Source organism: Loxodonta africana, chromosome 4 (assembly GCF_030014295.1).
Source record: "Loxodonta africana isolate mLoxAfr1 chromosome 4, mLoxAfr1.hap2, whole genome shotgun sequence".
Taxonomy (NCBI): Eukaryota; Metazoa; Chordata; class Mammalia; order Proboscidea; family Elephantidae; genus Loxodonta; species Loxodonta africana.
In genome coordinates this window covers 75129475-75417832 of record NC_087345.1, presented here as the reverse complement: position 1 = coordinate 75417832, position 288358 = coordinate 75129475, and the positions used below count along the sequence as shown (strand labels likewise).

The 288358-nt window shown below is 37.7% G+C and overlaps 1 protein-coding gene across 1 annotated transcript; it reads right to left on the bottom strand.

The window, feature by feature from the left end:
- Window positions 1–113657: 113657 nt before the first annotated feature.
- TAFA2 (TAFA chemokine like family member 2) lies at window positions 113658–243894 on the bottom strand. The gene is made up of 3 exons (XM_023558340.2): window positions 243789–243894; window positions 116242–116394; window positions 113658–115263 (listed from the first exon to the last, which is right to left on the bottom strand). The coding sequence occupies exons 1-3, from the start codon at window positions 243892–243894 to the stop codon at window positions 115118–115120; spliced, it is 405 nt and encodes a 134-aa protein (XP_023414108.1). The 3' UTR covers window positions 113658–115117.
- Window positions 243895–288358: the final 44464 nt, after the last annotated feature.

Below are 288358 nucleotides of genomic sequence, written 5' to 3'. Positions count from 1 at the left end.
CTATTTTCTTCCCAGGGTTATTTGTCTCCGATTAGCTCAGAACATTGTCTGGGGTTAGCTCAGAACACTGTAATAGGCTTGGCAACACAATTAGGAAATCTGCACAAAGCTAGTCAGGTGAATTATTATGCTACTTAAGAAAACAGAAACCTAGGTACAGGCAACCCCTATGATTTGTGAGATACATCAATCCAGCAAAGTTGTTGCTTAAGCCTTTTCTATTGATATTTACTCAAAATCCTCCCTGCCCTCAACATCAGCAAGCTGAATTCTAGTCCTTGAATACATCTAAAACTTAATTAGTTGCCTTCCAGTAGACGCCAACTCATGGCGACTCCATGTGTGTCAGAGTAGAACTGTGCTCCGTACAGGGTTTCAAACAGGTTTGTTCCATTTCTAACAAGTTCCCTGATGAGAATTTGCATTTTTACTCCAGATATACTGAATCAGAATCTACATTTTAACAAGATTCCCAGGTGATTCTTGTGTATAACTTCCTGGGAACTTTTAGAAATGCAAATTTTCAGCAGGGGTTCAAACCAGAATGAATTGGTTCAAAGCCCTGGCTCCATAAGATTTTCAATGGCTGGATTTTTAGAAGTAGATTGCCAGGCCTTTCAAGGCAAGAGCTTTTCAGTTATGCAAGTGTGTTAACCATTTACACTATCCAGGGACTCCCACATCTAAACCTAGCTGACCTTATTGGGTTATTTCAAATTGCTCTACTCCATCCAAAAAAAAACTTTGAAGTGCAGGCTATTTCAGAAGCCGGTAAGCAACTTCATACCATACTGCAGAACAGACAATTCTTCAAATCATTCTATCATCCTCTTTCCTCAGACTAATCCCTAGACCATGGCTAAAAGGCCCCTCTGCTATATTGGGTTCCTTCCATAGAACACTGGGTTTATGCTTCTGTTAGTACTGACCATATTTTGTTGCCTTAATCCTCTTCATATTGAATGATAATGTTAATAGGTAATACATTTATAATGTCAGGTACCATTCCAAGCACCTTATTTATAATAACTCCTTTAATCCTTACAACAAGCCTCTAGGTAGATATTATTATTAATTTGATTTATTTTGCATATGAGGAAACTGAGACACAGATAGGCTTGCCCAATGTCTATAGCTAATAAGTGGTTTAGTTGTCTCTAATTCCTATTACCCATCACTGTCTAGAACAAAGTAAAAGCTAAATAACTGTTGACTACATAATCAAGTTAATTCTGACAACTTCACAACTAGTAGACATAAAATTTCTGCTATTGAAAAATGTTACATTTAAGTGATGGGGTGTGGGAGGATTGCTCAGGAGATGATGGTTAAATACCTAAGCAGAACTGCTAGCCATACTCCCTGGCCTCCTGGAAACTCTTACAAATCATAAAGGTTGGTAGTAGTCAAAGACCACTGGAGGGACCACTAATTCAGGCTTTGAGATTCATACCTACATCATATTTAATATTTAGGAAGACCTGTTTTAGCTCAAAATTTAGTAAAATAGAAAATTTATCTTTCCCATAAAAATACAAAGCACTCATTATCATCATCATTGTTGTCATTATTATTAGAATAAAATATAGTTGACAAAACTATTTCAATAATCTGAATCCTCATATAAATGAACGATATATTTCCATTTGTGGTGTTCATAGAACTACGGTTTATAAATAATCGTAAATTTTCAGTTAAGAGACATTCTTTTAAATAGAAGAACTTAAGCATTGTATATCCAGAGCTCTTCTCCCTTCTGTATAGAGCAATCCTTTGTTTTTTTTTCACAATGTCACTCTGTCTACTCAGAGAAAACCTGTCTTAAACGTAATATACAGTCTGGTAAAGAGTATAGAAACTTGTTCGAGAAAAAGAAGCCAAAGGAGTTATTACATTTTTGCTCTAAGTAAGATGGTAAGAGATTTGGATAAAGAGGTTAGGTAATGAAAAGAAGAGGGATTCTGGAAGCGAGTAGTATGACCCAGTTAGAGAGAGGTAACTTTCATTTACATAATGAAATTTTTTTTCAAGAAAAGACCACAGCAGAGAAGTGGGCACTAAGAGGATCCTTGGAGAAGATGAAGTTCCAGCTCTGCCTACTCCAGGGAACCCACTCACACTGCCTACAGCCTGAACAGCTTCACATGTCCACAGCTTCTTGACATGTAATCATATACTGCCTTAAGTCTTAAAGGAAATGTCCTTGCATATATATTTGTCTGTCATGGAGACTTCCACATGTACCTCTTAGATTCCTCCCAACAGCCTAGGACAATGTCTTACTGCACTTGCCACTAAAATATCTGGTAAGTGAATTAGGCTGTATATGGGAGAGGTATTTTAGAAATTCTTGTATCAGGAGCTTTGAAGGAGAAAAGTAGTGGAGTCTTGGAGCATAACTCCTCAGACAGGAAATAAAAGCTCCCATCAAGTTCAGAGATCCTGCTGCTCCTAAACCACGAAAAGAATAGGGGGTTTAGGCTTAGAGTCCTGCTGCCTCTGACTCTTCCTTGAAAGGTGCCTTTGTAGCCCCCGCCACCTCCTCCATCTCTGCCAGGGAATGTGGCATAGGACTCCATTGTTAAGGCATTCACCCTCACAGTCCTGACATTCTCTTTCTTTCCTCCTTCTCATCGTTGTCCTCCTATTTCATCCTTCCCCTCTCCTGTCCATCTTCTTTCCTCTGCTTCTCTTCATCCTTCTTCCTATCCCTCTCTCTTACTCTGTATCTCTTTACCTCTCTACCTCTACTTTCCTCCCCCCTTAATTCCCTCCCTCTCTTTCTTCAGTGACAGTTATTCATTTTCCTTCTGGCAGGACACTTAGTATTTTCAATGAGCTCAGACTTCCAGGAGATACAGAATGAGGAGTAATCTTCAAAATGATCTGCCTTCTGCCCTGGAAAAGCCATTGAGGCAAGAAAAGCTAAAGTGTTAAACTACCTTCCAGAAGGGGAGTGGGGTGGGAGAAACAGGAGGCACAGAGAACAAAACAAAACAACAACAAAAAAAACTGATGTTTCAACAAATTATCTTGCCAAAATACCTTGACCAAATCATCAACAAGGAGACTTTGGCCTCCATCTTTTTCTATGAATAATTCAAGTTCACAGAAAAACTCTCCTTGAATATGAGGCAAAGTGGCAGGCAAAGATGGCACTTTGAGGACTAAGGTGTGCCTGACCCAAGCCATGGTATTTTAAATCACCTCGTATGCATGGGAAAGCTAGACAACGAATAAGGAAGATGGAAGAAGAATTGATGCCTCTGAATTGTGTTGGCGAAGAATACTGAATATACTATAGACTGCCATAAAAACAAACAAGTCTGTCTTGGAAGACGTACAGCCAGAATACTCCTCGGAAGTGAGGATGGTGAGACTTCGTTCTGGACATGTTACCAGGAAGAACCAGTCCCTGGAGAAGAATATCATGCTTGGTAAAGAAGAGGGTCAGCAAAAAAAAAAGGAAGACCCTCAAGGAGATGGACTGACACAGTAGTTACAACAATGGACTCAAACATAGCAATGATTGTGGGAATGGCACAGGACTAGGCAGTGTTCCATTTTGTTGTGCAGAGTCACCATAAGCACCTAACAACAACATACATATATGCATCCCACAGTTGTTACACAAATGAAATGACATGGCTTATATAAAAAACCATATACACACAGTTATTATTATTTATATTTACAACACTTCCAGTTGTCTCAGGTGAAGGGGGGAGATAATCCATCCTATTCAGGAATGTGGTCAATCTTCATTATGTTAAATTTGAGATGGGAGTGAAGGTAACTTCAACACGAGGTATATGAAACAGTATTGAAGAGAGTTTCCTTAATCTTTATATCTTTGGATGTGCAAATACATAAAATATTCCAGGGACAGAGAATAGAAAAGAAAACAACAGGTCAGAGACCTCAAAGAGGAGATGAAAGAAGCCAGGGGAGGAAATGCTTAGAGGGGTTTCTTTGTTGTCAATTAGCTTAAGTTTTTAAATTCAATATTTGTGTTTACCAACCCCTCAAGTGTTTGAAGTTAATATAATCAACCAAGCAAATGCTTTTGTTTTAGGTTCGCTTTTTGCTTTATTTTTGTTTCATTCTCTTTCTTTTTTTTTTTCCCTTTAGCCAGAGGTTTGCTCCATAGGATAGAAAATGAGAAAAATAAAAAGGCAGAACCTGTTGAGAAGTTGTGAGGTTAAAATCATGTTCCTAGAATCCTGGTACTATACTAGACCTGCCAATCCATGAGAAACACTGAGAAGTCTCCCGCAGTGTTTGCAAAGAAATCAGATATAAAAACAAGCTGTGTGAGGTGTGAGAGAAATCACACTGCTGCAAAGACCCTTTTGCTGGTCAGGTGTCCACACACTGTATGAGTGCATGCATTCACCCACACACATGTACACACACACACACACACACATCTATCACCCATCCCATCTCATACACCCACCCCATCTACGCGTCCACTATGTTTTACTTTGCTGGCCACTAGACTAAGAGGTTCTAAAATTACAGAATGCAGCACACAGCATGCATAATTATAGAATTATAGTATCCAGTAAATTTAGAAAAGAAGGAAAGTTGATTTAAAGCTCCCTTAAAATATATTTCTAACAAGAAACATATGTCAAGGGCACGTAGCGCAGGGCATCCCACAGTACAGGTAGAGAACATCGCTGGGGCTCCCAATACCATTTGAACCTCCAATTTCCTAATTATCGCCTACTTACTAAGCCTGAGAATGAACCTGTTAGTGTATTTTGCAGCATTAGTAGATCTTTTATTAGCAATTATGTGTCAGAATTGCTTTTCATATAAAAGCCTTGCACTAACTGTGTCATCCCATTGATCTTACTTCAATGTGCTCCTTACAGTCATTTCAAATGGCTAATAACTAGCTAATATAACTTTACAGGTACATTTTGTGCCTTTCTCTGCACTGATTGTAGACATACCAGCTCATTAAACACTGTGAAAGAACACAGGCTAAGGCCCTTCCTTTTAACAAGCCAGCCGTGTGAAACCAAAGCCTAAGCCCTTTTTCTTATAATGATCTTACAGCACCACCTCCACAATCCCAGGAGGAAGCGGGTGGGGAGTGAATGCCACACAGAGCTGCTTCTCCAAGGGATAGATAATATTTGGGTGGTATCTCTAACGTTTTCTTTCAGATGCTGTTGTAATCTTCCTGCTCCTTTCTTGTGTCATTTCCAGGTCTCACCGGTACAGGTTAGCCAGCTGAATGAGGGGCATGCCAAGGTCAGCTATTGAACAGTGAAACTTGTGTGGAGGCACACTTCCACGCTAATATAACTAGTTCTAGCCCAGATCTAGCCCTAACAACACATAAAAGAACAAGTTGCTGTCGCTTAGCAAAATAACATCAAGGACAGTGTGAGTCTGCAGAAATAACTCTCAGGGTAGTGGATGCTAACACAGTTACTGACCATAAAACACAGTATTTTTTTCTATTCTCTGTGTGATCTTTGTGGTTGTATTTGATTATTTGGGGATTAAGTTGGAACAAAAGCTGTTTGCACTAGTCCAGGCTCTTTAATAAACTGCTTACCAGTAAGGGAGAAATATGCCTGAAATTGTTTTTGTATTTGGTAAGAAAAATAGGTACTACATAACATAGAATTGATAAGAATTAGGTGAGTCCCTTACTGAGTTTACCGTATATTTATATAAAACAGATATTGCACACCTGCCAGAAAAAAAAAATCAGAGCACAGAGCTTAATTTGAATTCCATTGCTCCTGTTAAATGAACACAAAATGACAAAACTGTTCAATAATTGTGTTCTTTTAAAATACCCACTGCCGACACTTTCAAATAAAATCAGTCAGCTCTTACAAGTAGTGTTTTTCACAGGAGACCCTTTTAGCGAATGCCTGCTTCCAATATCTTTGCTCAGAGGAAACCCCCCCTGGCTTAGTTCACTGACAGATATTTTCCTAACCTCTCACATGAACATAAATGTTCGTGGGCTACGCCCAAGAAGTTTACAAGCCTAAGATAACTGCTCAGCCAAGTTACAGACTCCATTCCTGCTCCACTTGGAGGGAGAACATGCCATACTAGCAAAATAACGAAATGCAGTACATCAACCTGTCTGCTTAAAGAACTCAACTTGTGCAAAATAAATTAACTTAAACCACCAATCTGGAGAGTAGAAACGCAAGTGAACCAAGGTGGCTGCGTTACCAATTCTATCTAGGTTTCACCATAGCATTAGTTTTCATTGATTTGGACACAGAGATAATGGCTAAGCCCCTGCCCTTGTGGAGCTTCAAATCTAGTCATATATACTGGAAGGGAGTAATAACTCCTTCCAGTTGACTTGATTCCGACTCATAGAGACCCTATAGGATGGACTAGAACTGCCCCATAAGGTTTCCAAGGAGCACCTGGTGGATGCAAACTGCCAAACTTCTGGTTAGCCACTGAGCTTTCAACCACTGTGTCACCAGAGCTCCCGAAAGGAGTAATAGGGCAGGTATATTCTGTTCTTGTTGCCAGAAAGTAAATATTTCTGATGGTTATCTCAACTGAGAGCATATCTCTGCTTAACATCATTCATAGTTTAAAGTAGCTATGGAGTATGATATTTGAAATAGATCACATTCCTTGTCAAGTGGATCACAATACTGTGTAAGTTATGTTTGCCTGCCTTTTTTCTACCAAGCTTGTTCATTCTTTTGGATAAGAACCTTATTTATCTTTGTTTCCATTGACATGTGCAAAACTGGGTACACAGTAAGCCTTCAATAAACATTTAATTGATTTCCATTAATACTTATGCAGGTACTATTTCTGCTGGCATAAGGAATGGCTGCTCTCTCCTGTTACATTTTACCATTCCAATGAGAATCATGCCACCACCTGCCTGTTAGTTTGTCATACTGTGGTGGCTGACATGTTGCTATGATGCTGGAAGCTGTGCCACCAGTATTTCAAATACCAGTAGGGTCACCTATGGTGGACAGGTTTCAGCGGAGCTTCCAGTCTAAGACAGACCAAGAAATGCCTCGTGATTTACTTCTGAAAATTAGCCAATGAAAAGTCTATGTATCACCAAAGAATATTGTCCGATATCGTGGTGGAAGATAAGCCCCGTATGTTGGAAGACACTCAAAATCCACAGCAGCTGCAGCAATGGGCTCGAGCATACCAGTGAGCATGAAGATGGCATAGGGCCAGGCAACATCTCGTTTGTTGTGTGCAGGATCTCAATGAGTCTAAGCTGACTTGACAACAATAACAACAATTAGAATCAGGTGCTATACTGATTGTGGAAGGGTTTGATCAACCCTAGAAGAAATCTCTTTATTAAGCCTGTTATTTTCAGTTTGAATTCAAATCTCCTTTCTTTTCACCCTGCTACCAACATCTCAATCACATTTCTAACTCATGGAAGTTGTTTCTGGGTATATCCTCCTACTCACATTGGAAGGAACAGCAGGGAAAGTTTAATGTTTGCCTTTATTTCAAGAAAAGGGACTGTGAGGGTACATTCGTCAATCACTCTCTAGAAAGTAATGAGAAGAGTAAAACCTTCGGGAAATCAATAATAAGGTGAGTGGGTATGCAGGAGACAGATGACAGAATCTTGAAAATCAGAGTAATTTCAATGACGGCTTCCTGGATACTGTATAAAACATCAAAATATTACTAGATATTTTTTAAATATCAAATTCCAAGTAGAATACTGGGTAGAGTTTTCAGAAAATCTTTGGCACTGTCCTGACTATTTATTCCTATATTGACAGCAACTCTTCTGAAATGCATAATTAAAAATCAGTCATTGGGAATTATAAACTTCTTAAGGACAAACTCCTCAGAAAACATGTATTTTATAAAGAGTTCAATTTAGATCTTTATTTTGTGGCTCCATGAAGAGGGGTTATCTTCATATTACCATCAAATCCTTAAAAAAATTGTACATGTGTGTAACCTTTTGGTATAATTGGAAGCATTTGAATGTTTTCATTAGCCTGGAAAATTATAAGTGGACTTTTTTTAGGCGATTAGCCATATTAAAAAAAAAAAGAGACTTGTATTTCCTTATGCGTATTAAAGCTTTTACTATTCTACATAACAAAGAAAAGCATAATAAAATAAAATTTGTAAATTCCAAAAATTTAATTGGCACTTGAAAAGCAAACAAAACTTCAGTGAGGTCCAAATAGAAATAAGATTATTTTGTAAATCTTTTTTAACTTTTGAAACCTCTTTCAAGTAGGAATAGGTAATCCTGTGAAGTTAATAGGTCTTTTTATAATTAAAGACAACTTAATACTAAAGGTACTCTGACTTTCAAATCAGGATACATTCTACCGGTGTACATGGCATCCCATAAGTATTAAAAACCAAGACCAGGCTTCTATAAACCGTTCTACCATAGTGTTATACTTACAGGATGTTCAAGGAATGAAATGAGCATTTAAAAGAGGAAGGACTATAATATGCAGAAAATGAAACACATCGAGAAACACCAGAGGGGATACTAATAATAACAATGCATTAAGATATCAGATATTTCAAGTTCCTGTGGCAAAAAAGACATGACTAATAGGGCCGCTATGAGTCAGAATCGACTCGACGGCGCTAGGTTGTTTAGGTAATAAAAAAAAAAAAAAAATTTTTTTTTTTTATCCAAAATTAATTTCCCCTCAGAAAACGGAAGAAAGACAGACAGTATTCCCCAGATGCATATAGAAAAATCAACAAAATAAGTCCATAAAATGAGAGACAAAATCCCCTCAGGTGTTAACTTCTCAAGTAAAATGGGATTAACTCGAGAAGGCAATACCGTTACAAGGACAATAATGAAGTGAAAATGAGTCTTCATGCCATTCATAATTCTAACTTCTGCCCTCGAAGTTCATATGCCTTAAAATGGAAGTCTGAGTGTCTGCCCCTGCACAAAATCCCCCCATTTAGCCTCACACTTCAAGGCTATTTCATGGGAGGTGGCGAATTGAACCTTCAGTTGATCCTGAGAAGGAGTCAGTCTGATGTTTCCTGAGGCGGCATCCTGCCACCCACACTATAACTTCAGCTGAAATAACTTTAAGCATTCAAATGAACAAAAATTCAAATGTACAGAAAATAGTTTGGGGACTACCGGATTACAGTCCTAATCTGACTACAAAATTTAGGGAGTTAGCATACAACCCAAAGCTGTCACAATATGGTGATTTATGGGTTCACACATCCTTGGTAAAGAGCCTCACGGGGAAAATTTTAAGGGAAATTGATGTGAAAATAATCACCACAGCTGTAGTGCATTTTGGTCTTGGTTGCTTCTTACTACCATAACCACCGTTTTCAGTCTTAGAGAGAGCTGATGCAGTAATAGAGAAGTGGTCATCATAAGCAGCTGGTTCCCTCATTCCGAATTCAGGTCAGTTCCCAGTGTGAGGGCAGTGATTTTGATTGTTTATTTTTCCTTCTCTAGGCTACAATTTCTCTGTTTATAGTCCTCTGTTTTAAGCCAACATCACCAAAGTGGAAGCTTAGTGTTTAGATTCCTAAGACTGGCATTGCAACACAAACACATTCAAAGCAAATGTCATCATACCATGCCAAGAACGGGCACCCAGCTGCTTTGGATAGACTTCCATTTCTGACACTTCCCTAAAATTATTTTACACCAAAGAGGTCAAAGTGTGGTCATGGCTTTCTGAGTGTCACCAATCATATACAAAGCAAATATCAAATTCCATTCTGGTTATGAATGGAAAGAGGTATTCATTTTCTTTAAAAAGATACCATGGTTTTCAAATGTCATATGTGATGGTTTATTAAGTACAGAAAACTCATAAAAGATCAAAGAAAAATGTAAATGGTAATTATTTCACCACCTGGTTATAAGTAAGCATTGCCAACATTTTAGAATATTTTCTATGAATGTATTAGTGTGTTTGTGTGTATGTATATATGACTAATATTTTTATGTAGCCTACATTTTTACTTAACACATAATGATTAGCTATGTAATTAAAAATGCTTCACAATAATTTAAATAGTACCTAATTTTTTTTTTAATATTTTAAACAATGGTTGCATTATACTACTTTTCTGTTTTAAAATGTGGAACACTGTAGCAAAAACTTTTTTTTTTAATTGTACTTTACATGAAGATTTACTGAACAAACTAGTTTCTTATTAAACAGTGAGTACACATATTGTTTTATGACATTGGTTAACCACCACACGACATGTCAACACTCTCCCTTCTCAACCTTAGGTTCCCTATTACCGGCTTTTCTGTCCCCTCCTGCCTTCTAGTCCTTGCTACTGGACTAGTGTGCCCTTTTAGTCTCTCTTTTTTTTTTTTATGGGCCTGTCCAATATTTGGCTGAGGGGGGAACCTCAGGAGTGACCTCATTACTGAGCTGAAAGGGAGTCTGGGGGCCATACTCTCACAGTTTCTCCAGTCTCTGTCAGGCTAGCAAGTCTGGTCTTTCTTTTTGAGTTAGAATTTTGTTCTACATTTTTATCTAGCTCTGTCCAGGACCCTCTACTGTGATCCCTGTCAGAGCAGTCAGTGGTTGTAGCTGGGCACCATCTAGTACTGGACTCAATCTTGTGGAGGTTGTGGTAGATGTGGTCCATTAGTCCTTTGGACTAATCTTTCCCTTTTATCTTTAGTTTTCCTCATTCTTCCTTGTTCCCAAAGGGGTGGGACCAGCAGAGTATCCTAGATGGCTGCTCACAGGCTTTTAAGACCCCAGATGCTGCTCGCCACAGTAGAATGTAGAACATTTTCTTTATAAGCTATGTTATGCCATTTGAGTTAGATGTTCCCCAAGACTATGGTCCCCACAGCACTCAGCCCAGCAATTTGGTCCCTCAGGGAGTTGTAGCAAATACTTTTGATGGCTACCAAAATAGCCATTCCCAATGTCCTTCTCCCTTGCCTGTTTTTCATTACAGAAATTGAAAAAAAACATTCACTCAATTTCCTTGGCTTCCAAATAGTTGGGGTGACCAAGCTCTGATCATAAAAGGAGACTACTGGGGGAACTACCACGAAGCTATTTGCTTTCCTGATAAAAGGAAAGAACAATTGCTTCTGCCTCCCCTTTCTCCTTCCTTCTTAAACGTGATATCTTGAGCCTTACAGCCATCTTGCAACTACAAAGTGACAAGAGTGAAGATAAAATATCAATGTGCTATGGATGGAAGTCGACTCTACGGCACTGGGTTTTTTTTTTTTTTTTTTTTAATGGACGGAAGAGCAGACAGATAACAAGAGCTGGTATCCTTGATCTTATCACTGAGCTGCGAGACTAACTCTGACACCATCTATCTCTTGGAATACTTGTTAAATAAACAATAAATGTCCTTGCCTATTAAGACAATGGTAGTCAGGTTTAATGTTGTTAGAGCCAAAAGCAATCCTATGGGGTCAGACTTTATATTTTCTTCAGGTTTTTAATACATAACATATGATGTGTAAAAACTTTCATACATAGAACTGTATCCCTCATTTTCCCTATATATTCTTTAAAGTATAAAATGAAATAGACAAATATTAGAAACTTATTTCTTCTTTTGGTTTAATGCAGAGTAGTTTAATAAGAATGTCCTTCCTCAGAGAAGTTGGATTAACATAAATTATTAAGATTTGTACCCAAGAAACTACAGTAGATTTCACTCTACCTTTGAGAAGCTTTTGGCCTAGTATTTGAGTACCTTATACAGCTTCAAAATTTAGCAAATGTCCCATAGGAAAAACTAGCCATGCATTTTAGATCCCTTATGTTTCCAATATGTTACTTCAGTAATTGTTGAAAATTTTATTAGTTCTTCTTTCTCTCAGAAGAGACCTTCTGTCTAGGCCCAGTCTAATCCTCAGCCCACATCTATCTATCAAGAAAAATGCCTCCAGAGGAGAATAAATATTTGATAAGAATCAGAAACTCTCTCGAGAATTTTAATTCATGTAGCTGTTGTTACTTCTGCAGATTTCTGTTATCTCTAAAGATTTTATTTTCCTTGCAACTTACCTGGACTCTTCTAATTTTCGCAATGGAACCATTGGCCTTCGATTACCTAACATATCATGATCAGAAGCAGAAATCAGCCTTTTATATTTCCCTTTCAGATAGGTTTCTTTCTGGCCATCTTTCATAGAAGCCAGGTATTTTTGCATCATAATTCTTCATCCATCAAGCACGTATTTACAGACCACTTACCAAGCAGTTGTTCACTTGACTGTTCATGATTTCTACAATGAATTATTCTCAGATGTAAGTGTTATCTTGGGGTCATCATCATAATGCCCTCTTGTTTTGTGTGACAATTTTTCTACAACAGCCTCTGTGTTGATATTTTTACTTTTGTTATTTCTGTTTAATAAGGAAAAACTAACCAGGACCAGGTTGGTTAGTAGGAAGAGAATATGAATTACCCTTGGTTCTGCTCATCTTTTGTTAGACTATTATAAAACTACCACTAACAGACTTAAGGAGCCCTGGTGGTATAGTGGTTAAGAACTTGGCTGCTCACCAAAAGGTTCGCAGTTCAAATTCACCAGCCACTCCTTGGAAAGCCTAGGGGGCAGTTCTACTCTGTCCTATAGGGTCACTATAAGTTGAAATCGACTGGATCACAATGGGTTTTTTAACAGACTTAAACAGATATAGATAGACATGTATAGCACCTAGTCCACTTATATTGACCAGTATGAATTTATCTGGTACAACTTTGCTGGAAAAAGGCAAATTTTTGCCCTCACTACTTGATTACCTCTCAGAGGCAGAAATAATTGCTTTTCTGCATGTTTTTTTTTTTTTCCTTACATAGGCTTAGTATGTGAAAGACCACATCTTCAAGCATGTACTATACACATAGTTTTCACCCTCCACTCTCATCTACAGTGTATTAGATAAGAAATGCACATACCTCAGAAAATCTACATCACGCCATGCTCTATTTTCTTCCTGGTAATGTAGGCCCCAAAGGATGTACAAATGTATCGATGGTACAAAAGGGAGGGATGGTTCTGATTCCGCCTTAGCAACCAATGTTGTACAGTAGGTAAGTGATTGCCAATTATCTTGTTGACGTACAATCTGCGTCAAAAGCTAAAAGTAGATACCAGGGAGAACCAAGTTTGCTTCATGATAGATAGGTCTATTCTATTTCAAAATGGCCAAATGAGTCACAGTGTTAAATCCTTCTGTGGTTATTGTAATTTATTCTCAGCTCATGCAAATGGTACTCTTAAATTCATTTAATTTCAGAGATCATTTAATCAGTTAACCAAAATGTTAATTCAATTTAACCAAGTTTTTTTTTTTTTAGTGCTACTTACTATAACAGAGATACCTAAAGTAGATGGCTTGAACAAACAGAAATTTATTCTATCACAGTTTAGGATGCTAGAAGTCCATATTCAGGGAGCCAGCTGCAGGGGAAGACTTTCTCTCTCTGTCAGCTCTGGGGAAATGTCCTTGCATCCTTTTAACATCTGTAGGCCTGCCCTTCCTTGGAGATCTCCATGTGTCTTGGTATCAATCTTCCAGTGGGTATAAGAGGTTCTCAGTACAGGGACTCCAGATCTAAAAGACACGCTCCACTCCCAGCTTTTCTTTCTTGGTGGTAATGAGGTCCTTCTCCTCTCTCCTTACTTCTCTGTTTTATATCTCAAAAGAGATTGACTCAAAATACATCCTAATCCTTTAGATTGTGTCCTGCCTCATTAACATAACTGTCTCTAATCCTGCCTTATTAACATCATAGAGGTTAGGGTTTATGACATGTATGATATTACATCAGATCACAAAGTGAGGACAATCACACAATACTGGGAATCACAGCCTAGCCAAGATGACACATATTTTAGGGTGACACAATTAAATCCATAACACCAAGTAACTAAAATAATAATGACAATAATAATATAGTGACAATAGTGACCAAGGCCAGCATTAGTAGCACACCAGCCAAAGAAGAGAGTTCCAGTATCCCCTATCATTTTCTACCCTAATGATAGGCATTTATAGTTGTAGGTGAATATAGAGATATTATTTGGTCATGCTTTCAGGAGTAGCCTTTTGAGTAAGAAAAAGAATTAAAATTCCTGGCTTCACCATGTCATGTGCACTTTGCCTTTTTCTGGCAGGGGATGCCATCTATTCAGAGGGTCTTCTTTGTATGTTCTGGAATTTTGATCACTTGTAACTCGTTAAGGCTGGTACAAAGTGACTGGTGACAATCTCCCATTTGGGAATAGTCTCTTTCCCCGGGAGTGCCTATAAAAGGTTCTAAATAGCGAGGAATTTTGCCCCCCTGGGGACATTTGATTTTGTCTGGAAATATTTTACGTGTACAAAGCACAGGCCCGCCCGTTACAACAAAGAACTATCTAACCAAAATATCAACATGCTGAAGTTGAAAAACCCTGGTCTAGAATAACTAAGATAAAGACGAATAGAAAAAAAAAAAACCCAGGAGCAGGTGACACAGGCACTTACAGGCATACCTCAGAGATACGGCGGGTTTGGTTCCAGAACACTGCAATAAAGCTAATATCATAATAAAGAGAGTCACATGAATATTTTGGTTTCGCAGTGCATGTAAAAGTTATGTTTACACTATACTGTAGTCTATTGTGTATGCCATAGCATTATATCTAAAAAAAAATAAATACTGTGCATATATCTTAATTAAAAAATACCTTATTGCTAAAAAATGCTAACCATCATTTGACCCTTCAGTGAGTCGTAATCTTTTTGCTGGTGGAGAATCTTGCTTTGATGTTAATAGCTGCCCACTGACCAGGGTAGTGGTTGCTGAAGGTTGGGGTGGCTGTGGCAATTTCTTAAAATAAGGCAACAATGAAGTCTACAGCATCGATTGACTCTTCCTTTCATGGAACTTTTCTCTGTAGCATGTAATGCTGTTTGACAGCATTTTACCCACAGTAGAACTTCTTTCAAAATTGGAGTCAAGCCTCTCAAATCCTGCTGGTGCTTTATCAACTAAGTTTACATAATAACATAAATCTTTTGTTGTCATTTCAACAGTGCTCATAGCATCTTCACTAGGAGTAGATTCCATCTCAAAAAACCACATTCTTTGCACATGCATAATAAGCAACTCTTCATCCATTAAATTTTTGTAATGAGGTTGCATCAATTCAGTCACAGTTTCAGGCTCCACTTGCTATTTTTACTACATTTGCAGTTACTTCTTCCACTGAAGTCTTGAACTCCTCAAAGTCATCCATGAGGGTTGGAATCAACTTCTTCCAAATTCCTATTAATGTTGGTATTTTTGCCTCCTTCCATGAACCATGAATTTTCTTAATGGTCTCTCAAATGGTGAATTCCTTCCAGAAGGTTTTCAACTTACTTTGACCAGATCCATCAAAGAAATCACTATCTATGGCAACTATAGCCTTACAAAATGCATTTCTTAAATAATAAGACTTGAAAGTTGAAATTACTCCTTCATCCATAGCCTGCAGAATGAATGTTGTGTTAAGAGCCATGAAAACAACAGAGCTCTCGAGTGATCAGGTGCATTGTCGATGAGCACTAATATTTTAAAAGGAATCTCTGAGTACTAAGTCTCCACAGTAGGCTTAAAATATCCAGTAAACCATACTGTGATCAGATGTGATGTCATCCAGGCTTTGTAGTTCCGTTTCTAGAGCACAGGCAAAGTAGATTTACCATAATTCTTGAGGTCCCTAGGATTTTTGGAATGGTAAATCACCATCAGCTTCAACTTAAAGTCACCAGCTACATTAGCCCCTAACAAGAGAGTCAGCCTGTCCTTTGAAGTTTTGAAGCTGGGCATTGGTTTCTCCTCTCTAGCTATGAAAGTCCTAGATGCCATCTTCTTCCAGTAGAAGGCTGTTTCATCTACATTGAAAATCTGTTGTCTAGTGTAGCCCCCTTCATCCATTATCTAGCTAGATCTTCTGGATAACTTGCTGCAGCTTCTGCATCAGTACTTGGTGCTTCACCTTGCCCTTTCATGTTATAGAGATGGCTTCTTTCCCTAAACCTCATGAACCAACCTCTGCTGGCTTCAAACCTTTCTTCTGCAGCTTCCTCACCTCTCTTAACCTTCACAGAATTGAAGAAGAGTTAGGGCCTTGCTCTGGATTAGGCTTTGCCTTAAGGGAATGTAGTAGCTGGCTTAACCTTCTCTCCAAAACACTAAAACTTTCTCTATATCAGCAGTAAGGCTGTTTCACTTTCTTATCAAGTGTTCACTGGAGTAGCATTTTAATTTCCTTCAAGAACTTTTCCTTTGCATTCACAATCTGGCTAACAGTTTGACACAAGAGTCCTAGCCTTCAGCCTATCTCGGCTTTCATCATGCCTTCCTCACTAAGCTTAATCATTTCTAACTTTTGATTTAAAGTGATAGACTTGTGACTCTTCCTTTCACTTGAACACTTAAAGGCTGTTGTAGGGTTATTAATCTGCCTAATTTCAAAATTGTTATGTCTCAGGGAATAGGGAATCCCAAGGAGAGGGAAAAAGATGAGGGAAATCCTGGTCATTGGAGCAGTCAGAACACACGCAACATTTATTGATTAAGTTCACTATCTCATATGGTTGGAGCGTGATGCCCCAAAACAATTACAATACTAACATCAAAGATTACTGATCACAGACCACCATAGTAAATATAATAACAATGAAAAAGTTTGAAATATAATGAAAATTACCAAAACGTGACACAGAGACATGAAGTGAGCACACACTTTTGGAAAATGATGCTGATAGACTTGCTTGGCACAGAATTACCACAAACCTTCAATTTGTAAAAAATGCAGTATCTATGAAGCTGAATAAAGCAAAATACAATAAAATGAGGTATGCTTATACTATGTGCAAGTCAAATTGTTAAGTATTTTACATGTATTATTTCTCATTTTTATCATCACAGTAACTCTGTCATATAGGCATTATTACCCTCATTTTGTGGGTGAATAACACAGTGTATGTGTGTGGGTATATGTGTGCAGATAAATAGATGGATAGGTAGGTAAATAGATGACAGATATCACTTAAACGTTATAAAAACCCTATAAATATGTTTTAGTTATCACATTTTTTCAATATTAAGAAAATGTTATGACATCTGTAATGGGATACTATTTTGCCAAATAGCTCACAGAGCCAAGATATATATCCAAGTCTGTCCCATTTCAAATCCCTCACCCTTTCCACTCTACCACTCCAATTCTAATAACAGAACTGCACATAACATTCATTCATCTGAGCCATTTGGGCACTTACTCCACTGCTGCATTGCTCTGATGGGGACTTACCTGGATGGTATCAGATTGCATGTGCTCACACTTGAGTAGCACTGTACAGCCTGACAAGATATTTTTAATGCATTTCCTATTTCATGCTCACAATAAATTTTGAAGTAAATAAAATTTTGTATACCATTTTTCAGGTGAGAAAGGTGAGGCTCCGCAGATTTAGGTGAGCTGAGACTTGAAACCAGGTCTTTCTGATTTTTTTCCATTATTACTTGACTAGAAGAGCCATTCTCTCCTTGCTGTTTCTCATGTTTACCGCAAGTGTTCTTCCAGTGGTCACCAAACTTTTTAACATGGCGGCACGCATAGAAGGTGATATTTTCTCTGTCACTTTGAGCAAAGAGAGGTGTTATTTCCTCAATATCCTGGGACTTTAGCTGTCACACACCCTGCAGGCTCACAAGAGTTGAGGGGATCAATACTCTGGCAAACCTGTAACTCACACAACTAGTGTTATAGACATCACTTGAGAAGATCTATTTAAGCTCACACGTAGATTTTATGAGGTTTCTCATTTTACTTCACTGCTCAAATATTTGTTTTCCTATGAGTGTAATTAGCATTCCTGCTTACATTGTCCCTAGTTTCCTAATGTGGGAGGCAAAACTACTAATATTATGTCAATAAGAGGATGAGTTTATGATCAAACACAAAATGGTTACTGCCCTTGTCAGATGTCCCATCTATATGAACATAATGGCTTCATGTTTCCTGATAGCTTAAACATTATTGAGATTAATTCAAAATATTATTGGGAATAGATGAAAAAACAGTTGCCTCTTAACACAAATAGAAAGGATCTTTCACTCAGTATGTTTTCTCTCTTCATCAACAAAAACCAGTAAGAAAAAGTGAATGATGATATAATCTTGTTCTTTTCTAGGGCACCATTAATCCCTATCTTTAAGTGCTATTATAATTCACTTTACCTAACAAAAACAACATCCGTAATGATATATTAGCTCACATTTAGTATAGTGTGTCAGGAAGTAGAAATATGAATCGCAGACATAATAACATGTCGGTATGAGTGAATTTCCTTCTGTGCCTGTGACACTTGTGAGCCCATTTTCTCCCTCATTGGATTCTGATCTCTTCAAATAACACTTCCCAACCCCCATCACACTGTTATAAATAAGTTTTAAACCTTTTTGAATTAAATAATTTCACAGTTTCCTCTTGGATAATCTTTTTTCTCTAGCTAATCTAGAGTTTGTGTGAAATGTGAACAAATCCAGTAATCACATGCATTCTATTTCTTACTTGAGTGTAATAATTGTTAGCATTTTCTGGCAGTATTTTCTATTACCATGTATAAGATCAAATGAATTCACTTCCCCAGAGATGGTGAAAATATTAACCATTTGTAAGAAAAGAATATATTAAATAATGTAGTCTATTTGATGAGTTTTAGTAAAATGTAATTATGACTGGAAGAGATTGTAGAATTTTCAAATATGGTACCCTGGCTTCTCATATTAGAAGATATTTAGTAGCTTTTTTATATGGCAGAAGATTTCTAGCTGATATGGTAACAATATTTACTCAATAATTTAGTATACTATTGATGAGAAGGTATATTCTTATGGAATTCCAGAAAATAAAATGCCACATCACCTGTGAAAGAATTGTACAAAACCTAGCCTACACAATTCAAATACTATAAGCTCATGCACCTACTCTTTCAAAACGAATACAGATAATTTGTATCCTGTACTTTTTGTTTTTTACATAGGAATTAAACTGGGTAAAAAAATCTTTCTGATTGTTCTTTCTGTTGATAACCAAAAGCTAAACTCTAACCCAAAGTAAACTTTGTTTACTCTAGAAAAAATAATTATAACTGTAACTGCTACTTAGATTTAAACCCAGGGCCTTAGACAGGCATATAAAAACATAATTTCCTTTTCCTTGCTTCTTCTAAGTAGAGAATTGTGTTTATGAATTGAGATAAAATAAATCAAAAATAATTTATGGATGCTGACTCCTAATTTATCAATTAAAAGAAAAGTTTTCTAATATAAATCTGATTAGGTCTCTTTTTTTTCTGCTTAAAAAGTCCTCAGTGATTCCTCCACTGACTTCAGGATAAATACTAAATGCCTTGTTAGCCACCCAAGGCCCTTCACAATCAGACTGTAAGCTTGTTTTCCAACCTTATCTCACCCCTTCTCATTATGGCTTCTGATCTATGTTTGGACTATCTGATCCTCCTTGAACCTACATGACATAACTATTATTATTTCAGGCCTTTGCCTTGAAGTGCCTTTCCCAGCTTGTATGAGCGTAATCAGCATTCCTGCTTACCTTGTCCCTAGGTTCCTAATTTCCCTCTTGCTTTTCTTGTTCTACCTGTGCACACCTTTTCCTTGGTTAGATAATGAAAAACTTCTACAAGACAGGAATCTTTGACCCTCCTCTGAGAAATATATGAGATCTTAGAATGTGTATTTTGTACAATAACCTTACATTTGTTTCATCCTAACTTATTTTCCCTTATACTCTCATTTCCCTATTTAGTTTTTTGCTGTTGTGTTATGTGAATAAATTGTTCGAATAATTGTAACTATTTTAATTTAAAAACTGGGATCAGAATTCATCTTCTCAAGAAAATTGCCTTTATTAGGAAGCACATTTTTAAGCCTCGAGGGGATAGGTAAACCCCTGTGGGCATGTGCTGGCTGACTTCAAGATGACAAAAGAGATCATCAAATGGCTCTGCATTAAAAATGAACAGGAATTTTGTGATAGGAAAGGGAGAGGAAAGAAGAGAGAAGGGAGGGAAGAAAGTATAGTAGATAAAAGATTTCAACTTGGATTTTGGATTTTGCAGAGGGACTAAGGGACAGAATTAAGATCAGTATTAAGCTAATTTTGTTAATATAATGCATACCCTTCTGTCCTTTCAAACATCGAGTAAATATTCTGCAATGATGAACAGAGCTCCATTTCTGGGATGTCTAGGTCCAAAGCAGGGACTCTGGGAATGGTGGTGTAAGAGAATCCCTGAACTGATGTAATGGTAGAGTGAGAGCTTAGAGTCTGGGGTAACTATGAGAACATAGCATCCCCTAGAACTTGCCAGAATAGTGTTGTAGGCACTGACCACAATCTATGGACAGCAAGCTAAGTCAATTTAAGCTATACTTTCAGGACAGTGTGACTCCACCTGATAGCTAGTATAGAAGAAAATCAATCATAACTGCATTAACATAAGCCTTTGTTTGTAAATACCTGGTAAGAGAAGACTCCAACACAGGGAGTCTAATTGGGGAAATATGGCAGGGAGGAGGGAAGGAAAGGATAATTTTTATAGGACTTTAGCAGTTTACTTACATTTCAGATAATTTCAGGAATAGTTGGGCAAAGATGGTTCTTCAAAGAGGGAGGAATTATTCAACCACTGTGCAATTTGGATTTTATTAAGGGGAATAGGGACTAATATTATGTGCAAAAGAGGGTAAAGAAGGACATCTATGGGGTGGGGGAAAGGACAGGTGAGGGCCACAGTGAAAAATTCTAATTCTATCAATGTTTATTACATTGAGTTACAGAAATTAATAAACATCATAATTATTTATTAATGTGCATTCCCCCTTCCATAAAGAGACTGACATCAAAGGGATTGAATAATTCATCTTTTCATCCTCAATATCTAGAATATCTAATAGATATTGAAATGAATAACTGACAAATTTTGCTAAGCTCTAGGTCTCCATTACAAATTAATTTTAGAACAGGCCCAACTATTGTGCAATGCACGGTTTAAAAAAAAAAAAGATCTTCTTAGAGTTACAGACAAACCCATGTGGCTTTAATGACCTTATATCACAAGGTCATTTTTGGGGAAAAGTAATTATGCACATTAGAATTTATAATCATCCTAAGCCCGTCTGTGCCATTTGACTTTCCTTCTATGGTAGTTTCTGTGTTTCATAGGTTGGTTAGTTTTGATTTCTAATCTATTCTCAGGATAACTTCTCTGTTTACTATTCTTATACCTTTTCTTCATTAAATATCCCTTCACTGTGCACATCTTCTGAAGTTTTCCGATAATAGGTCATCGTGACGATTTCTCCCTAAAGGACAAATATGGTGGAAGGAAGAATAAAGACAGTGAAAGAGATTAAGGAATATGATTAAAGAAATAATAACTTTAACTAGAGTTATCTTGGCTAACTTTCTATTAGCATAATTATTCATATTGTAGATCCTCTGGGGAGAAAATACAGCTTTCTATATGCTTACCATAGCATCAATATGGTATTGTGATAAATCCTACTAGACCTCCCTTGTTTTGTTTTTGTTAGTTGTGGTTCTGTATTGAAAATTTAGTCTCAAGTTTGTGTCCTCAGTTTTACAATTCTGAAACATCGAGTTGGTGAACAAGTTAACAACTCCCTTTGTTCATCAAAAAAAGAAAAAAATCAAGCATGTGGGGGAAGGGATGTATAGTGACATTTCTCAGAGAGAAAATAACTATCCATGGAATCCTAGAGCTAGAGAAAACCAGGAAGTTAGATAGTCTAAACTTCACACTTGGAGATTGGGAAAAGAATAATAGAATGATAATTCGAAACTGGAAGGATGACATTTTTCAAATGGAAGAATGTTTCTGAAATTCAAAAAGCTCTGGAAAGTTGAAGACTAATAAGGGCCAATGAGGCAAAACATTATAAAAAAAAAAAAAACCTTTGGATTTTAAGATCATGTTAAGCTTAAAGGTAGAGTTATAAATGTGAAAAATTTTTATGCACTAGACAAATTTTTTTTTTTTTTTTTTTTTTAGACAAATTGTGAAGCCTTGAAGTACCTGCCAATTCCACAGATGGTTTCTTGCTTAGATGTCACCACGTGCCCTACCATCCTAATCCCAGCATCGATAGGGCCAGGAATCTGTGTCTGAGTCAAAGGCATCCTTACATAAACTGTCCAGCAAACTACTGGAGCACTGGGCTTGAAGGGTCTGCTCAATAGAGACCAAATGACTGATCAAATTGATCTTCTGTTGAAGCATTTGAATGTGAGACACAGCAGAAACACACACAAACAAATGTATGAAAAGTATATGACAAGCAACAGTAACAAAGCAGTAAGCAGAGGCCAAAATTAAGCAGAAGCTACAAAATGGTATTGTTAGTTGTCAGCTCAGTTCTGATTCATAGTGACCTTATGTGTCACAGAACAAACCATTGTCCAGGCCTGCACCATCTTCATGATTGCTGGTGCATTAGAGTCCATTGTTGCGGTTATGGTGTCAATCCATCTCATTGAGGGTTTTCCTCTTTTTCACTGGCCCTCTGCATTATCAACAGGATGTCTTTTTCTAGCTATCAGTCCTTCCTGAAGCTAGAGAAATGAGGAGAGGACAGGAGAAAAGGACAGGTGAGGGGAAGAGGAGAATTGAAAAGAGGAACGGAGATGAGAGGGAGAAGGGGAAGTTAATAGTGGTGGCAGCAGGAGAGAAGCAGAATCATGATAAAAGCAGAGAGAGAGAAGCTGAAGCACTGAATGGCAAACCAGTAGAGCAACTATTGGTGTGTTAGACTTGCTACTGTGTCAAGGATACAGTTGCCACTTTCCATGAGGCCATCCAATAGATGGCTGGAACCATCTCTTACTCTTCTGTACTTAATTTTCCTTTCTTACTATTCTGAGGCACCTGAATGAAAACCTGGAAGTCACTAACTCGTTGTTGTTAGATGTTGTGGAGTTGATTCTGACTCATAGCGACCCTATGTACGACAGAAGGAAACACTGGCTGGTCCTGCACCATCCTTACAATCATTGTTATGCTTCAGCCCATTGTTGTAGCCACTATGTCAATCCATCTCATTGAGGGTCTTCCTCTTTTTCACCAACACTCTGCTACCAAGCATGATGTCCTTCTCCAAGGACTGATCTAACTAGCTAGTCACTAACTAGCACACTACATATTCAGAACTGCATGGGATTGTCTCAATCTTAAATATCTGACTCCATTGTCTCCTCTACTACACTTTTGTTTAGCAGATTATGTGAATGTGTTTTTTGGTTTTAAAAGATAGCCTTCTAACAAGAGGATGTGAGTAATAATTGTTATAGAAAGCAAAAAGTTAAAGAAATTATTAGGAAAAAACCTACAAAAGAATAAAAGAAATCTCTGTCTCATTTATAATTGCTTTGGATGTCTTTGGTTTTTTGTTTTATCCCTTTACATAATAAAATTTCTAATAAAAAAAAATTGGGGCCTCATTAAGTCTTGGAATTTAAGTGTATTGTTTTCCGATTCTTAATACAGATTACCTCATGGCATTGAATATTCTCAATATCACGGTCCACCAGAGAGTCAAAAGCCTGGTATATCCCTTATTAATCCCACCTCCAGCATCCCCATTAAACCCGTTGTTGTCAAGTTGATTCCGACTCATAGCAACCCTATAGAACAGAGTAGAGCTGCCCCATAGAGTTTCCAAGGAGTGCCTGGTGGATTCAAACTGCCTACCTTTTGGTTAGCAGCCATAGCACTTAACCACTATGCTACCAGGGTTTCCCCCCAGCATACAGAACAGCATTAAAAACTTCATTAATCCCAAGGAGGAGAAATCAGCATTTCCTTCCCTGCATCCTCCAGTGTAATACTAATCACCCTGCTACAGTTGTGTCTAGCTTCTCCACCAGTTCCTTCACCAGACCAAGAGGTCTCAGAAGACCAGAAATGGACTCTATTCATATTTCTATCATTAGCATCCAGAATCTTTCCTGGTACTTATGATATGTTTACTAACTCAATGAATGAACTTAATTTTTTCTCACACAAATGCAGGTTGCTAAATTAGGCCAGTTGGAGAAGTGAGTTTATCTGTGTGTACCTCCAGATGATTGGTAGTGACTCTCTAGAAAGCTATATTGAGAAAGACTCTGAATATAAATTTAAAAAATAATACACATACACTCCTTGGAAAAACTAGTACAATCAATGAGCAATGTTTGTTATGAGTTAGAAGGATAATATCAGCATGAGTGATGCATATCCACCATATTGAAACCAGATGATAATAAATTATAATCTATTTAAATCACATTATATAGGTAGTTTTACAAGTACCCTTATGTAATTTAGACATTTGATTTTCACAGTAACCTTATTTTCTGCTTTACAGATGAGTCAAAAGTTGGAGAATTTAAGCCATTTGCTAAAGCTGACAGCTTATATGGTTAATAACTGGCTAACTTGGGACTTAAATCCAAGTCTTCTAAAAGCAACAACAAAACTTCTTGGCTGTCTCCACCCTACCACCATTGTCTCTCTTTCCTAATACCTATAATTACATTCAGCTCATGAGCAAGCATTCCCAAGCAATATATGGATGGCTACAGTTTAAGCACAATATTAGCAGGGAAACAGGCCACCTAGAAAGTGCAAACTGAACAATTTTACTGAAATGTATCTGTGTGTAAACCCTCACTGTATTAACAATTACCGATTATAGCTTCTAATACAATTCTGTCATGCAAGAGTTAGTTTAATAGAAATGCCCAGATAGTGACTAAACGTTGATGGTGACATGAAGGCAAAGTCCTCTCCTATTAATTTTGTATTGCCTGGAATACTGGAACTTTGTTCAAGTTAGCATAAACAAGCAAATTCCTTTAATAACTATGATCCAAATATAATGTAGTTCAAAAATATACAAAGTAGAAAAAAAAAGACACGAAGTATAAACTTAAAAGACTGGAAGATCCTATTAGCCTTTGCAAAAGTGCATTTGATATTATTTTGTTTTCCTATTCTCTTTATTCCTAGTTCTCTTCCCAGTCCACCTTTTCAGGGATTTAGAAATTAATAATTAACACGGGGCTGTTGCAGATTTACGCAATTCTCTGCAAATTCCGCTAAGGCCTTGATCCATTTGGAGATCTATAGCAACTGGCCCTGAATTGTGGTGATAAGGGATAAGGGAGTTAAAAGTGCAGAGTAGGGGATAACCGTCAGGATGGCTATATATGGATGTGGAAAGACATATCATTGTCCTAGCTAAAATCCTGGTACCCCCACTTACTACCTTTGTGACTATAGACAAGCAGATTGCCCAAAGGCCTCTCTAGCCTCGGTTCTTTCATCAAACAATTGGAATAATAAGATGGACCTGTTTTGAGTATCAAATGGGTTAATCAAACCAAAACCTGTTGCCGTCGTGTTGATTCCGGCTCATAACAACCCTATAGGACAGAGTAGAACTGCCCCACAGGGTTTCCAAGGAGTGGCTTGTGGATTCGAAGTGCTGTCTTTTTGGTTAGCAGCCACGCTCTTAACCTCTGCACCACCAGGAATCTTAATCTATGTAAAATGCTTAGGAAATTAGCAGGCACGTGCCAGGAACTAGAAAATTATAAGCCACTAGTAGTAATAGTATTGTGGTAATCATAATTGTTGTCTCAGCAGCAATAATAGAAGTAGTAGCAGTAGTAGTTGTAGACAGCACTACAGTGGAAAGGGCATAAACTCTAGAATCTGAAGACAGGGGTTTGAATCCAGTTCCACCACTTTTAAACAAATTGTTTACCTTACTGTTTCTTAGTGTCTTCATCTATAAAGTGGATCTAATAATGCTTACTTCAAAGGTCTACTGTGAAGACTGAGGTCCTACACATTCAGAAAAAAAATCTGCCAACTAAAAAATATTATGTAAATATTGGTTTATTGGTCACCTATTCCTACTTATAATCAACAGAGCCAGCCTGTGAGTTGAGGTTGACAAAGGAGTCTTCCTGACCAACATCTCTCTCTCATAGGCCTGTTATTTTTTTGCTGTTAGAGATTATTTTTGTAGGTTAAGCAAATGGTCCTGAATTAAGAACATATGAAGCTTGACATCAATTACATCACAGTGTAGGCCTAGATCTGTAACAGATTTATCCCACTCTGACAACTAGGTAAGAATGGACTTGGATGAGCATTCAGAGAAGGACAGGGTCAAAAGAGAGAGCTGGAGCATGAGCTGTTATTTGGGAAGGGCAGAAGTAATTGATTGTGTGAGCAGAGAGCATTAGACCTCAGAGAAAGACAATGGTAGGATCAAACACCAATGACAGACTTCACACACATCTAGCACAGTTTAACTAAGTTAAAGGTAACGAACTCATAAAGGTTTTTAGCTTCTTTATTTTTCTTAAAAACTATGAAGTATAAATACATTATCATGAAAATATTTTGCTCAGTTTAAGTTTGATGTGAAATCCATTTTTTTAAAAGTGCTGATTTCTTCTTTTAAGTTACTTATGCTACTTTTCAACTCACTAATTCATTCCAGTTAGCTGTAGACATAGATACCAATTACCATATTTTTAACTACTGAGAGGAAAAAAGTCTCCTTCATCCAAAAATATTTGGTGTTTTTTCCAAAAAATTCTGTGACGAACACTGTGCAATTCTAATGTCTCATAGTCTCTGACACTAGTTTTATTAAAATTAAAAACTACATTGTGGCTATCAGAAACCTTTTCATAATAATGCTGCATCCCTGAGCGAGCAGAGAACCATGGGAAAAGCCATCTTTCAGTAGGCTGTGATAAAATGGGCTATGTCTTCTTTCACAGGCACACAGTAATTACTGGCTCTTTTATATGGAAACAAGGAATCTCAGAGCAGTTGCAAAACTTCTGAAATGTCACTAAGTACATTTCCCTGCACCTGCACAAACCACAGAAATTACTTCAGTGTCCCCAATCTCAGTTCAAACATTGGTGACCACTGTCTTAATGTACCTCTTTTGTTTTGAAGCCACTAGCTCTTTCTTTGCACATATCTAGATTTTCCTGAGAAGAACAACTTTAGTTTAGATCTAACATTTTGAGATATACTGTGGTAATGCTACTTCACACAGACTATAAATTATCCCATGATTCTACATCGTGTTCTATTGCATTCTTAATTAATGCACGAATTTAATGTGCACCTTTTCATTTGTTCTTCTGTGCCTAGTCACAGCAAAGCCACAGAGAGTCTCTGGAGAGCTTAAGAATTAACATTTTAAATAGAAGCCAGATTGAGGAATGAGATTTAAAGGCAAAGCCAGTGAAGAAAAGAAATAACAGATTTAATCAAACCCTAGCCCATAAAAATATTTCCTACATGGTTATGAGTGTTTTTGATGGGTGTTTAACTTTCTCTGTTTTGTACTCAGCACAATGTCCTGCTCAAATGGGCATTTCACTTACAGCTATTGATGCTGACACACACACAACTTTTAATAACACCAGAGCAAGGAAACAGAAGTGCCAAGTTTTATAAAAGCTTTTTCAGCACGTGCTCTCCCAAATTCCCCAGTTAATTAGAACAGCAGAAAATTATACCTTCCCATTTATGTTCTGGGCTTAAATGCTATTTTCTAGTTTTGGAATCACCCATCCGTGGATGATTTTTATTAGGACACTTGGTGCTGGCAAATAGACCTGGGTGGTAGTGCTCTTCTTCAAAAGTTCCTATTTGCAAGTGTCCATTTCCATATACTGCTGAAAAGTCTCCAGAAAGAAAGGAAATGAAGACTCTGTTATGGATTGAATTGTGTCCCCCAAAAGATATGTCAAAGTCCTAACTCCCAGTACCTGTGAATGTGAATTTGTTTGGAAATAGTGTCTTTGAAGACATTATCAGTTAAGTTAACCTAAGGTCATATCAGAGCAGAGTGGGTCCGACTTTCATCTAAGTGATATCCTTATAAGAGAAGACGAGACGGAGACAAACAGAGGGAAAATGAGCATATGAAGACGGTTATGCAGAAGCTGCAAACCAAGGAATGCCTGGAGTTACCTAAAGCCAGAAGAAACAAGAAAACACTTCAGAAAGAACATGGCCCTGCCAAAGCCCCAAATTCAGACTATTTCCCTCTAGGCGGTGAGACAATAAATGTTGTCTGTTGTTTTAAGTCACCCAGTTTGGTACTTTGTTACAGCAGCCCATGGAAACTAATACAAACCTTCTCTGAAGATTAAGAATATGAAAATGTTTCTGATGAACCAGAATGAGTCCACTGAAACCAAACTTCAAAATTATCAGTGCTCTCGAGAGGGAATTTGCTACAGAGGAATGATAAACCACAATGATGATCAGCCTGCAACACCAAGGTCAAGGTATGCTCGGATGAGAAGATTAGGCTCCAAAAGGGCTTGTGCTGACAGTGGAATCCATGCTGACCCTGTCTCCTTGGCACTGTCTGCATGTATTGGGATAACACCAAAGGGCAGAACACTCAAAGAAACTAAAGAGCGCTATTGTCCTAAAGGTTGCTATGGGACACCTCTTGACTATAAGAGGAATCATTTTTTCTCTCTCACCTCAAAAAACCTACACATATGGCTAGCAGCAACATCTGTAGACTCGCTTTTCCTGATAGCTTCAGAGCCCTGGGCACCATGACACCTCAGGCAAGTTAGGGCCATTTAATTGCAGCAGCCCTGCTTCTGGTCAACTCAGTTTGGCAACTAGGATCTCAAGTGAACCACTGAGTTCTAGTGCCTCCTATAGGTGAGCAGGTTCCCAGATGGATGAGTATACTTGGGGCTTGGAGAAAATACCTGAGAGGGTAAACTGAGTCACATAATGGATTTCCTGTCGGTTAATGGGTGAGGGATTAGAGCATTGATACCTGGAAAAATGTAAACACAGCTATAATCCTTTGTTAGGGCTGTCATAACAATATTCAGTCCATAACAGTCATCATATTTAATCTTGAGTTGTCCAACTCGTGTACCTAATCCTTTCCTCTACGTAATTCAGCCTGGAATAACTAGGGTTTATTTGGGGTAAAAACAAACAAGCAAAAACTAACAACAATACACACTTTTACTAAGAACCATAATTAACTAAAATGTCAGTTTAAAGAAAAAAGGAAACCTGTTGCTATCGAGTTGATTCTGACTCATAGCAATTCTATCATTTAGTGGTGAATATATAAAGCTAAAAGTGCCATCTTTTCCCTTGCACTGGTTTTCCTGCAAAGTGCCTACAAGCTAGCTTAACATGGCTTACTATGTGTATCAATCAGTTTGGTTTCTCCAGAGAAATAGAACAAATAAATAACTGGTAGGCAGGCTCCACTCCATCAAGTCGTCTAGGATCCTAGGCTAGCAAGGTAACTCTATTATTCCCTGGGCATTGTCATCTTTGTACATGATAGAAATGAGTGTCTACCTAGGTCAACCAGGGCAAAAGAGGAGAGTGTGAAAAAACCCAGTCCAGAGAAGACACATTTCACTTTCACTAAAGAAGTAGAGAAAAGACTTAGGCGGGTGTCTAGCAGGACTGGATTAATAGCAGAGCTGCTCATAAACAAAGTTGCATCATTTTAGGGGTGAAGGGGTTGAGAGGTATGGTTAATGAACAGATGGATGGATGAGAGCCATTTATTAATGGTTTTATAAATATGATATGATCCATTTGATCTAGATAGTGCAATGATTCTTAACTAACAATTTTTATTATATTTTATGTATATTATACTTATTTCCCTGAGTTAAAGAAACACTTACGTTGTTTTTAAGAAAAAGGCGCTAATCTGAATAGACTCCAACTGCAGAGGTTAAAGTACTAAGAATAAGAGAGAGCAGATAAGCAGCAACATCACCGAACGACATCTAAACAAGGACTTCTCTGGACATTCGGTAGGCTATCAACAATTTACCTCCATTTTGTCCCTTTCCCCCAATTTTTTCTGCATTGATTTTTTTTTTACCTTTTTATATAGTGAACAAGGAAATAAAAGCATATCCTACAGGGTAATACATTACTGAGAATTACAATAAGCCAAAAACCAGTAATAAAATTTGCTGTATACTGGCCTAAGGACAAACTAACTGACGCCTTCTATTTAAGGAGAGAGAAATTTTTCAAAGACCCCCAGCCTTTATCTCCACAACCTCCTCTGTCCTCCATAATGCAAAGCAGTTCGAGAGGTTATGAGGATAAGTATTTAGTGTTATAAATGTACTTAAAGGCCAGACTCCCAACCACTTTTTCGTCTCCTACCATTCACTTTCACCATTTCCTCACTAATAAGATATTGGACTTGTAGAAGGGGGGTCTTTATAACAACCATTTGAGGACTTCCTGTCCTGAGACAGCAATATAACATTAATTTTATGGCAGTCCATCAACAAGAAGAGCTCAAAGGTCATTTGGAAGTCATTAAGTCCATTCCCACTCTTTTGGTTTCCCATCACATTGATGTCAGCAAGATCCAAATAAAGAGAGAGTGGAATAGTCTCCAAGATAAAAGAATTCTACAGCTCTGCTGAGCTCTGAGCAGGGGCAGCATCTGCAGAATGTTGGGTAGAAACGGGATCACACAGCCTTAAAAGAAGCTTCTATCACACTGTGTTCTAGGGATAAGCTCATTTCTCTGACAAAAAAAAAAATTACTTCATCCCTGTAAAAATAAATGCCTTCTAGAACTGTTTGTATCTGTATATCAGTATTTTTATGTGACGCAGAAGAACATAGTAAGAAAACAGGATAGCAAAAGAAAGGAGGCACTCTTATATCCCAGTTAAACATAAAGGTTTTGCAGCCAAGCCAATAGATACGAATCTACTGCTTGATAGCTTTAAATCCAGCCAAGTTATTTAAACCATCTAGGGCTCAGTTTCCTCATCTGTAAAATGGCTATTGTGTTGATTTCATGACTTGGTTCTGAGGGTAAAATGAGAGCATATATGTAAAGCACTTAGCATAGTGCCTGCACATGGTAAACCATCAACAGGTGTATGACAGTTACTATTGTTTTCCCTCTTATTCACCATGGGTTTAAAAATAATTGTGGAACATTTTTACAAATTATGGCAAAATATTGTTGTGGTCTCCTCCCAGGTCTGCAGTCTACAGCATCTTTCATTAGTGGTTAAATTGGTTGTAAATATGTATATTTCCACAGCATTTCAAGATTACGTTTTCCTGTATGTTTCAGTGGTGACTGATGGTCAAAATGTCTGAGACTCACTATGCTCAGGAAACTGTTAATGAAGCTTATAAAGCTTATGGAAAGTGCCATTTAACAAAATATATTAGCCCATTCCAAATGTCATCTCCAGCTCTATTGTATTTCAAGTTAAACGCCACGCAAAAACAGCTCTTTTTGGCTCCATTACTTGCTTATTTTCAAGGGCATGAGGAAAATGTCACCAGTTTACGAAGTTAAAACTAGGGTCTCTATAGTACCTCTCTGACAAAATGGTGGAAAACAAGCCAAGCACAGAGTTGCTGCTGGCAACAATTCATCATTTATTAAGAAAAACTGATGTTTTGTGACTTGCAAATCTTTAGAAATAGAATCTTTTCATTTCGCTATTTTGTGGCACCTTTTTTGTATCCATCAGCTTTATACTTCCTTCCACACTCAGTGGGGGAGATTTCTGTCTCCTGAAATGTCACTCTTCATAAATAAGTGTAGTGCAAGCCTTCCATCACTGTAATAGTTAAACGATGGCAAAGCTGAGTAATTGAAACAGAACGAGAAGTCACCTTGACAGTCCTGTAACTGGGAAAAGCAGCTTAAGGCACCAAAGCTTTTATTGGGAATGAGTTGGGTGAGTTTATATCTATGCACCAAACAATATATTTAAATAATATTCCGGCTTTGAGACAAATCAAGGGAATTCTTCTTAGAGTTATTAATGCTGTCAATTACAAGAAAAATATACCTACTTGGGAAAATAAAGAAAAAAATTAAACATACTTTCTCTAGGCATTATGCAGTTTGTTGAAGTCACTTTGCAGTCTTTTGCTAAAATAAAACAAACAAAAAAAAAATTGAAGGCCTTGCTTGTTATTGACCCTATGTACAAATTCTAGGATTTCTTAAGAGTTTCAGTTTTGTTGCTCTTGTTGTTATTGTTTAATATCCCATAAATCAAAAACCAAAAAAATCAAACACATTGCTGTCGAGTTGATTCGAACTCATAGTGACCCTATACAACAGAGTGGAACTCCCTCATAGGGTTTCCAAGGAGCACCTGGTGGATAGCTCTTAACCACTATGCCACGAGGGTTTTCCCCACAAATAAGCATTAGAAAACCTGTTAAACAGTCAGGTAGATTTATAGTTTGCTCTCCAAAGTAGATACTAGATGAAAAAGATAAAGACTATAAGAAACTTAGAAAAATAAACATTTCCACTTTAATATACAGATCATTAAAGTGTTTTTTGTAAATTAAACACATAATTATATCAAACTGCCATTCAACATTGTTAATGCAGACCCATCTTTGAACATTGTCATTACTTTTTTTATATCTACTCTAGTTTTTTTTTTTTTTTTCTAGGAAATAGAGGTACTTAACATATTAAAAGCTATTTTTTTTTAAAAAAACTGTTTTTAGTTACAAATATTTAGAATATTTTGTATCTTTTAGTTTGGGCAAAGACCCCATTTTAATGATCTGAACATAAATTAAACTGCCAGCTCAATATTGTTGACATTTAAAATCTGTGTAGGGAATATGCCATGACCCCACAGTGAAGATTAGAGAGCTTTTTATAAAAACTTAGAACTCTCAGCCTTAATGTTTATTGCCTATCAAACAGATTTTCCCTAAATTTAATAACATGTAATGTTCCCCTGCTTTGATGCATTCACATTTCCCATCATGCTTTCAATGGCGTGGTGATTATTACGGCAAAATTAAATTAAACCGGTGCAGGCCTCAAAGTCTAAGTTCAAGAGCCGTTCAGATGCCACATGGCATTTTTCTGAAGGTGATAGAAATGTAGGGAAGGATGCTGAGGTGAATTTATCAGGAATATGCCCTCCGGCGTCTGGCTATGCAAGCTGAGTTGCTTCATGGGACTTCTAGAGTATAACTTGTTCTAGTGGAAGCAACTAGAGACCCCTTTAGTAAATCCAGGCCCCAGGTCAACTGGGGGTGCATAAAATCCCACACATTGGCTCACACATTGGCTCTAGATACAAGCCAAGGCAACTTTGTCACAAGTGACCCAGAAGTGACCGCTTACATCTGATTGGACTTTCCAGTAACACCTAATCTTTCAACTAGGAACCTCCAACGAATTTCCTCCCAATATGGAGGATAGTGCCAATGTATAGGATGTTTACTTTTTCACTCCAATTATACAAATGTGTACACACACTCACACAGTCAAAGGATCTCATCTCTTGAGTTACAGGATTTTTTTTTACTCACTTCAATTCACTATTATTTTTCTTTCGTCTAAAGCACCATGAATACAAAAATTAATACCATAAGGTCCTGGCTCCAGCACTGAAAAATGTACCACCATCTGCTAAAACACCAAGAGATGACATTTTTTAAATTGTTTATGTTCTACATACTTTATATATAGGCTTTCTAAATTTTGAATGTTTATTTATCAGTATGTATCACTGGTGACTTTATTTACCAAAACTGAAAATAATGCTACATAGTGTGACAAGTATGAAAAATATAGAAAAGGATTTTTTTAAATCAGAATTTCTTGTATTAAATGAGGTTTATTGTTTCCTGTGCTTTATTATGCCCTGTGGAAAGGACAGTCCCAGACTGAACTGGGGTCATCACCCCAAACCAGAAGACCAGAGCACTATAAAACAGTAAGAAGAATGAATGGGTCTGGATCTAACTCTAGGCCTAGGCTTGGTCCTAGAAGTGTCATTATCCTAAGTCTTGATGTACTTTGCTGAAAGCAAATTCTTAAAGAGCCAAGCCTGACAATAGTCTTCATATTTAAATGACCTTTTAAAACTATTACAATAAATCTACAAAATAGCTATATGCTGCTATAATGTGATGGAACTGATGGTTATCCTGACATTTTTTTCCCTCTGCATTATCCTTTTTGCTTCCATAAGCAACACCATAAATTTTAAGTACAACATTTTATAGAAAAAGGTATTTAACATAGAAATCAGCCTTCAGCATTGTTTGACCTGAATATTACCAAATTAAAATTCTTTCTCTACACAACTGTTTCATTGCCTCTGCCAGGCTGACTTACACCTGAAAAGCAGGTGATACAATAAGCTACCTCTTAGTTTAAACTGGAAGACCTGGTGGCACAGTGGTTAAGAGCTATGGCTACAGCTGCTAACCAAAAGGTTGGCAGTTCAAAATCCACCAGGAGCTCCTTGGAAACTCGATGGAGTTCTACTCTGTCCTATAGGGTCACTATGAGTCGGAATCAACTCGAAGACAATGGGTTTTCTAGTTTAAACTAGTTGAATAATTAATTCAATCCTATATTTCACTTTAGAAACCCTGGTGGCGTAGTGGTTAAGTGCTATGGCTGCTAACCAAAGGTTCGGCAGTTCGAATCTGCCAGGCGCTCCTTGGAAACTCTATGGGGCAGTTCTACTCTGTCCTATAGGGACACTATGAGTCGGAATTAACTCAACTGCACTAGGTTTGGTTTCTGATTTTTTTTTTTTTATATTTCACTTGGCATGTGTAAATACAGTTGTGGGTGACTATTTAACAATGTCCCTTCAGATAGTGTTGTGATTGAATGGTGTTCCCCTCAAATGTACACTGGAATTTTAACCCCTATACCTGTGGATATAATCTTGTTTGGGGATAGGGTTTTCTTTGTTATGTTAATGAAGAAATATCTGTGAGGCGTATCTTAAACCTAATCACTTCTGAATTGTAAAAAGAGCAGATTAGACACAGAAGCAAGCACGTACAAGGGGGGGACAGACTCCATCTGATGATAAAGGAGGCAGGTGTATCTACAAGCCAGGGAACTGCAAGGATTGCTGGTAGAACAAACAAGTCTGTCTTAGAAGAAGTACAACCAGAATGCTCCTTAGAAGCAAGGATGGTGAGACTTCATATCATGTACTTTGGAAATGTTATCGGGAAGGATGAGTCCCTGGAGAAGGGTATCATGCTTGCTAAGGTAAAGCGTTATTGAAAAAGAGGAAGACTCTCAACGCAATGGACTGACACAGTGACTGCGACAATGGGCTGAAACATAGCAACAACTGTGAGGATGGCGCAGGACTAGGCAGTGTTTTGTTCTCTTGTACATAAGGTCACTATGACAGCTCCTAACAAAAACAACACAACAAAAGCTGAAATAGATGAAGAAGAACCTCCTTGTAGAGTCACACTATGAATTTGGACCTTTATCCTCCTGAACTGTGAGAAAATAAATTTCTATTCTTCAAAGCCACTCATTTGTAGTATTTCTGCTACAGCAGCGCTTGGAAACTAAGACAGATGGTATCAGTTCTTTCAATTCACGATCCCTGATGGAGTATCTCAAACACTACTTCCAATTGGCTTATCGCTATATAACAAACGTAGTGATTATCAGTCTACTAATGCACTGATGTGAAACTCCAGGTTAAAGTTTAAGACTACGTTAGCATTTATTTTTTCCATAATATATGTATATGTCTGTCTGTCTATATGCATTGCACATGCAGACAGGCTGTGCCTCAAACTTCCAGGCAGCCATAAGACTGCTAGGAATGAGGCATGAACACACTCTCATAATCATTCCATGGGTGCTAAGTTCATCTGTGATCTAGCCAGGCGCACAAGAGATTTACACCGTGTTGGGAAAGTGAAAGCCATTATTACTATTTGTAGAAAGCAAACACTAAGCAATAATGACAGATTCTTACAAGGAGAACCATTTACCTTTCCCCAAATTACTCATGTCTATTCTATGTCATTTAATATTTTCCCCATAGAATCCTTCATTACTGCAACTCAAGGCTTGAATATTTTCAATTCTTTCATATTGAGAAATGCCGATTCTGTTCTTTCCTTTTGGTTTTCTATCTCCAGCTCTTTGCACATATCATTAAAATACTTTTTCTTGTTTGACTGCCCTTTGAAATATTCTGTTCAGTTCTTTTACTTCAACATTTCTTCCTTTTGCTTTAGCTACTCAACATTCAAGAGCAAGTTTCAAAGTCTCTTCTGACATCTATTTTTGCCTTTCTCTCCTGTCATTTTTAATGACCTTTTGCTTTCTTCATTTATGATGTCCTTGATGTCTTCCACAATTCATCTGGTCTTCAGTCATTAGTGTTCCAACTGTCAAATCTATTCTTGAGATGGTCTCTAAATTCAGGTGGGATATACTCTAGGTCCTACTTTGGCTTTCGTCTACTTGGTCTAATTCTCTTCAGTTTCAACTTGAACTTGCATATGAACAATTGATGATCTTTTCCACAGTCAGCCCCTGGCCTTGTTCTGACTGATGACGTGGAGCTTCTCCATGATCTCTTTCCACAGATGCAGTCTGGAACCTGTGTATTCCATCTGGAGAGGTCCACATGTATAGTCATCTTTTACGTTGGTTAAAAAGGTATGTGCAGGAGCCAAGATGGCGGACTAGGCAGACGCTACCTCGGATCCCTCTTACAACAAAGACACGGAAAAACAAGTGAATCGATCACATACATAACAATCTATGAACCCTGAACAACAAACACAGATTTAGAGACGGAGAACGAACTAATACGGGGAAGCAGCGATTGTTTCCAGAGCCTGGAGCCAGCGTACCAGTCAGGTATGGCACAAGCACAGAGAGCGGCTCCACCCCCCTGAACTAACCCCGGGAGGGGGACCAGCTGGTTCCACGGGTGGCGTGGGACGCAGCCGGTAGGAGAAGTCCCCGGGAGGCAGTGACTGGTCTTGGAGCAGAAAGAGCAGCATCCGAGCCGGGGAACTGTCCCGCAGGGATTTGGACTGGACGCAGGTACGGCATAAACACGGAGAGTTGCTCCACCCCCCTGAACTAACCCCGGGAAGGGGACCAGCTGGGTCGCACGGGCAGCGTGGGACGCAGCCGGTAGGAGAAGTCCTGGGAGGCAGCGACTGGTATTGGAGTGGGGAGAACAGCGTCCCAGCCGGAACACTCGGTCACGGCACAAGCACGGGGACCTGCTCCACCCATCTGAACTAACCCCGGGAGGAGGCCCAACTGGTTCTCTGGGGCGGCAAGGCCACGCGGCTGGAGGGACGAGAAGTCCCCGGGAGGCAGCGACTGATTTTGGAGTCGAGAGTGCACCGTCCCAGTAGGGGAGCCTTGACGCTGGGCGTGGGGCTGGAAGCGGAGGATCTGACCGTGACTCCAGCGGGCCAGACCCCCCGGGGGCAATCTCCACACAGCCAGCACACATAGGCGACGCGCCCCGCGGGAGTCTCAGATATAATAGTCATTCCAAGCAAGACAAGCAACTCTGGCTATATTCTGAGGTGCTACTCTCCTATCTCTCTGTTCCCTCCCCCACCCTCTCCAGGCGGCTTCATTAACATCTGAATAGCCTGAGGCAGAGCGAGAACTCTGATAGGGATCTGACTGCATTTTTTTTTTAGTGGATTTTCTGGAAAAACTAGTTTCCCAGTGATGGCTCGGAGACAACAATCCATATCAAACCACTTAAAGAAGCAGACCATGACAGCTTCTCCAACCCCCCAAACAAAAGAATCAAAATCTTTCCCAAGTGAAGATACAATCTTGTAATTATCAGATACAGAATATAAAAAACTAATTTACAGAATGCTTAATGATATCACAAATGAAATTAGGATAACTGCAGAAAAAGCCAAGGAACACACTGATAAAACTGTTGAAGAACTCAAAAAGATTATTCAAGAACATAGTGGAAAAATTAATAAGTTGCAAGAATCCATAGAGAGACAGCATGTAGAAATCCAAAAGATTAACAATAAAATAACAGAATTAGACAACGCACTAGGAACTCAGAGGAGCAGACTCGAGCAATTAGAATGCAGACTGGGACATCTGGAGGACCAGGGAATCGACACCAACATAGATGAAAAAAAATCAGATAAAAGAATTTAAAAAAATGAAGAAACCCTAAGAATTATGTGGGACTCTATCAAGAAGGATAACCTGCGGGTGATTGGAGTCCCAGAACAGGGAGAGGGGACAGAAAACACAGAGAAAATAGTTGAAGAACTCCTGACAGAAAACTTCCCTGACATTATGAAAGACGAAAGGATATCTATCCAAGATGCTCATTGGACCCCATTTAAGATTGATCCAAAAAGAAAAACACCAAGGCATATTATCATCAAACTCACCAAAACCAAAGATAAACAGAAAATTTTAAAAGCAGCCAGGGAGAAAAGAAAGGTTTCCTTCAAGGGAGAATCAGTAAGAATATGTTCTGAGTACTCAGCAGAAACCATGCAGGCAAGAAGGGAATGGGACCACATATACAGAACACTGAAGGAGAAAAACTGCCAGCCAAGGATCATATATCCAGCAAAACTCTCTCTGAAATATGAAGGTGAAATTAAGATATTTACAGACAAACACAAGTTTAGAGAATTTGCAAAAACCAAACCAAAGCTACAAGAAATACTAAAGGATATTGTTTGGTCAGAGAACCAATAATATCAGATATCAGCACAACACAAGGCAACAAAACAGAACGTCCTGATATCAACTCAAATAGGGAAATCACAAAAACAAATTAAGATTAATTAAAAAAAAAATACACATAACAGGGAATCATGGAAGTCAATAGGTAAAAGATCACAATAATCAAAAAGAGGGACTAAATACAGGAGGCATTGAACTGCCAGATGGAGAGTGATACAAGGCGATACAGAACAATACAAGTTAGGTTTTTACTTAGAAAAATAGGGGTAAATAATAAGGTAACCACAAAAAGGTATAACAACTCTATAACTCAAGATAAAAACCAAGAAAAACGTAACGACTCAACTAACATAAAGTCAAGCACTATGAAAATGAGGATCTCACAATTTACTAAGAAAAACGCCTCAGCACAAAAAAGTAGGTGGAAAAATGAAATTGTCAACAACACACATAAAAAGGCATCAAAATGACAGCACTAAAAACTTATTTATCTATAATTACCCTGAATGTAAATGGACTAAATGCACCAGTAAAGAAACAGAGAGTCACAGACTGGATAAAGAAACACGATCCATCTATATGCTGCCTACAAGAGACACACCTTAGACTTAGAGACACAAACAAACTAAAACTCAAAGGATGGAAAAAAGTATATCAAGCAAACAATAAGCAAAAAAGAAGAGGAGTAGCAATATTAATTTCTGACAAAATAGACTTTAGACTTAAATCCACCACAAAGGATAAAGAAGGACACTATATAATGATAAAAGGGACAATTGATCAGGAAGACATAACCATATTAAATATTTATGCACTCAATGACAGGGCTGCAAGATACATAAATCAAATTTTAACAGAATTGAAAAGCAAGATAGATACCTCCACAATTATAGCAGGAGACTTCAACACACCACTTTCGGAGAAGGACAGGACATCCAGTAAGAAGCTCAATAGAGACACGGAAGATCTAATTACAACAATCAACCAACTTGACCTCATTGACTTATACAGAACTCTCCACCCAACTGCTGCAAAATATACTTTTTTTTCTAGCGCACATGGAACATTCTCTAGAATAGACCACATATTAGGTCATAAAACAAACCTTTGCAGAGTCCAAAACATCAAAATATTACAAAGCATCTTCTCAGACCACAAGGCAATAAAACTAGAGATCAATAACAGAAAAACTAGGGAAAAGAAATCAAATACTTGGAAAATGAACAACACCCTTCTGAAAAAAGACTGGGTTATAGAAGACATTAAGGAGGGAATAAGGAAATTCATAGAAAGCAACGAGAATGAAAATACTTCCTATCAAAACCTCTGGGACACAGCAAAAGCAGTGCTCAGAGGCCAATTTATATCAATAAATGCACACATACAAAAAGAAGAAAGAGCCAAAAGCAGAGAACTGTCCCTACAGCTTGAACAAATAGAAAGTGAGCAACAAAAGAATCCATCAGGCACCAGAAGAAAACAAATAATAAAAATTAGAGCTGAACTAAATGAATTAGAGAACAGAAAAACAATTGAAAGAATTAACAAAGCCAAAAGCTGATTCTTTGAAAAAATTAACAAAATTGATAAACCACTGGCTAGACTGACTAAAGAAATACAGGAAAGGAAACAAATAACCCGAATAAGAAATGAGAAGGACCACATCACAACAGAACCAAATGAAATTAAAGGAATCATTTCAGATTATTATGAAAAATTGTACTCTAACAAATTTGAAAACCTAGAAGAAATGGATGAATTCCTGGAAAAACACTACCTACCTAAACTAACACATTCAGAAGTAGAACAACTAAATAGACCCATAACAAAAAAAGAGATTGAAACAGTAATCAAAAAACTCCCAACAAAAAAAAGCCCTGGCCCGGACGGCTTCACTGCAGAGTTCTACCAAACTTTCAGAGAAGAGTTAACACCACTACTACTAAAGGTATTCCAAAGCATAGAAAATGACGGAATACTACCCAACTCATTCTATGAAGCCACCATCTCCCTGATACCAAAACCAGGTAAAGACATTACAAAAAAAGAAAATTATAGACCTATATCCCTCATGAACATTGATGCAAAAATCCTCAACAAAATTCTAGCCAATAGAATCCAAGAACACATCAAAAAAATAATTCACCCTGATCAAGTGGGATTTATACCAGGTATGCAAGGCTGGTTTAATATCAGAAAAACCATTAATGTAATCCATCACATAAATAAAACAAAAGACAAAAACCACATGATCTTATCAATTGATGCAGAAAAGGCACTTGACAAAGTCCAACACCCATTTATGATAAAAACTCTTACCAAAATAGGAACTGAAGGAAAATTCCTCAACATAATAAAGGGCATCTATGCAAAGCCAACAGCCAATATCACTCTAAATGGAGAGAACCTGAAAGCATTTCCCTTGAGAACGGGAACCAGACAAGGATGCCCTTTATCACCGCTCTTATTCAACATCGTGTTGGAAGTCTTAGCCAGGGCAATTAGGCTAGACAAAGAAATAAAAGATATCCGGATTGGCAAGGAAGAAGTAAAGTTATCACTATTTGCAGATGACATGATTATATACACAGAAAACCCTAAGGAATCCTCCAGAAAACTACTGAAACTAATAGAAGAGTTTGGCAGAGTCTCAGGTTATAAAATAAACATACAAAAATCACTTGGATTCCTCTACATCAACAAAAAGAACACCGAAGAGGAAATAACCAAATCAATACCATTCACAGTAACCCCCAAGAAGATAAGATACTTAGGAATAAATCTTACCAAGGATGTAAAAGACCTATATAAAGAAAACTACAAAGCTCTACTACAAGAAATTCAAAAGGACATACTTAAGTGGAAAAACATACCCTGCTCATGGATAGGAAGACTTAACATAGTAAAAATGTCTATTCTACCAAAAGCCATCTATACATTTAACGCACTTCCTATCCAAATTCCAAAGTCATATTTTAAGGGGATAGAGAAACAAATCACCAATTTCATATGGAAGGGAAAGAACCCCCGGATAAGCAAAGCACTACTGAAAAATAAGAAGAAAGTGGGAGGCCTCACTTTACCTGACTTCAGAACCTATTATACAGCCACAGTAGTCAAAACAGCCTGGTATTGGTACAACAACAGACACATAGACCAATGGAACAGAATTGAGAACCCAGACATAGATCCATCCACGTATGAGCAGCTGATATTTGACAAAGGACCAGTGTCAATTAACTGGGGAAAAGATAGCCTTTTTAACAAATGGTGCTGGCATAACTGGATATCACTTTGCAAAAAAATGAAACAGGACCCATACCTCACACCATGCACAAAAACTAACTCCAAGTGGATCAAAGACCTAAACATAAAGACTAAAACGATAAAGATCATGGAAGAAAAAATTGGGACAACCCTAGGAGCCCTAATACAAGGTATAAACAGAATACAAAACATTACCAAAAATGATGAAGAGAAACCAGATAACTGGGAGCTCCTAAAAATCAAACACCTATGATCATCTAAAGACTTCTCCAAAAGAGTAAAAAGACCACCTACAGACTGGGAAAGAATTTTCAGCTATGACATCTCCGACCAGCGCCTGATCTCTAAAATCTACATGATTCTGTCAAAACTCAACCACAAAAAGACAAACAACCCAATCAAGAAGTGGGCAAAGGATATGAACACACATTTCACTAAAGAAGATATTCAGGCAGCCAACAGATACATGAGAAAATGCTCTCGATCATTAGCCATTAGAGAAATGCAAATTAAAACTACGATGAGATTCCATCTCACACCAGCAAGGCTGGTATTAATCCAAAAAACACAAAATAATAAATGTTGGAGAGGCTGCGGAGAGATTGGAACTCTCATACACTGCTGGTGGGAATGTAAAATGGTACAACCACTTTGGAAATCTATCTGGCGTTATCTTAAACAGTTAGAAATAGAACTACCATACAACCCAGAAATCCCACTCCTAGGAATATACCCTAGAGATACAAGAGCCTTCATACAAACAGATACATGCACACCCATGTTTATTGCAGCTCTGTTTACAATAGCAAAAAGTTGGAAGCAACCAAGGTGTCCATCAATGGATGAATGGGTAAATAAATTGTGGTATATTCACACAATGGAATACTACGCATTGATAAAGAACAGTGACGAATCTCTGAAACATTTCATAACATGGAGGAACCTGGAAGGCATTATGCTGAGCGAAATGAGTCAGAGGCAAAAGGACAAATATTGTATAAGACCACTATTATAAGATCTTGAGAAATAGTAAACCTGAGAAGAACACATACTTTTGTGGTTACGAGGGGGGGAGGGAGGGAGGGTGGGAGAGGGTTTTTTATTGATTAATCAGTAGATAAGAACTGCTTTAGGTGAAGGGAAAGACAGCACTCAATACATGGAAGGTCAGCTCAATTGGACTGGACCAAAAGCAAAGAAGTTTCTGGGATAAAATGAATACTTCAAAGGTCAGCGGAGCAAGTGCGGGGGTCTGGGGAACATGGTTTGCAGGGACTTCTAAGTCAATTGGCAAAATAATTCTATTATGAAATCATTCTGCATCCCACTTTGAAATGTGGCGTCTGGGGTCTTAAATGCTAACAAGCGGCCATCTAAGATGCAGCAATTGGTCTCAACCCACCTGGAGCAAAGGAAAATGAAGAACACCAAGGCCACACGACAACTAAGAGCCCAAGAGACAGAAAGGGCCTCATGAACCAGAGACCTACATCATCCTGAGACCAGAAGAACTAGTTGGTGCCCGGCCACAATCGATGACTGCCCTGACAGGGAGCACAGCAGAGGACCCCTGAGGGAGCAGGAGATCAGTGGGATGCAGACCCCAAATTCTCATAAAAAGACCAAACTTAATGGTCTGACTGAGACTGGAGGAATCCCGGCAGCCATGCTCCCCAGACCTTCAGTTGACACAGGACAGGAACCATCCCCGAAGACAACTCATCAGAAATGAAAGGGACTGGTCAGCGGGTGGGAGAGAGACGCTGATGAAGAGTGAGCCAATTATATCAGGTGGACACTTGAGATTGTGTTGGCAACTCTTGTCTGGAGGGGGGATGGGAGGATAGAGAGAGAGGGAAGCCGGCAAAACTGTCAAGAAAGGAGAGACTGAAAGGGCTGACTCAAGAGGGGGAGAGCAAGTGGGAGTAGGGAGTGAGATGTATGTAAACTTATATGTGACAGACTGATTGGATTTGTAAACGTTCACTTGAAGCTTAATAAAAGTTATTTAAAAAAAAAAAAAAAAAGGTATTTGCAATGAAGAAGTCAGTAGTTGGTCTTCCAAAATTCTACCATGCAATCTTCAGCATCATTTTTATCATCAAGGTCATATTTTCCAACTACCAATCCTTCTTTGTTTCCAACTTTCAAATTCCAGTCACCAGTGATATCAGTGCACCTTAATTGCATGTTTGATTAATTTCGGATTATAGAAGTTGGTAAAAATCTTCAATTTCTTCATCTCTGGCCTTAGTGGTCAGTGCATAATTTGAATAATAGTCATAGTAACTGGTCTTTCTTGTAGGCATATGGATATTATCCTGTCACTGACAGCACTGTACTTTAGGATACATCTTAAAACGTTCTTTTAGACGATGAATGCAATGCCAATTGTCTTCAAGTTGTCATTCCCAGCATAGTAGACCATATGACTGTGCAATTCAAAATGGCCAATACCAGTTCATTTCAGCTCACTAATGCCTGGGATACCCATGTTTACGTGTTCCATTTCTTTTTTGACAATTTCCAATTTTCCTAGATTCATACTTTGTACGTTCCATGTTCTGATTATTAATGGATGTTTGCAGCACTTTATTCTTATTTCGAGTGTTGCCACATCAGCAAATGAAGTTTCCAAAAGCTTGGCTCCATTCACATCATTAAGGTCGACTCTACTTTGAGGAGGCAGCTTTTCTCCCTGTTGTTTCTTGGGTGCCTTGCAACCTGAGGGTCTCATCTTCTGGCACTATGTCAGACAATGTTCCACTGCTATTCAGAAGGCTTTCACTGACTAATTCTTTTCAGAAGTAGACTGTCTTAGTCTGAAAGCTCAGCTGAAACCTGTAGTGAAGGATTCTATGGGGAAAATATTAAACGATGCAGGAAGAATCAAAAGAAGATGGAAAGAATACACAGAATTTGTCCATGTTCAACTATTTCGGGAGCTACAGTCTGATCAGGAACCAATGGTACTGAAAGAAGAAGTCCAAGCTTCTCTGAAGGCAATGGTGAAAACCAAGGCTCCAGGAATTGACGGAACATCAATTGAGATGATTCGACAAATGGATACAGTGGTGGAAGTCCTCATTCGTCTATGCCAAGAAATTTGGAAAACAGCTACCTAGCCAGTCTACTAGAAGAGATACATATTTATGCTTATTTCCAAGAGAGGAGATCCAACTGAATGCAGAAATCATTGAACAATATCATTAATATCACAATCAAGGAAAATTTTGCTACAGATCATTCAAAAGCAGATGTAGCAGCATTTCAACAGGGAACTGCCAGAAATTGAAGCTGAATTTAGAAGAGGACTTGGAACCAGGGATATCATTGCTGATATCAGATGGATCCTGGCTGAAAGCAGAGAACACCAGAGGTATACTTACCTGTGTTTTATTGACTATGGTAAGGCATTTGACTATGTGGGTCATAACAAATTATGGGTAACATTGCAGAGAATGGGAATTCCAGAGCACTTCCTTGTTCTCATGAGAAATCTGTACATGGATAAAGAGGCAGTTATTCAAACAGAACAAGGGGATGCTGCATGGCTTAAAGACTGGAAACGTGTGTATCAGGGCTGTATCCTTTCACCACACCGATCCAATCTGTATGCTGAGCAAATAATCTGATAAACTGGACTATATGAAGAAGAATGGGGCCTCAGGATTGGAGGAAGATTCATTAACAACCTGCATTATGCAGATGACACAGCCCTCCTTGCTGAAAGTGAAGAGAACTTGAAGCACTTACTGATGAAGCTCAAAGACCACAGCCGTCAGTATGGATTGCACCTCAACATAAAGAAAACAAAAATCCTCACTACTGGACCAATAAACAAGGTCATGATAAACTGAGAAACTACTGGAGTTGTCAAGGATTTCATTTTACCTGTATCCACAATCAACACCCATGGAAGCAGCAGTCAAGAAAACAAAAGATGCATTGCATTGGGCAAATCTGCTGCAAAAGGCCTTTAAAACATTGAAAAGTAAAGATGTCACCTTGAAGACTAAGGTGCTCCTGATCCAAGCCTTGGTATTTTCAATCACTTCATATGCATGCAAAAGCTAGACAATGAATAAGGAAGATGGAAGAAGAATTAGCCCCTGTGAACTGTGGTGTTAGCGAAGAATATTGAATAACATCCCATGGACTGCCAAAAGAATGAACACATCTGTCTTGGAAGAAGTACAATCAGAATGTTCCTCAGAAGCCAGAACGGAGAGATTACGTCTCACATACTTTGGACATGTTATCAGAAGGATCAGTCCCTGGAAAAGGACACCATGCTTGGTAAAGTAAAGGGTCAGTGAAAAAGAAGGAGACCCTCAGCAAGATGGATTGATACAGTGGTTGGAACAATGGGCCCAAACATGGCAACCACTGTGAGAATGGCTCATGATTGGGCAGCGTTTTGTTCTCTTGTACACAGGGTTACTATGAGTCAGAACCAACTCAACGGCACCTAAAAACAACAACTTTCTTACGTCACTTGGCAGGTGTCCTTTGGTTCAAGTCAGATGCTATGTTCAAGTTACTGCTGCCTTCAGCTACCACCACACCGCTTGGGGGGCCTGCACAGCTCCAGAGGCTTCTGCTCTGCCACTCTGCCTCACTGGCCTTTGACTTCCTCACTTTGCCACTGGGCTCTTCTAAGCCTCTGCTACCAGCTCCCTTCACGCTACTTGGGCCTACAGTGCTCTCTTGCCACCGTGCTACCCATCCCAAGCTGCTTGGGAGGCGGAGGCATCCAACCCCTGCACAGGGCACACTCAGACCTCTCTTGCCCTGCGCAAGCAAGTGTTACAGCTCCACTGGCATGTCTCCTGGCCAGAGGCAACCAGCTTCACCCTGCTGTTGGAATACCCCTGCACAGGATCCTCCAAGTCAACGCTTGAATGGGGCACACTCAGGCATCTGTCCTGCATGGGCAAATGTTACAACTCTTTTAGTGCCAATGGAAAGCCTTCTGCCCAAAGGCCTTCTGCTCTCACTCCATGGGCTGGCAAGGTCACCATAGCCACCTCACTCCATGGGCAAGCAAGACCACCACTGCTGTCTCTCACTGACTCATGTAGTCTTCAGTGTTCAGCTCTCTCTTCTGAGTCTAGGAGGTTCTCAGCACAGTGACCCCCACATCCAAAGGACACACTCTACTCCAGACTCTTCTTGATGGTAATGAGGTCCCCTTGAACTTCTGTGAAATTGCCCCTTATATATGCCTATTTTTTGTCAATTCCCACCAGAACCACAAACTGACCAATCCCTTCAGTAGACCACTAATCACTCAATTATCCTAGTAATTGACGAATCCCCTTAGTGGACTGCAAGTCACTCAATTTACATAGTAAGCAGACCAATCCCTTATAAGATTGTGGCTCATATTGTGACCAACCTCTTGTGACAAAGGCCATATAAAAACAATTCACTGCACCACAATAGACTAGAATGATATATTGAAAAATCTGGTTTCCTGATTTTATCAAGACTCATCTCTATGGTGAGAAACCAGAAGCAGTTATTCTTTCATCATGCTTGATAGTGAAGAAAACTGAAACCTTTGTCTTCTGGCATATTTGTGTATGACCTATCCTTACACCACATCTAAAAAGTAGAGAATGGTAATTACTAGATAATCTGGTCAAAACAGAGTAAAAAAAGATACCCTGCTTTTCACAGTCCATATTGTCTTAGTTATCTAATGCTGCTATGACAGAAACATCACAAGCGGATGGCTTTAACAAAGAGAAATTTGTTCTCTCACTGCCTAGGAGGCAAGAAGTTCATATTCAGGGCATCAGCTCCTGCGGATGGCTTTCTCTCTCTGTAGGCTCTGGAGGAAGGCCCTTATTATCAATATTTCCCAGGATTAGGAGCTTCTCAGTGAAGGGACCCCAGTCTAAAGAACATGCTCTGCTCCTGACACTATTTTCTTGGTGGTTTGAGGTCCCTCTGTCTTTCTGCTCTCTTCTCTCTTTTAAATCTCAAAAGAGATTGATTTAAGACGCATCCTAATCTTGTAGATTGAGTCCTGCCTCATTAACATAACTGTGTCTAATCTTGCCTCATTAACAGCGTAGAGGTAGGATTTACAGCACATAGGAAAATCATATCAGATGACAAAATGGTGAACAATCACACAATACTGGGAATCATGGCCAAGCCAAGTTGACACATATTTTGGGGGGGCACAATTCAATCCATAATACTTATCCAACCTTACATTTATGGTATTGAATATATGATTCCCAGGTCTATACTTTTCTCAGCTTTCTGAACATAGAGTCTAAAAATAAAAAAGGGAAACAAAACTTACCATCCAATTTACTGGAACTCTAGAAGAAGCCCAGTGTGAGTTCAAGGAAGATAGCGCTCTTGGAATTTGGCATTTTCAAGTCTGTTAAAAAGCCACATGAATACCTGGTTTTCAAGTCTGGATTTTTCCTGTTACCATGTCTCAACTGAGATTATTGCTCTTATGAAAAATTTCCTAATAGCACCAGTGACAGGGGGTGGGCTAAGGGTTTTAAATAACAGAACTTGGGAACAGTAAAATTTAGATGGGATCCTGGATTACATTTCATACTGGTGTTTTACCTACTGTGCCCCTGCAAAGACCCTGACTACCAAAATAGAAAGTTATCACAAAGAAATGTCTTCTGGTAGAAGAATTGATAGAAATCATGATCTGTGCTATATAAATAGATGACAGTAATATACACCAAATCTCCCAAGTGTTGGGGAGTCAAATCCCAGTAACAAGAAAACAATGAATTATATTTCAACACTTTCAGTCTGACTGATTTGAACCTGGATATAGACTTGTTCATGCTGGTAGTTGTCACTCTAGTGAAAAAATGAAAGCTCTTGCAATCTGAATGTCCTCTTCTTATTCCCTTTAACCAAGTAGGATTGAAAAAAAAAAACCTTGCTGTTGAGTTAATTCCAGCTCATAGCAGCCCTGTAGAACAGAGTAGAACTGCCCCATAAGGTTTCCTAGAAGCCCTGGTGGATTCGAACTGGTGACCTTTGGTTTAACAGTTGAACTCTTAACCACTATGCCACCAGGGTTTCCAAGAATATTAAAAGTACAGCCCAATAATGATGATGATGTTGATGATGATGATAAAAATTACCTAAGAGAAACCTGTACTGTGATCAATCCTTGACGTTGATTATCTCACCAAATTCTCACAATTGCTGAGTTAGATACTATCACCCTTAATCTCAAAATGAAGAAACTGAGACTGAGAGACAACAAATAACTGTGCCAAGCAGTGGGGCCTGAACCAGATTCCATGTCGTTATTGTAGACTTCAAGCTCTAAATCACTAAGCTAAACTACTTCTGTCTTTTCAAGGGAAGTATCATTCCATTGAAATAGGGGTCACAACCATAGGAAATTCAGCAGCATCTCCTCAATAAATTTTCTAGGTTCTTCTGCAGATGATTTAAGATACCTGGAATTCACTAATTAGATTTCCAATATTGAAAAAAATTACAAGAGACAACCTCTCTGGTCAACAGGCTAGTCAATACTTTGCTGCAATTAAAAATATGTTTGTGTTTATGTCAAGACAGTGAGACTTATGTCACTATCAACTGCATGACAGAGCAGCCATTACTATTTCTAGAAAGCTGTTTGCAGCAAGACCTTTTAGAAAATAAATACACTGTCTATTACACAGCATATTCTACCAATAGCATCATTGTTCCCCTCCATATGCTCCTCCTGTAGGTGTCTAATGAGTTCCTACATATGAAAAATGACAAGGGAATCTGTCTGAGGAATCATTCCAGCAACTGTGGCATATGGAGACATTGTTTTCAAGTCCCTTTGCCATAATTTCTAGGCAAAGCAACAGGAATACCTGGCTGGAGAGGCTAAAACAATCGTCATTCCCTGCTTGTAAGTTCTACTGCGTTATCTGCTGTAAATCTCAGGCTCTTCTGTCAGGCTTTGTGCTGACAGCAATGGTGGGAATCAAGGCAAAATTTCTGTCAGGATTTGAGCAGTGCTTTCTCTTGTCCACCCCAGAGTGAACATTTCTCTGCCATCAAGCTTAGTCACATGACTCTGTGAAAGAAAGCCTTAGGATCTGTGCATTCAGTTCATTTAGCTCTCCATCACTTATGAGATCCTTTTGCATTCCTGACTGTTTTATGATCCTCCAAAAACTTGTGAGGTTTTGCCGTACTGATAGATTTTGTTTCAGCACAGGTATTTCCCATCTATTGTCTCCTTTCCTCCATTAAAATGAAGAGGACCCTAAGACCTTTGAGATAAGTTGGGAGAGAGGTGTAAAGTAGTGAGGAGTGATACCGTATCCCCATCTAGCCTTCCAGGTCCTTAAACTCATGGATTGTGCAACTTATAATTTCTTCTGCATCCCAGCTACACAGACATGCATCCACTCATTGATTTACTCGTTCACAAATGTTACCTATTCACAAATATTCACAGCTCATTTCTGGACTGAACAACTCGATGCTGCCTTTCATCACACTTTTGTGTGTTCAGTGCGGTCTACTAGTATATACATTTCCTTGACTGTTTATGTCAGTCCCCAGTTTGGTCTTTGTGACATTAAGAGAATTGGCACATTCTTCATTTGGGTCTATAGACTACAGGTGATTCAGTTTTTGAAACAAGTGGCTGTTTCAGCCTTTCATGCATTCATTTCATCATTTAAACGATTAAGAATATAAGCACCTGCTAATGAGGGTACAATGCTGAGGAAAACAGTTTTACCTTAATGGGGTCTATATTCTAGTCAAATGGGAAAGGTATGTGAAAAGACAATATATGAGTAAAGTAGATAAAATCACATTTTAATAAAACCTTTAAGGAAAATAAGCAAACAGTGGTAGAGTGAAGGGTAGGGAGTTGTCTATGTTAGAATGGATGGTTAGGAAAGGCATCTCTTAGGAGGTAACATCTGAGAAGATCCATGAATAATAAGTAGGAAGATAACCAAGCAAGTATCTAGAGGAAGTCCTCTCCAGACAAAGGGAGCAGCTAATGCAAAGGGTCTAGAACAATAACCAGATGGTGTGTTCCAGTGTAAAAAAGAATCAACACAGCTGGAGTGTAGACGATAAGTGGAGAAATAGAAGGGGATTATGATACTGATGTAGGCAGGCTCCATACCATGTAAAGGCCAGAGCAAAGGTATGGATTTTATTCATTTCTATTTGCAGTGTCGCAGACTATTGTTGTTAGTTGCTATCAAGTCCATTCTGACTCTTGGAGACCTCATACACTGCAGAGTAGAACTTCTCCATAGGGTTTTCAAGGCTGTGACCTTTCAGAAGCAGATCACCAGGCCTGTCTTCTGAAGATCCTCTGGGTAGGTTCTAACTACCAACCTTTTGGCTATTAGTTGAGTGCTTAACCGTTTGTGCCACCCAGAGACTCCTAGTGGATGATTAGAGGAATTTTTCTTTTCCAGAGGGGTAACTTACAGTTTTTAAAATATATTTTTAACTAAAACTTTTATTGAAACAATTGTAGATTCAATCACAGTTGTAATAAATAATAGAAATCCCATATACCCTTTGTCCAGTTTTCCCCAATGGATAGCATCTTGCAAAACTATAGTACTATACTGCAACCAGAATATTGACATTGATACATGTATATGTTAGTTCTATGCAATTCTATCACATGTGTATGTTCATGTACCCACCGCTACAATCATAATACAGAAAGGTTCCATCACCACAAGAATCCTTCGAGATGCCTCCTTATATCCATGCCCACCTCCCTCTTGCCTTCATTCTCTTACCCCTGACTTGGAACACTCACTATCTATTCTCCGTATCTAAGATTTTGTCTTTTTAGAAATGTTACATAAATTGAATTATATAGTATGTAACATTTTGAACTCGGCTTTTTTCACTCGGCTTAATTCTATCAAGATTCCTCCAAGTTGTTGCATGTGTCAATAGTCTGATCCTTTTTATTGCTGAGCTATATTCCATGGTATGTACGTACCACAGTTCGTTTAACCATTTACCCCTTACTTGGGATGTTTCCAGTTTTTGGCTACTGTGGATGAAGCTTCTATGAACATTCATGTACTGGGTTTTGTGTAAATATAAGTTTTCATTTCTCTGGGATAAATGCCCAAGAGTGCTATTGTTGGATCATAAGGTAATTGTATGTTTAGATTTATAAGAAAATTCAAAACTAATTTGCAGAGTGCCTGCATCATTTAACATTCCCACCAGCAACGTATGAGTGATCCAGTTTATCCGCATCCTCGCCAGCATTTGATAGAGCCACAATTTTTTCATTTTAAATGTGCTGATTTGGTGTGTAGTAATAGCTTAGTGTGGTTGTAATTTGAATTTCCTTTATGGCTAACGATGTTGCATATGTTTTCATGTGATGATTTGCCATCTGTAGACTCTCTTCGATAAAATATCGGTTTGTATCTTTTTTTCATTTTCTAATTGGATTTTTTATGTTTTTCTGTTTTTGTTTTGTTTTGCTTTTTTACTGTAGAGTTTTGAGAATCCTTTATATATTCTAAATACTAGTCCTCTGTTATGGATTGAATTGTGTCCCAAATGATATGTTGATGTACTAAGCCCTGTGCCTGTGAATGTAACCTTATTTGAAAATAGGTTTTTCTTTTGTTATGTTAGTGAAGTCATATAAAGTAGGGTGGATCATAAATCTAATCCTTTCTGAGCGGTATCTAATAAAAAGAACAGAATAGAAACAGAGACTATGTGAGGTTCCAACTACAAGTGAAGAAATGCCAAGGAATGCCCATAGCTACTGATGAGAAAGGACCCTCCCCTATAGCAGATGCCTTAATTTGGACTTCTAGCCCCTCAAACTGTGAAACAATAAATTTCTCTTCTCGACAATAAATTTCTGTTCCCTTGTGGTATTTTTTTACTTATCAATGTTTCCTTTTATGGATCATGTTTTTAGTCTCAAGTCTTAGAACGTTTTGTCTAGCCTTAAAAAAAAAAAAAAGAAACCCATTGCCACTGAGTCAATCCTGACTCATAGCAACCCTATATGACAGAGTAGAACTGTCTCCTAGAGTTTCTAAGGAGCACCTGGTGGATTCAAACTGCTGACTTTTTGGTTAGCAGCTGTAGCACTTTATTTCTATAGATGTTCAGTTGCTCTAGTACCATTTGTTGTAAAGTATGGTTTTTGCTTGTAAAAGTTCATTCTGGTTGTTGCGTGGCAAAAGGAGTGTAGTAAGGGTGGGAAATAAGCATAGGGATACCAGTTAAGAAATGTTTTAATATGTTTTAAGTAACAGATGATGGTTGAATCTAGGTGATAGCAGGGGAGATTAAGAAAAACAGGCAGATTCAGAACATTTGAAAATGTAGAGTGAACATCACTTGCTGATGGGTTAGATGAGAAGGCGAGAAAACGAGAATACACAAAGATGATTCTAAGTTTTTAACTTGAGAAACAGGGTATATGGTAATTTCATTCACAAAATTAGAAAAGATTGAAGGAGGAACTTTTGGAGTTGAGATAGGGGAATCAAAAGTTCTGTTTTGCCCATATTCCTTTTAAAATACCAATTATATATCCAAGTGGCGATTTCAAGGAGGTTGTTAGAGTTATGATCTTGATGTTCAAGGGCAAAATAAGAACTGAAGATACACATTTGAAAAGTCCCCAACGTAGATGTTACTTAGGGTGAAAGTCTAAACAGAGAAGAGAAAATCATTAATAAATGTTTTATACTGTGCTAGCAAATCTCTAAAACTGAGGGACTTTGCATAATAAGACAGCTGGTATGAAGTCTGAATGAAAACTCCATTTTGTTACAAGCTTCTGCTTCCGCATTCCTGAGAATATAATTTTAACTTCTTCCCATTCATAAGCATATGGACTTAGGCCTTTGACTACGTGGTACCAAAAAACTCTGACCCCTATCAATTATTTTGTTTAACCACCCTGGCTCTTGCCCCAAGCCACTCTTAAGTAAATAAGGGTGGGGGTCAGGAATATGATTATAGGAGAGTTTACTTAAGATGTTCCCGGAAGAAGGTAGTTAAAAATAAAATTGTACTCACTTTGTGACCATCGTACAGTGCCCTTCCCCATCTTCACTATAAAAGCACGTCTCTCCCTCCATGCTTCAGAGAACTTGGTAGATCCCTCTCTGCCCTGTGTTTCCCCAATTTGAGAACTGTATTGCCCTCAATAAATCACTTTGCTTTTACTTTAATATACTGTGCATTCTCACTCTTTGACAAGATCAAGGTATTAAATCTCCTGAGAGAAGAGATTCGCATGTGTAGATTTCCTAGAATTGATCAAGGTGATAAACTACTAAGCTAACGGTTATGGATTGAATTAAACAAAAACCAAACCAAACTCATTGTCGTTGAGTCAATTCCAACCCAAAAGATACATTGAAGTTCTTACCCCTACACCTGTGAATGTGACCTTTCTTGGCCTTTGAGATGTTACCAGTTAGATTAAAATTAGAACATACTGGAACATGGTGGACTCCAATCCCATCTGACTGGTGTCATATAAAAAAAAAGAGACACACACAGGGGGAAGAAACCATGTGAAGATGCTTCTACAACCAAGGATTGCTGAAAGCTGCCATAAATTAGGAGAGAGGCATGGAAGAGCTTCTTTCTCAGGACCCTCAGAAGAAATCAACATGGCCAATACTCTGATTTGGACTTCTAGTCTCTGGAACTCTGAGACAACAAATTTCTGTTATTTAAAGCTACATATTTTATTATTTTGTTCAGTGGCCCTAGGAAAATAACACACTATCTTAGTAAGTCTGATTCCATTGAACTATTTATACTTGACATGAATCTTTGCTTAAAATATCTGTAGTATATTTCATCATATACTTTTGTTATATAAAACTTGCTGATAATCTAAATGAAACACTAGCATAGATCAGTGTCTTAGTCATCTAGTGCTGCTATAATAGAAATACCACAAGTAGATGGCTTTAACAAAGAGAAGTTTATTCTCTCATAGTCCAGTAGGCTAGAAGTGCGAATTCAGGGCATCAGCTCCAGCACAAGGCTTTCTCTCTCTGTCAGCTCTGGAGGAAGGTCCTTGTGATGCATCAGTCTTCCCTTGATCTGGGAGCATCTCAGGGCAGGAACCTCAAGTCCAAAGGTCACACTCTGCTGCCAGCTCTGCTTTATTGGTGGTATGAAGTCCCCAACTCTCTGCTTGCTTCCCTTTCCTTTTATCTCTTGTAAGACAAAAAGGTGGTGTAGACCACACCCCAGAGACACTCCCTTTAAATTGGATCAGGGATGTAACCTGGTAAAGGTTTTAGAATCACACCCTAAGCCTCTTTAACATAAAATTACAATCACAAAATGGAGGACAACCACACAATACTGGGAATCATGGCCTAACCAAGTTGATACACATATTTTTGGGGGAACACAATTCAATCCATGACATTCCACCCTTTGGCCCCCCAAAAATCACATCCTTGCAACACACGAAACATATTCATTCTATCATATCATAGCAAAAGTCTTAACTTCAAGTCCAAAATCCAAAAATTCTTCTTCATCTGTGAAATCCAGAATACAAGCTATTTGCTTCCAAAGGTACAATGGCAGAACAGGCACAAGCTAGATACGTCCATTACAAATGGGAGAAACTGGAGGAAAAGAAGGGATAACAGGCAACAAGCAAGTTAACAGAACACATTACATTAGCCCTCAAGGCTTTGAAAATAATCCTCTGTTCTCTGAGACAATTTACACAACGGCCCTGCCCTCCAGTCTGTAGGCATTGGCCACACTCTCTGGATTTTGAGTGGAGTCACCTTGGCCCTAGGCTTCAGCTTCATCTCCCAGGTCCACTGGGACAGCAACTCTGCTCCTTTGCCTTTAGGCGCACCATTGTCCTAGTCCATCTGAGTGGCAACTCCACCCTTAGAAATACCAGAGGCCATGGCTCCACCCTTTGAAATCCCTGAGGTCATGGCCATACCTTTTGAGACTGATGCAGCTCTGCTTCTTGTGTTCTTGTCTCTTTAGCTTCTGTTTCCTGGTTTCTTGGCCTCTCAGCTGTGGGCTTCACACCCACATCTGCTCTGCTGGGGCAAATGTTCCAAAGCTCTGTAGCTCCACGGGTAAGTGCCTGGAGGCACCCCACTCCCCAGGAAGCCTCCTGCATACAGGCACTCAGCTCCAGCGCAGTCTGGCGCTAGTCTCCTGGTTCTACTGCTACTGGCCCTCTGCTGTTGCCACAACTCTATCCACTCACAGTTTCAAAACTGCTTTTACATTTTAGTTATCTGTTAGAGCAGCACCCCACTCTCTTGGTACCAAATTCTGTCTTAGTCATCTAGTGCTGCTATAACAGGAATACCACAAGTGGATGGCTTTAACAAAGAGAAATTTATTTTCTCACAATCTAGTAGGCTAGAAGTCCAAATTCAGGCCATGGCCTCCAGGGGAAGGCTTTCTCTAGCTGTCAGCTCTGGAGGAAGGTCCTTGTCCTCAATCTTCCCCTGGTCAAGTAGCTTCTCAGGTGCAGGGACCCCAGGCCCAAAGTATGTGCTCTGCTCCTGGTGCTTTCTTGATGGTATGAGGTCCCCCCCTGTTTCTCTGCTCACTTCTTTTATATCTCAAGAGATTGCCTCAAGACACAATCCAATCTTGTAGACTGAGTCCTGCCTCACTAACACAACTGCCACTCATCTTCCCTCATTAACATCATAAAGGCAGGATTTACAACATACAGGAAAATCACACAATACAGGGAATCATGGCCCAATCAAATTGATACACACATGGGGGGGGGGACATAATTCAATCCATGACAATCAGGTTAAGAAGTTGTATATGCAAAAGACATATAAACCTCCGTATGGTAGTTTCTTCTAACCTAACGTAGATTTTACCTCACAATAATCAGACATTTATTTGGGAAGATTGAACTGGATATGCAAGATTGTACCATCCCATGCCCTACCATAATTGCATGAATATTCAAAAATGACTTCTTGTCCATAGTAGTTGAGCAAGCGAGGATCCACTTGGGATATTGGATATTCGTTCATTCTTTCTTTTCTTAGTCTATCCCACAAGGGATAGTAAAAAACAAACAAACAAACCTGTTGCCGTCACGGCAATTCTGACTCATTGTGACCCTATAGACAAGAGAAGAACTGCCCCATAGGGTTTCCAAGGAGCGGCTGGAGAATTCGAATTGCCAACATTTTTTTATTGTTAGGAGATGAACGCTTAACCACTGTGCTACCAAGGCTCCACAAGGGATATTAGCTGGGTAAATAAACAGGTTTGAACTACATGGAGAGTTCAACATGAGAATCTGGCCTTTTATCTTGGCCCTATTTGTACAGCACTCAAATGAACTGACCTAGGAAATGGCATATAAGCCACATGATACATAATGTTTTCTTATATATGGCTCTAGAAAACTCCATGATTGATAGCAAGTCAGTGCTTATAAGCACACGCTCTGTAGCTAGACATCCAGGATTTGAAACCTGCTTTATGAGTTGGAATCAACTCAACGGCAACAGGTTTGGCTGATTTTTGATTCCACCATTTACAAGCCATGTGACCTATGTAAATTATTTAAACTTAATGCAGACAATTATAGTACTTACTTCACAAAGTTGCCATGAGGATTAAACGAGTTGAAATTTCTAAAGTGCTTAGAATTAGACTTGACATATAGTAAGCTCCAAATAAATGTCTGTTAAATAGATAATGAAAAAGTTAATTGTTTTAATTTTGCCTTTAAATTGAGACTGCTAACTGACTTAGAGCTGGCCTTTGGAAGACAATTAGTTTCATTTATTATTAGGAATGCAAAGATCAAATATAATATGACTCAATGTTTAGAATAGCATAAGAATGCCATACATATATAATATTTACTCAAATATGTGAATGTTTAAGAGATAAAGTCCTTCTAAATGTTACAATATTGGAATCTTGTAAGAACCACACTGTAGTATGACCTTATTTTAATTAACAAGATAATGTTAAAGCTTAATAGCTTTCACTGATAGAAAATGTTACACAGATTTCAATAAGAGTATCAAGAGTTATGCATCTTCGCCAGTACATTCTAGTAATGATAATATTAGAACACATTTGTCTAACACTTTTAACTTTGCAGAGTACTAAGCAATCTGATATTTCATTTAATCTTCACAAAAGTCCTGTATGGCAGAGAGAAGAGATATTATTTTTCTTTCACAGGTGAGAAAATGGAAGCCCAAAGAGGTTAAGTGATTGGCTTGCCCAGGGTAACAATTTACAGTTTATGGCCCAGGTTCCCTGCAGTGCCCTCAGAATGTTATAGAAACTTGTCTAAATCACAAATCAAAATCTCTGTCACTCTTATTTGTTATATTCATTTGAAACAAAGCAGGAGAAAAGCACCTCTTCCATATGGAGAAACACCAGAGCCGCTGTTTACAGTTGTGGAAGTTGAGTACTGCACAACTCTAGAAAGCTGTTCACATAATGGTTCACATATGCAAATGGGGCTCCCTGGACTCTTACAGTGCCTAACCTGTATGACCACATGAGGCATAGATGAACCAACTACTGTGACTGATCCAAAAGCCTAAGTCCGAAGCAGCAGTAGAACCGACATCATAATTTCCATTTCATTGTGTGGTTTCACAGGAAAGAAAAAAAAAAAGATGAAATCAAACAAAAGTAACTTTAAGAGAAAAATCTGTCACTCTGGCTGAATTTTCTCTTACTTGAAATTCACCCTGCCTATATTCAACTGAAAAGAATGACATTTGATTGAACTGACTGGGAAAGAAAGTGACAAGATACATCCGGATTCAGGCTCTCAAATTTGGTTTATTGTTTAGTGCAGCAACCCCTGAAATTAAATGAACACACACAGGAGATTCATCACAATGCTATCTGTGGAATCCTGTTACAGGGAGACAACGCTATCAGGAAGTCCTCCTACGGTTAAACTCCCAATGTGAACTCTGTATTCTGAGCTCTGCAAAATAACACATGGCATTCAAGTGAGACTGGAGCTTTTTCTTTCTTTCTTTCTTTCTTTTCTACTTGATTTAGAGATCTTGTCATTGGATTTTAAAAAGCTCCTTGTGAAGTAATGATCTCTAATCCATTCTCCAATTTTCTTTCTCAGTAAACCCACGAGAGACAAAAAGAGATCTCTCATACCTTTTACAACTGTCACACGGCTTTCTCTGAAACTGGTCCCAATAATAAGTCCTTTCAAAGAGGAAATGGGAATCACAAGACAAAAAAAAGGGGCCTATTGTTTATTGTTTAGCCGAAGGTGAAAGGAAAATGGTCACATGAGTTACACATAATATTAGAAATGTCACCAGAAATGGTGACAACTTACATCATTAGCTGTCATGATGAGACATTAAAGAATTCAAAAATTAGAAAATCATCTTTGTAAAAGTTAGAGAAGAAATGCACAGAAAAGCACTGAAGGGAACATAAAAAGTAGCCAACTCTGGGGACATCTTTAGTAAAATACTTGAAATGGCTGACAGTCAAATAGCAATAGATTGCTATTTATTATAAACAATACAAACAACCTTTAAATTGTAATGGGAGCATGTCTCCTAATGCCTTCAAAGTAGGAAATGTTTTCTGTGAGAACTCACCAGCAAAGACTGACAGCAGTGATTAGGTAATATCCTTCTGCCATTCAACAGCACTGAAATTACAAGGAACCATTTAATCCCATCAGGTTGTTTAGCTGTGACATTTTTGATGCATAGTACAAGAGATTTAACTAGCAGCCAGAAAACAAAAAGATTAACTTGACATTTGCACTGCAAATCACAATCATGGTCCATTTGCCTGAATCTTCCCTAACAGCATTTCAGAGCAAGGGACAAGTTAGTCAATCAACAAGAATCAAGCTCAGTTACTACTAAGCGTGCCAATGGAGTGTATATTAAATCATGCAATGATTCATTTAATAAGCAATGCCTTGGCTGTCTGCTGCATCCCAGGCAGAGTTACACAATGAGATTAGGGAGAAAAAAAGAACAGAATTACAGAAGTTAGTGAGGAAGACAGCAAACAAATACCCAATTACAAAGGAAAGCAATGGGAGCATGGAGAAAGGCACCTAAGTCAATCTGTTGGAGTTAGGGAAGACTTGGCAGAAGCAGACACTGTGAAGGAAAGCTATGAGATGTTTTTTTTTCTGTCTCACATCATTTTACCAAAGCAGAGAATGTGAGAATGAATTATAGATAATTACCTCTCAAGCTACTTTGAAAAAAATCTACATAATGTTTTCAATACAAACTGCAAATCATCAGCAAAAAATAATATATAACTAAGATTAAATATTTAATACAACCTACATTTTTTTTTTTTTTTTTTTTACTTTTTTTAGTGGAGACCCAGGGAAGTGCACACTGGCTGCTATCTGAAAGGTTGGAGGTTCGAGGATACCCAAAGCCACCTGGGAAGAAAGGCCTGGAGATCTACTTCCAATAAATCGGCCCCTGGAAACCCTATGGGGCACAGTTCTACTCTGACACACACAAGGTCTCCATATGTCAGAACTGACTCACTGGCAACTGGTTTGGTTTTTGGTTTACCTTTTGTAGAACTCTGTATTAAGTCCTTTCTGGGATTTTGCAGACTCTTTCAAAACTGTTGCTGCTGTGTGTCGTCAAGTCGATTCCAACTCATAGTGACTCTATAGGACAGAGTAGAACCGCCCCATAGGGCTTCCTAGGCTGAAACCTTTATAATAGCAGATCACCAGGTCGTTTCTCCCACTGAGTGGCTGATGGGTTTGAACCATTGACCATTCCGTTAGCAACCAAGGGGTTGAATGTTGTGCCAGCAGGGTTCCTTTTTTTCAAAACTCTTATGAATAACAATCTTGTGATAATACATCAATGCTTATTCACTTAAATTTGTGATAGAAATATTAGCTGATCAACAGAATTTGATCATTTAAACTTAAGTATATGAGAAAGAGTTGATTAAGAAAGCTGGGGGAAAGATGAAGGGAGGAATCCAGCCTCAGGGACAAAAGAGGTGTCTCCAGGAGCAGAGTTGTGTTCTAAGAACTACAAGGACTTGGATGTGACAGGATTGGTAGAATGAGCCTAAGGGATACAGAAACAGTGAGCCTGGAGTTGGCAGAGGCCACATTATAGAGTGCCATGTGTGTCTGTTACAAAGCATAGATTTTATATCAGGACAATGGGAAGCCATCAAAGAATTTTAAGGAGATGAGTATCAAAATCACATTAGGGTTGAAAAGATCACTCAGATAAGTGTGCAGAGTTTATACTGAAGGTAAGACTAGCATTTTTGTCCTGTTATGGTGGCTTGCATCTTGCTATGACGCTGCAAGCTATGTCCCTGAGAGTTCACATACCAGCAGGGCCACCCATGGTGGACAGGTTTCAGTGAAGCTTGCAGACTAAGGCAGACTAGAAATAAAGGCTTAGAATCTACTTCTGAAAATTAACCAATGAAAACCTTATGAATCACCACAGAGTATAGTCCCATAAAAATGATCCCCCTAGGTTCAAAAAAAAAAAAAGGTTCGAAGACACTCGAAATACACAGTGGCCGCAATAATGAACTCAAGCTTATCAAAAATAGTGAAGGTGGTGCAGCACCTTATACGTAAGGGCTTCAGGAGTCAGAACCAACTGTATGGCAACTAACAACGACAACAAAGACAAGCATGAAGCCACTTACGGTAAGTGATTGAAAAAATGGCCCCAATTCTTTCATCCCTTTTTATACACAATCTTGCAATGTGACTTTGTAGTTTCTCCCATCAAAAGACAGAGTCTCGTCCTCTACCCCAGGAATATGAGCTGACCTTGTGACTTGCTTTTGCAAGAAGAATGTAGTCAAAGTGAGGATCTGCCAGTTCTGAGCTTGGGCTTCTCTATTTTCACCCTCTTAGAAGACTGCTTCCACGTTAAAACAAGCCAGGCCAACCTATTGGAAGGCAGCTGAGTTGTTCCAGCTGAGGCCGTTTTAGACCAGCTTTTTTTACAGCTTACACATGTAGGCAAGTCCAGACTCAGCAGAGCTGCCTGCCCAACCACAGCTAAGGGCAGGCATTTGAATGAGCCCAACCAAGACCAGAAGAACCTTTCAGCTGACTCGTAGAGTTGGGAGCAATAATAGATGCCTGCTGTTTTGATATACTGTGTTCTGGGCTGGTGTATTGCACCACCCCAGTGGGTAACTGATACACCACCTAACAAATCTTTCCTTGATGCATTATGGGTGAACAGGAAGACAGAAAACCTCGTTTTCAATGAGAAATCAAGCATAAACACTTAAAATAGAATACAAGCTATTTGTTAAAGCCCTTGCTTTGTAACATACTCAGGCATCACTGAGGTTCATAATTATTAATGTGACCTACCCTCGTCAAAGTGATAGGCTTCATTTTGGAGCACCAAATCCTTCTTCTTCACAACTCTCTTATTTTCAGCTGATTCCCTCATAAGTGGTACCATAAAGCCTTGGTGCTTCATAGAATTTATCTGAAAATTCTTAATGCTAAGTTGCTAGAAATTCAGTTTATTACCTCTCCCAGAGAATTATCGTTTGAAAAGAAGATATAGCTTACCACTTATATTTTGTTCACTGCAAATAACACAGTTCTTGGTACAGAGTAGGAGCTCAAAAAAAAAATTTGTTGAATGAATTAATAGGCCTCTCCTTTTTCTTCATCCCTAACAAAACAGATCTACACCTTCAATACTATTTCTAGTCTCTTTGTCCTTCCTAGTTTTACAAACATCCATCCATTTTACTTGCCCCCTGAGTCTCCCTAGTGCCCCATAGTATACCCTTTCAATCGCATGTAAATTAAAACCCAACTTTTTTTATTTACTACTCAAATTGACTCGACGGCACTGGTTTTTACTACTACAAACGTTAAAATCCCAGCTTTGCCACTTACTATTATGTGACCTTGGGGAAATTTTTTGACCTCCCGTGCCCCAGTTTTCTTATCACAAAATGGTGATGACAATAATATATATATCAAATAAGATTAAATTAATAATACATACAAAGTGCTTAGAAAGAACTCTTGGCACAAAAGAGCTGCTAGCCATTTCCTTTACTTCCATTTCTGCATCCAAAGATGTTCATTTTCATTTTTCCTTTGTCCAGACTGTAGTGCACTGATGGAAAAGCCACACAACTCTACCAATTAAACACACCCAGTGTACCCTTATGCCTTTTGAGCTCTCAGTATCTAGAAACACCCAAGATTGCTTCACATATTTTCCACTCTTCTTGGATATTCCAAATTCAGCTGTGTCCCTCATACTCTCAATAGATGAATCTCACCTACTGTCATAGATTGAATTGTGTCCCCCAGAAATATGTGTCAACTTTGGTAGGCCATGATTCCCATTATGGTGTGATTGTCCACCATTTTATCATCTGATACAATTTTCCTATGTGTTGTAAATCCTACATCTATGATGTTAATGATGGAGGATTAAAGACAGTTAGGTTAATGAGGCAGGACTCAATCTACAAGATTAGGTTGTATCCTAAGACAATCTCTTTTGAAATAGAAAACAGAGAAGTAAGTAGAGAGACAAGGGGACCTCATACCACAAAAAAAGTAGCACCAGGAGAAGAGTGAGTCCTTTGGACCTGGGATCCCTGTGCTGAGACACTTCTAGTCCAGGAGAAGGTTGATGACAAGGACCTTCCTCCAGAGCCAACACAGAGAGAAAGCCTTCCCCTGGTGCTGATGCCCTGATTTCTAGCCTACTAGACTGTAAGAGAATAAGCTTCTGCTTGTTGAAGACATCCACTTGTGGTATTTCTGTTATAGCAGCACCAGATAACTAAGACACCTACTCAAGACTATTCCTGCTATTCCCTCAGCCTAGCAGCCCTTAGGTATTATTTCCCTTGGGCTCACTGCTCACTTTTAAATTTCTGTATCTTCCCCCAGCCTTGTTCGGTTATCTCATCTACAAAAGACATGTATATTCTCATTTCACACCAATCCTTCTACTTAATATTCTCACCCTCACCTATTCTTTCTTTCTCCATGATTGTTATTCCATCTTGTTAAATGTTCAAACTCAAGCCATAAGTTTTAGCTGACCTCATAGTAACCTGAGGCATGTCCACAAACTTTGGAATGCCCTAACTGGGACATGAGAACTTGGTTTATATCAGTTTGGCAGTTAAAAGTTCTTCTGACTCAGTCAACTCAAGCCAAACCAATCATATACAATATCCTAAAGCAACCAATGATTATCTTTTCCTGCTTTTATAATCCCATCCCAATTAAAGGCCTCTCACTTAACAAATTAAGTGATTAACTGAGAACTTCTTAGAGTTTCCTTCACTACCCTTAAAACTCTCATTTTCACTTCCCAAGCCTGTTCACCCCATTTTGGCCCAAGCGCTCCTCTCCTAGCAGATTAATCACTTAATAAACCTTCTTCAAAGAACTGTGTTTTTTTTTTTTTTTTTTTTTTTTTTGATTCAGCAATCTTTTCCTTTATCAAGTTCTTCTCTGGTGACTCCTTCTACTCAGCCAACAAACCTTTCTAGACTTTCCTGCCAGAAAAAAAAAAAAAAATTCACTTAGTCTATCACTAAGGTTACTCTTATTTTCCTCGTAGCCAAACAATTCTAGAATAAAGGGATTTAAACCTCATGCCTCTATATCTTCCTATACTATATTGCACATTTACCAGCAGGCCCCAAACACTTTCATATCATATGTGAAGTGATTGTATTATTTTCTATGGTCATTATTTTTACAGAATTGCATAGTAAAAAGAACTGTGATGTCTTTGACAATTAAAGAACTACCACTTAGTAAGTGCTTACTATGTGCTAGACACTGTGCTAAACACTTTACATGTATTAGCTCCTTGTACCTTGCATCTTGACAATAATTCTCTGAGGTAGATACAGTATTTTTATGAAACTTAGAAAGTTAAATTATTGCTCCACGTGTATAAATAGATAAATGAGAAAACTGGGATTGAAAGAAATGTTCCAGGAAGCGGGCCCAAGATGGCAGAGTAGTCACGCATTTCCTGTGTTCCATCTTACAACAAAGACCCCCCCCAACAACAACAACAAAAAAAAAACACAAGTGAATTGATTACATATGACAATCCAGAAGTCCTGGACATCAAAGTCGAGGAGTTGGACTGAGCGGGAGTGGGAGAGAGAGACAGTTCAGAAGCAGCAAGGATTTGCCAAAACTGACCTGGCCAGAGCCCTGCAAGCTGAATCATTCAGTGTACATGGGCTGAGGCAAGCAGTAGTGCTTGGGAAATATTTTCCACAGGGAGAGAAACCCAGTGGCAGAGAGTCTGTTCATGCCTCCAGAACCAGGGATAAACAAAAAACCAAACCCAATGCCGTTGAGTTGATTCCAACTCATAGCAACCCTAAATAAGCAGCACTAAATCTGCGAAAGTTAAGTGCAAGCATCTACCATGCAGGTTTAAAAAAAAAAAAAGAAACAAAACAAAACCCTTCCCCTTCTAGGAAGTACCTCTCTCCCATTTACCTACCGCCTCCCGGCTCTGGCCTGGTCCCAGTTCTGTTTCAGTGATTGTCGTACCTTGTGGGCTGGTAGTGAGACCCATCACATGCCCTAAGCCATTCTCCCAGCTTTGGAGAGGGAACAAATTAACAAACAGGAAAAAATAATCTGCCAATTATCCTAAGCTGGGAACTCAGGGAAGGCACACTCCTTTGCCTAGACACAGGTATAAGGGGTTCATAGGCTTTGAATGCCTTTCACCCCCACCTAGGCCTGTACAGGCCCATTTCAACAGTATAGACCCTCATTAGCACAGTACAACAGGGTATATACTGGGAGCCTATTTTCAACTGCAACAGCTAGGGGGATGTGGCAGATTCAAGACATTTGATACCGCCCAGCACATTAAGCAGAGTCCTCACCTACCTAAATCAGGGCCCTGAAGACCGGTGGCTCCACCCACTCCACCTAGACACTCGTGACAGGGGTCCAAGAATAAGTGGTGTCTCCCAGTCCTTACAGCCACAGCACTTGGTGCCCAAAGTCTGGCTGCAAAGCCCACCCACCTATGCACTCTAGGGAACAGGGAAACTCCTTCCACCAAGGCACTCAGGGGCAGCCATCAGCCCCCTACCTTTCTCACTACATAACCCCCTATTGCAGCCATATACCTGTGCCTACTCCAATCATCCCTTCATAGCCCTGCCTGTCTAGGACTGTAGGTTAGAGCCTGTACCATACACTCGATGACAACCTGGACACCTAAGCTGAATCCACACAAGAAAAGTAAAAGTACTCCTGGGCTCACATACTTAATTCCAGCTCTAACAACCTGATGACAGGACGTGAGTGCTTCGAAGACACGAATAATCAAAGTAGCTCACACAACCAGCCTATCTGGGCATATCAAAACAAAACAAAATGAGAAGCTAAGACACAGTAAGCAAACATCCAAAAAAAAAAAAAAAAACCCACTGCTGTTGAGTTGATCCTGACTCATAGTGACCCTATTGGACACGGTAGAACTGCCCCATAGAATTTCCAAGGAGCTCCTGGTGGATTCAAACTGTAGACCTTTCGGTTAGCAGCTGTGCTCTTAACCACTATGCCACCAGGATTTCCAAGCAAATATGCAATAAAAAAATATAATAATTTACTGATGGCTCGGACACAATAGTAAATGTCAAATCACATAAAGAGGCAGGCCATGATGGCTTCAGCAAGCCACCAAAACAAAGAACTAAGAAACCTCCTGGACAAATGGAAGATCTTGGAATTACCAGAGGTAAGATTCAAAAAATTAATATACAGAGCTCTTAAAGAGATCAGGAAGGACATCAGGCAAAATGCAGACCAAGCCAAGGAACACACAGAGAAAGCAATAGAGGAATTTAGAAAGGTTATACAAGAGCATAATGACAAATTTAACGGGCTGCAAGAATCCATAGAGAGAGAGCAAACAGAAATCCAAAAGATTAACAATAAAATTTCAGAATTAGACAAGAAAATAGAAAGTCATAGGAGTAGAATCAAGGCAATGGAAGTCAGGATTAATGGGATAGAAGATAAAGTGCTTGACACCAATTTACTTGAAGAAAAATCAAATAAAAGAAATTTAAAAAAAATGAAGAAACCCTAAGAATTATATGGGATTCTATCAAGATGAATAACCTATGAGTTATTGCAATACCAAAACAGGGGGCAACAACCAAAAATACAGAGAAAATTGTTGAATATTTGCTAGCAGAAAACTTTCCTGATATTGTAAAAGACAAGAAGATATCTATCTAAGAAGCTCATCAAACCTTACAAAGGGCAGGTGCCAAAAGAAAGTCACCAAGACATATTATAATCAAACTTGGCAAAACCAAAGATAAAGAAAGAATTTTAAGAGTGGCTAGGGATAAACAAAAAGCCTCCTACAAGGCAGAGTCTGTAAGACTAAGCTCTGACACCTCAGCAGAAATCATGCAGGCAAGAAGGCAATGGGATGACATATGTAAAGCCTTGAAGAAAAAAATTGGCAGCCAAGAATTATATATCTAGCAAAACTGTCTCTAAATTATGGTGGATAAATTAGGATATTTCCAGATAAACAGAAGTTTAGGGAATTTGTAAAAACCGAACCAAAATTACAACGTATACTAAAGGGAGTCCTCTGGTTAGAAAATCAATAACATCAGATAACCCAAGACTAGAACACAGGACAGATAGGGTAAGTCACAAAAATAAATGAAAGCTAAAACACTGAAAATAGGGAAAAAGAGACATCAATATGTAAAAGATGACAACATTAAAACAAGAAAGGGGGACTAAATGTAGTCATAGAACTTTCATATGGTGAGTAAGTCTAGGTGATATCAAGAATTAAAAGATTGGCTTAAACTTAGAAAAATAGAGGTAAATATTAAGGCAACCACAAAGGAAACTAATAATCCCACACATCAAAATAAAAAAGAAGAAAAACATAAAGACTTAGCAGATACAAAATCAACAACAATGAAAAAGGTGAAGAGAAAAAACATAAAGAAAAACAACGCAGCACAGAAAATTAAGTGGAACAAAGAAACTGTCAATACCACAAAAAAAAAAAAAAAATCAAAATGACAGCACAAACCTCAATAGTTACACTCAATGCAAACGGACTAAATGCACCAGTAAAGACACAGAGCATGGAAGAATGGATAAAACAAACACAATCCATCTATTTGCTGCCTACAAGAGACACACTGTAGACTTAAAGACACAAACTAAAACTCAAAGGATAGTAAAAAACATATCAAGCATATTAATATTGACAATATTAATCTCTAATAAAATAGACTTTAAAGCAAAATCCACCACAAAGGATAAGGTAGGACACTATATAATGATCAAAAGGTCAATACACCAGAAGGATATAACCACAATAAATATTTATGCACCCAACGATAAGGCACCAACAGCATTGAAAAGAGAAATAGACAGCTCCACAACAATAGTAGAAGCTTCAGCACACCACTTCTGGTGAAGGACAGACATCCAGATAGAAGCTCAATAAACACATGGAAGTTCTAAGTGCCACAATCAACCAACCTGCTCTCATAGACATACACAGAACACTCCACCTAACAGCAGCCAAGTTTACTTTCTTTCCCAACACACGTGGAACATTCTCCAGAATAGACCACATATTAGGCCACAAAGCAAGCCTTAACAGAATCCAAAGCATTGAAATTTTACAAAGCATTTTTTCTGATCATAAAGTAGAAATCAATAACAGAAAAAGGAAATAAAATCAAGTACATGGAAACTGAACAATGCCTTGCTCAAAAACTACTGAGCTACAGAAGAGATCCAAGACGAAATGAAGATATTCACAGAATCAAATGAGAATGGAAACATATCCTACCAGAACCTTTGGAACACAGCAAAAGTTCAGATGTCAATTTATAGCAATAAATGCACACATCCAAAAGAAGAAAGGGTCAAAAATAAAACATTAACCCTACAACATCAATAAATCGAAAGGGAGCAGCAAAAGAAGCCTCCTGCAACAGAAGAAAGGAAATAATAAAAAAATAAGAGGAGAAATAAATGGAACGGTTGTTGTCGTTAGGTGCTGTCGAGTCAGTTCCGACTCATAGCGACCCTATGCACAACAGAACGAAACACTGCCCGGTCCTGCGCCATCCTTACAATCGTTGTTATGCTTGAGCTCATTGTTGCAGCCACTGTGTCAATCCACCTCGTTGAGGGTCTTCGTCTTTTCCACTGACCCTGTGCTCTGCCAAGCATGATGTCTTTCTCCAGGGACTGATCCCTCCTACAACATGTCCAAAGTATGTAAGATGCAGTCTCACCATCCTTGCCTTTAAGAAGCATTCTGGCCACACTTCTTCCAAGAGAGATTTGTTCTTTCTTTTGGCAGTCCACGGTATATTCAATATTCCTCACCAACACCACAATTCGAAGGCGTCAATTCTTCTTCAGTCTTCCTTATTCATCATCTGGCTTTCACATACATATGATGCGATTGAAAATACCATGGCTTGGGTCAGGCCCACCTTAGTCTTCAGGGTGATATCTTTCCTCTTCAACACTTTGAAGAGGTCCTTTGCAGCAGAATTACCCAACGCAATGTGTGTTTTGCTGTCTTGACTGTTGCTTCCATGGTTGTTGATTGTGGATCTAAGTAAAATGAAATCTTTGACAACTTCTATCTTTTCTCCATTTATCATGATGTTGCTCATTGGTCCAGTTGTGAGGATTTTTGTTTTCTTTATGTTGAGGTGCAATCCATACTGAAGGCTGTGGTCTTTGATCTTCATTAGTAGGTGGTTCAAGTCCTCTTCACTTTCAGCAAGCAAGGTTGTGTCGTCTGCATAACTCAGGTTGTTAGTGAGTCTTCCTCCAATCCTGATGGCCCGTTCTTCTTCATATAGTCGTATTATTTGATCAGCATACAGATCGAATAGGTATGGTGAAAGAATACAATTCTGACACACATCGTTCCTGACTTTAAACCAATCAGTATCCCCTTGTTCTGTCCAAACAACTGCCTCTTGATCTATGTAAAGGTTCCTCATGATCACAATTAAGTGCTCTGGAATTCCCATCCTTTGCAATGTTATCCATAGTTTGTTATGATCCACACAGTCCAATGCCTTTGCGTAGTCAATAAAACACAGATAAACATCCTTCTGGTATTCTCTACTTTCAGCCAGGATCCATCTGACGTCAGCAATGATATTCCTGGTTCCACATCCTCTTCTGAAACTGGCCTGAATTTCTGGCAGTTCCTGTCAATATACTGCTGCAGCCATTTTTGAGTGATCTTTAGCAAAAATTTGCTTGTATGTGATGTTAATGATATTGTTCTATAATTTCCACATTCGGTTGGGTCACCTTTCTTGCGAATAGGCATAAATATGGATCTCTTCCAGTCAGTTGGCCCGGAAGCTGTCTTCCATATTTCCTGACATAGACAAGTGAGCACCTCCAGCGCTGAATCTGTTTGTTGAAACATCTCAATTGATATTCCATCAATTTCTGGAGCCTTGTTTTTCACCAATGCCTTCAGAGCAGCTTGGACTTCTTCCTTCAGTACCATCAGTTCCTGATCATATGCCACTTCTTGAAATGCTTTAACATCGACTAATTCTTTTTGGTATAATGACTCTGTGTATTCCTTCCATTTTCTTTTGATGCTTCCTGCGTCGTTTAATATTTTCCCCATGGAATCCTTCACTATTGCAACTCGAGGCTTGAATTTTTTCTTCAGTTCTTTCATCTTGAGAAACGCCGAGCGTGTTCTTCCCTTTTGGTTTTCCATCTCCAGCTCTTTGCACATGTCATTATAATACCTTGTCTTCTCAAGCCGCATCTTGAAATCTTCTGTTCAGTTCTTTTACTTCATGAATTCTTCCTTTTGCTTTAGCTGCTCGACGCTCAAGAGCAAGTTTCAGAGTCTCCTCTGACATCCGTCTTGGTCTTTTCTTTCTTTCCTGTCTTTTCAATGGCTTCTTGCTTTCTTCATGGATGATGTCCTTGATGTCATTCCACAATTCATCTTGTCTTCGGTCACTAGTGTTCAATGTGTCAAATCTATTCTTCAGATGGTCTCTAAATTCGTGTGGGATATACTCAAGGTCACATTTTGGCTCTCGTGGACTTGCTCTGATTTTCTTCAGTTTCAGCTTGAACTTGCATATGAGCAATTGATGGTCTGTTCCACACTTGGCTCCTTGCCTTGTTCTGGCTGATGATATTGAGCTTTTCCATCATCTCTTTCCATAGATGTAGTCAGCTTGATTTCTGTGCGTTCCATCTGGCGAGGTCCATGTGTATAGTCGCCGTTTATGTTGGTGAAAGAAGGTATTTGCAATGAAGTCATTGTTCTTGTAAAATTCTATCATTCGATCTCTGGCATTGTTTCTATCACCAAGGCCATATTTTCCAACTACTGATCTTTTTTCTTTGTTTCCAACTTTTGCATTCCAATCGCCAGTAATTATCAATGCATTTGATTGCATGTTTGATCAATTTCAGACTGCAGCAGCTGATAAAAATCTATTTCTTCATCTTTGGCCCTAGTGGTTGGTGTGTAAATTTGAACAATAGTCGTATTAACTGGTCTTCCTTGTAGGCGTATGGATATTTTCCTATCATTGACAGCGTTGTACTTCAGGATGGATCTTGAAATGTTCTTTTTGATGATGAATTCAACACCATTCCTCTTTGAGTTGTCATTCCCAGCATAGTAGACTATATGATTGTTCAATTCAAAATGGCCAGTGCCAGTCCATTTCAGCTCACTAATGCCTAGGATATCGATGTTTATGGGTTCCATTTCATTTTTGATGATTTCCAATTTTCCTAGATTCATACTTCATACATTCCAGGTTCTGATTATTAATGGATGTTTGTAGCTGTTTCTCCTCATTTTGAGTTGTGAATGAAATAGAGAATAGAAAAACAATTGAAAGAGTTAACAAAACCAAAAGCTGGTTCTCTGAAAAGAACAAAATTAATAAAACATTGGCCAAACTGACAAAAGAAAAACATGAGATGAAACAAATGAACCAAACAAGAAATGAGATGGGCGATATCACAACAGATCCAAATGAAATTAAAGAAATCATAACAGAATACTATGACAAACTGTACTCCAACAAATTTGAAAACCTAAAGGAAATAGGCAAATTTCTACAAACATACTACCTACCTATACTAACACAAACAGAGGTAGAACAACTAAACAAACCTAAAGAAGAGATTGAAAAGGTAATTAAAAGACTCCCAACAGCAATAACAAAAAAGCCCTGGCCCTGATGACTTCACTAGAGAATTCTACCAAGCTTTCAGAGAAAAGTTAACACCACTACTATTTAAGGTATTTCAGAGCATAGAAAAGAATGGAATACTTCTGAATTCGTTCTATGAAGGCAGGATAAGCCTAATACTAAAACCAGGTAAATACATCACAAAAAAAGAAAAATTGAGACCAGTATCCCTCATGAACATAGACACAAAACCCTCGACAAAATTCTAGACAATGGAATTCAACAACATATCAAAAAAAATAATTTACTATGATCGAGTGGAATTCGTATCAGGTATGCAGGGATGGTTCAACATTAGAAAAACAAGAAATGTAATCCATCACACAAATGAAACACAAGATAAGAACCATATGATCTTAATAATTGATGCAGAAAAAGCATTTGACAAAGTCCAACATTCCTTCAGGATAAAAACTCAGCAAAATAGGAATAGAAGGGAAATTCCTCAACATAATACAGGGCGTTTATACAAAGTCAACAGCCAACATCATTCTAAATGGAGAGAGTCTGAAAACATTCCCCTTGAGAACAGGAACCAGACGAGGATACCCCTTATCACCACTCTTATTCAATATTGTTCCGGAGGTCCTAACAGCAGCAACAAGGCAAGAAAAAGAAATAAATAGCATCCAAATTGATAAGGGAGAAGTAAAAAGTATCCCAATTTGCAGATGATATAATCTTGCACACTGAAAAGCCCAAAGAATTCACAGGAAAAGTACTAGAACGAATAGAAGATTTCAGCAAAGTATTAGGATACAAGATAAACATTAAAAAAAAAAAAAATCAGGTGGATTCCTCTACACCAACAAAGAGAACTTCAAAGAGGAAATCACCAATCATACCATTTACAATAACCCCTGAGAAGATAAAATACTTAGGAATATATCTAACCGGATATAAAAGACCTATACAAAGAAAACTACCATACACTACTGCAAGAAAACAATAGAGTTCCACATAAGTGTAAGAACATAATTTGCTCATGAATAGGATGACTCAACATTGTGAAAATATCACTTCTAGTCTACCCAAAGCAATCTACAGATAAAATACAATCCAATCCCAATCCAAATTCTAATGGCATTTTTTAACAAAATGGAGAAACAAAATGCCAACTTCATATGGAAAGAGAAGCAGCCCCGGATGAGTAAAGCATTACCAAAAAAGAACCAAGTGGGAGGCCTCACACTACCTGGTTTTAGAACCTATTATACTACCACAGTAGTCAAAACAGCCTGGTACTGGTACAACAACAGATACATGGACCAATGGAACAGAATTGAGAACCCAGATGTAAAATCATCCACCTGTGAGCAGTTGATATTTGACAAAGGCCCAAAGTCCATCAAATTGGGAAAAGACAGTCTCTTTAACAAATGGTGCTGGCATAACTGGATATCATCTGCAAAAAAAAAAAAAATGAAACAAGACCTATACCTCACACCATGTACAAAAACTAAATCAAAATGGATCAAAGACCTAATACAAAATCAAAAATGATAAAGGTCATAGAAGAAAATATAGGAACAATGCTAGGAGCCCTAATACATGGCATAAACAGAATACAAACCATAATTAACAATGTACACAGAAGAGAAACTAGATAACTGGGAGCTTCTAAAAATCAAACACTTATGCTCATCAAAAGACTTCACCAAAAGAGTAAAAAGACATCCTACAGACCGGGAAAAAATTTTTGGCTATGACATATCTGATCAGGGTCTAATCTATAAAATCCAGAAGACACTGCAAAACCTCAACAACAAAAAGACAAAGAGCCCAATTTAAAAAAATGGGCAAAGGCTATGAAGGAACTTCACCTAAGAAGACATTCAGGCAGCTAACGGATACAGGAGTAAACGCTCATAATCATGAGCTTTTAGAGAAATGCAAATCCAAACTACAATGAGATACTATCTCACCCCAACAAAGCTAACATTAATCCAAAAAACAAAAAATAGTAAATATTGGAGAGGTTGTGGAGAGATTCGAACACTTTTACACTGCTGGTGGGAATGTAAAATGGTATAACCACTTTGGAAATCAATTTGGTGCTTCCTTAAGAAGCTAGAAATAGAAGTACCATACAATCCAGCAATCCCACTCTTTGGAATATATCCTAGAGAAACAAGAGCCCTCACATGAATAGCTATGTGCATGCCCATGTTCATTGCAGCACTGTTCACAATAGCAAAAAGATGCCCAACAATGAATGAATGGATAAACAAATTATTGTATATTCACACAATGGAATACTATGCAATGATAAAGAACAACAATGAATCCACAAACCACCTCATAACATGGATGAATCTAGAAGGCATTATGCTAAGCAAAATTAGTCAGTTGTAAAAGGTGAAATATTGTGCAAGACCATTATTACAAGAACTCAAGAAAAGGTTTAAATACAGAAGAAAACATTTTTTGATTGTTACGAGGGTGGGGAGGGAGAGAAAGGGGAATTCCCTAACTAGGTATTACACAAGAATTATCTTAGGGGAAGGGAAGGACAACACACAATACAGGGGAAGTTAGCACAAGTGGACTAAACCAAAAGCTGAGAAGTTTCCTGAACACAGCCAAACACTTTGAGGGACAGAGTAGCGGGGCTTGGGGTCTGGGGACCATGGTTTCAGGGAACATCTAGGTCAATTGGCATAACAAAGTGTATTAAGAAACTGTTCTGCATCTCACTTTGGTGAGTGGCTTCTGTGGTCTTAAAAGCTTGTGAGAAGTCACCTAAGATGCATCAATTGGTCCCAACCCACTTGGAGCAAAAGAGAACAAAGAACACCAAAAACACACGGAAAATACTAGCCCAAGAGATAAAAGGGCCACATAAACCAGAGACTCCATCAGCCCAAGACCAGAAGAACTAGATGGTGCCTGGCTACCACCAATGACGACCCTGACAGGTAACACAATAAAGAGCCCCTGATGGAGGAGGAGAAAAGTGTGGTGCGGAACTCAAATTCACGTAAAAAGACCAGACTTAATGTCTGACTGGAACTAGAGGAACCCCAGAAAACATGGCCCCCAGACTCTATATTAACCCAGAACTAGAACCATTCCTGAAGCCAACTCTTCAGGAAAATATTAGTCTGGACTATAAAAACATAAAATAGTACTTGTGAAGAGTGTGCTTCTTAGTTAATATAGATACATGAGACTAAACGGGCAGCTCCTGTCCTGAGGCAGAATAAAAATGCAGAAAGGGATAGGAGCTGGTTGAATGGGCATGGAGGTAAAAAGGGGGAGTGTGCTGTCACATTACAGGAATTGCAACTATAGTCACATAACAATATGTGTATAAATTTTTGTAGGAGAAATTAATTGAGCTGTAAACTTTCACCTAAAGCACAATAAAAAAAGAAAAGAAATGTTCCACATTTCCGAAAGATATATTTTCCCCCATCGTGAGGGTTGGAGAGCCTCAGGTACAAACTCATGTGCTAATCATTACTCAAATGATTGCTCTGTGACTGATGGTCTACCATACCACCAACCCTGCTCTATTGAAGGTCACCAAAGACCTAAGCACTAATCACCTCTTCACAGTTCTCATCCCAGTTGATTTCCTACTGAATTTGATCCTGTTTATTCCCCAAACATTATGAATTTCTTTTCATCTAAATAGAGGCATTCTTCCTCCATCAATTACTTTTTCACCCCTGGTGTCTTAATCTGTCCTCTCCCGCTCTCTCTTTCCTGGTTCCCTCCTTTTAGCATATAAGCATACCCGCTGCCATCGAGTCAATTCCATCTCATAGCACTTCTACAAGCATACTCTTATTTTTTCCCATCAACAAAATCAAACCCATTGCTGTAGAGTCGATTCTGACTCAAAGCGGCCCTATAGGAGAGAACAGAACTGTCCCTTAGGGTTTCCAAGTCTGCAATCTTTAAGGAAGCAGACTGTCACAGCTTTCTCCTGTGGAACAGGTGGTGGGTTCGAACAGCTGACCTTTTAGTTAGCAGCCGAGTGTTTTACCACTGGGCCAGACAACTCTCCTTCAATTGTGTATCCCCTCCGTAGCCATGGGACTCTACCTTTCTCTTTCACCGCATGTGCCATTTCCACGTTCAAATCTCTCATTCACTCTCCAACCTACTTTAATCTTAGTTCTACAACAAGCATTTTATTGAAACTGCTCTTTTCAAGACCAACAATAATCTCTAATTACAAATCCAATAAAACCTGTTCAGTTCTTATCTAACATGATTTCTGTGAATGTTTCATTGACACTTTAAACTTGATAAGCTTAAAAAATGAACTCACTGTCTCCACCTGCCATTCAGCCTCCTTTCCTCCAGTTTTTTCTCTCACATTTAATTGAATCTCCATTATCCCATTCGAGTAGGCTTCTTCTTCTGGAATTCTCCTCCACACCTCCATCTTGCTTGTCCAGTCATTTTACCTATCTTATCATATTTTATTTATTTATCATTTCTACCTTGGCAAAGGTCTTCACCAGTGGTTCTCAATCCTGGATAGAATCACCAGGAAGTTTTATTTAAAAATACCTGTGCCCAGGCCTGAATTCCAGACCAATTAAGAGGAACTTTGAGAGTAGGTGGGATATGGATATTTTTTAAGGCTCCTCAAGTAATTTTACATTGTAACCAAGTTTATGATCCAATGTTTCACATTCTTCTTAGTGTAACAGCCCAAGTTCAGTCTCTCATTAGCTTTCCCCTGGGTCATTTTAGTCTTCTCTAATTTCTCTTCATGCCCACAATCTCTCCCTTAGGACCTCAACCACATTTTTGCCAATATCTGTAAAACACAGCTTTGAACATGCACTGCCCTGCTCATATAACTTACAGAATAAACTTTAATCACTTTGCATAGTGGGTAGATCTTCCAGAAAGATGCTTAAGGTATAATTCATACCACTTAGGAGCTTGCAATATAATGAAAAGAGACAGATGTGAACAAGATCAAAACAAGCATGAAACACTGATCTTCTCTGTGCCAAGCACATACTATTCATTGAATAAATGTATGTTCAACTGATTTGAAAGGCAGTTTTTAAGACTACCTGTTACCAAAAACCAAAAAACCAAACCCAGTGCTGTCGAGTAGATTCCGACTCATAGTGGCCCTATAGGACTGAGTAGAACTGCCCAATAGAGTTTCCAAGGAGTGCCTGGAGGGTTCGAACTGCTGACCCTTTGGTTAGCAGCTGTAGCACTTAATCACTAAGCCACCAGGGTTTCTGACTACCTGTTAGTTAACTCCGAAATTCAATCTAGCCAAATATGCTTGAGGCTAAGAAGGAGTTCAATGACTGTAAGTTAAATGCCAGATAATTGTAATAGCTACATTACTTTTCACAGTCTTTTTTGTTTTGTACTTCATAGTAGCAAGTCGAAGTAACAAAAAGGAAATTTGCTACCCCTACTCTTTTTCCAAAGTGTTTTATATACAACCAAAAGACAAAGACATGGAAACCATTATCTTGATGAAAATAGAAATGTTCTACTTTTAGTTCCTTATGTAGGTAAGGGGAACATGAGAGGCACAATATATGTTCTCTCTCTTTTCAGTTTCTCTATGCAAATGTTAAGTGCTCGGCTACTAACAAAAAGGTTGGAGGTTCGAACCCAACCAGAGGCTCTGCAGAAAAAGACCTGACAATCTGCTTCTATAAAGATGGCAGCCAAGAAAATTCTATGGGGCAGTTCTGCACTGTCACATGGGTTGCTATGAGTTGGTATTGACTTGATGGCACTCAACAATAAGCAGTACCTGGCATCATTCTAATTCTTCTCATTAAAGCTGTTGAGTTAACATGAGAAAGGGCTGGATACTATTTGGTTTCTTTGCGGATACACTGCTGTTTCAGATGGGTGCACCACCTGTGAATTGAGAAAATTATTTTTAAAACAATTTAACAAGATCATATCCTGTTTAATCACTGTGCTAGGAGATATTTGGTTATTATCAAAAGTCACAATCCAATTGTATAGCATTATGTATGGTAGAGGATTTGCTAAGGGAGATAGAGAACAGGATGAGGCTTCCTTTGAATCATAGATACAGATTCTCAGATTTGCAATCATAAGTGGTACTGTCGAGTGAAACCTAAACATTTCCATGTCTTAAAGCAACAAGAGTATATAAAAAATGCTATAGGATGTTATTCCAACAACATTGTTGTTGTGAGCTGCCATAGACTAGAAGACTTCAGAACTGTTATCACAAATCAGTCAGTTATCGACCCATATTTTATGTTCCAGCTACAATGGATGGATACTAGCTTAATTAAAAAGGATAAGAATATAAACATACACACACATACATGGTGCATATAAAAACTCAGGAAATTTTAGTAAGGCCCCTATCTGAGTTAACAGCATTGCACAGATGTCAATTTCCTGGTTTTGACACTGTATTGTGGATATTATGGGTATATAAGATGTAACCACTGAGGGAAACTGAAGGAATGGTACACTAAAACCTGCAGTTATATTTTTTTGTAACTTCTTGTGAATCTTAAACTATTTCAAAATTTTTAAAAAAGTACATAAATGTTTTTAATGGCTAAGTGGAATGATATTTGAATTTTTCATACACGTTTCCATATATAACGAATTTCAAAACATAAGCATTGCATAATCTTTAACGATTTTCATTACAAAATAAATTTTGAATATTGCTTGCAAAATCATGTCAGTTGTACTCATAGTTAACGTATGGGTAAGTAGCACAAGTATGAATACATTTATTTCAATTGTTTCCTAAAAAAGAAGCTAATCAAATACTGGAACTTTGTGTAAATGACTAGATTTGCCATGAATTTTTATTAAAAGAAGATTGAAGAATTTATGTCAGCTTCACCTGAATGCAGAGTTCTTCCTGGATAGAAACTAAAGTGTTTTAAAATAAAACACATTTTCCAATGTAACCCATAAAAAAACATCCATTTTATATCCCAATTTTATTCACCTTTTCTGAATAGTCACAACATTAATCTACTGAGGATAATCTAGTTAGTATATTTGAAATTCCATTTATTTTTTTCTATTGATATGCATGTATTACACTTGTATATAATACAGAATTTTCAGTGTTATTTTAAAGAACAGCTAAAAAAATGAGAAACATGATCTATAACTTTGAACAAATTCAGAACAAATTTACAATTTCCAAAATAATACAGATTTCCATTTTGTTCCAAAGAAATTAATGATATTTTAATCAATGCAGAAACTCCAGCACAACTGATATTCCTTTTCTTTATGATTTCATACAGTCTTGAACCATTTTAAAATCTACTTAGAGCCGCCTAATTAGTTTTATACACAAAATGGAGGCAAGAAGTCATTTCATTCCATGGATTTACAGGGCAATGTGCTTTAGTTCAATGTCAAAAGTATATTTTTCAAATCTAATTTTTAATAAATTTCACACTTTTAGTTTTTCTACCAATAAGCAAGTCTGGGTAATGAACTTTGAACTTTGTTGCAAACAGTATCAGACCAAAACTCTCCAAGGTATATAGGTCTCCATCATGGAAATCAACGTATGCCTAATTGGCCATGCCAGTGAGTTTTAAAAATACAAAAGATTTCCACATTTTCTCTAGCATGACGGAACTTCTAATAGGACAATATCTGAAGCATCTTCCTACTAAGTCTAAGATGAGTAAAACACAGACGTTCCTCCCTTTACATTTCTTAAAACTATAGGTATATGTAATATTATTACAGAACTACTATACATTTTTCATTCTTTTCTCCTTTCACATCACCAATGAAACAAATGTAGTATAAAATTATACATTCTGTAATAACAGGAAAAAAAAGTACATACATGTTTAAGGCCTTTAAATATTCATAAGACTTTCCTGTAGAACTGAAAACCACAAACGTTAAAATCGCTACCAAAATGTGGACAAAATACTGGCCTAAGAAATTTTTGGAAAGGGCCAACTATAAACAAATATTGTATAAATTTGAGCCCAAGGAAAATGAACAAGTTATTCTATCAATATACTGAACAAATATATAAGTATTCAATCATTGAGATCAAGAAAGAGACAGTCTTTTAGAATGAGATCTAAAGAAAGAATGGTTTTAAAAAAAAAACTAGAAGAAATCTAAGTGAATAACTTTCAAGCTAAGAAATCAGAAACTCACATGCATCCCTGGAAATTTTTTTGAAACTGAAGGCTACCTAATATCTGGACCGGTCACTGCTAATTTCTGTGAACAGAAAAATTAAACATAAGAAATGAAAGTAAAAGTACATTTACAAAAGAAAGAAAGGAAAAAAAAAACTGAAAGAAAACCCTTTAAAGGTACAAAATAGTATATAATCAAAATGGTAATCCAGTTCTAACTACTATTTGTTGAATTGACAGCTGCAGTAGTGTGTTAGCCTTGGGGAAATATGTCGGTTTGTCTATACATTCATATATGATCGATGTATTCAGATAACTATTACTTGCCAACAATAATTATTATCAATGGATATATATTTCCATTCCTTTAACAAAAGCAACTTCGAGATGTTAAAATATGTAGGCTTTCAGAACTCCAAGATTAGGATACAAATAAAATTGTTTCCAGCCACGCCATGCCAGAGGAGAAGTTCTGCAAAGGAAATGTCATTAAAGCTGTGTGCAGTCCCATTAGCCAGTGAGCACAGGACCCAGGAACACATCCATGCCAGAAGATCAGTGCATTTGGAAAACTGCTTTCAGAAAAAAAGAAAAGGAGTCACATTTGGAGCCAAGAGCCCAAAAGGTGACTGTCTTCTGACATCACCCTGGAAACACCAACTCTTCACTAACTCTGCAGATGGCAACTTCAAAGTCTTTCAGCAAGAACACTTTTACAGGTTGAAAATAGTTCAAATCTGATGAGAGCCTCATGACAGAGAAGTTCATGTCTGACTTTTTATAAGTCTTGGTTTCAAGAAGAGGCTATTTACAAGCCATGAAATCCCTTGGAAATAACAGACTCTGGAGTACCTATTCTGAACAGTATAAAAATCTCCCTTCAAGATCACCTCAGGAGTTAAGTTTCTATGCGTATGTTCAATGTAATCAGCCTTGAGGATCACTTGATTTATCCTTGGTTAATGGGTTACCTACAAAAAAAGAAGAAAAAACAATCAATATTATACAGTATTGCTATAATTTTACAACTAAACACAATTTGGTATTATAAATCAAAATTCTAGTCTTTGCTTTTAAATAAGCTCCTAAATTTTAGAAGACTATGGTATTCAGGTATTTACAACACAGAAGAATAAACTTTTTTTTTTTTTCACTTTATCATTTCACAATATTTTTAGAGCTGAAGTGAGGAAGACACTTTCACAATTATCCAGATGACTCCAACTGTGACCAGGATGTTCTGAGCTGGTGATATTAGCCCTCTTAGATGCATAGAATGATTCCAGAATCCCTGTTATTTCCACAGGCTTGGTGGACACACCCAAGGATCATAAATAGTTTATACCAGGCCTCAGTGAAGAAAGATCTTCGTTCACAGGCATACAATCAGACTATATTCTCAAAAATGCTCCTGGGGGTTTGCTCTATACAATTCATCATCAAATAGCTTAAAAATTGAGTGCTTATTTGTCCAATTATATTTCAGAAAAATCAGTTATTCATGAGGTCAAAACATTGGGAGAAGAAAATAATTAAGGATAGTATAATATTATAAAAAAAAATTTTTTTTTTTATACCTAATTTAAAAGTGACCAAAACCTGTCCTAAACTTTATTAGGGTAGTATTATCAATGCCATTATAAATGTTATTGAGAAAGATTCACACTGACTTTTCATACCTACTAAAGAAGGTTTTTGCACAGAAAAAGCATATTAGATAGATACAGTACCTGATACATACACATATACATACGTACATACCGAAAAAACCAAACTCATCGCTGTCGAGTCAATTCCAACTCATGGCGACCCTACGGATACGGTAGAACTGCCTCATAGGGCTTCCAAGGAGCAGCTGTTGGATTCAAACTGCTGACCTTTTGGTTAGCAGTTGTAGTTCTTAGCCACTGCACCACCAGGGCTCCTATACATACATACATACATATATACATACATATATACTCCTACTGTGTTCCTGACTTTCTAGTTCTATCCAAATATCAGAGTATTTAGACAGAGTTACCTAGCAGTTCATTTCCAGTAGCGGCTTATAACAGAAAGTAAGTTTTTAAAAATTATTATACATATTTTGGTTATATTCCATTAGATGATATAGCTATTAGTTCTTTGATAAAACATTTATGGAAAGGCTGATTTTTGTTTGTGTTTTATTTTGTTGCTTTCTGTTCAGCTACGAAAAAGAGAAACATTGATAAAAATGATGTTCTTTGCTTTGTTCTGCCAAAGCTAGTCTCAAATTATACTACGAGGGGAAGATATAAAATTCAAATATGTGTTTTATGCATGGAAGCAGCCATCTTATTTCTTTGGTCAGCCTCATTCCGGAGGAAAGTATCTCTGCCCCAGTATTACTTGAAGTGTCTTACTCCTGTACACAGAGGAACCACAGGAAGAATTAAACTATAGTTGAAAGGACACAAACACATGAAGGTCACAGACCTGCTGACCTTTAGAAAGCATGGGTGCAGGAGTCAGCTCGGGCAGAACGGCAATCTCATTGTCAATTGGCCCGCCATTCAGTGATCATTTTATATCCGTGATATGAAGGGCTCCCAGATAGAGTATCAGTGTAAGAATCTGGGTAGGAAATCTGGACATCCTTGTGAAAAATATGGATACATTTTTTATGGTAAATTTTCTCTATAAACCCCAATTTACCACAAACTCTGATTTCCATTGACTGAGAAATGTTCACCTGCCTTTTCTGAAAATTCTGTTTTTAATAGGAAAAACTTTGAAACACAATATGGGGATCATAGTTCCAAAACTAGTGCTTGAGATGCCAGGAATAGAAAGAGAGACAGAGGGAGAGAAAACAAACGTTTTTTGCTAAGCAGAGATTCAGTTCTAGGCACCTGAAAAAACGTGATGCAATGATCTCTAGCCTCCTTGAAAGAAAGTGGTTATGTCCTCTGAAGCCATTTCAAGCCCAGGTTCTAAGCAATGAATTGGCAGCTATGGTAGGTGCATTCCTATCTTCACTACAAGCTGAATATTTGATACTGCCAGTTTATATAAAATTAAGGAGTGATTCTCTCAACTATTTATATGTTAAAGCTTTGATTTCACAAATTTTTTAAAATAGAAATCCAAATTTATTGGACAATACCAAAGGCTTCTGTAGCTAGAGTATTTCTGCATTTCTGTCAAGGGAAAAAAAGAATATATATATTATACTTATGTATATATATATATAAACCCATTGCTGTCAAGTTGATCCCAACTCATAGCGACCCTGTAGGACAGGGTAGAACTGCCCCATAGGGTTTCTAGGAGTGGCTGGTGGATTGAAACTGCCAATCTTTTGGTTAGCCGCCAAGCTTTTAACCACAGAGCCACCAGGGCTCCATATATATATATAGGTACACAATCCATAAACTCAGGAATATCATAAATGTACATTCTTATTCTACTGTTTCTATCTGTTGAAATAATTATTTAAAAACAACATTTAAGCCTGACTTAAAAAAGTAATTTTGTAAATAAGCGTGAATTCAAACATAATTAAAATGACCTTTTTCCACATTCCAATTTTACATACTATTCCTAATTGATTAATCCTAAAGCTATCCTAGCACTCTTTATGAGATGAAAAGTAAGGCATAAATCATTTCTAATACCAGATGGAAGGGGCCGATCTGTTTTAAATTTAATTTTTTAGGTTATTTCATTTTGATCAGAGGATACATTGGGGTTTACCATGTAGAGCACTAGAGTTGGGTCAGTGCAGCTTTCAAACTGACCACACTGGCGGTGTAACTTCTGTGATCCTGTTTCCTCACATGTAAAATGGGGATAATCCTGTAAACTTCACAGAGTTGCTGTGAGGATAAAATATTATGTTTATGAACACACTTTACTGTCAGTTCTGAAATACTATAAAAATAAAGTTTTTAATTTATTACTTTTTTTTTTTTTAATGCAGACATTTTTAAAGAGAGAGCCGCTGAAGTAGAATGAAAAGATCACACTAACAAGCAGTCAGTTAAGGTGGAGGACTGCATTTAACGGATTCAGACAAAGGCTAACTAATGTCTCGCCATTTTCAATGTAATACATGTATGAACACATATGAACATGTACAAGCACTCTCTATGACAACCTTCAGATGTGTACCAAATGAAATCACAAAACCAAAGATTTAAAAATACGTAGGAGATGACTCTGAATATAGGTACATTACTACCAATTGAAGTCACCTAATATGTAAGGGTTTGGAAACCCTGGTGGCATAGTGGTTAAGTGCTATGACTGCTAACCAAAAAAGGTCAGTTCAAATCCACCAGGCGCTCCTTGGAAATTCTGTGGGGCAGTTCTACCCTGTCCTATAGGGTTGCTATGAGTCAAAATCAACTTGACAGCAACGGGTTTTTTTTTTTTTTTTGGATGTAAGACTCCATATTTTAAAATGAAATGATCTAAAATTTAATAAAGAATCAACCTTTTTATGGTTTATTTGCTCATTAAACAAGTACAAGTGACCCAAGTTTAAATTCTGGCATGCTGGAGGAGGGGCAAATTAAATGTTATTTTACCCTTTGTGAGGCATAAGCTGCAACCTCCTGGTATACAAGAGTTGCTTAAGCAATATTTTATCCAATCCAACATTTAAACTGTATCTTTTTTAAGTTTTACCTTCTAAGGAAGATTTTCAGCAAATTTTCAGTAACTAAAAGCAGATGGTTTCAATAAAGCCAGTTTTACAGGATGGGGAATAGCATTTGCTACCACGAATGCACGCTGTCTTCTGGTTCTGAGGGCAATAGATATAATATACTGCGTGAGCGAGAGAAATGGTCTTACAATCGTTATTGTTATGCCTTGAGCTTCACACTCTACAATCAGTATCTCGGTAAATTTGCCTTTCCAAAGGTAATATTTTACACAGCTCTTCTTTTTTATGTAAATCTTATTTCTGTACACTGCACACCAGACAATTTGGTAAGTGAAACTACTTGGCTGCTGAACACAAGCAAAAATGTAACAATATTAATAATAATAACAACACCAAGCTAATCTGCTGACATTAAACAAAAAGCACTAATTCTTACAGGTGAGAGCATCCATTTTTCCCCCAGTCCAATAGGTACAATTATAATGCCCAGATTAGATTTCTCAAAAGTTCATGCTAAAATCACCTTTAAGTCTGTTTACCAATTTAAGTTGAGAAAATAAGACCAGCTAAATGGTTATCAATTTAAGTTCAGAAAATCCAGCTAAATAAAACATACACCAGCTCCAAGCTGACTAACTCATGCAGACCTTGACTAACTCATGCAGACCTTGAGTGTGTCAAAGTAGAACTGTGCCCAATAGGGTTTTCATAGGCTAGTTTTTGGTAAGTAAATCACCAGGCCTTTCTTCTGAGGTGTCTCTGGGTAGACTTGAACCTTCAACTTTTCAGTTAGCAGCCGAGTGTGTTAACTATTTGCACCATCCAGGAACCCCAAAGGGCACAAAATATTAGTTACATTTGAAATGAAAAAAAGTCATTTATTTTATACTGGTTTCATTTTATATTTTAAGGGTTATGAAATTTCCTCTGCCTATCTTCAATTAAGTTCAAAGGATCAAAAGGAAGGAAATTCAAGAATCTCTTCTGCCCTCAAGTGTAAAAGGTGCTCTTACAAAAATTTTAAGGTTATATAGACTCATGAAGTCTATAATTCCTTTTTTCTCCCCCTGTCCAAGTCATACTGACTAAGTTATCAATAGAAGACAGCATATTATGGTGAGCAGCATAATGACAAAGAGGGTGGGCTCTGAAGGCAAACTGCCTAGGTTCAAATCCCCGCCTCTCCACTTTCTAACACTGTGGCGTTGAATAAATTATTTAAACACCCTGAGCCTTAGTCTCCCAATGTGTAATACACGGACGGTAATATTACCAATCCCCATATGTTTCCTATTACGATTAAATCAGATAATCCCTGCAAAGTGCTAGTCCTAATAAATGCTCTATAAATATTAGCAGGTGGTAGCAGTAATAATTCCCAAACAAGAAACGAAAGGTGGTATGTATACTTCTCATTTCTCTACAAACACTGACTTAATTAAAGTTCATTAGCTGTTTCTTATAGTAACTGATCTTGCAATTATTGCTTTTCATATTCTTTTTAATAAAACAAGTCACACATCAAGACTGAGGCATCACTGTTTTGAGAGGTTTTGGGAAAGGCCTTGTCTTTTTGGGCAAGGTGATAAAGAGTCGTGGTTAAGAGGTTGCACGCTAGAGCCAGGTTGACTAGGTCACCCTCAGTTTGTCTGCTGATGAGTAGCCAGGAATATTATTAGTACCTGGAGTACCTGGATAGTGCAAATGGAATGGAAAGGTTGGAGGCCTGACCCAGAGGCACTTCAGAAGAAAGGCCTGGAGATGTATGTCGGAAGAATCAGCCACTGAAAACTTTATTGAGCAGTGTTACTCTGAGACACGTGGGGTCACCATGAGTCAGAATCAACGTGAGAGTAACTGGTACTGGTTATTAGTATTTAAATCATAGGATTGTATGAGTTGAGGACTAAATAAGAGATAAAGTGTTTAGAACAATGTCAGGCATGTAATAAGCACTATATAATTGTTAGCTTGTTATACATTTTTAGGCAGTGTTGAATTCCCAGTTTTCGCTCCTGATTACTTCTAAGCTTAAGTTACTAGTCTTCTTAGGCACTTCACTCTTTCTTGTTCTTTCTTTGTCTTTCTAATGGGCCAGCTGCCTTCAGATTTTGCATGCAGGATATTCATTTAGGAAAATAGTGCTGCCCTTAAACCACCCAGGCATTTAAAAATATAAGCGGTATGCAAATTTAAAAAAAGTTCTTATTCATTTTCGATGGTTCCTCTAATATTACCGTTTTTCTTTAATTGAGTTCTATGACATAGCCCAGATTTTTTTTAAATCTCAGTTGTTCAGTTGGCCAGTCTACATACATTTGTGAAATTACTGCCAAATCTCCACAGCATCAATGCGAATCTTACATGATATTAGCTTAAACCACAAAATAAGATATTCTCTCCTCCAGTGTTGTCATTAAAATCTTGTTTTGAGGAACTATTAAACAATGTTTGCATCCCTATAACTACAAAGTGAGTCACATGTACCCAATATTAGAAAAAACTATGAATCATGAACACCGCAGTCAACTCCATTAAAAAAGAGTTAAGTTTTCACTAAAATACCCATGTTAGGAGAAACACATTTATTTTTGGACTAATGAACAGTATTTAAACAATTGGAAGGCAAGGGATATTGTGGCAATATTTCTGAGGGGCGTCGGTAGGTTTAAATGCAGTTCATGTCCAATCTGTATATGTATAATACAGCTGTTTAATAACATCACAAATAGGCACCATTCCAAACAAGCATTCCAGTAAATAAATTTAACTTATTCAATAAAGGTATAGGGAAGAATAGAATACAACCATAATCCTAAATGCTGATATGAATGAACTTTTCCTTTCTTGGAATATAATTGTGGCCGTACGGCAAATGTATTTTTTTAATGGGGCTCTTACGAGTACGTGAATTAAGCTCTTGCCTCACATTTTGTGTACTACATGTGCAATTAAAGCGTCATTACTCTGCTGTAGCAGGTTTTCTCATTTAAGCTAGCGAAAAGCTGCTGTTAAGTTGGTCGTAACTGTACACGAACGCACTTGCTCTTTCTTAAAGCACTTTGTACAGTGAGGTATTACAAAATGCAAGACACTTGTTGGTATGCACAATTACGCATGAGCAAGCTGACCAGACAGCTTTTAGGTACCCATGAAGCACTCTAAAAGAGGTCTGATGGTTAAAGTGTTTGCCTGCTGACTGAAAGGTCAGTGGTTCAAACCTACCAGCCACTCCGTGGGAGAAGGATGTGGCAGTTTGCTTCCCTGAGGATTTACAGCCTTGAGAACCCTATGGAGCAGTTCTACTCTGTCCTATAGAGTTGTTATGAGTCGGAATTGACTCGATGGCAGTGGGTTTGTTTTTTGATTGGAAGCACTCTAAGGTAATGACATATTAATCACCTTCATAAATATGCCCACCCATATAAAAAATAGGAAACCCTGGCGGCGTAGTGGTTAAGTGCTATGGCTGCTAACCAAAGGTTCGGCAGTTCGAACCCGCCAGGCTCTCCTTGGAAACTCTATGCGGCAGTTCTACTTTGTCCTATAGGGTCGTCGAGTCGACTCGACGGCACTGGGTTTGTTTGTTTGTTTGTTTTTTCGGTTTTTATACTTTACTCTCACGGTGATGAAAGTCATTCCTATAGACCACTCAAAGTGTTGTATTTTCATATCACAGTTTAATGTTTCCCTCAAAGAACTGCTGGTGCTGGGTTGGCAGGAACATTCCTTTCAACACTTGGGGCACCAAAGGCTACCTGTTTTAATATTTTAGCTAGGGTCAATATTTCCACTAAATGACCTTTATTCTCACATATCCGTTCTATAAATTCTCGATAAGTCTAACAGCCTTTGGTGATTGGAAAGGTATTCCTTAAAAACATTTCTATAGCTAACCAATTAGATTTAGGTGTGACTCAGTATGGGTCACAGTGTGCAAGCAGAAAATGGAAAGAGTTCCTGGTCTTGGCATACACTCTTTCTAGACTTCTGATGGCTCTGCATTTGAGCAGACACCTAGTCAGATGCAACAACCAGGGCACCAGGTCTAAATGAGCAATGGTGGCCTTATTCTGATAGCCAGGAGATCAGAGTTATATACCAGTTTTGCTACTTACACTAATATCGAAACTTTGGTCAAGTCACTTAAAAACCAGTGAATCTCCAGGGTATTTGTTAAGTGAGACAGTTGGACTCAGTCAGCTTCTAATTCCCTTTTAGCCCCAAATTACTAGGATTTTCTTAAGAAGCACTAATTCCAAATGGGATGAAACTTTGTCCTGATCACCCATATTCATTGGCGGTATAATCACTGTGTAGACTTAGCTTTTCTAAAAAGCCTAATCGTTATGTTAGAATGCGGAACTAGTGAGCGCTTACCACCGCCACAACATCTGTCGATGGCTTTCAGCTTCCTGTGCTGTGCAAACGAAGATCTTGCCTGGAAATGAATCTTTTGAACAGATGGACCTGCGCTATTTCTTGGAACTTTGAAAGCTGTACAGTGTGCCTGCCATGAACTCTTCTACGTGACTCATGAAAGCAGATGACTGTTTGCATTGCCATTTACGCACATTCATACACTCAGAAGCAGATCAACCCATTCTCTCTGAATAACATTCACTGTTAGAAAAACAGAACATTCCCTGATTTCTCTTTGGGTAGCTCATCAGTTCCTTTGAGACATTAAGGAAATTTGTCAATTTCCTTTTTCCTCTGGCCTCCCTACCACACACACCTTCTGTTTGTTACAGGTAGAAAATTCCAAAAATTAAGGTAATAGTGAAAGGCAACAGTAGAAATCACTCAGAAACAGAAAAAAATATATATATATAGCCAAAGGAAGGGAAAACAATTATTTTCAATGCCATGAGGAAATCTAAGTAGATTTTTTTTTTGTCTTGATCCCACATACCAGCATATATCACACATTTTTAGAAACAGTTGAGATTTGAAACTCAGTAGGAATGCACTTTACCTGCTAAATTTGATATTAGGTTCATTTTTTTTAGACTCACCTCTCATTTATAAAGGAATAATTTGAGTTGATAGCTTTTATCCACTTTTTGCCGTGAAATCTTACTTCAAAAGTTTATATTTCATCAACCGTCACAGTCCCCAAGAATTTCGGTTTCACTATATATGAGGGCTAGCAGAAGTAAGCAGTAAAAATTGTGTTTAAAAGATGAATGTAAGATAAGTGAAGTTTTGGGAGAAGAAAGGCTGAAACTTGTAAGAAATGTGTCGTAGTAGCTCAGAGATTACTAAGAGAACAAAAATGTTTTCTTAGCTTTCTGGTTGGTTTGAGTTAAAAATACAAGTGGGTCTCAGTAACAACTTTCCCTTGAGATACCTGCCTGGATGAAGAAGACGTTGCTGTCACTTTGCAAAGGACTTGGTGTAACTTGGGAAAAGACAAAGCTAGTACCAGCAGTTTTTCAGAGCTTGCCTAAGGCAGCACATACTTTGTCCTCTCCATCCCTATTTTCTTCCATAAAATTAAGTTTTGAGATGATCATTGCATATGTGGTGGATCTGATTAAAAACAAACCAACCTCCCTTTCTGTAGATTGCTGTAAAAAAGCTCAGGATATAATCACTTTAACGTCCACTTAAAATCCATTTCTGAAGAACAGGGCAGCATAGATGGTGGCCTTTAACATGCTGGGTGGTTTTGTTTTATCATTTTTCTATCTCCCAGATGTAATCCTCCCTTGGTTTTGCTAATAATAATAGTCACAATCCAGTAGTTCCAAATTTCTAAAGTTGACCAAAATATCAACCTTTAAATCCAGCTGTTTCTAACTGCTTAGATGCTGGTATGATACAATGTATTCAATTATGGGGCAATTTGAATATATAATAAGTGGACCAGTAAGCAAGAATACAGTCTTCATGTGGTTAATGGAGATTAAAGGAAAGCATGATGGCTTGGTAACTTTTTGTGCTAATCTTCAAATTAATACGCAGGTTGAACACTGACAGAGGTGCTAGAATACATCCAGAGGTTTATATTATCTATTTCCTATTCTGGGGAAAGAAATATGCAAAATGCAGAGCCATTGTAAGGTGACAATATAAGGTTCACCAGGAATAACATGTTGACTCTTTGTGGCCAATTTAATTCAAATTATGGGCCCCATATTAGTTCAAAGAGTAACCTCCACCTTTTCTGTTTTATAAAAGATAAGTTAACTCAATGCCTTTATTTACTGTCTAGTGAGCTAATTCTTTGCCTCCTGGTACTTAAAGGTGTAAAGTTTATCTTCTCCCCTTAAAATCAGGGACCCACAATGCTAACAGTAACTACAAGAAAGAGCAGACCACAGTTAATCCTGTTAACATGGTGTACACACCTGCTGCTCTCGGAGAAATAAATCGAGACGAGAGCCCATGTCTGGAGTTGTTTTGAATCTTTAATCCTCAAGGAAACTTCTGCCCCTTCCTTAGAATCCGACCAACACTAGGATTCGCCACAACTAGTGCTCCAACGTGGAGCTAGAATTTTTTTGAATGTGGAAAAATAAAAAATTGTCATCAGGCACAGCAGAAACCTTCTCTTTCTACTTCTCCATTCGAACTTGAAGAGTTCTACACGTTTGCCTAAGGAACAAACACACGTCAGGGACTCCACTATTCAACAGAATGTTACAGGAAGAGAACCTGGGAGAGAGGCAACACTTCAATAAGCATAAGGGGACAGCAAGACAATAACTTCCTTTATCTCCAAAAAAACTTACAATGGGGATACCTTTGCATCTCTTCTAGAGGATTATATACTCTTAGAACATTATTTTTAATTTCTCAGAAACACATACCCATAAATGGGACCTAAAATAAGTCATTTTTGTGAAAAATTGGTACAAGGACAATAAGTACTTCTCACAAATATTTTGGGAAGCATTCTGCACAAACCTAAGGAAAAAAAGTTCATTAAAATCAAGAAAGAAAGTACACACAAATTAAGACATTTAACATAAAAGTGTAAAAAAAGTTGTAGAAACAGTATAATGTAGTAATATTTGATTAAAATTTAAGGATCTCATATTTGCAATTTTAACCATTCATAGGCATCCCTGAAAGTCCATGCTCACAGTAATTTATAATTTAGAGGCATGAATGTTAATCACACACACTTTAAGGCTGGTATATTAGGGACAAGACACTTAGCCCATGTATGGGCCTAGCCACCTAACAGCATTCAGTTCTCAGCTCAGCTTTGGTGTTCTCTACTCAGTATCAGTTGTGTAACTCTGAATGGGATCCATGGCATTTTTTTCAGTTGTAATTTGTAATGTTAGAGATAAATCAGAGACTATAGTGGTATTTTGGATTTTTAGGCATTCATGAATTTCTCAGAAGGAATTGTTTCTGACTTTCAAAAATTTGATTTACCATCTTTCTTTTCCAAAGTACTCCAGAGATATCAAAACATGTAGTATTAGAATTCCAAATATTTTAACAATAATTTAATACTTGAGAGTATAATACATGAATAATAACAATAAATAATAATAAATCATATGGAGGAGTGATTAGTAATTTAGAATCAAATGGCAGAGGGCTTTGGGTAGTACGAATCAAAGGTAAAGATCTGTTACACAAATTTGAGAGGTTTGGATGCTTAAAACCAATAGCAAAGAGAAGACTAATGATGTAATTGTATGAACAGATATTTCCCAGTTTTAAAAAAGATTTTGAGCCTTAGAGCAATAGGAACAGGCCCATTTTCCCCATCACTGTTAACTTTGATCTCTCCCTGTCTACCACAAAACTAAAGACTAGAACATGATTTGAGGAAGAGCAGAACTTTTGAGTTCAGGTCACTGTGTCTACTTGACTTTATCCAGATATATCAGAGCCAACGCATTCATGAAATGGGTCAGTCACGGCTCATCAGTGCGCACAGATGACTGAAGATAAAGTGTGATGCTTAAGAAAGTTTAGAGGAGCTTCAGATCCTTTAGAAAAGGCAAAGAATGGATGAAGAAATACACCACTTACATATTTCCAATCCTTCATTTTCTCAACATTGTTCAAAGACATGAAAAGTCTTTCAGGGAATGTTCTTTTAACTTCATATATCCCCACTAAGTATTTTAAGAATGATAACATAGCTTTCCTTCCTAGCTTTTATTTCTCTTCAATTCCTAAATCCCAGTCATCTCTCTAATCTGTTCCCTACTCTCTAACTGGCTGTCAATACCTTAACTGGCCTTTATTCAACCTTGTTTGCACAATTTAAAACAGTTTCTGATTTGTCTCCCTAATTGGTCTGGTCACTGACATTTCCTTTTCCTCTTTGCCACCATCACCCTAAAAAAGAGAAATCTATAATAGTTTCCTGTAGGCAGAAATCCAAACTGTTGCCAGTGATATGTAAGGTCATTCATGATTAGACCTCAATCCACCCATCTTCATCTCTCCTTCTTCCCAGCTCCCCCCATAAACACACATATGCTTAACTTCAGTCATACCTATTTCAAAATATGTTCATGTATTCATGCATATTCATGCTTCCTTATCTTTGTATATATTTTTACCTTTGCCTGAAATACTCTTCTTTCAATCCCCAAGAGAATGTTACCATTTCTGAAAAGCCTTCGTAATTCATCTAGCCAGCACGTCATCTATACTTCTATTGTAAGGCTTATCTTATCATATTATGATCATTTACTAGCTTGTTTGTTACTCCCACTGAACTGTACTCCCACTGAGGTATTGGAACAAAAGAATATTAGTTTCCGTTTTGCTTCCTCAGTGCTAAGCAGCAATCGTGACATACAGAAAAAGTCTAACGTTCATTGAATGAAAGATTGAATCAAGGGATGGATGGATAGGTGAATGCATGGACGAGTGGATAAATGAACAAATAAATGAATGAATAAATATAAAGGGGAAATCATAAGTAATTTCAGAAGGGAAAGTAGGTTATTATTTGGATTGTCACTGAACATCAAGGGGAATGATTAGGTGACCCAAAAGGTCAGTTCCTCCCTTTTTAACTTCTGGGATTGTTCCCATGATTCTGTGGTTTCAGAATGTGAAATTATAGATATGCATGGGTGCTGACATTCAGCCTCATATTTCTATCTCAAATATTTAAATATATTCTCATTTGGAAAAGGTCTGATTTTTAAAACAAAATTAATTCATGAAAATAATAATGCAAGGCGATAATAGCAATCTGTGATGCTTTAATTGGTATCAGACTAACCACTGGGGATGTGGAAAATGTCCAAATGGATACATCAAGGTTGATGCTAGCATATTCATTACAGTTAATATTTCATTTAGAAATTATTCTAATTTTTTAAAAAATGTGCTTCTGCTCTCTTGAGTAATTTCCATACTGGTGCTTAACACTGTCAGGAAATTTTTCTCATGAAATATTTCGCAGTGACAATGATCCTACACCTAGGTATTACATGCTCACTTGACATCAGATATGATGATGCAAATAAAATATTATAAAAGTTCCTATAATGAAACACAGTCTACAAATACCACAATGACGGATTCACCCCCAAAAAATTATGTTTTCAGTTGCACAAAGACACACATGCCCACACACACACACAAAATTACACACTCTATACTTACATTGGAAACCCGGGTGGCATAATGGTTAAGTGCTTTGGCTGCTAACCAAAGGGTCGGCAGCTAGAATCCACCAGGTGCTCCTTGGAAACTCTATGGGGCAGTTCTACTCTGTCCTATAGGGTTGCTATGAGTCGGAATCGACTTGACGGCACTGGGTTTGGTTTTTTTTTATATATACTTACATCAGGATAGCTGAACCCTTTTTTTTTTTTTTTCAAATATAGAAAATGGTGTTTTAAAAGACAAAGATAAGTTAATTTTTGCTTAGCAAAAGTGCTGCAAATTTTCCAGGTCTAGACTATAATGCCAAAGATGGATGAGCCTCCGATTCCCCAGAGAAACCCAGAGCCCACTCACCCTTCCTTTGCCTCCATCTCTCGGATCATAATTGTTAGCATCAGAAGGCAAATTAGTTCACACTCATTTTCTCTTGTAACCCTCAGAATTAGTCTGTGAGACTGTCCCTGTTTACCATTGACTGATATCATTGATGTTAGTCCCTGTTACTAGTTACTATTACCTGTACTTTACAGTTGAGGAAATTGAAGCTCAGATAAATTAAGTAAAAATTCCCAAAGATTCAAACAAGCAGTAAGTGATGATCTGGAGAACACGATCCCCATTCTTGAGATTCAAACCCAGTGAAAAAGTTCTATGTTTCCAATTCCTCCATTCATTCATTTGACTGATATTTATTGAACACATTCTAAGTGGTAGACCCTGTTCTAGACATAAAGGGGGAAAAAAATACACAAAAATCACTGCTCTTGCATAACTTGCAATCTAGAGAGGCAAGCAACAGACAAGATGTATAAGTAAAATTTTAAAGTATGTTAGGCAATGCTAAGAGAAAAAGCCGAGAGGAAGGGAGGGATTTTTGAGGCAGCGTGTACAATTTTAGTTCGCATAGACAGGAAAGGCTTGCTGAGAAGGTGAGGTTTCAGTAAAAACCTAAAGAGATGAGAGTCAGTCAGACTGATATCTGGAGGAAGAACACTTCAGGCAGCAGGACCAGCAAGTGCAAATGCCCTGAGACAACAGCAGTGAGGAGGGCAGTGTGGCTGCAGTGGAGTAAGAAAGGGGGAGAATACTAGGGAATGAGGTCCAGAGATTTGTTCATTCATTCATTCATTCATTACTTCATTTATTCAACAGACAATATTTGCTCCTATGTTACTTATTGGGAATAATCAGTGGGTGAAAGCAGATATAGTCCTTGCTCTCATGAAGTCACTCAAAAAGAGCCAACATTGAAGTTACCAGGAACACAAATTGCTTCATGCTCTCCAGACCCCAAAAATCTCATTCCTCGAAGTTGAAATTGAATAGAGCCCAAATGGACATTAGAGACCACACAGTTCTGATTTATACCTGTTGTCCAGACATCCTGTTGAGTGACCCAGTGTGAACACTCATCCCTCATATAGTGACTACCCTTCTCATGGAAATTTGAATTTTATTAGATAACCCCTGGAGGCTGATGATGCCAAAATATGAATGAATGAATCTCTATTGCAAGAATTTCAGCCACTATGATAGGCAAAAAAGGAGCTTTCTTTGAAGCATAAATCATTTCTGACACACCCACTAACTCACATGGAGTTGCTAGTAAATGTTTAAGGCTGGCATTGAGGAAGGGTTCTTACGTAGAGCACTGTATCTAACTTACTCACTTTTCCATTGTAAAGATGAGTCATGATGGTTATAATGTGAAAGATTCACTAAAATGAGATCAATTAGTTTTGTAGTCCAGAGTCATGAATTCTGAGAATCAAATTAAAGCTATGGCATACACTATTAACTCAGAGATAAAGATTTATTATAACAAAGAGGTCAAATAGACTTTTTAAAATTTTTAGGCCTATTTTTAAAGCACTGTATCATATTAGAATTTTGTATTATTTAATATTTTCTTAAGTATATATTTTATCAGCTAGATTTTTCTTACAATTTCTATTATTTTATAAAGAAAACTTTTATTGTTATAGAACTTTCCCAATTTTGCCTAAAATTGAAGAATCAGAAGTCCCTATATATTTCAATTTCCCTTCCCTTTTCCTTTCTTTACTATCAGTAATTAGAAGTTGAAAAAAGATGCAATGTGTCCTACACATGCTGAATGTTCATCTAACAATGATAATGATGATGATGATGGTGAAGACAATAGTAAGTTTCAAGATTTTCAGAGAACCAGGAAAGCAATAAGCATAACGTAGTGTTTTTTTTGTTTTTTTTAGTAATTAAAAGCACACAGTTTGGAATCATCCAGTCATGGTTAATCCTGACTTGGCTATTTACTAAGGGTATAAATATTTCACTTATAAAGAACATCGGTTTCCTAACCTATCAATGGCGATAATCCCTAGCTCGTATAATCTAAATGTATCTCATATAATCTAAATATATAATAATGCATTATGAATGCATTTCTGCCTCTGTGATAGTATGATTGTCTTTTACAAAGCTAAGCATTTCCTGTACAAAACATAGGCTAAGATCTGCTCTATTTTCAAAGATTAAACTAGAGTCAGGGTAAATCATAAAGAGAGTATATTTTGTCCATAAAGTCTAACACAATTATCTTTTTATCTCCTAAGCATAAAAACATACATATTACAAGATATTTTGTTTGAATGTAGTGAGATTTAAAAAATCACTTAGATTTTATTTGTTATTCCATAAATAGGAATTATTGGCCTCAGCTAATTGCTGAATAGCTATAAACACGTTCTGCATCAGATTCGATTTGGTATTTTTGTGATTTAGTAAGACCATTAATGGTATATTAGTAATAGCAAGGTCAAGGATGGCCCAGCACTCAACAAAGCAATCCTCTCCTGCCGCATCAACTGCTCCAGGCTAGCTGCATCTTAAATTGTTACAAACAACTAAAAAAAAAAACTAAAAATACAGTAAAGCCTGGGAAAGCTAGAATCTGTGTAAGGAAAAAATCTGTCAGGGAAGGAAAACTCAAATACTTTCCACTAATAATGATAGACTAGTGGTAAGCTGCACTCTGTCAAAGGCAGAAACCTTGCAAGACCTGGAAAAACAAGGCAGTCTCGTCAAGTTCTGGCTCTCACGGGCTTCGCTGCCAAAAAAAAAAAAACTATCATATAAGCCTCAATATAATTCCCTCCCTTTCCAGTTAGCAAAACACTTTAACCGTAAGGAGATACCTTTTTGTGAGGCTGTCTTTGAATTATACCAGTGGTTGTAGAAATACCAGTTGAGTTAAGCTCAACAATTGCAATGGTCAGAAAAAAAATAATGCCTCTTTCTCTTTGTACCCAACCCTTTGTAGCTCTGGTAAATCCTCAAGAGATGGTGCTGAAAAGTCAGTATGTGATGGCTCTAGAGGAGAAACTAATGTTTTTGCTCTTGTAGCATAACCCTTGGAAAAGCACCTTTCCAGTTGATTAATGCAACAGTTCCCACCTGGCCCATCTATGGGAGGTAACTGGAATGACCCAGATCCAGACACTGCAATCTACTTAGCACAGCTCTGAAATTTCTGGAGCCCTGGTGGCTTAGTGGGTAAGAGCTACAGCTGCTAATCAAGAGGTTGACAGTTGGAATCCACCAGCCGCTCCTTGGAAACCATGTGGGGAAGTTCTACTCTGTCCTATAGGGTCACTATGAGTTGGAATCCCTTGGATGGCAATGGATTTTTTTTTTTTTTTTTGTCCTTTAGTTTTGTTTTGTTTTTGTAGTTTCTGTCTAGGATGAATTTTTGTGGCTAATCCAAAAGGAATAGGTACAGACAGACCAACCTCCAATGAATGCATTACTGTATCTCCCTTTAAAGCTCTCGTTTAAATATGAATGAAGATAGTAAAGAACGTCTTAAGAGATGTCCTCGGAGCCTGGGGGTACAATGGTGAAAGTCCCCCTGCTAACCTTTCTACTGATTCTCACAAGGTCCGCTGAGAAGGTGAACAACAACTACTATGGAATAATAACGCTTGTATATGAGTCAAAAAAAAAAAAAAAAAATGGCCCATTTTATTAGCCTATGAGAAAACCTGCTTACTTTGTGTCAGGAACTGTTTTAAGTGCTTTACAAATGTTAAATAACTTAATTTATATACAGAAACCTATGAGGTTTTACTACATTGTCCCAATCTCATAGACATGGAAACTGAGGAACTGAAATGAAAAATTACTTGCCCACCAGCTAACAAGTAGTGGAGTTAGGATTTGAACTCAAATCTGACTAATCCAAGTGAGCCTGGGTGGTGCAAATGGTTAAGCACTTGACTACTAACTGAAAGATTGGTAGTTTGAACCCATCCAGAGGTACCTTAGAAGACAGACCTGGCGATCTGCTTCCAAAAGGTCGTGGCCTCAAACACCCTATGGAGCACAGTTCCATTCTGTAACACATGGGTTAACCACGAGTCAGAATCAACTCAACGGCTGCAAATTTAGTTTGGGTTTTTTTTTAATCTGACTTCAGATTTTGGGTTCTTATTCATTACACCATTCTTGAAGGCGTTTTCAGCAGAACACACCAGCCTTTTCTCTTGACCATTCACCTAAGTATGTTGAGTGACAGTAAACTCTGATAAAATTTTATTCATAAATTACTTAACCTCCACTGATGTAAATAGAGCCCATTTTAAGATAAATAAATAAGTAAAATAGTAGCTCCTGGCAACCTATCCGTAGTGAATGAGTTAGGCAAAGCTAACAGAGCTCTGGGGCCATTCTGAGACATCTTCAGCAATTTAAAAGTTTTTTTTGTTTGTTTCCTCCAAGCAAAAGTCCTGTTAAATCAACATAGATTATTACTCCCCTCCCAAGGAACAAGATTTCCTTGTTCAGCATTAGGTTAAACAGCCTGGCTTGTAGCTTGGGGATGCCCTTATGAGAACAGTTCCTAGTTTTGTTGTATGTAGTGTGACTAAAGAATGAGATCGATCCTTTTCTTTCCTGTAATAACATGCTTTTGTTGTTATCATTGTTGTTATAAAAATGCACTCTTCTCCCAGAGATCACCTTTCAGCCAAATAATAGCTTGGCTTATAAAATAAACAATTAGACTCCTGAGGAATGTGCTTCTTTAAACAATCAACTCTACAAGACCAAAGGTCAACATTTACACAAAAGCAAAGATGAATCAGTGTGGAGAAGCAGGGAAACAGGCAGGCGGAGTGGAGAGAGTGAGAGTGCTGACACATTACAGTGATTGTAACCAATGTCACGGAACAATTTTGTGTATGAATTGTTGAATGAGAATCTAATTTGCTGTGTAAACTTTCTCCTAAAACATAATAAACTATTAAAAATAATGCACTCTTTAGGCATAGATAATTTAAATGACAGTCATTTAATGGCTTGCTTGACTCAGATTATTTTCTCAAAAGATTGCCCTTTCCAAACTAATCTGGTATCTCACAGATAGAATAAGATGTATGTAACCTGAAGAGGTAAGTTAGAAAAAATATACCAAAACTTCCAGCGCAGATAGAACAAGAAAATATCTCAACAAGAATATGTGTAGTCTGAAGTGGCATCTCCGTTCAGCAGGAGCACTGTGACTATATTCGCCTTTGTGTAATCCAATTCCTGACAAAGTGACTAATCTTGGATATAACCCACTGCCGTCGAGTCTATTCCAACTCATAGTGACCCTTTAGGACAGAGTAGAACTGCACTATAGAGTTTCCAAGGAGCACCTGGCAGACTCAAACTGCCGACCTCTTGGTTAGCAGCCGCAGCACTTAACCACTTCATCACCAGGGTTTCCGATCTTGGATATGTACTCAATAAACTCTTAGCAAATTAGTGGCTCAGATATGATTTTGCCTCTACCATGTCCACTGACAGGTACAGCATAAACAGTAAAAAATCTCCAAATTTGCATGTAGGGCATAAAAAATACCCCCTCACAGATAGCAGGATTCTACTCCTTGAACCTCCTGTGACTGTGTATATCCACAGTAGGTTTGACCAAGATTTGAGGCTGATCATATAATTGCTAGTGCAAGATTCTCCAGAATTATCTTTTCCTCTGCCATGGCAACCAACAAAATACCACACGATAGGTTCTGGAGTAAGGAGGACCCAGAATTGACACCTACGGCCCACCTATGATGGAGATATAGCCTGGTAAGACATAAACCTTTGTTGTTTTAAAACACTGAGATTTGAAGGTTGTATTTCTTATTTTTTTCTTTTTTTTCCTAATCTGACTAACACAGAGTCTATCCTACCAGATCATGAGTGGGAATTTCTCTGGGCAAGGGCTATGTATGTCTTGCTCGCATACATAACCCCAGAGTTTTGCATAAAGTCTGACATATAGTAGCAATTCAATAATTTTTCAAGTAAATGAAAAAAATGACCTTAATCTATATCAGAACAGCCTCAAAATGAAGTATGATATCTGAAATCTTAGGAAACAGGATCAACAAGTAGTACTGGAAAAATACAGAATTCACAGAAATTCCAAACCAAAAACCTTAGCTTAAAAATCTGATCAGTAAGGGATTATTATGTGGGTGCCTACAATGGAGTCACTGAATAATAATTATAGATAAGTTTTGCGAGACTTTCCACTAAATAACAACAGTTGGAAATAGCCTTGGAGAAAAGTTTACTGAAGTGGCCTACTATGTCTTTCTAGCCTCATCAGATTCTCACTTTAGTGTGAGCACAATGAATAAAACCTTGCATGTTTACAGCTGGCTCAGAAGCACCTTATTTTATCAGATGCTCTTATGGATTGAATTGTATCTCCCAAAAAGTTGTGTTGAAGACCTAACCCCTGTACCTATAAATTTGACATTGTTTGGAAATAGGGGTTTTCTTTTGTTATGTGAACGAGTTCACACCAACACAGGGTGGGTCCTACACCTAATCCTTTCTGCGTGCTTTCTCAAAAAGAGTAGTACAGACGTAGAGACATACAGAGGAAAATACCATAGATGCATCTATAAGCAGCAAAGGAATGCCAAGGATCGCTGGCAATCACCAGACACTAGTAGAGAGACCCACAGAAGGAATCCACATGGCCAAGAATCTGATTTGGATTTTTATCCCCCAGAACTGTGAGAATATAAATGTCTGTTCTTTAAAGCAACCAACTTGTGGTATTTTTTGTTACGGCAGCACTAGGTAATTGGGATTGATACCTAAGACTTTTCATCTTAGTACAAAAAGTACTTTCAAATGGATAATGGATGAATCTTGGTGAATGGTATCGTTTCCCCCAAGAAGGATACCAATTTGTCACACAATGCCTTGTGAAAATGACTAACACCCTTTTATCTGGCTTCTAACTACAGAAATACCTTGATTCCTACTGATGGATCTAGTCACTTGGCCCTTACCCTTGCAATTATGTAATGAAGATTATTCAGACATAAAAAACACTGTGTTGAATACTCACACCACTGCTTCTAGGAATATCGGTCATGTAATCAATAACTTTTGAAGAACACATGATGGTCTTGTCAATATTAGTAAAAAATCTTCTGAGAAAATACTGTGTAACATATATTTATATTATAATAATTACATGGCACATAATATTTTTATACTTCTTAGGAGGCAATATGTTTAAATGGAAAGAGTACAAATGTTGGAATCAAACAGATCTATGTTTGATCTCTGCCACTTACTAATTATGTGGCTTTGGGAAAATTATGTAACCTATTTGAACCTCTTTTTCTCATCTGTGTGAAAGAATCCTAGAACTTGCAATGCTAGTTACGTTAACAATTGGAAATATTTTGTTTAGCGCATACAGCACAGTACCTGGCAAAAGTTGTCACTCAACAGAAGTAAGCTATTAGTATTTTTAACAGTATCATTTTTATGTTATCTTGATCTCCTATTCATTTTTGAATGTTACAAATCTTGAAATGTCCAAGTAATAGCTAGCCCTTAACTTTCTGGACACACAACTCCTACACTTGACTGTCTTATGAATAAACAAGATCATCTGATGACTAAGCAATAGCTACAATACATCTTGAACTTCTTTCTATGGAGTTTGAAAGACATTCTCTCAATGTGGCCATTCCTCTATTAAACCCTATAAGAACCTGGTTGGGATCTGCATTCTGAACAGGGGTTGGTCTGTGCTAATGATTAGTTTATGGAGCTCACATTTTGTTACTAGAAAGAGAAGAGAAGGATCTGCCCTGGAGAATCAAGTGTACCTCTTCCAAAGCAAAAGGAATGTGAAATTAAAGAATGGCAAAGAAAGAAGAAATTCCATAAATCATCCTCAAGACTCAACTTGGATGATGCATGGCTAATTACACATAAACCCAGAATGGCAGAACTAATATCTCAGGTCCTTAGCAAATTTTGCCCAGCAGCACTCTGGGAGAACTGAGCATACTGTATAAGCACCCTTCATAAGATGGTGCATGTTCGTGGAGATGAGGCTGAAGGAACTATGGTGCAGCAGAAAAGGGAGAATGATATTGGGTTATAAGGCCTTATGCAACCTTGAGGAGTTGGGTAGACCTAGTACCATTGCATAGTGACCCCGAGTGGCCATGCTGGGTAAAATAGAGAATTAAAAATTACCTGATGCACGCTGACAATGTCTCCATCTCTCTGTAATTTCAGTAACCTCAGAAAGGCTGAAACTCTTGATGAGAGGTTATACGCACTACCAAAAATACTTCTGCCCTGATCTGTAGATTTTTGTAGTCCACTGAACAAAGCACTTTGCTTTCCTGTTATGAATATTTATCCTTACCTTTGGTATCATATGTAAAGTAAGGGTAAATATTCATAACAGGAAAGCAAAGTGCCTTGGTATCATATGGAAACCCTGGCGGCATAGTGGTTAAGAGCTATGTCTGATAACCAAAAGGTTGGCAGTTTGAATCCAACAGGTGCTCCTTAGAAACCCTATGGGGCAGTTCTACTCTGTCCTACAAGGTCTCTATGAGTCAGAATCGACTCGACAGCAATGGGTTTGTTTGGTTGGTTGGGTTTTTTTTTTGGTGTCGCATAGTATCTGCCAAGAGTTGCTGTTAACAACCCTCACCATAAACTTTATTCATAAGGAAATACCCTTGCAGCCCGTTATAGTCTGGAGGCAGATGGTGCACATCTATATTACATATGCAGGGGTTCTCTCAACAGTTCATTTCACTCGTGAAATTAAATCTCAAACAATGGTTGCCTTCAATAATCTCACAAATCGATCACATGTTGTAATTGACGTTGGGGGTTGAGATTTCTAATCATGATTCTTCTGTCAGCCAAATCAGCTGTTGATAATATTCAATTTTATTTCTTTTAAGATAGAATAAAAGCATCTCAGTATATGAATCCAAGAAACAGACCAACTAAATCAACTCTCTCCATAATTACTCGAACAGTGCTTTCAACTATAGGGTATTTTAAAGTTGCAAAGCAGAGACTACTTTCAATTACTTGCAAGCATCATATACACTGCCTCGTATTATCAAGTTGCTCTCTCTAGTGCACTCTTTCTCTGTCTCTCCTAGTTTTCCTTCAACAAAACCAGGAAGAGAATAGGAGATGCAAGGTAAAGGTAAAATATTGTAGTCAACAGAAGAGAATAAGCAATAAAAGGCTGAGGTAAAAACAGTCAATGGTAAGCAGAACCTCAACAAAACAACACATTATTGTTCCTTTATTGACTTTGGGCTAATGCCACCGTAAATCGTGGGAACCCAGCACTGGTACTTAATAGTAGCAAAACACAGTAATATTGCGCCACTGGAGCTGAAAGTATAGTCACAGCTAAATAACTATCATTTTAATAAGTTAAGTATTAAACATTATAATAAACGGAATTCTCTGGTTTGGTGTAAACTATAAAGATTTTTGTTTCTTTGTTTTAGTTTGGCAGTTAGAGTTTTACAACTTAGATGACATTTCAACTGAATGGTTGATCTTGTTGTAACTAATACATGTTATTAAAGATTTTTTAAGTGTTCTGTAAGCATAAAGCATTAACAAATATGTGCAATGTTTTAAGGTTCCAATATTCTTACTTGCTGATGGGAATCTTAAATTATTTTCAATTTAATTAGAGTTATTACTGTGGCCACAATTCTTCATGCACAAAATCTATGTACATGTGTGCCTGTGTGTGCATTTTTTAACTAGTAGGAAATTTTTAAATCATGTAAAAGGCCAATTAAAAAGTATTTATTCAGTGTTGGATTTTTCTCAATAGGAAGGTAGTCTAATTGAAAAACTATTTTATTGATTTTTTTTCTATTATGCCATTACAGTACCAGATACAAAGTATTTACTGTAGTTCAGTCTTGAAATTGCAGAACACAATGTGTTAAATTTAGTAGCTATATTCCGATGATTAATAGATTTTTGCAGCTGTTTCTTCTCATCTTGAGTCGTGTCACATCAGCAAATGAAGGTCCTGAAAGCTTTACTCCATTCACGTCTTTAAGGTTGGCTCTACTTTGAGGAGACAGCTCTTCCCCAGTCATCTTTTGAGTGCCTTCCAACCTGGGGGGCTCATCTTCCAGCACTATATCAGACAATGTTCCGCTGTTATTCACAAGGTTTTCACTGGCTAATGCTTTTCAGAAGTAGACTGCCGGGTCTTTCCTAGTCTTAGTCTGGAAGCTCAGCTGAAGATTGTCCTCCACAGGTGACCCTGATGTTAACTGAATACCGGTGACATACCTTCCAGCAACACAGCAACATGCAAGCCCCCACAATACGACAAAATGACAGACGCATGGAAATCATCAAAAATGAAATGGAACACATAAACATCGATGTCCTAGGCATTAGTGAGCTGAAATGGACTGGTATTGGCCATTTTGAATTGGACAATCATACGGTCTACTATGCTGGGAATGACAACTTGAATGGTGTAGCATTCATTGTCAAAAAGAACGTTTCAAGATCTATCCTGAAGTATAATGCTGTCAGCGATAGGATAATATCCACATGCATATAGGGTCTCTATGAGTAGGAATCGACTTGACAGCACTGGGTTTGGCTTTCTTTTTTATATACAAGGAAGACCAGTTAATATGACTATTATTCAAATTTATGCACCAACCACTAGGGCCAAAGATGAAGAAATAGAAGATTTTTATCAGCTGCTGCAGTCTGAAATTGATCAAACATGCTATCAAGATGCATTGATAATTACTGGTAATTGGAATGTGAAAGTTGGAAACAAAGAAGAAGGATCAGTAGTTGGAAAATATGGCATTGGTGATAGGAATAATGCCAGAGATTGAAAGATAGAATTTTGCAAGACCAATGACTTCTTCATTGCAAATACTTTCTTTCACCAACAGAAACGGTGACTATACACATGGACCTCACCAGATGGAAAACACGGAAATCAAATTGACTACATCTGTGGAAAGAGACGATGGAAAATCTCAATATCATCAGTCGAGACAAGACCAGGAGCCGACTGTGGAACAGAACATCAATTGCTCATATGCAAGTTCAAGCTGAAACTGAAGAAAATCAGAGTAAGTCCACGAGAGCCAAAATATGACCTTGAGTATATTCCACCTGAATTTAGAGACCATCTGAAGAATAGATTTGATGGATTGAATGCTACTGACCGAAGACCAAATGAGTTGTGGAATGACATCAAGGACATCACCCATGAAGAAAGCAAGAGGTCATTGAAAAGACAGGTAAGAAAGAAAAGATCAGTGTGCATGTCAGAGGATACTCTGAAACTTGCTCTCAAACATCGAACAGCTAAAGCAAAAGGAAGAATTTATGAAGTAAAAGAACCGAACAGAAGATTTCAAAGGGTGTCTCGAGAAGACGAAGTAAAGTACTATAATGACAGGTGCAAAGAGCTGGAGATGGAAAACCAAAAGGGAAGAACACGCTTGATGTTTCTCAAGCTGAAAGAACTGAAGAAAAAATTCAAGCCTCAAGTTGCAATAGTGAGGGATTCTATAGGGAAAGTATTAAATGACTCAGGAAGCATCAAAAGAAGATGGAGGGAATACACAGAGTCATTATACCAAAAAGAATTAGTCAATATTCAACAATTTCAAGAGGTGGCATATGATCAGGAACTGATGGGACTGAAGAAAGAAGTCCAAGCTGCTCTGAAAAAAAAATTTTTTTTTTTTTTTTTCAGAAGGCACTGGCAAAAAACAAAGCTCCAGGGATTGATGGAATATCAATTGAGATGTTTCAACAAACAGATGCAGCGCTGGACATGCTCACTCGTCTATGCCAAGGAATATGGAAGACAGCTTCCTGGTCAACTGACTGGAAGAGATCCATATTTATGCCTATTTCCAAGAAAGGTGATCCAACTGAAAGTGGAAATTATAGAACAATATCATTAATATCACAGGCAAGTAAAATTTTGCTGAAGATCATTCAAAAACGGCTGTAGCAGTATATCGACAGGGAACTGCCAGAAATTCAGGCCGGTTTCAGAGGAGGACATGGAACCAGGGATATCATTGCTGACGTCAGATGGATCCTGGCTGAAAGTAGAGAATACCAGAAGGATGTTTACCTGTGTTTTATTGACTATGGAAAGGCTTTCGACTATGTGGATCATAACAAATTATGGATAATATTGCAAAGAATGGGAATTCCAGAACACTTAATTGTGCTCATGAGGAATCTTTATATAGATCAAGAGGCAGTTGTTCAGACAGAACAAGGGGATACTGATTGGTTTAAAGTCAGGAAAGGTGTGCGTCAGGGTTGTATTCTTTCATACCTATTCAATCTGTACGCTGAGCAAATAATCCTAGAAGGTGGGCTATATGAAGAAGAATGGGACATCAGGATTGGAGGAAGACTCATTAACAACCTGCATTATGCAGATGACACAACCTTGCTTGCTGAAAGTGAAGTTGACTTGAAGCACTTTGTGATGAAGATCAAAGACCACAGCCTTCAGCATGGATTGCACCTCAACGTAAATAAAACAAAAATCCTCACAACTGGACCAATGAGCAACATCATGATAAACGGAGAAAAGATAGAAGTTGTCAAGGATTTCATTTTACTTGGATCCACAATCAACAGCCATGGAAGCAGCAGTCAAGAAATCAAAAGATGCACTGCATTGGGCAAATCTGCTGCAAAGGACCTTTTCAATGTATTGAAGAGCAAAGGTGTCACCCTGAAGGCTAAGGTGCACCTGACCCAAGCCATGGTATTTTCAATCGCATTATATGTATGTGGAAGCTGGACAATGAATAAGGATGACTGAGGAAGACTTGACGCCTTTGAATTGTGGTGTTGGGGAAGAATATTGACTATACCATGGACTGCCAAAAGAACGAACAAATCTGTCTTAGGGGAGGTACAGCCCGAATGCTCCTTAGAGGCAAGTTTGGTGAGGCTGTGTCTTAGAAACCCTAGTCTTAGGAAACACTGGTGACGTAGTGGTTAAAGCTAGAGGTGCTAACCAAAAGGCGCTCCTTGAAAACTCTATGGGGCAGTTCTACTCTGTCCTATAGGGTCACTATGAGTTGGAATAGACTCGATGGCAGTGGGTTGGGTGTCTTAGATACTTTGGATATGTTGTCAGGAGGGATCAGTCCCTGGAGAAGGACATCATCCTTGGCAGAGTACAGGGTCAGCGGAAAAAAGGAAGACCCTCAACGAGGTGGATTGACACAGTGGCTGCAACAATGAGCTCAAGCATAACAACGATTGTAAGGATGGCTCAGGACTGGGCAGTGTTTCGTTCTGTTGTGCATAGGGTCGCTTTGAGTCAGAACCAACTTGACGGCACCTAACGACAACAACAACTATATTCCGAGGAGGCAAATTATTGAATAAATTACCTTTGAATGGCATCACCATCTGTTATCCTTGAGTTTTAGGGACAGTTATGGGCCAGGTAATACTAGACTGCCACTAAGCTTCTGTGGCATCTGTACAAACCTCTATCCTACCAATCCTCTACATGACAGTTGATTTACTGACTTTCTATCCAATTGACTGTAAACTCTTAGCAGAGAATCATGGTTTTGTTTGTTTTTAGAATCCCCAGAGCCTAGCACAATGCCTGGAACATAGTAGACATTCAATTTATCTTTATGGAGTGAATAAGCAAATGAATGAACAATCTTCCCCTTAAATGGGGTTTAGAAATCCTGATAATACCAAAAAAACAAAACCCATTGCTGTCAATTCTGACCCACAGTGACCCTATAGGACAGAGCAATACTGGCCCACAGGGTTTCTAAGGAGCAGGTGGTGTATTCAAACTGCTAACCTTTTGTTTAGCAGCCATATCACTTAACCACTGTGACACCAGGGCTCCAACCCTGACATATAAATATATGTGTATATATTTATAGATATATATGTATATATGAGATACATACTAGTTTTAAAACATCTTTAATACTGTGTTCTATTTTAAATGGATGTGCATTCTGAGGGTGTTTACAATGTGTTACCAATGACATCAACCAACTAGGAAGCAAGTTTTAAGATTGTAATAGAGCAAATAATATTCACCTAATGGATCATGAACTTCTAGTACTTCTTACAAATCCCACGTTCAGAAGGAGACTCAAAGGCCACATAATATTTCTTTAGGTTACATACCCTGTTGTATCATTCGACACTCCTGACTCCCTAGAACTCTACCTTTCTGTGTTCTCTGGATTATCTTCTCTCTTGGTTTTCCTCATATCTTCTGAGCACACGTCACGTTTCTTGGTAGACACTTTCTTCTCAATTAGCTGCAAAATGTCTTTGTTGCTCCTCTTATTCTATGTCTTCCTTCTTAGAGAGCCTGCCAAACTGATTATTTTAAAACCATCTAGGGAATAATGACCCCTCAGATGGCTATCTGGATCTCCCGACCTATATATCTAATTATCCACTATGTATTTCTACCTCATAGTCTCTTTAGTTAATATCAGCAAATTGGTCAATCCAGCAGTATATGAGGAATATATTAGTCTTCCTAGACTTTTTCCCATTTACTCATTTCTCGTATTCAATTAATTATCAAGTACTATCAGTTCTACTTCCTAGCCCTCCCCACTCCTGCTATCATCACTACCATTTTCTTAGTTCAGGCCCATTATCTCTTACCTCCCTCAAATCTGTCTTACTCATTATAGCCAGACTGACTTTTTAAAGTATAAATCAGATCCTTCTCTTCTCCTACTTAAGGTTCTTCAATAATTCACTCTTGCTTATAGATTAAAACCCAGATCTCTTAGCTTGGCACTTAAAAAGCCGTCATTATACAAACTTTGTCTGCTATGATTTCCCTCTCAGAGATTCCCTGTTACCCCCCATATTAAGATCCTGTGTGAACTGATTTTAACTCAACAAACAAGACATGAGCATCTATGCCTCCACGCCTTTGCATAAGCTGTTTTCTCTTTTTGGTGTTTTGTGTGTGTCATAACTTCTTCATTATCCAGTACTGCTATAACAGTAATATCACAAGTGAGTGGCTTTAAAAAACGGAAATGTATTTTCTCACATTTAGAAGGCTAGAAGTTCAAATTCAGGCATTCAGGGTGTGTGTGTGGTGAACAATGGATCAAATTGTAAGACGCCTTTCTTACTATAGGCAGCATCAAAAAAACCTGAAGGTTATCACCCTGTACTGTGGGCTAGGGTGCAATCCAGGGCCTGCCTGGAGGTGAGATGAAGACAAATGAATGGGCACGTGCCTGTTAAGAAAAGGCTGATCAAGAAAGAATTACACCTAGGCCTGTACTTAAATTTGCAAGGCAAGAGAAAGTACTGTGAATGAAGAATTCAAACAAATTGCACTACCTTATAGAGTCACTGTGAGCCGTGATCGACTCAACGGCAGTGGGTTTTAAGGTGAAGAAATGAGCCTTTTTCCTCGTGCTGTGTTCTTCCCCTACCCTAGGCCTGAAATAGCATCCCCGGACACTGTCCAGGGCACAGCCTTGGTAACAAATCCAGTAGCATCTGAAGGGGACGACTTGAGGTTTTAATCAGCAAAGCATCATAAGGTGCTACTTCTTTTCTCCCTTACAAAGGATTAAAAAGTGAATATTTATACTATGTATCTTCTGAGATTAGCCAGTTATTACTGTCATATAAATTTAACTGGAAAGGAAGTTAGAAATGTCCTTGGCACAAGGGACCAAAGAATAAATGTTACTTAAAGGAGCTTGAAATTGAATCTAGCTCAATGTCTTCATATTTTTACAGATGAGGAAACTGAACTAAAAGCTTATGCTATCTCCATTATTATAACAATGTTGCTCCTGACTTATTTAACTTTGATTCAAATGTATATAGTCAATGGACTTCATGTAGATAAAGAAAAGAACAATGCAACTGTACACTATTTGTTTATCCACTCAAAAGTATACTCTTTGTGAGCAGGAATCATGTCATATATCTTTGTACTCTTGTGAGTGTCTACCCGTGGTTGGAAAGAATAAATAAGACACCTGCAATACACTTTGCAGAGTGTCCAGCATGTAGTAATAGCTAAGTAAATGCCTTTGTATTTTTTTAATTTAATATTAACATTATTATTATTATAAATGTCTATGCATAAAAAAATGCATAAGGGGTCCTCAATATCTGATTTTCATTGCATTATGCATATTGGTTAAAAATATATATTTTATGTCCTTAAAATCCCTTTCTATTTGAAAGAACATTTAAAAAAATTACAGAGTTCTTATCTGCTTAGGGCACTTTAAGTAAATGAGTAAAGATGAAAGAATCCCAATTAGTTAAAAATTACCCAGCGAATTTCTTCTTAAGCATAGGAAAAGCCAACAGACCTGAGATTCATGATTCCTAAGGATAATCTTTCTAATGAAAATACAAGATCTTGTATAACAAGAACTTAAGTTCACAAGAGCTGCAGTGACTGCTGGAGTTGGGATGTTGGGGTCCATACCAATGACCAAGGGCTGCAAATCCTGAAAGCAGAATGTGACTTCCTTTAGGAGACGTTACACAGAAAAAGAATATCAAAACATTAAAAGAAATGAACCACGGTCTTTTTTTTCTGTTATCAAAAGATTTTTTTTTCCTCAAATCTTCCAAGCTCTACAGCACCTTTCCCCTTGCTACTTTTGTATTATGTAATTAGCATATAATTATGTGCTCTTTCACACTGGAAAGAGCATTCTTTTATTAATGACTCTTTGAAAAGTTCCTTATTATTTATCTTTGAATGTGAGTTTGAAATCAAATGGCTTTTATGACTCTTTTTAACTTTAGAGTTCTTAAAGGAAGTAGAAGAGATGGTTAAGGATGTCACATACAGTCACAAGTTTCCCACTTTTAGAGTAAGAAATAGGGTTTAGGAAACAAATGTTGCATCCTCCATTCTCTCCAGATTAAATGTTTGGGGTTTTGAAGAACATGTATGTAAAATATTGATGTTCCAACAAGGGATCTCTGCTCCTTGCCTTTTCCCCATATTGGGAAAAGAATGTGGGTCAGAATAAAGTAAAAGCTTCCTGAATCTAGTACAAAGACAGGAGAAAACAATCTGGATTTACAGTAAGTATAGTGTGGGCTCCTAATTGGCCTTATATGAGGAGTTCAGCCAGCCCTTGATCTGTAATCCATCCTGGAAGGCTACCACTCATCTCTGCTGAGGCCAAGCAATCCTTATCACTATTTTTGGCTGACTGCTTTTTTTCTAATATTAGGCTGACTAGAGCACTCCAGATTAAATATGGACAATTATAAGAACATGTACATTATTGCAAATTTTAATCATTTTTTGAGCCATTTTGCTTCCCCCAATAATTCCACAAGGCCAACATATTTTACATGAGAGACACAAATAGCTTTGGCTGAGAACAGCTCTTCAGTTACTTTGTAATCTATTTCTGCTTAACTTCTGGACTTTCCCATTCATGGCAGGGTGCTGCCTAACCAGGGTTCCAATGGTTGCTTGGCTCTACCTTATTCAAGATTAGTAAGTAGACAGTAATGCCAATGACAAAATAACAATCAGGTTTCTTCTCGATAATATTGTTGCTACATGTGCATGGCAGATACTATGTCTGTCCAACACTCTACTGTGGTGGCAAAATAATATTGTGCCCAGAGCTGTTTCAAGCATTTTTCTTATCTCCTATACTTTTTGCTCTTTTTTCAGTGGAGATGGAAGAGTAATAATCACCTAATGACTCTGAAAAATGGTTGCTTCTTTTGTGGCAGCAAGGATAATCACCTAACTTGTTTTGTGAGCCAAACTAACGTTCATAATCGCACATCTTTTTTGCCTAGCCTTTGGGAATGCCATGATATTCCTGTAGTTGAAATCACCTAGGTAGCTCCATTTCAGAAGCAAATTTTTTTTCTTGTGGGTGGGGGAAAAAAAATAAATAAATAACAATATAGTTTGATTGTACTCAAGAAGCTCCTACTTTCAAGCCTTCTTCTATTTTCTTATATATGATGACTTTTCTTTTTTAAATGAGAATCATTGGCTCTTAGAGTGGGAAGGGATCTCAAAAGTAATTTAATCTAACCAACTGTTGTTACATAAATCCTCTCTACAATGCCTTAAATGAGATCCTTAATTACACGTGTTCTCCAAGGTAAATGAGATAAAGGAAAGATAAGAATGGATAATGCCTTATCACTAAAACAAACTATAGGATCTAAATTTGGTCTTCCCTCTCATGAGTCCCCAGTCCCTCATCCATCTTGTTTCATTACATTATCAAGAATTTATGAAGCAGAGACTAAATTTTAAGCTCGGATCATTGAGAATATGGCCAAGAAGGCCAACAGGGAGTGAAAAAAAGCACTTCTAAAACAATTTACTGTAAGAATTGAGATCATATGGTCTTGACCTTTTCATTTCAATGATCCAGAAAGTTAAAGGTATTTTTAAAGGTCTACCTCATATGAACAGAACTACAAAATTTTTTATCACTAGTACTTAAGAATAAATTAAATTATCCAGTATAAAGTTATTAATGTGTACAGGTTAAAAGAGCAGGTTCTGGAATAAGACTGTGTAGTTTGAACCCTGGCTTCCTCATTAATTTGCTATATGACCTTGAAAAGTCATGTAACTTTTCGAAGCTTCAGTATATGCATCTGTAAAAAGGAGATAATAATATTATCTTCCTCACAGGGCTATTAAGAGGATTAAATGAGCTAATTCACGTAAAGCACTTTGCTCAGTATATGGCATATGTTCTAAGTGTCCAATAAATATTAGCTTCCCCATGTCCACTGAAGCAAATTAAAACATAGAATTTAGTTGAAAAGAGCTAACGATTTTATTATTATTTGTTTCAGAATCTCAAACCTTAAATGAATTTCTACAAGTGCTATTTTGGACTGACAATTAATAGTGTTATCAAAAAAAAAAGTTTTTACATTGTCAGGATATTTTTAGCAAATCAATATCTATTATATCACATGCTAACTCATTGGATAATACAATTATTCTAATAACTGATCATACTCTCTGAATTTTGGAGATGGTAAGCAAATCTTTAGAGTCAAGAATAACTCAACAAAATATAATGTCATTACTTATGCTATTTGAAACTTGGTCAATTCTGTGTATGTCTGGTCAGCCAATACACTAAAGATATTACTTGATAGAACCAAATTAATCTGGGTAAGAAACATGTCTAGAAAAAAAAATTTTAATTACTATTTTCAACCAATATCACAAATTAACTAGCATCTAGTTTTATGTTACTTGTTAACAAAATTCCTCCTTATACCACTATTGTATTCTATTCCTCAATTATCCAATTCTAATCAATAGCGTGCTTTCCTCTCAGGGCAACACACACACAAACACATAACACACTCCAGAAAAAAAAACAAAAACCTTCATTTGCTAATTCTACCAAAAAAAAAAATTCAAATTATGCCATTTTAGAATATCCATGTAGCTAATTAGAAATTCAAAGAATAGAGTTAATTTTTCTTCTCTCCCATTCCCCAGTGGTCAATCATTACATAACTAAAATACAGCATTGTTTGAAGAATATTCTTTTTGTATTGATCCTGACATTCTGAAACTTCTCTGAGTAACCCATAACAATGATTGCGAACTTTAACCATTAGAAAACTATTTAGTGATCCAGACATCAGGAAGATCAGATTACTTTCTTTCATAAAACTGGAAGGATCTTAAAGATTTTTAAAAGAGTCACACAGAAAATAAATTCTATTTCTTTCATAATCTATTTCATTTAGAGTACATCAGAAGAATGCAGACTGGAGTCATCTTCCCAACATTCAACATGCATCCTCAGACATTATTCTTAGTGTCCATGACAGAACAAATAATGTTTATTTATCAGATAACATGATAGTTGATGGCGATCCATAGAAGTGAAATAAAAGTGTACTATGAAAAAATGAATTAGGAAGAATATGGAAAAAATGTGCTAAGTAAAATTATACTCTCTCCTATCTACAACCACTTCTTAAAGATATTATTGCACTTGCCCCATGCTTTATTCATTCAGAGACATTTACTTTCTCAGATTGGCTGTCCACTTACCCTAGTTGTTTTCACTTTATTCCCAGAGGAACAGCTCCATCCTTTCCGATCGGGAAGAACTTTACATTCCTCTCCCTCAAGACATGGTTGCATATGGCACCACCATTTTTGTTCCACTATTGAAGCTACAAGAGAGATAAAAATCAGTTAAATGTTTTCTACTTGGGCCTGTTAATTCTCTGGGTGTACATTTAAAGAGGAACAAAAGACACGCATTTTTTTTTTACCACTGGGTAGACTAGGTTCTAAGACATCCTTCTGGTTTTGGCCAAAGGGAATAAATCTTTGTAGATTTCCTGACTAAAAGAAATTTTCAAGTGTATTTGTCTTCATGAAAACTAATACACTGAAAAGAAGTTATGTGAATGTGTACACACACGTACGTATATAAACATAGAGCAAAATGGGCCCCGGAACCAGTGTACAGTCAATATTTTAGAATCGATATAAAGTTTCCAAAAAATCGGCTGAAAATTAGGAAGGCATTAGTTAAAGTTAACACAATTTTGTTTTCTGTTTTGTTTTTGTTTTTAACCATGGCCAATAATCATCATCACAAGGAAAGCACCGTGCTAATATAAGCATGTAACAAATAATTATTTATGCTAACATTAATTAAATAGACTCATAAAAGAATTATATTCTAATTAGATGAAATGTCAAGTAAAGAAACCAATATTTGAATGCATCTTTATCAAAATCAATGTTTTATTCACAATGAAACATTCACTCATTTATATGGTACTTATTTTTTCATTCTTAAAAATCATCCATGGATTTAAAAATCTATATTATTATCATGTATTTTCATCTTTTTTTCTCAATTTATTTGTGCACAACCCCCAGGAAATCAATATTTCAAGGTATCTAAATAAGAAACACATTGACTTGTTTCTTGGAATCTTATTGTAAGGGGCTTGCATAGGGACTTGGATGCCCTTTCAAAAAACCTTAGATTTCAAAAAACTCCCAAATAACCTCATTCAACCTTTTGATCTGTACTGTGGTCCCCAGGATTGGCCCCAGTTGGCAAATTATAGTGAGGTTCCAGTTCTAAACATCCCCCGCCACACTATCATGATAAACAAAGGAAGAAGTCGCACCATCCACACAAGATGGAGCAGCCCGCGTGGTGCCTGCCACCTGCCCAGGGAAGCAGGAGCACTTGACGGTTTGTGACCGTTCTTCTATCTTGTTCTTATTACAGCATCTGTGGAGTGCCACCACCTCACAAGTTCCTGTTTTAACATGGTGAGCTGCACAAACAAAAACAAAGGATAAGACAACATTGAAAAAGTTTTGGACACTTCCCCCCCCCCTTTTTTTAATTAGAAGTACATTAAATATAGCTCTATAAGGGATCCACCATGCATGAAACTAGAAATACAACGATGCTAACTCCATAATGCAGATTTGATTTCTTTTCTAAATGTGGTAGGACCATCTCTGTCAGTAAAAGCTTGGTGAAGCAGGAACAATTAGTAACTAGATTAGAATGAGCTGTTAAAACAGCCTGAAATATAGAGGCAATATACAATGCCGTCAAAACCATATTTATTTGCAGATGACTTTTTTCACACTGTTTTGTTCAGCATGTTAATCAAAATATGGTAAAATCCTTTAGCCAAGGTGCCCTGCAATGTGACCCAGAATAGCTCCAGGCTCAAAGCAGTGATAAAAATTATATTCTTTTTCTGGGAGAAGAGTGTGAGAGGCAGGCAGGGAATTTTTTTTGTAAAAAGTAGAAGGCAGAGGGTGGGTGTCCACCTCCTCGGTATTCTTCTACTCAATCTCCCTGAAAATCAGCTAATTGGGTGGCTCTCGAAATTGCTGCCATTTTCTTCCAGCCAACCACAGAACTGAGAATCATCGCTTTCCATTTTGCCTGAGGGGACATTTGCCACCAAGTGGCACCAAACCCCAGCCAGACCTTGATGGATTTATATCTGGCATCCAGGTGCTTGGAGACCTAGCCCAATAAGCCATGAGGGTCCCGTGCCCACTTCATTAACTTCACAATAAGGTCACTGAGCTTTTGGAATGATTAGAAATTTTTAAACCCCACTTATCACACTATGGAAGGGTTCTTCTTCAAAGTGTTGTCTCTACTATGAAATGACAGAATAAAATGCTCATCCACCAAACATTTAAACTGCTTAAAATCAGCATTTGTTAAAAGATTATGGTTTCAATAAATTTTTAAAATATGATTAATATAAAAACAGAAATTTAAATAGAAAACTAGGAGATTTGCAGTTGTTTAATGTTATGAACATATTAAGACTCATTGTAAATGAGGTCAGCATAGCACACATTGATATTAACTTTTCTTTTGGGGATAAGAGGATTCAGTCGGCAGTCACTTAGGTTAGATGGCTGATTTAAATTTTTCTCATAAAACAGAGCAAATCACACACATTTTCCACTTCTCTCGTCCCTCCATGTGAGACCAAGAAACTCCGGTGTGGCATATAGCTTTACTACACAATCCTTAAAAGAAGTTTCAAGAGGCAGATACTATTTCTAGTTTCACAATGAGGATTTTTCTGCCATTGTAGACACAAATGGGTATGTATGTAGTCTGTGTTTGATTCAAACTCAAATTTTATGTCTATGAAAGCTCAAAAATTAAAAGACCCAAACTTCTATTCCTATCCTCCTACTCTCTGGAAAATGTTTTATTAGCTAAGAACAATTAAGTCTGTTTTAAGTTGCTGAATGCTTTATCTTATATTATACAAGTCAATATACTGCTTTCTACACTGTACTTCACTTAACTGAGTAAAAACCATGCACTGGGTTTGTAACAATGAGAAAGAGAAACACAGTCCTGGCCCTGAAAGAGCTTATATTCCTGTAGGGAAAATGAAAAATAAACACCTAAATTAATTATTAAATAAGAAATTTTAGACTTTTAAACTTCTCAAAGGACATACAGCAGAATAACATGATTGAGAGTAATTAAGCAGGGAGAGAAGGCATATTTTAGCAAGAGTCTCTGGGAAGACCTCTCTGAGGAGGTAACCTAAATGATAATGATGACAAGGAAGATCTAAGAAAAGAAAAAAAAAAAATTCCAAGCAGAAGGAGCAGCAAATTATAAGGCCCTGAAATAGAAAAAAGAATTGTGTGTTCCCAGGACAGAAAGATGGTCAAGTGGTTGGAATATAGTTGAACAATTGAGAAGTCAGGAGAAACATGTCGGAACTGTAGGCGAACTTCACAGGGGCTGGTATGCCACCGTAAGGAGATTGAGTTTTATTCTCATTTGAAGAGGAAGCATTTGGGTGAATGCGGTATTCTCATTTAAGCTTTAGAAATTTACTCAGGCTGCTCTTTGGAGGGCAGAAACGAATCCCTTCTTGCCCTCTTCAGGCAAGAATGGATCAGAAGAGGCAAGAATGGATCAGAGAGACCAGTTATGAAGTGGTTGCAGGAGTCTAGCTGATAAAGGATGGGACTTAGACTAGTCTAACAGCAGCAGAACCGGGGAAAAGAGGTAGGTTAGGTATATTTCAGTGTCGAGTTAGTTTGACTTGCTAATGGATTGAATGTGGGAAGTGAGGGAAAGAGGAATCAGGGATTATTTCTAGTCTTGGCCTGAGCAACAATAAGTTCTACTTACTTGAGCCAACGCAGAATAAAAATAAGATAGAAAATGTTATTTGAAATTTATATAATTCAAGGTGTCATAGATAATCTCTTATCTTGGAATGAAATACTAATTACATCGCTTAAATTTGGTATGTCAGGACTATGGTGAAGAAAGTGCTTCTTTCTTCTTGGAATAGAAAGGAGGTAAAAATGATGACCATATGGTACAATGGAGAGAAAGATAAGGCCATACTGCACTGGGAAAAAAAGACAGCCATGTCCCTCTTCAAACCTTCAGAGAACAAGAACAGTAGGTAATATAGCCTGGCAGACTTAGCTTTCCTGCCCTGTTCTTTCTTTTTATCGCCTATGAATGAAAATGCACAGACACACAGATTGAAGTTCCCGGTGACAAATGGAATTATGAGAAAGTCTCATCTCTTTTTCTTTTTAAAACTGAAATTGTAAAGCTTTAGGGGGAGAACGTAAAGACAGGAAGATAATTAACTTTTTAAAATAGTCAGACAGCCAGATAATCTTATGCTTAAAAGAGTTTGACGACATCAAACCAAAACCAAACACATTGCCGTAGAGTTGATTCTGACTCATAGCAACTCTGTAGGGCTGAGTTGAACTGCCCCATAGGGTTTCCAAGGCTGTAATCTTTACAGAAGCAGATTGCCACATCTTTCTCCCTCGGACCAGCTGGTGGGTTCGAATCACCAACCATTCGCTTAACCACTGCACCACCGGGGCTCCTTCTTGAAGACATGGGTAAAGAGAACACAAACTGTTCATTATTTTTATATATTTGCCAGGTAAATATGCCAAGTGAAGTGAGATACCCCAAAAGAGGCAGATGAGCCTTATAACAGAATTTAATTTGCATAATCATAACAGGGGTGTGTGTGTGTGTGTGTGTGTGTGTATGTATATGTAGTTTTCTTTTTGTCTGATGTGTATCTTTGTTTCCTATTATAACCAAATTCTTGTAGACAAACCTTCATGTAAACTGCTCAGTATGTGGTATGTGTTTAATAAATGGTAAACAAGTAATTTAAGAAGGTAAAACTAATTCCTGTGGTTTTCCTTTAAAAGGTTAATGAGACTGTAGGAAATTCAAGCAGTTATTAGAATTCAGACAGATTCAGATTCAGACAGAGCACATGATAAAGTAACCTAATCAAATATTAGGGCTTTCCAAATTAACAAAATAGGCTTCACAGAAGATCAGTTGGCACCATATTAAAATGATGCAAGACCCCCGGAGAAGATTTAAAAGAAAAAGAACAAACAAATAATATTCTTCACGTCACAATTCCCGAGTCACAAATAAAAGAAGAAAAAATTGACTTTTTTTCTGACAAGGATGTGATGCATAAATACAAAGAGTTGTCTCTTACATTTTTGTGCAATGACATCAGAGACGTATAATAGGTTGCGTTAAGTTCACACGAAACAGAGATACCCCATCTCTAATTGTTGTCTTCTAAGGTTGTGACCTTATGTCTCAGCGCAGCTATAATATCGTTGGCTCTATTGTGCCCCAGAGATATGGCCTGAGGAGACTGCCTCTTACATCATATCTTAATACTCTTAAATGTTTTGCAAAGCTATTATGACTGGTATATTCTGGCATGAAGTCCTGTAATGCACTTTACCGAGATCATTGTTTACAACTTTTTTTTTTTTTTAACATGTTGAAAGGAATTTCCCCATAAGAAAAAAGAATCTAGATCAAATGGCATTTAGTTTGTATGTATGCCTAGGTTAAACACACACACACAAGATAAATAAAATTCAATACATATGTATTTCCGTAATACGCTCCAGTTAATTCTTTTATTCATCACCTGTGAACCAATAATCTAATACATAGATAAGGGATAAATGAGTTTCAGTAGAATAAGATTTATATAAATTATCCACCTTGAGTAGTGGGTTGCTGGCCTTAAGTTCATATGAGCACAAAATTATGAATATCTGAGTCTTTATGTAAAAATAATTCATTCACTCTAGAAAGAATTTAAGGAATAATGGCAATAGCTAACATTACGGAGCATTTATTGTGTGCTAAACATTATTTCATTTAATCATCACAGCAGCCACTGAAAAGAAAACTACAGTTATTTCCAGTTTAAAGATGAAGAAATTCAGCCAGAAATGTTAACTAGCTTGCCAAAGATAAACAAGCTAGAAAAGGACAAAACTAAAAATCAGAGTCCAGGTAGTTTGCTTCTGGAAACCATGATCTTAACCACCATCCTATACTACCTGTTCTCTGGAGCTCAGATACAATTTTAGATGGTGCAGAGGAATATAGTATCAATATCTCCACACGTGAGCAATGGTAGTCTAGAAGTGACAGGGACTCTGAAACTGAAATATCTGGGTCCAAGCTCAGTTTGGCCTACACCATGACCTCACAAAAACAACATACTTTAGTAAAGAAGTCTTGGTGGTACAACAGCTTAGTGCTTAGCTGCTAACTGAAAGATTGGCAGTTATAACCCACCCAGCAGCTCTGTGGGAGAAAGACTTGGCAATCTGCCTCTGTAAAGATTACAGCCAAGAAACTCTATGGGGCTGTTCTACTCTGTCACGTGGAGTCACTATGAGTAGGAAATCGACTAGATAGTGCCCACCCACATACTTGAGTAAACCCTTAAGCCAGTCTATTTACCTCCCAAAGAGCTGGTTTGTTCATGTCTAAAATGGCCCCACAGAGCCCTCATGAGCACCAAATAAGACAATGTATGTGAAAATGCATTGAAATTGTATACAAAACATCTTGCTGTAGGGTCGATTTCAACTCATTGCGACCCTATAGGACTGAGTAGAACTGCCGCATAGGGTTTCCGAAGAGTAGCTGGTTGATTCGAACTGCTGACCTTTTATTTAATAGCTGTAGCTCTTAACCACTATGCCATCAGGGCTCCACTGATATTGGATCTTTATTTTTACTATTAACATAATTAATGAATATCGAAATGACACATGTATATAATGACACAACATGTATATAAGCTATAAATACATGACTGTTAGAGAAAGTCATCTACATTTTATAGAAGATCTAATTTTACATTTCAAAAAAAATGCTTATATAAATACATAGTTATGTTGACATGAGAAGCACGTAAAAAAAATACAATCTGATACTTCAGCATATAAAAAAAACTATAATCTGATACTTTAGCTACCGGAGGAGAGTAAATTTAGCATTAAGTCGTGAGTTTGTTCCTAGCTGGTTTAATTCTCCATTAGATTTCAGTTTTTATTTGTATTCTGATTTGTCTCATTGATTCTGAAATTTTGTTTGTCTCCATATACACCTATTTAATAGTTTTACCCAGCTTGACTAGCTCCCCAGAGAGTCTGCATTACACCTTCTAAGCAGAAATACAGCATCACCTACACGCACCAATAGGCATCTGAAATGCAAGCTAGTTAGTGGATGTAGTGGATGTAGGTTGTTGTAAATCACTTTGAATGGAAAAAATGTGCTGAAACAAAAACTTTTTGAGACAGCTAATTTCTCACTTTAATTCCTTAGAATGAGAAAATAGTGCATATTTTTAGCCTTTCATGCTGAAGCAATCTAATTAAAAGAAATGGTCATTTGAATAGCTGAATGAAATTTCAAAAGTTTCCATAATTTAAGAAGTCAGGACGATCAGGGAGGAAATAGCCAAGTGCCAATGACGTTTTTCCAAAGCCTGTGTTCTAAAACTGTTCCACATGTACATAAAAAAGAAAACTAGTGGGCCAGGGGATATTGTTGTCGTTGTTAGGTGCCATCGACTCAGTTCTGACTCATCGTGACCCTATGCACGACAGAATGAAACAGTGCCCAGTCCTGAACCATCCTTACAATTGTTGTTATGCTTGAGCTCGTTGTTGCAGCCACTGTGTCAATCTACCTCTTTGAGGGTCTTCCTCTTTTCCGCTGACCCTGTACTCTGCCAAGCATGATGTCCTTCTCCAGGGACTAACCTCTCCTGGCAAAATGTACAAAGTATATAAGACACAGTCTCGCCATCCTTGCTTCTAAGGAGCATTCTGGTTGTACTTCTAAGACAGATTTGTTCATTCTTTTGGCAGTCCATGGTATATTCTATGTTCTTCCCCAACACCACAATTCAAAGGTGTCAATTCTTCTTTGTCTTTCTTATTCATTGTCCAGCTTTCACATGCATATGATGTGATTGAAAATACCACAGCTTGGGTCAGGCGCACCTTAGTCTTCAAGGTGACATCTTTGCTCTTCGACACTTTAAAGAGGTCCTTTGCAGCAGATTTGCCCAATGCAATGCGTCTTTTGATTTCTTGGCTGCTGCTTCCACGGCTGTTGAGTGTGGATCTAAGTAAAATGAAATCCTTGACAACTTCAATCTTTCCTCCGTTTATCATGATGTTTGTCATTGGTCCAGTTGTGAGGATTTTTATTTTTTTTATGTTGAGGTGCAATCCATACTGAAGGCTGTGGTCTTTGGTCTTCATCACAAAGTGCTTCAAGGCCTCTTTACTTTCAGCAAGCAAGTTTGTGCCATCTGCATAACGCAGGTTGTTAATGAGTCTTCCTCCAATCCAGATGCCCCATTCTTCTTCATGTAGTCCAACTTCTTGGATTATTTGCTCAGCATACAGATTGGATAGGTATGGTGAAAGAATGCAACCCTGACGCACACCTTTCCTGACTTCAAACCAATCAGTATCCCCTTGTTCTGTCCAAACAACTGCCTCTTGATCTATGTAAAGATTCCTCATGGGCACAATTAAGTGTTCTGAAATTCCCATTCTTCGCAGTGTTATCCATAGTTTATTCTAATCCACACAGTCGGATGCCTTTTTATAATCAATGAAACACAAGTAAAAATCCTTGTGGTATTCTCTGCTTTCAGCCAGGATCCATCTAACATCAGCAGTGATGTCCCTGGTTCCATGTCCTGTTCTGAAACCAGCCTGAATTTCTGGCAGTTCCCTGTCGATATGCTGGTGCAGCCGTTTTTGAATGATCTTCAGCAAAAGATAATTCAAAAAAAAAAAAAAAGACCTTCAGCCAACTGACTGGAAGAGATCCATATTTATGCCTATTCCCAAGAAAGGTGATCCAACTGAATGTGGAAATTATAGAACAATATCATTAACATCACACGCAAGCAAAATATTGCTGAAGATCATTCTCTAAAGGATAGTAACCCTATAATTTCAATTTAACAGCACTGTCTCTCCAAAAAAAAAAGCAAACCCTCCACCAGAGGCTGTCCCCTAGTCTACTTTTAAGACATGAAGGTAAAGCAGAAGATTCACTCCTGCGAGAATTTTTAGATTCATTGCCCCTCAGCACAATCACGAACATTTGCTACATCCACATTTTAAAGGAGAATTGATATTGAGAAAGATGAAATGAAAGAAATAGTGGCCCCTTCACAAACTGTTCTGCAACATGGGCTTGGAAAAGAGGAAAGAGACCAACCAAATTCCTCTCTGTGGAACTTGAATTAAAAGTCAAAGAAGTACCAGGTGGCATAAGGAGTTAAGTGACCCAGTGAGAGCTTTGCGCTCGCCTTGTGGTGAGGGACAGGAACTCAGGGGAAGCAGGTAGGAGACAGAACTAACCACAGCCACAGAGAGCAGCAAGTCCCATGAGCTGCCTGGGTGTCCGCCCTTTCTGAGGTCTTGCTGAAATTTTTCCTGAATTCCTAAAAATACCCTAATGCGAGAGGCTTCAATTAGCCCCATTTTCCCTGAGGTAATTCAAGGATGTCTCTGTTTCTTGACCCAAAAATATGCTGACTAAACTATTTTTAATTAAAATTACAATTCTCAAAGGCTATTTATCAACCAGAATTGTTTTCTACCCCTCCTTTTAAGAGACAGAGCAAATTTCCATCTTCATAGACAGGATTTAGAAAATTCTCAGTTCAACAGTCACTTTCAACTCATGCGTTATAGTGAAAACTGATGTTTCCAGTGATGACCTGAAGGTCATCACCAATTACAATAAAAGAGAAAAGGGTCCAATGTGTTTTTAAATTTGTTCTAAGGCAAGGGCAAAAAAAGCAGATTTTCTGCTTAATCCTAAATTACTCAAAAAATATGAAGAATCAGAACAGCCCCAATCCCCAAACACTGTAAGAGTTACACAGTTCTTTTATGATTAATAATATTCTTCAAAGTGTTCTTCAGAAGGATTGTGGTGTAGCCCAAGTGCTTCTTGAGGAAAATGACACAGGGAGTAGAAGAGAAGTGAGCGAAAAAATGGGAGACTTGGACTCCAGTGTATAGCTCTCTCTGTCCCTAAAGAGGGTAACATTGAATAAGTAAGTCACTTAGCTCTCCAGGTCTCTTTCCTTACCTGCAAAATGGAGAAATCAGACTAGATTAACTCTAAGGCTCCTTCTAATTCAAAAATGCCAGGAGTTTATGAAATGATTAGATTTCTTTATAATGAGTATAATATATTAGACCTATCAGAAAATGGAAGTCCAAGTAAAATAGATATTTTAATCTCTTTGAACTAGCACAAATTAACTTCATTATGTCACTAAACTTAATGAGAAACTGAAAAAGCGGTTTATGAAATTTATATTTGGGGTATATTTCTTATCTACATGAAGTAGCAATTCTTAACTGCATGGCATAATATTCACTATAACGTCAACCTGTACCCCCATATTGCTTTACATACGAAATATTTCAATAACTGTTGATTTTATGAGAGAGATCAAGACTATAATGTAATCAAGCACAGTGGTTTAGCTGAGGATTCTCAAGTCAACTGGCCTAGGTTCAAACCCCAGTTTTAAAAGAGAATACCTTGCTATTCCCCAAGCCCCCTTTTTTTATACTTCTGGAACACTCCTACACTACATTTCCCAGCCTCCTTTGCAGTTAGGTGTGAGCATGTGGTACATGGAATGTGGGCCCATTACCTGCTAGTATAGAGTCAATTCTGACTCATAGTGACCCTATGTGATGCATATGTGGACAGAGTGAAGTATATTTCTTCAAAACCAGGACTATAAAAGCACCCCAATCAGTCAGCCACTCTCGCTCTTCCCCTTCCAGGTACATGTCAATGCCCAGGGTGATCTTGGAAACCATATGTTGAAGATTGTAGAGCCACCACCAGCCTGGGTCCCTGAGTGACTGTTTCTTCTTAACAGAGGCTCACCCTCTGCCACCAACTGAATTTCAAGTGTACATGAGTCAGAGGCCAACTTGATTGCAAGCCAAAAAAAACAACTACTGTAACAGATACACAAACATAGTCTATGTTAAGTCAATGAGATTTCAATGACTTATGTACAATGAAACAAAATACTGCCCAGTCCAGCACCATCCCCATAATTAGTTTGGCAGATCAGTTGTGATCCACTGGCCTTTCTTCCTAGTCCATCTTAGTCTAGAAATTCCACTGAAACCTGTTCAGCATCATAGTACCACTCAAGCTACCACTGACAGATGGATGGTGGCTGCACATGAGGTGCACTGGCTGAGAATCAAACTCATATTTCCCACATGGTCTACCATTGAACCACCGATGCCTCTGTTGCTAAAGCAAACATTAACTAACATTTAATAATATTCCTATTAGCACTTCTAGGAAGGACTTTGGTACAACTCAAAATACTTCTTAATGGAAATGACATAGTGAGTAAAAAGAACAGAGTACAGAAAGACAAAACTTGTGAAAATGATTTCACCTCTTGATGGCAACTAGTATTTTTTTTTTTAAGTTTCAGCTCCTGATCTGTAAAATGGGAATTATAATCTAACAAAAGCATTGTAATGAAGATAAATTGGGTCACCATTCATAAACATGCTTATACCTGGTAAAAAGTATAACCTATAATTATTATGGAGACCAAGAAGACATAATTAGAATGTGGAAATTATCAAACAATATCATTAATATCACACACAAGTAAAATTTTGCTGAAGATCATTCAAAAGCAGCTTTGGCAATATTGACAGGAACTACCAGAAATTCAAGCCAGATTCAGAAGAGGACATGGAACCAGGGATATCATTACTAATGTCAGATGGATCTTGGTTGAAAGCAGAGAATATCGGAAAGGTGATTATCTGTGTTTTATTGACTATGCAAAGGCAATTGACTGTATGAATCATAACAAATTATAGATAACATTTGCCAAGAATGGAAATTCCAGAACACTTAATTGTGCTCATGAGAAACCTGTACATAAATCAAGAGGCAACTTTTCAAGCAGAACAAGGGGATATTGCATGGTTTAAAGTCAGGAAAGGTGTGCATCAGGGTTGTATTTTTTCACCATTCTTATTCACTCTATATGCCGAGCAAATAATCCAAGAAGCTGGACTATATGAAGAAGAAAGAGCATCAAGACTGGAGGAAGACTCACTGACAACCTGTGTTATAAAGATGACACAACCTTGCTTGCTGAAAGGAAAGCTGACTTGAAGCATTTACAGATGAAGATCAAAAATCACGATCTTCAGTATGGATTATACCTCAACATAAAGAAAACAAATCCTCATAACTGGACCAATAAGCAACATCATGATAAATGGAGAAAAGATTGAAGTTGTCAAGGATTTCATTTTACTTGGATCCACAGTCAACACCCATGGAAGCAAATGACACATTGCATTGGGCAAATCTGCTGCAAAAGACCTCTTTAAAGTGTTCAAAAGCAAAGACGTCACCTTGAAGACTAAGGTGTGCCTGACCCAAGTCATGGTGCTTTCAATGGCCTCATACGCATGCAAAAGCTGGACAATTAATAAGGAAGACGGAAAAAGAATTGACGCCTTTGAATTATGGTGTTGGTGAAGAATATTGAATACACCATGGTCTGCCAAAAGAAAGAACAAAGCTGTCTTGCAAGAAGTAAAGCCAGGATGTGCCTTAGAAGCAAGGATGGTGAGACTACATCTCATATACTTTGGACATGTTATGAGGAGGGATCGGTCCCTGGATAAGGACATCATGCTTGGTAAAGTAGAGGGTCAGTGAAAAAGAGGAAGACTGTCAACAAGATGGATTGACAAAGTGGCTGCAACAATAGGCTGAAGCATAACAACAAATGTGAGGATGGCACAGGAGCAGGCAGTGTTTCATTTTGTTGGACATAGGGTCACTATGAGTTGGAAATGACTAGACGGCACCTAACCACAACAAGAAGACATTACTCAGAATCTGGAATTTATTTATACAATGCAGATATCTAAGAGAAAATCATAGATTTTTGGAAATCTAAAGAACAATGCTTGCAAGGTATATACAAATTTTTGTATGAGAGACTGACTTGATTTGTAAACTTTCAGTTAAAGCACAATAAAAAAATAAAATAAATCAAAAGAAAAAAATTTATCTTTTTTTTTTTTTTGACATTTTGAAAACATAATCCTGGTTCAAGATCACAGAGCTAAAGAGTGGAAGATTCATAATTTGAATACAGCTGTCTTGAGTGATATCACTTCCATTACTTTATCACTCCCTCCTCCTCAATCTCTTTGGTTGCCAAATTCCTCTAATACTGCCTATGATACACCTCCTAAACTTCCTTCTCGCTTCTACAGCTTCATTTCTAAGGATTTAGTTTAGGCATCCTTAGCATCCTTTCCTTGCATAACCATGAGGGCCTCCTGACAAGTTTTGCCTATTACTAGTCTCACCCCACCAACACACACACACATATACACAGACTACATGGTACACCCAGTTTCTACCAAGTCAATTTTGACTCAAGGCAACCCCACATGTATTAGAGTAGAACTGTGCTCCATAGGGTTTTTAATGGCTTCTTTTCAGAAGCAGATCACAAGGCCTATCTTCCAAGGAGCCTTTGGGTAGACTCAAACCACCAACATTCTAGTTAGCAACAAGTGCATTAACTTCCAGGGTAACCCCAAAACCAAACCCATTGCCATTGAGTCGATTCGGACCCACAGAGACCCTATCAGAAAGAGCAGAATTGCCACATAGGATCTCCAGGGCTGTAATCTCTGTGGAAGCAGACTGCCACACCATTCTCCCATGGAGCAGTCAGTGGGTTCAAACTGTCGATTTTTCAATTAGCAGCCAAGAGCTTAACCACTGCACTACCAGGCCTTCTCAACTGCCATGGTTGATCTTGCTAAAAGGTAGCCTATAGAATAAAACCATTTTGGGCTCTTCAATTTTCATAGGATGAATTCAAACTCCTCGGCATAACACAAGTCTCCTTCTATCAGTGCACCTCTGACTTCCCTGGTCTCACTTGACTGGACACTCTTGTTTTATCCCACCCTGAAGTCATATAAACTGTTTTTAGAATCTACTACACAGCACAGTCTTTCACATCTCTTTATCTTTGCTCAGTCCACCTCTTTCTTGACTTTTGCTACCACCTACATCATCTTTCACAATTTAGAACATCACATTACCTGTTTTATGAAATTGCTAATTAACCCCTCAGGCAGACAGGACAACATTCTCCTCTGAGTGACATTTTCTTAACTTGTTTCTGTAACACCTGTAACCATTTTCTGTTATTTTTTATATCTCTGTTTCCCCCTACTAAATTTTCAGGGCCAAATCCATGATTATTCAGCTCTGAATCTCCAGCATGTGGCACATTTTGAGATCCATAATAGAAAATCATTATGTTTGATGAATAAATGAATAAATGGTTTATTACGAGGTTCTCAAAAGGGGAAAAAAAAAAAGAAAATAACGTCATTTTTCCAGTTTAGGCTTAGATGGATTTTTTGGAAATTGTGAAAGCATTTGACCTTGCTTTTTTGTGGGCGTGTGTGTGTGTGTGTGCGCGCACTTATTTTTTTCTAATGGAGAGCCAAGTAGGGTTTCAGAAAGAAGGGTTTGCTCAATGAGCCCTGCATTGGGAGGTCAGAAACCCTAGTTTTTATTTCTAGTACTGTCACAAAATGAAGATCCCTGGTGGTGCAGTGGTTAAAGTGCTTGGTTGCTAACCAAAAGGTCAGTAGCTTGAATCCACCAGCTGTTCTGCAGGAGAAAGATGTGGCAGTCTACTTCCATAAAGATTTACAGCCTTGGAAACCCTATGGGGCAGTTCTACTCTGTCCTATAGGGTCGCTCTGCGTTGGAGGCAACTTGACGGCAGTGGATTTGGTTTGGTTGACCACAAAATGACTATTTATTCTTTGGCAAATTGGTTAATTGCTCTAAATCACAAATTATCATCTGTAAAATAAGAAAGTTGTCTATCTATAATGGCAGAACGTTTGATACTAGGCAATAAGAAAAAAATGTGATATCAGCTAAAGACATTTCAGCCAAAAAGAATTAGTACATTAGAGAATTAACTTCCAACATAATCAATGAAATCCTACTCATCAGAAAAGCAGTGTGACATTAGATGGACACAGAAGATCTTGATTTTGGTCTCAAATCTGTCAGAAGAATTCTTTGAAAAAATGACTTTACTTATTTGGACTGCAATTTCTTCAACTACAAAATTAAGAGAACTTCTAAGTTTCCTCACAGCTCTAAAAATGTATTTGATGGGGTACTATATATAAATCTACATGGATAGAGGAACGAAAGCCATTTGATTTTAGGAAATGATCATTCTCTGATAGAAGGATGAGTGTCTACTTTTTCCTATATCTAATTTTGCAGATTCATAATTCCATTCCCTTCCGTATACTAAGAAGTTTTTCTACATATGGGAGAGAGACCTACAAACAGAAGAAATCAGTATTATTTAAGAATGAACAAAATCTTTGCCTTCTCACTACAATCCAGCAAAATCTATTCTTACACGTGGAAGGTTTGCTTTGTTCCTAGTGAGCGAGATGAAAAACAAATTTAGGTTATCTTTCCTCTACGCTTCAACAATTTCAGTATGGAACCTCTAGGTTCCTAAGTGTCACTGTAGATAAAAAAGATATAAATCCTAAGTAAAATTATTAAGTAAGACCAGACGCGGCTTTTTTACTTCTTAGAAGAAAGATGTTAGTAACTCTTTGAAACATTGTATGCTGTGCTATCTATCCATTTTATACTGTCATGTCAACTAAGTTCTTTGTTGTTGTTGCTGACAGCTTCTAAAAATGTCCTTTTAAAAAAATCACTCTAGAATACATTTATGATGTGAATTTCAGATTAAAATAGGGTAACAGCAAAGCGTAGTGGGAGGATCACTGGTTGGCCAGTCAAGAAATCTGTGTCCTTGTTTACACTCCACTATTAACTAACCATGAGATCTCAGCCAACCCATTCACACATTGAAGGTTCACCCAGTACTAAGTACCAGGCCCTGTGTTATCTCCTGGGAACAAGAAACTAAAGGGAAAAAAAAAAGTCTCTGCTCTCACAGAGCTTAGAAGCCAGTAGAGGGAGAGAGCAACAAAGTGTTAAAGAAACCATGTAGGAAATTTCCACAGAATGTACTAAGATTAAAAAACAAGGAGGAGTCAGTTTTAGTCAGGGAGGGGGCATGAGTGAGAAGGGAAGTTAAGAAAGAATTCATAAAGGAGATGATGCCTAGTTCAACTTTGCAAGATCTTTAAATGCTTGCCAAGCCACTTCAGCATCACAGGCCTCACTTAGCTGCCTTATCTCAACTAGATGACCTCTAACCTCCCTTCTGGTTCTAAATGCCCAAAAAGCTATGTGCATCTTTAATGCATCTTTCAGGAAAACAACATTTGTGTTTTGTTTACATGTATGAATATTTAACCACAATCAATGAGATGGATTGACACAGTGGCTTGCAACAATGGGCTCAAACTCAGCAAAGATTGTGAGGATGGCACAGGACTGGGCAGTACTTCTTTCTGTTGTACATAGGGTTGCTATCAGTCAGAACTGACTCGGTGGCACCTAACAAAAACAACGTAGGGTTCTGGTTTACTATCCAGAACCCTATATTGAAATATTTCTAATATAAATATTTCTAAAACACTTGCCTTGCTTCTTTAAACAGTCTATCCTAAACATAATTTAACCCTTCAGTATTAATCTTGGCCGTTACTATAAGCATCCGGTCCTGGGAAGTGTTGAAGGTGTAGCTTTATACAGATGCAAAAGCACAAGACATAATGTAAACTGTAGTAGCAAGGGGATGCTGACAAAGTGGTATCCCAGGAATGCATTTTCTTGAAAAGTTCCCTGGTGTTACTTTGTTATTTTAGTAATTTGTCTTTTTTCTCCAGAAAGTGAAGTGAACATGTACAGTAATATGCCCTCCTGGGCAGTGTAAAATGGCCACCATCCAGCAAAACTAATTAATGAATCAAAGGCAAAAGCAGCCTTCTGGTGGGAGGCAGCAGAGCATCTAATAGTCACCAGAGGGAATCAGACAGACGCTGGCTTTTCCACAGCTATTACTAGCTGTGTGACTAAGCAAGTTACTTACACTTAACTAGCTTCAGTTTCCTCATCTGCAAAACAAGAATAATAAACCTATTTCACAGTGTTTATGGGAGGATTAAACAAGATAAAGCTGATAAGGCTCTTAGCACTGCATCTGGCATGTAGGCAGTGCTCAGTGATTATTGGCTGGTATCATCATCATTGAAAACCCTGGTGGTGTGGTGGTTAAGAGCTATGGCTGGTAACGAAAAGGTCGGCAGTTCAAATCCACCAGGTGTTCCTTGGAAACCCTATGGGGCAGTTCTACTCTGTCCTTTAGGGTCTCTCTGAGTTGCAATTGGCTCAACGGCAACGGGTAATGGGTAGTCATCATCATCATCATCATGAATCCAGGGAGACTCATATTATTCTTGTGACAGCATCCTTTAGGATAACAGGTACAGCAAGTGGCAATGGTTTTATGTGAAACTAACTTATGGATCTAGACCTCAGCACATCACCTTCCTATCTAAGAGGCAGGAAACAAAACGAATGGTTACATAGACATTGAGAGCACAGATTCTACAACCAGACTACTTGAATTCAAATTCCACTTCTGCCACTTACTTGCTGTGTAGCCTTTACCAAGTTACCTAACTCTCTCTGTCCCAGTCTCCTCAACTGTAAAATGAGGAAAAATCATAGTACCTGCCTCTTCACACTGCTAAAGGAGTTCATTAATTAATACATATAAAGCTTTTGTAACAGTATCTGGCTGTATTAAGTATTCTGTATATTTTTGCTTTTGATAGTTTATTTAACATTTTTGTAAGTAACATAAAAGTAAATAGTATAAGGAATAACAATTTAACACCTTCGGAAAAGTAGGACTTCCTGGGTGGTACAAAGGGTTAATATGCTTGGCTGCTATTCATAAGGCTGGAGGTTTGAGTTCACCCAGAAGCACCTCAAAGAAAGCCCTGGCAATCTACTTCTGAAAGACCAACCATTGAAATCTCTGTGGAACATAGTTCTACTCTGCCACACATGGGGTCGCTATGAGTTAAAGTCAGCTCCACGCCAACTGGTTTGAAACAGTAGGCAGAAAAGTATGATCAATGGCAAGCGAGGAAGAAGATGGGGCTGGCAGTAATTTCTTGGGGTCACAACATTTCCATTAGGCTTCCTGAGGACATGGATAAAATGAGATCCTAAAAGTAAAATGTATATCTCTGTACTTTTTTAGGGCTCAGGATAAAGTTTAACTGAATTCAAAGTCCATGTCTTGATCACTGCTCTGCACCATCTAACCCAAAGCGGCATGGGATCAATATAGAAAAACTTTCAAGATGTTATTTCACCAAAACCACACTGTTGAACCTTATGACCTCATGATATCCATCCTCCAATGCTGAACCTCCTTCTCACCCAGGAAAGAACGTTAGTGACGCCTTGCTGACAGACACTTGCCACCATCCTCATCTCTGTCTTTCAGATGTGGCATTATGTCTCCCTCTCTTTCTAGCTCCCATTCTTTATCTCTTATGTACAACTTCATTCATTCAACTTTATAAAATGCTGATGGTATGCCAGACAAAGTCCCCGTCCTTGTGGGGAAAACGTTGACCAAACAATGACTTTGCTTGAAGGAAGAATAGGGGACTGATTCAGAACACAGGCTCTGGAGTGAGATCAATCTGGGTTTGGGCCTCAGCCCTGCTGCTTATTAGCTGTGCTCTCGAATGAATTACATAATTTCTCTAAGCTTCAGTTTCTTCTTTTGGGAAATGTGAACACCAATGCCCACTTGTAACTAAAAGAATAACCCTCCTCCATCACCATCAGCTCCCAGCTTGCCTCTAGGAATTTGCTCTAGATCACGAAAGGAAAATAAACCATTTGACCAGTCAGCCTACGCTTACAGAGACCAGTGGGAGAAAAGACCCTGATTAAATATGTCATCTGTTAAAAAGGGAAAAAAAAAAAAAATTGTTTTCAGAGCATTGGGTGATCTTTCTGTAAATAAAAGGTCACCTCCACATTTCTACTTGTGAAAATAGAGGCAGTAAACCCCATTGGAGAACAAACTGTGCTTAGCATCATAATGTAAAGCTCTGTGTTCCTGTGGGCAGGCATCTTTATAATATGTTGCATTTAAGGCCACATTTTTCTTCTTTAAATTATACTTAAATGGTAGTCAGTCTGAGATGTATGTTTTCATCAGTGGTAGTGGTGTGCGTGTATGTGTGTGAGAGAGAGAGGTATTAATCTAAAAATTGCACGTGTGGAAGCTCATTAGAATGAAGAGGCATACACACTGGTAGAGGGCCCTTGGAAGGGATCAGAACTTGAAGGGACAAAGCTTAAGTAACCATATAATTCATCATTCAAATCAGGACACAGTTGAGACTAAAAGGGGGTACCATTAACGAGTATGCTAAAATAGGTGTTGACTAGAGCTTTCTGGGGATAAACTAGAACATATAATCACCTAAACCAATCAATGCCTACCTGAATTGTTCTGCTAAAGCCTGCCCTTACTAACTACGGTTGTATTCTAGGCTAAATAGCCCAGGCTGAGAATGTGCTGCTGTGAATTATGTCCTATGAACTCTCCTAGTGGGGGTAAAAAAAGAAGATAAATCCTATGAGAGACTAAAATCAATTAATAGAAACAGGATTTCTCATGTGAGGACAGAGATTTTGCAAGATGGAAAATCGGTGACATTCTCTTTCTGTGACTAGGCTAGACAATGTATGCTGAGCAGGGTTTGAGGCTTGCCCAGGTACAATGCAGGTGACTTCTTCTTGCTCCCAGAAAACAAAGATGCTCTACTTGTGTTACCTTTGTGCTAAGTCTGCTCTTTTCCTCCATTCTGTGACTATGAATATTCATCCTCAATATGATAACATCTCTATTAATGAAGAGAATGCAGCCCAATGCTTTATTGATTTTTGGCAAAATGTTGTAACCTGAGGTATAAATAATATTCGGCTGAAAGGTATGGCTTAGGACATCAGATAAAGAAAGTCGAAATATGAAAAATCATTAAATGCAAAGGATAACAATGTCAAATATCCCAGAACATAATGTATGTGTTTCCAAGCCACAGGACATATGAAAGAGATGGCAGAGATCAGCTTGAAATCAGGAGCGAGTGCACACAGGGTAATAAAGGGAAGGTAAAGGCCAACAGGCATACCTGTGCTAGGGCGGGACACGTGTCACATGTGGAGGAAACTAATAATGCAAGGACATAGGGTCAACTTCAATCAAACTCAGTAAGAACAAGGAAACTTCATCAGGTTTTTCAGCACAGTGGAGTGTTGGGAGGTCAGAGTGGGAAGGGGAGAAGTATGAAAGGGGGACCAAAGGTAGGACTCTGCTCGGATAGCTCAAAACATCATCAGATTTAAATCAAATTTGTTTGACTAGGACAACTATGATTTCAGAATCTTCTAAGGCACCCCCCCTCGCTCAACCCGCAAAAAACAATCTCCTCACCAGCTTGCAGAGGAAACAGTTTTTCTAACAAAGAATAAGCCTCTCCTACAATCAGAGATAAAAGCCTGGTAGAGGTAATGCTTCAGTGTGAAGGCATTTCAGAGCAGTGTAATCGGTCAATCAATAGGTATAAATGGGTCATTATAAGATCCTCTCCTGTTTGAACTGAGGAGCAGGAAGCATGAGAACAGAAGGACTGGTGGGTGGGAGGGGGCGGATGTGATGGAGAAAAAAAAAATGGCAGGAGAGTGGAAGCAAAGACAAATTTCACAGGATTTACAGCTTTGCCTACAGTCTGCCTCATCTACCTCCAACTGGGCTAGGATAGAAAGAAGTTGGGGGCCGAGGTATTTTTGTCAGGCAGCTGCAAATGCAGGCAGCCACACTTGGCTTGATTAATGAAGATGTTAAGGGTTTGTTTTATTAAACACTTCAGGCTTCTTGTAAAGTAGCTTAGACCTCAGAATATCACTGCACTTGAAGTTGTCCCATTGTTTTTCCACTTTTCTTTCTATGACACACATCAAATTTGTGTGTGTGTGCGTGCACATATGTGTGTGTATGTATGTGTGCACTATGGCCTCAGACAGAGCAGAAGACTAAGAACCCACCGATTACACACACCGCCATTTTTTCAGCAGGGGTGAAGGGGTGGGAAGCCCTCAGTGATAACATTAGAAAAAACAACGAAAAAATGTGTCTTAAATCTTAGCTAATGAATGGGTGCAAATGGTTAAGTGCTGGACTATTAATGGAAAGGTTGGCAGTTCAAAAACAACAGAGTTGCCTCAGGAGTAAAGCTTGGCAAAATGCTTCCAAAAGTTCTCAGCCTTGAAAACCCTTTAGAGTGAAGTTCTACTATGCACACTTGGGATCACCATGAGTGGCAATCAACTCAAAATGAGTCAAAAGCAACTAGCAACAACAAAAATATATTGCTGCACAAAAATAATAGGTTTACTAAATACCCCCACAACAAATTATCTACTCATTTATCAACTATCTCGTTATCTGACATTTCACATTTACGACAATAGAAAAAAACCTACTATCTCCCTATCTTGCGCATTAACGCCATACATCTGGCAGTAATGAACACAAAAGCATAAGACGAGAGTAATGCTAGCTGTGATGGTTAAGGTTATGTGTCAACTTGGCTGGGCCATGATTCTCAGTGGTTTGGCAGTTATGTAATGATGCAATTTGGTGATTCTGTAATGTTGTAGTCATCCTCCATTTTCACATAATGCCGATTTTCACACAACGACCTGATCTTTGGAATCTAATCATATCAATAATTGAGAAGTGGATGTAATTGAGTTAAAATAACAATAATCACAATTACAAAACAAGAAGGGCAACAATTTTTACTCTGACTTAGGGATAATTATTAATAAAAATATATATAAAAATGGAAGCTTATAGGATTTCATGTCATTCACCAATAAAACAAACACAAAACTCTTCTACATGTTTGGAATCTTTTCTGTGCCTTCTGAGTTAGAACAGAATTCAGGGAGGAATCATATCCAAGAAAAATCATGTATTATATGTGGTGGTGTAAATGGCAACTAAAAAAGTATATATTTTTATTTAAATATTTGATCCCAATGTATAGGATTAAATCTAGGCCTAAAAATAATAATTTGCAAAGATTTTCTCCATCCTTTTGTTGGTTAATCAGGTTTTAAGTTCCTTGGTAATTGCTGGGTTCTGGGTTGGTAATGGAGCAGCTGTTGAGGAGATACTTTGACTAAAGTTGACATCTCATGCAGTAGCTATGAGCTTAATTCAAGCAAATACATTTATTTTCTATTTGTTTATACTTGTTTCCCCTAGGAACAGTCCAAAGAGTTTCTTTATTTCATGATAATGAAGAGCATAGCTGATATTTACAATTTTTTTTCCTAAGAGGTTACAGAATTTAATTTTAAAGCTTGAGCAAAACATTTATTCCGGGAGAATTCATGCTAAAACACTTTACGTATTTAGTTTTCAACATACCCTTACATCAAAGCAGCAATAAGTTGTTTGAATACTCCTTACACAAAACAATGCTTATAGATCATTAATGACCTGATAGACTGCCCAAGGCAAAGAAGTTTGAAGAGCTTGTAGCTCACAGAAGATCAATCAGAAATAGAAAAACAAAACTATAAATGGATATTGTAAGGAGTTCAGAAATTAATATTAATTTTCATACAATTGTTGAATAATACCTCCCTGTTTTGGTTAAAACAAGTTCATGTGAATAGGTTTTGATTTCACATGTTTAATTATACATGACAGAATCACGTTTATTTCTCATAATAAAATTAAGAGCTTGTGACAACCCTTCCTTTGTTGTACCAATGTACCTAGGCAGTTATCAAGTGATATTGTAAGAACTGGTTTCATCTACTAGATGTGAATTCCTTGAATCTTGCACAGAGTAGGTGGTCAATAAATATTTATTGAATTGAAATTAATGAACTCTGTGAAACAGAGAAATTGAAAGCCGGTATCTTGATTCGATTTGGGGGTTTTCTTAAAACAAATATTCACTGTGAAGAAATTCCTGACCAAAATTAATCCTGCCAGTGGTTTTTCTTTAACCTTAAATTCAAACCCTTGCTTTCCTATTAGAAGCCAGGCTTACTGAATTTGAATTTGAAAAGATATGGTGAGTGGAGGGGCAGAGATCATCTTGTGACCTGATATCAGCTTGATCTCAGTAAAAGGGGGAGAGCAGTGTTCAATCAATCACGTTAAAATTAGCCAATGGCTGATCCTCTATACTGCTCTCTCCTCTTCTCTTTATCTGCCTCACTGTACCTAGCTTCCTCAAGCCATTTTCTTTTTCTGGAATCGGAATGGTCTCCCTATAGGCATATAGAACAACTGCTCAGAATAAAATTTGTATTCAAGTTTTGTTGAATTTTGATTATGTTTTACAACTCTAAGGACATGCCAGACAAGAAGCTAATGAAGTATTCTTCACTTCCTATTCGTCAGGATATTACATACTTTATTAATAGAAAATTTCTTCAGAAAAGGGAAGTGTGCAAGAATATCTACCTTTTAAACTAGTAAAGCAATATGTGATTAATGTTCAAAATTATTTTAAATTTAACTCTTTGGTATTCTTAAGTCCCAAGAAAAAGCCAATGACAAGTCTCCACTAAAAACTGCACAATTTGCAGCACTACATTTAAATTATAAAGGAAAACTCAATTTTATTAAGGAAGTAAAGAAACATGTCCTTTAAATATTTATGTAGTTTAATGTTCCATTTCGAGATTTTTACTAATAGCTCATTATTTAGGCAGAGGGAAATAACACGTCAGCAATTCCACTTAAGTAGCCGAAGACAGTCAACTTTAGGTCATGTATAAGTGGCATAAAAACAGCATAGGTAATCTGAGAAAACAACATATCCTATACTTTCATCTCCAAGGTTTGAGAGAACATTCTTTCTGTGAGCCTAAGCCTTCCTTGGAAAAGAGAGGGGAAATAGGAGAGGAGGAAAGGTCATGACCTAATTCTATTGGATCTTTGGAAATAAGCCCACCCTCTACCAATAAATCAGTTGCTGTTTAATCTACTCCAACTCGTGAAGCAGAACGGAAAGAATGTTGAGGGAAAACTGCCACACTTTACACTTCTAGAAACTGAGGCTTAATGAGGTTAAGCAACTTGTCGAAGATCAAACAATTAATCCCCCAAACAGAGGTAGAGCTAGGACTCAAACCTAGGTCTTCAGATTTTAAATCCTAGCCCCATATAGTTGAAATTGGTTTGAACACTAAACGGCCAGATATTTGTTATAACATCCAAGCTAGCTGATTTATGTTGTAAATTACCTTGAAATTTTGGGGCAAGAAAAAAACTAAAGTTGTATGTCCTTGTCGAAAGGAAACTAGTTCCCAATTTAGGAATAGCTTAAGCCCAGTTAAGAACCACATTCAAAATGAAGTATTAAACATTTAAAAAAAAAAAAATTAAAGGAAGGGAGAACCCAGGTAGAGCTAAGTTGGCTTTCTCAGTTAAGGAGACAAAGCTAAGACTCTGAGGAGAGAAAGGCAACTAGAGTCCACAGAGCAGACTACTGGAGAAGAGAAGTTAAGGAAGAAAGAATGTAAATGTTCAGCATGAGTATTGGTTAGAAAAACTAACTGAGGCAGTGAAAAGAAACTCAAAAGAAAAAAATTAGAAAGAAGAATAGACAGAGGTCACATCGGACTGGGAATAGTGCCTAATGTCAACAGCCAGACTAGAAAACCTCATAATTCGTAAGGCATTGAGTAGAGTACTCCAAAGGACATTGCCCAGTAGTAGTGGTGGATAATTACCCGTAGATTAAATGCTGCTCAGGTCCTGCCTAACCAATCTTAAAAAGCAGGACCCAGAAAGAAGAAAACTGTTTCCAAGTTACTTAACTGTGTCCCAGAACAAAGTTGTAAAAGTTATTATAACTGTGTTCCCTATGTTCAAGAAACTAGAGAAAATATTTTGAACATTTTAAGTAAAGAAATACAAGATATAAACCCAACCCAAATCAAACTTCTAAAGATGAAAACTACAAAGTTTAAGATGCAAATTACATTGGATAGGATTAAAGGCAAGTTAGACATTGAAGAAGAGAGGATTAGTGAACTTGAAAACACAGCAATAGAAACCATATAAAATAAAATACCAGAGAAAAAAGACTTTAAAGGAACATCAGTAAGCTGTGGGCCTAAAATATGTATAATTTGAGTTTTGGAAGAAAAGGAGAGTAGACAGGGGAGAGGAAAATATGTATCTGAATACTGGATAAAACTTAATTAAGCAAGCTAGTTACAGAATAAAAACCTGTAAATCCAAAGAGTTCAACAAACACCAAGCCCAAGAAACATGCAGAAAACTACATCAAGGCATATAGTAATCAAATTGCTGAAAACTGGTGATAAATAGGAAATCTGAAAAGCAGCCAGAGAAAAATGACTTGTTAAATACAGAGGAACAAAGATGATGATGGCAGCAGATTCCTCACTGGAAAAAATGCAATTGAGAAGAGAGTGGAGCAAATTCTTTCAATGCTGAAGGAAAAGCCTGTCAAACTAGAATTCTATACCAGTGAAAATATCCTTAGGAAAAAAAAAAATGTAATAAGGACATCTTTAGGTATAAAATAGTTGAAAGCGTTCCTTACCAGCAGAGCCACACTACCAGAAGTGTTGAAAGAAGTCCTTTAAAAAAAAGTCATAGGAAAATGATACCAAATGGATCTACACAAAGGAGTTAATAGCACTATTAACACTATTCAGTCCATAAGTACATACTATTTTTCTGATAATTCACTGCTTAAACAAGCAATGTAGTATAAGCTTTACAGCATATGTAGACATGAAATGTATGATAACAATAGCATAAGACTGGGAAGAAGAAATTGAAATACGCTATTGTAAGATTTTTATATTACACATTAAGTAGTATAGTATAACTTAAAGATAGACTGTGACAAGTTAAAAATCCTCACTATGTGCTCTTAAGAGGCCTGGTAGTGCAGTGGTTAAGAGCTTGGCTGCTAACCAAAAGGTCAGTAGTTTGAATCCACCAGTCGCTCCTTGAAAACCCTATGGGGCAGTTCCATTCTGTCCTATAGGGTCACTGTGAGTCAGAATCGACCTAACAGCAACCGGGTATATACTCTAAATCATCCACTATACAGCAAAAAAAAAAAAAAAAAGAGAGAGAGAGAGCTAATAAACAAACTAAGGAGATAGTTTAGGGAAACTTCTTGCACTAACCACCTATTACATAAAAAAAAGAATAAGGATTTCAAATCAGTGACCTCAGGTTCCATCCTAAGAAACTATATTAGCCACCAGAGTGAAAATTTGTAAAATAGAAAAACAATACAGAATAGCAATAAAACTCGGAGCTGGTTCTTTAAGAAGTTCAACAAAACTCATAAACTTTTACCCAAACTGATCAGCAAAAACAGAAGGAAAAAATTGCCCATAATAGGAATGAGAGAGGTTGCATTCCCACAGATTCCACTGATATTAAAAGGGAAATAAGGAAAATAATGAACAACTTTGTGTAAATAATTTCAACAATTTAGATGATATGGACAATGTCCTTGAAAAATAAATCACCAAACCTCACTCAAGAATAAATAAATAACCTTAAATAGCCAGTATCTATTTAATAAATTAAAATTTCAGCTAATCTTCCCACAAGGAGAACTCCAGGACCAGATGGCTTCATGGGTTAATTCTACAAAATATTTAAAGAAGAAATAATGCCAATATTATAAAAAGTCTTACAGAAACTTGAAAAGGAGAGAATACTTCCTTCTATGAGAACAGGATTCATTCTCTCTGTATAAATTTTATCCAGCATTACCTGGATACCATAAGCAGTAAACATGTTAAAAGAAAACTATAGACTAATAACCCTCATGAATATAGATATCAGAATTCTAGACAAAATTTTATCAAATCCAATCCAATCATATATAAAAATAATAATACAGAGTGACCAAGTGGGGATGAACCCAGGAATACAGGGTTTGTTTAACATTTGAAAATCAGTAAGTATAATTTTCCATAATAGTAAACTTTTTAAAAAAGTCATATCATTATCGCAGTATATACAGAACAAGAATTTCATAAAATTCATTTGTTTATTATAAAAACTCTTGACAAACTAGGAATAGAAGGAAACTTCCTCAACTTGGTAAAAGACATCTATGAAAAAAACATAGCTAAAACATTAAGACACCATAGAGACAAAACAAAAAAAGGATGGCCGCTGTAGACACTTCTATTCAACATCTTATTGCAGGCTCTATCCAGTGTAACCAGGCAAGAAAAAGAAATAAAAAGCATCTAAATGAAAATGAAAGAAGTAAAAAGGTCTTTATTTGCTAACAACATGATCACCTATGCAGAAAAGTCTATGGGATTTACATAAGAGCTACTAGAATTAAATGAGGTTAGCAATTAAATGAGGATACAAGATCAATACACAAAAAATTGTATTCTATACACTAGTAATAAATAATATTAATTTTTTTTTTAATTTCATCTAAAATAGCATGAAAAAATGTGAAATACTTCATGGATAAAAAATGTGCAAGACCTGTGCACTGAAAATTACAAAACATTGCTTAGAAAAATTAAGAAAGATCTAAATCAATGGAAAGCTATACTTGCTTATGGATCAGAATACTTACTATTATTAAAAAGTCAATCTCCTCAAACTGATCTTTAGATTCATCACAAGCCTAACTGACATCAAAAGACCAGCAGGGTCTTTTGCAGAATTTTACAAGCAGATTCTGAAATTCCTATGGAAATGCAAAGGACCTAACATTCTCAAAACAACTTTGAAAAAGAAAAACGAAGTTGGTGAACTAATACTTTGTGATTTCAAAATTTATTATAAAGGCATAGTTGTTTAAACTGTGTAGTAAGATAGACAGAGATCGGTGGAACAAAATAAAGAGCCCAGAAATAAACCCACAGATATATGGAAAAAGAAATTTCAACAAAACTGCCAACACAATTTAATGGAGAAAGGATAGTCTTTTCAACAAATTAGCTGGAGAAATTAGCTATCCATATGCAAAATAAACTCATCGACAACAACAAAAAACGTGGAAGACAAATATGCATATTAAGAGTCCTCATTAGTCGTTAGGAAAATGTAAATTAAAATGAAAATGAGATAGCATGACCGACCTACCTACCTATTAGAAGAGCTAAAAATAAAAAGATTAACTAAACCAAGTGTTGGTGATAACGTGAAGGAAATGGAGAAACTGGAAGTCTCATATGCTAACGGTAAACCCATTGCCATCGAGTCCATTCCAACTCATAGTGACTTTATAGGTCAGAATAGAGCTGCCCCATATGGTTTCCAAGTAGCGCCTGGTGGATTCCAATTGCCAACCTTTTTTTTTTGTTTTTTTGACTAGCAGCCGTAGCTCTTAACCATTATGCCACCAGGGTTTCCATACTGCTGGTAGGAATGTAAAACGTAACAACCAATTGTAAAAATAGTTTGGTAATTTCTTAAAGTATTAAATATACACCTACTGCACTGACCCAGTCATTCCACCCCTATGTATTTTCCCAAAAGAAATGAAAGCACCACTGTGGAGTCAATTCCGACTCATAGCAACCACATAGGACAGAGTAGAACTGCCCCATAGGGTTTTGAAGGAGCAGCTGGTGGATTTGAATTGTCAACATTTTGGTTAGCAGCCGAGCTCTTAACCACTATGCCACCAGTGCTCCTGTGTCTATAAAAAGACTTGTAAATTAATGCTCATAACAGCTTTATCAGAAAGCCTGGTGGCATAGTGGTTAAGTGCTACGGCTGCTAACCAAAAGATCAGCAGTTCGAATTCACCAGGTGCTCCTTGGAAACTCTGTGGGGCAGTTCTGCTATGTCCTATTGGGTCGCTATGAGTCAGAATCGACTCGACGGCAGTGGGTTGGGTTTAACAGCTTTATTTGTAATAGCCAAAAGCTGGAAACAACTCAAATGGCCATCAACAGGTCAACACATAAACAAATTGTAGTATACCCACACAATATAATAGTAATCTGCAATAAAAAGAAATGTTATTGATACAAGCAACAACATGGATGATTCTTAAATAATTATGCTGAGTGGAAAAACTAGACCAAAAACAAAGAATATACGATTATACATAAAATTCTAGAAAATGAAAACCAATCTATAATTACAGAAAACCGATCAGTGGTTGCCTGAGGATGGGTGTTAGGGTGAGGTGGGGAGGGGCAAGAAAGAATGGATCAAAAAAAGAAAAGACAGAAAATCAATCATGAAATAAGATTTGAGAGAGTGACTACTGTTAAAATTGTGCTTTGACTTGAAAAGTCACAAGTGTTTAGCAGTTCTCAGTCTTGCTATTTCTCTTTGTGATGAATAGATGAGAAAATAGTGCCTTCATTCAGCTTGTCTAACATGTAGCACTGAACAATTTTGTAAAGCTTCCTCTGTTGCCAGATTATGGGAAAGGAGCATGGAGTCTCTGTGAAATTTACTGACTGCACAGTTTAACATAAATGTATGTGCAGAAACACATCTAACAACTAGCAAGAGGCATAACTAAAGAGGCCACACTTCATCACGCCTCTCTCTAACAGGTATTATAAAACCTCTCTTAGTCAGATTACTAGTTTTAGAAAGAAAGGTTGTGAATTCACAAGAGTAATTCTTGATAAGTGTTTAGTACACAGATATTAGACCAGCTACCTTGGATAAGCTGATTCTACTAAGCAATTAACCTATTCAGTCCAAATGGATGCAGAAGGATAAGCAGAGTTCACACAACATCGCACATCAACAGCATCTCTAGTAGTCTTTAAAAGAGAAGCTAATGAATGGCTCACCACAGCCACACTGCCAAGTATACACCACTGCACAAAGCCAATGGAAAAAAATCTCATCCATCAGCTTGCCTGCCAGCCACAGTAACAGACATCTGTGAGGGAAGACTTCTGCCCCTGTGGAAGAAAATCAAGGAAAGCTAAAATGTAAGCATTCTCTAGGGAGCTATGCACTAATGACCCAGTGAAATTAAGTCCCAAATAGTCCCAGGACACTGCCCATGAGCTGCAATGGACGACTAGACAGATTTATAGCTGCTGAGTCAGGAAAGTGTTTATACAAATTACACGGCAAATTGGCTTAGACTCAGCTGGACACAAAAGTCTGCAAAAAAAACCATAAAACCACAGATGGAGTACTCCACGTAGAAACTCTAGGATCTGGCCAGTTTTCAGCCATCTGACTTCAGCCTCCTGGGTTTGCACAGGCTCATTTCATTCAATCAGTGCTTTGGCAATGGTGAGAGAGTGTTTCTCTGAATAGGTGATTTCATCTTCCACAAAGTCAAGACCTCTTCCATGGCCACCGGGACAGTTAAACTTTATTGACTTTATTGCCAACACAGCAATTAAAGCTTCAGGCACATGGTGGACACTAGTTCCTTGGGATTGCCACCAGCCAATTAGACTTGCTCCTATACCAATTTTTTGTCTCTCAATGTTTTTGAATTTCAATCAGTGTAAGCAATACATTTTATATCATGATCCAGAATCCATATATACGGAACTGATTTTCACCAAAATACTTAACAACCCCAGTGTGTCATGGGCATAAACCAATCAGGATAGGGCATTAATTAAAGAGCCCGAGACATCAGCCATAAACAACCCATTACCACCATATTGGTGTTGACTGGCTAAATCATCATGAAATAAAAGTTTCAACAATACTTACCCTCACTATGAGCAATGAGCTAATATGTCTTATTCTATTTTATTCTACTCTCTATCTCTCTTACTCTTTCTTAGTGCTGATCTCATGGTCATTTAAGGAATCACGGGCTTCAGTTTGAAAAACACTTCCCTTGACAATGTGATTCATTTTTAAGGTATAATGTTTCTGTAAGTAGGACAATAAGGATATGCGTGCAGTGAAGAAAAGCCAGAACTGGACAGGAAATAAGAGGGTAATGGAACCACTAACAAAATGGGGGGTTCTCTCATCCTTACATATTATATTGCTAAATGTATTCTAAAAAGATATTAAAGACCAGTGATAAAATAGCTTTAGTAGAGTACATGATATATTTAAAATGTTTAATAGAATATTATCAAAGATAACTGATTATATAATCTTTCAGGGAAAACGAAAATTCAGTGTAGTTCTCTGTCATGCTCAGCATCAATGATTTTTATTCTCCACTCCCTTCACTGGACCATGTGACAGTAGTTTGAATCCAGCAAAAAGCTGCAGATCCTATCACACGTTTCAGACCAGAAATAGGAACAGATAGAAAACAGTTTCCTTCACCATCAACTCTACTGGGTCTCTCCATAACTTGTATCAAATCTGCACATATGTTTTATTACCCAACTTGTGTGTGAATAAAATACAGTTTTCACTTTTAAAATCCTGTGATTATATTACATGTGTACACATACACACACACACACACAAATATACACATACATACAGACACTCACATACTTTGTGGGTGGAGAGCAGTGTTAGAGTTTGTAATTCCTGGGTTTTTTTCTTTTGCAAAAAAGAAATAATATGCTGTTTATAGCTTACTGAAAACCCTGGCGGCATAGTGGTTAAGAGCTACAGCTGCTAACCAAAAGGTCGGCAGTTTGAATTCACCAGGAGCTCCTTGGAAACTCTATGGGGCAGTTTTACTCTGTCCCATAGGGTCACTATGAGTCGGAATTGACGGTAACAGGTTTGGTTTATAGCTTACTGCTCAACAGTGATTTATTATTATTTTAACTTTTTGGGAGAAGTCAGGCAGTAAGTATTATGAAGCATTCAGGCTTTGTCATTAAGGATGGTGGTCCTTTCTTGGGACTAGCTTTCGGTGAGGATGAGGAGAGGAGCTTATGTGAGAGCTGAAGCAAAGGATAGCATCCCATGGAGAAAGTAAAGAAACCAAGCCTTTTGGGGGGTAGGACTACCATCCAAGGTTCGCCATGATCCTATTATGTAATGTAATCAGAAAATATATCTACATCACCAACATACAGATTTAAAAAAACAAAGGATCCAGGAATAACTAACTGAAGTGGTGGAAACTGGCAAATCCAGAGGTCTTTGTGTTACAGTGCAGTTCTCTTTGCTCTCTGGGAAAATACTAATCTTTCTATTCCTTCTAGTTTAAGATTGCATAAGATCAAGTAAATCACATTGTTCACCCATCAATACTGTCATTTGAAATGGTAACAGACATTTTAAAATACATGATAATTAAGAAGATATATGACTAATTTAAATGGCACTTAAAAGGCAAAAAATATTTTAAAGCAATAAAAATAGTGATTTAAAGATACTATATTAGCCATAATCATGAATAATACATTAACTATCTTTCCATGCATCAGATATAATCTTAGTAGCCTTTACATATGGTGGTTCTTCGAATCTTCTCCACAACCCTAAAATGCTGGTAATATTCTTAGCTGGAAAATCTGCTTTCAAGTTGAAAACCTGGTGAAGAAAGAAATTGTGTAAGTGGAACCTTGCGTTCAGAAGATAAATTTGAAAGCTCTATGCAAGTTACATTTGTTGGGTGGAAGTAGCAGGTGAGAAACCTGTATCCAATAACTAAATGCAGGAAGATGAGAGGACTTTACTTGGACACATAGAATTAGTGGTAAGAACTCAATATTGGGGGAGAAATTCACCAAGCACTTAGAAAGGTGGAGCAAGTTCTCAGAAAGTTGATTAAGACCTGGGAAATCAGTCGGGAAGTCATTTGCTAAAATGGTGAAAATTAATGATGTTTCCAGAGTGTGGAGGTCATAAGCAATGATAAGAACTCAGAAGGCCAAATTTAGAGAGGCAGGAAGAGAAGCAGCAAAAAAGAAAAAATGTTCAATGATACAGCAGAGGCAGGATAATGCCATGTCACAGAAATAAATGGAAGACAGCTTAGAGAAGGGGCTGTGGTCAACTGAGTCAAATGCTGCAAAGACTAAGGAGGACCTATATGGAGAAAAGCCTTTGCTGACCTTCAAGAGAACAGTTACAAGTCATGGGGTCAAAAAAATAGACTCCATGTGAAGGAAAAGAAATAAAAGTTAATGAGATGCCATTTATCATCCTCATAGTATAAGACACCGTAAAAACAGCAAGGATCACTGTAGTACATGTCATTTAGAACAAATGCCTCAAAGGACTCTACTAGGCTTATTTTCAGTGCCAGAGAGCTCTATGTGTGAGTCATTCCATACTGCAAGCACTCTAACTTAAAAACTCTTAGAATCCCTTAATAGCAGTTTCTAAGCTTTGAAAAACAATATATTCCATTATTTAAAAAATGTTATAAATAAACAAAATAACTATTTAATATTTCTGCTCCACACAGAACATGTTGTTGTAGCTAGGTGCTATTGAGTCAGTTCCGACTCATAGCAACCCTGTGTACAACAGAATGAAACACTGCCAATCCTGCCCCATCCTCACAATCATTGTTAAGCTTCAGCCCATTGTTGCAGCCACTGTGTCAGTCCATCTCATTGAGGGTCTTCCTCTTTTTCACTTACCCTCTACTTTACCAAGCATGATGCCCTTCTCCCAGGGACTGATCTCTCCTGATAACATGTCCAAAGTACGTGAGACAAAGTCTCTTCATCCTTGCTTCTGAGGAGCATTCTGGCTGTACTTCTTTCAAGACAGATTTGTTCATTCTTTTGCCAGCCCATGGTATATCCAATATCCTTTACCAACACCATAATTCAAAGGTGTCGATTCTTCTTTGGTCTTCCTTATTCATTCTCCAGCTTTCACATGCATATGAGGTGATTGAAAACACCAAGGCTTGGGTCAGTGTACCTTAATCCTAAAATGACATCTTTGCTTTTGAACACTTTAAAGAGACCTTTTGCAGCAGATTTGCCTAATGGAATGCATCATTTGATTTCCCCACTGCTGCTTCCACGGTGTTGATTGTGGACCCAAGTAAAATGAAATTCTTAACTTCAGTCTTTTCTCCATTTATCATGATGTTACTTATTGGTCCAGTTGTGAGGATTTTTTTCTTTACATTAAAGTGTAATTCATACTTAAGCCTGTGGTCTTTGATCTTCATCAGTAAGTGCTTCAAGCCCTCTTCACTTTCAGCAAGCAAGGTTGTGTCATCTGCATATTGCAGGTTGTTAATGAGTCTTCCTCCAAACATGGTGTGGTGTTCTTCTTCATATAGTCCAGCTTCTCAGATTATTTGCTCAGCACACCTTTCCTGGCTGTTAACCACACAGTATCCCCTTATTCTGTTTGAACAATTGCCTCTTGGTCTATGTACAGGTTTCTCATTAGCACAATTAAGTGCTCTGGAATGCCCATTCTTCTCAATGTTATCCATAATTTGTCATGATCCACACAGTCGAATGCCTTTGCATAGTCAACAAAACACAGATAAACATCTTTCTGGTATTCTCTGCTTTCAGAAGGGTTCCATCTGACGTCACCAATGATATCCCTCGTTCCATATCCTCTTCTGAATCTGGCTTGAATTTCTGGTAGTTCTGTGTTGATGTACTGCTGCAGCCAATTTTGAATGATCTTCAGCAAAATTTTACTTGCATGTGATATTAATGACATTGTTCAATAATTTCCACATTCTGTTGGATCACCTTTTTTTGGAATGGGTACAAATATAGGTCTCTTCCAGTTGGCTGGCCAGGTAGGGTAACTGTCTTACAAATTTCATGGCATAAACAAGTAAGCACTTCCATCCATTTGTTGAAACATTTCAATTGGTATTCCTTCAGTTCCTGAAGCTTTGTTTTTCACCAAAGCCTTTCAGTGTAGCTGGGACTTCTTCCTTCAGTACCATCAGTTCCTGATCATCTGCTACCTCCTGAAATGGTTGAATGTCAACCAATTCTTTTAGGTGTAGTGACTCTGTGTATCCTTTCCGTGTAGTGACTCTGTGTATCCTTTCCCACCTTCTTTTGATGCTTCCTGTGTCATTTAATATTTTCCCCTTAGAGTCTTTCAATATTGCAACTCCAGTACTGAGTTTTTTCTTGAGTTCTTTCAGCTTGAGAAATACCAAGCATGTTCTTCCCTTTTGGTTTTCTAACTCCAGTTCGTCGCACACGTCATTACAATATTTTGTTTTCTCGAGCTGCCCTTTGAAATGTTCTGTTCAACTCTTTTACTTCATCATTTCTTTTGTTCACTTTAGCTACTCAATGTTCAAGAGCAAGTTTCAGAGTCTTTTGATTTTTTCTTTCTTTCTTCTCTTTTTAATGACCTTGCTTTCTTCACGTATGATGTTACTGATGTCATTTCACAACTTGTCTCATCTTGCATCATTGGTGTTCAATGCAGCAAATCTATTCTAGAGATGATCTCTAAATTCAGGTGGGATATGCTCAAGGTTGTACTTCGGCTCTTGTGGAGTTGGTTTAATTTTCTTGAGCTTCAACTTGAACTCACAAATGAGCAATTGATGGTCTATACCACAGTTGGCCCCTGGTCTTGTTCTAATTGATGAGACTGAGTTTTTCCATAGTCTTTTCCCACAGATGTAGTGATTTGATTCTTATGTTTTCCATCCAGTGAGGTCCACATGTATAGCCACCGTTTATGTTGTTGAAAAGGTGTTTGCAATGAAAAAGTCATTGGTCTTGCAAAATTCTATTATTCAATTTCCAGCATCATTTCTATCACCAAGGTGATATTTTCCAGCTATTGATCCTTCTCTGTTTCTAACTTTCACATTCCGATCACCAGTAATTATCAATGCATCCTGATTGCATGTTGGATCAATTTCAAACTGCAGAAGTTGGTGAAAACCTTCAATTTCTTCAACTTTGGCCTTAGTGGTTGGTGTGTAAATTTGAGTAATAGTCATATTAACTGGTCTTCCTTTTAGGTGTATGGATATTGTCCTACCACTGACAGCTGAGTACTTCAGGACAGATCTTGAAATATTCTTTTTGATGATGAATACAATGCCATTCCTCTTCAAATTGTTGATCCTAGCATAGTAGATCACATGATTGCCCATTTCAGAATGGCCAACAGTAGTCCATTTCAGCTTACTAATGCCCAGGATATTGATGTTTATGTATTCCTTTTTTTTTTTTTTTTTTTTTGACGATTTCCAATTTTCCTAGATACATACGTCATACTTCCTACACAGAACATATATCTGACCAATATTTTCATATGCTAAATAAGAAAAATAAATTGATAAGAATAAAAAGTAAATAAATGACAAGACTATTAGTGAGCATGCAGACAAACTGTTGTTTCTGCTCTAAATCCCAAATTTCTGTCAGTTCAAAGTCCCTAACTAGGGAGAAGTTGCCTCAGGATTGTAACTCTATTACACAATAGAAAACATAAAAGAGGAATCACTGATGACAGTGTTACAGAAGTAGCTCTCAGGTAATACAAAACAATGTCTCCTTTCATATGGAATGGATTTCATCCAGATTCTGCAACTTTGTGTCCAACTCTAATCACTGATGTTCTGTAACTTCTACATACACTAAACCAAAATTTTCTATGATTAAAAGTACAAACTATATCAGTGGTTATAAATCTTATACATAACAAAATTAGTCTAAATCTCCTTGCAGATATGTACATGTAACATCAGTCACCCCTCTACTGACAGGGAGCCCTCGTGGTACAATGGTTAAGATTTTGGCTGCTAACCAAAATGTTAGCAGTTCAAATCCACAAGCAGCTCTTTGGAAACACTATGAAGCAGTTCTACTCTGTCCTATAGGGTCACTATGAGTCAAAATCAACTCAACGGGAATGAGTTTTATACTGACATAATACTTAAATTGAACATAAACACTATTATTTTTCTAAAACTTCACTTAATTTTCTAGTTGTTGTTGTGCACCATTGAATCGATTCTGACTTTTAGTGACCCTATGTGACAAAGTAGAACTATCCCATAGGGTTTCTAAGGCCGTAATCTTTACAGAAGCAGATTGCTGGGTCTTTTCTCCTGTAGAGCCACTGGGTAGGTTTGAACCACTGGCCTTTCAGTTAACAGCCAAGTGTTTAACTATTGAGCCACCAGGGCTCCTAACTTTCCAGTTAATTAAATTAATTAATATATTTTTATTAATTTTTAAAATCAGAAACATAATAACTTCTTCCTTCACAGCTAGCTACAGGAGTTCCCAAGAGCTTGCTATTATAAAGCACTGAAATAACAAAAATATAGTACATAATCCAGAATAAGAGCAATAATAATAGTTAAGATTTAAGTATCACTTTCTGTGTTCCCCAGTGTGACTTTATGCATTTTAAATCTATTAACTCTTTTAATATTCACAAAAATCCTATAAGAAAGGTAGTATTATTAACCCCATTATTATTCACTCAGCAATAGTATGGAATCAGTTTATTTGTTCAATTTCATCATCTCCAATTGACAATGTAATTTAAATTCTTTTGAGACTTGGAGTATCAGCTCACAGTTTTTCATGCAAGTCAAGACACTAATTGGCCTTCCATAATTAACCTTTATGACACATATTTCCCTTTTAAAAATCTTCAGTATTTAACAAGGAATTGACACAAATGTCTAATTCACTATTAATGTTGGTAACGTATTATGTCCATCTACAAATACATCTGTCACTAATTATAAACATTCATAAGCATATTTGTCAAGAACTTGCTATGAATGAAGTCATTCTGCCTTATGCCTCCTTCTCAGTATCTCGAATTCAGGGAGACTTGAATTAACTCAGCAGACATTCTCTCATTGATCTCTTTCAAGAGAGAAGGAAAAGAGAATGGTGCTTCACCCAGTTCCTCTTCATAAGATTTTGCTAATGCAACCCAGGAAATGAATTAGGTCAAGTTTGGAGCAGAGAACCGAGTCAGGAACTGCAACTTGTATTAAAATGATTCTGGGTGCATTTATATACTTGGGCCAAGGTTGTTGGGCCCAGGTAACCCAGCCAACCCAGTGCCTTCGAGTCAATTCTGACTCATAGCGAGGTAAGTTTCTGTAAAAGAAGCTTCTATGTCTACTCTGTGGATCATTATTCCTGAAAGTCTTTTAAAAATTAATAAACCCTAATACTTTCTGAGTACTTTCCAGGTCCCAATCTTCTAAGTATTTTACACACATTTAAGCCTTACATCAGTCCTCTGTACCTATACTTATTGTTATTCCACTTTTCAAAGGAAGAAATTGAGGCACAGAAAAATTAAATAACTGACCTAAGATCATAAAGCTCATAACAAAATTTCAGTTTTCCAATGGTATTTGGAAAGTTACTTACACTATTCCTATTCCTACAACATTCATATTTCTACATGAAAATGATCAAACATGCTAACCCAGAGAGCAGGACAAGCTTTACTGTGCAGATTCATGTCACCAAACAATGAAGCCTAAAAGCATAGTTAGCATATAGCATGAATGCAAATATTACTCTTTTTTATTGTGATAAATGTTTGTTAAAAAAAATTTGTCATTCCAACATTCTTCATGTATGTTATTCAGTGGCATCAACTGTATTCATCATGTTGTGCAATCATAACCACTATCTGCCTTGAACTTTTTTCTATTACCTTTACCAGAAGTTCAGTGTCTCCTAAACAATGAGTCCCCTTAACCCCTCCCTCCCAACAACCCCTAGTAAACTAATGACCTTAGGTCTGTATCTTGTTGTTGTGTGCCAGTGAATCGACTCTGACTCACAGTGAATGAGGTAAGGTGTAGGAGAATTTTAATTCGAAGGTTCAAATTTTAATGACTGTTAAGCTTATACATTACTAGATTTAGAATTTTTTGTTTTAATCAAAAATGCATTTAAAGTGCATTTTGAAATTTTTTCCAGATAAATTATATATGTGTGTGTGTGTATATATATATATACATATACATACACATATACATATATATATATATATATGATTTATTGTTCTTTGCCCAATTGTCAGGCATTGTTTAGTATTTAATATTCTGGGGGAGAGCATCATGAAAATACCAGCATCATGTTAAGGAATTCCTTTGTACAGGATATGTCTGTCAGGATGCCCTAGACAATGCTTTTTTAAATTTTCAGAATTACCACGTACCTGCAGATAAGAGAATTTTATTTAGTAGAATAATGTGGCAATAGCAACATATTTAATCTCACTTTCTAAATACAGAGATACCAATAAGCAGAACTTAATAATATATTTTTAATATGACAACAATCCATTCATAGACCCTGGAGTTGCCTGGAATTTCACCTTAAAGTTCTGATGGTTTCATGTGATTGAGTTTTCTCTGTAAATTCTCATGATTGAGTTAGTAAATTAATATATTAAAATGTCTATTATTATGTTCATAATAAAACCCCATTGTCATCAAGCCCATTCTGACTCATAGCGACCCTATAGGACAGAGTAGAACTGCCCCATAGGGTTTCCAAGGCTGTAAATCTTTACAGGAGCAGGCTGCCACATCTTCCTCCCATGGAATGACTGGTGAGTGCAAACCATTGACCTTTCAGTTAGCTGCTGAGCACTTAAATCACTGCACCACCAGGACTCCTTATGTACATAATAAAATATGCAGCACTAATTACAAACGTACTTAAGCAATAGTATCTGCAATTAAAACACATAGAGAAAAAGATGGATGGTAACAACAAACTATTTACATTGGTTAGCTGGATGTGAGGGAAGAAGAGAGCGAAGAAGTTACCTAGTCCCACCACATTGTGATGTTTTTGCAAGGAACATTGTGTGATTTTTACTTTTGTGTTTTATACTTTTGTATAAATATATACCAATTAGAAAAATGGCATATAAATGTGTGTGTACATTTAAAAAAAAAATCCAGTGTCATCAAGTCAATTCTGATTCATGGCAATCTCAAGCGTGTCAGAAAACAACTACGCTCCATAGAGTTTTCAGTGGCTGGTTTTTTGTAAGTAGATCTGCAGGGCTTTCTTCCAAGGCACCCACTGCCTTAACTGTTTTCACCTCTCCGGGACTCTGTACGTGTGTGTATCCTCCCCACCCTTGTGGGGAAAAGGCAATTGAAGTAGGATTAGGATTTAGATACACTGAGGAATGAGCAAAAAGATGATTAGATTTACATAAAATAAACTGAGGAGCAAAACAATGTGTGAAGGCAAAGCCCATGATATGGAAATAAGCAGAAAAGCCATGTCATAATTTAACAGGAAATTAAGTTTGGATCAGTGTTTTTAAAAGTCTTTAAGTTTAGATTTCTAGGACGAAAGCAGCACTGAAGGATTGTTGATCTGGAAGAAGTAATGCAAGATGGGTTAGAGAAGGGAAACATTATAATCAATGGTATTAATTGTGATCTGGTCATGATATCCTTACACCTTTACACTGTGCTTGCAACACAATATGTAATCAATAAGTTTACTGAATGAATGCATGAAAGAATGACTATCATATCAAAAAGGAAAGAGAATCTGGTCAAATCGTCTATAAATGGTGGCTAAAGAAAATCAATGAGTCATAAATGACACCCAAGTTTGGAGCTACGTGATAGTACATAGCTTTTAAAGCATGCGTGCAAGACCACATTTATATAGAGGCAAAAGTGCAGGGTTCAGTGTAAAATCTCTAAAGTTAGACTGCCTGTGTCATAGCCCAGCCCCAACATTTATTTGCTACTTAACATTGGGCATGATACTTGACCACCTTGAGCTTCAATTTTCTCATATTTAAAATAATGGTAGTCAGAGTACCTGCCTTTTCTTTAAAATGGGATTATAATAGTATCTACCTTATAAAATTAATAGGGATAAAAAAGTAATGCATTTAGCAAACCATTTTATTCATAGCAAGTGGTTAATAAATGTTAGTTCTTATTCTCAAGGTTTTTTTTTTTTTTTTTGAGGGGGGTCACAAAGATACTTTCATGTGCAGATCTTTCTTTCAGATGTGGTTCAGGTAAAGTCAACTGAGTCTCAGGGCATTTGTTATAACAATATTATGCTTTTCGCTCTTCATTAAAAACAAAAAAACAGCACAGGCATTGATTATCTTACCTATGGTACTAACAAGAATCATGATTTCAAATATTTTTTAAAGTAAATAAAGTAGGAGGCAGAGCCAACATGGCACTATAAACAGAAACACCATGCTGTCCCTCTGCAGCCAAGACCCAAAAAACTAAGAAAAATAGATTTAAAACGTCAATCCTAAAACTCTAAGCATCAAATGAAGGGATAAAGAACTTGATCAAGCCCCGAAATGTAACGAAAAACTGACAGAGAACAGAGAATGAGGAGACCTACAGAGTGGAGGTTCACTACCAGCTAACACAGAAGGGATTTTACATCTTGGACTACAGCCACCAAGGAATGCAGACAGGGAGTACAAGAAGGAAAATCCAAGGAGCTCCCAGCAGGAGACTGAGTGTCCAGTAACCAGGGATACATGCTTTCCCAACCCCGACCCTTCTTCCCTCTATGTGGCCTCTACTGGTTTCCAATGGGCCATGGTCACTTGGCTGTAAAGACATCAGCTCGTGGCCACCCAGGTCCGCCCTGCTCCCGCCGACTGGTTCCTTCAGTGCCATTATTTTTGCTTGTTTGTTTTGTTTTTTTGTTTTATTTTTGGCGTTTCTTGTTTCTTCTGTCTCTCTCCCTTCCTTCCTTTCCTTTTTTCCGCATGGCTAGCCATGTGTGCCACTGCCTCCCCTTCTTGACAGGCTGTGCCACACTGCTCGGCTAGACAGCCAGCAGCACACAGCTCCCCTGGGTCCTCACCACCCCCACTGGTAGACTCCACTGGCACATGGGCTCACCAGGTCTTCCCTGCCCCCACTCGCCAATCCTACCACACCTCCATTTTATTTACTTTTTTTGTTTTGTTTTGTTTCTCTCTCTTCTTTCTCTCATCCACTTAACTCTGTACATCACATCTTCTCCCTTCCCTCCAGCTGACCTGCACCGATTGCCAAGTACCACACTCCCAAGTGGCACTGATGTGGTCTCCTGTACCCTAGTCTGCACTGCCCAAGAACCCCATACCATTGGCTCCAGTTTGTGCCATGAACTATCCATCCCTGACCATTCCACCCCTCATTGGCCCTGCCCTGCTGCACCATAGCTGAGCAACCAGCCCTACCCACCTGGAAAAGGTGGTGAGAAGTATCATGCCCACAGACAAGCAAGCAACAGAACACGCCCAGCCCACCTGCCCAGACGCAACCAAACAAAAAACAAAGCAGGATGAAACAAACAAATCTACAATCAATAAATGAAGAAAATAATTCCTGAAAGCCCTGGAGACAGCAGAAAATATCAAAACACATTTAAAAAAAACAAGACAGGATGGTTCCAGGAAGTGATCAAAATAAAACACCAGATGACCTTCCAGTAGAAGAAAAGACACTGGAATTAAACCTCATATAGAATTCAAAACTATAATATTCAGAGTTTTCCAACAGATGAAGGAAAATGCAGACAAAAATAAGGAAAAAATAGACAAAATCATGGAAAATATAGACGAAATCAAGGAAAACACCAACTAAGCAATGGAAGAATTCAGAAAAATAATACAGGAATGAAATGTCAAAATAAATAAACAACTAGAAATCTTACAAAAACAGCAACTAGAAATTCAAAAGATAAACAAAAAGCTTTCAGAGATGGACACTACAATAGAAGGTTTTAGAAGAAAATTTGAAACAATGGAAGACATGATTAGCAAAATTGAAGACAAATCTTTGGATACCACGTTGTTTGAGGAAAAATATGAGAAAAGAATAAAGAAAAATTAGGAAATCCTGAGAATGATATGGGATACAATCAAAAGTAAAAATCTGCATGTGATCAGAGTTCCAGAGCATAGGGAGAAAGTGGAAACCACCAAGAGGACCACTAAAAATTTACTGTCAGAAAACTTCCTTGATATTATGAAAGACAAAAAGCTGACCATCCTAAAAGCTCAATGAACCCCATGTAGGATGGGCCCCAAAAGAAAGTCACCAAGACATATCGTAATCACACTTGCTAAAACCAAAGACGAATCTTAAGAGCAGCTCGAGAAATATGAAAAGTCACATACACAGGGGAAACAATAAGACTAAGCTCTGATTACTTGGCAGAAACCACTCAGGCAAAAAGGCAAGGGGATGACATATATAAAACCCTGAGAGAAAAAAATTGCCAACTAAGAATAATATATCTTGCAGAATTCTCACTTAAATATGCTGGTGAAATTAGGACATTTCCAGATAAACAAAAATTAAGGGAATACGTAAAAAAGAAACCAAACTTACAAAAATTATCAAAGGGAGTCCAGTTAGAGAGCCAGCAACATCAGGAAACAACCTGAATCTAGGACACAGGACAGCATCAGCAAGACACCAACCTAGGTAATAAACTCTCAAGGATAAAACAAAACTAAAACAGTTACAACAGGAAACCAGAGAGGTCAATCTGTAGATGAAAAGAACATCAGAACAATAAAAGAGGGAATAAATGGTGTAGGTATAGAACTTTCAAAAGAAGGGGAAGTCAGGGTGATAACAAGTAATAAAGGACTGATTTAAATTTAGGAAGATAAGGGTAAATTTCAAGGCAACCACAAAGAAACTTAACAAACCTACTCATCAAAATAAAGAAGAAAAACATAAAGCCTCAGTAAACACAAAATCTACAAAAATAAAAATAAAAGGAATTAAGCACAGGAGAGTAAGAGGAACAAAGAAAATATCGGTACTACCAAAAAAAAAGCCTACAAAACGATAGCAATAAACTCACACCTATTGATAATTACACTGAATGAACATGGATTAAATGCACACATAAAGAGACAGAGAGTGACAGAATGGACAATAGGCTGTCTACAAGAGACACACTTTAGAAAATAAGACATAAATATATTAAAAATCAAAGGATGGAAAAAAAACTACACATTGATAAAGAACAATGATGGATCCATGAAACAATTCATAACATGGAGGAATCTGGAAGGCATTATGCTGAGTGAAATTAGTCAGCTGCAAAAGGACAAATATTGCATGAGACCACTATTACAAAAACTTAAGAAATCGTTTAAACAGAGAAGAAAATATTCTTTTTGGTGATGAGAGTGGGGAGGGAAGGAGGGAGAGGGGTATTTCCTAATTAGATAGTAGACAAGAACTATTTTAGGCAAAGGGAAAGACAACACACAATATGGGAGAGGTCAGCACAACTGGACTAAACCAAAAGCAAAGAAGTTTCCTGAATAAACCAAATGTTTTGAAGGCCAATGTAGCAGGGGCAGGGGTTTGGGGACCATGGTTTCAGGGGACATCTAGGTCAATTGGCATAATAAAATCTATTAAGAAAACATTCTGCATCCCACTTTGGAGAGTGGCATCTGGGGTCTTAAACGCTAGCAAGTGGCCATCTAAGATGCATCAATTTGTCTCAACCCACCTGGAGCAAAGGAGAATGAAGAACATCAAAGACACAAGGTAATTATGAGCCCAAGAGACAGAAAGGGCCACATGAACCAGAGACTACATCAGCCTGAGACCAAAAGAACTAGATGGTGCCTGGCTACAACCGATGACTGCTCTGACAGTGAACACAACAGAGAATCCCTGATGGAGCAGGAGAGCAGTGGGATGCAGATCTCAAGTGCTCATAAAAAAGACCAGACTTAATGGTCGGACTGAGACTAGAAGGACTCCAGAGGTCGTGGTCCCCAGACCTTCTGTTAGCCCAATACTGGAACCACTCCCAAAGCCAACTCTTCAGACAGGGATTGGACTGGACTATAAGATAGAAAATGATACTAGTGAGGAGTGAGCTTCTTGGCTCAAGTAGACAGATGAGACTAAGTGGGCAGCTCCTGTCTGGAAGGGAAATGAGAAGGCAGAGGGAGGCAGAAGCTGGCTGAATGGACACAGGGAATACAGGGTAGAGAAGGAGTGTGCTGTCTCATTAGGGGGAGAGCAACTAGGAGTAACACAGCAAGGTGTATACAAAATTTTTGTATAAGAGACTGACTTGATTTGTAAACTTTCACTTAAAGAACAATAAAAAAAAATCACCTACAGGATGTGAAAAAAAAAAGATGGAAAAAAATATATCAAGCAAAGAGATACCAAGAAAGAGCAGGAGTGTCAATACTAATCTCAGATAAAATAAACAAAAACCACCATAAAAGACAAGGAAGGACACTATAAAATGATTAAAGGGACAATTCACCATGTAACATAAACATAATAAGTATCTACGCATCCAACAAAAGGTCTTCAAAATACATAAACTCTAACAGTACGGAAATGAGAAAAAGCTCCACAATAATAGTAGGAGACTTTAACACATCACTCTCGGTAAAGGACAGAACGTCTAGAAAGAAACTCAACAAAGATACAGAAGATCTAAAGGCCACAATCAACCAGCTTGACCTCATAGACATATACAGAATGCTCCGCCCAACAGCAGCAAAGTACACATTCTTTTCTAACACACATGGAAAGTTCTCCATAATATATCACATCCTAGGCTACAAACAACCCTCAACAAAATCCAAAATACTGAGATAATACAAAGCATCTTCTCTGATCACAATGCCATAAAAGTAGAAATTAATAACAGGAAGAGTAAGAAAAAATAAAATTAAATACATGGAAAAGGAATAACACCTTGCTTAAAAACCACCAGGTAATAGCAGAAACGTAATAAAAAAAAATCAGAGAATCAAACAAGAACAAAGACACCTTGTACCAAAACCTTTGGGACAGAGCAAAGGCAGCAATCAGAGGTCAATTTATAGTAACAGGTGAACACATCAAAAAAGAAGAAAATGATAAAATCAAAACATTAGCTATACAACTCAAACAAAGAGGAAGAAAACAGCAAGAGAAGCTCAAAGTCACAGGAAGAAAGGAAATAACGATCAGAGCAAAAATAAATGAAATAGGGAATAGAAAAACAACAGAATCAACAAAAGCAAAAGTTGGTTCTTTGAAAGGATCAACAAAATCAACAAACCACTGGCCAAACTGACAAAAGAAAAACAGGGCTCGAAGCACATAACCCAAATAAGAAATGAAATGGACATTACAATAGGCCCAACTGAAATAAAAAGGAGTATAACAGAGCACTATGAAAAACTGTACTCCAACAAATTTAAAAACCTAGAGGAAATGGACAAATTTCTAGAAACACATTACCTACTTAAACTAACACAAACTGAGGTCAAAAATCTGAACAGACCCATAACAACAGAAGAAATCGAAAAGGTAATTAAAAAAAAAAAAAAAAAAACCCGCAAAAAAAAGCTCTGGGCAGATGGCTTCACTGGAGAATCCTACCAAACATTCGGAGAAGAGATTGCACCCATACTACTCAAACTATTTCACAACATAGAAAAGGAAGGGATACTCCCAAATTCATTGTATGAAGCCAGCATAACCCTGATACCAAAACCAGGCAAAGACACCAAAAAAAAAAAAAAGAAAGAAAATTACAGACCAGTATCTCTTGTGAATACAGATGTAAAAATTCCCAACAAAATTCTAGCCAATAGAACTCAGCATCATATAAAAAAAAATACTACACCACAACCAATTGGGATTCATACCAGGTATGCAGGGGTGATTCAACATTAGAAAATCAATCATTGTAATGCACCACATAAATAAAACAAAAGAATCACAGGATCATCTCGATCGACACAGAAAAAGCATTCTATGAAGTCCAACGCCGCTCCTGATAAAAATTCTTAATAAAATAGGTATAGCAAGGAAATTCCTTAACATAATAAAGGGTACCTATACAAAAAAAAAAAAAAAAAATTTTATACAAAACCAACAGCCAAAATCATCCTTAATGGAGAGAGGCTGAAAACATTCTCCCTGAGAACAGAAACAAGACAAGGATGCCCTTTATCACCACTCCTATATGACATTGTGCTAGAAGTCCAAGCTGGAGCAATAAGGTAAGAAAAAGAAAAAAAGGGCATCCAAATTGGTAAAGAAGAATTAAAACTATCTCTATTTTCGGATGATATGATACGATGCATAGAGAAACCCAAGGACTCCACAAGAAAACTACTGAAACTAACAGAAAGATTCAGCAGAGTTGTAGGATACAAGGTAAACTCACAAAAACCAGTTGGATTGCTATCCACCAGTAAAGAGAACTACAAAAAGGAAATCAGGAAAACAATACCTTTTATAATAAAAAAATTTTTTTTAGGGTAGCCCCTAAAAAAATAAAATATTTGGGAATAAATGTAACCAGGGATATAAAAGACGTATTAAAAAAAAAACTACAAAACACTACTGCAAGAAACCAAAAGGACGTACGTAAACGGAAAAAACCACACTCATGGATAAGTAGACTCAACATTGTAAAAGTGACACTTCTACCCAAAGCGATCTATGAATACAATGCAATCCCAATCCAAATACCAAGAGTATTCTTTAAAGAGATGGAAAAACTAATCATTAACTTTATAGGCAAAGGAAAGAGTTCCTGGATAAGTAAAGCACTGTTAAGAAGAATAAAGTAGGAGGACTCAAACTACCTGACCTCAGAACTTACTATACAGCTTTGGTAGTCAAAACAGCCTGGTACTGGTACAATGACAGACACATTGATCAATGGAACGAAATTGAGGACCCACCCTGTAAATGTAAATCCACCTACCTACCATCACCTGATCTTTGACAAAGGCCTGAAGTTCATCGAATGGGTAAAATACAGCCTTTTAAAAAAACAGTGCTGGCAAAACTGGAATGGCCATCTGTAAAAAAATGAAACAGGATCCATGCCTCACACCATATACAAAAACAAATTCAAAATGGATCAAAGACCTAAATATAAAACCAAAAACTATAAAGCTCATAGAATTATGAGGCCCTAATACATGGCATAAATAGGATACAAATCATAATTAACAATATACAAACTCCAAAAGATAACCAGATAAATGGTATATTCTAAAAATTAAACACACTTATCAAAAGACTTCATCAAAAGAGTTAAAAAAGAGCCTACAGACTAAGGGAAAAAAATTGGCTATGACAAATTCGACACAGGTCTAACCTCTAAAATCTACAGAAAAGCTAACACCTCTACAAGAAAAAGACAAATAACCTGATTAAAAAATGGGCAAAGGATATGAACAGACACTTCATCAAAGAAGATATTCAAGTGGCTGACAGACACATGAGGAAACGCTCGGCCATTAGAGAAATGCAAATCAAAACTACAATGAGATACCATGTCACCCCAACATTACTAGCATAAATCAAAAAAAGAGAAAATAACAAAAGTTGGAGAGGCTTCCAGGAGATTGGAACTCTTATGCACTGCTGGTGGGAATGTAAAATGGTACAACCATTTTGGGAAACAATATGGCATTTCCTTAGAAAGCTAGAAATAGAAATACCACATGAATCCAGCAATCCCACTCCTTGGAATATATCCTAGAGAAATAAGAGCAGTCACATGAATAGGCATATGTACACCCATGTTCACTGCAGTATTGTTCACAATACCAAAAGGATGGAAACAACCTAAATGACCGTTAACAGATGAATGGATAAACAAACTATGGTACATACAGACAACAGAATACTATACAATAATAAAGATCAATGATGAATCTGTGAAAAATCTCACAAGGTGAATGACTTTGGAAGGCATTATACTGAGTAAAATAAGTCAATCACAAAGGAGAAATATTGTATGACACCGGTATTGTAAAAACACATAAAAATGTTTCCACACAGGAACAATCTTTGATTGTTACAAGGGAGTGGAGTGGTGAGGAGGGAAAAACACTAGAGAAGTAGTAACTTTGGTGAGGGGTAAGAAGTACACAGTACTGGGGAAGTCAGCACAACTTGAGCAAGCCAAGGTCATGGAAGCTTCATAGACACATCCAAACTTCCTAAGGAACTGAATTACTGGACTGAGGGCTGGGGTCCATGGTCTCAGGGTACGTCTGGCTCAAGTGGCATAACATAGTTTATAAAGAAAGCGTTCTACATCCTACTTCTTGAGTAGCATCTGGGGTCTTAAAATCTGGTGAGTAGCCATCTAAGATACTCTGCTGATCCTACCCTGTTTGGAGCAAGAGAGAATGAGGAAAACCAAAGGAACAAGGGAAAGAGTGGACTAACGGGCCACAACTATCACAGTCTCCACCTGACTGAGTCCAGCACAACTAGACGGTGTCCCGCTACTACCACCTACTACTCTGACAGGGATAACAATAGAGGTTCCTGGACAGAAATGGAGAAAAAGGTAGAACAAAATTCTAACTCACAAAAAAAAACCAGACTTACGGGTCTGACAGAGACTGGAGAAATCCACAAGAGGATAGGCCTCAGACACCGTTTTAACTCAGTACAGAAGTCACTCCTGAGGTTCATCCTTCAACCAAAGATTACCCAGAAACACCCAGTGCTGTCGAGTCGATTCCGACTCATAGCAACCCTATAGGACAGAGTAGAACTGCAGCCAAAGATTAGACAAGCCCAATTACACAAAAGGAGACCAAATGGGCACACCAGTCCAGCAGCAAGGACAAGAAGGCAGGAGGGGATAGGAAAGCTGGTAATGGAGACCCCAAGGTTGAGAAAGGTAGAGTGTTGACATGTCATGGGGTTGGAAACCAATGTCACAAAACAATACGTGTATTAATTGTTTAATGAGAAACTCTTTGCTCTGTAAACCTTCATCTAAAGCATATTAAAAAAAAAAAAAGTAAATAAAATATTACCTCTTCAGCATTTTAAATGACAATAGTACTATAAAGTTTTCCCTAATTTTCCTTCTTAGTTTTTCACTCTAAGGGAAAATTTATTTTACCTATGATCGAGTGTATAAAAACGTATTATATGATATGCTCGGGATCTACTTCACCCTATTCTTATCACACACAAAGGATTAACTCCTTCCAGCGTTGACAGTCACTCTTGCCAGGGATAGGCTGAATCAAACACTTTCAAGCACAGGTGAATTATGGCTGGAGACCATCAATATCTCAATGAGACACTTGCTGGTGGTTTTTCTGTGCAACTTCCCAAACTCTGAATACTTCCTACAGACATACCAGGCCACCCCTCCAGCTCTGTCAGGGAATCACAGGAGAGTGGTAGAGTCCTCTTTGGAGCCACATTTGCTCTCTCATGATCTTTGCCACCTGAACAAAGACTACCCTTTTATAAAATTAAATACAGACTTCCTGTTCCTATTTTTTTTCATAATTTACAGTTTACCCAAACATTTGTAAATGCACACTGTCAGGGATTGAATTGTGCCCCCAAAATATCTGTCAACTTGGCTAGGTCATGATTCCCTTGTATGAGTGTATGATTGTCCAACATTTTATCTTCTGATGTGATTTCCCCATATGATGTAAATCCTATCACTATGACATAATAAAATGGATTAGCAGCAATTATACTGATGAGGCTTACATGATTAGGTAGTGTCTTAAGCCAATTTCTTTTGAGATATAAAGGAAAGAAGTGAGCAGAGAGACATGGGGGCCTCATACCACCAAGAAAGCAGCACTGGGAGCAGATCGTGTCCTTTGGACCTGAGGTTCCTGCGCTGCGATGCTCCCAGGCCAAGGGAAGACTGATGACAAGGACCTTCCTCCAGAGCTGACAAAGACAGAAAGCCTTCCCCTGGAGCCAGTGTCCTGAATTCAGACGTCTAGCCTACTGGCCTGTGAGAGAAGAAGCTTCTCTTTGTTAAATACCTTGTGGTATTTCTGTTATAGCAGCACTAGATGACTAAGACACACACCATAACATTTTTCTTCAAAAGAAGTTCTACCCAACATTTTAAGAAAATATGCCTCTTGATTTTTGTTGTATCAAACTTAAACCCAGCTTCATAAAATGAGTTTCTACCACTGGGTTGGGTACTCTTTCTCTAATGGGGGAAATTTTTTTTTAAAAAAAGGCTTGACCATTACTTTGTTCTTGTTTTAATATGCAACTTTAGTTTATGACTCCTGTGTTTTTAGACATAGATGATCGCACTTATACATAAGTATGCTTAAGGAGATTCTATATAATCTCTGGTAAAGAACAGATGTTTAGGAGAGCAGTCCTGGCAATCAAGAGTAGATTAGACATATTGTTTCACACAATATGACTGCTATTACTGACAGGTGACTTTATTACTTAAAAACGCTATAACATCTCAGCATTAATAAAGTATAAATAAAGCAGTAGCAACAGTTGTCTCCCAAAGTCTTATAGTTTCTTCCCTATTTCAGAGTTTTTGCTAGGAAGCAGCTGCCCAGCTATGGACTATATTTCCCAGCTTTCCTTGTATCTAGGTGGGGCCATGTAATTAAGTTCTGGCCAACTGAATAAAGGTGGAAGTGAAGTACACCACTTCTAAGCTGGAGTCATGAGAATCTGCTACGTAATACTTCATGATCTCTCTTTCCCCATCAGAGAAATGGAAATACTTGCCTAAAGTAGGGGGCCCTGGTAGCACAGTGGTTAAGAGCTCAGATGCTAACCAAAATGTGGGTAATTGGAATCCATCAGCCACTCCTCGGAAACCCTACAGGGTAGTTCTACTCTGTCCTATAAGTTCACTACGAGTCGAAATCGACTGAAGGGCAATGGGTTTTGTTTTGTTTTTGTTTTTTGCCTAAAGCAACCTTGTAAGCCAGGTATAGAAAAGGGCAGAGTTGAGTCAGCCTGGGTTTCTGAAAAGTTGGATGGAGCAAAGACCAATATATTACCCTTCTTCCTGCTACTGCCAAGTGGCTGAGAATTACACTTTTATTGTATTTAGCTATTGAGATTGGGTGGTTTGATTTTTGCAGCAGCAACAGTTACTTTAACTAATACATGTATCAAGTTTCTACACAATAAAGGAAAACTATTTTTATATTAACACTATATAGTTTACCAGTACCTTTAGTACCAGTGGCCACTGAGTGCTCCACACAGTTTTCAGTGGCTGTTTTTTTCATAGACCTTTCTTCTGAGGGATCCCTGTGTAGACTCAAACTTTCAATCTTTCCGTTAGAGTCTAGTATGTTAACTGTTTGCACCACCTAAACCCCTTCCCACAAGTCAATTCTGACTCATAGTGACCCAACAGGACAGAGTAGAACTGCCCCATAGGGTTTCCAAGGAGAGGCTGGTGGAATCGAACTGCTGACCTTTTGGTTAGCAGCCGAGCTCTTAACCACTGCCACCTAGGGACTTAAATCTAGGTAAAAATAAACATTTCCCTCAAAAGAAGGTTTTTAAATGGTAATGTCAATGGATTAACACAAACCAAAGACCCTTCAGACTCATAGCAACCCCATGAGTAAAACTGACCATAGGGTTTCCAAGATTGTAATCTTTATGGGGGCAGACTGTCACACCTCTCTTCCATGGAGCAGCTAGCAGAGGAGCCCTGGTAGCTTGGTGATTCAGCACTCAAACGCTAACTAAAATGTCAGATTAACACATAATTATTGTTAATAATAATAACACGCAATGAATATTATTTTTTCATTATGGCTAATATTTATTTAGTGGTTACTATGTGCCATTCTACATGCATCATTGCATTTAATTCTGAAAAACCCTACAGTTGAAGAATATAGAGGTTAGGTAACATGTGAAGATTATATCTAAGTATTAATTAGTAGAGAGGGGTCCCAGAGTAGTGCAAATGGTTAACATACCCAGAAAGTTGGAAGTTTCAGTCCACTCAGAGATGCCTTAAAAGAAAGACCTGGCAAACTACTTCTGAAAAATCCACCATCGAAAACCCTGTGGAGCACAGTCCTACTATAACACATATGGGGTCGCCATAAGTCAGCAGTAACTCACCAACTGGTTTTTTAAATTAGGAGTGGAGGGATTTAAAATGCCTCATCAATTGGAAGATAATCATGTGCCCAATGAATAGAAAGAATATCAAGAAATAAATTAGAATTAAGCAAGTTTGTAAGTTCATTGTTCATTCAACCAGAAAGTGTTCATGTGTAAAGCACAATAATATTCAAGGGCTGTAGGAAATAAAAATATGTAAAGGACATAGACCATGACATGAGCATATTAAAAACTAGTTGGGAACATAAAACATGTACAAAAATAACTAGGATAAACTACAGTATATGGAAAGTGTCATAACAATATTAGAGAATATTATTAGAGCTTAGATGAGAAAGAGGTTACTTTTGGCAGGGAAAATCAGAGCTCACTCAACGTTGAAAATAGTACTTAAACTGGCCCTTCACGAATGGGTAGATTTCAACACGTAGAGGTAGGAAAAAAATTCTTCAAGTGGATATACCAATTTTTGTTGTTAGGTGCTATCGAGTAGTTTTAGACTCATAGTAACCCCATGTATAAGAGTAGAACTGCCCTATACGGTTTTCTAGGCTATAATATTTACACATCTGTCAGTTTGTCATACTGCAGTGGCTTGCATGTTGCTGGGATACTGGAAGTTTTGCCACTGGTATTTCAGATACCAGCAGGGTCACCTTTGGTGGACGGGTTTCAGTGGAGCTTCCAGACTAAGCAGACTAGGAAGAAAGGCCTAGCAATCTACTTCAAAAAACATCGGCCAGTGAAAATCTCATGAAGAGCAGCAGAACATTGTCTGATGTAGTGCTGGAGGATGAGCCCCTCAGTTTGGAAGGCACTGAAAATACAACTGAGGAAGAGCTGCCTCCTCAAAATAGGGTCTACCATAATGATGTGAATGGAGCCAAGCTTTCAGGACCTTCATTTGCTGATGTGGCATAACTCAAAATAGAAGAAACAGCTGCAAACATCCATTAATAATCAGAATGTGGAATGTATGAAGTATGAATCTAGGAAAATTGGAAGTCATCAAAAATGAAATGGAACAATGTAAGCATCAATGTCCTAGGCATTAAAAAAAAAAAAAAAGGCATTAGTGAGCTAAAAATGGAATGGTATTGGCCATTTTGAATTGGATAATCATACGGTCTGCTATGCTGGGAATGATAAATTGAGGAGGAATGATGTCACATTCATCATCAAAAAGAACATTTCAAGATCCATGCTGTCAGTGATAGGATAATGTCCATATGCCTACAAGATAGGGGAGTTAATATGACTGTTATTCAAATTTATACACCAACCATTAATGCCAAAGATAAGGAAATTGAGGATTTTTACCAACTTGTGCAGTCTGAAATTGATCCAACAGAAAATCAAGATTCATTAATAATTACTGGTGATTGGAAAGTGACAGTTGGAAACAAAGAAGAAAGATTGGTAGTTGGAAAATATGGCCTTGGTAATAAAAACAAAGCTGGAGATCTTACGATAGAATTTTGCGAGACCAACGACTTCTGCATTGCAAATACCTTTTTCAACAACATAAACACTGACTATACATGTAGACCTCACCAGATGGAAAATACAGGCATTATATCCTGTGTTGCTGAAAGAGACAATGGAGAGCTCAATATCATCAGTCAGAAAAAGGACAGCGGCAAACTATGGAACAGACCAACAATTTCTCATATGCAAGTTCAAGTAGAAGCTGAAGAAAATAAAAACAAGTCCATGAGATCCAAAATACAACCTTGTTTATATCCCACTTGAATTTAGAGACCATCTCAAAAATAGATTTGATGCATTGAACACTCATGATCGAAGACCAGACTAGTTTTGGGAAGACATCAAGACCTTTTGATTAGCAGCCCAGCTCTTAACCACTGTGCCACCGGGGCAGTCCATGGTATGTATACTTAATATTCTTCATCAACACCATAATTCAAAGGCATTGATTCTTCTTCGGTCTTCCTTATTCATTGTTCAGTTTCCACATGCATATGAGGTGATTGAAAATACCATGGCTTGGGTCTGGCACACTTTACTCCTCAGAGTAACATCTTCGCTCTTTAACATTTTAAAGAGGTTTTCTGCAGCAAATTTGCCCAATGTAATACATCATTTGATTTCTTGACTGCTGCTTCCATGAGAATTGATTGTGGATCCAAGTAAAATGAAATTCTTGACAACTTCAATATTTTCTTCATTTGTCATGGTGTTGCTTATTGATCCAGTTGTGAGGATTTTTGTTTTCTTTATGTTAAGGTATAATCCTTAATACTGAAGGCTGTAGTCTGATCTTCATCAGTGTTTCAAGTTCTCTTCACTTTCAGCAAGGAAGGTTGAGTCATCTGTATATTGCAGGTTGTTAACGAGTCTTCCTCTAATCCTGATGCTTCATTCTTCTTCACATAGTATAGCTTCTCAGATTGACTGCTCAGCATACAGACTGAAGAAGTATGGTGAAAGGATCCAACCCTGACACACAGCTTTTCTGATTTTAAACCATGCAGTATCCCTTTATTCTGTTGGAATGACTGCCTTTCGGTCTATTTAGAGGTTCCACATGAGCACAATTAAGTGTTCTGGAATTCCCATTCTTCACAATGTTATCCATAACTGGTTATGATCTACACAGTCATATGCCTTTGCATAGTCAATAAAACACAGGTAATCATCTGTCTGGTGTTCTCTGCTTCACCCAAGATCCACCTGACATCAGCAAATGATATCTGTCATTCCATGATCTTTTCTGAATCTGGCTTGAATTTCTGGCAGTTCCCTGTTGATGTACTGCTGCAACCATTTTTGAATTATCTGCAGCAAAATGTTACTTGTGTGTGATATTAATGATATTGTTCCATAATTTCTGCATTCTGTTGGATCATCTTTCTTTGGAATGGACACAAATATGGATCTCTTCCAGTCAGTTGGCCAGGTCACTGTCTTAGAAATTTCTTGGCATAGATTACTTAACGTTTCCAGAACTGCTTTCGTTTGTTGAAACATCTCAATTGTTATTTTGTCAGTTACTGGAATCTTGTTTTTCGCATTGCCTTCAGTGAAACTCGGACCTCTTCCCTCAATACTATCAGTTCTTAATCACATGTTACCTTCTGAAATGGCGGAATGTCAATTCATTCTTTTTGGTACAGTGACTCTGTATATTCCTTCCATCTTGTTTTCATACTTCTGTGTCATTCAATAATTTGCCCATAGAATCCTTCAATATTGTAACCTGAGGCCTGAATTTTTTCTTCAGTTCTTTCAGCTTGAGAAATGTAAACATGTTCTTCCCTTTTGGCTTCTAACTCCAGGACTTTATTCATTTCACTATAATACTTCACTTTGTTTTCTTGAGTTGCCCTTTAAAATCTTCTCTTCAGCTCTTTTACTTCATTTCTTCCATTCACTTTAGCTATTCCACATTCAAGAGCAAATTTCAGTCTCTGACATCCATTTTGGTCTTTTTATCTTTCCTGTCTTTTTTCATGACCTTTTCTTCAGGTATGTCATTAGTGTCTTCCCATAACTCGTCTGGTCTTTGGTCATTAGTTTTCAGTGAGTCAAATCTATTCTTGATATGGGCTCCAAGTTTAGACGGGATAAAACTCAAGGATTTACTTTGTCTCTCATGGACTTGTTTTAATTTTCTTCAGCTTCAACTTGTTTTTCTGTATGATAAATTTTTGGTCTGTTCTGCAGTAGGCCCCCTTGGCCTTGTTCTGAGATTGGGTTAAGACACTATCTAATCCTGTATATCTCATCAACATAGCTGCCACTAATCCATCTCATTTCATCATAGTGATAGGATTTACAGCATATAGGGAAATCACATAAAATGGTGGACAGTCACACAATACTGAACTCATGACCCAGCTAAGTTAACAGATATTTTGGGAGTACACAATTCGATCCATGACAGTCATATTAACTGGTCATCCTTGTAGGTATATGGATATTATCCTATCACTGACAGTACTTCAGGATAGAGCTTGAAATGTTTTGACAAAGAATGTGATGTCTTTCCTCTTTAATTTATTGTCCCTGGCATAGTACACCATACTTTTGTCTGATTCAAAATGGCCAATACCAATCTGTTTCAGCTCACTAATGCCTAGGATATCGAGCTTCAAGAGTTCCATTTCATTTTTGACACCTTCCAGTTTTCCTAGATTCATACTTCATACATTCCATGTTCCAATTACTAGTGGATGTTTGCAACTGTTTCTTCTCATTTCGAGTCATGCCATACCAGCAAATGAAGGACCTGAATGCTTTACTCCATCCACACCATTAAGGTCTACTCTACTTTGAAGCTTGCAGCACTTCCCCAGTCATATTTTGAGTGCCTTCCAACCTGAGGGTCTCATCTTCCAGCATTATAGCAGACAATGTTCTGCTGCTATTCATAAGGCTTTCACTGGCCAATCTTTTTACAAGTAGATAGCCAGGTCTTTTTTCCTAGTCTTAGTCTGGAAGCACCACTGAAACCTGTCCCCCAAAGGTGACCCTGTTGGTATTTGAAATACTTGTGGCATAGATTCCATCATCACAGCAACATGCAAGCCTCCACAATATGACAAACTTCAGATGAGTGACTGAATTCAGGATATACAGATAAATAAAATAGAAAAAATAATCTCCTAGTTTGCTATATCTCCTTCTCTAATTTTCCTCTGCAAATATACATACAGAAATGCTTTGTAAAAATAGTATCAAGCAATACTTGCTGTTGCATAATACTTACTTTTTAAACTTCATCATGGTAATGGTTGCATAGTATTCCATCAATTGCCTACATAATGTATCTAACAATACCCAATTCTTAGAAAATTAGGTTGTTTTCATTTTTTCACTATTATTAATAACGCTGTGATAAATAGCCCATTTATAAACTTTGTCGATTTTATAGTACATACATTATCCCATTGCTTTAATTTTTCGCTTTGCAAGTTTTCTGCAGTGGAATGCCTAGTTATGCATTTTCTGTTTATAAGATTATTTCTCTTTTTCTTATTCATTTTTCTAAGACTGTTTTATATAGTAAGGATATTAACTCTCTTTTTTATGACATATATACAGCAAACCAAATCCCAGTTTATGGCATTTCTGTTATACCAACATTTCATAGTCATATGGGCAAAAATCTACCAATTTTTTCTTTTATGGGTTTTTCTTTTAGAGAAAAGCTAGGGAAGGTTATCCCAGGAACAAGATTATGGCAACTATTAGCCTATAATTTTTCCTACATTTTGATTTACTTATTCATTTATATTTTTAACTCTTATCCTCCAACCTAAAACCATATCCTTTTTTTTTTTCTTTTTTTTTTAATTTTACTGGCTGGCACATCAGTATAGCAATTAAGAATATGGACTCCACAGTCACACTCGCTGGCTTTGAATGCTGGTTTATTTACTGGCTTGTGACCTTGAGAAAATCATTTCACTTCTCAATGTCTCAGTTTCTTCATCTACAACATGGTTATGATAAGTGTACCTATGCTATAGAGTTTTTGTGAGACTTAAATGAATAAAAAATATAAAAAGCATATAAAAATTTCTCAATAAGGATTACCTTATTGTAACTAACACATCTATCCATCCATCCATGATTTATTTATAGAAACTCTTAAAAGTATTTACTGCTCACCAAGTATGTTCTAAGCATTGTGCTATATATTGGGGATAAATTGATATACTAGACAGATGAGCACCCTGCCCTCAGGAAGCCTACATTTTAGAAGGGACTATAGACAGTAACAAAACAGAATAATGGCAGGTCTTGACTATTTCTGTGAGGAAAATCTAGAGAGCAAAAGGGCTTGGTACATGGAAATGGGGCGAGAGGTAGCCATTTGAGGAAGTAGAGAAAGTATATTTGTGTCAGAGGGAACAAGAAATGCTGTACCTTAAGGAAGATGAAAGGAAATTAAAAAAAAAAAAACCCGTGGCCATCGAGTTAATTACAACTCATAGCAACCCTATAGGACAGAGTAGGGTTTCCAAAGAGCAGCTGGTGGATTCGAACTGCCAATCTTTTGGTTAGCAGCCAAGCTCTTAACCACTGTGCCATCAGGGCTCCTTAAGGAAGATAGGTATTGGCATGTTTAAAAACAAAAAGGAAACTATGGTGGTGAAATAAGAAAGGTAGAGAATGGCCCAAGGTGAGTCTGAAGAAGTAGCAGGAGTCCCATGATGCAGGGACTGGTGAGCCAAAATGAGGAGTTCAGATTTATTCTAAGTTCAATTCAAAGACTTTTAACCATGGGACAGCCAAGATCTGATTCAGGTTATAAAAAGATCATTTTTGGCTATTTGGAAAAAATGGTCTAGAAAATGATAAGGATAAAAGTTGTAAGCACATTTAGAAGGTGTGGTAGACAGAATATCACGCACACACTGCCTCCTGCCCAAGATGTCCACGTTTTGGTTTTGGGGTGAATATATCACCTTGCATGGCAAAAAAAGGACTTCTGTGAACAAGGATCTTGAGATGGGAAGCTTAGCCTGGATTATCCAGGCAGGCCCAATGTAATCAAAAAGGTGCTTATAAAAGGGAGGCAACAGGGTCACAGTCAGAAAAGGCAGTATGATGACAGAAGCAGAGAGAAAGAAATTGGAAGATGCCACACCTCTAGTTTTGAAGATGGGGCCATTAGCCAAGGAATGCAGGTGGCCTGTTATGGATTGAATTGTATTCCCCAAAAGATATGCTGAAATTCTAATCCCTTGTCATGGATTGAATTGTGTCCCCCAAAAATATGTGTTAACTTGGTTAGGCCATGATTCCCAGTATTGTGTGATTGTCCATTTGTCATCTGATGTGATTTTCTCAGGTGTTGTAAATCCTACATCTATGATGTTAATGAGGTAGGACTCAATCTACAAGATTGGATTGTGTGTGTCTTGAGCCAATCTCTTCTGAAATATAAAAGAGAGATGCCAACAAAGACAAGGAAACCTCATACCACCAAGAAAGCAGCATAGGGAGCAGAGTACATCCTTTGGGCCAGAGGTTACTGCACTGAGAAGATCCCAGATCAAGGGAAGATTGATGACAAGGACCTTCCTCCAGAGCCAGCAGAGAAAAAAAGACTTCCCCTGGAACTGATACCATAAATTTGAACTTGTAGCCTACTAGTCTGTGAAAAAATAAATATCTCTTTGTTAAAGCCATCCACTTGTGATATTTCTGTTACAGCGGCATTAGATGACAAAGACATCCCTGTACTCTGAATGTTACCTTATTTGGAAATAGGGCTTGTCTTTTGTTGTCAGTTAGGTTAAATGAGGTCATACAAAGACACAGAAGTAGTCACACACAGGGGGAAGACACATGTCGTGAAACAGCAGAGTCCGATGCATCTATAAGCAGCAGAGGAATGCCAAGGATTGTCAGCAGTCACTAGGAACTAGGAGAGAGGCATGGAACAGCTCTTCTTTCAAAGCTCTCATAGGACTCAACATGGCCAATAACCTGATTTGGACTTCTAGCCTCCAGAACTGTGAGAAAACAAATTTATGTTTTTTTTTTAAATCTCCCACTGTGATGGTCAAGGTTATGTGTACATTTGGCTAGGCCATGATTCTCAGTGGTTTGGCAGGTATTATGTAATCTTCCTCCATTTGGTGACCTGATATGAGCGGCAAATCAGTTAAAAGGGTAGTTTCCTTGGGAGCATGGCCTTCATCCAATATGTACAGATATTTTGGCAAAGCTTGCCTTCTCTGGATCCTGCATCCAACTCATCCTCATCAGACATTCAGTTCTTGAGGTGTGAACCTGAAGCTTGCCACCTGACCTGCAGATTTTGAGTTTGTCAGCCCCTGCAACCACGTGAGTCAAGAGAAGCCTCCAGCCTTACATCTGACTCACAGATTTGGGACTTACCAGTTTCCACAACTGCGTGAGCCATTTTCTTGAAATAAATCTCTCTCTCTCTTTCCTAACCCATTTTAGACTTTTGATCTCCAGAACTGTAAGATAATAAATGTGTTGTTTTAAGTCACTAAGATTTTGTAGTTTGTTAAAGTATCAGTGGGAAATTAACACAAAAGGCCTTTCATTAAGTAATTCATATGAGAGATGATGGTGTTATGGAGTAGAACATTGGTTATAGAAATAATAAACGAGTGAATAGATCTGAGATATATTTTCTAGGCAGATCTCCTAGGGCAGCATTAGACTGGATCTACAGGTTTTGACTTGAACAAGTAGGTAGATAATGATGACGTTTATTAAACTGAGGAGACTAGGAAAAAAAAAAAAGATTAAGCTAAGGAAGAGAAGGGAAAAATAAAGAGCACTATTTTGGAAGTGTTAAGTTTCAGATGTCTATTACGCATTCAAGAGGAGAAAAGAAGTAGACAATTGAATATATTCATCTGGGACTCAGGAAAAAAGGTAAGGGTTGTAGATGTAAACTGTACAGATAAAATTTGGAGGCCATCAGTATTTGCATGCTATTTGAAGTCATGAAGCAAGATAAAACCCTTTCCCTCAAGCACTAAATATTTATTGAGAGCCTGTTTTTCTAAGAGTTGGTGATATAGCATTGAACAAACAAGGTCCCTGCTCTCATGGAGCTTTTATTCTAGTGAAAAGAAAAAGATAACAAACCAAATGAATAAATAAGAATAAGCATTATAATGAATAAATAAGAATATAAGTAGAGATAAGCATTATAATGGTTAAGCACCTGACCAGTAGCCGAAGGGTTGGCAGTTTTGACACAGCCAGCGGCTCCTTGGAAGACAGGTCTGGATATCTGCTTCCAAAAGGACACAGTCTTGAAAACCCTATGAAGCAGTTCTATTCGCAAACATGGAATCACATGAATTGGAATCAATTCGACTGCAACTAACAAGGGGCATCGTAATAAAAACAAAACAAGATGCTGTGGGTCTCAGGACTACTTTAAATAGAGCAGCTGGGAAAGGCTTTTTCAGGAGTTCTAAAGGTGTATTAGAAACTGGAGGAGGGGAGTGTCCTTAAATTTAGGGTCAGAAAAGTCCGAATTGAGGAGATATTTAAGCTGACTTCAATGAGAAGGAGGCAGCCATACTTATTGCCTGTCTTCTCCCACCTGACAGAGCTCTTTGTGAGCAAAGATATTGCCTAATTAATTTTTGTATTCTCAGGGTCTGGAATTGAGACAGCCATTATTATGATACATATTATAATTTAGTTTTTTTTATGCCTTAGAGAAATTATGAACTAATAATAAGTCCTTACTGTCTACTGGGTTGGCAGACCAAAGAGAAAAAAAAGATTTTGTGGCTGTTTGCAAAGTTCACAATCTTTTTGAAAAGACTATATGTAAACACAGTGACTGAGATAGCAATATATCTAGCAGCATGATACGTACTGCAGCTTTACAGGCTACATGAAGACATCCCGATAGAGTAAAAGTGGGTTTATTTTAAGAAGACAAGGTTCTTAATCCTGACCTTGCATTAATACTAATGTTGGGCCTTGACCAGTAACTTAAACTTTGATGCTTAATTTCCAAATCTGCAAATGGGGATAAACATATCTTCCCGTTCTATCTGCAAGTCAGTCACAAAGTGATAATGATAATAATAATTATAAAAGTAACAGTGAAACTAACATACATATATGTGTGTGTGCTAGGATAGGAGTTCCTGGGTGGCAAAAACAGTTAAACACTGAACTACTAACTAGTTAGTACTAACTACTAACCTCTGGGTGGGTTGATGGTTCAAACCCACCCAGAGGCACCTTGGAAGTAAGGCCTGGTGATCTGCTTCCAAAAAGCCGCAGCCTTGAAAACCCTAGAGTGCAGTTCTACTTTTCATACATGGGGTCTCCGTGAGTTGGAACTGACTCAACGACAACTAACAAAAACAACGTATTAGGATAACATATATTATTATTAGAGTAATATTATTAAGAGAGAAAAGTTGTAAAAATACGCTGGAGAATATATGATGAAGAAGTTATTTTATATGGTTTCATTTTGGTGGACATGATTACATCCTGGAAACCTGAAACATACACAATCAATTCCTAGACAAGGATTTTTTTTTTCACCTCAAGAGAGAGCTTTTTATTTTTTCCTACTCCAAAGGCCATCTTAAAGTTAGTGCTTTAAAGACTTTTTCTGTGTTAAGTGGCAACTAGGTATGCCCTGGGTCTTTAAAGACCAGTGCCATAACTCTTTCCAGTTCTGATGCATATTAGTGCAGCACAGAGCGGCCATAAAAAAAGCTACAATCAGTGAATTTTAGCAAAAAGCAATAACAGTGATATACAAAAATGTCGAAAATAAACATAAATCAGCCATCCCAAAATGACATATTGACACAATTCTCTAGTCTCCTTAACCAACCTCTACCTTCCTGCAGGCATTTTTTTTCCCCCAAATGCTCCAAACTTTATTCTCCGAAACTTTAAATCACAGTGATGGCTCTAGGGAAGCTCTACTATTCAGTTACCTTCACTCCTTGCTTCCATCATCTTTCAGCAACACCCAAGGCTGCCAAGTAGCCAAACAGACTCTCCCAGGTGTCTAACATCGGCGGTACCATTTTTCCTCATAATTTCACAGCAGGGTACCTGCCATCCTTACCATGAGAATGGAATCCACATTTCCACCATTGGGACTTTCAGACAATCGACTCCAATCATTTTTCTGAATCCTCAATCTTCTCTTTATTCTTCATTAAGTCTTTAACTCATTCTGTCTGGTCTATATTGTCACTGGACCATCTCTCTTTCTCTTTATCAGATAGAATCTGTCAAAACTCGTTCCTTAAAAGTTGCTCATTCGAGTATTCTTACCAGTTTTCAATAGGTAATATCAAACACATATTCCTTTATCTGTGTTTAATGCGTAAATGCACCAAGCCAGTTATTTAACTTGGGTGAGTAATGTAACCATCCTGAGCCTCAGTCTTATGTGTGAAACAGAGGTGATATGGACTAAAATTAGTGGATTTCAACCTTTTATTAAATAGATCTTTTATTCAAATGCTAATGAAAACCAATGCATAAAACACAGCTCCCTCCAAATAGAGCACCACTCTGATGAAGGTTGGAAGGATTTGCAGACCTCTGCTGTATTCGTACCCCACGATCCCTCCTTATGGCAAACCCTGAGGTATTTGCAACTGACAAGACTCCAAAGAATACATGAGTATACTTGAACTAAGTAACTGATAAGTCCTTTTCTAGTTCTAATATCTAAAAATTCTACTTAGAACAGTTATACAGCAAAAAAGAGTTTGAGTAGTGAGAAAACTAGAATATGACTGAGTGCCAACTTTTGTTTTATCAAAATGTCATTATGCAATATCTCATTCAACTCCCCCAGTAAAGCTTCTATACCCATTTCTCACCAATAAGACTGAGATTCAAAGAGTGTAACTTGTCTAAGTTTATGTATTTTGTAAGAGGCTGGAATGGAATCCAAATCTTTTGGTTTTGAGCAGTTGGGAAGAAAATTATTGAACATTTATTACCTCTAAGCCAGATCTCTTCTTCCTATCCTAGTCCTCATTCTGTCATTATTACCAATGAATTTTTTTTTTAATATTTTATTCTGAAGGTGTTCAGTATATCTGACCTGTGGTGGATGTATGCATTTACTTATCTGAGTGCAAGGTAGCAATAGAAGACCGTAGGTTTGTGTAGAGCACTAAGAAATAATCGTTTTGATTTAAAGAGAGGAATAAAGAAGGTAACTGATAAACTCATAAAGTTAAAAGGTTTTCAAACCTTAAAACTTTTAACTATACTAGCAAAACTGTTACTATCCAGAACTATTATTTCAAAAATATATGTTTAATTCCTCTCTGCCCATCCACTGCCGTCAAGTTCATAGCATACATGACATTCTAACACTTGTAAAATCTTCCCAATGGTAAAACATGAAGATAAGCAAATTCAATCTCTTATAACCAGCTGAATTCCATGTTCTTAAAACATATCTATGCAAATCCAAATGCACCTGGATAATTGCAGAAATAGTATTAGTTGTGGAAAACATACCAGGAATCTGAACTCAAAAACTTGCTAGACACTACATTATCATTCCCTGTTTATCAGCTTATATCTTTCCTCAGATTCTGTGTTTTCTTTGCTGTTTTCCCTCTGGCAGATGTTCAGGGGTGAATTATGCAATTAAGAATCTAAAATTCCACTTCATCCAGATGCCTAATTTGCTAACTATTCACTTGTCAAAAACACATGTTTACTATCTATTACATAATGACCACAGCTCAGAACAGCTTCTGGTTCCCATTTTGTGATTAATACTGAGAATCTGACAAATAGCCCAGAAGGCAATTTTCAGTGCCTATTTCCATGCATTTTATTTAACTTTCATAAATGCACCAGCATCTGGGGTGGGGGTGGGGAGGGGAGAACTTTCCTAAAAAAAGTTTTAAATTCCAAAATAAGTACATATTCTTCTTTAAAAATCCATGGACAAATTTGTGGAATAATAACAAAACTTCCTTTAGTCTCTATACAGTGTTTGAAGTTTAGCTGGCCTTAAAAACAGCCATGCTACTTTTACTCTATCCAGAATACATGGAAAACAAAATGTTTGTCCAAGTTTTAACTTTCATTACTGAAATTTTAAAGAAAGCTGCATTTACATCAGTTTCTCCCTACCCCATGAGTTACCACCATTGTGAATATACTTTCTTCTTCCAAATCAGCAGAACAAACAAATAAGAATAATCAAAGGGAAGTAGGGGAACAAACAAAGATAACCAAAGAGAGGTGGGGGAAGAAAGGCACCTAGGTAACTGATTTTTTTTCTTAATTCCATTACAATGAGAAAATAATCAAGAGGGAAAAAAATTAATTTCCTTATGAGTTACTTTATTACATGAAGGATTCCATTACACTGTAGATCAATGATGACAAAGTGACTGGCACATCTGTATCATTTATGTTAAGATGAAACCTTATAAAATGGTGGTATGGACATGGGCAGTGGGGAGGATAGTTCAAATAATTGGACACCAATAGTTAGTAAGGTTACATTGTGTTCCAACTCTAAATTCGTCTTGATATATCAAAAAAAAAAAAAGGGGGGGTAAGCAAGTTTAAGTTAACTAATAATGTCTACATTGATTCTCTCATTGGTTTATACTTAAATAAGCAGTCATAATGTTGTATCTGACTGCCTATCTATTTGTCTGTATATCTAACTTGCTCTCTCTACCAAACTGTGAGCTTTAGGAATTCCTAATATCCTAAATACCTGCACGTAGACCAAGAGGCAGCCATCCAGACAGAACAAAGGAATAGGGATACTGCATAGTTTAAAATCACGAAAGGTGTACAGCAAGGTTGTATCCTTTCACCACACTTATTCAGTCTGTATGCTGAGCTAATAATCTGAGAAGCTGGACTACATGAGGAAGAATATGGCATCAGGATTAGAGGAAGTCTCATTAACAAACTGCAATATGCAGACGACACAACCTTGCTTGTGGAAAGAGAAGAGGACTTGAAGCACTTACTGATGAAGATCAAAGACTACAGCCTTCAGTATTAAGGATTACACCTTAATATAAAGAAAACAAAAATCCTCAAAACTAGACCAACAAGCAATATCATGATAAATGAAGAAAGATTGAAGTTTTCAAGGATTTCATTTTACTTGGGTCCACAATCAACGCCCATGGAAGCAGCAGTCAAGAAATCAAACAACGTATTACATTGGGCCAATCTGCTGCAAAAGACCTCTTTAAAGTTTTAAAAAGCAAGGATGTCACCTTAAGAACTAAGGTGCACTTGACCCAAGCCATGGTATTTTCAATCACCTCATATGCGTGTGAAAGCTGAACAATGAATAAGGAAGATGGAAGAAGAATGCATGTCTTTAAATTATGGTGTTGGTGAAGAATATTGAATATACCGTGGACTGCCAGAAGAACAAACATCTGTCTTGAAAGAAGTATAGCCAGAATGCTCATTAGAAGTGAGAATGGCGAGACTTCATCTCGGTACTTTGGACATGTTATCAGGAGGGACCAGTCCCTGGAGAAGGATATCATGCTTGGTAAAGTAGAGGATCAGCAAAAAAGAGGAAGACCTTCAATGAGATGGATTGACACCGTGGCTGTAAGAATGGGCTCAAACATAGCAATGATTTTGGGGATGGCACAGAATCAGCAAGTGTTTCATTCTGTAGTACATAGGCTCACTATGACGTAGAATCAACTCAACAGCACCCAACAACAACAAGTATCCAGAATAATATCTGTTAGAATCAGGAACATAAAAGTACAAGGAGGGGAGGAAGGAGAAGAAAAAGGGTAAGGGTGACAGAGAGGAAAAAAATGAGAGAAGGAAGGAGGAAGGAAGGGAGGGAGGGAGGAAGGAAGGAAAGCAAGTTAAGTTTTATACCACCTTATGTCTTAGTCCTACTAAGCCCTGGTGATGCAGTGGTTAAGAGCTTTGCTGTTAACCAAAAGGTTGGCAGCTTGAATCCACCAGTCACTCCTTGAAACACTATAGGGCAGCTCTATTCTGTCTTATAGAGTCACTATGAGTCGGAATCAACCTGATGGCAATGGGTTTGGTTTTTTAACTGAGTATTTGATGATTCTGTGAATGAATGAATGGGAAGGCAACGTAAAGAAAACTTTCCTTAGAAAAGGAGATGGATTCTAGTCAAGCTTTTTCCCTAGCTGGAACACTTGGAAATTTACCAGTCTTTCTAGATCTCACATACAAAATGAAGGAGCAGGCCTAGCTAACCTATAATTCTAGCACTAACATTCTGTGATTCTTTTCAAACAAAGAGACATATATGGAGATTTTTGTTCTTTGTTTCGAATATATCATGCAAACAATAAAAAAAAAATTTTTTTTTTTTTTTTTTTATTGGGACAATAGATGTATCCAAACCTTGGGAAGTATCTATACATCACCTAATTGATTCATGCGAGGGGCAGTTTTCTTTATTCTTTCTGCGCATTAGATACTCAACCAATGATTCATTCGAATTTGGTCTCTCCTCTTCTTTTTTGAAGATTTACTTCCTCTAGGCATAATATTTCATTTGATAAGGCTTTACACACACATATGTGCACACACGTGCACACACGAGCACACACACACGGTTAAATAAGAGCACTAAAATATTTACTTACAATTTGAACTAAGTATTATGTAAGATGAAGATATCCTCTAACTTACTTTTTCTAGCTAGAGGGTAAAATGCTGATTTCTTTACACTGATGATTTAAGTATTTATATTATAGGTTACTAGCTTGCAAATTCTTCTCAATTTTTTATTACACGCAATTAAAAAAAAAGGAATGTGTTTTTATTTGTTCTTTGTAATTACTCACTTAAATAATGGTTAGGAAATAAAAAGAGACCCAAGACATATCTATAGTTAAACAAAAGTTTTGTTCTAGAATCAAAATTAGAGTTTTCATCATCAGTCTACTGACTATTAGCTTTTATTATACTGAATTGCAAGGAAGCAAAGAAGGAAGAGAGGAAGGAAGGGAGGGAGTGAGGATAGAGGAAGAGTGAGAGAGTAAGAGAGAGACCCTCAGAAACACGTGTTAACTTTAGAGCTGTTCTAGGAAACACTTTCTGTGGCATTCAGGCTGTGATTCATATTAACGTAAATTTGCAAGTAAAAACTCAAATAAGTACATATTTATCCTCCATTCTTAAAATTCCACCAGCACCTCTCCAAAAGAACATTAATTATAACAATGTATGATTGACTTTATAGGACTTAAATTCAGAGGACAAAAAAAATTAAACTCATTTTCTGTCATTCCTCAGCTCTTTCTCCAAAAACTTAAGATATGAGAATTCTGAATTCAGTTTACCCAAATTTTAATAATTTGCATTCCTGTAGAGCTTTTATCTTATAGGAAATCTTTCTATTTATTATCTCCTTTGAGTTTCACAATCACTCTGGGGGATAAATAGGAATTGTTAGCCCCAATTTACAGATAATCACAGTTATAGGTGATAAAATGGGTTAATTAAAAACTTGAGCTAGGACTGAAAACCAATTACAATACACACATAAAGCAAAATAAATACAAATTCTTTTGTAGATTTTATGGCAAATCTCTCTTTTGAATACATTTTGGAAATGATCATTTCTCATTCATTCTAAAGGAGTCATTTTTGCACCAAAAGATAAAATTAATTTGTGTACTAATTCCATCTGTGGCTGCTGTAAATAAAATGTGCATCTTACTCTCCCCTAAAAATGAAAAACATGGATTCAAAATATTGAAAAATAGTTCTCTCACCTCCTAAATCCTGTAACTTAAGCACTGCAGATCCAAAATAAATGACCTACTTAAGCACTCTTTAATGCACCCGCCCATATGCCACGAGGACGTGAAGAGCAGAAAACAGTAAGTACCAAAAGTTGCAAAGGAATGAATGTGTTGCTTCTATTCCAAACCCCCACTCCAATTAAGTCAAACTTCAAAGTCACCTAAATATTTTAAGTCATAACAAAAATGCAACTGTGAGGGGTCGAAATGCAGATAAGGTAGAATTACTAGACAACCAAGACACCCGTAGGTAGGGCAAGATACCTGTTCACTGTGAACCATCCTGGTGTTAAATGTCACCTCCTCTGAAGTTCTTACCAACTCCATCAGAGACAGGAACTGTTCCTTCCTGTGGATTTGCTCCAGAGTACATTCATGTCACCAAGCTCTTAGCATTGTTTTCGTTAGTTGCCATCAAGTCGATTCTAACTGATGGCCATCTTACATGTTACAAAGTAGAACTGCACCATAGGGTTTTCTTGTCTGTCGTCTTAGCAGAAGGAGCTCACCAGGCCTTTTCTTCAGCAGTACCACTGGGTGGGTTCAGTCCACCAACCTTTAGGTTAGCGGCCAAGTGCAAACTGGGCCACATAGGGACCTAAGCTCTTAGCATATTACATGATAATTTTGTTTCTGCTTCCTTCTTCACCACTAGACTACGAGACACTTAAAAGTAAGGACTAAATCTTCACCTTTTTATTCCTAGAGTAAGCATGATGTCTAATGTGCAGTATATGCTAAGCTGTATCAGTGTGTAAAGGAGTTCCAGGGTGGTACCAATGGTCAACGTGCTCAGTTGCTGACCAAAAGATGGAGGTTCATGTCCACCCAGAGATGCCTGGAAGAAAGATGTGGTGATCTACTGATGGCCAACTTACGTGTTACAGAGTAGAACTGCCCTTGAAGACCCCAGGGAGCACAGTTCTACTCTGATACAAATGGGGTTGCTATGAGTTGAAGTCGACTTGACAGCAACTGGTTTTATAGATATACATAAATAAATAAAGGAATGAACAATTCATGTTGAGGGAAATACAAAAAAATTCTCCAAAATACAAAAAGAGTCAGGACTACAGCTAAGATTCAGGTCAAGGTATTTTATAACTGATAATTTTCATTACGTGGTCATTCCATATGTGCTCTACTTAGAGTTATGGCTACTCTCAGGAAACAGCATAGCAGTTATTTTTTATTCTCTCTTTAAATAAGCTAACAGGTATCATCATAAGCATATAGCAAGTTCATTTAAAAAACTATTTGTGTAAAATAAATTTTTAATTTTATTCATCATGTACAAAATAATCATAATATCAGCATAAATTTCTCTTTGTTTTACCGATTTTTAAATTCTTATAAAATGTTCTAACATCTGTTTCTTTAGGTCAAGGCCAATCTCAGTAAACTGTATTTAACCAAATTAACTTCAGAGCAGGTATCCAGTAACTTTGCTACCTAGGAGCTCAGGGTCTCCAGGTAGGCTACGGGTGCAGCTCCCATCCTGGCAAACAGCTGGTAAAATGAGTAGTTGCACCAGATGACCTCCAAAGTTCTATTCTGCTCATAGCATTCTGTATTGGTGTAACTCCTCTTCAGGAACCTCCTTTAGACACATCAGGTCCTCTAATGTTTAAATCCTATCAGTAGAAATGCAGGCTTGTGAGTTTTGTTTTGTGTTTTGTTTTTTAAAGAAGGAGGTGTCTCATAGTACAATAAGGTAGTAGTCATGCATGAACAAGTAGGAACCACATGCCAAAAAAGCCATTGTGGTGAATGGACTTAAAGGTGACGGCATAATCTCTCCCACCCAGTATTCAGGCCTTTGACTAATCCCTTCCCTTTGAGTGTACGTGGGACCTACAACTTTCTTCTAATGATTAGAATATGGCAAATGTGATAGGATATCATTCCTGTGATTATATTACGTTACAGAAGACTCTGCCTTGCTAGCAGAATGGCTAGAGTCTCTGGTCCTTGCCAGCTAGCTAAGGAGAAGCAAGCTGCCATGAAGTAAGTGAAATTCCACATGGCAGGGAACTTCTAGTAGCTTTTGGTTGCTAAGGATGGCCTCTATCCTACAGGTTCTTGGAAATGAATTCCACCAATACACTGAGTGAACTTGGAAGCAAATCCTTCCCTGGTTGGGCCTCTGATGAGACTGAGGACCCAGCCAACATCAGGACTGCAACATAATGACAGCCTGAAGTACTGAACACAGCTAAGCTGGTGGCTAAACTCCTGACCCACAGAAACAGCGGGATAACAAATGTGTGTTTCTTCATGCTCCTAAACTTGTGGTAGTGTATTATATAATATTAGAAAGCTAATACAGCTGTGAAAGTAATCTTGATCTTTTCATGCCTTCATTTTGTATAAGGTGTTCACTAGTGCCATATATACTTATGGAAAAAGCATACTGACCCATTTTATCTCCTCTAGCAAAACAACGATAGATATAGCTCTGTTATTTTTCCTAAAAAAAAAAAAAAAAAAACTTAACATTTTATTATCTCAATTTTTTAAAAAGCACACCTTAGAAAATGAATGACGAATTAATTCTCAAAATAACTGACTAGATCTTTGACCATTCCTTACACCCAGCTGGGATTCACTAATACCAATGGTAACAAGTTAATTGATATACATTCATTCCGTCATTACTCAAATATTTAATGCAATTCTGTTTTGTAGGAATCACTATGAAAGGTGCTTTGAGGAACAGAGATACGAATAAGACATGGTTACTGCACTAAGGAAATTACGACTTAGTTGGAATAAGTTTTGAAAATGCTATTGTTGATGCAAAAGAATTTAAATTGTTTATAATACCTTATGTTTTAAACAGTCAAAGTTTTAGAACAGAGGAAAATAAATGCATTGTATCATGATAAAATTGCTTGTATGAACCCATCTATAACATGCTTTTTAAATTGGTTTTAAATAAAGACCTTGGGAATAAGGCTGAATCTTACGAACGAGTAAGATTTCAATAAGTGGGTATGTGGAAGAGAATGTTCTATCGGAGAAAAACAGTGAAAGAAGGCACTTAACAGGTAGGATCGGGCATGTTCAGGGAACAAGTAATTTTGGCTTGAAAGGCATCATGGCTTATTGAAAAAAGCAAGAGCACAGGACACAGGATCAATTAAAAAACAGTGAAGAACTGAACAGAGCTGGAATGGAATGAAGGATCCAGACAGAAGAGAAAGACGCTGTGGAAGGGGACCCAAGAATAAGCCAGATAATTGACAGAACGAGACAGACAATAGAAAGTGAACATGACTCTTACGTCGCAACCTGAATGAGAGGGAATAGAAGCATCATTAAAAAAATTAGGGGAGTTAAGAGGCAGTGGTGGTCTGTGGGAAGAAAATAGCTCAGTTTGATACATGCTGAATGTAAAGGGCTAGTGAGAGAAGAGGTCTGGGGAGGAGAATAAGGTCAAGATTTGGCGATTAGGAGACCTCTAAACCGCAGGTTTACAATGGGTAAAGAAGTAAAGTGGTAGAGAGAGTGGAGCCAGTGCCTACACATAACACCTTTATAAGGCGGCAAAGTGAAAAGGATCTTGAAGGAGAACATCAGGAAAATTAGAGGGAAATCAGTCTTAGTGACTTTTCAGGGTGTGGTACTGTCTCACACAACAACTAGCAAAGGGAGCTCCAGTCTGAGTATTTTCAAAATATGAAAATAAATAGCCTGCTAAAAGCCTTCATAGAAATACATAAAGCATTAATTCTAAAGAAGAAAGCAATAAGATATTGTTTTCTGTTAGGGAAAATAAAAAGGGAAAGAAAACCTTTCTGTATCTGTTTCTGAATACAGTGTACAGTCACAGGACTTATAAAAGTAGATCATATACATATCTGCAAGGAGTGGCAGCATTGAGGAAAGTTCAGAAAAACCTGAAGTGATTAAATATATATTTTGAGGCAATTTTCTGACATGCCTTTCATTTCTTAATATAGCACCCTGAGTTTACAATGAAGTAATGACAGCTAGATGCAGGATTATAACACCTATGGGAAGCAAGTTATTTCCTGATGATAAGTGTTAGGTCCAGACAAGCAGATAATCTAGTTCTATAATTTGCTTTTTTTTTTTTTTTTAAAGAAAATGTTCTTGTCCTATGTGCTCTCCTTTTTCAGAGTATGTATAGCACACAACCTAGCAATAACCAAGTCCTAAACTTTTTCACACCTTTCAGCCCGTTTAGCACAGCTCCATGCAGAGGAAGGGCTCATAACTACTCATTAATTGATCTATCTATATTTATAAAGTGTGTGCTTAGTGAGAAAATGAACATACACTAGCTGACTAAGTGACTGTTCACTAAACATTTAAAAGAAACACACAAACTGGGAAAGATAGAATGACAAAAAGTTTTGAAAAAAAGAAAACTAGGAAACCAGTTCTAGGCTTAGAATCTGTTATGAAAAAAACACAAAGAATTAACACCACCATAAAGCAAATGGTTTACGAATATTTGAGCGTCTATGAGTTAAGCAGCCCACGAGACTTTTTGACACAGCAAACATTAATTTCCAGTGTCCAAAACACTTCAACTTAAATTCAAACTTGTCTGAGTTCAGCTTGAACTCACAGAAAGGTGCAATATGCATGGTCTAGCCTATGTTTGGAATGCCTGGGTGGTGCAAACAGCTAACACATTTGGCAGCTGACCAAGCGGTTGGTGGTTTGAGTCCACCCTGAGGTGCCTCGGAAGAATGGCCTGGTGATCTACTGAAAAATTAGCTATTGAAAACCCTATGGAGTATAGTTCTACTTTGACACACTATGGTATTACCATGAGTCAGAATCGACTTGGCAACAACCAGTTAGCTTTAGCCTGTGTTTGATCTCCTCATTCATTCATTTGTATTCTCATTCATTCTCTCTCTCTCCCTCTCTCATTTAGAGGTATTATAAACATTTTATACTTCTGCTAGATTTTCCTGGGTCTTACAATCTATAAACTTAAAACTCAAGGGAATGACAAAAGATCAGTAGATAGACAATTTTGCTTTCTAGAGACAAAGTTTCCTTACAAATACTCTGTCATTAAAGGGAATTATACTGACAATATGATCCTTACAGCACAAACTGTAGGTTTTCTCTAATATCCATGCTCTCCTTTTTCGATAGTAATAGAATTTTCCAATTTTTAGTTAGGCATATTACTATTCAGAAAAACCAACCCCAGTCCTTTGCAGCTTCAGGTATAATAGGATTCAGTTTTGGACAATAGAATGTCAGTAAAAGTACTCTGTGTAATTTTCAGGTCATGCCCTTAAAAGGAAGTAACTTATCTTCTCCTTCCATTTTTCTGCCATCTTAGACCAAGGAGACGAGGAGAACATTCTAGAAGGATGAGGCAATGAGAGAGAAGAATCCTTCACGTTTGCTGAACATTTGTAGTCGAGCTCCAATACCATTTCAGAACTTTATGAGAGAAAAGTAAACTTCTGTCTTAAGACAGTATCATTTTGGACCTTTGTCATGTTGGTGAACTTACATCCTTATGATTTCAAAAGGCTTATGGCTATTATTGAACAAAGAGAGGGTTCTCTGCCATTACTTCTTCCTAGATATCATGCTTGCTTTATTTTCTTGTCAAATGTGCAGTTTTACTTTGAAAAGAAATTATTATATTCAAATAATCTCAGATCTAGAAGGGGCTTTATATAACATTGAGTTTGATGTTTAATTGAACAAATAGTAGTCCCACGAGATATGAAAAAAAGGGCAACAAAGTAAAAAATGTTTAGAAAACACCTAAAATTAATCCCTTTTTGAAAATTTACAAGACATATTAGAATATCAGAAATATGACACATCCTGCAATAGTCATGTTTTAACTTTTTTATTCTAACAACAGACCATAGAAACTTTCAAGAATACATATATATTAATATTCTTAGTAACCACTGTTTTATAGGACATTAGATTTTTGGGGGAATTTTGCATCACTACATGATGCAAAAATACTCGCTACATGTTCAACGAATGGTTCTTTAATTCTTGCTTGGATATCGTCCAATAACAAAGAACTCACTACTTCAAATGATAGTCCATTTCAACTACTTCTCATTTCTGCAAATAAAGATATTCATTAATGCGGATCTTAATTCTATTAAATGTGTCCGTGGCCACCTTTTTGGCCTCAGTCCCATTTGCCACAGTGTATTAAGGATTATTAATCAGTTTAGTGATGGCATCTGAAAGTTCAAATTGCTCATTGGAACAACCCGTGTACTCAATCTGCCTAGCACTTCAGTTTCCCTTCAGCAACATAGGATCCATTCTTTTTAGTCTGACAAGAATTCTACATGTCAGAGAACAAGGGAGCAATACAGTAAATTGAGTATATTTTGCTTTCACTTAGTCATCTGATAACATAACAAATATGGAGATAAGGTCAATTATTTCCTGATAACCAATATGGCCAGTTTCATTACTTGCCATTTGATCAGAATCTCAAGAATCACAAAACCAAAGAATTATACAACTAAACAGCAAACTAAATATGCACATTTCATTCCTCTTCACATACATTCTTCTAATCAATAACTGTTACCTTGATAAAAAAAAAATTTTTAATCCATATGTATGTGAACCACATTAATTTTTCATTAATCATAGTAATAAAGTACAGTCTATTTGAAATTCAAAAATAATATGAATCTACCAAAAATTATAGTATAGCCAACTGTATTCATATAAATATACACAATAATATGCTTGGTGTTAATTCCTGATTGACTGCAAAATAAAAATTTGTTTTACTATGATAACCAATATTTGAAAAAGAAAACCCAAACCCATTGCCATCGAGTTGATTCTGACTCAAGTGACCCTATGAATAGCACTGCCCCATAGTGTTTCCAAGGACTACCTGGTGGATTTGAACTGCTGACCTTTTGGTTAGCAACCGTAGATCTTAACCACTATGCCACCAGGGTTTCCATTTGAAAAAGAAGGAACTAAATTTTTCATTTTGAGTGATTTTTTCAATTGTATTGTTGTCTTCACAAATTTATTTGTGACCAAGTTGGTTTCAACCAGATCATCTACCATCCGTTTTCTTGTACTAACCAAATATAAATTTTTCAAGAATTAAAAAAATAAAACTGCATTCAATACATTTAACTAGTCAAACTGATTTCATTCAAGTATCTTGGACCTCACTAATGGTAAGCTCTCAGCTCTAAATTTCAAAAGTTTAATTAAAGAAAGAGAATAGCGATTCCACCGAGCTCTGAATAATACGTAAACTTCCGAACAGCCATCTGATAACTCCATTTGGAGAGTTTGATTCTAAATACCAATATTCTTGAATACATTAATGATGTTCCTCTTTTCCCAGTTACAATTTCAAATTTAATTTATTCAAATGTTATGTCACATGAGTAAGATACAAGTTTTAATTAAATCCCTTTAAAACTAAAAATGTCTCAGGTCATATTTGGCTTCTGAGCTGCCACTTGGACACATCATCTCACAAGGAGATGGGCATTTAATACACTGGAATAAAGTCTGGTTGCAGCCTTTGTATTAAACCCAAATCTGCCATATTAAGCTTGGGCTGTAGACATGGCCTTGAGAAGACCAAATAGTCAAATGCCTACTTCAACGTCATTTCCGACATCACTGAACCTGTGGGTAGATTACCATCACTGCTAATCACAATAGAGCTGAAATTACATAAACACAGGTTATCATTTAGATCCATTGTTCATGATACATGAATATGTAACTTGAAGAAAAATCTCCTTATGTACTCTATGTATTAAATAATTCGATCAATCACTTGAAATATAAAGGCAAATTTATTTTTCCAAGGGAAAATGACACAATAATTGACATTTCATTGTGAAGGCTATTGATTTTATGTCTAAAAGATAACTAATTAGAATATCCAGAGTTAAATAAATAGGGAAATGCATGTATTTAATGACTATTAGGATAAAGCACATTAGCTAGATAACTTTAGGAATAACTTATCTTTTTAATCTAAAAGCTTTTATAAAATGTAAATGATAATATAAGATAAACTAATAGAAATTATATTGTCATTCTAATCTTCGGTGAATTATTTTATTGATAAGCACTTGATGATACTTAAAAGTCTTTATTTCAAATTACCTTCAGTGCAAACATAAAGAACACAAAGCAAAAAAAAAGAAAATTTGAGAGAGAAATGTGGGTCCCCAAAATATCTTCCTTCCCCACCTAAATCACAAATATGCAATAGAGTACCTGCAGGAACATTCTAGAAGGTGATGGTGAAGAGGAGTCACTGTTCCTGCACTATAATGTCAAACATTTAAATTTCAGTACTTGACATTTTGTTAATAAAATTTAATAATAATTAAATTTTTCATATACCTTTAGATTTTTTATCATATCTCAGATTTTCATTCTGTGATTGTGATATTCAGCCTTAGCTCCAGCTGAATGTTCTTTCTAACAGTGGGCCACATATATATTCCATAATCTTCTAACAAACGTAAGAATTTTTACATCTAAACAAGCACTGTACTTATAGCAATCAGCTCCAATCAATGCCCCCTTTTTCCACTTTTGACTTCTAAAAGTTTTTGTAACTTCATTTTTTGCCTTTGTGGACCAACCAAGTTAATTTTGAATCACTAGGTGATCCAAGAAGGATCTTTGGTATGTAAAAGGCTTTCAACAATTACTGCTTTTCCCTTTCTTCTCCTCTTTGCCTAAGACTTTAATCTTTAGAATTGTTTCCATTGTCAGTTTCTGGGCCATACAAGAAATTAGAAAAATAGAAGCACAAAAAGTTGGAAATGGACTAGAACTTTGAGAACACCTAGTTCATTATTTTCAAACATCTTTTTTTAGCAGTAAAATTCCTTTTCAAAAAAAAAAAAAAATCACACATGCAATCCCAATATAAAAAAGCAAATTAACTCAGAGCTGCTCTGATTGAAGCAGGGATAGAGGATCCTGAACCCACCTATTTCCCACCTTACTGAAAGCCCAGTAGTTTCTGGACCACTCCTCTCCTTTGGAATTTCAGGTTATTGTAATGAGATGAGCAGAAAGATTGAGGACTTATGGGTACTGCATTCTAGAAGCCTAGCTTTCCCCCAAATTGTGTACCCTTGAAGAGGTCGCTTAACCTCTTTGGACTTCAGTTTCTTTATTTGAAATTGAGGAGCCTGAACTATTTCAAAGTGTTCTCTGATAAACTTTAAACCCCTCACCTTTCTCCAGTCTTCTACCTATTCATTGTGTCCTGGACACTGTGACCTCCTACTTAGTGCCCATCACTTGTTCAACATTTCAGTTATCCTCTCATGAGCACTCTAGATTCCCTCAGTCTTTTAATCTTCAGCTCCAACTGCCCTGTCAATCGCCTCAGAGTAAATTTTGCTATCTTCTCCTGCTCCTGGGATGGCCATCATTAGGTTAAAAAGCAAAAACAAAAAATCTATGTAACACATGGCTCGTGACCATGCTGAGTAACACTCATACCATTTTATGCAATTGGGCTCTCAGAAGTTCTCACCAGCAATTCTCTTGCTGAAACTTTTGCACTAAAATGACTTAGTAAATTTTTCCTCTGAAAAACCTACCAAACTTCCCCGCTGCTCAAATCTAACCCATTCTATTTTTCTTCTTTATTATACCATCAAACTTCTTGAAGAGAAATCTACATTTATTTCTTCCCAACTTCATCTCCATCCATAAAACATTTAATCGAAAGTTACCAACTGTGGCAAATTGTATTTTCCAAAGATGGCAGAAATGCTATCTCCCTTTCTACATTTTCTTCTGCAGTATTATCTTGCCACACACTAATCAAGAGGTGGAGACTAATCACCCTCCCCTTAAGCCTTTTTTTTTTTTTTTTAAGCCTAACCAGAGTCCCTGGGTGGCACAAACAGGTACTTGAGTTCACCCAGAGGTGCCTTGGAAGAAAGGCCTGGTGATCTACTTCTGAATATCATCCATTGAACACCCTGTGGAGCATAGTTCTACTCTGACATACATGGGGTCACCATAAGTTAGAATTAACTCAATGGCAGCTGGGTTGTGTTTTTTTGTTTGTTTGTTTCCTTGTTTGTTTGTTTTTTCATCTAACTACCCTGTTTTGAATCTGACCTGGTCTTATTGACTCACTTGTAACCAATAAAAGGCTGTGCAACTTATACATGCTTACCTAGAAAGCTTACCTTCCCAACATTCCCTCTCTGGAGACTTCCTCTCAGAAACAACCCTGACACCAAGTTGTGATAAGCCACAAAGACAGGTCACCTGTAGGTGCTTTGGTTGACATTCCCAGCTGAGTCCCATCTTCAAATTATACCAGACCAGGTGCCAGACATGTAAATGAAACCTCCAGGTGATTCCAGTGCCAGCCATTCCAGTCACTCCAAGCCATTCAAATGTTCCCAGTTGACACCCCAGACAAGCAATCCTCACGGGCCCTGTCCAAATTCCCAATCCACAGAACTCAGGAGCATAATAAAATGACTATACTTTTTGCCATTAAGTTTGGTGTGACTTGTTAGGCAGCAATACATAAACAGAACATTAGTAGCTTTCTTACTTACTAAATCCAATGTCCCCTACTCATTTTTCATCCTCTTCAACTTTGCAACCACCCAATCTTTTTAAACTTCTTTTTACCTTTACATTCATGACATAGCACATTTCTGACTCTCTCTCTCTACCTCCATCTTCTTCAATGGATTCATTTCCTCTAGCAAACCCTCAAAAAGTAACACTCCCAGAGGTCCTATCCTCAGCCTCATCCTTGTTATCTCCTCTTGACTAGCTCATCCACTGCTATAATTTAAGCTATCACTTTTTTCAATAAATAACTCATTCAATAAATATGTATTGGTAGTGTGCCAAACAATGTTCTAGAGAATGGAGATATATATATACACACACAAACATACACACACACACACACACACAAAATCTTCCCCCGTGATGTGCATAATTCTAGAACAGACAGAAAATAAACAAATAAGCATATAAGAATATAACAGCTCATGTAGAGATAAGTGATATGAAGAAATATAAAGCCGAGTGAAGCAGACAAGCACTGATGATGGAGGGGTGCTATATTTTGTTGTTGTTGACAACATACACAATAGAACATACACCAATTCAACAATTTCTACATGTACAATTCAGTGACATTGATTACTTGCAATCATTCTCACCCTCCTTTTCTGAGTTTATGTTAACCCCACTTAACATAAACTCACTGTTCCCTAATTTTCCTACCTAATTTTTCGAATTGCTGTTGCCAATTTGATCCCGTATAGATAGGTCTTAAATGAGCACAATGCTTAAGGCAGATATTCTTTACTAGTCAAGCTAAACTATTGTTTGGTTTTGAGAAGGCTTCAGGGGATATTTTTGGTTTAAGGGTTAAAGACTACCTCAGGGCAATGTTTCAGGGGTTCATCTAGCTTCCATGGCTCCAGAAATGCTGGATTCCATGAGAATTTGAAATTCTGTTCTGTATTTTCCCCCTTTTGATCAGGATTCATCTATAGAGCCTTTGATCAAAATGTTCAGTGATGGTAGCCAGGCACCATCCAGTTCTTCTGGTCTCATGGCAAAGGAGGCAGTTGTTCACGGATCCAATTAATCACATATTCCCTTTCCTCCTCCTAGCTGACTTTCTTTCTTCCTCTGTTGTTTCAGGTGAATAGAGATCAATTGTTGTACCTTGAATGGCCACTTGCAAGCTTTTAAGACCCCAGGTACTGTTCAATGAACCAGGAAGTAAAACAGAAGCACTTAACACATTATTAGGCCAATTAACTGAGATGCCCCATAAAACCATAACCCTAAACCTCCAAACCAGGAAACCAAATCCCATGTGTTTGGTTGAACGTAAGGAGTCTCAGCAGCTACTCTTTTTTTTTTCTTTTGTCATTGTTGTAATCGTATCTATCACAGAAATTTTGCCAATTTGACTTTTTACAGGTACACAACTTATTGACAGCAATTTCATTAATCAACTGTGCAACCCTAGGTGAAAATGGAAGACATCTTTAATCAGGTATATTTGATTAGAGGCCCGAATGAAATGAGGCGGCTTATCTTATGCATACAAATATAATTCAAGGAAGAGGTATGTGATCATAGTGTTCAAAAACAACAAAGAGGCTGGAGTAGTGTGAGTAAATAAAGCAGTGGTAGGACATGTAGCCAGAGAGCCATTTAGAGAAGAGGTTATACATGCTCTTTTGGCCATGATAAAAGCTCTAGATTTTATTCTGAGTAATACGACGTGGGAGACATTACACGTGTTCATGAATCTCTAGTCTCATCCCCTCTTGGATCATAAAAAATATATCTCTCATTTGGGCAAGACCTTTTGATTACATATGCCCAATGAAATGTAGGTGGGAATAACTCATGTCATCTCTGAGCTGAAGCAGTGAAAATTCTATGAAGGATTCTCCAGCCTCTCTCTTCACCTGCCATGGCAATCAAGAAGGTTGCGTACTCTAGTTGGTACAGCTACAAGGTTGAGCCTCTATTAGCCTGGGTCCCTGAGGAACTATGTGGAGCAGAGATAACCATCCCTCCCTCCCCTCCCCACAACAGACTCACAGTAAGCATGTTGGATGAATGAGAAATAAGCTCTTGCGGTTTTTACCACTAAAACTTATTTCTGCAGCATAGCCTACTATGCCTTGACTAAGGAGGAAGCTACTGGAGGGTTTTGAGCAGAAAAGTGATTTGACAACGTATTTTTAGAAGCTTACATTGGCTATAGCATAGATAATACACTGCAGGGGAAAACAAAGAAAGCAGGAAGACCAGCTGAGAGTCAATAGCAATAGTTCAGGTAAGAGGTGATAGTGAAATGGATTAGGGTGGTAGCTAAGATGACCATTTACCAAATCTGCACACTTTTGAATGTAAAAGTGGATGCTATTAACAAGCAGGAACTATAACTGTCCTGGGAAAGTCAGGTCATAGCTGTGCAGGTAGTAAAAAGTTAAGACTATATCTTGTAGATACCAACAAGATTTTCTGATAGATTGGATATCGAATGTTAGAGAAAGAGAAATATCCAGGATAATTCCAAGATATCACCTTAGCAACTGAAAGAATGGAGATGGAGTAGACTTAGAAAAAAATATATTTGGGACAGGAAGTAGGGAGTCAAGAATATGATACAGTAGCCCCCCTTATCTGTGGTTTCATTTTCTGTACTTTCAGTTACCCGTGGTCAACTGTGGTCTCAGTGTTTGTGTTTAAGTAACCTTTATTTTACTTAATAATGGCCGCAAAGCTCAAGGAGTAGTGATGCTGGCAATTTGGATATGCCAAAGAGAAGCCATAAAGTGCTTATATTTTATTATTAGTTATTGTTGTTAATCTTTTACTGTATCTAATTTATAAATTAAACTTTATCACAGGTATTTATTATAGAAAAAAATACAGCATATATAGGGTTTGGTACTATCCATGGTTTCACACATCCACTGGGGGTCTTGAAACATATCCCCTGCAGATAAGGGGGATGACTGTATTGGGAAAGTTGTTTGAAATGTACCTTAGATACTGTTGTTAGCTGCCACTGATTCGACTCTGATTTATGGTGAACTTAAGTACAACAGAACTAGACGTTGCCCAGTCCTGTATCATCCTCATGATCACCAGCATATTCAAGTCCACCATGTGGCTATTGTGCCAATCCATCTCATCAAGGGTCCCCCACATCCTCCTTGGCCCTCTACTTTACCAAACGTGATGTACTCCTCTAATGATTGATCCCTCCTGATGACATGTCCACGCCAAGAGAGTCTGAGAATGTTCTGTTGTGATCTATAAGGCTTTCATTGGCTAATTTTTGGAAGTAGATTACCACTGAAGCTCTGCTGAAACCCACCCACCATGGTTGATCCTGCTGGTATTTGAAATACTGCTGTTATAACTTCCAGCATCAAAGCAACATGTAAGCCACCACAGTACTACAAACTCCAGATAGTGGTGGATCTTAGATACACAATTGGAGATATCATTTAAGAAGTTGGGCATATGACTCTGTAAATAAAGAGAAAAGATGGGGCTGGAGATAGAAAAAAAAAAATCAGAAGTCATCAGTGTATAAATGGTATTCAAAACCATGGGACTGGTTAACCACACTAAGGAGTCTGGGTCAAGAAAAGCAGAGGTCAAAAGACTAAGCCAGAAAGATTAAGAGGATCTTTCACAGGAGACTGCATAAGGGTGACCAGTGAAACTGGAAGGTTAGAAGAGAAGAGGTCTCCAAGAAAAAAAAAAGTGAAGAAAATATTTTAAGACAGAAAATGTCCACTGTGATGTGAAGGGAAGTTAAGAGCTCAGAGTTCACTGTTGGTTTTGGCAATATGGAGATCTTTGGTGACCTTGGCAAGAGTAATTTCAGCAGACTGGTGGGAACCAAAGCCTGACTGAAATGGTTTAAAGAGAAGACAGAAAGATAAGAAATGGAGACTGTTTTCAGACAAATTTCTACGCAGTAATTTGAAACAAAGAAATAAAGCAGGAGGTGGATGTGGGGGTCAGGAATTTTTCTTTTTTAAGATGTGAGATATAATAGCATAATTTATTTTCATAAGAGTGATCATCAATAATTGATGATGCAGGAGAAAAAAAGGGGACAACTAAAGGAGTGAAGTCCTTGAGTTGTTCAGGGAGTTTGTTATCTAGTGAATACATAGAGGGCTTGCCTCAAATAGGGGCATGGCCAGTTCATCCCCTCTAACAGAAGAAAGGTATTAAGTAAGAAGATGGATTGATAGATTTAGGTTGCATGAGAATCCTGAAGTTCTCTTCTGATTGCTTTAAAATATTTTCTCAAAAAAAAAAAAAAAAAAAGCAAGTCGATAACTGAAAATGAGATGAAGGAAAAGATAAAGAGGATTCAGGAAGAAAGAAATTGTGAAATACTTTTAACAACCTAAGAGTGAATTGATTAGGGCAGTGGTTCTCAAGCCCAGCTGCACACTGGAATCACCTGGAGATGCCTAGGTTCCACCCCAGAAAAATTAAATCAAATCATCTGGGAGTGGGATCAGGGCATGGTTGTCGTTTAAGAACTACACAAAGATTCTGAATTGCAACTAAGTCTGAAAACCGTTAATTTAAAATGTGATCAGGCAGCATTGTCCTTTTTTTTTCCCCCCCGAAACATTTAAAATTATATCCCTGATTCCAGAACCAACCACATCCTCTTTAGTCCCTCTGCAATTATCAGTGAATATGGCCTGGCCAGTAAATTCAAATATTTCTAGCATAGCACTCAACATCCTTTATGCAATAGCTCCAAACTACTTTTTTGAACTTCTCTCCAACTATAGTGTTCCAGACCTCTCTTGCCCAGCTAAACTGGGATGCTCACTGCTCTAAATGTGCCATGCCTCCTTGCCTTGTGTTATGCTGTTGTATTCTCCCTACAGCCCCAACTTCAATGATGTAAAACCTGGCTGTGCATCAGAAGAATCTGGGGAGGTCTACAATGTACAATACAAAGTCCCACTCCAAGATCTTGGGTACAGTCCAGAGATTCTTGTCAAAGAAAATCTCATACTCTGCCAGGAGTGAAAGAAAAGGAGTTTTATTGGGCAATAAGCAGCCCTAAGTGAAAATACAAAGCACTCTCCAGCCTCTATTGATTTAGAGGTTTTTATGCATAGAGAACAAAGGAAAGGTAAGGGGATAATGATTGATTCAGCTTCAGCTTTGGAGTCCTTTGAAATGTAAAGGACTGCCATCTGGCTAGTGGGGAGTGAGTTTTATTTCTTAGGTGAGTGGCGCCAGCCAATTCAGTTATACACGCTCTTGCAAGGAACAAATTGTTTATATCCTGACACATCTTCCCAGGAACAAATTGTTTACATCCCAACCAATGCATGTTAATTCCACTATTCCTGTCCTGAGATGAGTGCCTCCATGTTTGAAAATTTCTGTCTGCATTCATTATTATCAGTGAATTTCCCAAGTGATTCTTATATATCCAGCCTGACAATGGCCCCTAGAAATCACTGCACCTATTAAGCCCATCAAAATTCTACTCATCTTTCAAGATCCAGGAAATATCTCTTTACAATTATCCATATTCATTGAAATTGATTGCTGGGCTTCCTAACAGCACTTAATAATAGTAACCACTATCACTTACACTGTGCCTATTCCATGTGTCAGGCACTTATCTAAATTCTTTTATACATGAATCAACACAGTTTAGATATGGCTTCCACCCTAATCTCAATCATTCTGCTCCTGGTTCCAGCTGTGCTGTGGACCTGTGTCCCACTCATAGAGATTTCCTACTTCTTCCACTCAAGAGAAATGAGAATTTGGCAGCTTGAGCAGGAAATCAGAAAGATCAATAGCATCAGGCTGTCGGTGTTGCAGTTTGTTCCTGAATTCCTTACCTGCACATCAGCTCCTATTTCTGCTATGAATAACTCCACTGATTCACAGTGTTGACTTTGGCCTGATCCAGTGATGGGTTCTGTAGAGGGAAATGTGGCAGACAGTGCCCTTAGGCCAGTCAGCAGCTCCATTTCCAATAGAGCTCACGCACAGGTTATAAGTCCCCATACAGTTGTGTACTATCCTGGTGTATGGAGGCATTGTACTATGTTTTGCTAAGAGATCAGTACATATTTTCCCAAATCCCTTCTTGGGGAAAACATCAACTGTCTGGGGACTATCTTAATTAGAAAACTTCAAACACTGAACAAACTCTGCAGACAGAAGTAAGTGGGAGGGGGAATTGCAAGAAATACCAGCTTTAAATCCCCATCAACAATGGGTTTCATTATTTGACTGGGATCTTATTCTTTCTGGATTAAAAGACAGCCATTTCTCTTTATTATCCTTCCCTACCCTGGTGGCATAGAGAACACCTGAAAGATGTTTACCTCTATTTTTTTTTTTTACTATACAAAGGTATTAAACCATTTGGATCATAACAAATTATGAATAACATTTCAAAGAATAAGAATTACTGAACACTTAATTGTGTTCATGAAGAACCTGTACATAGATCAAGAGGAAGTCACTCGAACCGAACAAGGAGACAGTGCATGGTTTAAAGTCAGAAAAGGTGTGTGTCAGGGTTGTATCCTTTCACCAAACCTATTCGATCTGTATGTTGAGCAAATAATTGGAAAAGTTGGACTACATGAAAAAGAATGAGCATCAGGATGGGAAGAAAACTCATTAACAATCTGCATTATGCAGATGACACAACTTTGCTTGCTGGAAACAAAGAAGAGCTGAAGCACTTACTGATGAAGATCAAAGACCACAGCCTTCAGTATGGATTACACTTCAACTTAAACAAAAATCCTCACAACTGGACCAATAAGCAACATCATGATAAATGGACAAAAGATTGAAGTTTTCAAGGATTTCATTTTACTTGGATCCACAATCAACACCCATGGAAGCAGAACTCAAGAAATCAAAAGATGCGTTGCACTGGGCAAATCTGCTACAAAAGACTTCTTTAAAGTGTTCAAAAGCAAGGATGGCATTTTAAGGACTAAGGTACACCTGACCCAAGCCATGCTACTTTCAATTGCCTCACATGCATGTGAAAGTTGGACAATGGATAGGGACACAGAAGAAGAATTGATTTGAATTATGGTGTTGGTAAAGAATACTGAATATACCATGGACTGCCAAAAGAACGAACAAGTCTGTCTTGGAAGAAGTTCAGCCAGAATGCTTCTTACAAGCAAGGATGGTGAGACTTCGTCACATAACTTTTGGACATGTTATCAGGAGGGATCAGTCCCCTGGAGAAGTACTTTATGCTTGGTAAAGTAGAGGGTCAGCAAAAAAGAGTAAGACTCTCAACGAGATGGATTGACACAGTGGCTGCAACAATGGGCTCGAGAATAACAAGGATTGTGAGAATGGTGCAAGACTGGACAGTGTTTCGTTCTGCTGTACATAGGATCGCTATGGGTCAGAACCAACTCAACAGAACCTAACAACAAAAACATCCTGGTGTTGCAGTGCTTAAGAGCTTGGCTGCTAAACAAAAGGTGGGCATTTGATTCACCAGTCACTCCTTGGAAACCCTATGGGGCTGTTCTACTCTGTCCTATAGGGTCACTATGAGTTGGGATCGACTCAATGGCAAGGGGTGTATTCAGCAAAACTGATAATATTATATAACTTATCGAAGCAACAATAACTAATCCTTACATTAAATCACACAATTTATTTATTCCATGGTTCTAGTCACTGCCAACTTAATTCTTGGAACACGAAATTTTTTTCTGTCATTTGCTTAATTTTTCTTCCTCTGTGACTACAAATCCTTTGTAATTGGTTTTGCCATCTTAACTCCTCTGTCTTGACTGCTTTCCGCTCTTCTAACTAAATGCTAATCTTTTTCCTCTAATGCCTGAGGGATAAAAAAAAGTTCAACCCTAAACTTTACTTTCTTGTTCTAACTATAAAATAACACATAGACAAGTATCAAAAAGAAACTGAAATTACATACAGCCCTTGGGAAGTCACTGTTAACAGTAATGTGTTTTTCCTTTAAGGCTTTGATATATGTAGATATAAATAAAACTAAATCCAAAACTCATTGCCATCCAGTCGATTCCGACTCATAGCAACCTTACAGAACAGAGTAGAACTGACCTATACAGTTTCCAAGCTGTGATATTTACAGAAGCATACTGCCACATCTTTCTCACATGGAGTATCCAGTGGGTTCAAACCGCCAACGTCTAGGTTAACAACTGAGCACTTAACCACTGCACCACCAGGGCTCCTTGTAGATATCAATAACTACATTTATTAGAAAATTGGAATAATGCTATATTTTTTACTGTGATTTCTAAAAATTTAATATCCTATTTGGGTACTTTCCATGTTCTTTGAAAAAGTAGATTTGTAGAATTTGACAAATCAATGGTTTTTAATGACTAAACAATATTTTATCAGGTACTACTATGATTAATTAATAATTTTCATACTGCTAATTCTTCGGAATATTTTCATTTTTTACTATGGTAAGCCATGCTTCAATGAGCAACCTTATAGCTCTTTTTAAACTGCTAAAAGAAGACTTCGAATAAATATCTTTATACACAGATCTTTGACATAACTCTGAATTTTTTGTAATAAAGCTTTTTAGAAGTGAAAGATTACTGAATGAAAGAAGACACTCTGCTCTTTCATTTGTTCAACAAATACTTATTTAGCACCTATTTTGTGCCAGGCTCCATTATAGGCTCTGGAAATATAGCCATGGATTAAGCTATAGCACCGATCCTTAAGGAGTCTACTGTTCAGCAGGGACTACTGTAAATTTACAATTGTACTAGAGTATCCTGAGTATTAGATAGCTCTGGGTTATCAGATGTCTTCCATTCCTAGTCTTAGATTAATGGATATCTATAGCACACCACATGTTCATGGTCAGTAGGCTACTTGCTCCTCTTATTTAGGTTGTATACTTACCAAGAATTGGTCGTATGTGTCCCCAACATGGTTATATCAGTTGTACTTGTTATTATAATTACATAATTAATTATTACAAAAATAGATGCTATTTGAGTGAAAAATGTTTTGGTAAGAGTCAACAAAAGCAAGTCACTGAAATATATATTTCTGAGGAGCTAGGTGTGAGTATAAAAAATGTAAAAGATCAGGGAAAATAATGTCTGGAAAGGTTCTGCATGCATATATATATATATACACACACACACCATAAATGGAGAAAAGATTGACGTTGCCAAGGATTTCATTTTACTTGGATCTACAATCAACAGCCATGAAAACAGCAGTAAAGAAGTCAAAAGACGCATTGCATTGGGCAAATCTGCTGCAAAGGACCTCTTTAAAGTGTTGAGGGACAAAGATGTCACTCTGAAGACTGAGGTGTGCCTGACCCAAGCCATGGTATTTTCAATTACATCCTATGCATGTGAAAGCTGGACAATGAATAAGGAAGACCAAAGAAGCATTGATGTCTTTGAATTGTGGTGTTGGTGAAGAATATTGAATATACCATGGACTGCCAGAAGAACGAATAAATCTGTCTTGGAAGAAGTACAACCAGAATGCTCCTTAGAAGCAAAGATGGCGAGACTGTATCTTACATACTTTGGGCATGTTATCAGGAGGGATCAGTCTCTGGAGAACGACATCATGCTTGGCAAAGTACAGGGCCAGCGGAAAAGAGGAAGACCCTCAACAAGGTGGACTGACACAGTGGCTGCAATGATGGGCTCAAGCATAACAATTGTAAGGATGGCAATGTTTCGTTCTATTGTGCATAGGGTTGCTATGAGTCGGAACTGACTTGAAGGCACCTAGCAACAAAAACAACAATACACACACACACACACACATATATGTGTATATATATATATATATACACACACACACACACATATATATATATATATATATATATATATATATATATATAGCCAGTGTCTTGAACCACTTTGAAGAAGCCCAAACTGGGAAAATAGAATATACATTATGAGTAATGTTTAGGCAGGGGAGATGAGGCAAAACTGCATTCTGACAGCCCATCTCAAAGAAAAGACCTTAGCCCTCCAAGATAGCTTGGTGAATTAATACATATCTGTATAAGTTTTAAATTTTATGATTTCCTTCTTAAGCTACCTGTTGAACTAAGCACTCATTGCAGACTCCAATGGCACTGAATAAGTAAACTGTTCCTGAACAAACTCAAAGCTCTTAAAAAAATAATGCCAAACTGCTTTCACTTTCTTGAAAGCTAGTGCCAATTATATTCTTAAAAGTAGTTCATGAGCGTCCATTTTACCCCAAATTGGCCAGCACTTAGTATTCAAAATCTTTGTCAATTTGATAAGGATATATGTATACATAATCACTGTTATAATATGCTTTTAGAAAATTAATGGTGAAATGGACCCATTTGGGATGTTTATAGGGATTTTGTATTCCTTCCTTTGTGAATTTCCTGCTAACCTATAAATGTGTTCATAGCTTTATTTTTCCTTATTGATTTGTAAAGGATTTTTAATGTATTGCGCTTTTATCTGTCATAAATATTTTCAAGTCTGTTGTATTTTAATTTTATTTGTGTTTTTTAACTGACTATAGTGTTTAATTTTTATATAGTCATATCTTTTATTGCTAACCTTACCTAAATCTTGTGAATGATATAAAAACTAACAGATTTGATGGAGATTTCAATCAACATTTTATTTCAGAGGCATTTTGATCTGTTTTTTTTTCTTTTATTGCTATTTTAGTGTGTTTGTAAAAATCAAAGATTATGTGGTGAATCTTTGTTATTTCCATAACGTGATTCCTTCTTCTTCACTCTTTAACATCTCTCCTCACGAGAATAAAAATAAATGTTGTTCTTTAGTCACAACATAACTCTTCATCTATAAGTGTTACCTTATAGTTGCATAAATTGCAAAGTACTTCTGGTACATACTTATCTTTAATTATGAGAGGCATGCCCTTGGTGTGGACAATGTGCATACTATTATGAAATCCACTACATTTACTCTAAATCATGTTCATTACGAATCTTTGAACACCTACTCTCAAATGTGTTACTTATATGTCTGAACTGTTAGGTTTGAAATTTTATGATTGAGTCCAGGAATTTAATAACTACTGATCAGATACTTACTATTAGTGAGACCCTATGTTAATTGTAAAGATACAGCACAGCACAAGATAGACAGGGCGGCTGTATTCCTGAAGCTCACATTTAAGGGGTGGGAGAGGATAGAAAGCAACAAATTACACCAATAAAAAAGTAATTATGATTTTAATAAGTGTTATGAAGAAGGGCAAAAAGCTACAAAAGCTTGTAATTGGGGAATCTAAAATAGTCTGAGGAGTCAGGGAAGGTTTCTTTGAGGAAATGATATTATAGATAAGCACTGAAGGATAGGAAATAATTTGCTGGTAGAGTAGGTAACATTTGAGTTGACTGTGTGGCTCAGAAAACTCAGGGAGGGCGCTGTGCATTGCCTCTCTGATAATAGAACTGCCCAGACAGGAGGGAGACTCAGGACATGCCTGTGGCCCTGTTTTCTGCATGTGGAGGAAGGCAGGAGGGGAAAATGAAGTTTTATCAGAGAGGCATGGAGATGAGAGGCAGAGACAGAAAGGGAACCCAGGCTGCATTCAAGTTTCTTGTTCCAGTTAGCCCCACAGTCCCAATTATTCCTCCCCTTCCTCTACTTGTGTGAAATAATATAGTATGTTTCCAATAAGCTTTTGTTTTTCCAAAGCTTGTCGAATAAGACTTTCTATAGCTTTCAATCCAAAGCATGCTAATTCATATAAACAGGTAAAGGGTAAGCGCCTTTCTGAAGATAAGACCCAAATGCCAAGAATCCCCTCCTCTCCCTCCCACCCCCCAAAAAAGCCTGACACACTCAAAGAACCTTTCAAGACTGAAGGAAAAATCATCTGAGATGAGATTGGTAGGTAGAGCTGGGATCACGTGGGGCCTTAGGGACCATGTACAGGATTTGGGATTTAGCCTAGGAGCAATTTTCACATAATAGGAACAAAACCAGAAAAAATAGCAAAAGAATAATTCCATGTTTGAAAAATCTGTACGTTCCAAACATTTATTCATTTATTAAGAGATTTCTGAGCACCTATTATATGCCAGGTGCTGCAGAAGTGTAGCTGGGGTGGGGCAACAGGAGGAAGGAAGGGGCAAAGCTGGAGATAATGTTGGAGAACTAAGTCCCTGCTGTCCTCAGAGGGCCAGTAACTCAAAACTGGATCTAATGCTGTGGTAGTCAAGTTAACAGAACACAGAGCTGTGACTCAGTTGTATGATGAGGTTGGAAGCAGTGGCATTTTTAGGTTAATTCTGACTTAATATGCTTCAAGTCTATTTTTATATACGTGCCTGAAGTGCCTCACTTCTGTATTTCATTGCGCCTGGATATTTATATCGAGAGTGTGATAAATCAGTGATAATGTTATTTGGCATGTTTCACAACCAGTCAGTTTGACTGACACAAGGAATCAACCTAGTATATTTTACAACTTCTTAAACTTACTTTGGTTATAAGGCTGCTTATATATTAAACATCCACCTTCATTGTTCCTTGACAAACCCTCCTTTAATTTAATATTTATGTTAATTTGCAAGCATACACCTTTCAACCAGAGAGCAGACAAGAAGCTGTAGAGATTCTAGGAATAGCAGCCTTACTAAAGGGGACTGGTGGAGAGATGACAGAACAAATGAGCCCGCCTAAAAGTTACGGATATGGATCAAGACAACTTGATACCAGTTGCCAGGGAATTATCTGTAAGAACCAAGATCACCTGTAAACTACAGATTTTCTATTTTCATGATCAGCCTTCCAGTAAAGCAGCAAAGGAAAACAATCTACTTTTTTGCAGCGTCTTTAATGCAATTTCTCTCCTGAGACTGTCACACCAAGACAGTGGGGAAGTAAGGGTAATAGACAGGTGGAAACTTGGGAAAGCAGGGGTAGGAGTCATGAGAGAAATTTTTAATTTAAGTAAGCTCAAGACCAGCAGTAGGCCAAAAATTATAGAGCTGTCTGACATCAAGGCAAAGTAAGGTCAACTATCAGCATAAAAGTTTCAAGATCCCATTTATAAAAGAGACCTTATACTGGCACAGAGCTTCCTCTATTTAATTCAGCAAATACTTAAAGAGCGTCTACTTCTACAGGGCAGTATGCTCATCCAAGTTTCCTGCTGGAGCCAGAAGCAATTCTAGTGAGAGCCCAGATCATAGTCTGCTGGCACCAGCAGGTAAGACCCAGTAGAAACATGGTCAGTGAGCACTGAATCTGCCATGGACACTGTAGAACCACCATGAGTGCAGATCCTGGCAGGCTGCTGTATTATATTACATCAAAGGCTCTCTCCTTTAATTAAAAATGTGAACAATACACAGATAGAAGTATATACATGTATGTACAAGAACAGATATGTGTGTACAAGCACATATATTGTCCTAGAAGATACAATTACAGATACTTCTCAGGCATAACCAAACACCTTGTGAGATTGGTTTTCTGGTTTTGAAGGCTTCAATTGTAGTGTCATGGTACAACTCAGCCAATCAGCATAATATAGTTCACAAAGTTCATGTTATACATCTTAGTGAAGTGAGCAGTATCTGGGGCCTTAAAAGCTTGTGAGCAGTAATCTGAGATACAATTATTGGTCTCTACTCATCAGGAGCAAAAGAGTAAGAAGGAAATGAGAGTCTCAGAGAAGAAGCTAGTCTACAGGGCTACATGAGCCACGGCCTCATCTATCCTGTGACCAGAAGAACAGATGGTGCCCGGCTACTAATACCAATCATTCTGATCAGGGCCACAGTGGAAGAACCCTGACAGAAGGGGAGAAAAACACAGAACAGAACTCAAATTCTTAAAAAGGTCAGACTTACCAGACCAGTTGAGACCAGAGGACTCCCTGACTCTAAACCTCGAACCTAAACTACCCCTCAGATCACCTTTAAGCAAAAGAAGATAGTGACACACAAAATAAAGGATATTACCCATAAGTACAGTGCTCTACTAAAAAATCATCTATATGAGACCAAGAATTCAACATTTACTCTGAAGCAAAAATGAGAAGATAAAGGGTCAGGAAGATTAGAGTACTGGAAACAGAACAACCACAATGCAATTAAACAAAATGTGGACACACTGTGAAAAAAAGTAACTAATGTCACTTAACAATTTGTATAGAAATTATCCAACGGGAACCTAATTTACAGGGTAAACTTTCAGCAAAAATAAAATAAAATATTATTTTTTAAAAAATGTGAACAACTGTTAAACTGGGACATCTTTGCCCAAAAGAAAGGTATTTTGGAAGAATCTGCCTCAAAGCAGTTCATTTCTTAAATATACAGCTGATTTGAAAAGTAGAATGAAAATTAGAAAGTCTGCTGTCTAATAAAATGGAGTATCAAAATTGGTCAAGAAAGAAGAAGACAGACAGGGGTGGAAGGCCAAATAGAACCCAGGTAAGTCAAGTCAGGATTTGAGTTCCTTTTCCGTCAATTCAAAGACTGGTTAGCACCAGATAAACCTTAAGCTTTATGAAAACCCAGAAAGGCCTTTTAAGAGCAGAGTCTTCATAGAGAATTTTTTTTTTCATTCATGATTCAAAAGTGTATAGATAATAATTATGCTTAACACTGGATCATGAATCTTCTTAGCCACCTACACGGGTCTTGTGAGCACAGGTTCTCCACATGGCCAACAGATATGAGGGGAAAGAAGAGAACAAAACTATGGTCCAGTACGATCAATCAAAGAACTTCTCCCACACAGGGAAACTTGCTGTTTATTTTGGGGATGTCAAATGGCTAATGTCAGATGCAACTAAATGCCTTCATTCCAAAGGCAGATGCCATCTGAGAACATCATGTTCTTGAATTTTTTTTTTAAGTTGGACTCTGTTGTTCTTGAAAATGTCAGGTACAAATCCTTCTGAAATGTCTGACATTTCCAATTTCTAAACAAGAGGTTGCATAAATCTGTGTGAGGAATAAGAGGCCAAGTTAAGCACCTGGGTTTTTTTGGGATTGTGAGATTGTTTTAAGAAGCCCATTTAAAGGATTTTCATGTAAAAGTTCAATAGACTCAGTGAAAATTTCCTAGAAATCAAATGAAATCATGCATTCTAGTACAGGAAAATTCAAATGATATCCAAGCCATTAAAGACCTTGAAGGAATGAGGACTCTTGAATATTTGATGACATTTTAGTTTCATCAAATATGAAAAATACAAAACTATAGCAACAGATTAACCACTAGGGCAAAACTAAAGAGCTACGCAACATTGAAGTAGACACTCTTTCTTCTTGAAATTAGGTCTATCTGTCATATTTAAACTAAAGCCATGGTTACTTAGCTGGGCAATCAAATAGTCCTTTCTCAGAGGAATCTGGATTTGTTGCTGAAATATACTAGTCTCAGACTGAATGTGTAGCTACAACTGATGTTGTATAAACTTCAGAACCAAAGGGTTACCATATGCATAGAGAAGCTGACAGAAATGGCCCAAAGAGGGATGAATGAAGCAGACATGCAGAGGAAAGTAAAGATTAATCCCGTAAGGAGAGAGAGACTAAGGAAAAGGTGTCCTTGGACATCACAATGCGTTCATTAGGCTTTCAGGAGAATTGAGACAAATTTACCTCACTAAAAGCACGTGGGGAAGAATAGGGCAATCGCAAAAGGTTATTTCAGATAGTTCTTTTTGTTTTTAACTAGAGACCTGAGACCCCTGAGTCAGATAAAGAAATTATTTCTGTTTTGGTGGAATTACTCTGCTGCATTCTATTTCTAAAAAAAAGTTGTTGTACTATTTGGGAAGCAATGGAACTCCAGATATTGGACATTTGGGAGAAGCCAGAAAAGTGAGGTTGACCAAAAATTTGCAGAAAAAGCAAGGGAAAGATTTCAGAACACTGTATTTCCCATTTTATTCTGCTCTGGATAGCCATACTTAGAGTAACCTGTAACGTACAGAGGGAAGTCTTCAAATGATCATAAAGGGAAAAGTCTGTTTCTGAAGTTTAATTGAATGAGGTGGGGATGTTAAGTTTGAGTAAAGAGCTAAAAGAAGAGAAAACAGGTGCCTGCAAATATTTAAAGGACCATTAAATAGAAACAATAGTCTATGTGATGCTTTGCTATGTATTTTCAGTTGGTTGAAGTTGTGCATCAAATGTTATTACCTCTAAGTTGGAAGTATATGCATATATAAACCAAACCCATTACCATTGAGTCAATCATGACTCATGCTGACCTTACAAGTTGGAATGATGAGATACATATCTACACACACATAAATGCTTAAACAAAATCATAAATACATAATATACATAAAAAGGCAACTTTCAAACAATTTGATCTTTCAAAAAATGTAGTAGGTAAACTTATGAAGTAGCAAGCTGTGGCAATACACATATAAAGCTGAGGACTGGTCAGAAGTATTGTAGAAGAGAGTCAAGCATTGATTAGGGATAAGATTATATGACTGTCAAGTATTTTTTCGATCCTGAAATTCTAGACAGTATGGTCAGTTGGGAAGAGAAAATATTCAGTGTTGTGTAAACAATACATACATGGCTTATAAGAAATACTTTCACAAATGTTTAACAATTTATGCAGAAATGTAGATTCATAGGGAAGATGGTGCTTTAAAAGAATGACAGTTTTATAAACTTGTACTTTCTCATTATTCACTTAGTAATTTCTGCTTTGCTACAGCTGAATGAGATCCAATGAGAATCCCACTTTAAACCATTTCTACATTTCAGCCTATAAAGAAATACTTCAGCCTTGAGCTTAAGAGTAACACTGACACTGAGTGGCAAAGCATCCCCACTTTGAAAAAGATTCTTATCTTTCCAAATGATTTTCTGCAAAATATTTCAAGGCATTTTCAGAAAGTCTGAAATCTGGTCAAGTATAGTTTCAATGTTTTAGTATTGAAAACTGAATAATATATATGGAGTCATTTGACTGTCAAAATAAAAGGAAAAGTTTGCTTTATTACTGTTACCATAGTACACAAGAAAGCAACCTTTCCTACACATTTTCAAATGGCTTATTTATTTGCAATACAGAAATTCATATCGCCAAGTTTAAAGTTTTCATTATTTAGGCTAAAATGAATCCTTTTATAGGAACTAGGTTTTAAATGGAGTCCTGGTGGCATAGTGGTTAAGAGTTTGGAAGTTATCAAGGATTTCATTTTACTTGGATCCACAATCAATGCCCACGGAAGCAGCATCAAGAAATTAAACATGTTCATTGGGCAAATCTGCTGCAGGAGACCTCTTTAAAATGTTCCAAAGCAAAGATACCACCTTAAGGACTAAGGCATACTTAACCCAAGCCATGATATTTTCAACCGCCTCATATGTATGTGAAAGTTGGACAATGAATAAGGAAGACCGAAGAAGAATTGATGCCCTCGAATTACGGTGTTGGTGAAGAATATTCAATATACTATGGACTGCCAAAAGAACAAACAAGTCTGGCTTGAAAGAAGTACATCCACAATGCTCCTTAGAAGCAAAGATGGCGAGATTTCATCTCACATACTTTGGGCATGTTATCAAGAGAGAGCAGTTCCTGGAGTAGGACATCATGCTTGGTAAGGTAGAGGGTCAATGAAAAAGAGGAAGACCCTCGATGAGATGGATTGACACAACAACTGCAGCAATGGGCTCAAACATAGCAAAGATTGTGAAGATGGTGCAGGACCGAACACTGCTCCCTTCTGTGTACAGAGGGCCACTATGAGACGGAACTAACTTGGCAGCACCCAACAACAACAGATTTTAAAGCTCATTACACCCAAAGATTTCCATTACCACTCAATTTGAAATGAAAGTAAACAGAAATAATAACTTTGTTCTGCTATAAAAAGAAGTCAACGTGGTTCAATAAAATATCAGCACAGTTACAGGAGAGGCAACAAATTGACTGTCAAAGAAGCACAACTCATGAACAATTATCAGTCATACGAGAATTCATTATTAGTTCATAGAAAATCACAAGGGATAACTGACTGTTTTATCATCCTGAGACGGTATATTGTTGCTGGTCTTGAAAACATGTCACAAAGCAACCTCATCTGGCTATATCACAAAACTTACAAGTATAGACTATGGTGTATATTTATATACGAATAAAATGCATCTAAAATTGAAAGGAAGCTACCATCATGTTGAATGATGGACCAGCAACAGAACATTGAGTTAACAGTCTAGGAAATTAAGCATGATGAAATGGTATGCTTAGACAGTAGCCAACTGGGATCCTGGGAAACAGGCAGCACAGAAAGAATAAACGTATTTCATAAAAAGAATAAAGTTAAATGATAAACTATGAGAGGTTTCCAAGACGATTAGTTGGGGTCTCTGGGGTCTAAAAGAGCCCCAACCTGATCATGTCCATAGTAGTCATAGCACTGACAAAGACTTAGAAGTTTCTTCATTATGACACAGGCCCTCCAGTGAGACTACTAAAATTTAAATTATTCCTAAGAGCTTTTAACTAGATTCCTTTGCTTTTAATTTTCTCAGAGACACTGACTCCAGATAAAAAGGAAAAACATATGGAGGCTTCATGTGTACCCAAGGGTTTGGTCACCCTAGATTCTGTCTGCCAATATCCCAAATCCAAAGCGTCTCATTGCCTTGTAAGGCCAGGACAAGTGACACAGGGACCATGAAACATTGCATCATTGACCATTATGGCTCCATGATTAACCTTTTGATTTATTAACAAAAGTAGGGTCTTTAGCACAGAAACTTTCCCTATGAGGAATTGGTATTACAGCTTGATGGAGGTCAGATTTGATACATTAAAGAAAATCCACTAGAAGGATGTGATAGGCTACTACCCTCTGGGAAGATCAACCATCTCCAGAGAGAATATCTCAGCATTTGGATGTACAGCCAAATATTTTAAAGTTCCCCAGTGTGTCCAGAGGCATAAGTAATCATCTTGTAACCAATGGTACTGCAGGAAGAAGTCCAAAGGTGATCCAACAGAATGTGGAAATTATCAAACAATATCATTAATACCACATACAAGTAAAATTTTGCTGACGATAGTTCAAAAACGGTTGCAGCAGTACATTAACAGGGAACTGTCAGAAATTCAGGCCGATTCAGAAGAGGACACGGAACCAGGGATATCATTGCTGATGTCAGATGGATCTTAGCAGAAAGCAGAGCATACCAGAAAGATCTTTACCTGTTTTTTACTGACTATGCAAAGACATTTGACTATGTGGATCACAACAAAATATGAATAATATTGCAGAGAATGGGAATTCCAGAACACTTAATTGTGCTCACGATGAACCTGTACATAGATAAAGAGGCAGCCATTTGAACAGAATAAGGGGGTATTGCATGGTTTAATGTCAAGAAAGATGTGTGTCAGGTTTGTGTCCTTTCACCATACTTATTCAGTCTGTATGCTCAGTAAATAATTCAAGAAGCTAGACTATGTGAAGCAGTATGAGGCATCAGGATTGGAGGAAGACTCATTAGCAACTTGTGATATGCAGATGACATAATCCTGCCTGCTGAAAATGAAGAGATGCTGAAGCACTTACTGATGAAGATCAAAGAACACAGCCTTCAGTATAGGTTACACCTCAACATAAAGGAAACAAAAATTCTCACACCTGAACCAATATGTGATATCATGATAAACAGAGAATCATTGATGTTGTCATGGATTTCATTTTACTTGGATCCACAATCAACATCCATGGAAGCAGCAGTCAAGAAATTAAATGACACGTTGCATTGGGCAAATCTGCTGCAACAAAAGACCTCTAAAGTGTTGGAAAGCAAAGATGTCACCTTGAGGACTAAGGTGCACCTGACCCAAGCCATGCTGTTTTCAATTGCCTATATGCATTTGAAAGCTGGACAATAAATAAGGGAGACCGAAGAAGGATTGACACCTTTGAATTGTGGTGTTGGCAAAGAATATTGACTATACCATGGACTGCCAAAAGAATGAAGAAACCTGCCTTGGACGAAGTGCAACCAGAATCCTCCTTAGAAGCAGGGATGCCAAGACAGCGTCTTACATACTTTGGACATGTTGTCAGGAGGGATGAGTCCCTGGAGAAGGACATCATGCTTTGTAAAGTACAGGGTCAGCGGGAAAGAGGAAGACCCTCAACAAGGTAGATTGACACAGTAGCTGCAAGAATGGGCTCAAGCATAACAATGATTGTAAGGATGGCGCAGGATCAGGAAGTGTTTCATTCTGTTGTGCTTAGGGTCGCTGAGTCAGAACTAACTCGAAAGCACCTAACAACAACAACATATGTATCCAAAAGCTGGACAATGAATAAGGAAGGCTGAAGAAGAATCAATGCCTTTGAATTACGGTGTTGAACTAACAAATCTGTCTTGGAAGAAGTACAGCCAGAATGCTCCCTAGAAGCAAGGATGGTGAGACTTCATCTCAGGTACTTTGGACATGTTATTAAGAGGGACCAGTCCCTGGTGAAGGGCATCATGCTTGGTAAAGTAAAGGGTCCGCAAAAAAGAGGAAGGCCCTCCATGAGATGGATTGACACAGTGGATGCAAAAATGGGCTCAAACAGCAACGATTCTGAGGATGACACAGGACCAGGCAGTGCTACATTCTGTTGTGCGTGGGTTCACTATGAGCCAGAATTGACCTGACAACACTTAACAACCAAAAGTCTAAAATGTTTTGCCACTAGCATTCTTACAAATGATCCACAAAACAAGGTTCTACAAGAACACAAAACATACAACATACTGTATGAGAGGATTCTAGGATATTGCCATTGATAAAATAAATAAATGGCTTCCTAATCCCATTCTGGAAACCTTGGTGGCACAGTGGTTAAGAGTTTGGCTCCTAACCAAAATGACAGCAGTTCAAATCCACCAGGCGTTCCTTGGAAACACTATGGGGCAGTTCTACTCTGTCTTATAGAGTCCCTACAAGTCGGAATTGATTTGACAGCGATGGGTTTTCTTAGTCCCATTTTACAAAATCATAATTCCTTCTCTAATGCTACAATACAATGGTTGTGTTTACAGAATTTATCATATAAAAGAAGTTTTTGTTCTGCTTTAAATGATGTTACTGAAAGTACTACCAGTCTGTTTTGAAATAACACAACTAAATTCAGAGTCAAGATTGGGAGTCCAGGCCCTTTTTGAAATATGAAACTTTAGCCAAACAGCAACAAGAGTCAATCCTGAAAAATGGTATTTCCAGGACTGATCATAGTAATATCCTATAGCATCCTCATAGATTCTGTTAGTATACTAATGGGTAGACTTTTTCCCTTATATTAATGTATCATAAGTACTAGTATTATGGATGGAGAACCCATATTCTTTTGCATAGTTTCTTCAAATTATTAAAATGTTGGGTTCGGTTTTTCTTTTGACCAACCATATGTACATCTCCATTTTCTAAATTTTCTAAATGACAAGATTCAAGTTCAAAAATGGCTGTGAAAGATGAGTAGAAATCACTCTAGTACTTCTACTCAAGTTTAATAGCATTTCCAGTAATAAGACACATTCTTAAAAGTTTATGACTTTTTTGGGTACTCTGTACTGTGATTAAATAAGATCACAACCCCAAAACAAATTCAAATAAGAAAACTGTAGAGAATAGCTATTTTTAAATGTTTCTATAATATACGGGTTTACTTGATTAGAGCTCTTGTTTTTTGTTTATGTAACTTGGACATTTCAATTAAAAGAAAATTTGATTCATGATTAAATGAGAACTCTAACTGCAAAACAACTGCCTGCCCAAAGACAGCTGTGAGAATGACAGTCACATTTTGGTAGAGGTATTTAATTTCCTTCATAAAAATACAAAGCTATTTTTCAACAAGATAGAGTGGGAAAGGGTCTGCCATTTCAAAATCCAAGCTCTTACTCCAGAAAAAGTGAAGACTCTGGTGTATCTCCCAGGGGTATTTCATCAAACAAGTTATTTTGTGATCATAGCTTGCAGTCATTCTTTCCTGCCTAATTCTCATGCAGATTTCTCGTTCTTGTCTTAGGTCCCTTCCAATCACCTACTCTTTCTGTACTGCACAAGCTCTTTATTCATCCATTAAACACCAGCCATCTACTTCCACTGACTCACTCAGCTTGACATATATTTACATACTTTCTAGTGATTTTACTTTTTCAACATTAAAATGGACTTGTCTATCATTGTTTTTGCTGTTTTTTTTTTTTATTACATACATGAGGACATGCTTTGACTCTGTGAATAGGTAAGACTTTATTAAATACTGTGTTCATGCTTCTATTACAAAATAATGGAGTACACTTTTTTCTTTTAGTTGATGAGTTCCTTGAGAGTTCAATGACCTAAATCATTTTAATGGTCTCAACACATATATGTTGAAAGAATGGGTAAATATATTACCAGAAAACACACTTTTTTGAGAGGAAAGAAATCACTGAGAATTTGATATTACTTCTGAAAGCTAATTGCCTTTAACATTTGCTATATATAAATTGCTTTGAGAAAATCTATTAGATGAAAAACGTATAAGAGAACTATGTTAAAAAATATGTATTTATTCACATATCAACATGATTGACCTAATAAGAGTATATTTTCTTTGATGTTGTAAAATGAATTCATTTATAAAAATTCATTTAACACAACTTTAGGAACATAAATTACAAGGAAGACAAAACGGCTTCACCTATCTTTGACCCAAAGACCTATTGGAAATGAACATTCCAGGACAGCATTTGCCAAAGTGTGTCACAACAATGTTGGAATAGCACGTCTTTGTTAGAGAAGCAAAAAACAGTTAAGGGTGATTTTTTTTAATCAGCATGTCTGTTTTGAAACAAGACATTTGCAGAGTAAGCAGATAACTCATAAGCTATATCTACTACACAAATAACGTAGTAACTTATTAAAATGACATACTATATGCACACCTTTGTTCATCGCAGCACTATTCACAATAGCAAAAAGATGGAAACAACCTAAGTGCTCACCAACGGATAAGTGGATACGTAAAAATGCAGTACATACGCACAATGGAATACTACTCAGCAATAAAGAAAAATGAGTTCCCAAAACATTTTGGAACATGGTTGCACTTGGAGAACATTATGTTGGATGAAGTCAGTCAGTGACACAAAAGCAAATATTGTATGTTCTCACTTTTGAACAAGTGAATATACAGAAACTTCACAAAAAATGTCCTACCAACATGTTTTCTCCTTTAATCCTCCATTAGTGAGGTTGTCACTTCCACCTATAGCCGATTTTCGTTTCCCTTTGTAACTCCAATGCAATTTGTTTCAAATCATGAAAAATTTGTTCAGTGGACTTGTTTTCTCAGCATTAACCTTCCAGTGAGCTAGTTATAACTTGAAAACATATTATAAATCAGCTCGATCTCTTCTACTAACAGGTGACAGTTTCCTCAAAATGCCCCACAGATACACATTTGCAAAAGCCGATGAATTTCATGTACAGGCAAAGAATGAAGGAGCTGATTATTATCTTTTTTACATCATATTTCAAAAGAGCAAGATAAAGCTCCTGGCATGACCCACATTTTTGTTTTATTTCCCAAGAAATATCCTTCAAAACTGTCAATATTTATAAAAGTATTATCAGTAAGTGAAATGTTTATATCATACTAACAAAAATAACATATTTTATACCACTTCAGTTTTCATAAGCATTATCATTTTTATTCTCTACATCAATCAAATACAAGAAAACGAGCATCTATTATTCCTATTTTACCAAGAAAATAAAATGTTCAGAGGTAATATGTTCTGCCCAAGGGCATTCAGCACAAACTCTAAATCCTCCTGGCGACAAATTTTATTTTATTTGCACGATTTTGGCCAGATAAATATCTTAAGCACTATTTCAAATTAGTCTTTCAATCTGTTTACTTTACAAATGCAGTCTTCTGGACTCTTTATGAACTTATAAAACAATTTATTTTGGGAAGTAGACATGTTCATCATGAATGATCAGCTAAGCAGTCATTTTGTTTGGTAATTTAATATCCAGCCTTGTGTCTTGTCTATTTGATTTTAATAACATCCAAATATCATGACTAGACTGGAATCACTAAGTAGATAACTTCCTATTATATAGATACCCAGCACATAAGTGCTACAGAAAAGAAATTCACAATATGAAAGAGTTGGAACTATATGGAAGATATTAAAAATATTTTTCAGTGGCCTGAGGACCTGTAGGTACTATCATAAAAATTGTGGACCAGTAAGGCTCAGTGACTGGGTAAGTAAGGAATTGACAGGATCAAGACTAGAAGGCTGGTGCGACAGAACAAAAAGTAAGAGCCTTGGAGTCATCTTTCCTTTAAGACACTTGTGAAAAAATACAGATAAAAGAAATTATAAGATCTATGAAAGAACCTCTTCCCTCAAATGTTTAGCCAATATGAACTCCTTAAAATGCAGGTTATCGATCTAGTAGATTATACTAGCTCCTCTAATTCCTTAAGGTTTGTTACATCAATATGTTCTTAGAGACTTTTATAAATGGTGATTAATGACAGGAAAATAATCTATCATAATAACAGGAATAAGCTACCATGATAACAGAAATAAGCTATCACAATAACTGGAACTAACCAACCCTAGCTCATGAGTCATCAAGGGGCAGGGATGATATCACCCCTTAAGGGGACAAAATTGTCTCAAGGAGGACAAAAAAAAATCTTACTTTCCTTTTGTATAAAGCACAGGTACACAGCGTACCTGTGTTATTAAAATTTCATGGGAGGGGTCAATTAGGAAAAAAAAAAAACTAAGAATGTTCCTTAGAGGCGGAAAAAGGAAAGGGGGAAAAAAAGTTGAGAAGTACTGCTCTAGGTAAAATAGTAGTAGCAAATTTTATTCTAAGTTAAATAAGTCAAGGAGCCCTGGTAGCACAGTGGTTAAAGAGCTTGGCTGCTAATTGAAAGGTCAGTGATTCAAACCCATCAGCCTCTTTGTGGGAGAAAGATGTGACAGTCTGCTTCCATAAAGATTTACAGTCTTACAGGGTCCTGGACAGAGCTGGAGAAAAATGAAGAACAAAATACAAACCCACAAAAAAAGACCAAACTTACTAGTCTGACAGGGACTGGAGAAACCTCGAGAGTATGGCCCCAGAACACCCTTTTAACTCAGTACTGAAGTCTCTCCTGAGGTTCACCCTTCAGCCAAAGATTAGACAGGCCCATACAACAAACGTAAAACACATAGCACAGCCAAGTATATGAGATTAAATGGGCACACCAGCCCAGGGGCAAGGAAAAGAAGGCAAGAGGGGACAGGAAAGCTGTACGAATGGAAATGGGAACTCCAAGGTCAAGAAGGGGAGAGCATTGACACATCACAATTTCGATAACCAATGTCACAAAACAATATGTGTATTAACTGTTTAATGAGAAACTAATTTGCTTTGTAAACCTTCATCTAAGGCACAATTAAAAAAAAAACTAGAAAAAAGGATAAAAGAAGAAAAAAGGCTAGAGAGAAACAGAGCTCTTATATATGATTTAAAACAACTTTTTTAAGCCAACATAAGCCAACATTATATTTAACACTAGAACTAGATATATCACCATTAAAATAGGGAGAAAATCATGGACGCCTGCTATCACTAATGTTTACTCTAGATATTCTGTAACTTCTGTCCAATGTTTTGAAATGAGAAATCAAAATGAGCATATTTTAAGGAAGAGCTCATAAAATAATTTTATTTGCGCCAGACGCTTTAAGGAAGAGAAGATACCAAAGATGAAAAATGTGAATCTGCCCTCATAAAGCTTATAGTTTAGTGGGAAAAATAAGCATTAACAAATAATTACATAAATAGTAAATCAGTTATAATTGTGATGAGATGTAAGAGGTGCAAGGTGTCATGGTCCATATAACAGAAAACTAACCTAGAATGATAAGAAGGGCTTTCTGGTGGAGAATAGACACAAATGATGGCTTGAAGTTACCCAGACAAATAAAGCTGTAAGATGGGAAAAGCACATGGAGTATAAAAAAGCACAGCGAGTTCAAGATACTTCAAAAGGGAATGTGGCTGAATCCCATTATTAAGAGAGAGGGTGTCCAAAGAAAGGAATTAGAGAAAAATCACCTAGGGCTTTCTCCAACATGTTATAAGTTTTGAACTTTATTTTAAGGGTTTTAAGTAGAAAAATAAAACTATCAAATATTCATTGTTAAAAACTTACTTTCCCTGCTGTGGGAAGAATGAATTAGAGTCAGGAAATTTTGGCTGAAAAAAGATAGTTGCAATGGTTCACAGAAGATAAGCTGAAACCAAACCTGTTGCCATCAAGTCAATTCCAACCCACGTTCTACTCTCAGAATGGAAGTGAATTCCACAGGGTTTTCTTTACCAAAGCAGATGGCCAGGGCTTCTTGTCTGGCACAGCTGGGTGGTTTCAAACCTCCAACTTTTAGGTTGCTAGCCAAGCACAAATCGTTTGCACTACCATGAGGAAAATGGTCAGATTTGAAAGAAAACTGAGAAAACTAATAAGATTTTACGTTTAACTGGATATGAGTAGAGATAGCAAAAGAGTCAAGGACAATAGTGAAGACTCTGGCTTAAGCAACTGGGAAAAGACCAAACCAAAACCAAACCCACTGCCGTCCAGTCGATTCCGCTTCATAGCAACCCTTTAGAACAGAGTAGAACTGCTCCATAGAGTTTCCAAGGAGCACCTGGCAGATTCAAACTGCTAATCTCTTGGTTAGCAACCACCAGGGTTTCCAACTGGGAACAGAAGCCAGGGTAAACTGTGGAATGGAGAACATGCTGTTGAGAATGCTCTCTGAGCCTTCAGAATTAACCAGCAGCAGTTCTGGGAAGTCAAACAGAAAATCAGCAGGACAATGGCATTCTTCCTTGACTTCACTGGTGGCAGGATTCAGAAGAAGGCAGGAATGTCTTGGGTTCATAGAAAGAAGACCCTACCAAGTCCAAAACGAGATGCATAAATCAGGAACCTATCAAGAGGAAGACACGTTGGGGGCAGTTCTCACCATAATGCCTGCCACTATTCTATTTGTTTTAGTCTGAGGCAGAATGCCAAGTTAAACCTGGCTCAGATTCTTTGTACTCAGTTTGTCTTGGCAATAAGCTGATGACGTTTTTGCTTTCTTTCCTTTCCTCTCCCTCTAAGATCTGCTGCCTGTCTTATCCGAGGACACTCACTTCAGCCATAGAAGTATTCTGTGTTCACCCACTCTTAAGAGCTAGAAGCATGTGTTAGTGAGCTTAGAAGCATAAAGTATCAAGCAGCTCATACCCTCTAACTGTTTTCCTGCTGGAAAACCGGTACCTGGCTCAGGCTACTGCACTGGCATACATTCTGACTGCGGCTAACCTAAGTTTCATACATGGACGTAGCTATTAACTTCCCTAGAAGAGTCATTTAGACTTCGAGGAAAGCGAAAGCCAGGGAAAAAACAGAAAAGGGGGAAGAAGAATATAGATTAACATTCTATGGAACACACTTTGAGATAGGCTGTTTATTTAGCATGTACATTTGTATTTCACTGAACAATACCAAAGTATTTTCATTTAGCTATTTTTTTCTTTATTATAATAAAGAAAACCAAGACTACAACAAGAGACTTGAAGTAAAACAAATATATTTTTAATTTCTGGATTACGCTTTAGAACTACTCAAAAAAGAAATTATTAGATAATTAGAAAGGGATAAAGATTAGAGTCAAACTACAGAAACCTGTAATCTCCTGTGATAGGAAGGTCAACTTAATATATGAGAAAGAAAGCATGAAAAAGCATCTCCAAAAACGAAGATAAAAATGAGGAGAAAGAGGTTGCTAGGCATAGAGGACAGAAAGTAATGATTGAATTTAGAGATATTAACTGTTCCTAGGGGAGAAAAGAAGAAGAAAAAAAAAAGAACAACAAAAGTGATAGAAGCATGAGTTAAAATTAAAAAAAAAAAAGTTTTGAAAATTGAAACCTAAACTTGAAAAGATTCACTAAGCAACTAAAAGAGACAAAACACAGATATATAATGGCATTTCTTTAATTCAAGGGTAAAGATATTATCTTAGAAGTATCCAAATAGCCCTAACCAAAAAAATTAAAAGACTACCTCGAACTAATAAAGGGACAACCAAAACCCACTGCTGTTGAGTAAATTACTACTCATAGTGACCCTATAAGACAGAATAGAACTGTCCCATAGGGTTTTCAAGGCTATAAATCTTTAAGAGAGCAGACCGTCACATCTTTCTTCCACAGAGCAGCTGGTGGGTTCAAACACCAGACCTTTCAGTTAGCAGCTAAGCAAATAACCACTGTACCACAAGAGCTCCTCTAATAAAGGGACAAGCCTGGATTAAAACCCAGACTACATGGACTCTGAATCTGTGCTCTTACGCACTACATGCTAATAGATCGACTAGGAAAATTTTTAACTAAAGGCAAACCTACGGCAGACAAAGTGTTAATCATTTATAAGGAGTCCCTCAAAAAGTATAAGAAAAACAGGATCATTCTAATAAAATCAATGGATAAAACACATGGAAAGATAATTTTAAAAATTAATGGTTAAACTAATAAAAGTTTTTATTTATCATGTTTAGTAATTAAAAGTTACAAATTAAAAGAGAGTGAAGTTGGCAAATCTTAAAATGAATGATAAATCTCAGTGTTGACAAGGATTCATAAATACAGGCACCCTCATTCTCTGCTGATGGGAATGTAAATTGGAATGTCTGCAACTTGACAACATATGTCGAAATACATATATTCTAACATATATAAATGTTAATAAATGAACATCTATGAGTATATTAGATAATTTTTACTTTCCTAATTCTTTTGTATGTTTCCAATATTCTAAAATGAACACAAATTATTTTTATAATCTAAAAAGAGTCATTGTCAAAAAATAACATTTTAAAATTTAAGTAATTGGATCTATCCCTACAAATTTAGCCTAAATAAATAGACATTGGGAAAAATGATTGCACACCTGAATGCTTATTGCAGCATTATGTTTACTAGAGACAAATAACAAGCCGCTCAAATACTTAATAACAGGGGATGGTTAAATAAATTTTCCCCCCTCCCCCCACAGGTAACATGAAGAAGTACTCACAACATAATAAGTGAGAAAGGAGGATACAAATCTATGGGTACAGTATATTTTTAGTATCATTACAAGAATAATATTAGAAAGTTAATACTGGTATATGTGTAGTGGAATTGTAGATATTTTAAAGTTTCTTCTTTATACTTTTGTATGTTTTCCAAATTTTCTCCAATAACAGTGTATGATTTTGTATGTTCTAAAAATATAAGCATTCTTTTAAAACAACACAAAATTTGAAAAATATAAGCTGAAAATGTTCGATGAATGTGACCAAGCTTTAAAATAAGTTGTGTAGGGTTATCAGACAAATCAGTAACAGAAACACTGAATTGGCAAAGGAGTTTATTAATCATTCAAAAAATAGCGAAAATAGTTTAAAAAATAAACTTTATCAACTCATTAGTACTCAAATACATAAATTAAAATATTACTAAGAAACTATGTTTGGTTCTTCTAATTTAATGAAGATATATATATTTAATTAGTAGTCAATAATTTCATAGTAATGAGATGGGAAGTTTTATACACCTTTGTGGGGGAATAAAAAGTAATTAGACAATATATAAAAATATTCTTGTGGCAGATACTTGTCGTTTGCTTCTTAACACTTACCCTTCCACATTCCTTTCTAAATTGTAGGAGGCTAGAAGTTTAGACACTAGATTTCCCAAACTCCAGTGTTAGCTGATTTCTGGTTAGATTCTGCCCATAGAAGCAAGACATCCACAAAGGTATGGCACTTTGATCTCCCTTCAAATAAACCACTGCAAGGAACATAGTTAACTGAGACTCCAGTCATCCCACATGTGGATCCCTCATAGGTCCCTGCCAAAGCCACACTTTCCCTGGGCTGTTGGCAGCCAATGACTGAGCATGGCAGGAGTACTACAGCCAGGCATTTTTACGCATTGCAGGACTTCCTCTAATGGGCAACCTTTGCTCAGGAACTCCCAGTTGACCTGGCCAAGACTTTCAAAACTATGCTCATGTTTGATGCTCTTCCTTTTCAATTCTACTTCCTTCCTTCTATTCTTTCACGGGTGTCAGACCTTCAACACGATCTGAAGATCCACTTCACCTACTCCTGTTCTCTCCTCCTTTATACTTCAAAGGTGTTTCCCCCAGTAAATATATTGTACAATATATTCCATTTTTTGAGTCTCCTTATTGGAGGACTACACTCATAAGAAAGGAAAAGTGAAGGAAAGAAGAAGCTGTATTTTTTTTTGAGGAGAGGGGCAGGGGTGTTGCTTGTTTGTTCTATTCTGGCTTTGGAAGTGCTATGGTAGGATACTGCAGATGACTGCATTCATCCCACCAGGATCTTGTGTATCATGAGATACAATGGATCCTGGCTTCATGCTCAGTGGCAGTAGAAGTGATTCCTAAAGGAGCAATAGTGCTCCAGCAGCCTCACCACCAAGTATAATCCTGAGCTCAGGGTAAGACCACTTTTGTTCTTCCACCTCTAGGGACAGTAATAGATTTCTATGATTACTGCTCTGTTGGTAATAGCACCATTCACTATTTCCTTCTCCAGCACTTTTAAGATTTTTTAACCAATTCACTATTTTAAACCACCCTAGTGTGATTTCCAAGAGGACACTGGTAGTTCAGCAGTATGATTCCTTCCTTCCATGTGGGAGACCTGGGTTCAGCTCCCAGCCAATATACCTGATGCACAGCTGCCACCTGTCTGTCAGTGGATGCTTGTGTGTTGCTATGATGCTGAATGGGTTTCAGCAGAGCTTAAAGACTAAGACAGACTAGGAAGAAAGGCCTGGCATTCTACTTCCAGAAATCAACCAATGAAAACTCTATGGATTGTAATGATCAGACCTTCAACCAATCATGGAGGTAGTGCAGGACTGGGCAGCATTTCATTCATTGTACAGGGAGTCACTAAGAGTTGGGAGCCAACTTGATGAGAACTAACAACAATAATAGTGTGATTTCCATTTTCCTGACTGCATACTGAATTATAAGTCTCTCATTTCTTTTAACCTCAAAATTCTAATTTATGTTAATTATCAAAAGAAATTAATAACAAATGTGAAAAAAATTATTGCACAAAGGTTTTATATTATTATTAACAAACAAAAAAGTTACAAGAAATCTAACAACAAATATTTTGTTGAGTAATTGAGAGTGCATTTATATGTTTTTCCACGGTCCATTTAAAATAAAAAGTTTATAAATAGCAATAAAATACAAAAATACTGAAGATTTACTGGTAAAGTAAAGTTGAATATGTGTCTATGATGTGATCCACACAATTCCACTCCTAGGATTATATTCTAGACAAATTTTGTACGTGTGCATCAAAATACATGTACAGTAATATCTACAGCAGGATTGTCTATAACAATCAACAACTAGAAAGATCCAAAAGTCCACCAAAAGTAGAAGAGATAAATTGTAGTATATTCTTACAATGGAATCCTTTACAGCAATGTAAATGAGTAATAGCTACAGAAAACATGGATGCATCTCAAAAGAAAATGTTAGCAATAAGAAGCAAACCATACTTACCAAAAATGCTCAGAGAAGGATTCCGTTCTTACAAAATTAAAAAGCAGATAAAGGAAAACTCTATCGTTTATGGGTTATGAGTCAGGAAAGAGGTTACCTCTGGGGGAGGAGAGAGCTTCCACTATGGAAGGAGGGGGTGGTAATCACGGAGAGACACAAGGGGCTTTCAGAGACTAGCAATATTCTATTTCTTGTCCTGGTCTAGAGTTGCACAGTTGTTGTCTTTATAATTATTCAATAGAGTGTATATGCATTTTATATACTCTTCCGTAATCATAATCAATCTTAAAATAAAAAGGAGAAGAAAAATGTCAGAATATGAAAGCGTAAACTCCAGGAAAACAGAACCTTTATCTGTATGGTTTAAAGAAGAATCACCAGCTAAAGCCAGCATAGTCTCTGACATCTAGTATATATCAATAATTATATGAATGATTTTTTTGTATGAATGAATCAATTAAGTGAATGAAATGAACACTGTGCTTTCAAATATGCATATGTTCATAAACTACACTGGCAGAAAATATGTCCAAATATCATAAGTAATAAAATTTCTGTAGGGAAAAATTATGGGTAACTTGATTTCTCTTCTTGATGTTTTATTTAGTGAGTTTCTTAAATAAACATGTACTACTTTGAAAATTCAATAAAATAAGTAATCTGGGTTCAAAATCCAGAATAGTCAGTTTATGCTCTGATTATTTTTTCTTTCTCTTAGGGCATTAATCTAATTGTTTTCATGAACAGTGTTCTTAAAATACTAAATTATAAATTAGGGTCCTTAAACTTTGATGTGCATCAAAATCAGCTACAAACCAGCCTTGGAGACCCTAGTAATATCCTAGCTAAGTCAGAACACACATTTTAAACTGTAAGTAAACCAGCATTCTGCACATGGCCCCAAAGGATCTGCTCCATCTACCTGTCCAAGTAAATTGAGCACCACCCTCCTTCTTGCTCTCTCTCCTCTAGCCACATTGGTCTTTCAATTTCAAACCATTTTATTCCTCCTGTCTCAGAACATTTGCACAGGCTACTCTACCTGCCTTGAATGTCTCCACTTCTGCCTTATGTCTACTTAACTCCAACTCCCCAATAAGATCATAGCTCAAATGTCCCTTCCCTAGAAAAGACTTCTCTGAACTTCTACCCACCGATTTTACCACTTAAAGTGCTTTTATCGTTCTGAAGTGTTATCTTCACAGCACTTAAGACCATTAGTAATTAAACATGTATGTGCGATTAATATTTGTCTCTCCACCATATTGTAAGCGCCACTAGGGCATGGATCTTGTTTGTTTTGTTCACTTTTTTATCTCCAGAGCTTGATCTAAAACCTAGTACTTAAAAGACACTCAATATGTATACTGTTTACTGTATAGTTGGTGGGATGAGTTAACAAACTATCAGATGAACCAACAAGCAAATGAAGAGTAAAAAATTTTATTTAAACAGTTGCTACATCACCCAGGTTTTGACTAGAAGCTTTCCTTAGTTTTAAACTTTTTTTTGTTGAGGAAATTCCATGTAATCAAAAATTCCAACTCAGCTTAATAATTACCTCAATTTCCAGTGAAGATTATATTCAATCTTAGCCAATTAAACTAATTTTTTGTTTTCCTTTCTGTGTATAGCTTTTAACTGTATGTATTTATTTCACACAAAATAAGCTCCTTTTCCAACCTAGACACCTAACCGTGGATATGGGTATGGTGAAGGGAAAGAAAAGGTGAGAAAATATATTAATGATTACATTTTTTTTACTGAGAACCTGGAGTCCTAAACCGAAATGTTTCCTATCTGACCCCCCAATATGAAGCTGTACCTAATTGCTTCCAAGAGGGAAAATAATGCTTACACTTTCTGACTGGCTGTCACAACTCTCTGAGTTAATCCGTGCTGAATAACCAGCTCAATAGAATTGTGAGAATTCAGGAAGGAATCTTTTTTGTGGCAGTTTGAGCAGTAAATTTATTTGTCTGTGTATGAGGAACTGTTAGTTCCCCAAAGCTCAGAATATTTTATTAAGCAGAGGACAACAATTTCTGATTCATAGATATCTCGTTTTTCAAATCCAAATACTCAAGATTTCTACAATATTTCTTCATTATGGTCAGAAAATGCAGTAACACCATTCTCCACTTGGTTGTTCGTGACAGGAAGATGTTATTGCATAATTATAGAGCTAATTATCTGGTTCTATCATCCCTTATCTGCTGCAAAAGATGTCTTTCAAGTGTTAAAAAGCAAACATGTCACCTCAAAGACTCAGGCGCTCCTGACCCAAGCCATAGTGTTTTCAACTGCCTCATATGCATGTGAAAGCTGGACAATGAATAAGTAAGAGAGAAGAAGAATTAACACTTTTGAATTGTGGTGTTGGCAAAGAATATTGAACATACCCTGGACTTCCAGAAGAAGGAATAAATCTATCTTGGAAGAAGTACAGACAGAATGCCCCTCAGAAGCAAAGATGGCAAGGATGCATCTCACATGCTCTGGACATGTTATCAGGAGGGATAAGAAGGGATGTCATGCTTGGTAAAGTAGAGGATCTATGAAAAAGAGGAAGACTCTTAATGAGATGGATTGACACAGTGGCTGCAACAATGGGTTCCAGCATAACAACGATTATGAAGATAGTGCAAGACCAGGCAATGTTTTGTTCCGTTGTACAACACAGAGACAATGGTTGAAGATTTGCTTGCATAAAACTACCCCTATATCATGAAAGATGAAAAGATATCTACCCAAAAAGCTCAAAGGACACCATACAAGACAGACCTCAAAAGAAAGTCACCAGGACATATCATAGTTAAGTTTGCCAAAACCAAAGACAGAAAAGAATCCTGAGAGGAGCTAGAGATAAATGAAGAGTCACCTACAATGGTGAACCAATAAGACTAAGCTCACTCAGTAGAAACCAAGGAGACAAGAAGGCAACTAGATGACATATATAAACCCTTGAAGGCAAAAAATTGCCAGCCAAGGACTATATACCCAGCAAAACTGTCTCTTAAATACAATGGCAAAATTAGGTCATTTCTGGATAAACAGAAAATAAGGAAATTTGTAAAAAAACAGACCAAAGTTACAAGAAATATTAAAGACAGTCCTCTGGTTAGTGAACCAACAACATCAGACAACAACCTAAGACTAGGACAGAAGACAGATCAACCAGATATCAATCCAGAAAGGGAATTCACAAAAACAAATAAAGCCAAAAGACTGAAAATAGGGAACCAGAAATGTTATTACCTAAACTATGACAACGGCAAAACAAAAAAGTGACAATAAATGGTGTAGTCATACAACTTCCATATGGAGAAAAAGTCAAGGCGGTATCAAGAAATAAAAGACTGGCTTAAACTTAGAAGAATAAAGGTAAATTGCAAGGTAACCACAAAGGAAACTAACAAACCTACACATCAAAATAAAAAAGAAGAAAAATATAAAGACTCAGCAAACACAAAACCAACAATAATGAAAGAGATGAAAAGAAAATACATAAACAAAAAAGATTCAGCACATAAAATTAAGTGAAACAAACCATCAACACTAAAAAATAAATAACTAATAATAATAATAATAACAGCAGTAAACTCCTACTATCAATAATTACACTGAATGTAAATGGACTAAATGTACCAGTAAAGAGAGAGAGAGTGGCAGAATGGATAAAAAAAATGACCTAGCTACATGCTGTCTACAAGAGACACACCTTAGACACAAACACATAAACAAATTAAAACTGAAAGAATGGAAGAATATATATCAAGCAAGCAATAACTAAAAACAGCAGCAGTGGCAATATTAATCTCCAATAAAATACACTTCGAAGCAAAATTCACCAAAAAGAGTAAGGAAGGACACTATATAATGATAAAAGAGTCAATACACCAGGAGGACTTAATTGTAATAAATATATACACACCCAATGACAGGGCTCCAAAATATATAAAACAAACTTTAACAGCATTGAAAAGAGAAACAGTTCCACAGTAATAGTAGGAGACTTCAACACACCACTTTTGGTGAAGGTCGCAACGTCTAAAAAGAAATTCAGTAAAGATACTGAAGATCTAAATGCCCCAATCAATCAACTCAACCTCACAGACATATACAGAACATCCTGCCCGACAGCAGCAAAGTACACATTCTTTTCTAATGCACATGGAACAATCTCCAGAATAGATCACATTTTAGACCCCAAAGCAAGCCTTAACAAAAACGAAAATATTGAAATGATTTTAAGCATCTTTTCTGATCATAACACCATAAAAGTAGAAATCTATAACAGAAACAGTGAGGAGGAAAATCAAATACACGGAAATTGAACACCTTGCTTAGAAACTACTGGGTAATAAAAGAAATCAAAGATGGAAAAAAAAATTCATAAAACCAAATGAAAACGAAAACACATCTTGCCTAAATCTTTGGGATACAGCAAAAGCTGTAATTAAAGGTCAATTTATAGCAATAAAAACAAACATCAAAAAAGAAGAAAGGGCCAAAATCAAAACACTAACTAAAGAACTTGAACAAACAGAAAGAAAGCAGCAAAAGAAGTCCCCAGACACCAGAAGAAAAGAAAAAATAAAGATTACAGCAGAAATAAATGAAATTGAGAATAGAAAAACAATTCAAAGAATCAATAAGGACAAAAGTTGGTTCTTTGAAAGGATCAACAAAATCAGCAAACTGTTGGCTGAAATGACAAAAGAAAAACAAAAGAGGAAACAACCTTAATAACAAATAAGATGGGTGATATCACAACAGACTCAACTGAAACAAAAAAGGATCATAACAGAGTACTATAAAAAATTATACTCCAACAAATTTGAAAACCTAGAGGAAATGGACAAATTTCTACAAACAATACCTACCTAAAATAACATAAACAGAGGTAAAACAACTAAATAAACCTATAACAAAAGAAGAGATGGAAAAGGTAATTTAAAAACTCCAAAAAAAAAAAAAAGGCCATGGCCTGGACTCCCAAACTTTCAGGGAAGAGATAATGCCAATATTACTAAAGCTATTTCAGAGCATAGAAAAAGAAGGAATACTGAACTCATTCTATGAAGCCAGCATAACCCTGATACCAAAGCCAGGCAAAGACACCACAAAAAAAGAAACAACAATTCAATATCCTTCATGAACACAGACGCAAATATTCTCAACAAAATTCTGGCCAATAGAATTCAACACCATATCAAAATAATAATTCATCATGACCAAGTGGGATTCACACTAGCTATACAAGGATGGTTCAACATTAGGAAATCAAGCCACTTAATCTACCACATAAATAAAATCAAAGAAGAGAAACACATGGTCTTATCAATCAACTCAGAAAAGGCATTTGACAAATTTGAAATCCCATTCCTGATGAAAACTCTCAGCAAAATAGGAATAGAAGGGAAATTACTTGACATATTAAAGTACACATATACAAAGTCAACGGCCAACATCATTCCAAACAGAGAGAGACTAAAAGCATTGCCCTTGAGAACGGAAACCAGACAAGGATGATTTTTATCACCACCCGTATTCAAAATTCTGCTGGAGATCCTGTTGTTGTTGTTAGGTGCCCTCAAGTCAGTTCCGACTCATAGCAACCCTATGCACAATAGAACGAAACACTGCCCGGTCCTGTGCCATCCTTACAATCTTTTTTATGCTTGAGGTCATTGTTGCAGCCACTGTGCCAATCCACCTCGTTGAGGGTCTTCCTCTTTTCCTATGACCCTGTACTTTGCCAAGCATGATGTCCTTCTCCAAAGACTGATCCCTCCTGACAACTTGTTCAAAGTATGTAAGACGCAGTCTCACCATCCTTGCCTCTAAGGAGCATTCTGGCCGCACTTCTTCTAAGACAGATTTGTTCACTCTTTTGGCAGTCCATGGTATATTCAATATTCTTCGCCAATACCACAATTCAAAGGCATCAACTCTTCTTCGGTCTTCCTTATTCATTGTCCAGCTTTCGCATGCATACGATATGATTGAAAATACCATGGCTTGGGTCGGTGCACCTTAGTCTTCAGGGTGACATCTTTGCTCTTCAACACTTTGAAGAGGTCCTTTGTAGCAGATTTGCCCAATGCAGTGCGTCTTTTGATTTCTTGGTTGCTGCTTCCATGGCTGTTGACTGTGGATCCAAGAAAATGAAATCCTTGACACTTCAATCTTTTCTCCGTTTCTCATGATGTTGCTCATTGGTCCAGTTGTGAGGATTTTTGTTTACTTTACGTTGAGGTGTAATCCATACTAAAGGCTGTGGTCTTTAATCTTCATTAGTAAGTGCTTCAAGTCCTCTTCACTTTCAGCAAGCAAGGTTGTGTCATCTGCGTAAAGCAGGTTGTTAATGAGTCTTCCTCCAATCCTGATGCCCTGTTCTTCTTCCTATAGCCCAGCTTCTTGTATTATCTGTTCAGCATACAGATTAAATAGGTATGGTGAAAGAATACAACCCTGACCCACACCTTTCCTGACTTTAAATCAATCAGTATCCCCTTGTTCTGTGCAAACAACTGCCTCTTGATCTATGTAAAGTTTCCTCATGAGCACAATTAAGTGTTCTGGAATTCCCATTCTTTGCAGTGTTATCCATAGTTTGTTATGATCCACACAGTCGAATGCCTTTGCATAATCAATAAAACACAGGTAAACATCCTTCTGGTATTCTTTGCTTTCAGCCAGGATCCATCTGACAATGGCAATGATATCCCTGGTTCCACATCCTCTTCGGAAACCACCCTGAATTTCTGGCAGTTCCCTATCAGTATACTGCTGCAGTTGTTTTTGAATGATCTTCAGCAAAATTTTGCTTGTGTGTGATATTAATGATATTGTTCTATAATTTCCACATTCAGTTGGATCACCTTTTTTGGGAATAGGCATAAATATGGATCTCTTCCAGTCAGTTGGCCAGGAAGCTCTCCTCCATATTTCTTGGCATAGACAAGTGAGCACCTCCTGTGCTGCATCTGTTTGTCGAAAAATCTCAATTGATATTCCATCAATTCCTGGAGCCTTGTTTTTTGCCAATGCCTTCAGAGCAGCTTGGACTTCTTCCTTCAGTACCATCGGTCCCTGATCATATGCTGCCTCTTGAAATGGCTGAACATCGACTAATTCTTTTTGGTATAATGACTCTGTGTATTCCTTCCATCTTCTTTTGATGCTTCCTGTGTCATTTAATATTTTCCCCATGGAATCCTTCACAATTTCAACTCGGGGCTTGAATTTTTTCTTCAGTTCTTTCAGCTTGAGAAATGCTGAGCATGTTCTTCCCTTTTGGTTTTCCATCTCCAGCTCTTTGCACATGTCATTATAATACTTTACTTTGTCTTCTCGAGAGGCCCTTTGAAATCTTCAGTTCTTTTACTTCATCAATTCTTCCTTTTGCTTTAGGTGCTCAATGTTTGAGAGCAAGTTTCAGAGTCTCCTCTGACATCCATCTTGGTCTTTTCTTTCTTTCCTGTCTTTTCAATGACATCTTGCTTTCTTCATGTATGATGTCATTCCACAACTCATCTGGTCTTTGGTCAGTAGCGTTCAATGCATCAAATCTATTCTTCACATGGTCTCTAAATACAGGTGGGATATAGTCAAGGTCATATTTTGGCTCTCATGGATTTGCTCTGATTTTCTTCAGTTTCAGCTTGATTTTGCATATGAGCAATTGATGGTCTATTCCACAGTCGGCCCCTGGCCTTGTTCTGACTGATGATGTTGAACTTTTCCATTGTCTCTTTCCACAGATGGAGTCAATTTGATTTCTGTGCATTCCATTTGGTGAGGTCCATGTGTATAGTCACCATTTATATTGGTGAAAGAAGGTATTTGCAATGAAGAAGTCATTGGTCTTGCAAAATTCTATCATTCGATCTCCGGCATTCTTTCTATCACCAAGGCCATAGTTTCCAACTAATGATCCTTCTTCTTTGTTTCCAGCTTTCGCATTCCAATTGCCAGTAATTATCAATGCATCTTGATTGCATGTTCGATCAATTTCAGACTGCACCAGCTGATAAAAATCTTCTATTTCTTCATCTTTGGCTCTAGTGGTTGGTGCATAAATTTGAATAATAGTCGTATTCACTGGTCTTCCTTATAAACATATGGATATTATCCTATCACTGACAGCATTGTACTTCAGGATACATCTTGAAACGCTCTTTTTAACAATGAATGCAACACCATTTCTCTTCAGGTTGTCATTCCCAGCATAGTAGACTGTATGACTGCCCAATTCAAAACAGCCAATACCAGTCCATTTCAGCTTACTAATGCCTAGGATATCGATGTTTATGCATTCCATTTCATTTTTAACAATTTCTAATTTTCCTAGATTCATATTTCTTACATTCCAGGTTCCGATTATTAATGGATGTTTGCAGCTGTTTTCTTCTCATTTTGAGTCACGCCACATCAGCAAATGAAGGTCCCAAAAGCTTTATTCCACCCATGTCATTAAGGTCGACTCTACTTTGAGGAGGCAGCTCTTCCCCAGTCATCTTTTGAGTGCCTTCCAACCGGGGGGGGCTCATCTTCCAGCACTATATCACGCAGTGTTCCGCTGCTATTCATAAGCTTTTCACTGGCTAATGCTTTTCAGAAGTAGACTGCCGGGTCCTTCTTCCTAGTCTGTCTTAGTCTGGAAGCTCAGCTGAAGCCTGTCCTCCATGGATGACCCTCCTGCTATCTGGATACTGGTGGCATAGCTTCCAGCATCACAGCAACATGAAAGTCCCCACAGTAAGACAAACTGACAGACACGTGGGGGGGATACAAGATTAGTATGCAGTAATGAGTTGAATGCCTCTATACCAACAAAGAGAACTTCAAAAAGGAAATCACCAAATCAACACCATTTATAATAGTCCCGAAGAAGATAAAGTGCTTAGGAATAAATCTAACCAGGGATGTGAAAGAGCTATACAAACTACAAAACACTACTGCAAAAAACCAAAGGACACTTACATATATGGAAAAACATACCATGCTCATGGATAGGAAGATTCAACATTGCGAAAATGTCATTTTACCCAAAGCGATCTACAGATATAATGCACTCCTGAAATTTCAACAGCATTCTTTAATGACACAGAGAAACAAATCATCAGCATTACCTGGAAAGGTATGAGGCCCCAGATAAGTAAAGCATTACTGAAGAAGAACAAAGTAGGAGGCCCACATTACCTAACTCTGTTGTTGTCAGATGCTGTCAAGTTCCTGCTCATAGCAAAACTAGGACAACACAAAAAAACACTGCCAAGTCCTGATACATTCTCACAATCGTTGTTATGCTTGAACCCATTGTTGCAGCTATGATGTCCTTCTCCAGGGACTGTTCCTTCTTAATAACATGTCCAAATTATGTGAGACATAGTCTCATCATCCTTCCTTCTAAGGAGCATTCTGGTTGTACTTCTTCTGAGACAGATTTGTTCATCCTTTTGGTAGTCCATAGTATATTCAATATTCTTCACCAACAACACAATTCAAAGGCATCAATTCTTCTTAGATCTTCCTTATTCATTGTTCAGCTTTCACATACATATGAGGTGACTGAAAACACCATGGTTTGAGTCAGGTTCACCTTAGTCTTCAAGGTGACAACTTTGCTTTTCAACACTTTAACGAGGTCTCTTGCAGCAGATTTACCTAATGCAATGCAACTTTTGATTTCTTGACTGCTGCTTCCATGGGTGTCGATTGTGGATCCAGGCAAAGTGAAATCCTTGACAACTTCATTTTTTTCTCATGCTGTTGCTTATTGGACCATTTGTGAGGATTTCTGTCTTCTTTATATTGAGGTGTAATTCATACTGAAGGCTGCAGTCTTTGATTTTCATCAGTAAGTGCTTCAAGTCCTCTTCCCTCTCAGCAAGCAAGGTTGTGTCATCTGCATATCCCAGGTTGTTAATGAGTCTTCCTCCAATACTGATGCCCATACAGTCTTCATGTAGTCCAGCTTCTCAGAATATGTATTCAGCACACAGATTGAGCAAGTATGGTGAAAGGATACAATCCTGACACACGCCTTTCATGACTTTAAACTGCACAGTATTGCCTTGTTCTTTTCAAACGACTGCCTTTTGATCTACGTACAGGTTCCTCATGAGCACAATTAAGTGTTCTGGAATTCCCATTATTCCCAATTTTATCCATAATTTGTTATGATCCACACAGTCAAATGCCTTTGCATAGTCAATAAAACACAGGTAAACATCTTTCTGGTATTCTCTGCTTTCAGCCAGGATCCATCTGATATCAGCAATGATATCCCTGGTTCCACATTCTCTTCTGAATCCAGCTTGAACTTCTTGGAGTTCCCTATCGATATACTGCTGCAGTGCTTTTGAATAATGGTCAGCAAAATTTTGCTTGTGTGTGATATTAATGATACTGTTCAATAATTTCCACATTTGGTTGAATCACCTGTCTTTGGAAGAGGCATAAATATGGATCTCTTCCAGTCAGTTGGCCAGGTAGCTGTCTTCCAAATTCCTTGGCATAGGTGAGTGAGCACTTCCAGCGTTGCAACCATTTCCATCGCCAGTTCCTTGTTTTTCATCAATGCCTTCATGCAGCTTGGACCTCTTCCTTCAGTACCATTGCTTCCTGATCATATATTACCTCTTGAAAAGGTTGAATGCCGACCAATTCTTTTTGGTATAGTGACTCTGTGTATTCCTTCCATCTTCTTTTGATGTTTCCTGCATCCTTTAATATTTTTCCTGTAGAATCCTTCAGTATGGAAACTCAAGGCTTGATTTTTTTCTTTAGCTCTTTCAGCTTGAGAAATGCCAAGTGTTTCCCCTTTTGGTTTTCTATCTCCAGGTCTTTGCACATGTCATTATAATGTTTTATTTTGTTTTCTCAAGCCACCCTTCAAAATAATCTGTTCAGCTCTTTTACATAGCCATTTCTTCCTCTTTCTTTAGCTACTTGACATTCAAGAGCAAGTTTCAGAGTCTCTTCTGACACTTATTTTGATCTTTTCTTTCTTTCCTGTCTTTTTGATGACCTTTTGCTTGCTTCATGTATGATGTCCTTGATGTCATTCCATAACTCTTCTGGTCTTTGGTCATTAGTGTTCAACACATCAAATCCATTCTTGAGATAGTCTCTAAATTCAGGGAGTGTATGTTCAAGGTTGTACTTTGGCTCTCATGAACCTGTCCCAATTTTCTTCAATTCCAACTTGAAATTGCATATGAGCAATTGATGTTCTGGTCCACAGTTGGCTCCTGGCCTTGTTCTGACTGATAATATTGAGCTTTTCCATAGTCCCTTTTCATAGATGTAGTCTATTTGATTCCTGTGTATTCCATCTGGTGACATCCAGGTGTATAGTAATAGTTTGTTAGCAAAAAAAGATATTTGCAAAGAAGTCATTGGTTTTGCAAAATTCTATGATGTAATCTTCGGCACTATTTCTACTACCAAGGCCATATTTTCCAACTACTGATCCTTCTTCTTTGTTTCCAACTTTCATATTCCAATCAGCAGTAATTATCAATAAATCCTGATTGAATATTTTATCAAATTCAGACCGCAGAAGTTGGTAAAAATCTTCAGTTTCTTCATCTTTGGCCTTAGTGGTTAGTGTGTAAATTCGAGTAATAGTCATGTCATAGACTGAATTGTGTCCCCCCAAAATATCTGTCCACTGGACTATGCCATGATTCCCAGTATTGTGTGATTGTCAACCATTTTGTCATCTAATGTCATTTTCCTATATGTTGCAAACTCTAACACTATGATGTTTATAAGATGGATTAGTGGCAGTTATATTGATGAGATATATAAGATTAGATTGTGTGTTAAGCCAGTCTCTTTTGAGATGTAAAAGAAAGAAGCAAACAGAGAGGCATGGGGTCCTCATACCACCAAGAAAGCAGCACCAGGAGCAGAGGGCATCCTTTGGACCCACAGTTCCCACACAGAGAAGTTCCTAGTCCAGGAGAAGGTTGATGACAAGGACCTTCCTCCACAGCCAACAGAGACAGAAATCCTTCCCCTGGAACTGACACCCTGAATTTGTACTTCTAGCCTAATAGACTGTGAGAGAATAAACTTCTGTTTGTTAAAGCCATCCACTTGTAGTATTTCTGTTAAAGCAGCACTAGATGACTAATATATTCATATTAACTGGTCTTCCTTGTAGGCCTATGGATATTATCATATAACTGATAGTGTTGTACCTGATTAGAACCTATTATGCCACCACACTAGTCAAAACAGCCTGGTGCTGGTACAACAACAGACACAAAGACCAATGGAACAGAATTGAGAACCCAGATATAAATCCACCCATCTATGAGCATCTGATATTTGACAAAGGGTCAAAGTCCATTAAAAGGGGGAAAAGACAGTCTCTTTAACAAATGGAGCTTTCGTAACTGGATGTCCATCTGTAAAAATATGAAACAAGATTCATACCTCATACCATACACAAAAACTAACTGAAAATGGATCAAAGACCTAAATATAAAATCTAAAATGATAATGGTCATCATCCAAAAAATAGAGACAATGCTAGGGGCCCTACTATATAGCATATTTAGGACATAAACCATAAATAATTATGCACAAACACCAGAAAATAAACTAGATAACTGGGAGCTCCTAAAAATTAAGCACTTACGCTCATCAAAAGACTTCACCAAAAGATTAAAAAGACAACCTGCAGAATGGGAAAAAAAATTTGGCTACAACATACACAACAAAGGTCTAATCTCTAAAATCTATAAGGTACTGCAACACTTCAACAAAAACAACACAAATAATCCAATTAAAAACTGGGCAAAGGACATGAACAGACACTTAAGGAAAATATTCAGGCAGCTAACAGACACATGAGAAATGCTCAAGATCATTAGCCATTAGAGAAATGCAAATCAAAACTACAATGTGGCCTCATTAGTAACTGTTGGAACCAGGATTCAAATCCAGGCAGTTTTGTTTCATATAACCACTAATTTATAACCAGCCCTTCCCTCCTCTCTAAAAATGAAAGAAAAATCTTTTTCTCCTTTGAGATGGGATAAAAAGGGTCCTAGGTTCTCATCCTAACCTTCTGGAATATAAATATGTATTTCCAACAGCCAGATAAACCCCAGGTGTCTCCAAGGCCAGGGCTTCATACTCAAGGAGTTAGTATCCCAGTCTTCTGGCATCTTGGGAGCTTGACCTACTAACCAAATTCAGGCTGCAACAGTTTAGCCTTCTTAGGAAAATAAGTTTTATTATCCTTTTGCATCAGAGCAATTAACTATACAGATGGCTACACATTTAATGCTTATGGTGTGTGAAGAGCCTCAGTAGACCAGGGGTTTTTACAAGAGCACTGAGGGAAGTTTCATTTCCCCAAGACAGCCTGGCACATATGAAGTAAAATTATGTATTTGTTATATAAAAAATAAATAAATAAATGACATAATAGAGGTAAGAACAGAAAGCGATGAAATAGAAAATGATACAAATAAGAGAATCAACAAAAGCAAAAATTCGTTGTTTAAAAAAGCTAATAAAATTGGCAAACTCCTGGTGAGACTAATCAAGAGAAGCAGAGATACAGCATGAGTAAATGATATTCTAAATGAAAGAGGAGAGGTAACTAAGATACAGCAGAGATTAAAAGATAATAAGCCAATGCTTTGAAAAACTTTATTAGTGTTACCACACTGGAAAACCACTTGGCATTTCTGGTTAGACTGAAGACATGCATGCCCAGTGAACCAGCAATTCTGCTCATAGGAATGTGCCCCAGGGAAACCCTTACACATGTGCACCCGAATGTTTATAGAAGCATTGTTCATAATGGTAAGAAAAAAAGAATACCAAATATTTGTGGACAAAAAAAATACATCAATTGTGGTACCTTCATACAATAAATTATTGAGCAACAGCAAAAAAATGAATGAACTACAACTATATGCAATTAGTCACTTTGTTATACTGTGTGGCTTGTGTGTTGCTATGATGCTGGAAGGTATGTCACTGTTATTTCAAGTACCAGCAGGGTCACCCATGGTGGATAAGTTTCAGCAGAGTTTTCAGACTAAGACTAGGAAGAAAGGCCTACCAATCTTCTACTGAGAACTAGCCAATGAAAACTCTATGATCACAACAGAATATATTCCAACATACTGATGACATTGCTGATGTCAGATGGATCCTGGCTGAAAGCAGAGAATACCAGAAGGATGTTTACCTGTGTTTTATTGACTACGCAAAGGCATTCGACTATGTGGGTCATAACAAATTATGGATAACATTGCGAAGAATGAGAATCCCAGGACTCTTAATTGTGCTCAAGAGGAACCTTTACGTAGATCAAGAGGCAGTTGTTCAGACAGAACAAGGGGATACTGATCGGTTTAAAGTCAGGAAAGGTGTGCGTCAGGGTTGTATCCTTTCACCATACCAATTCAATCTGTATGCTGAGCAAATAATCCAAGAAGCTGGACTATATGAAGAAGAACAGGGCATCAGGATTGGAGTAAGACTCATTAACAACCTGCTTTATGCAGTTGACACAACCTTGCTTGCTGAAAGTGAAAAGGAATTGAAGCAGTTAGTAATGAAGATCAAAGACAACAGCCTTCAGTATGGATTGCACCTCAACATAAAGAAAACAAAAATCTTCACAACTGGACCAATAAGCAACATCATGATAAACAGAGAAAAGATTGAAGTTGTCAAGGATTTCATTTTACTTGGATCCACAATCAACAGCCATGGAAGCAGCAGTCAAGAAATCAAATGATGCATTGCATTGGGCAAATCTGCTGCAAAGGACCTCCTGAAAGTGTTGAAAAGCAAAGGTGTCACCTTGAAGACTAAGGTGCGCCTGACCCAAGCCACAGTATTTTCAATCGCATCATATGCATTTGAAAGCTGGACAATGAATAAGGAAGACTGAAGAAGAATTGATGCCTTTTTGAACCGTGGTGTTAGTGAAGAATATTGAATATACCATAGACGGCCAAAAGAATGAACAAATCTGTCTTGGAAGAAGTACAACCAGAATGCTCCTTGGAAGCAAGGATAGTGAGACTGCGTCTAACATACTTTGGACATGTCGTCAGGAAGAATCAGTCCCTGGAGAAGGACGTCATGCTTGGCAAAGTACAGGGTCAGTGGAAAAGAGGAAGACCCTCAACAAGGTGGATTGACACAGTGGCTGCAACAATGAGCTCAAGCGTTTAACAGCAATTGTAAGGATGGCGCAGGACCGGGCAGTGTTTCATTCTGCTGTGCATAGCACAGCTATGAGTCGGAACTAACTCAACGGCACCTGATAACAACAACAACATACTGCTGCGATATGAGAAAGGCACTCAAAATACACACTGGCCACCGCAATGGACTCCATACCAAGGATCGCCAAGACGCTGCAGGACCTGGAGAGACTTAATTCTGTTGTGTATGGGGTTACTATGAGTCAGAGCCGACTCAACAGCAACTAACAACAACAACATATACAATCAACTATAGTGAATCTCACAAATATATTACTGGATAAAAAAGCAAAATACACAAATATACTTAGAGCATAATACTATTTACATACTTACAACCAAATTTAAGCAATATCTTATTTAGATGTATATAAATACATGGTGAAATTATAAATAAAAGCAAAGGGAGGATAATTGCAAAATTTAGAAAAGCAATTACCTTGGGTAAGGAGGCAAGAAATCAGATCAGAGTGGCAGACATAGGCAGCTTCAGGAGTATTAGAAATGTGACCTCTCTGAGCTGGGTGGTAAGTACACTGGTATTCACTTTATTAGCATGCCTTAAAACTTACATATATATTATACGTTATTTTATGTGTAAAACAGTTCAAAAGAAAACATTTGTATGAAAAATATGAAGAGGAAATGAAGGAAGAAGGGGGGGAAGAAGGAAGGAAAGGAGGAAAACAAATGCTCTCCTCAAATTTTCACTCAAAACATCATTGGCAGGGTGGACATGGAACAGCAAAACAACCATACACGCGCCCACACACACTCAGAAAACAAAGACCTCTTTTATCATCGATAAATATACTGTCAATTTAAGTAAGCTCTCTTAACAAAATGTGTAATCTCATATATATTCTCTTGCCAAGAAGTTAGAAGAGATCTTCGTTTTGGAGTTAGCACAAACCACAACACAACTTAAAAACTGTTAAAAGTAGCTTCAAAAATGGTATCAATATACACTGTAAGGGAAAAAAAGGATTACAAAATATAGAATATGAAGGACCACTTCATAAAATTCTCTTATTTCCAGAAGGTCCCTTTTTGGTTTTAAACACAAACAGCAGAGACTCATCTCCCAGGCATCACTCCCTCACACCACACCTTTTTTCTCTGCTGCTAACGTTTCATGTAATACAAATTAAATGCACACATGTAACTAATTTAGGCGTAACAGAATTCAAAGGAGTCTTAATTTCCCTCTTCACTCAAAAACAGAATATGAAAGTAAGTTGCAGTATTTAGACATTACAGTGGATTAAAAATTGAATTGTAAAGTCACATTTCACAGAAAAATCTAAGTTGACTTTTTAGGTTATGAATCCTTAATTATTGTAGCGACAGTTCAGAAATAGCCCCATTTTTATTCATTTGGCAGTTACTCATTGTACTGAGTTTTATGGCCAGGAAAAAGGACAGAAAAGGTATAATTTTGAGCTGTCAAGCTTAACACATATGTGGTATGAATCGAAATCAACTCGATGGCAACGGGTTTTATACAACAAATATTTTCATGGCGGAATTGAAAGTGCTGCATATCAAACCGAGGGCAGTGCCCAAAGAGTGGTCAAAGCAATACTCTGGCAAAGGGTAAGAGAATATCTTCACTTTTCTTTCTGTCGAAGAAACATGACCCACACACAGCATTAAAAAACATTTTACATAATACATGTTAAGATACATATCATTTAAGATGCTTTTTATGAAGATTACTGCAATAAAAAACTTATCTTTATTACACATTAACTCAACATTCTCACATAACTATCTTTAAAAAAGGAAATGAAGGGGGTAAAGGCAGGGTTACAATTCCATATTCTTCAAATACTATTCATAAAAATAGCATAGTCCTAAAAACATTTAAATAATCATTCCTCTCCTAGCAAAGCCATTTATGAATAACTCTCTCTGCATTTTTACTTACAGAGGACTGCCGGGGGACCCATACCCAATACCTATGCCCATAAAATTTAACAGACCAGTGGAAACAATGCTACAGTCTCTGTTAAGGCAAGTCACTTTCCACACAGTGGAAACAGAAAGAAAGAAAACAGAAGAGCTTACCTTTATGGTGGTTTGCACTGGATACAACTTTCCCCCACAAAGTTACAATAAATATTATTATTAGCAGTTTTCCTTTTGTTGCTTTCTGTAAGTATCTCTTACTCATCCTGCAAATCAAAAAATATATAAAGATTAAGCATGTGAAACCATTGCTTTTCCCTTGTAATAGTGTTCTACCTAAAGCTAAATTTCTTTAACTTCTGAAAATGACAGTTCTTGGGTTTAAAATGCTGTTAACTGTATATAAAATATGAAAAGAGAAAATAAAAGTTTTCCAAACAATGTACCTTAAATATGATGCAAGAGGTAAGTCTTTGGCCACTTAATAGCCTAAATCAGTTAGGAAATATTACCATTTTTCTCCCAATATAAACATAGATGTAACTTATTGTCATGGATTGAATTGTGTCCCCCCAAAATATCTGTCAACTTAGCTGGGCCACGAGTCCCTGTGTTGTGTGATTGTTCACCATTTTATGTGATTTCCCTATGTATTGTAAATCTTATCACTACAATGTAATAAAATGGATTAGCGGCAGTTATACTGATGAGATCTACAAGATTAATTTCTTAAGCCAATCTCTTTTGATATATAAAAGAAAAAAGCAAGCTGACAGACATGGCGACCTCATACCACCAAGAAAGCAGCAGCGGGAGCAGAGGGCGTCCTTTGGACCTGAGGTTCCTGCACTAAGATGCTCCCAGACTAAGGGAAGACAGATGCCAAGGACCTTCCTCCAGAGCTGACAGAGAGAGAAAGCCTTCCCCTGCAGCCAGTGCCCTGAATTTGGACTTGTAGCCTGCTAGACTGTGACAGAATAAATTTCTCTTTGTTAAAGCCATCCACTTGTGGTATTTCTGCTATACCAGCATTAGATGACTAAGACATTTAATAAGAAAATTCAAGTCTCAGCTGTTTGAAAAATATTTAAAGTCCTTAAGTATCTTACTTAAAAAAAAAAAAAAAAAGTCATTTTCTTCAATGCCAAGTTAAAAGCTAAGGGAAAACAGTATAGATAAAATTGATTAGATGAATTCCTGAACAAAATCAAGTTTCCCAAACTATTTTTGCAAAAATAGAATTACTCGATGTGTGTATTCACTGCAGTCTCAATTAAAAACAAACTCTTGCAGTCTTTGCAGATTGCCCCTGTGCTGGGGCGCTCATACAACACTTAACCAGGTTTTCAATGGGCCTAGAGATAAGCCGAAGTCCTCTTAAGAGCTTGGCTCCTAACAAAAAGTCAATAGTTCAAATCCATCAGCCACTCCTTGGAAACCCTATGGGGCAGTTCTACTCTGTCCCATAGGGTCGCTATGAGTTGGAATTGATTCAATGCCAACAGGTATAGAGATAAGCCCAGAGGTCCCTGGGTGGCTCAAATGGTTTGCTCTGGGATACTAACTGAAAGGTTGTCGGTTTGATCCCACCCAGTGGCACCATGGAAGAAAAGCCTGGAGATCTGCTTCTGCAAAGATTACAGCCAAGAAAATCCTATAAAATTCGGTTCTACTCTGTAGCACATGGTCCATCATGAGTTGGAATCTACTCAATGGCAATAGGTTTAGAAATAAGCCCAAGCTGAAATCTCCGAGTTTACTCAAGTCATTTCTGCACATGAGTCTTGCCCTGAGCAAGCATGCAGCTTTCTGAATTCCCCTGTATACACCTTGATTCGGAATGCCCCAACTTCCCAAAGAAACTCTCTTCCATGCTACTTGACCTTAGGTCTAAACTTTCGTGTGTGTGTGTGTGTGTGTGTGTGTGTGTGTGTCTTCATAGCCCTCTCTTGCCTCAGGCAGCTACAAGTGTTTCAGTCCACCCTGTGCTAGGAATTGCACCTGCAGCTTCTCTGCCCAGTCTACCTCGAAAATGGAGGAAATTAAAAACATGCGTTTTGGTTCCATCCTTTCGGTAGCCACTCCACAGGTTCAAACAGACAAACACAATAATTTGTGCATACAGTATGATCTACTCTTCTTGGGACCCAGGACCAGGGTCCCCAGCCAGAAACAGGGGCTGCTACTTCCAGCTGGGTGCTGAGCCATAACGAGAGAGAAACACGGTCCTGGAACAAAAAGCCATAAAGCTTTCCTACCATTTTCTTGACAATTGCCTTTTTCTTGATTCAACATTTGCTTGGTTGCTATGAAACTCTGAGTGTTTATCAGAGTTCTGATGAGGTTAGTCCTGACAGTTTCTACTTGTTTTTCAATGTTTCCTTATGGGACAGGAACATGGAGCTTCTTACTCAGCCATCTTGGTGATGTACCCTGAATGCTGCTTTTGCTTGCCCTGCTTCTACTACAACTTCCCAAGGTCACTACTTCGTGACCTACCCTGATTCCTCTCCCTCCTGATTCTTCCCTTTTCCTCACACCTCTGCCCCCAAAATATTCCCTCTCCAAAAATATGACTCAGTGTTAGCAACAATAGCTATATAAGACCAAAGAGGAGTCTTTCATGTGGATAAGTGCTTAAAAAACAAATTAACATATATATTTTTAAACAGAGACACATTAACATTTCCTGGCCTGGGGATGCTGTATACACTTATTCAGATATTGAGGAGGCAGTGTTGTAGGATTAAGAACAGGGGCTCTGGAGTCAGATTGTCTGAGTTTGAGTCCAGGCTCTACTCACTTCTAACTGTGTGATCTTAAACAAAGTTTTGGACCTCTTGCCTCAGTTTCTTCTTCTGTAATATGAGATAATGAATGTGAACTCCAAGGCCCACTGCTGGCGTGTAGTAAGGGTTCAGTAATTGTTGGTGTTATTGTTAGGTGCCATCGAGTTGGTTCCGACTCACAGCGACCCTATGCACAACAGAACGAAACACTGCCCAGTCCTGCACCATCCTTACAACCATTTTAATGCTTGAACTCATTGTTGCAGCCTCTGCATCAATCCACCTTGTTGAGGGCCTTCCTCTTTTCCACTGACCCTGTATGTTGCCAAGCATGATGTCCTTCTCCAGGGACTGATCCCCCCTGACAACACGTCGAAAGTATGTAAGATGCAGTCTCGCCATCCTTACTTCCAAGAAGCATTCTGGTTGCACTTCTTCCAAGACAGATTTATTTGTTCTTTTGGCAGTCAATGGTATATTCAATATTCTTTGCCAAAACCACAGTTCAAAGGCACCAATTCTTCTTTGAACTTCCTTATTCATTGTCCAGCTTTCACATGCATATGATGCGATTGAAAATACCATGACCTGGGTCAGTTGCACCTTAGTTTTCAAGGTGACGTCTTTGCTTTTTAACACTTTAAAGAGATCCTTTGCAGCAGATTTACCCAATGCAATGCAATCTTTGATTTCTTGACTGCTGCTTCCATGGCTGTTGATTGTGGATCCAAGTAAAATGAAATCCTTGAAAACTTCAATCTTTTCTCCATTTAGCATGATGTTGCTTATTGGTCCAGTTGTGAAGATTTTAGTTTTCTTTATGCTGAGGTGCAATTCATACTGAAGGCTGTGGTCGAGCAGCTAAAGCAAAAGGAAGAAATGATGAAGTAAAAGAACTGAAGATTTGAAACAGCAGCCCCAGAAGACAAACTATTATAATGACATGTTCAAAGAGCTGGAGATAGAAAACCAAAAGGGAAGAACACACTCGGCATTTCTCAAGATGAAAGAACTGAAGAAAAAATTCAAGCCTTGAGTTACAATAGTGAAGGATTCTATGGGGAAAATATTAAATGACGCAGGGAACATTAAAAGAAGATGGAAGGAATACACAGAGTCATTATACCAAAAAGAATTGGTCGATATTCAACCATTTCAAGAGGTAGCATATGATCAGGAACCAATGGTACTGAAGGAAGAAGTCCAAGCTGCTCTGAAGGCACTGGCAAAAAACAAAGCACGAGGAATTGAGGGAATATCAGTTGAGATGTTTCAACAAACAGATGAAGCGCTGGAGGTGCTCACTTGTCTATGCCAAGAAATATGGAAGAGAGCTTCCTGGCCAACTGACTGGAAGAGATCCATATTTATGCCTATTCCCAAAAAGGTGATCCAACTGAATGTGGAAATTATAGAACAATATCATTAATATCACACGCAAGCAAAATTTTGCTGAAGATCATTCAAAAATGGCTGCAGCAGTATATCGACAGGGAACTGCCAGAAATTCGGGCTACTTTCAGAAGAGGATGTGGAACGAGGGATATCATTGCTGATGTCAGATAGATCCTGGCTGAAAGCAGAGAATACCAGAAAGATGTTTACCTGTGTTTTATTGACTACGCAAAGGCATTCGACTATATGGATCATAATAAATTATGGATAACATCGCGAAGGATGGGAATTCCAGAACACTTAATTGTGCTCATGAGGAACGTTTACATAGATCAAGAGGCAGTTGTTCAGACAGAACAATTGGTTTAAAGTCAGGAAGGGTGTGCGTCAGGGTTGTATCCTTTCACCATACCTATTCAATCTGTATACTGAGCAAATAATCCAAGAAGCTGGACTATATGAAGCAGGGCATCAGGATTGGAGGAAGGCTCATTAACAACCTGCGTTATGCAGATGACACAACCTTGCTTGCTGAAAGTGAAGAGGACTTGAAGCTCAGTAATTAGGAGATATTAAAGAATGATCTGTTATTTGGATGTTATTTTGGTCCTTGAGTGCATGGGAGGTCAGTCTCATTCATGAGATGATCGAAGGGAGTTTCAGTGGCACCAACAGCTACAAACCTACCATGGTCTTGTGATGTGTCAGACCTAATGCATAAAGGTGATAGGTGTTTGAGCTTTCAGGTTAGACTTGGTGGTGGTGATGGTGGGTTTAAAATCTAGCTCCCCACTTAGTAGTTATGTAATACTGGAAAAATTACTTAACCACTAAGAGTATTTACATTCTCAGCAAAATGAGGATAATAATATTATTTACCTCATAGTGTTGTTTTTAGAAATACTAAAAGAGTAGCCCACGTAAAGAGTTTAACACTATGCATAAAAAAAAAAAAAAAACTCATTGCTATTGAGTTGATTCCGACGCATAGCAACCCTATAAGGACAGAGTAGAGTTTCCAAAGAGCAGTTGATGGATTCAACCTACCAACCTTTTGGTTTGCAACCAAGCTCTTAACCATTGTACCACCAGGGCTGTAGATAATATATGCACAATAAATGTTAACCATTACAACGATCGTTGCTCAGGTAGGCTGGCATTGCCCAATGTGTGTTTGGTGAGGAGCTTGTACCATGGAATGTTAATGCAGTACATACTAACAAAAAACAAAAGAAGCAAATATAATATTTGCAAAATGCTGGGTTCAGCAAATTTAAATGGGTTTTTAAACCATAGCCATATGCGGTGTACAGTTTTTTCCTTTCTTTACAGAGTAACGCTGGTACTAGTGCCTTCAGGAATTCTCTTACAGAAACGCTGAGTTGTAACAATAAATTGGTTTAGTATCCTCTTTCTGTAAACCACCAAATTCCTCTTTGACATCTTTCATTGTATTGCTCTGTTTCCTCTCATAACACTTACTACTAGTATTTACCGCTAGTATTTTTAATCAGTTCCTCCCCTTTCTTCCCCAATTTTTTCAACAATCCTGCTTTCCCTTCTGCATCCAATCCTTGCCAGCCATATTGTACTGCATATCCTATAGCAGGATGAACAGTTTAGCAAAACTTATCTGACAAGAAGAGCTGCTTAGCATAATTCTTGATAATAGCGTCCCCATAGAAAGTGGCCTCCACTACAAGGCCAATGACCCATCATATTTTCCATACCACTGTGCACCCACCAAATGAGATGACAGAACTGACAGCTGGTCAGACTGATAACTAGACATACGGTAACTGAAACACCCACAAAGTCATCAGGCTGTCAAACTAAAGAAAGGAAGGGGAAGGTAGGTCAACGTTTGGAAGGCTGTAAAGACCCTTGCCTTCTCCTTCTCATAGCCTTCTACTCCCATCCAGTAAATTACCATGTTCTGTCAACACTACCCCCTGAATATCTCTTAAATGTATATATTTATTTCAATCCCTATTGCAATACCGTAGTTCAGCCCATCAAAATTTCTTACTGGCCACAGCCTCCTAATTGGACTTCATTGCTATTCCCTGGATCTCAGGGCAGGGATATGTATGTCTTTTTCTTCACTATCTTCATTGTGTTTAGTAGTTAGTGACCAAACCAAAACAAACCTACTGCAGTCCAGTGGATTTTGACTAAAAGCAACATTATAGGACAGAGAAAAACTGCCCCATAGGGTTTCCAAGGCTATAAAACTTTACGGAAGAAGACTGCCACTTTTTCTGCAACATTTTAACTGTTGCATCACTAAGGCTCCTTGTTGTTGTTATTGTTAGGTGCTCTCAAGTCAGTTCCACTTCATAGAGACCCTATGTACAAGAGAACGAAACATTGCCCGGTTTTGCACCACCCTTACAATCGTTGCTATGCTTCAGACCGTTACAGCCATTGTGTCAATCCATCTCATTAAGGATTTTCCCCTCTTTCACTGACCCTCTACTTAAACAAGCATGATGTCCTTCTCCAGGTCCCTCTTCATAACACTTCCAAAGTATGTGAGATGAAGTCTTGCCATCTTCACTTCTAAGGAGCATTCTGGCTGTACTTCTTCCAAGAGAGATTCGTTCATTCTTCTGGCAGTCCATGGTATATTCAATATTCTTCACCAACACCATGATTTGAAGGCATCAGTTTTTCTTCAGTCTCCCTTACTCATTGTCCAGCTTTCACATCCATATGAGGCAACTGAAAACACCATGGCTTGGATCAGGTGCACCTCAGTCCTCAAGGTGACATCTCTGCTTTTCAACACTTAAAGAGGTCTTTTGCAGCAGATTTGCCCAATGCTTTACATCATTTGATTTCTTGACTGCTGCTTCCATGTATGTTGATTGTGGATCCAAGTAAAATGAAATCCTTGACAACTTCAATCTTTTCTCCATTAATCTTGATGTTGCTTATTGGTCCAGTTGTGAGGATTTTTGTTTTCTTTATGTTGAGGTGTAATCCATACTGAAGGCTGTGGTCTTTGATCTTCATCAGTGCTTCAAGTCCTCTTTGCTTTCAGCAAGCAAGGTTGTGTCATCTGCATATCACAGGTTGTTAATGAGTCTTCCTCTAATCTTGATGCCCAGTTTTTCTTTATATAGTCCAGCTTCTCGAATTATCTGCTCAGCATACAGATTGAATAAGTATGGTGAAAGGCTACAACACTGACACACACCCTTCCTGATTTTAAACCACACAGTATCCCCTTGTTCTGTTCAAATGACTGGTCTATGTGCAGGTTCATCATGAGCACAAGTGTTCTGGAATGCCCATTCCTAGCAATGTTATCCATCATTTGTTATGATCCACACAGTCAAATGCCTTTGCATAGTCAATAAAACATAGGTAAATGTCTTTCTAGTAGTCCGTGCTTTCAACCGAGATCTACCTGACATCAGCAATGATATCCCTCATTCCATGTCCACTTCTGAATCTGGCTTGAATTTTCAGCAGTTCCCTGTCTGTGTACTGATGAAACTGCTTTTTAATTACCTTCAGCAAAATTTTACTTGTGTGTGATATTAATGATAATTGTTCAAAAATTTCCACATTCTGTTGGATCATTTTTCTTTGGAATGGACACAAATATGGATCTCATCTAGTCAGTTGACCAGGTAGCTGTCTTCCAAGTTTCTTGGCATAGATAAGTGAGTGGCTCCAGTGCAACATCAGTTTGTTGAAACATCTCAGTTGGTATTCCGTCAATTCCTAGAGCCTTGTTTTTCACCAGTGCCTTCAGTGCAGCTTGGACTTCTTTCAATACCATCAGTTCTTGATAGGTACTGCCTCCTGAAATGGTTGAATGTCAACTAGTTCTTTTTGGTACAGTGACTCTATACAAACCTTCTGTCTTCTTTTGATGCTTCCTGGGTCATTAAACATTTTGCCCATGGAATCCTTCAATATTGCAACTCGAGGCTTGAATTCTTTTTTTTTTTTTCATATGACCTTGGTGGTAGAAATGACGCCAGAGATCACATGATAGAATTTTGCAAGACCAATGACTTATTCATTACAAATACCTTTTTTTGACAGCATAAATGGCAAATATACATGTGGACTTGCCAGATGAAATATACAGGGATCAAACTGACTACATTTGTGGAAAGTGACAATGGAGGAGCTCAATATCATCAGTCAAAACAAGGCCCAGAATTGAATGCAGAACAGACCATCAATTGCTCATTTGCAAGTTCAAGTTGAAGCTGAAGAAAATTAAAACAACTCTGCCAGAGACAAAATATGACCTTAAGTATATCCCATCTGAATTTAGAGACCATCTCAAGAACAGATTCAATCCATTGAACATTGATGGCTGAAGATCAGATGAATTGTAGGATGACATCAAGGACATTACACATGAAGAAAATAAAAGGTCAATAAAAAGACAGTAAAGAAAAAAAAACAAAATGATGTCAAAAGAGACTAGGAAAGTTGCTCTTGAACATAGAGTAGCTAAAGAAAATGAAAGAAATGATGAAGTAAAAGAGCTGAACAGAGGATTTTCAAAGGGCAGCTCAAGAAGCCAAGGCAGTATAATGATATGTGCAAAGACCTGTAGTTAGAAAACCAAAAGGAAAGAACACACTCAGCATTTCTCAAGCTGAAAGAACTGAAGAAAAAAATTCAAGTCAGGGGTACTTAGTAGTTAGTAAGGACCTGATAAATACTATTGACTGAATGTAATCCATTATCTACGCTGCAGCCAAATATACAATTGCGATCATGTGATGCCTGCTTAAACCTGACTTATTACCTTCACATGATTCTCCTCTATGCCCCTCTACGCATTGCTGTCGAGTTGATTCCGACTCATAGCAACCCTCTAGGACAAAGTAAAACTCTTCCATAGGGTGTCCAAGGTGTGGCTGGTGGATTTAAACTGCCCAAATTTTGGTTAGCAGCCATAGCATGCCATAGCTCTTAACCACTGCACCATCAGGGCAGCCTGCTATGCTTGGGCGGGGGGAAGCTCATAACCCACAAAAACAAAACCCATTACCACTGAGGAACTTCCAACTCCAGCAACCCTATAGGACAGAGTAGAACTGTCCCATAAGGTTTCCAAGGCTGTATATCTTTGCAGCAGAAGATTGCCACATCTTTCCCACATGGAGTGGCTGATGGAGCTCGAACCACTGACCTTTCAGTTAACAGCCAAGAGCTTAACCACTGTGCCACCAGGGATCCTTCCACAACCTATAACCAAACCCAACCCCCTGTCATCAAGTCAATTCTGACTCACAGCAACCCTATAGGACAGTAGAACTGCCCTGTATGGTTTCCAAGACTGTAAATCTTTTTCCCAAGGAACGTCTGATGGGTTTGAACTGCAGACCTTTCAGTTAGTAGCCAAGCACTTTAACCTCCAGGGTTCCTCTCTATAACCCGTACCAAAACCAAACCCACTGCCATCGAGTCTATTTCAACTCATAGCAACCCCATAGAGTTTCTGAAGCTGTAGATCTCTATGGAAGCAAACTGCCACATCTTTCTCCCATGGAGCTGTTGGCAGTTTCAAACCCCTGACCTTTCAGTTAGCCAGTCAATTGCTTTAACCTCTGTGCCACCAAGGCACCTTAGCAGGGTATAAAAAGCCATCCAAGATTTGACTCTTCTTTATGCTTCTAATCTTATCTTATGCCATTCTTTCTTATCTCCCTCTTCACACTTCATAGTCCATATTTTAAGTCCACTAAATTTCCTCAAAGTAGTCCTGGTGGCCGAAATAGTTAAGTGCTCGGCTGATAACTGAATTGTTGGCAGTTCAAACCCACCCACTGGCTCCATGGGAGAAAGCCCTAGAGATCTGCTTCTATTAAGATTACAGCCAAGAAAACTCTATGGGGACGTTCTATTCTGTCACATGGGGTTTCTATGAGTTTAAAATGACTCCCAGGCACCTAACAACAACAGTTTCCTCAGTGGCTCTCAGGTAAACACCTCCATATCCACCTGAAACATATCACCCACCCACCCTATCCCCCAGCTACCCTTCAAAACAGGGAACTTCTATTCATTGGTCAGGGTACAAGTGAAAATTCCTCCTTTAGGATTTGTTCAGGACCATGTTAATTGTCCTTCTTTATGCACACCAGTCACTTAGGATGCTATATTATGTTTCCATTTACATATCTCCATCCCTCACTCTCATACAAGCTTCCTAAAGATATGGACTGTGACCCATATATCTATAAATACCTAGGGCCTGGCCCAAAGTCTAACTTGTTGCTATCATTAGCTTCTGTTGAGTCATCCCTGACTCGTAGTAACCCCATGCATAATAGAATGAAACACTATCCAGTCCTGCAAGATACAGATGATTGGTTACAGATCAGATCATTGTGATCCACAGGGTTTTCATGGGGTGATTTTCCAAAGTAGATTGCTAAGCTTCTCTTTCAAGTTTGTCTTAGTCTGGAGGCTCCGCTGAATAGCTTCACTGCAAACAAAAGCCTCCACTGACAGAAAAATGGTGGCTGTATATGAGGTGTATTGGCCAGGAATCAAAGCCGGGTCTCCCAGGTGGAAGGCGGCAATTCTACCACTGAACCAGCAATGCCTTCTAAGGTACAGCTTAATAACTGATAAACGAGCATTGGTTGAACGTTGGTGGTGCCTTAAAGCCAGATATATTTTTAGTTGTCAACATGAGGAGGAAGCAAGTGGGTGTCATCTCTTTAGGATAAAATTTAAAAAAAAGAAAAACCAAACCTTTTGGTGTTGAGTGGATTCCAACTCATAGCGACCCTATAGGACAGAGTAGAACTGCCCCACAGGGTTTTTAAGGAACAGTTGGTGGATTCCAATTGCCAGCCTTTTGGTTAGCAGCTAAACTGTTAACCACTGTGCCACCACGGCTCAGGATGAAATTAGGCAAAGATAAACAGAAAAAAGGGAGGAAGGACAGAGAAAGAGAAAGAAGGTACAGAATAAGAAAAGAAAGGGTGAAGTGGAAAAGAAGAAAAAGGGAGAAATCTTATCTTGAACATATTTGATTCTAATTGATTTTTAAATAACAATCATGTTTGAACAGACTGAAATGTAATGGAGCAATCAAAGATTTTCAGCAAAAGCTCAGTACCAAAGAAAACCCAAAGTAAAGAAGCAGAATTTTACATTTCTTCTTGACCTTATAAGAGAGCACAGAAAGAGGGACATTCTCTGCACATTCTATATGCTAACCTCCAGGTCTCAGCTTAAAAAACTCAACACAGTCAAGGCCCGAACCCAATTTTAGAATTGTCCCATTCATCTGTAAAAATAGCCAAATTTGTGTGAATTTTATAACAGCAAAAACTGAGGGGAAAAGAAACTGGAAATTGAAGGGTAAACACACTGAAAGGATGAAACCTTGATACTGCTCCCCAGGCAGCAGCAGCTTACAAGGAGAACAAGGATAACTGAGAAATAGTACCCTTGGCAGTGAAAGATGCTGAAGCGAAAGTTGTCAAAGTGGAGGACTGACAAATCTCCCAGACTTCCTCTCAAGCTTCTCTTCTGAATTACATGTTTCAGTTACATTCACTGAGATTTAGTCTTTTGGGTAATTTGGAAACAGTTTCCCGTCTCACCATTTTAAAAGTACATTTAATTGTAAATAAGCCAGAATTGAAAAACTGTTATGCTATGACAGAAATCATTTCCCCACTGTGATGGTTAATTCTATGCGTCAACTGGGTTAGGCTATGATTCCCAGGGGTTTGGCCAGACACTGGACTGGTTGCTGTTCCATAAAGTAATGCAGTATAATCTAATGTAACATAATTACCTTCCATGATGTGATCTGAATGATAAATCAATGACTTGGAAGGGGAGTTTCTTGGGGCTGTGGTCTGCCTCCAGAATATAATATATGTATTCTCTCTCACACTCTCACTCTCTCTCTCAGCCATGCATTCTTCTTGTCACCTGACCTATTGGGATATAAGCCTGCAGAAGTCTCCAGCCTGCAACCTGGCCTACAGATTTTGGATTTGCCAGCCCCCAACAATCCCATGAACCAGCAGAGAACTCTAGCCTACAGCCTAACTATGGATTTGGGACTTGCCAGCCCTCCACAACTGCACAAGCTCTTTCGTTGAAGTAAATCTGTCTCTCTCTCTCGTATATTCACACACACACACACACATATCTCACTGGTCAAATTCCTCTAGAGAACCCAAACTAAGACCCATAATCTGAAAGTAAGCTGAACTTATCTAAAGAAGAGAGGATGGAAGAGAAAAAGAAGGGGAAGCCTGATGTATAAAGGATATAAAAGCGGGAGCCTAGGGACCAACAACTTGGCCTCCCCTCGTGCTTACAGCACTTCTTTGGAAATAAAGGGCATATAAGTTTACTTACGTAGAAATGTCTTTGTTCATATTCCAGGCCAACCTGGTATAAGCTAATTACAATGGTATGAACTTTAACAGCTAATTCCAGTTCTACCCCTGAGTTAGAAATTACTAGGGATATAAAATATATGTCTATCACCCAGTGCCTTTTCTGCACAAAATAAAGTTTACTTCAAATCCATGTTTCTTAATATGCTTAAAAAAAAAAAAAAATCACCTGGTAACACAGCTTCCTTATTGCAAACTAGGCTGACCCAGCAAATACACACAACTCCACTAGTGGAGATATATAGGTGTTTCAGTGTTGTTGGAATCTACTTTGCTGTATTTTGTCAGAAGTAAGAGAAAAATCTAAGCCTGATCACATGACACCCATACTCCTTGCTTAATATACTGGGATGCCTACCTATTGAAATGAGAATAAAATCTAAATTTCTTACTGGAAACAAGGCCCAGCCTCATCTCCACTTCCAATCTCTCTAACTCCACTTCACATCCTTATTCCCCTCATTCCCTATGCTTCAGCCTCCTTGGCGTCCTCTGTGCCCCCCATATCAAGCTTGTTCCAGAGTCCACACTAAACTTTCCCACTGCCTCAAAGGCTCTTCCTCCATTCTTTGCATGACAAGCATCTTTTTTATTATCACCTCCACAGAGAGTGCCTCCTGACCCTCCTGCCCTCCAGTTCAGAGAGACCTTCCCCCCAGTCTCTCCATTCCACTACCCTGTAGTATTTCCTCCATTTATTATTATCTGAAAATGCCTTATTAATTATATATTTGATTATTTTATTTTTCTTCCCACTAAAATGTAAACTCCATGTGGGCACAGACCACATGATTCACTGCTCAAACATGTGGAATATTACATGAATCATAGGACATCCATATATGTTCAGTGAAGGAATGAGTTTATTGATTTTATAAAGACAATAAAAAAGATGAGACCTTGCTAATGGAGAATTTCCACTACATTAATCAACTGAGTTTCCATTAAATTCAGCAAGTAGGAATGATATTGTCAAGAACTGAGGTGTAAATCTTAGCAGAATGATCAAGATATGAAGTGAGAAGAGAAATGAGAAAGGAGAAGATGGCCATAGAGACTGGATTGCTCTTTCAGGAAATATGTAGAGAAGGGAAGTAATGATAGGGTAGCAGCTAGAAAGATTTGGACAAGGTGATGGGAAAGATCCAGAGGGAGACAAAGGTAAAGATACCGAAGTGATGGTAAATTGTAAAGACTAATTTTCAAATGAGGTAAAAAATATGTAAAAATTTTTGTAAACTTAAAGCACAAGTATAAGTTATTAGCGGTATTATTATGATTATTACTTTTAATTTCCACACTCTATACAGAAAAAAAAAAAATCTCCCAAAACTAAATCATTTTTCATCCATGCCAATAATCCAATAATACTTCTAATTGGGACATCTAAGTCACTACATTGTTGGTTTTAGCTAATAATAATGTCCAACCTGACAAGCATTTTACAATAAGTACTCTGATTTTATCTAGTACGCCCGCATAACTCACTGAAATGGAAATTATCTTTGAGATAGATGATAGATGATAGCTTGATAGATAAATAGATATATAGACAGATAAAGACATAGATACGGACTTATAAGTACTACCAAGGACTCATATATTGCATGTATTTTGTACATGTAGGGCTATATAATACTAAATTTAACGGACAATCATACAACTCAACCAATAACACCATGTTATTTGTTATATTACCCAGAAGTGGAGGTGGTCGATTCTAGTCATTTTTATTATCGCTGTTCATTTTGTTTCAATTTTACACCAATGTCTTCACATTATTGTATTTTAAGCCACACTTACCAACTACATTGCAATAATACATTATTTGAATTAGATTTACCGTGTTGAAGAGTTAGTATCTGGACTTCCCATCTTGTAAATTATCACCAAAAGTTTACAGATTTGTATTTCCATATGCTAGTCATCTTATGACTAGCCTAGGTCATATTTTCTTAGGTAATTTCAAAATAGACTTTGGAATCTAAATGTTTCTTAACTCTTTCCAAATCAAAATAATTGTTTTATAATTCTTCATATACTTGATGAATCTACCTTTTGGATTCTGTTTAATAAAGAAGTCAGCCTTGGAGATTTAGCCAAGGAAGTTTCAAAGGTGCTTCTAAGGGCTGCCTGGCAGCAAATATAAGCCTGACTTAAGAACCACACCCAAGTTTCCTACTTCCATTTACTTCCCAACAATATGCCAAAACCCAGAAGCACTGTTAATCTCTGCCTGGCAGTGTATAGGCAAAGTGTTGGATTTGTACAAATACTTTTACCACTTCAAGACTCTAACAGTATGAAACAGAAAAGTATTCATTTAAATTATTTCCCCCAGAATCATGCATTATTATAAGGTTCCAAGCTCTAATACCCAACACCATACGAACATACTATAAGGCAAAACAAAGCAATTTTTTAAGATTTATGAGAACACTACAAAGACACCCAAAATGATCAAGGCTAAGCCACATTGCTGTTTATCTGTAATTACAACTGAATCATTTAGCCTCCTTTTCCATCTATAAGATGAGAATGGCATCTGTTCTCTCACACAGGAATGTCATTGCCATAAACAAGAAATTATGTGACAGCTTGAACTCAATAAAAGAAAGATGTATGGTAAATAAAAGGTATTACTATTTCACCCAGCTACCACTACTGACCGTTCTGACCAGGGACACAGCAGGAGGTCCCAGATAGAATGGGAGAAAAATGAAGAACAAAATTCAAATTCCTAAAAAACTCCAGACCTACCAGACGGATAGAGACTAAAAGAACCCCTAAGGCTATTGCCCTAAGATACCCTTTGAACTGGAACTGAAGCTATTTCTGGAGGTCACTTTTCAGCTAAATAATAGATGGGCTTATAACATCCGTGAGTAATGTGCTCCATTAAACGATCAAGTATGTGAGACCGAATGTCAACATTTACCCAAAAGCAAAGATGAGATGGCAAGGAGGGGGCAGGGAAGCTATATCAATGGAGACAGAACAAACAGAATGGAAATAATGAGAATACTGATACACTGTGAAAATTGTAACTAATGTTATGGAGCAATTTGTACAAAAATTGTTAAATGGGAACCTAATTTGCTGTGTAAACTGTCACCTAAAACCTAATAAAATATTGAAAAGAAAAAAAAGGCCTAGATGGCAGAAGGGGACAGGAAAGTTGGTAATAAGGAACCCAAGGTCGAGAAGGGAGAGTGCTGATATGTCATGGGGTTAGTAAGCAATGTCACAAAACAATGTATGTACTAATTGTTTAAAGAGAACTCGTTTGTTCTATAAACCTTCATCTAAAGCATAACAAAAAAACAAAGGTATTACTATTTCTTCAAAGGTCCTCCTCCTCTCATAGTGTGGAGTTGTAAATCCTGACTGTGATTCTGACTCCAATGCATACCTACATGAATCTGAGCCTCAATGCTCACATATGGAACACACAAATACTATTACATATTGGCAGAATTGTTGTAAGGAATAAATACAATGTTTATAACACATCTAACACAAGGCCAGACATTGGTTACTCTGACATTCAATTTTAACTGGTGTCTTTTAATATTATTTTCCAAATCTGGCAACCCACACCTAGTGAAATTTGAATTTCAGATAAACGACAGATAGTTTTTAATACAAGTATGTCTCAAATACTTCACAGGCCATACTTATACTAACCCCCACATGTCTGTCAGTTTGTCATACTACCAGGTCTTGCATGTTGCTGTGATGCTGGAAGCTATGCCACCTGTATTCAAATACCAGCAGGGTAGCCCATGGCAGACAGGTTTCAGCTGAGCTTCCAGACTAACAAAGACTAGGAAGTAGGACCTGAGGGTCTACTTCTGAAAAGAATTAGCCAGTAAAAACCTTATGAATAGCAGCGGAACATTGTCTGATGTAGTGCCAGAAGATGAGCCCCTCAGGTTGGAAGGCACTCAGAAGATGATTGGGGAAGAGCTGCCTCCTCAGAATAGAGTCGACTTTAATGAAGTGGATGGAGTCAAGCTATCGGAACCTTCATTTGTTGATGTGGCATGACTCAAAAAGAGAAGAAACAGCTGCAAACATCCACTAATAACTGGAATGTGGAATGTACAAAGTATGAACCTAGGAAAATTGCAAATTGTCAAAAATGGAATGAAGCCCATAAACATCGATATTCTAGGCATTAGTAAGCTGAAATGCACTGGTACTGGCCATTTTGAATCAGACAATCATATGGTCTATTATGTCGGGGATGACAAATTGAAGAGGAGTGACACCGCATTAATCGTTAAAAAGAACACTCAAGATCTACCCTGAGGTACGCTGCTGTCGGTGACAGAATAATATCCATACGCCTACAAGGAAAACCAGTAAATACAACTATTATTCAAATTCACGCACCAACCACTAAGGCCAAAGATGAAGAAACTGAAGATTTTTACCAACTTCTGCAGCCTTGAATTCATCGAACATGCAATCAGGATGCACTGATAATTACTGGTGATTGGAACGCAAAAGTTGGAAACAAAGAAGAATTAGTAGTTGGAAAATGTGCCCTTGGTGACGGAGATGATGCCGGAGATGGCACGATAGAATTTTGCAAGACCAATGACTTCTTCATCGCAAATACCTTTTTTCACCAGCATGAGCGATGACTATACACCTGGACCTCGCCAGATGGGATGCACAGGAATCAAAATGACTACATCTGCAGAAAGAGAAGATGGAAAAGCTCAATATCATTAGTCAGAACAAGGCCACACGGGCTGACTGTGCAACAGACCATCAATTGCTCATATGCAATGTCAAGTGAAACTGAAAAAAATTAGAACAAGTTCATGAGAGACAAAGTTCAGCTTTAAGCATATCCCACCTGAATTTAGAGACTATCTCAAGAATAGATTTGACACATTGAACACTAATGAGTTGTGGAATGACATCAAGGACATCATATATGAAGAAAGGAAAAGGTCATTAAAAAACAGGAAAAAAAAGAAAAGACCAAAATAGATGTCAGAAGAGATTCTGAAACTTGCTCTTGAATGTCGAGTAGCTAAAGAAAGAGGAAGAAATGACAAAGTAAAAGAAATGAATAGAAGATTTTGAAGGGCAGCTTGAGAAGACAAAGTAAAGTATTATAATGACATGAGTAAAGAGCTAGAGATAGAAAACCGGACAGAAAGGAAATGCTTGACACTTCTCAAGCTGAAAGAGCTGAAGGAAAAATTCAAGCCTCGAGTTGCAATATTGAGGGATTCTACAGAGAAATTGGAAACCCTGGTGGTGTAGTGGTTAAGTGCTACAACTGCTAACCAAAGGGTCGGCAGTTCGAATCTGCCAGGTGTTCCTTGGAAACTCTATGGGGCAGTTCCACTCTGTCCTCTAGGGTCACTATGAGTCGGAATCGACTCGTCGGCACTGGGTGGGTACAGGGAAAATATTAAACTACACAGGAAACATTAAAAGAAGATGGAAGAAATATGGAATCACTATACCAAAAAGGATTGGTCAACATTCAACCATTTCAGGAGGTAGCATATGATCAGAAACCAATGGTACTGAAGGAAGAAGTCCAAGCTACCCTGAAGGCATTAGCAAAAAACAAGGCTTCAGGAATTGACGGAAAACCAACTGAGATAGTTCAACAAATGGATGCAGCACTGGAAGTGCTCACTCGTCTATGCTAAAAAAATTTGGAAGACAGCTACCTCGCCAACTGACTGGAAGAGATAAATATTTATGCCTATTCCCAAGAAAAGTGATCCAATTGAATGCAAAAATTATCAAATGATATTAATATCACACACAAGTAAAATTTTGCTGAAGATGATTCAAAAGAAGCTACAACAGTATATCAACAGGGAATTGCCAGAAATTCAAGTCAGATTCAGAACAGGACGTGGAACAAGGGATATCATTGCTGATGTCCGATGGATCCTGGCTGAAAGCAGAAAATACCAGAAAGAGGTTTATCTATATTTTATTGACTATGCAAAGCATTCTACTGTGTGGATCACAAAAAATTATTGATAATATTGCAAAGAATGGTGTCTTAGTCATGTAGTGCTGCTATAATAGGAATACCACATGTGGATGGTTTTAACAAAGAGAAATTTATTCTCTCACTGTCTAGTAGGCTACAAGTCCAAATTCAGCACATCAGCTCCAAGTGAAGGCTTTCTCTCGTTGTCAGGTCTGGAGCAAGGTCCTTGTTATCAGTCTTTCCTTGGTCTGGGACCATCTCAGCACAAGAACCTCCAGTCAAGAGGATGCACTTTGCTCTCAGCACTGCTTTCTCGGTGGTATGAGGTTCCCAACTCTTCTACTTATTTCCTTTTCCTTTTATGTCTTGTAAGATAAAAGGTGGTGCAGGCCACACCCCAGGAAAATTCCCTTTACAGTGGATTTGGGATATGACCTGGTAAGGGTGTTACAATCTCACCCTAATCCTCATTAACATAAAATTACAACCACAAAATGGAGGACAACCACAGAATACTGGGAATCATGGTCTAACCAGGTTGATACACACATTTTTGCAGGCACATAATTCAATCCATGAGAAATGGGAATTCCAGAACACTTAATTGTTCTCAGGAGGAACCTGTACATAGATCAAAAGGCAGTCATTGGAACAGAACAAAGGGATTCTGCATGGTTAAAAGACAGGAGAGGTGTGCCTCAGGGTTGTATCCTTCCACCATACTTATTCAATCTGTATGCTGAAAAAATAATCAGAGTAGCTGACTATATGAAGAAGAATGGGGCATCAGGATTGGAGGAAGACTCATTAACAACCTGCATTATGCAGATGACACAACCTTGCTTGCTGAAAGTGAAGAGGACTTGAAGCACTTACTGATGAAGATCAAAGACCACAGCCTTCAGTGTGGCTTACACCTCAACATAAACGAAATAAAAATCCTCACAACTGGACAAATAAGCCACATCATGATAAACAGAGAAAACATTGAAGTTGTCAAGGATTTCATTTTACCTGGATCCACAATCTATGTCCATGGAATCCCCAGTCGAGAAATCAAAAGATGCATTGCATTAGGCAAATCTGCTGCAAAAGACTTCTTTAAGTGTTGAAAAGCAAAGATGTCACATTGAAGACCAAGGTGCACCTGACCCAAGCCATGGTATTTTCGATCAACTCATATGCATGTGAAAGCTGGACTATGAATAAGGAAGACCAAAAGAGAACTGATGCCTTTGAATTGTGGTGTTGGTGAAGAATATTGAATATATTGCGGACTGCTAAAGGAATGAAAAAAAATCTGTCTTGGAAGAAGTACAACCAGAATGCTTCTTAGAATCATGGATGGTGAGACTATATCTCACATACTTTGGACATGTTATCAGAAGGGATCAGTCCCTGGAGAAGGACAACTTGCTTGGTAAAGTAGAGAAAAAGAGGAAAACCCTCAACAAGATGGATTGACAAAGTGGCTGCAACAATGGGCTTAAGTAGAACAATGATTGTGAGCATGGTGCAGGACTGGGCGGTATTTTGTTCTGCTGTACATAATGTCGCAATGAGTTGGAACCAACTCGACAGCACCTAACAACTACAACAACTTATACTGAAAAAAGTATCTACTGTTTATCTGAAGTTCAAATTTAATTGCACATCCTGTATTTGAGTTTGCTAACTCTGGCAACCCTATCCTTGCTTTTAGCTATATGATTTCAAACAAGAAAACAACGTTGACTTCTACTGGGAAATACGCTTGTCAAAAGAAGAACAATTTGAGGAGGTGAGGCCAAGACGGCGAAGTAGTCAGATGCCTCCAGTGAACCCTCTTACAACAAAGACCCAAAAAAACAAGTGAAACAATTATATTTATGACAAGCTAGGAGCCCTGAACATCAAAGGCAAAGCTAGAAAACGGACTGAGCAGCGGGGGAGGGAGAGACAGTTCAGAAGCAGTGAGGAGCTGCCAGACGTGAATCACTGGGAACGCTCAGGCACCATTCCCTGGAGCAATGGCAGTGGGGCTGGCGGTAGTGTTCCAGCTGCCTTTTCCTCACAGAGAGACAGCCAGCTGCACAGCCTATTCACACCTCCGGAACGAAAGAGGAACGGCACTCTCGCTGAAAGCTAAGTGCTTGTGTATACTTTACTGCACCCCCAACCCTCAAGCCACCTTCAGTGGCTGTTGATTTCCCTGGGCCTGAGATAGGTCCTGCTGAGCAACCTAAGCCATTCTCCTACCCTTGGAGAAGGAATGAGTTCACAACTGGGGAAAAAGATAATCTGTTACCTACACTAAACCGGGGAGCACAGTACAGAAATGGCTCCTGTCCAGGCATAAATGGTCCATGGATATTGGATACTTTTCCCCCCAGAATGGACCTGTGTGGGCCTATTTCAGGAGAATAAGCCCTTGTTGGCAGACTGCAGCTGTTTCAGCTTGGCGGTGGAGAGGTGGGTATTTGATGTTTGACATCAGTTTGCCTATTAAACAGGGTTCCTCACCTACCCACATCAGGGGCCTAAGAACTGGCGGTTCCACCCATGTCACCTAACCGCCCATGACTGGGGCCCAAGGATAACTGGTACCTCCCAGTCCTTAAAACCAAAAACACTGGATGCCTATGGCCCGTCTGCAGAACCCACCCACCCGTGCACTCTAGGGAACAGGGATGCGCTTTCCTCACAGACACTTGGGGGATGGTTGTCAGTCCCCCGCCTTGTTCAGAGTGTGACCCCTTGCTGCAACCAGATACCTGTACTATGCCAATTACCCTGCCCTCTAAGACTGTAGGACAGAGCCTATACCACAAACTTGATGACCAACTATCTGGGCACTTGAGCTGAATCCATATAAGAAAAGCGAATGGACTCCTAGGCTCACATACCTCTGCAAAAAGTAATATATGATGTTAAACAATAAAGCATCAGAAAAATCAGAGTCTAAGCAAACTAAAATTTAAAATGTAATAAATCTGTGTAATTTAAAATAAATCATAGTTCATAAAATTTAAAATAACATGCATGTATACAGTCAAATCTTGATGATGTTTGTAAAGAAGAGGGCTGGATAATTGAAATCTAGATAAAATGAAACCTTATTTCTTATTCAATCACTTCTCCTACAAAGTTTTAAGCAAACATGTCAACAATTAGAAAAAGTTGGATTTACCTCCTTTTACCCTCTGACAGCAATGACACTGTCACAATATGGCACGAAACAGGTAGTAGGAGACAGGTAGTATATAGTTAATCCACAAGCCGTCTGTTCCTGAATGATACAGAGATGGTTACATCTACCAGCTTTGGGGAGGAACATCACTGAATAGAATAAGAAGAAGAAAAAAAAAAACTCGAAGTATACATAAACCATTTTACCATTGACTAAATCACAAACCTAGTATTTAATTTTACGACTATGTATGGTAAAAACGGAAACCCTGGTGGTGTAGTGGTTAAGTGTTACAGCTGCTAATCAAAGGGTCAGCAGTGCAAATCTGCCAGGCGCTCCCTGGAAACTCTATGGGGCAGTTCTACTCTGTCTTATAGGGTCACTATGAGTCGGAATTGACTCTATGGCACAGAGTTTTTTTGTTTTTGTTTTTGTTTTTAATGGTAAAAACAGAGATAGTTCTGAACAGAACATACAAGTTCCATATACAGGGTTCCAACGATGTATTTTCTTTCCTTTTTTAATCACACTTTTAAAGTAATTAAAGCAAACAGTTTATGGTCACAGAATCAATTATCTACTCTATTACAACCGGGGCTAGTTAAATATTTTTATTCCTTTTACTCCAGTGAACCTGTTCTCTTGGTAAATAAGACCATAGACGAAATCCACCCACCCCGGCTCCTGCTCCTTCATGCTAGCAAAGGAATGAAAGAATGAAAGAACACTGAAAAAAATTAATCTTCAAATTTTTTTGTTAGGATAAATTTTGTGGTCCGAGAGAGAATTATTCTCACTGTGGCTTCAGCTACAGGTATGAAGATTCTTCTGTCTGTGTGTTCAGTAGTCCAGTATGGCCATGATGTCATGAAACACTAGCTGATTAACACCATAACATTGAAGACAGAAAACACCTTTACCAGTGAGCCACTGCAACATAGTTTCTCCCCTCAACACAGATCTCAGAGGTAGGCAAACTGAGGAGCTAAAGTTATATACTTGAAGGCCTGCCCTCATGTACCTGTCTCCTAAAAGGCACCAATACTAACACATTTCAACCTTACCATCAGAAGTTATAAAAGTAAACAGACCATGAAAAAGACAGCAGCAGCGATGTGTTAAAGGGCATGCCATTCTACATCCTCAAAAGGAACCACGAAAAGAAGTCTAAAAAGAGACCCTTCAGTCAAGTTCAATAAAGTTCACGTTTCACCCTAAGATACTATTTTAAGCAAAATTTTTGGACAACGTGTGCACCAGCACAGAACTTCTCCACAATGCACTATGAAAGAGAGACAGCGACACTGTGACAGTCACATGGCACCTTTGTAAATACATTATATACATACTCTTCCTAGGTGTTCGATACTTACACGTAACTTCATATATCTTGATGGGCTACCTCTGAGGGAAGGGTAGAACATTATCAGATTGTAATCTAGTGAAGTGCTGTACTCAGTTTCAGTTAATAGCTTAAGCAACTGAGAACTCAACTGGTTGATAATCAAAGCAGTAACCACCAGGTGCTATAAACCTCAGGCTGCAGTAAGCCTCTGTAGTGTATTGTTTTCTGGCTTGTTCCCTTTGTAACAAGATTTCAGCTCCTTTTCAAATTGCACTTTTTCACTCTTTCCAGTATCTGGGAAGTCCCTTTCTGAATGAAATCAATCACATAATATGTAATAACTCTACCTTCTCTTTGCCATCAGCTAGGTTTCTTTCCATCCCTGATATTTGCTTTATAAATGAATTTGGTTTCCTCAGTCACGGAGCAGGTATGTTCCAGCAGTATGCAATCAGACTGCATAGCAGCAGTCAAGTGGTTAAATGTGCAATTTTGGAAAATTTTCTCCCCAGTGTGATTTATTCGACTGTAGAATTATATCCTAGGGCGGTCGTGAAAGCCTATTACCTCAGTCTATTTTAGAAAATGCTCCAAAACACACCTTGCAGAAAAGGAAAGTCCTATATAAGGAGTGCTAGGGTTGGTGGGTTGGTGGAAACTACCAACATCATCATTTCATATTGTTGAAGGCCTACTGACCTTATTTCTTCCCAATTCCTACTTTCTTCAATTGTGGGGAACAAGAATACAAGACACATGAAGAACAATATTACACAAAACAACTGCGCCAGTTACCGCTAGAGCTTTGCAACAATTTTACCTGTAATCCCGGAGCTAACACTCTTATTGCCATGCACAATGGATGTGAAATTGTTTTGTAAACTGCCAAGAATGCTACAAGTGAGATTTATTACCAAATCATGTTAAAGTGCTATATCTTTATGCAAATAACACGTACCTTCTACATTTGTTTGCCAACCTCACCCTCCCCTCACAAGGTATTTTCATAAAGCACTGCTAACTTTTTTTCACGTTGCTGTAAAAAAATTAGCATAGCCCTGCTTACAAAAATATCTCGTGAGGGGAGGACGAGGTTGGCAAACAAAGAAGGTGCACGTTATTTGCATAAAAATACGGTAGATACTATGGCAAGAGCATAATGGGAACTTGTCTGCTCATCAACTCTATCATATAACCTACATTTCTTTTCTTCAGGGCACTTACTAGTATTTGAAATGATAATATTTATCTATTCGCCTATCATTTACAGTCCCTCTCTCCCCCTACTAGAATACAAACTCTGTAAAAGCAGGAACCTAGACTATTTCACCACTTTACTTCTTGCAGTTATAGCTCTTCTTGCCATGGAGTAGGTGATGAATAAATATTGTGGAATAAATAAATTAATACATGGAAGAAATACTGTACATGTCCTTTTTATTTTGAGATGGGTTACACTGCAAGATCATGCACATTTCCTTTAAATTTAGATAAGATAAATTGATATTTATCTTATATGTGAGACCTGTTTCTATAACCAGATTCCAAGCTCCTTGAGAAACCATATGCTATAGCTCTATTTTCCCACCAAGTATCTTACCCTCACATAGCGCCATATGGCATACTGAGAAGTTTCACATCCATGACCACATTCAATACACATGACTATAGGGCTGGCAGATATAATCATCCCCCTTGCAGAGATGAGGAAACAAGCTCAGAAAAGTTAAGCTACTTGTTCAAGGTCAAAGGTAGTAAAAGGCAGAGTCACACTCAAAACAAGGTCTACTAACTCCAGGTCCAAAGAGCTTTCTAATAAGTTTAATAAAAAAAAAAAAAATGATATTAATGTTGTATGTTTCATATTGTAAAATAAACTACATTGAAATAATTCCTACTAAATTTCTTTCCTGGGGCCATTAAAAAAAAAAAAGATACCTTGACCATAGTGTTTTGTTTTTTGTTTAATGCTCAAAAAAGAGGCAAATTATACATGTTTGGAAATAAATTTAGCTAATGATTTGCCCCACCACCTGTCTGTCAGTTTGTCATACTGTGGTGGCTTGAATATTGCTAAGATGTTGGAAGCTATGCCACTGGTATTTCAAATACCGGCAGGGTCACCCCCAGTGGACAGGATTCAGTGGTGCTTACAGACTAAGATAGGAAGAAAGGACTGGCAATCTACTGCTGAAAATTAGCCAATGAAAAGCCTATGGATCACAACAGAATATTGTCCAATATAACTCTGGGAGATTGGCCCCCTAGATTGGAAGGCCCTCAAGATAGACAGTGGCCGCAACAATGGACCCACACATACCAACAATCATGAAGATAGCACAGGACCAGGCACCATTTTATTCCATTGTATATAGGGTCATCATGAATTGGGGCCAACTTGATAGCAACTAACAACAATAATTACTTGCCAATATATTACTAGAGGGAGAGAGATAGCTTTCTGTAGATATAATGGAGCCAGTAGAAGCTAGTCAGGTAAGTAAATAAAATGAGAGCACAATCTCACTCTCAAATTCTCCTCCAGCAACCACTCAGCTACAGTCCATTGGTAACACATGGAAATGTGAACTTGGAGTTGCCAGATCCTTCCAATTTAATGAAGAGCCAAAAATCCAGAATCATATCTGAAATCTCTCAATTATTGAAAGCCCTCAATTAATTCAATGTTTAAGAGTACTCTGCATGCCAAATACAGCCTGCAGGTGGCCAATGTGTGGCCTCTGATGTAAGTCATTGTATTTCTGGTTTTAGAGTACGTACGCAGCACCTTCCAGTCATAGGCTGTGTAAACTCTTGTTTGATTTGAATCAGAAAAAACAGACCAGGGAGAACGCAGATAAATACAAAAATGACCTCAGATAAATTGATTATTTTCTGTGTATCTCTTATTTATCCTACTGAAAAATACGCCAAGGGTTATGAACTTCAAGGGAGTACTTTTCTATCAAATAACTCTGTTTATAGGAGTATTTTAAGGTCTTTAGATTTGATGTGTTTTGTGTACAAATGCAACTTAAAACTAAGTTTGCCCTCCATGGGAGAATCCAAGGGCTAAAAACAGGATATCCATTTTTGTAAGAAGAAGATCCGGTATGCTTCCATTCTATACTTTAGCAGTGGCACATAAAGATTGTAATTGAGAATGAAAGAAAGAAAAAGACCTACTGAAAAGCAGATGTCTTGAGATAGAAGTAGCAATCACAGCATCTGTACTTTGGCATCGGGTAGAAAACACCACAGAAAAACAATAAAGCAAGCACAAGGTATAAAAATACCAAAGAAGCCAGCTGGTTCCTTTCAGCTGGTCGGAACAAAAACTAAAGTACAAAAGGGTATAGAGAAGACTGTAGTGAAAGTCTGAAGCCTTAAATAGTTTGTGGTTCAAACAAGCTGGAAAATGGAAGTAAAGGAGGTAAATGGAGAATAAAATGTACTTATTTTTTCTCCTATTATAAGGCTCAAAGAACAACTTAAAACTTGCTTAAATTCTGGCTCTTCAATCAAGTTCAGTACCATTGCTTTGCTAGGGGTACCATCTTCCACATACCAAGGGCTCTTCAGTGTATTACACATAACTTTCCAGAAAGCACCATAAAAAGATGCCTACCTTGATTTCCCAAGCCCATATTCCATTCTAAGTTTTTATGCCCTAGTGGCTACATGATAACACAGAAAGAACACAGGATTTGGAGTCAAAATACTTGGGTTCAAGTCATGGTCACCTGCTACAGCTTAGGTAGATGATTTCTACAGTCATATAAACTCTCTGAGTCTCAGATGAATTTTTTGCAAAATGAGGGTAATAAAACCTGCTTTGCCTACCTCACAGGCTTGTTGTGAGGATCAAAAGGATAACCTATGTGACCATGTCTTATAAATGTTAATCCTGATAACATATAAAAGAGTCACAGTTTTCTTCAGGCAGTGAAACTACAGCCTCACTTACCATTCACCAAGTACAGTCAACCTGCAAAAGCTGAAACCTGTGTAAGGTGGAAACCTGTCAGAGAAGGAAAACTCAAATATTTTCCACTAAAATGAGAGAAAAGTGGTAAGGCTGCGTGCACCTTGTCAAAGGCAGAAAACTTGAGAGACCTGGATAAACAAGGCAGACCCATCAAGGCTGGCTGTCACAGTGTCACTGTAGAGTGTTATCAAACATCTACTGTTATCCATAGCAGTCCCTAGTCGGTGTAAACAGTTTGCACTCAACTACTAACTGAACGCTTGGCAGTTAGAACCCACCCAGTAGAGCTGCAGAAGTAACATCTGGCAATAGGCTTCCACAAAAATCACAACCAAGGAAACCCTAAGGAGCTCAGTTCCACTCTGTAACACATGGGTCATCGTGAGCTGAAATCGACGGCAACTGGTTTGGTATTTTATTTTATGGATACCCTAAATACTGGCAACTCCCGTTAAATCCGTTGCAGTCAAGTAGATTTTGACTCATAATGACCCTATTAGACAGAGTAGAACTGCCCCATAGAGTTTCCAAGGAGTGGCTGGTGGACTCGAACTGCTGTCTTTTTGGTTAGCAGCCGAACTTTTAACCACTGCGCCACCATTCTGACAATAAAAAAAAAAAACAGCAATAGAGCTGTTAAAATAATAGAGAAAGTCCCTGAACACATGGAGCCTACATTCTGATTAAAGTTGTAAGTTCTTAATTTGAGGTTTTACATTAACACAGTAAACAAAAAATTAATCTCTGGGCTAATGAATAGATGACAAATAAGTTTGTGATAATGTATTGCTTGTTTTCCATTAATTTCCACAAAGAAAAGAAAATAATGGTGTATCTCTATTAAATTCAGGAAGATACTTAGCCTGAAACCACACAGTCAACGTACTGTTTACTATGTATGTGTTATCGGTACCCAGTAATTCTTTAACAGTCATCACAGACACTTGCTATCAGGCACACTTAAGGGAACTGCAGCTGCTTAATCAAAGTTAGGCTTGGAGAAATAGCATGTATTCACCCAAAATAGCTATTATTATGTGCTTATTATATGCAAGGAGCCCTGGCTGTGCAGGGTTAGGTGCTATAGCTGCTAGCCAATAGGTCAGCAGTTCGAATCCACCAGCTGCTCTTTGGAAACTCTATGGGGCACTTCTGCTCTGTCCTATAGGGTTGCTATGAGTTAGAACGAACTTGCTGGCAATGAGCTTGAACTGGATTATATGCAAAGCCCTATGGTGGGCCTTGTACAGGATGCTGAGACTAGCAAGTCTCAGATCCCTCCTTCAAAGGACTTATAATAGAGGAATGGAAGAAAGATTTGTCATGTAAGTCAGAGAATGATGCCTGGAATATTGATAAAGGTTAGAGTGGTCTAGAAAGAGAGAGCACACTTAGGAAGTCAAAAGGTGCTTTCATAAATTTTGGAGAATAGGGCAAAGTGCTAGACCAGTAGTCAAAATGCTGACTGAGATCCTAATCCTGTCTTCATTCGACTTTGGTTATATGAACTGAGGCAAATTATTTCAACTCAGTTTTTCTATCTATAAAATAAAACACTACCAAACTTCCGGCCTTCTCAAATCCTTTTGGAAAAACTCAGGATAGAATAAACAAAATTATCTGAATATTAGTTACACCACAGGTTTGGTAGTTGAATTAGATAACGTGTGTGGAGCACCCTGACTATTCCTGACACTAACCAGGTCTCAATAAGTGTTGAATTTGGGTCTGAAATTGGAAATAATTGAACTAAACCTTGAAGTATGGGTTAGATTTTAATGAGCAGAGATAGTAAAAAAATATATATATATATGCCAAGTCAAGAGAAGAGTCTGAGGAAAGACAAGGAATCAAAAACATGTGTTGTTAGTTGCTATCGAGTCAATTTAGACTCATGACTACCCCATGTGTGCAGAGTAGCACTGCTCTATAGGGTGTTCAAGGCTGTGACCTTTTGGAAGTAGTCAGGCCTGTTTTCCTAGGCGCCTTTGCGTGGGTTCAAACTGTCAACCTTTCAGCTGGTAGCTGAGCGCTTTACCATTTGTGCCACCCAGGGACTCCTAGAAACATGTATGGAGTACAAATGACAGGTGGTCTCATTTGGCTTCACTCTAAAGTCTATGGAATAGAGTAATACAAGGTAAATCTGGAACAATGGGCCTGGCCCAGAGTATGGAGGACACTGACAAGCAGCTGCGAATGTTTGTCCTTAATCTTGTGGGTTCCAGGGAGGCACTGGGAGACACTGATCAGGGAGGTCACATGCAGAACCCATCTGCTTAAATGTATAAAGTCTACACCTACCCTTTTCATCATTTGACTATCAAATACGACCCCCCAAAAAAAAAAGTCAATACGCTCTTTGGGTAACACTATTTGCCACTAGCTCATATGATATTATTACTATTTCCAATTAACACAAATAGCAAACATTTTATTTTTTGCAGATTTTCAGTTTCAAATATTTGTATGGGCTCCCTTTTGGCAGGACACAGGCGGATGCCTCCTTCAATGTTAAATGCATTCCATTTCTCAGAATTAACCCATATTTTTAATCAAGACATCTTAAAAAATCGAGAAACTAAATGGAAAGACTTTTTATCAATAAAGTATGAATTTTTTTTTCACTACACCATCCATAAATCACTATAGTGCTTCACAGAAATATAAAGAAAATGTGACAAAAACATGTTCTCTAGGCTGTGAACATGCATTTTATATTATAACCATCACACAATATGTTTATACTATGATGAGAAGGGTTATAAAAGAGCAATGTAGAATAATTTCAGTGGGACAGAAAGTGGAAAAAAACCTCAAAGACAGTATCTAAGCTAAACGAGTTAAGAGAAACAAAAACATTTCACGTGTGGCGCTCTGTCTCCTGGAGTTTTTCTACCCCATTCCATTATTAGACTTAGGTCACGCTTCTAAAGTGAAGAAGTAAAATACTTATTAAATAAGCTTCTCTGTTTTTAACTGCAGGAACTATAATTTCTTATTTTTATGAACCTCTTCTTTCTAGTGTACAAAAGCTTTCATAGTCATAAGCCAACACTGTGAGTAGGATGTTGTTACCTGTATTACAAAAATAAGAAAGCTGAGGCTCAGAGAGGTGAAGCGACTTGCTCAATAGGCCACGTCCATAACTGATAGCTTCGGGACCCACATCCAGGTCCTCCGATTACAAATTCTCTGTTCCTTCTACCATATCACCCTACAGCAATATCAGTGGGCACATATGCACCAGATGAAGAGTTCTCTGTCCTGCTTTCACATTCGCTGCCTTTTGCGCCAAAGGAGATGGACTATACAATGTCGGGGCCCAGGACAGCTTTGTTCCTCTTTTATTTCTTCTTTAGTTCTACACGTTTTGTCCTGAGAACTGTATAAAAATAATCCAGTTCGTAGAACCCCTGATGGTAACCGCTGACACCACGCTGCATAAACAACAAATGTAGATGTTAATACAATTAAGTCTTAGTCTACCTGTGGATATTATCCAGTTTGAGAATCACCTGTGGAGCACGTGCCCTCCACCCCAGTTCACCTTTGCCTGTTTCCCTGCTTCTGGATTAACTGCTTCCATCTTCAGATGTGAAACATAAAAAGAAGGTAACTTTATGATATAAAAGCTGCATAACGATCCCAATAGTAAATAGCAATAATTTTAGATTCTCTGCTCTTTGGGCTTATGGGTATCGCCATTTCCTCCTCCATACCAGAACTGGAATGCTGATGTTATATCATGTATAAAACTGTCTGACAAAGGTGAGCACTATTTATGTACCCTCTTAGAAAGAAAGGAGACAAAATACTAGTCTTCCTTTTTCAGATTATTTATTCCTGGGAAAGGCAGAAGGGACATGGAGGGGCACTGTCTTCACTCCATCTCAGAAAGGAACCTAGTCAGTGCATCCATGGAGACCCCTAACTATAGAAACAACACCACAATTCTTTTAAAAAAGAAAAAGTCAATATTTGGAAGGGAATATGGATAAGACCTCCCTTTAATAAAGCAAAAAGCATTTTTCCAAAGGTAGACTCTGTCTCTCCCTCCTTTCAGCTCAGACCTTCCTCTGGTCATTAGGATTGGCCCTAGCAGTTGGCATGCCAAATTTAAGGAGATCAGGCCCAATACCAGAGCCCTGGTCGTTCAGTGCTTAAGTGTTTGGCTGCTAATCAAAAGGTCAGCAGTTTGAATCTACCAGCCACTCCTTGGAAACCCTATGGGGCAATGCTACTCTTTTTTTGTTTTTGTTTTTTTGGCGTTTGGCCTAATACCATGGAATTCATCACATTTGTCAGTCCGGCTCTCATGTTATGCCCAGTTCTGCAAACTCTCATTTACCCAAGCCTAACGCTCTCAAACTTTCTTTGCGATTGTCACGCCCCTGAAGTACTGTCCCTGAAGCTCAGCTATCTCCTGAGAGCGTTCCCTGACACTGATTGCCCGCTTGTACCCCTGCTGCACTCCACAAGAATGCTCTCTTCCTTATCCTGAGATACCATGCTTCGCCAACCAGAATGGACCTTCCTTTGGGGCTCAAGCTGGGTCTAATCCCCACCAGCAGGCCCTCGAGGTGGCAAGGTCTAGTTCCGGTTTCCAGTGGTCTCCATCTGCGTCAACTTGCTAATGTTGATCAGGCTATGTCTAACTCAGGGCTTATAGTCTGACTGAAAGAGATACACACAAAAAAGATTGCTTCTTGACTTTTGTTGTATTGTTACCTCTTACAGGCATTTAAAATATCAGAGGATACAATAGCATGGTGCATGGATTGGTGTGCTACTGGGCACTCTTCAGCTACGATTATGACCATTTTATATGATGACACTGACAGTGTAAAGGCAGTATTAAATAGTGGCTAAGTGATAACTCAGAATTGACTTGATGGCAATGGGTCTGCTTTTTTTTTTTTTTTTTAAGTGATAACTGAGGAACCAGACTTCTTGTGTTCAAATTCTAGCTCTGATACTTATTAACTTTGAGACATTGGACAAAATTACCAATGTCACAATTCCCTCAGTGTGAAATAGGGAAAATAATGATGGCTTTTTCAAAGGGTTGTGAGGATTAAGAGTGCTAATACATATAAAATGCTTAGAGCAGGGCCTGACCCACCGCAAACGCTCAACTAGTAGTCACATATTATCTGGGTGGGCGGCCTCATCTATAAAGAATTAGAAAAGCAAATAGATCAAGTAGAAAAATCAGTGTCATATTGAAATCAACTATCAAATCTGCCAAGAAGATGCCTCTGATTCTCCCTGGGACACACTGAATTCACCTCTTACGTATTAATAACTGTATAGAGATTAATAACTGCAGAGAGATTTGGGGCACTTAGGTCTGCCTTGACTGCTTACCACCTGTGTGACACTGGAAAGTTCTATATCTGTGAATTGGAGATTATAATGGTAACTACCTAATAGTGGTCACCTTATTATTAAATTACTTTAGACGTAGAAAGCACTTAGATTGGTGCCTAGCATGTACAACACACTTAGTGTTAACTGGGTGGCACAAACTGCTACGTTCAACTACTAACCTAAAGGATGGCAGTTCTAAAGCTACCCAGTACTGCCACAGAAGAAAGTCCTGGCCATATGCTTCCGTAAAGATTACAGCCAAGAAAACCACATGGAGCAGTTCTACTCTATCACACATGGGGTCAACAGGAGTCAGAATCAACTCAAAAGCAAAGAGTTTAGTTACTATCATTGGAGTCACTGAGTGCTGCAAACTATTTAACACTTGAATGTGAGCCGAGAGGCTGGCAGTTGGAGTCTACCCAGAGGCACCTTGGAAGAAAGGCCTGGTGATCTACTTTCAAAAAATCAGTCACTGAAAATCCTATGGAGCAGTTTTACTCTGACAAGCAGGGGATTGCCATGAGTCAGACTCAATGGCAACTGCTTCTTTTTTTTTTTAGTATAATCCATACAACAGTCAGGGAAATAAATGTTAAAATCAGAATGTCCCTAAGTGATTTGAGAAAAGAGAAATCATACTTCTGTCTAATGGGGAGTTTAGCTCTGGCCCTACTCAGAATTCTTCCCACCAAAAATAAATTCGTATTTTAATTGCAGCCCAGAGAAGAACACACCACATTCAAAAGAACACAGAGCACTCAGAACAGAGAGAAGCAATCATAGCCAGGTCCTCCCACAAACAGAGAAAGCAGGCAAAGCTGAGTTAGCACATACATGTGACAACTCACATTTTGTAGCTTTTAAAGGATGCAATCTTTCTTAGAAACTCAGTGAGAGGTTACACTTAAAAAGATCAAGTGGATAAAAAGACTCTTGGAATAAAAATTAGGGGTCCCCAGCAAGGATGCATCATTCTAGTACATACTGGCATAAGGCAAAAATAGTGTGGACATGAAGAAGAATTAGAAGAACCTAAGGGAAGGGATTTTTTTAAGGGAAGAGGATTTCAGAATGGACCGAGGTTCTTAAGTGATTAAGTACTAGAAATGAGTATCTGAGCTCCACCATATTCCATTTGTAATTGCACGCAAGCATGTCTTAGTTAGCCAAATGGTAAACTTCATAGTATATTTCTTATTCCAAAATACGGATTTAATTATTTTCAACAAAACCTCCTCTGACCCTTCCTTTCCCTCCACAGAAGAGGCTAAACTCCCCTCTTCTGGTCTTCAGAGGCTGTACAGCAGAAGGATTTACAGTAGCACTGGATTGGCCTTGACTGCTAACTACCTGTGTGACCTTGGAAAAGTTACTTCATCTCTTTCTCCATTTGTCTCCTTGTCGCAAAGTGGTAATAATACTGGTGCCCACCTAATAGAAGTGGCATGATTATTACCTAACACAAACGAAGTGCTTAGAATGGCACCTGGCACACAAAAACCAGTTGTTGTCAAGTCGACTGTGACTCGTGGTGACCCCAGGAGTATCAGAGTAGGACTGTGCTCCGTAGGGTTTTCAATGGCTGATTTTTCAGTAGATTGCTGTGCCTTTCTTCCAAGGTACCACTGGGTGGCCTTAAACCTCCAACCTTTTGCTGAGAATGTTAACCATTTGCACCACCGAGGGACTCCCACCTGGTGCACAGAAAACATTATATGCAAGTTAAAGCATGTCCCCATTTGTTGTTTTATGATTTAACTGGACCCTACTAGAGTATTAACAATCGAGATTCTTAGCGGAGGGGGGATGAAGCAGGTAAGTAGCACCCCTCCTAGAATGTTCTGTTCTTCTTGTTCCCCATGGATCAGCCCCTCCACTAGGCTTAACAAGGTTCATTTTCTCTGGACTTATTTTACATCATAATCTGGTTTACTACGAATGAGCTACTTGAGACTCTGGCTGGTGTCTTTTAACTCTGTGTCCCCTGCATTTAGCACAGTGCCAGGCACCAACAAGAGTCTCAAAAAGTGAATGATGAATAACCAACAATGAATATCAAATTCAAAAAACCAAACCAAACCCACTGCTGTCGAGTTGATTCTGACTCATAGCGACCCTATAGGACAGAGTAGAACTGCCCCATAGAGTTTCCAAGGAGCACCTGGTGGATTCGAACTGCCAACCTCTTGGTTAGCAGCTGTAGTGCTTAACCACCAGGGTTTCTGAATATCAAATAGGAAAGTCATTTTCCAACGCCAGGACTATTTGTTAAAATCAGCAGACTTTTCAACTCATTAACAAAACAAAGTTATTATTTTTGATGTTCCTTTAATACTTTACAGCTAGAAGCATCAGCAGTGTTTTTTAGAATAAATTGCGTAAACCATATGTTGGAAATCTTAAAATGTTTTAACCAAATACTGCCACCATTTTCACCTAAAGACCATATATATATATTTTTTTTTTTTTTTTGTCTGCCCTGTTGTTTAGAAGCTTGTGTGTCCTCTATGCATGGGACTACTTAAATGGAGAAAAATTATCTCCTTCCCCATCAACCACTGATTTTTTTCCATTACCAAATAAGAGGTTCTAAAGGCCCGGCAATGACTAGGATAAATCACTCCATTTCTTTTACTCTATTAAAGCAGATATTTTATGTTGCACAGTCACAAAATCCAAGATGAACACCAGAAATAGCCTGTGAGTTGAAGACTCTCATTTTAAAATGGCACTACAATTTATCCATTTCTTACTGTACCATGAGCATTACATTATTCATTAGAAGAATTTGTTTTTTAGGCAGCTATTTCACAGCTTTTCCTGAGTGCAGCCTTCCCAGTACAAGCTGGTGATTTAGAGGCATATCTTCTGGAGATAAGGTCACTTTGTGGAATTCCCACCTCCGTGACCCCAGTGTGTTTGCATAAATATAAATTCACTCTATGGCATTCCTGTCATGTTTGCTCAGTGAGCAAGTAATTTGCCCCTCTCATTACTCCAGGTACAAGGTACCTTGTGAAAAATCAATCTTCTTTCTGCTTCATACATCACAGCTTCCCCCAGACATCCGGAGCATTCTGACTCTGAAATGAAGCTGTGAGTTAAAGACGCAGGTCTGTTTCAGCAGGCTGCATTGCCCAAAGGGCCTAATGAATGTTACACCTCACTGGGAAATCCCATCTTGGGGCAAGGAAAACGTCTGTATACAAAGCAAAGACGCTGCTTCATGCAAAGCATTTCCTATACCAGAGAGAGGGAGGTCTTAATAGTGGAATAAACAAGTAGCTACAGGGGGTAGCGGGCACACTTCTTCAGAAATATTAATCTACCATTTCTTCAGGTCACAAATCATTTTCTCCACCCTTTGACAGGCTGAAATTTGACTTTGAAGGATAATCTATTGCATGATCTCAGCTAGATATAATATGGTAGGCTTCTCTCCCCAGGGACAGAGCCAGCTCATGCCCACAGAGGAAACCACTTTTACTGTTTTTGGTGCCAACTGTTGCTTTTTTCATCAGCATATCCACCTCAACATCACAGCATAAATGCCAGTGGGGAAAAAAAATAAGCAGATATTTTCCTTCTACACCAATTTTCAAATCCGGGAAAGGATAATGTGCTGGGCATGTCTCATGCTATATCATGGCTCAGATCTATTTTAGAAAACCACTAGTTCAAAATTCAATAAACAAATATATATTGAGTACCTACTATGAGTCAAGTCTATTCTGAGAGCTGGAGACAAAATAATTAACAGAAGAAACAAGACTCTTTCCCTTATGGAATTTATGTTCTAGGAGAGAAGAAATAAATGAATACTTAAATAAACTAATAGGACAACTTCAAGTATTGATCAGCACTGTGAAAAAAATAAGCAGGGTCATGTGATAGACAATGATGGAGGTAGGGGTGTGTCATAGATTGAATTGTGCCCACCCAAAATATGTGTCAACTTGGCTAGGCCATGATTCTCAGTATTGTGTTGTTGTCCTCCATTTTGTGATATGTTGTAAATCCTAGCCTCTATACCTATAGTTACATGGTCCCATTTGGAAGTGAGCTGTCCATTACCTTAAAAAGGTAGGATTTAAAAAAAAAAGGAGGCAGGATTAAGTATGTTAACGAGGATTAGGGTGGGATGCAACCCCTTTTCTCAGGTCACAGCCTTGATCTGATGTAAGGGGAGTTTCACTTGGGTATGGCCGGCATCACCTTTTATCTTACAAGAAATAAAAGGAGAAGGAGAGGGATCTCCTACCACCAAAAAAGAAGAGCCGGGAGTGGAGCACATTCTTTGGACCCAGGGCCCCTGCACTAAGAAAATCCTAGACCCAGGAGAAGATTCAATGACAAGGACCTTCCCCCAAAGCCAATAGAGAGAGAAAGCCTTTCCCTGGAGATAGCACCCTGAATTCGTACTTCCATCCTCCTAAACTGTGAGAGAATAAATTTTTGTCTGTTAAAGCCATCCACTTGTGGTATTTCTGTTATAGCAGCACTAGATAATTAAGATAGGGTGCAAGCAACATTAAGTAGGATGGTGAGGAAGATATTAGCCAAAGGAAACAGCCACGTGGAAAAAAAGGGGGGCGGGAGGGTAAGCATATTCTGGGCAAAGGCCTTGAGGCAGTAAACCACTAGGCTTTTGGTGAAATTAAGAGAAAGCAGTTTTTAGTGTGTCTAGAATAGATAAGCATGAGGCACAAAACTGGTACAAGCAAGGGGAAGATCACTGAGGCCTCGTTGGCTATGATAAAGAATTTGGGTTTATTCGAAGTGCAGTGGGAAGCTACAGGAGGGTGGAAATGCAGGAAGCCTTGAAACAGCAGGGCAATTAGTATGATTTGATTTACACTTGTTAAAGATCACTTTAACGTGTTTTTGTATGGTTAGAATTGTGATGTGGGGGAAGGAGTAGAAATAAAAGAAGCAGGGGAAACAGCAAGTGGGGGCCAAAGCCTAGGCAAGTTATAATGATGGCTTGACCTAGGGCAGTATCAGTGGAGATGAAGAGAAGTGCAGATATTTGTGATATGTTTGGATATATAAACCTTGGGACCTGCTCAAAGATTTGGTGAGAGCATGGTAGAGGAGAATAAAGGAAATAGTCTAGACTTTTGGCTTAAGAAACTGGATAAATAATGGTGTCAGTAAGATAGAGAGGTGGTGGAAATAAATAATTCTCTTTTGGCCATATTAAATTTGGGAAGACATATTGAAGATGTTATTTAGCAAATTAGGAACACAAACCTAGAGCTTAAAAAAGGGGAGGGATAAATTCCAGAGCATATAGAGCATATAGATGGTATTTAATACATTTTTTATCTAGATGAGCTCACCCAGGGTAGAGTTTTCCAGGTAAAATACAGGATACCCAGTTTAATTTCAATTTCAGATAAACAACAAATAATTTTGTATAAGTATGATCCAAACATCTCATGGGATATACTTATACTAAAGCATGTCCCAATATTTTATTTTCTATATATTTATATATACATACACATATATGTATATACACATACATATGTACATATACATACATATATATATATGCATACACATTTGCACATAACCTAAATATTGCATGGAATATACTTAGACTAAAATATATTTGCCGTCTGAAATTCAAACTTAAACTAGGCATCCTATATTTTTATTTGCTAAATCTGGCAACCCTAACTCAAAGTGAGATTGTAAATAAAGAAGACCAAGTCCTGGGGCTCTCCAAATATAAGCAAAGGAAGAAGAGCCACATCAGAAAACCGAGAAAGAGAAGCCAGTCAGGAGACTGTAGCATCACTGGCACTAAAAGAAAATAGATGTCCCAAGGAGGTGCTCAACGTAGTTTACTGTTGCTTAGAGATTGAGGAAAATGAGCCCAATCATGTAACCACTACATTTGGCAACATGGAAGCCTTGGTGACTTTGAAAACAGCAACTGCAGTGAAGAAGGGACAAAAGACCCACTGGAATGGGATAAGAGATGAAGAAATGGAGACAGTAAGTATAGAAAACTCTTTCAGTAAGTTTGGCTATGAAGAGTAAAATAAAAATAGGGTAGTAGCAATACAGGATAATGCATGTATGTTAATGGAAGTGATTTGGTAAAGAGGGAGAAGCGAACAAATGAGGAGTGAGAAGGAGAAGGAAGTGGCACGACCAAAGCTCTGGCGAGGGAATTAAATTCAGACTATGAGTGGATGGGTTGGCTTTTGACAATAGTGAAGACAATTCTTTCATTTCAATAGAAAGAAGACAGAATATGGAAGTGGTTCATCTGTTCAAAATTTTATGTCACTCCATTTATACATACAAACAAAAACATATAGAATCAAATATTTTCCCTAAATTTTAGTTTTTACAAAATTACTCAGCTATCTTATATTCATAAATAGATTCAAAATTAGTTGCTTGGTTCAAGACATTTTGATAGGTAAATGGATCATTGTTAGATAATTGTTTAGAAGAAAAGTGCTCATTTTTCTTTTACTTTCTTTTTATTTTTTATAAATATGGGAAGTGTAAAAGATCCCCTAAACTGTCACAACATCAAAATTGATTATTTTTTCTAAGTGGAAATCAGAAATTCCTAAATAACATTTCCCATAACAACTGCACCATGACATACATCATTAAATAGAAAAATTTTGCTAATACAAAGTGAAAGCAAACACTGCCAGCCTCCAGAGAAACAAAGGTCAGTCACTGTGGGAACCACTCTTTGGACCTCCTGACCTTTGCCTGTGTTGCATTAATGTGGATATTTGCAAAGGATCTACTCCAAAATAAAAATCAGGTATTTAACGATACAACTATAAACGCAGCTCAGCAGCAAAGAAACAGTGCTGTGTTTCTGGGAGCACAAAGAGAAACAGGAAAGGCATTTTTTTTAAGTAGGTATAATACCTTTAGAATATTTCTCTGAGTATCATGCAGTCATTTGTCAGCTAGGTGGTATCCTGATATCTGTAAATGAACACAATTATTTTCCCCATACTATTTCATGTTCTTATCATCAAAAGAGGGATAGTCTGGCAAACAAAATTCCCTAGTTCATCAAAGTTTCAGAGTAAGGATTTTCTGCATGGTTCCTGTTATTTTTAACACAAATCTCACAGCTAAACCAATCTCATATTCTTTTAAATATTTAAAGGAATGTGTCTCCTATCTATAACCTGCATTTGAAGTCAAACTGATAATGCTTTTAGAACTGATCTAATATAGATGCAGAAAGCATCCTTATTATTAAACCAACTAATATGTGGTCCATCTATTGATAAAACTATGCAAATTGGACAGGCCTCTTAGGACGGCGACTACAATTTAAAATTTCCGCCTTTTTTAGTATATTGGGATAGTGTTTATCTTAGTTTCCTTATACAAACATGAGGAGCACAGACAGAACTAAATGTAAGCTCCACAAAGGCAGAGGTCCTTATATGCCTTGCACAGTGCCTAGTACCTAACAGGCAGTCAAAAAAAGATGGATGGAAGGATGGAAGGATGGAAGGAGGGAAGGAGGGATGGAGGGATGGATGGGTGGATGGGTGGATGGGTGGATGGGTGGATGGGTGGATGGGTGGAGGGGGGGAGGGAGGGAGGGGGGGAGGGAGGGAGGGAGGGAAGAATGATGGAGGGAGGGATGGATGCCCAGTAAGAATATGGAAAGAGGAAGCTATGAAATGTAGTCAGGTGATAAAAAGAGAATCATAAATACACTTTATTAAGCGAGAAAAATAAGACACATCCAAGATTCTCAACAACACAGCACCTTCCCTAAACCCACAACTCAGAAACAAATATTTTAATTCCATTTAAAAAATCCAACCTTCTACATCCTCATTCTTCTACAGAAAATACATTCTCCTCTCCCAATATACCCATTCAGATACTCAAACAGTGAAACAGACCTCTCAAAAATCAACCCAATGACACTCCAGTCTCTTGTAGCTAGATTTAAGACCTAATATCTGGGATTTACTCAAGGGTTTCAAAGCCAATACAGAGTGCCATAGACAGTCAGAGACAAAAGTTCACAAGAGCCAATATTCCCCAGAATGATATCCATGCTTGCTTTTAAATAACCTCAGTAATTCAAATGTTTGACAGTTCACACCTCTAAATCATAAATTGAGGCAATCCCTTCAAAGAATGAACTTCTCAAAGGCTGCAACTTTGTTGTTCTCATCATTGTATCCCAGGAGTCTAACACAGTAATGGTTCATAGTAGGTCCCAACACATGTGTTTTGGATGAAAAGATGAATGAATAAATGAATGTATGAATAAATGAATCTATTCCCAGCAGGAATAGAATGTAAGTCAGTAATCTAATTCATAACCTAATGTATCATAGAATATATTATGCAAGTTTCTCAAGTGCTTGGTTCTATATTAGAGTTAACCCTCGGCCTGAAAAAAAAAATTGCCTTGTAAATAAAAATTTCATAAGACTGCAAATGGGTACAATAAATGGAGAGAGGAAAGCGAGAGCGGAGTAAGGGACAGAGTTGGGGGAGGAGGTGTTGGAAGGCAAGAAGACAGGGGGAGCGCAGGAGAAAAATGTGTTGGTGGGTCAAGAGAAAAAAAAAAAAAGTCAAGAGAGTGGTACCTAAAATCTGGGCTCATAGAAAAGGTGATGGGAAACTATTTCTTTGTTTTTCTTTTCATTGTCTTCTTTTATGGCTAACAAAGCCTTAAACTTAGCCAAAGCTACATATGAAGTACACAAAGAAAGTAATGACTCTGGGGTTGAGAGTTAATAAAATTCTGGAATGAAAAAAATTAACAATTACAGTCAAAAGCACAAACAAAACCAAGATCTAATTATATTATACTTTCATGAATGTAAAAACCATTATGAAATATTTAATCATCTACCAAACTCCACATTTTTTATCTGCTCAGGGATTCCATAGACTTGCATGCAATTATCTCTTCAGTTAAATACACAGCACTTGACAAGTGCTTGGATTCACATTCCCATCATTGTTCCTGATATGACTGGGCCATTTTAAGTGCTTGAAGCTCTTCCCTTGACAATATTCGTGCTTAGAGAGGTTCAGGTTATCAGAGTTTCAATCTGCTAGTTTTAATCAGTATCCTTGCACTATTTGCCTATGTCTTATATGCGAGCCTTCTGGCAGATGATTTGTGTGATTTCCTTTATTCTTGTCTTGTTAGCACTTCTAGAACTGAATGAAGGAAGAAAGGTGGAGGCCTCAGCAGGCACTGAACAACAGGTCTCGTTGTCAACCCAGATGTTAACTATACATTCTGATTTCTAAAAGACCATCCTAGGGTAGGAGAGATGTATTTGTATTACCTGGGATATTCCTTTAATTTTACTTGCTATCAACCTATTTATGATACAAATAGCAAGTAGAGGATATAATATCGTAAGTCAGGATAATCCCAATAATAACTGATTTAATGAGCTCTTTTAAAATTTTTTTTATATATATATATTATGTGATATACATGAAAACTGGCAATGTATGTGGAAGTTAGGAAACATGATAATAAAATTAATAAGTGTGAACCCACCACCTACTAAACCCATCCCCAACTTAAGAACAATAACATTTCCAGTGCTCTTGAAGAGATCTAATTCATGCTCCTTTCCAGCCCTCCCCACTGCTTCTCCTCATTCAAAAATAACCACTAAACTTTGCTTTTTAAAGAAATGATTTTACCACACATGCAAATACATACATACATATATATGTACACACACACACACAAAAAAAAAAACTAAACCCATTGCCGTTGAGTTGGTTTCCACTCATAGCGACCCTTTTGGACAGAGCAGAACTGCCCCATAGGGTTTCCAAGGAGCACCTGGTGGATTCGAACTGTTGACATTTTGGTTAGCAGCTGTAGCTTTTAACCACTATGCCACTAGGGTGTATATATATATATATATCCTTAACCACTACATTCTTTCGATTTCCAAGGCTGTTGTTCAAACAGAACAAGGGGATACTGAGTGAACTAAAATCAGGAAAACTGTGCATCTGAGGTGTATCCTTTCACCATATTTATTCAATCTGTATGCTGAGCAAATAATGCAAAAAGCTGAATTATATGAAGAACACAGCAACAGGATTGGAGGAAGACTAATTAACAACCTCAGATATTCAAATGATATAACCTTGCTTGCTGTAAGTGAAGAGGACTTGAAGCACTTACTGATGAAGATCAAAGACCACAGTCTTCAGTAAGGATTATGCTTCCACATAAAGAAAACAAAAATCCTCACTACTGGACCAATGAGCAACAGCGTGGTAAACAGAGAAAAGATTGAAATTGTCCAGGATTTCATTTTACTTGGATCCACAATCAATGCCCATGGAAGCTTGAGTCATGAAATCGAATGATGTATTGCATTTGGCAAATCTGCTGCAAAAGATCTCTTTAAAGTGTTGAAAAGCAAAGATGTCACTTTGAGGACTAAAGTATGACTGACCCAAGCCATGGTATTTTCAACCACTTCATAGCATGCAAACACTGGACAATAAATAAGGAAGACCAAAGAATTGATGCCTCTGAATTATGGTGTTGGCAAAGAATACTGAATATACTATGCAACTTCCAGAAGAACAAACAAGTCGGTCTTGGAAGAAGTACAGCCAGAATGCTCCTTAGAAGCAGGGATGGTGAGACTTCATCTCATGTACATTGGACAAGTTATCAGGAGGGAACAGTCCCCGGAGAAGGACATTACGTTCGGTGAAGCAGAGGGTCAACGAAAAAGAGGAAGACCCTAACCGAGATGGATTGACACGGTGCCTTTAACAATATGCTCAAACATAACAGCAATTGTGAGGATGGTGCAGTACTGGGCAGTTTTTCATTCTGTTGTATACAGGGTTGCTAATGACTCGACTGCACCTAACAACAATAACAACATTCTTCAGATTTTCTTGGGTTGCACATTATAAACATGTATCATACTGTGTGTATAATCTCTGAAACTTGCTTTTTTTCACTCAACATTGTTTCAAAGTGTATTTGTGCTGTTACAACCAACTGTAGTTCATTCATTTTCACAGTTGTAAAATTCACCAGTGTGAATATAACAAAGTATACTCATCCACATCTCCTCTGTGGGCATTTGAGTTATTGCCAGTTTTTTGCTATTGTGAACTATACAGAAATATTCTTATACATGTGTCCTGATTCACACGTGTAAGAGTTGCTCTGGGATTTATCCATGAGAAAAGAATTATTGATCATAGGGAATATGCTTGTGTGAAACAGACAGTGCGGGGTGAAAACGGTTAATACGTGCTCGACTAATAGCCGAAAGGTTGACGGTTTGAACCCACCTGGAAGTGCCTCAAAAGACAGACCTAGCGATCTGCTTGCAAAAGATCACAGCCTTGAAAGCCCTATGCAGCAGCGTACATGGGGTCGCCATGACTCATAATTGACTAGGTGGCAACTAACAACAACATTGTTGCTGAAAATCAGTGTCTTTTTATATGACATTTGATTTTTAGCCTCATGACTTTCATCAATATTCATTAGTTTCTGAATATTTAATAGATTTTCAAGCAAGCAGTCAGTGCCATTCTTTTGTTTTCATAACCAAGGTCCTATAAACTTTTTTCATTAAATTAGCTCAGCCAGTATTCGGTTTTGAGTTGCAGGTGTGATTTCTAGTGTCTGGTCTATTTTATAACAATTATGTTAGATTTTCTTTTAGAGAGCTGCTGCCACCTTTTCACAACCTTTACAAAATATGTGCCTGCATACTTCTAGTTGACTGATAATCTTTCTCAATAATGTTTTATATATTTTCCAAGTGGAATTATTCTAATGCTGCCAAACTTGATTTCTTTTTCAAGTTTTAGCTCTTCAATTTTACTTTTTAAAATAATTTTTAATTCTGTTTTGTACCTTTGGAGTTGAAAAATATCCTCCAAATTTTATTATTGCTTACTGTGACAGAACAAATATAGGGTTGTGGTACAATGGATCACTTTTATATGGCCTTTTTCACCATGGTCTTATGACTCCCACCCAAGGAACTGGGTAGAACTATGTAAATAAGGTAATTGTGGTCCACCAAGGGGATTGGTCAGTTTTGCCATCCAACTAGGCTTAAAATGAGCCATCCCAGAGGTGGGAGGAAAGAATCTCACCACCACCAAGAAAGAAGAGCCAGGAGTGGAGATTGTCTTTTGAAACTGAAATCCCTTTACTGAGAAGCTCATGGAACCAGGAGAGAGAGAGAGCTGTAACACAGAATACTCCGAGAAGCA

What these genes read in the sequence shown, in the direction of transcription:
- TAFA2 (XM_023558340.2), bottom strand. Translation starts at nt 243,894, where the DNA reads ATGAGTAAGAGATACTTACAGAAAGCAACAAAAGGAAAACTGCTAATA. An exon ending in CAGTGCAAACCACCATAAAG is followed by an intron (nt 116,395 to 243,788) that starts GTAAGCTCTTCT and finishes TTGTTTGTGCAG; the next exon opens with CTCACCATGTTAAAACAGGA. An exon ending in TGCTCCATCTTGTGTGGATG is followed by an intron (nt 115,264 to 116,241) that starts GTGCGACTTCTT and finishes TCTCTCTTGTAG; the next exon opens with CTTCAATAGTGGAACAAAAA.